Here is a 288,358-nt window from a genome sequence, read left to right on the forward strand (position 1 = left end):
GCTCGAATAGCAGTTATATTAGAGTTGGTATTCTGTAAAAGAAAGTCACTTATTATCATTAGAGGCTTAGAGTATTTTATAGGAGGTTACCTACATTTAATTGGAACATAATGATTGACTTTTTGATCGTTGGTCCTTTTCTTGTACCCAATCTAGAACTGCATGTTCCACTTCAGAAAAAGCTGCGCTCATATCGGCCCCTAAAACCTGTTGGTATCAAACCAAGGACTGTTAACGTCCAGGGAGCTGGATAATATCACAAAGGAAGGTTTTCACATAAATTAAAATCAAAATGTGTGTGTGTGTTGGCATCTATCTGATCTCGTTTTCTCATTGACCGATATGCTTCACTCATCTCCTGTTAATGTCGGATCTTTCTGAAGCTTGAGATCTGATTACACAGACACACGTACATACACTGGAACTTGCATGCAGCTGCCAAGAGTGTTAAGAGGATTGGAAACAGGTCCTGTGTTTAGCTATAGGATAAACAAGATGAAAAGAAATATGGTAGAGATGTGTGCGAGTGAACAAGAAAGAGAGAGACCCAGTGAAAGTACAGTTATGCTCAAAAATTTGGAATCAATTAAAGTAATATTGTAAGTTATTATTAGTGTTCGAAATAAGAATATTCTTTATTATTTCATAAACAAACAAAGAAAATCATAGTGATTTCAGTATATAATTTACAGAAGGAAAAAAAAATTTTTTTTTAATACATTAATACATTATCAGTGTATTTAAAGTTTTAACATTAGATGATGCAAACGTGATATATGTAAAAATAGGGAAATTGAGCATGCACAATTAAATATCCAATACATCTATATCTCTAAAATTGGCCGATAATCAGTAGGACACTGAATATATTTCACGCATTTTTTTCAGGAAAATCAGGATTCATGATTTTATCACCATTTTTTTTTCATGTTGGTTTTACTATTTTGCAAGTGACTGAGCATTACAGCCAAACTAATGTCCCTATTTTAAAAAAACAAAGCCTTACAAGGTAACAAAATATAAAATAAAAAAGAATGGCAGACATTTAGGCCAAAGTGGCGAAGATAAAAATCTTTGTCATTATCTTATAATTGACATTACAGACATTACATTAGACATTACATACAGACCCTTTCCAAAAAAATTAGAATATCATGGAAAAGTTTATTTATTTCCATAATTCCATTCAAAACGTTAAACTTCCATAGATTATAGATTCAGGGCCCACAACTGAAATGATTTCAAGTATTTAGTTGTTTATTTGTACATAATTTGGGCTTCCAGCTCATAAAACCCACGAAAACAGGATTTCAAAAAATTAGAATATTACATGAAATCACACAGTAATTACACAGTGATACCATGGTCATTGAACCAGGTTTTGGTTCTTTTGGCAGTGTGGGCAGGTGCAAATCCTGCTGGAAAATGAAGTCAGCATCTCCATAAAGCTTGTCTGCTGAAGGAAGCATGAAGTGCTCTGAAAATGTCCTGGTAGACGGCTGCGTTGAGTGGACAGCACAGTGGACCAACACCAGCCGATGACATGGCTCCCCAAACCAACACAGACTGTGGAAACTTCACACTGGACTTCAAGCATCTTGGATTGTGTGCCTCTCCATTCTTCCTCCAGACTCTGGGACCTTGGTTTCCAAATGAGATGCAAAATTTGCTCTCATCAGAAAAGAGGACTTTGGTCCACTGTGCTTTATTAAATCCAGAGTCAACGCAGCCGTCTACCAGGACATTTTCAGGGCACTTCATGCTTCCTTCATTTTCCAGAAGGATTTGCACCTGCCCACACTGCCAAAAGAACCAAAACCTGGTTCAATGAACCAGCTGGAAGCCCAAATTATATGTACAAATAAACAACTAAATACTTGAAATCGTTTAAGTTGTGGGCCCTGAATCTATAATCTATGGAAGTTTAACGTTTTGAATGGAATTATGGAAATAAATAAACTTTTCCATGATATTCTAATTTTTTGGAAAGGCTCTGTATAATATACAAATGAAATAAACAGCTACATAGGTGTATTTAACAGAAGCATTCAAGAAAGAAATTTAAAATAAAAATAAAAATAAATAAATAAAACACAGACACAGTAATAATGAAACACATAAATAATGACACAGACACTGGCACGGACACACCGACACGGACACGGACACTGGCCGGTCACCGGCACAGACATTGACACGTCACAAAAAAACTGAAATTGATGAGACTCACCAACAGCGGTTACACAAACAAAAAGATACAATGGGAAAATGAAGGGCTATTTATACACCAAGACTAATGACTAACAAGAAACACCTGTGAACAATCAAGACGATCAACCAATAAGAATATGACAGCAACCTTGAATGAGCAGTAGTTGAGCTGTCTATGTTGTAAACGAATAACCCAAACCAATCTGGCGGGAAAACATTAATATTTTATAAGGTGGCGATTTCCTATGAAAATGTAAGATTTTTAAAAAAGCATGGAGGTCCTCCCCTAAACCTAACCGCCACTGTGGCGTGAGCAGATTTCACAAAATTCCTTAAGAATTAGCCACCAATTTGCCAAACTGTAAAATAGTATTGCATTGTTACAAATTGCTACTAATTGTTGAATAACCTTATGTGGCGTATCAGGAGGATCACAGTTGTTTAATCTTATAAGCCATAAAACACTCTCATAAGCCTGCACACACACACATAGAGAGACCTATTTTTTTCATAGATACACGCTGCACGAGGCGATGAAAGGGGAGACTGAAAGACTGCTGAATGAAAAGGGAGGGAACTTTGGGGGTATCCCACTTAAGTTGAAGTGAGGTTTACTGTTTCCATGTCCCTTTCTATTTCTGCTTCCCTATTACACATCTCCCTCCTTTATTCACACACAAGACATAATCTCCTCTAACCTATCACATTCTACATGGAAGATAAACACACCTGATATATCAGAATGACAGTTCATGAAATCACATTTCAGCCACTGCTTTCCTTCAAGAATCCTAGCAATGCATGAAATCATCTCTGCCTCTGCTCTGCCAAAATGCAATGAGATCACTGTCCTTCTGTCTATGATGTTTTTAAATATACATTGGCCTTCAAAAGTATTTGAATATTTAAACAACACTTGGAAATAATACATTTCACTGCATTAGAGAACAAAATATCAAACTAAGTACCAAATGCAAACAGATTTTAATACAATATTTTTGTCATGACTTTTAACCAACTAATCATTTTAGTGGCTGTGTGACAGCCAGAAAGTGCCCAATGCTTTTTTGTGTCATTTTGCATGGTATAAATGAGTGCAAAATGAATGTTTTATCATTTAATACCAAGCTAACTTTTTTTTTGGTAATATACAGAACCATTTAGTTGAACATTTGCAGTGTTGGGGGTAACGCATTACAAGTAACACAAGTTACGTAATCAGATTACTTTTTAAACTACTAAAATAATGCATTACTTTTACTTTGTTTTCCCATTTATTGACTGACACCTCTATTGTCCCTCAAATCGTGTGTGAGGCATTGTGTGTGCAGTTTAGTCATGATGGTTATTGTAGTTCTAGACTAAATGTAAGCATGCATTTACTCATCTCACTTGCACAAAAACAGATTCAGTATTCCTCAAAATGAATAAAAACAGTGAAATGCAAATTCATATTACACAAATCTGTAATAATAAAATATAATACATATACTTTATGTATTTAATCTCACTTTATTAACCGTACAGATGTAAATTTGCACTTTCTTCAGCCTGAGTCTTCTTTATTTCACTTTTAGTGTGAAAGGGCCATTACATCTGCCAAAAATAGAAAAAATAAACAACAACAAAAAAACAAGCGAGCCCAGCCCAAGCAACACAAAAGTAACGTAACGCATAACTTTCCAGAAAAAGTAACTAAGTAATGCAATAAGTTACTTTTTTAAGGAGCAACACAATATTGTAATGCATTACTTTTAAAAGTAACACAGAACATTTGTAATCTAATTGAAAAAAAAACAACAACATTTTTTAAGAGTGAGCAACTAATGCCTCGACCTCACTGGCCGTCAGGGAAAACAGAGAAGAACAGACAGGTGTGCTTGGAGGGGCGAGAGGGGTGGATGGCATTTGTGTTGGATGTTTGATGTGTGGGTGGTTATGTGTGGATGTGGAGGCTGGATGTCTGTGTGGGCTGTTGGATAAATCACGGGGTTTATTCCCTTTGTGTGAGCATGACTGCAGCACTGCTAAATTGCTCTGTATTTTGCGTGCCCTTTCATGGGGGTTCACCATGTTTATATTTAAACAACACGGACTGGCACACTAAAGGCCATCTCTGGCACAGAGCGTAGGCAGTCTTCCCTTGTGTGTGTTATGTTATCTGTTTGTCTATCTCTAACTCTTTTCCATTGGTCGGCGACTCAATAAACCATTCCCCCCTTATCTGTTTTGAAATCTGAGAGCAATGCAGTGTTTTGCCTGGTTTTGTTATCCGTTTGAAATGAAGAAATGCGAAGTGTTGATTAATCACATGGGAAGCTCTTGTCTAGTACACTGTGTTCCCAATTGGTAATGTTTGAGAATAGACCACACTTTCAAACCTCCAGAAACACAGAGGGAAAGAATAATTATTGATAAAGTGGAAATTTGTTATTCTATTCTTGTCTTTTTTGCAATTTTTAAATGTTAATGTTGTGTTAAATAAATTATATCAAAACCAACACTATAATTTCTGGACACGATTAACAGTACAATGCAAGACAATGCTATCCATTACCACAGAATATAATTTTTACGTAAAAACAAAACAAAAATCATCAATTCACATTCAAGTCTATGATACATGCAAGTAAAACAGAAATGCACTCATGGGAATTGCATCAGTAACTTATATCCAGCTAAGACATTTTTTAATTCAATATATTTGCATATTTACAAAGTGTATTCTTTACAAAAATACTTTTTTCTTTATAAAAAGAAAATGTACAGTTTTTTAGCTATACATTTGCATTAGATAGAAATTTCTTTTTTTTTCTTTCTTTTTTTTAAATTCTCTTCACAAAAAGAATAACAAAATATGTTTTATTTTATAACGACAAATTTAGAGCTTTTGAGCAAAAAATAGTGAAGTGATGTGAAGGCCAAGTATGGTAACCCATACTCAGAATATGGCCTCTGCATTTAACCCATCCAAGTTAGTGCACAATAGGAGCAGTGAGTGAACACACACATACACACACACACACACACACACACTGCAAACCGTGGACACACACACCCAGAGCAGCGGGCAACCATTCACTACGGTGACCGGGGAGAAATTCGGGGGACAGGTGCCATGCTCAAGGGCACCAACATAACACTTTAACAAATATATGAACAAGCTGAATTCATTGTACAAGGCAGTACATAGTGTGAGAATGTGCTGCAGTAAATTTAAGTGAGTTTTGTGCATGATATATTCAGATATCATGAAATTCTGTTGTTGCTGTTTTTTTGTTTGTTCGTCTGTTTTTGTTGTTAAGTTATGTAAGCACCTATAAGCAAAATTCTGCATGCATATGTGTGTCTATGTGCAACACGTACAACAAAACACGGCCAAATCAGCCTCTAGAGGGTTAGCCACTCTCACCATGGTTCTCTGAGGATCACCTGTTTGGACCATCTCACACATACAACTGATAGGTCTCTATGCTTGAGATCTTCTCTGTTCTGTCCTTTCATGAAACCGTGACTCCCTGCAGAATTCAGTCCGTCTGTTATGTCACCCTGACCTCTCCGCTCCAGTTTATCTCTCTCCTACAGTTTCTTTTCTCTGATATACTTTGATACGGCCTTTCTTTTGCCCAGCTGTTCCTCCACCATCCTCTGTGGCCTTGCCTGTCTCCATCCATCTTGGATTAAATGTATTATCACACATACCTATTCATATACATACCTTTCCCTCTATTTTTCATTTTTCATTTTCATTTCACATCCTTTTTTCTAGTTTGGTCCCTTTTTTGTCTCTTCTGGTGGGTCATTTCTTATTGGGACAATCAGGTTTGTTGCATAACTGCCCAGGACAGATGGACAGGTCATGTTTTATTATTAGAATCAGACACAGTCATAAAGTAGGTTTTAATGGGCCACTGTTGCCATATTCAAAGTAATTTGATATTGGGTGTATGAGACATTGATGACGGATTTATAAGTGCCAGACTTTTTGTGTTGTGATTGTGTGAGGAGATTTGAGGATTTGAATGAAAAATATAAAAAGATTACAGGGTGTTTACCAAGTTCTTACTAAATTTACCAAGTTCTTAGCACATAGTGGCTTGTGGTAATTCTTAAAATTCTCTGTTTAGCTGACATGTTGCATCATCTATCTTTATGCATGCAATGACCTAATCAAAGGTTCATTACCTCTGGTTCCTTCTTCAAACAGATTGGTTATAAAGATGAGTTATGCAAGCTCATACTTACTTAGAGTTAGGGGATTGTTCTAAACCACTAACCCTACACTTTAGTGCATAATACGCATTGTTTGTGCAACAGACCTAAAATAGTGCAGCCCTTTGAGCTGAGTTTTACAATTACTTTTAGAAGTAATAACAATTTTAGCATAGTGGATGATAAAATGGACAAAAAAATCACATAGACATTGAAAGAGGGGCCTGAGTATAACTAGGAAAAATAATATCATAGCAACCACCCAGAAAACCCTAGTGACCAGACAGCAAATGCTAAGCAACAACCTGGCAACCACACAGCAATTAGCTAAAAAAAAAAAAAAAAAAACTCAGAACACAATAGCAACCACCCAAAACACCTATCAATCGCATATCAACTCAAACTCAAAAGACCATCGAATATAACATTAGAATACCTTAACTACTGCAAAGCAACACCCTGGCAACCACCCACAATGCCCTAACAGTTTTTCATGGGCAAACACCAAACATATTTTCTTCAGAAAATGTAAAAAAAAAATTTGTTAAAGCTGCATAGGTCTGTAGATTTCATATTTACAAATGTGCTGCTGAACATATAAATCTCAGTAATCAATTTATCATTGTTTTTCAAATTTGATGTATTTTGATGTATAATGTATTCCAACCTACGAAAGGGCACAACAGTGACTACATGGAATAGAATTATGGGTTTTGTTTTTTGGTATTGAAATTGCGGCCCTTTTTGTCTAACCAGGCCCAGGGCATTTCACTTGCTAATACTTATGATAATTTCTTTTCAGACGTGCGCATGTAAATGACAGAAAAAAAGTGGGGCACTGTGTGATCAAAATAGCATGCAAAGCTGACAGGGGCAATTGCTGCTCTAATTGCTCTCAAGCACACACACACACATATTATACTTCAAAGGTGTTGGTTGGATTCTAAATACATTTTTGTGTTCTATGCCCAGTGCGAATTTTGGTGTGTTTGTGTGCCCGTGTTTATGCACATCTCCTAGTGAACCTATTCACAGTTGGCAGAGTCGGATTCTGTATTTTTCCACTGTGCCCGCTACAGCCCACAGACACTCAACATTCGGTCTCAGGTGTGCCGTGCCTGCTGGGACCCAGCCAATCAGAACATCAGCACGCTGCCTCAAAACATTCAACAGCCAATCAGAACATCATCACCCTTCCACAAAACAATCAACAGCCAATCAGAACATCCACACTCTCAAACAGCCGCTGCTGTACGAGGCCTCATATCACCTTCTTGATATCCATTGCATCACTGATACCTCTCTCACACATCCACACTTTCACGAAGGGAAAGAGAGTTACTGGTATGGTTTAAAGGGGTCATGAACTGCATTATTCTGCGTTATTATTATTGCACTTATAATGTTAGTATGATTTTTTACATCAAAAATGGTCACAATTTAGAAATAAAAGGCATTTTTCCTAACCAGATTAAAGCCCTTTGGTTTTAATTCTCTGTTTAAAGGGGTGTGTCTGCTGTGAGACTTCAGTGTAAACGTCCACTGCTGTGATTGGCTAACATCTTTGCATATAAAATAAGTATTACATGTGGAACTCTCTCCAAAACTTTAAGCAAGTTTTTACTATTACAGCTCTCAAGGTTAACTAATCGTGAAAAGTGTTGATAATCATTATATTTATATATATAGCATTATATTTAGATTGTGGCATTAAAGGTTGCAGTGATGAGCACTGTAGCCGATCACAAACATGATGAGCGCATGAATGCAGTGATATCGTCATTAACTCGATTTCAGCACTCTAACAAATGCTCTCATCATAACTAACAGTGCAAACACAAAGTAAATAAGAGATTTGTTTATTATAACAGGAGTTTTTGTGAGAGTCCAGAACTATTAAGAGTGTTCTTTGATTGCTTTATAATTTAATCCGTTTAAATAACAGATTATTTTCATCCTACTAGAGAAACAATGTGAAGTTGACCATTTAGCACACATAAACAGCAACAAACTATTTTTTCATTCGTTCGTTCAAAATTCGAACAGTTATTTTTAGTAACTGATTAATTTAATTAGTTTAATGTCATTTTTAATAGCCTATGTTTTTTTATATATTATGTAGGCTATGTCTTTATATAGCCTATTAAGTTTGATGCTATATCCCGATATCATTTTGTGCTAGATAGCCTCAATGCTGCTCTTTTTCACTTAATCATATAATCTAATCATTATTATTATTTATCATTAGATCAGTGAAATTATCATAACTATCCTTATGTGTTATAGCAACGTAATTTGAAAGATAGGATATTGCCTGCTTATAACTCCTTTTTCTGAAGGTTGGCTTGAAAGTAGTTGTACCCTTAAAAAGGCGGGAAATAAAAAATAACCTTTTTTTGTCATCCTCTAAAGAGAGGACTAAAATTTCACATATTTCTTGCCTTTATTTTCAATAAGTATATCAGTTTGTATATCTTATGAAAATATGAAAATAACATATAAAATATATCAGATATAACTTTACCTCAGGCTCAGCAGCTTTCTCACAGCATGCAGCCATTTTAAGTGTGGTGAGTTGATATACCAGTGTTTTGTACACCAGGTCACTTGACCAGAATATTTTTCCTAGAAATAAGGTCCTCACTGTTGGGTTAAATTAAGAGCATGCAGTTTGTTGAGGTACAGTTTCAAAGTGGCTTCCCCAACACTGTTCATTGCCCCAACAGCAATGCAAATCGATAGAGGAGGAAGGAGTACTGCATAAAGAAAGGCTGTTCTCTCTTTTTTTGTCTGGCATTAGACATGCTTAGAAATCACACAAACACACTTTCTAAGCTCCCTTAAAGCAAAGAAGTACAAAGATGCGGTCTCATGATGTTTTCACACCCTAAATTATTGTACATGCAATTAAAATCTATGGTACACTGGGTACTAAGCATTATATCACACCCAAAACACAGCAACAAACAAACATGCTGTAAAGTACAGAAAGTACATACTGCAGGGTGTGTGTGTGTATGTGTATGTGTGTGTGTGTGTGTGTGTGTGTGTGTGTGTGTGTGTGTGTGTCTGTATACGTGTACACCTGTAATGAGGGCTATTAAAGTATATTAACTGTAAGATGACAATGCAGTTGCTTTTGGAGCATGAATAATTGGTGTAACCATTTTAATATGATCAGATTTCCATGTAAAAATTTAACAGCTTATCTTAGGTTACAGTCTGTCTCTTAAACTCATGCAAAGATATCTCTTTCTAACCGCACGTGAGACTATACTGTAATTTACTCTGGACTCACTCTGGTTTCACACTTTCACCTTTTCCCCTCCTTCTTGTTTTCCTTCAGCACAGCATTACGTCTGCAATGGCGGACACTGGCAGTTAATGACTGCTAATTTACCTATTAAATATGAATGATCTCATTTTACTTGACAGTTTTTTTTTCCATGCCACATTGCTCATGACTTGCTATTGGAGGGATTTGTAACACAGTTTTCTATAAAGCTGATTATGAAACAGGAAGTATTGTGAAAAGCTTGACGTACAAATGAGTTGTTAAATATCCATATGACGTAACAAAAAACAATGCACAAATAAAAACTGATTCAAAACATAAAACAAAGATGTGCCATTGAAGTATTGGGTTAATACTTCATGACTTTTCTTAATCTTAGGAAAATTTACGTTCTTCAAACGTCTTCCTTTACAATTAAACATTTTCTGGTGCACACAGAAACATGTCTTGAAGAGGTTTAGGTCAGAATGAACATTCCAATAATAGTCTGATCAAATGTATATCTTGAGTGAACTGATTGTTTTGGATGAGTGTCCGCGAAATACGTGCATCTTCTTTTCATTGTCAGCTGTATTCTGACCTTTCTGTAAAAGTTTGTAAAGAAACTCTGTAAGAAAAGGCACACCTCATCTCAGAAAAGTCTGTAAGAAAGGCACACTTTTCTTTTAGCATGCATAGGACAGGTTAAGGTGAGTGGGTCATATGGTGAAGTTTACTCATGTTATTCCTCACGTGAGAGTCGGGTGTCAAGGCTCTGGAATTCACCCTCTTTTCTCCATATAACTGACACCATCCAACTCTAGACTCTCTGATTATCTCTGTGTATCTCTCACCCTTGAGTGCTAAATTCTAGTTGAGGAAATGACACCAGGTGCCTGCTTATAATCTCTCTCCTTATTGACATTCTATGGATTGTGTTATGGAGGCCACAATCCACACACATAGACACTGAACCATGGAGTACTACGAGTTTAGGTAGTACACTCTTAAAAATAAAGGTTATTTATTGGCATCTAGTTTTATTAAGAACTTTAAACATCCACGGAACCGTACAATTGCACAGAAGGTTCTTTAAATGTTCTTCAGATTATTAAAAAGTGCTTCACACTAAGAAAAATTGGTTCTTTTAAGAACTGTTTCATGAAAGGTTCTATGGGTAACCAAAAATGGCCACAACATTCTTTAATGGCATCACTGTGAAAATCCCCTTTTGGAACTTTTATTTGTAAGGGTGTACTGGTAATATAGCTGTTGCAGACACTTTTAATATTTCCTTTTAAATATTTTAAGCATAAAGATCCTTTGTTCCAGTCTGAGGAAAATGTTTAGTAAATTAAATAATTGGTGTTTTATGTTGTCATTAAGCCAAAACAAATACTTGAAATATTAAATGGGAAATATTTACTTATATTTTTTTAAAATAATTTTTACAATTAATATTTTTTTCAAAACATCTGTACAGAAAATATTGCACAAGATGCAATATAAAATACAAACTATTGTTTAATGTATGTGCACCACAAAGAAGGTGAGAGTAACACTTACCGCATGTTTTGATTTCAAACTGTTAAAAACTAGAGCTGTCATTAGTAGATTTAGGACACAATGACAGCCAAAAAAATATTAATTCATGTGTTTTAATTATTTTTATATTATTTAACTTGTCTTTGTGCATATAAATTCATAGATTTTGAGTCAGCACACACATAAGAACACAGACATCACATTTTATTTTTTTATATAAATCTATATTTTTGTTATTTTACTCTGCTTTAGATACAGGCATGTTTCTCAAATGTGCTGCAGGAGCATCATGCTATTGTATAATACTAAATCTATTCAGACATGGTCAAATGTGACACAGCAACGGGTTACCATGGAGAGAAAAATGACTCCCAGTGTCTGAGGAATCCACTTTCCAGCTCTGCACACAGTATCAGAAGTATTGATGATTCACATTTGTGAGAGCATAACGGTTGCTCAGCTGCTCTTTATGAGCACAGGTGTGTGAGTTTGCTATCTTAAGTGAAGGAAAGTTCAAATTAACAAGGTCCTCCTGTGTGGCAACCACAATGTTACCTAACACACTTCTCTCCCATATTCTAAATTCCTGAAACTCTAGACTAAAACCAACACCAATGACCTATGGTCTACAAGCATTGTATCAAATCTGAGCTAATACATTTATACTAAATACAACAAAACATCATCATAACAGAGTCGAAAACTGTACTGGGACTCAGAATGTGAATTTTTGAGAATTCGTTCATTTAAATGGATCATCCGAATAAGTTCATTCACTACAATGAATCAGATTTTCCAAACACTACAAATGACAGCGTTTAGAACTGATTGACTGTTCCAACACTTCACATGACTATTTTAGAATGAACCTGTTCAATGAAGCAGACTTTCCAGCACATGAGAGTTTAAAATGAACTAATTTATTAGACTGTATCTGACTTTCCTTTCTATAATTATAATGAACCGATTAAGCATTCTTTTCAATGCATATGATTAGTTTAGATGAACTGATTCATTAAAATCAAACAAACTTTCTGACGCTAGGCTACATGAGAGGTTACGCTAGGCTACATTCAGAATGAATCAGACCTTCCTACACATGACACTTTTAAATAAACTGATTCAATAGAATGAATCAGACTTTCCAGCGCTAAATATGGGAGTTTAAAATGAACCAATTAATTAGAGTGAATTCCATTGTTTATACCGATTGTTTTTACATTTTCATTATTTAGTGTGTTAAGCTATTAAGCAGGGCATCTGGCTCCCATAATGTAAGCACTGGGAAAAACCTGACCCATGCACATTAGGACAGCATGTTCATCTCAGCAGGATATGCTATTCTCTAAGGTAGGGTGGAGAGCACTCAGGAAGTTTCAGACCGGCTTTGTCTTGGAGAGGAAGTGTGTGTTCAGGACAACGATGACCCCTCATAAAGACATCAGTCCACTCTCTCATGGTATCCGGCATGTGGCTTATTTTAAATCAATCGTTCTGTGTGTCATGAGCTCACCAGCTCAGGGAGAGCTTCATATAGACAGATGTAAGGGATATTCTAAATGCGTTGATACAGAAGATGGATTATCTCAGAGTCACGTATGTGTTTATTGCACGTGATGGAATTGTTTTCATAGTGTGGATGCACAAAGTCAAAGCTGCAGACAACTTTGGCATGCAAGCAATCATTTAAGATGTTTTAAAGACGCCAGTCAAGAGGTCTTCAAGAAATGCTCAACATGTTTTACATGTGTTTATTAAAATTAGAAATCCAGAGAGTATTTTAAGATAATATTACCTGATTCTTCAGCTACTGCACACTTTTGGAGCATGTTATAGGTAATTTGTTTAAATGATTGTTTTATTATCTCATTTACATGCCCATTTGGACAGTTTTATGGCAATTTTTCTAAAATTGGATCGTATTTATAATAGAAAATAAAAGCTTTAGTAAATAATATATACTAAAGGTTTAGTTTATATATATATATATATTAATGAAATATGTGTGCACTATAGAGCAGTAAGTGGAGAGGTATATCTATGTATATATATATATATATATATATATCCACCTCTATAAGACTGCGGATAAACATTGTGTATGAATACTGTGCAGGTGGTTGAGGAGAGACCCCTGATATGATTGTAAAGCGCTTTGGGTGTACAGTAGTACATATGAAAACGCTATATAAATGCCTCATTCTATTCTATTCTATTCTATTCTAGGTATTATTCAGTGACCCGTGTGGATTTGCTCTGAGCTGTCTGGTAAATAGACTTACCTTGAGCCCAACTATTTTCCACCCAGTGCAGGACGTGGCTGTTTAGGGATCTTTGGCCATGGGCCTGTATTGTTGTCAGTTTTGGCTGGTCAGTTAGAGTCATACTTAGAGTGTGATCTCACTCCTGAGGAGAAACATTTGTGTATAGGTCAAAATACTCATTTGAAAAGGCCTTCTCGTGTTTCCCAAGATGACTTTATAGTGTTTATATGCTGCAATTTTTTCTATTGCTTTCCTTTCCTGCTAACTTGTAAGCTTTCCTCTATGTTGGTTCAGGTATGTCAGTCATCACATTCTCATTTGCTCCATACTAATCCATTCTTACTGCTTGTGCACTGTCATCACGTGGGCAAAATCAGGAGATTCGGCCCTCCCTTGGTCCCTCAAGGTCATCTTTGGCTGTCCTCTCAATTTATCTCTCATACAAACTCAATATTCTTTCATTGCTTCAATTGATTCAAAACACACAGGCGAATTCATTTAAAAAAAAAATTTTTTTTTTTTTTTTTATTTATTTGATATGGACATAACAACAGCATTGGACAAACCAGATACATTGTTTTAGTGTTATAGCAAAAACTGCTAATTTGCAACACTTGTCCATAGGAGGCTACACATTTCACAAAACACAACACAATACAGTATACAAAACACAATGCAAAATAGTACACAGTATATATTTGTATCACTTTAGTATATGATATTTCAGTATACGAAAACCTCCATAATTTTCACTAACCACTAATAAAGAATGCTGAAAAAGAATATTAAAATTGTCATGGTGAATATTTATGTCCTTCTTTTTAGAGCTAACCAACCTTTTTTTCTATTTTAATAGCTTATTATAGATTGCATTTTTCTTAATGAATAAATATGCACAGACTTAAAAACAGCATTCACAATTCATTATCTTTCATAATGTGACATATTTCTGAAATACTTATTACTAGTATTCAATGCAATGGAAAAGGCAAGAATTGATGGTATAAGAATTGACAGATATATCGGAGAAACATTAGAATAGCCTAAAAAAGTAAACAGGATTACTTTTGATTTTTATTTACATTAAGAAATCTCTATCTCACAAGACCAAATACCCAGCTATGTTTTTTATATTTGCGCAGAACATTCTAACAAGTACACTTTGTCCAGGTTTGATGATGCCAGTCTGTGCATCAATCTCAGTGTCTTTAACCCATTGATAGCCACATTAAGAGATTAGCATTGCCCTAATCGCATTACTGTCTCACATTCTCACCCGTCTCCATTCATGAAGCCCAGTCTTGGCCTTGGCTTTGACCTCCAGTTCTTATTGGGTTACAGGGTTGACATGCTCCTGCAGACTTTGTTTGGGCTGGATCACAGTGTACCAAGTCTGGGATTGAATGAAGAGAAGTTGAGTACTGCCTTGGCATTTGGCGAGGTTCTCTCATTCTCGTTCAGGTCTCAGATTTACACTGCCAAAGATCAGAATGTTTCATATCTCAGAATCTATTGCAACAGCGAGCAATTGCCAAAACGCCCTGCTCCATCTCAGATCAGTAATTAGGCTGGTGTTTCACTCTTGTCAGCAGTTTGAATTGGCTCCTCTCCTCGTTTCATTACTTGACTGGAGGTCAGTGTTGTTTAAACATTTGTAAAGACATACTGGTCTGCACAGTTCTTAATAGAAGTATATTTGGTTATTTTTGTAATCAATTACTAGTCATTTAGCAGATGCTGTTTACATAACTTTACATACGGTATAAAAATATCAGTGGCGGCCCTCCACAAAGAGCACTCTATTTAAAGGCACAATGGTTCTCTCAGGGATTCTCAAGTTCACAGGTCTCTGAGATCAAAGTGTCAGGCTTTTGTATCACTGGCCTTTAACCGCTGATATGCCACCCCTCAAGTTGCATTTGTTCCTTTAATGAATAAATGAATTGTGTGCCCCTTTGACCCTGCCATGCTCACACTCTGAAACACGGTAATGATGTTTTAATGTTTAAAGCTCTGAATCACAGAAAATGCTGCTAATGCACAATAGATTTCAGCAAATAACAACTAAAATTTGTCTTTTTCCTCACTCTAAGCTATTGTTTGGCTTCAGAATATAACTACTTGTTTTGTCCCTTTTAGCTTGACAGCCACCAGTTACAATCTTGTTTATGCAAATGATTGGACAAAATATTTTTCTTATATGTTCCATTTAAGAAAGAAAAAATTTGGAAAAACATGCAGATGAGTAAATGATATTTAAAGCCACTGTGGTAAAAATCAAGTTTTTAATGTTGTTTATGTGGTGTTTTTAATATGCTTTAAGACAAACCATGTACAAATTTATAAATCAGCACCATTGCGGAGTATTTTCTCCTTAAAATTGCAGTGAAAAAAGACAGTCTCAAAAACGCGGTTTGAAATTGCGTTTTTGAGAAATCAAAAAACGTTTCTTACATCACAAACTACCTTGTAACCAATCATGTTAACTTTAGCATATTATTAACTGCTGCGAAGCAGGGGAGTCTCAAGAGTTATTACCAGGTTAAACCTGTATATTTTACTGTTGATATGAAAATCGGTACATTTAACAATATAGCGGGTGAATTATGTAAATAGTGTACAGTTACATTCAAGCTATTTTAAGGCATGAAGAAAACATTTTTCCCAGGAAAATTTTGGTGTCATTTTGGTGATCAAAGATGAGTTTTAAGGGATGCAATTATTGACTGCAGTTGGACTTTAAATCCTTAAACTTAAAGTAAACTTAATAGATGGTCTTTGACTAGTCATTCAATAATAATAATATCCATCTCCTTTGGTAACTTAAAAAAGGGGTTCCCTGCCCTGTAGTGGTAATTCATGCTTTTCATTCTTCTCTCACACTTTTTCCATGGCCCATTTTTCCACTCGTGAGTTCCAGCAGGCAGGATTAGAGCGAGGGATTAAAGTCAAACCCTCTGCCTGTGGTCCAACACTACTGCAGATCTCCTACTGTTGATGATGTGCATCTATCCTCCTTCAAACTAAGATTCTCTTTTTCTGAGGAAAATCATGTAGCCATTACATTCCATTAACTTTTTTCTATATTGCCCATTTCCTCTCATCACCAACCAATTTTTTTTGCACTGAATATCATATAACAGAATTTTATACACATTACCAATAATAAAAAAAAAACACTGATATTGCCATTGTCTGAAACTCAGCACTCTCAGTTCCTCAGAAAACGAACATCTGTTCACTGACACTGACACTTAATTTTGTCGGCTGAACGATTGACACCAAATTACACAATAGAAATCCCTTACCATGGGGTCCATTGGTATCATGTCACCTGTTTTTCCTCTCATTTGCCTGTATTTCTACCAAACGTTTTCACAGATGATATCATACTATTGCTAGGCTATAATAGCATTTCATATGTATGTTCTATATTTAATAATATTATTTTTAATGTGCAAGCCACATGCAGTTGCCTTTTGCTTTCACACATAGGGGACTAAATATATTAGGCTACTGTACAATGTGTTATGTAAGTGCTATGCCATGACTTTCAATAACATCTGTAAGTACATCATTATTCACCTGCATAATATTGCAAATCTCAACTTCTTGATTGCTTATACCTTTGAAAAATTTAAACTATAGGCCTATTATCGCCCAGCAATATATTTAATGTTGGATATAAACCTAGTGCATCTAACTTTACCCACATACATACATTACACTCACATAAAGCAATATATGGCTATATAAAAATTTCCAACCGCATAAATGTTTATCACTACAAAATGTAAACTAGCATGGTAATGGATGTGGCATTGTAAATGTATTTGGTCTTGGCTGAATAGATCTGCTACACTGCTGCAGAGCAAGTACAGAGACTTGCTACTGCCAATACATTCACAGGCATTGCTGTGAGCAAGTAAGACATGCTGCTGCAGTACAACATATATGAAATAACCCTTGTAGCAGATCTATTTAGGTGGAGCTGGGGAAGGTGGAGGGTTTCTGAGAGCGTGCTGCAGACTGCTAACAGCAACAATGCCAGCTATCTGAAATGTTGAGCAGCAAGCTCATTGGCTGCTGATGCCACAGCAACCAATCAGTAACGAAGTTAATACTATGCAGATAACGAAGTGATTGCTAACAAATGCGCCATCTAGAGTTTCATGACGGAACTTTGTATATAAACTTGGATATAGCATTTAAGTAAGCCTATCCAACTTTATCAACACATAGCCATAGGTTACAAGCTATAGGCTATAGCGAATCTCAACTGCTTGATTTTTTTAGATAATCGCAAATATTTAAACTATAAGTAAACTTTTTCCGCATTTAGCCTACTCACGTAAAGCGATAGCCTACTATATAGCCTATTGCAAATCTCTATAATGTGTATAGTGAAAAGCACTATACACATAAAAACTATTGTTTATATTGTTAAAATGATTGTAGAATATGTGGCCATGTCAATGTTATCTGCTAGTTTATTATAGTTCATTTTCAGTTCAGCTTTCGTTTCCCCGTACTCATAAAGCTGCATTTTCCGGATTTTCGTGTTGTGAACCTAGCAGCGAGTGCCTTAACGTATGCACTTACCAGCTTCCCTAGACATCCATGTCACACAGAGAGAAAAACACAGCTGCTGAGTCTGAGCTGCTGAGCTTCACCCCCTCCACCCCAGACTGTTTTCCATCTACTTCCTCCCCTCCCCCACCCTTTTTCACTCTTTGTCCTCTCCACTGGTTGCCACCCAACACCGTTTCCGGCGCTCTGATTGGCCAGTTTGATATTAGAGGCGGGGTTTGTGATGCAGCGCTGACATTTTCTCAGTTCGGTGAGAGATTACGGTGTCAGTAGAAGACGAGTTTGAGAGAAGGCGGTTGACTCGTAGGCGATTAAACTGCTCTCTCTCGGTGTAATCCCTTATATTTCACCATTAGAACAAATATAGAGCACTTTACTAAATAAGAAAGATACAAACTAGATGACTCGTGTCATAAAAGGAAGGATTTGAATCAAAACACAGAGCTATTTTCTCTGTCGTGTCGTCTTTCTTCCTCATTCCGGCTTCTTTTGTTTATGTCCTGCAGTGTTCCACTGCACGGTTGCCATTACATCGCTGATCGTGAGTAAACGATAGAGTGAATCGAGAAAAAAACGAAAGAAAGAAATATAGAGAGACCATCTCGTCATTTTAACCGTCTAACGTTACACATCTTGTGGTGTCCAACTGGACCAGGAGTGAGAGTCTAATGCCCCCGGAGGATGAGCCCAGCCATCGAGGGGATGCAGACAGAGCCGCAGGGGTATATGGGGAAAGGGGTGCTCCTTGAGCCCTTTGTGCACCAGGTGGGGGGACACTCGTGTGTGCTTCGCTTCGGGGAGCAGACGATATGCAAGCCCCTCATCCCCCGGGAGCACCAGTTTTACAAGAGCCTCCCTGCGGCTATGCGGAAGTTTACACCGCAATATAGAGGTAAGTAATAATGCGACGTATTATTCTGGTTTCCTGTCTATACAGGCTATTCCTTTCTCTTTCACAAGTGTTTTTGGGGTACAATATAATATCTTTAGGTTTGTTAGAGTGTAAAAAAACATCTTCATGTTAAATGAAGGCCAGCAGTTCTGCTGTGTTTCCGTCTTAACGCTGTTTTCTCACGAGGGCGCTGTTGTAATATCGTCAGTTCTTAAAGGGACAGGTCACTCAAAAATAAAAAATGTCATCATTTACTCACCCTTATGTTGTTCCTTACCCGTATGACTTTCTATTTCGTGGGACAGAAAAGGAGACGCCCTTTCAGTCACATTCATTGTATTTTTTATTATTATAATGAACGTGAATAGTTACTATCATTCTATGGAAGTAAGAAAGTCATGTTTAAATGTATCTAACTTAAATGTTTGGGTGTATTACTATCCTTGTAAAGCTCCCTTTTGAGTAGGGCCCCTATAAGGTAAGTTATTACAAGCTGGCAAGTCTGTATTTTAACGCACACACCAAGGTATCAGGGTTTTGCTTGAGGATGAAATACCTGAATTTGGAATGCATCCCAACCTGACAGACTTGAAAAATAAGCACCAATGGCAAATGTTTCTTTCTGGACCAAAAGACTGCTGATATGACATCATTGACTGCCTCCACCACACTTGTGGTATCAAGATTTTGCTGTCATTCCTGAGGAAGAACCTGGAAAGACAAGTTCAACCAGCTTAGATGTTCGCTTCTGTCCATCGGTCTCCCCTACTTTTTTCAAAACTATTTACAGCCTTGTTTTGATGCACACTGCAGTGTCCGTGCGCTTTAAATGCACTGGTTTCCAGTGTGATGATAAGTGTGCAGGGCATCTGTTTTTTTTATTGGGTGAGGTTGAGGGATGGGTGTGATGTCAAAACAGAATCTTGGACATAATCTTTGTGGTTGTTTTGGGTGTCTTGAAATGCGTTTCTCTTTTTGAACTGTAGGGGAAAAAAAGTGCATCAGTGCATTTGACACTTCTCTGAATTGTTTGTTTAATTGTTCAGAATTAAACATCTAGGTGAGACTTTGGGTGTTTTTTTGCATTGTGACATTATTGTCATTACAATACTGTACATTTCTTTATTATAATTAAAAAAAAACTGATGAAAAGTAAATGTATTCATGGTAGGAATTTTTTTTATTTAAATCAGCTTAAATTAAAAGTACTGCATATTTTTACTTTGATGCATTAAAATACTAGAGTAATAGGAGGCCAATGGGAATCATCATTGAAAATAATGGGCATAAAATCGATGCAAAAATCGATTCGAATTTAATCATGAGATTCATCCTGGTAGTAATTTCTCTCTTTCAGAATATCATATATTTGATTTGTTGATTTTTCTATGCAAATGTCTCATGTATGTCTCTTAATACATTTTAGACTATTTGGGACTGCCTTTCGGGTTCATAATACATTGTCATTCTTGTAATGTCCACGTCTTTCTTCTGTGATTTTCCCAGGTTTTGGTCCATTGTGTGTTATCTGATGATAACAGTTTTGAATTTGAGTCATGAAGTGATGTGATTTGATAATTGACAATAAATAGTGTTGGTTTCATCATATCTTAAGCCTCTTGTCATTTGTTTGTGGGCTGGTTTCATCCTTGTGTGGCAACTGATTGAACGTAAACGTTTCTTATGGTTTGCCATGACAGATTGAGAGAACCAATCCAGTGAAGTCACAGCTCCTGTTCATTGGCTGCTGTTGTTTCCTAGACTTCTCTCTCTTCCAAAACATCAGCCCTATTTTCTCTCTCTCTCTCTCTCTCTCTCTCTCTCTCTCTCTCTCTCTCTCTCTCTCTCTCTCTCTCTCTCTCTCTCTCTCTCTCTCTCCCCCTCTTTCTTTCTTTCTTTCTGTTCTGAGTATTTCTGTCTTGTTTGTATGTTATGGATTGTGTGATTCCAATCAGGTTAGGACCAGCCCGTGCTGTCGGCTCAGTAGCTTTTGTTAAAGACTCGGGAGCTTTTAAGAGCAAAAAAGAGAAGTGGGTAAGAGATGTTAAAGATTTCCCAGACAGTTAACTTTAAGCACGAATCTCTGACTACTTCTTCTTTGCTAAAGTGAAGTTATTATGGTTTCACCTCTGACCTCGTTCTTTTTTCTCTCTCTCCCTCTGTCTTCTATTCCATCTCTCTCTCCTCCCTCTCTCTGCAGGTGTGGTGTCAGTGAGTTTCGAGGAGGACGAGGAAGGGAATTTGTGTCTTATTGCGTACCCTCTGCACAGCGATCTTGGGGACCTGGAGAATGTGGTCCCCTCGGCCGACCTGGATCCCAATAACAAAATAAAATGGGTCAGCAAGAAGCTGCTTGACAATGAGGGCTACAGCAAAGACCGGTCCAGACACACTCGGAAGGATAAGGACAAGAGGTAAGGGGACGGTAACCGTTGATTGCACAATAGGCTTGTTAATGTGCATAATAGATGCATAGAAAATAGGATTGACGAGTTAAGGCCCATTCAGGCCAAGATTGCAAACTATAACAATATTAACGTCCACACTAGCGGAAGATATCATTAAACCACCTGGCAAGTAGGGCTGAATGATTAATCAAAATAAAATCGAAATCGCGATATGGCTTAGTGCTATTATCAAATCACAAAGGCTGCAATTTAATTAAATATAGCGGCTTGGTTCATAGTAAATGCTGCTCTATCTAAAATAAATCCATCTCTACATCTGCTCTGGGTTTTGGGTCACTTATATTGTGCATTTGGGAACACTACTTGTGTATTTATAAGTAAGTATTGTAATTTTACAGTGTACATATTTTTGTTTATTGCGTGATTTTATTTTTTTACAGTGAAATTATAACAATAGTTATACTTCTTATTTTGTTTAATATTTTTATTTAATAATAATCATTATAACAAAATAATATTAATTATTATATTTTTTTAGTTATGTTGATATATTTTATATTGATAGTTTTGATATATTGATGTTTAGCCCTAAAAATGTGCATTAATTCAAAATCCCCATTTTTATCAGAAAATTGGATTTTTTCCCCCTTAATTGTCTTAATTACCCAGAACACCCTAACAGCTGTTTAACAACGTGCTAAAAACCACTCATATCACCTTATCAACCGAATAGCACTGACTACCTGACAACCACCTACTACATTGTAGCACAGTTTTGCATTATCAATGCATCATTCGATTATTTCAAATCCAATTTGAAATCTTAAAATTTCTTCTTTTATATAGATTTTTATTTTTGTAGTTATTCAATTTTGAACCCCTGAAATAAATCAGTGTGATGTGTGCTAAACCCTTGCTGAGATATTAGTAGGCTTTAACCAGACACTGAGGTTCAGAATCTTTCTCAAGGGCACAATGCTGACAGATCATGTGCTGTTCCTTGCGGATCGAACCAGCAGCTTTACAGTTAGCAGAAGTTTTAATTCCTAGACCACACCACCCCACGTCTCTGGAATAATACTAGCCTGTGTTCTCCTGTAATAATGGCCCTGCTCAGTACGTGTCTGACTCAGTGAGAATGTGACCGATCGTAATGTCGTTGTCGTCACTGACCCACAGGACACCCAGCTGGGCAGAGCAGATGCACTCTCAGCTCCTGGCAGCCGGACTGGTGCAAATGTGCGTTCTGAGCCAAAGTTTAGCAAGTGGTTATGTAACCAGCATAGCTTTGTGACTTATTAGAAGTGACCTCTGTGTGACTGGGGAAGGGGTGAAAGAGCACATAAGGGGCATTTGTTCTCCGTGCGGGATTTAGGATTTTACGAATCATAAGTAATAACCCTCCATACAGCACTCTACTGTAAAACCGGAAGGAAATGCACTTATTGGAGCTGTAGCAAACGTGCATGTCGCAGTAGCATTAAAGCATTTTCATAATCCTATTCAGATAATAACATAATCAGATAACAACATCATAATATTCAAGGTCAAACATGTTTGCAGCGTATGAACTCTTGGCCCAAGCCGCCATGAATCCAGGATTTTGCAATGTGGTTGTTAAAGGGTTAGTTCACCCAAAAATGAAAATTCTGTCAGTAATTACTCACCCTCATGTTGTTCCAATCCCGTAAGACTTTCGTTCATCTTCGGAACACAAATTAAGATGTTTTTGATGAAATCTGAGAGCTGGCTCACTCCTTCATAGGCTGCTAGGTAACCGATATCTGCCAGCCCAGAAAAGTTAGTAGACATCGTTAAAATAGTCCAAGTGACTACAGTGGCTCAACCTAAAGTTTATCAAGCGACGAGAATACTTTTTGTGTGCAAAAATAATGACTTTATTCAACCATTTCTTCTCTCCCATGTCATTCTCCTAAGCTGTTGACGTACTGTAACGGCGCAGTGCTTCTGGGTTGTACGTCAGAACATAGAAGCTCATTAGTGAGCCTACGTTCTGACGTACAACCCAGAAGCGCTGCGCTGTTACACTACGTGAACTCACTCAGAGGCCCACACAGAAGTAAATGAATAGTTGAATAAAGTAAAAAAAAAAAATTATGTTTTTTGCGCACAAAAAGTATTCTCGTTGCTTGATAAACTTAAGGTTGAGCCACTGTAGTCACTTGGACTATTTTAACGATGTCTTTACTAACTTTTCTGGGCTGGCAGATATCAATAACATAGAAGCCTATGAAGGAGTGAGCCAGCTCTCAGATTTCAACAAAAATATCTTAATTTGTGTTTCGAAGATGAATGAAAGTCTTACGGGATTGGAACAACATGAGGGTGAGTAATTTCTGACAGAATTTTCATTTTTGGGTGAACTAACCCTTTCAGTTGTCCTGAATGCTTTTTGCATATTGCCTCAAGCTTATTTGGGTATTCTGGGTCCTAGGGTGTTTGTTCAGATCTCTAAAAAGCATGTTGAGTTCATCCAAACAAGTAGTCTGATCCAGCATGTTAGCCCTAATCCGTCTGTCTGGCTGACCCACCTCTGTCTTCACCCTTGCAGTGTGAAACGCGAGGAGGAGTGGCTCAAGCAGGCCGAAGTGTTCTACTACAGTCTGGAGGGGAGCAATGCTGCCGGCCCTCAGCTCAAGCACAACCCCTGGAGCCTCAAGTGCCACCAACAACATCTGCAGAGGATGAAGGAGAACGCAAAACACCGCAACCAATACAGTATCCTTAAGTGCTGCCACAAACAATGGTGGATTGGTCTTTTGTAGTTTACTGATGTTAGTTAGATTATTATATATATATACACACACACAGATATATATATATATATATATATATATATATATATATATATATATATATATATATATATATATATATATCCGTTCTAAAGTTTGGGACCAGTTAGATATTTTTGAAAGAAATTAATACTTTTATTAGTTATTTTTACACATTAAACTGATCAAAAGTGACAGTAAAGACATTCATAATGTTACAACAAATTTCTATTTCAAATTAATGCTGGTCTTTTGAACATTTAGGAAGAATCCTAAAAAAAAAAAAATCATGGTTTCCACAAAAATGTTAAGCAGCACAACTGTCGACATTGATAATAATAAGAAATCTTTCTTGATCACTAAATAATCATATTAGAATGATTTCTGATGGATCATGTGACACTGAAGATTGGAGTAATGATGCTGAAAATTCAGCTTTGCCATCACAGGAATAAATTACATTTTGAAATGTATCGAAATACAAAAAATCTAATAATATTTATTTCACAATATTACTGTTTTACTATATTTTTGACCACATAAATTGAGTCTTAGTGAGCCTTCTTTCGAAAAACATTAAATATTTTGAACAGTAGTGTGAGTTTATAAAAAATATATTTGACTATAAAAAACGATATATTTTAGTTTATTTGTTGCCAATGAAAAGTAAATGATGGTAATAAATAATTATAAATTATGATAATATATAATTTTAAAAATAAAGTGTGTATGATGGCTAATAAGAATTATAATTATACAAAAATGGCTTTAAATTTTATAATTAAGATATTTTATAATAGAATTTTATAATTAAGAATTTCAAATTAAGATAATAATTTCATCTTATTTTAAATAGTTTTATTAGTTTTCAGTTTCCTTAAAAATCACTTAAAATATAAAATGATGTTTTAAATACACTGAAAAAAATTATTCGTTGAATTTAATCAATTTTTTTATCGTAAGTGGTTGCACACAATAGATTTTAGCTACATTTAAACGAATGCATTAAGTTGAACTTAATCAATTTTAGTTCAACTTAATGTATTTGTTTAAATGTAGCTAAAATCAATTGTGTGCAACCACTTACGATAAAAAAATTGATTAAATTCAATGAATCATTTTTTTCAGTGTATTATATCATAGTTTAAACACCTATTTTACCCAATGTTAACTTCAAAATCACACAAAATATAGATAATCACTGCACAACAAATAGCACAGCACATTATAAAGCTGGAAAAGCTCATTATACAGCTTCTTTTGTCTGCAAACAATTAGTGAGGACAATTGTAAGGAAAATCAAAGCAAAAGCATTTAATCATGCAACAAAAACAAAGGTTAATTGTAAAGCACAATTTATAGAAAAGAAAGGAGAATCTGTGTTTCCCTTAACCCGGCACCTCCCATCAGAATTCATCCTGTTAGAGAACCTGACGTGGCGCTACACGGTTCCATGCGTGCTCGATCTGAAGATGGGCACGAGGCAGCACGGGGACGACGCCTCTGAGGAGAAGAAGGCCATGCAGATTCGCAAGTGTCAGCAAAGTACATCCGCCAGCATCGGAGTGCGCCTCTGTGGCATGCAGGTTGGCGTAGCACTCAAACGTGATTCCATGAGGAAAATATTAGAAAGGCGATATTTCATTGTCATTTACACACTCCTCTGCTTTCCTCCAGGTGTACCATTCAGACACAGGGCAGCTCATGTTCATGAACAAGTACCACGGCCGCAAGCTAACCCTGCCTGGCTTCAAAGAGGCCATCTTTCAGTTCTTCCACGACGGGAGACGGCTGAGGCGCGAGCTCCTGTCGCCGGTGCTTCGGAGGCTGCGAGACATGCAGGCGGCCCTGGAGGCCTGCGAAAGCTACCGCTTTTACTCCAGCTCGCTCTTGATAATCTACGACGGAGACCCTCCGCGATCCCGCCATTCCCCAGAGGATGGACTTTCGGAAGAGGAGGAGGAAGATGACGAAGAGGAGGAAGAAGAGGAGGAGGAAGAAGAAGAGGAGGGAGGTGCTTTTGGATTCCCTCACGGAGCAGGTGCAGCTAGCAGCGGTAGCATCAGCGGTGCTTGCGGCGGTGGAAGCGGCACCAGCGGCTCTGCAGGGGTGCGACGCGTGGCCAGGTCGGACAGCGGCCCGGCCGTAGACGTACGCATGATTGACTTTGCCCACACCACTTGCAGGCACTACGGGGAGGATAGCGTTGTCCACGAGGGCCAGGATAGCGGTTACATCTTCGGACTGGAGAACCTCATCACCATCATTTCCCAACTAGAGGATCACGGCACAGATTAAACCAGCAGGGCGTTCGAATGGGGAAATGCTTCTTTCTCTTTCTATTCCTCATTCTTTCAGTTCCTCGAGATGTTCAGCTCAGTTAAAAATCTCGAAAACTCCACCTGTTCAGTTGTTTTTGGTGTCTTTGTGCTGATTTTTGTGTGCGTAGAGGATCAAAAAGGGTCGAGAGACTAACATTGAAACGTCACATGATCGCCTCTGTGTTCAGTAGCTTTACTCCCTTCCCCTGGTGTGTTTTTTTTTTTGGTTCCCCTTTTCGTTCTATTTATTGAGAAGATAAAATGGTTATTTACAAAAGAAGGACCTGATTTTGTTCCCGTATTCTTTCCTTGAGAAGGTTCCAGAACTTTGATTAGCTTCCGAACACTCCTTATTGAATGAAGGAACAGTAGGTGGCGAAAAGGAAGACTGTTAACCGTCGCTCTACAGCACCGTCCCGTTGCACCTTTACCCATCGTGAAGAGAGAACTATATTCAGATAGTTAGTTGACATACAGAGACTATGATAAAGCTTTATTTATTTGTCATATTTCCTAAATAAACTAAAAAAAAAAATTCAAAAAAGATGAAGATTCAAAACTACATTCCATGTTATTGTTACAATAATGATATTAATAAATATTATTATTTGACATGTTCAGATACCTCTATCTTATATCTGTTGTACACGGTATGTGGGAGGAAAAATAAAACTTGTTTGTGTTAAATTCTGGTCTTGTACTGTTTTTTTTTATTATTTATTATTATTATTAATTTCTCTAGCTGTGCTGTATGCTATCAGGTTATAGTAAGCCATCTCAGTTTTCATCTTTAGTTATATATGGTGAACAAGAATAGTGAAATAAAAAAAAATGAAGTTAAAATGTTTAAGATCTTTACTAAGGATGTTATTAAAATTGAACTAGCTTAAAATCAATTGAAGGAAGTTCTTCTGTACTATAGCATTATTGTGAGTTTACCCATAGCAATCTGTTGATTGATACTGAGTCATGTAGTTTTAGAGCCATCAGAGAAATATAACTACATTATATGAGTTCATGAGTTTTAAGAATGCTAATGTTTTGCCCTGTGTAAAACTTTTAAAGCAAGGTGTCCTGACCCAATGGCCTGACCTTATCCTCTCTACTTGCTGTTTGAGACGCTCGTCTCAGTTACAAATTAGACGTGTATCACTGTTACACAATGACGAACATGTAAAACAGACATGCATTATCAACCACACTCTTCAAAAGACAGGAGTACGTTGTCACACTTTTTACTCCAGTTAAAGAGTACATATACGTACACTACTGGTCAAAAGTTTGGAATAATTAAGATTTTTTTTGCATGTTTTTGAAAGAAGTCTCTTATGGTAACTAAGGCTGCACTTATTTGATCAAAAATACAATAAAACAGGAATATTGTGAAATATTATTACATATCAAACTACATTGTGTTTTTTAGTTTAATATATTTTAAAATACAACTTATTCCTGTGATGGAAAAGCTGAATATTCAGCATCGTTACGCCAGTCTTCACATGATCCTTATGTTGATTTGGTGCTCAATTATTAATTTCAATTAAGATATTTTTGTAACATTATAAATGTCCTTAATGACACAATTTAATACATTCTTGTTAAATAAAAGTACACATTTCTTCTTTTCAAAAAAAAAAAAAACTTACACCAAACTTTTGAATAGTAGTGTATCAGGATTTTAAGCAGCAATATTAATCAACTGTTTTCAACATTGATAACAGTAATAAATGTTTCTTGAGCACCAAATCATCATATTAGAATGAGTTCTGAAGGATCATGTGACACTGAAGACTTGAGTAATGATGCTGAAAATTCAGCTTTGCCATCAAAGGAATAATTTAGTATATTGAATAGTAATATTTCACACATTTAAGAATTACATTTCAAACTCAACTGGACTTCATTCATACTAAATGTCTCATATTATTGTGCTAGATTTGGTGAATTGTGGTCCATGAACAGCTGGCCCAAAACATACCCACTCCACAGGGGGCTTCCGATGCCAAATTATGGGCTTTGAGGACAGTGAGTGTTTAAACATTTGTTTTGTATGGTTGTTTTATCTGCTTTATCCCCCGTCTTAGTGGAGTGATTTGATGTAACCTCATGGATGAGGGCCAGTGTGTCTTTATCCAGTGTAAATGCTAATTGGTCAGTGCGTGTATATGATTTGGGATTGTTTTTCTGTCTGAATGTTTGTTTGATGAATATTTCAGCATCACCCTTTATCCAGCATGGTGGTTGCCATGGTAACGGACCTGTTTGGTAATACTGAAATCGCTATGGCAACAGAACAGTGGCATATTTTTTGCACTGGGGATCATGTGTTGGCCTACATACGCTTATTACACCTCCTTTAAAATGTCAGGCAAATATCAAATGAATCCATCCCCAAGCTTAAACATATGGGGAATCTGTTCACCTTACATAATTACTGGTTTCAAGTATGCAGCTGGGTCAATTGAAGAGTTTTAATTTGCATGCTCATTAAAGATACTCAGCTGTGCTCTGTTTTAGTTCAACTCATTCTATTCTTCTTGTTCTTTCTGTGTTCCTAAGAATAGACCATTGTGAGAGCAAAGCATTGCTTGGTTTCTTTTGTCTTTTTCTGCGGACTGAGTCATACCTTTTGAGGTCGCTCACACATAAGTAAATATTTAATTTGTCAGGCATCATCCTGTTATATTTAACTTCCCAAGTGCCAGAGTGAGATGCTTTTGATAAAGACAAAACTGGGACAATTCTCTATCTTGAATAAGCATAAAACAAAATGAAATAAAATAAAAGACATTAATAAAAATAAATAATCAAATAACTAAAAGTTTATTCAAACTCACACAGTTTCAAATATATTTTAAATATAATTTTTAATTAAGTTTAAAATTCAAAATAGAAGCATTTTCATTATATACAGTTATAAAAAATATTTTGTAAAATTCATAAAATAATTAATTATTAAGACATTAGTAAGTAAATAAAACATCTTATAAATAAATAAAAGTTCAAATTCACTCAAATTATTATGCTGAAAATATAATTTACAATGAACAAAATTGTATTAAAATTAGAATAATTTTCATTATAAACATTTTATATAAAGAATATTTTGTAAAATTCATAAAATACGTTTTATAATTAAGACAGCCATGAGTAGGCCTAAATAAAAAGTTTATAAATAAAACAAAATTCTAATTCACTCAAATTATTATGCTGAAAATATAATTTATAATGAACAAAGTTTTATAAAAATGGAATCATTTAATAATAGATTTATGAATAAATATAAAGTCTAAAAAATGAATAAACATTTATTCAAATTTAAGGGCATCAGTGATCCTGTATGCCATAATTAGCAAGGTCATTTATAGAGGTCACTTCATCGACTTTACCCTTGATGCAAATCAATATTTCATCCCATTCCAGTCCCATCGAAAGCATGTGTTTGTGTGGCATGGTTCTTATGATACATTCAAACAGGTCGAAAAAAAAAAGACACTAGCACTGCTCATCCATATAGCCAACATCACATGATACAGGTTAACATTGTAGCAACTAACAAAGGAAAAACAATTCAGGGAGACCAAGTCATAAACACACCCTGACAGGGCCAGCCATACAGGTCATGAATGCCCCCTTGGTTCTGACCACAGTCAGAGAGAGTGGGAGAAATCCAGGCCAAGAAAGAATTCAAATCTTACATAAGCACCGCAGTGACGTCAATGCCACTCCCATAGCATTAGCTGTAGGCTGCTGTGTTGACTTCATTCACTGACTGCGCTGTCAACATGTGTTTAATCAGGCCTGCCAATTACACTAACAAGATCAACTACATCTATTCACCAACGTATTCTTGATCAGCTACAGGCCTATTGACTTGGCTTCTGTGAATTTAGTACATTTGGACCTCTTAAAAGTGTTTTTTGGAGCATGACAGACATGGCTACAACAAATTGCTGTTGTATTGAAAAAAAGCGCACAAATTGTTTTTCTATTGTGTTCTACCGATAAAATAATAGGTTTGAAATGACACAAGTATAGTAAATAATGAATTTATGTGAACTATTCATTTTATGTGACCTATGCCTTTAAAAACCTAGTGAAATGGCAGTGAAGCACTGAATCCTGTAGCCTTGATGTAACAAGGATGATATAACAGTGTCTCAAGCAATTGTAAAGTGTTCTTGCGTCCGGTTCAAGGTATTCAGAGGAATGCAATTATCTGCTGTGAATAATACTTTACTGGAAATAGTTTGGGTGCCGGTGCACAGGGCGTCCTTCCATTTTAAGAAGGAATAAAATAGGACTAGAACCAATTTTAAAGATGTATTGACTTCCCAGATGATTCCAATATTGCCCTCTTTGGTTTAGGAATCTGTTGAGTTGTAAAGTGCTCTGTCTACTGAAGCACTCTGTCCTGATGTGTGTTTGCACATGAATTGTCACATTCTGACTCACTAGATGCCTCTCTAACTCACTGATAGTATTTATAGAAGTATCTAAATATAAGAAAGAAAACAACTCCCACTAATCTGAAACACACATAAAGCTCTGACATTTGATGGCAATGCATGAATTTACTACAGTAGTTTAGTACAGAGAGAATGAATGTTTAGTGATTATGTGTGAGTCTGAGCATACGTGGAACTAACCATATGTTTACTCTCTCTAAACAAATTTGTCATGCCTCATCAAAGGCTTAGGGATCATATCTGTGACGTGGCAAATAAATCATGGTGTCACTTTAAGGGTTAAGTAAATGTCTCTGGATATAAATGCCTCATTCATTCATTCATTCATGTTGGAAAATACCTTGTGCACTATAGGCCAGGGGGTTTACACAAAGTTTAAATATTTTACTTCATTAAACATATTATTATTATACTATGTCTTTAAACATTCATTAAACATAATATTATTATAAATAAATAAATGGACGGACGGACGGACGGACGGACGGACGGACGGACAGACAGACAGACAGACAGACAGACAGACAGACAGACAGACAGACAGATAGATAGATAGATAGATAGATAGATAGATAGTGTGATGGATTTTTTTTTAATTACTCATAAAAAACATTTATTTTTCTTGCAGGATTAACAATTAAATGCTTTTGTAAGCCTGAAATGTCCCCAAACACTCAGTCAGTGTGTGTGTAAATCATCTCCGAACATATCAAAAGGGGAAATGAAACTAGACAGATATCTAACTTTATAAACTCATGAATTTGAGCTTCTAGTAACAGAAGGGTTTGCTGAATTATGCATATGAAGAACCAATCACATTAAAGCTTATTCGAAGGCATTGTCTGGAGTCTGTAATGCTGTTCAGCAGGTTAGTGGAACACTAGAGACCTTATTCCCGCAAGTACTAGTGTAAAAAGGAACGAGACGTCGTTTGACTCAGTCTGAGACTCTTAGGCAGGGTTATATTGCTGTCAGGTAACTATAATTCTAGACATTTTCTGCAGTCAGAATAGCTACTCTTTAGGTCAGAGGTCAATTCACCTGAGTATAATTTTGTAAATGTCAACTGCTTGGGTGTGGACTGGAGAATCTAGGGGAAAATCTTCCTCGATAGATAGATAGATAGATAGATAGATAGATAGATAGATAGATAGATAGATAGATAGATAGATAGATAGATAGATAGATAGATAGATAGATAGATAGATAGATAGATAGATAGATCAAAGAATGTGTTTTATTAATGAGAGTCTGTTCTAAAGGACAAATGACTAATTGTGGCAGTTATATCTGAAATAGATTTCATTGGCATTTTGTAATTTGCTTGTCAGCTCATTATGAGGAAAGATTTAAGTAATAGTGTCCAGCTACGTACGTGTACATATGCTTATTATTGTACTGAGTGCGTTTAAGAACACTTTTCAAGAACTGATGAGAACAGTATTGAGGCAGTTCACTTCCTGAGCATTTAACAAAATAGATGAACTTGATGGAGCCCAGCAAACCCAAGTGGGTCGCATGTCGAGCGAGCCAACGGAAATGTCACATAAACAATAAAATAAATCATATAACTCTCAGCACAGTTAGCAACTGAAGAATTTAGATCCTGCGTTATGTCAACAGCATCTGAAAATAGCAGCTCAAATTGACCATATCTCACTGAGAAATGCAAACACCACAAATATAAATGAAGCGGAAGGCGAATGTCTTGCTTATGTATCACGCTGCTTTCTTCTCAGTCCAGATTCCAACCACATCCTTCCACATGGCTAAAATATTATTCATTTATAATAAATATACAAGAGGTATATACACGAAACCAAAAAATTGCTAAATCAAGTGCTAAATGACATTTTTTCCCCTTATACGACACAACACTGAGATGTAAAAGAAAACAAACCAGTTGGGGGAGAAAAGAATGTGTGATTTGTGTGGTATTTGCTTGGCCTCACCTCTGTGTTATCTCACAGTTCACTGACCATTATATAACCAGTCTGAACAAGTATCTCTTTATTAAAGCGCAGACAACTGCTCATCTCTAACCAACAAGCACACCAGAGAATGTGTGCATAAATGTGTATAAAGTACTGAGCAAAAGGCCATGTGCTCAATCTGCTCCCTCATTTGTACTTTCCCCAGTTGGTGTGAATGTTAGTACGGCTCAGTGATAATGTGTGTCAGATCAGATTGGCCTGGATCAGCTGCAGACATACACTAGACTGGGAGAATCTGCTGTCATTATCATGCTATAACCATTCAACAAATCTGTTTTGATGAACTAGAATTGATTTTTAATAATGAAAAATCGTCAGTTATATTTTTTTAATTATCAAGTTTTAATGTTGCTGTGGTGAATTACACCATCTTATAAATTACAAAAATAGAACTTGTATATTAAAAATGAATCATATTATATAATGTAAAAAAAATAATGGTATTATCATTGTAGGCCTATATGTCAAAATAAACATCATTATAAAAGTGGTATAATTGTCAAAAAAACATCTTAGTACTATAGTTCATAATACTATTTGTTCAGGGACTCTCACCTATATGATTCAACAGTAAAGTGCTTGTGGCAACAGTTTTTTCATGAATCAAGAGTGCAGGGACGCCCCCTGGCGGTTATCTTCAGTTGCTCAGGCACAAACCTTTCACCACAAATTTAAGCATTAATATTTTATGCTTCTTAATCGTTACCATTATATGTCACCTACCAATTATATTACGTTGGAATTAAATGTTCTCTTTGAAAGTAGTTTGAGTTTGAGTTTTGAGTAACTTTGGCTAATGCATCAAAACGTTTGTCAGTCTCAGCACAGTCAATTAAAAGACTAAAAGAAACTAACAAAACATGCAACTATTGCTATCAGTGTTGGGGTAACGCATTACAAGTAACGCAAGTTAGGTAATCAGATTACTTTTTTCAAGTAACTAGTAAAGTAATGCATAACAACATATCTGAGATACTTTTTTTTTTTTTTTTAAATAAATAACACTTTGTTTGCACTTGCACAAAAACAGATTCAGTATTCCTAAAAATGAATAACAGTGAAATGCAAACTCAGAATATTACACAAACCTGTAATAATAAAATATAACACATATAGCCTAGGCTACTTAATTTAATCTCACTTTATTATCCGTACTGTAAGCTACAGATGTAATTGTGCTCTTCCTTCAGCCTGAGTATTATTTATTTCACTTTTGGTGTGAAAGGGGCTATACAATTGCCAAAAATAGAACTTGTATATTTTTTTGTTATTAAAAAACAAACATGAGAGCCCAGCTCAAGTAACGCCAAAGTAACGTAACACATTATTTCCCATAAAAAGTAACTAAGTTATGCAATTAGTTACTTTTTAAGGAATAACGCAATATTGTAACTTTCCCCAACACTTATGCAATACGCTATAATTCAAGTATTCTAATCAAGTGATTTGAGATATTCTTCCGCCAGGGGGCGCACGGAGGCTCACGAAGCCGAATCGAATCTCCTTTTAAATAATTGAAATCTCAGGTAGCCTACATTCAATTCTATTAAGACTACCAAATGTTTGTTCAGGGAATGCATGCATAAATCTATCCCAGCAATCTCTAGGCTACTTTAGATCAGTATGTTATGTCATTATGTCAAAGATTATATAACTGTAAGAAAAGTCAAATTTATCACGTGACTACCCTCAAGCCTGTTCAAGCAATAAAATACGTGGAAACAGAACCTAAATATCCACTGATGTACTGCGTGAAAAGATAACAGGGCAAACTATAGCTTAAAACGATCATATCATACCTACGTATTTATTACGCAACATCAGTGACGACTTCCGGGCCACTAATCCCGCCCTTTCCAGTTCATTTATTTTCCATTCAACCGACTATTTCTGTGGTTCAGACACTGACGTGTATCTCTGTGCTCTGGGTGATGACGTGTCCTGAACACGCTCCTCTCGTAGAGCTGCTGACCGGTGATTGCTAACCGCTAGATCGGGACCATCATCAGAGGAACACCATGGCCAGTGAGTCTTCAGCGTTTTTACTGTACTTCCAGTCTATTAACAACTAGTGCAGTGCATTCTGTAACTTAGCTATAAACAACTGCCATTTTAACAATAACTGGTTAGCCACAGTGTTTATTCGCTCATTAAACATTAGCAACTGCATTTTGCTGTCAGAATCTAATGTCGTTAATTGCTTTATCATTAGGTTCACAGAAACACGTTGTTTAACTTTACGTTGTCGTTTAAAATGTGACTTTAATGGTTTAATTTGTAATTACACTGGTTTTAAAAAGCGACCATGGCCAGCTAGTACTAGCTCCGTAAACTAACGTTAGCCTTCTCACAAATGCATTTGTTGTTTATTTGATTACTTAGAAGTTGATTGTATTGTAAACCTGTAATATTGCACTTATGTAATTTCGTTAGAACTATGGTGTGTAAAAATATAACGCCAACTTCATATAAAAATCTGCCAACTGTGATACTAATCATTGTGTATCGTAGCGTGATTTGTATTCGTTTTATGCATGCATTTGGTGTGCAGATGGTTTTGATCGTGTTATTTGGGTCAGGGTTTTCTTCTTGGATTGAATGATGACGTTGCAAGAGAGAAATTCAAACAACTTGTTTGACCTCCAGAAACTCTAAAGCCACGTCGCCTGAAATCCCAAGAGCTCCTGGGATAGTATCGTTGTCTTGTTTTCTCATGTTAGGTTAAATAACTGTAACCCTAAGAGCGGTTCTTTTCTTTTTCAGTTAAATTCCTGGAGGTGATAAAGCCATTCTGTGCGGTTTTACCTGAGATCCAGAAACCAGAAAGGAGGGTATGTGGTTAGATCTCACCTCAACATCTTGCTTTAATAGTTCTTGTGGCACTTCAGTGATACTAACTCTCTGAATCTCTTCACCACAGATTCAGTTCAGAGAAAAAGTGTTATGGACAGCAATTACCCTGTTCATCTTTCTGGTGTGCTGCCAGGTATGTTTACTCTGTCAACTCCTAAGCTGTTAGTGCTGTAAACTGTTGATCAACAAATCATTCTTGTGCATTTATAAACCCCTCAAACCAAACATTACCATCTTTGGATGTATTTATTGGTTTAAATGATCTCCTACGATCTCTGTCCTCCAGATTCCCCTCTTTGGAATCATGTCTTCAGACTCCGCAGATCCCTTTTACTGGATGAGAGTGATCCTGGCATCCAACAGAGGTGCGTATACCTGAATCAGCAATGTCAGACAGTGATTGAATCAGATGAATGATTTAATCAAATCTCATTGGCTGATTAATTTGCTCATAATTATAAAATCGGATTTTAATGATTTTAAGCACTCATGCTAATTTTAAGTCCATCAATAACTGTCATTTGTTTAGTTGTCATTGAATTATACAAAATTATCCCAAATAGTGAATTTGGAGTAAATATGATCTAATATTAGGCCGCTGTACGTGAGCTGTATCGTTCAGTTTCGTTCCGACAAACGGGGCACTACTTTTTCTTTTGCTCAATATGTTCAACGTTAATAAAAGGTATCCAAGCAAAAAGTTCTCCACGCATTATCCTGCAGTTAATGAGAAAAGTGTAATTTATTGGCGCACTATATTGACTGCGTATTGAGACATATAAAACTGTTGAGCTAGATTTTCAACCAATCAGCATCGAAAATGTAAGTAGGTCAGAGCCGAAATCAAGCCAATATCACTACGTACATGTAAACATGGAGGAGGACGTAAGCAGCGCATCTTCATCTGATAGCGGCGATCATGCTCGATTAACACCCGTAAAGTGTATTCTTCATGTCGGAAAAGATGGTGGGAAAGGTCCGCAGCCCTTTACTGAAGTCCGATGGGAAAAAAATCAAGCAATGTGCGTAGGAATGGCTCAAAACGTCGGACACTACGGAGCTAACGTTAGCTATTGCTAATAAACATGTTGCCCTCCTGGACAAACCGGTCTCTGATGTCCCAACAACTACGGGTTTCACCCGGCCTGCTATCGGCGTTTTATAGACAAAAAACGCTTGACTTGTGTGTATGTGTGTGATGGGTAGGTTTAGGGGTCGGGTTAGTGTGTGTGTGTGAGAGAGAGAGATGGGTAGGTTTAGGGGTTGGGTTAGTGTGTGTGTGTGTATGTGTGTGTGTGTGTGTGAGAGAGAGAGATGGGTAGGTTTAGGGGTCAGGTTAATGTGTGTGTGTGTGTGTGTGTGTGAGTGAGAGAGATGGGTAGGTTTAGGGGTCGGGTTAGTGTTTGTGTGTGTGTGAGAGAGATGGGTAGGTTTAGGGGTCGGGTTAGTGTGTGTGAGAGAGAGATGGGTAGGTTTAGGGGTCGGGTTAGTGTTTGTGTGTGTGTGAGAGAGATGGGTAGGTTTAGGGGTCGGGTTAGTGTGTGTGAGAGAGAGATGGGTAGGTTTAGGGGTCGGGTTAGTGTGTGTGTGTGTGTGTGAGAGAGAGAGAGATGGGTAGGCAAATAAATAAATCAAAATTAAATCTTGTTTACAATAATCATTCCTGTGAATATGTACATGTAGTGCAGTTACTGCTCGTGTATGCAAACTAACAATTCACCATTAAATGTGTTATTTTTAAAAGTGTTTTTTTTTAATATATATATATATATATATATATATATATATATATACTTTTGAGTTTAACTTGGAGTGAGATTTGGGGAGATTAGGGGGGGTTTGCAAAAAAAAACTTGCATCACAATAAGTGTATTGTGATTTAGTGGTGTCAACAATAATCGATTCGGCGATGCATCGCAATGCGGGCCATGCACGATTCAGCATCGATGCGGCAAAGTGCCATAATCGATTATGTCACTGTTTTAGGGGTGTAACGGTACGAGTATTCGTATTAAACCGTTCGGTACAAGGCACGCATTTTCAAACCGAACGGTTATTTCAAATAGGGCTGGGCGATAATTCGATCTCGATACGGGATCGCGATAATATTCTGAACGATTTCGATAATATGCTTGGGACATATTATTCGATATCACATGAAAAACTAAGCGCAACAGTATCTGCCGGCTGCCGTATGCCGGTAGGACACGCCCACTTCTCAGCGAGCAGCGTGGCTACAGTAAACAGAAGGAGACTGAGAGAGAGGGAAACAAGTTGTAAAAAGGATAAAAAAATGAGCGAAACTGAAGTTGAGGACAGCGAAAATAATGCAGAACGTGAAGGCGACATCACTACATAACTCGAGACCGAAGACATTGTTGAAAAAAAAAGGTAACACGACGTCAATTCTGTGGACGTGGTTTGGATATGGCAGACAACTGACAAGCTGAGCCATATCGCATTAATTATCACAGGCGATCCGTGATAATTAATGCGATATGGCTCAGCTTGTCAGTTAACTACGTCTCTGTGTTGTAAATGCCACTCCATCTGAAAGCAGGTGATGGCGATTTACTACTAATCAAGGAACCGGCTTACTGACGAGATGTGCCTATAAACAATGTCATGTGATATATCGCCCAGCCCTTGGTTTACTATGTTTACATATTTGTGCAATTTTGGCTCAGATTTCATTCTACTTATAAAACAATTCTAGAGATCTACCTTAATCTTTCAGGTAGTATTTGTGCCAGGGCCATGTTTACTCTTTTTGTACTTGAGATGTTCACTGTCCAGCCAAAGCAAATTGATGTGATAGTTGTCACAGCTGTTAGTTTATATACAATGTTTCAATAAGTAAAAGTTTGTATTATAGTATAAAGGGAGATGCACTCATGTTTGCAATTACAAATGATGTGCACAACCTTTTATTTTTGCATTTTTCAATACCTCCAAATACGCTGCTCTCTTGACCAATAGAAAGATTCATACAATGTGGGAGTGTAATGTGAATCCTTTGGCTGCATGAAGACCTTAACAAAAATATTTTGTGCTCATTATTGAAAGGCATATTGTTTAATTTTTTATGTTATTAAACTTTATTCTAAAGTTTCAGTAAATATCTTGTTTCTTCAAGCTTCAGGATGTCCCTTACACTGGCAGCATCTGCAAAAACTACATATCGTGATAAGAATCGAGATCGATCAATATGGAAAAACATATCGTGATAAAAAAAAATTCCATATCGCCCAGCCCTAATTTCAAATGTAAGCGCGCTCATAATGTAGACGCTGGCGCGACCACAACATCAAATGGCAAACGCAATGTAAGCAGAACGAAACTGAGCTACTCGTGATGGACTGTTTATCAGTTTGGACCAAAGCAGCACGAGCCGATCTTCAACTTCAACCCCCCCAATGTTCAAACCAAATCTACGCCCATGTGCGTTTGCAAAATCCCAAATTGGCCAACCATTTGATTTAGTTTAGTATAGTAAAAGTTGAATTAAAGCTTTAAAATGTGTGTTTCAGGAACTCTGATGGAGTTGGGTATCTCTCCTATTGTGACGTCTGGTCTAATCATGCAGCTGCTGGCTGGAGCTAAAATCATTGAAGTTGGAGACACACCTAAAGACCGAGCGCTCTTCAACGGAGCTCAGAAACGTAAGGCAACCCTTTCTCTTTTACACTGAGTCTTGTCCATTTACATGGCTCTCTGCAATTCTTGATTCTGATTGGTCATTTGTGGAACTCTGCATTTAATTATATTATTATATTTTAATGACGGGCAAAGTTTAATAATGCATGGTTATAATAATGCATTATCGTTTACCAGTTGCACATCTTTCCTGTGGTCTTTGATATACTTAGCTAATGTTTTTCACTGCTTGAAACTAATAGAAAGGTCTAATGCAGCTCCCATTTCAGTAATGCTTGTGGAAAACCCATCTTAATGTCACCATGGCATTTGTTTCTGTAAGATATCTAACTGTGAGATCTTTCCACCAGTCTTTGGCATGATCATCACCATTGGCCAGGCTATTGTGTATGTTATGACTGGCATGTATGGAGACCCTTCAGAGATGGGTGCGGGAGTCTGCCTCCTCATCATCATCCAGGTTAATTCACATTCTCTCTATTCTCTATTTTGTCGACATGTGCTTGAAATAATTAGACCTTTTAGGAGTGATAAACTAATATATTTGTAAGTATCTTCTTCAGCTGATAACCTTTTCTACAGAAGCATTTGGTTCTGACTGAATCTCCTGATAGGATTGTGAATGGATAATGCACATTTTCTGTTTCAGTCATTCATATTGCGTATCGTGTGCATTTTAATTATAGCCTAGTACTCCTCATTCTAGATACTATCATTGACAACAACCAATAACATTGGATCTATTTTTACCTTATTGTGGATTATTATTTTTATTTTTTTTTAAATCTCTCCAAGTTATTAAATGGCACTGTTGGTTGTTAAATTGTCTGTAAAATCACAAGATTTCGCTCTGGCTAATGCAGTGACCTTTGTAGGCACTATGTAAATAATCTCATCTGTTTGCATTCGGATCTAACCCCATCTATGCAAATGAGCGCATATAAACAAACTGATTGATCAACATCTTGTCAGTCTTATCTTGTGCTTCATTTTGTGAAGAGCATCATCCTTTCTGTTGAAAACACCTTGCTTTAGTGGTGGTCTGCATGCTCTGTATAGTTGAATTATGTTATGGTTGATCACTTAATGATGTTGATGATCTGTTCTCTGTAGCTGTTTGTGGCCGGTCTGATCGTGTTGCTGCTGGATGAGTTGCTTCAAAAGGGTTACGGTTTGGGCTCTGGTATCTCTCTCTTCATTGCCACAAACATCTGTGAGACAATCGTGTGGAAAGCGTTCAGCCCAACCACAGTCAACACAGGAAGAGGTTTGTGTTCAGGATGAAGTGTCTTGTTTTGAACCATTCTGTGGTGTCATAACAAGTAAGGTTGACTGAATTTTGTTTGTGTACATTCAGGTACTGAGTTTGAGGGAGCCATCATTGCTCTGTTCCACCTGTTGGCCACTCGTACTGATAAAGTGCGAGCTCTGAGAGAGGCCTTCTACAGACAGAACCTGCCCAACCTCATGAACCTCATCTCTACAGTCTTTGTCTTTGCTGTAGTCATATACTTCCAGGTTAGTGGATTGTTTAACAGAGGTGTTTGCTAAGGTTTCACTGTTGTTCAAATCCTAACCCAAATTAGCTGACAGCATGTATTAGATGCTAAGTACGTATATATTTTTTCTTGTTCCACAGGGCTTCAGAGTCGACCTCCCTATCAAATCGGCACGTTACCGTGGCCAGTACAACACATATCCCATCAAACTCTTCTACACCTCCAACATTCCCATCATCCTGCAGTCTGCACTGGTGTCCAACCTTTACGTAATCTCTCAAATGCTCTCCACTCGCTTCAGCGGGAACTTCTTGGTCAACTTGCTGGGGACTTGGTCGGTAAGTGAGCATGTATAAGTTATTTGTTACTTTAAAATATTTGCGTTATTTGAACAGTTTTTTTTTCTGCTTAAAAATGATTCTATATGATTTGTTTACATCCTTGCTAGGTGTTTTTAATTTTGCATTTTGATTTAGATTAGAGTTAGAATATGCTAATCGTAATAATCATTTAATTGAATACTTTTCAGTCATTCTGTGGCCACTTTTATATTTGCTGAAGCCCCTCTAGTGGGCCCTGGTTGGGAACCACTGTTTTAAATTATGCACACTCACACAAGATCAAACTTTACCTGGCCTAGAAAACTATTTAATCCGCACCTTTGTGGTCCGCCATCATGGAGGCTGCCATTTCGAAATCACATGACCAGATGAATTTTACTAATTTTTGCTTGCTTATCAGACTCTTTGGGTTGTATAACAAATTGTTTTAAAAATACTTGGTGCTCCTATAATGTGTGTGTTTGTTTCTGTTAACAGGATAGCTCAAGTGGAGGGCCAGCTCGTGCTTACCCAGTAGGAGGTCTGTGCTACTACCTCTCTCCCCCAGAGTCTTTTGGTACAGTTCTGGATGATCCAGTTCATGCAGTCATTTACATCATCTTCATGCTGGGATCCTGTGCCTTCTTCTCTAAGACCTGGATTGAGGTGTCTGGATCCTCTGCTAAAGATGTAAGAGCGTTAGGCTATTCCTGCTTCCTGATCACACAGAGCTACACTGCACAGTTGACTTAAGTGGGCTTTATATGTTCATTTTGCATTACTTAGGTGGCTAAACAGCTGAAAGAACAGCAGATGGTTATGAGAGGACACCGAGAAACTTCTATGGTCCATGAACTCAACAGGTAAAACATGCAGAGCTCTCAAATTTAATTAGACCCAATGAGTCAAATATGGAATAACTAAAACTTTTTTTTAAATCCTCATTTAGGTACATACCCACAGCTGCAGCTTTTGGAGGCCTGTGCATAGGTGGTCTGTCAGTCATGGCTGACTTCCTGGGAGCCATCGGTTCAGGAACTGGAATTTTGTTGGCCGTCACAATCATCTACCAATACTTTGAGATCTTTGTAAAAGAACAGAGTGAAGTGGGCAGCATGGGTGCTCTCCTCTTTTAGTACGGCCCACTGTGGCCACATCAGACTGTCTGAATTTCTAAGGTTAAGTTCTTTTATATGATTTTTGTTTTATCAAATGCACAAATTCAATGTTCTACATCAAGGATGGGCTCCCACTGTGCGTCTGATCCTGACCTGTAGTGGCTCGCTTTGCACCAGAGTTGCAGACTGAATTGTGTTTTGCTCTCTTGGGGAAAATATGGCAGCTTGATATCTCTGTATTAAGTATGGGAATGTAACCATCCACTCTTTCTGGGGTTTTTTTATTTTTTATCTCCCAAGCCAGTATCTATCTACAAATGTTTCGGATTCTACGTAGTTCCATTCAATTATGCATAATAGAAAAAACATGTCCAAACCTGATCCACATTTGATACGCCCTGCAGTTGTCTCTATATGTGTGTGATGAGGTAAGCGCAATGTTATATGGCAACAGTTGATATTGTGTAAATAAAAATAGATTTTTACGGTTGGTATGCGCACTTTTGCCCGCTGAGTGTGTGAAGACGTTGGATTGGTTGTTAAAATTTGCCCAGCTTTATCAATGCCATTTCTTTGAGATTACTGCATTGGATTTGTTGAGGTTTTGCCAACAGATTTTCCATTATATTTATGTTTTTCTTCTTGTATCTACAAGCTATTGTAAAATAGTTCTGTGCATTTCAGGATCACTACTTAATGTTTCTGTTATCGCCTCCCTTTTAGATCTAATTAGCTTTGGTTTCTTTTAGTGGACCAAATGCTGCAGAAACTGCCTGTTCATGAATATTCCAGTGTTGATATGAGAGGATGTGGTTTGTAATAGTATTTCATTTGTTGTTTTCTTATACAGACCACAGTATTAAAATTTGTTGCGAATACTTTTGGAGTTTTGTTCTTTTAATTTTTTCATTTTAATTTTACATTTTGAGCACAAATTTTTACAATTCTCAAAGATGTTATTTGATGGCAAAAGACTTACTTCAGAGTGAAACAAATGATTTCTGTGCAGGATCCACATGGCTACCCCATTCCATAAATAAATAGAAAAAACTTCAACATAATTTGTCTTTTTTTGTGTTTGTCACATGCTTTCTTTTGCTTGGCCTCATCCTGATGATAAAACAAAAATGTCCTGTCAGATGCAATGTCAAATCCACATAGAATGCTGAATATGAAGTGACAAAGAATAAAATAAATGTAATTATTTAATATTTAATGAAATGTAGTATTTAACAATACACTGAAATCTAAGAATTAGGTAAATTATAATCATGTATTATGTTTTTTAAATCAATCACCCTATTATCCTAAGAATTTGGGGTCAATTTAGATAAATGGGTTAAAACTGCATTTTGTGTGTGTATATATATATATATATATATATTTTTTTTTTTTTATTATTTATTATTGTTTTTACAAAAATATTTTTAATATTTCGATACCAAAACACAAAAAATAGATAAAAAAGAGTGCTGAATTGAACATGTAATAAATACATACATTTAACATGAACATTATTACATTAATGTAATTATACAATTATAATAAAATAACATTATTTTATAATTATCCAATAGAATCACATTTATATTCCATATTTCTTTGTTTTTGAAATTTAATTATGAAAATGGCTTTTATTCTGAAAAGCTGTTCGTGTGTGCACATCTTTGCAGCAGCGCCGGCCTCGATGGTGTCGCATCCTGTCTTGAGTCTTTGTCGGGCTTCGCTGAGATACACCATCATTTGAATACGACAGCAGGTACAATAAATGCATTATGATAAAGTTGTCCCAACAGGTAGCGTCGAAAAAATAGCGTATGGTCGGTGCTGGTGTGTACATGCCAATAAATGGTGTATCGATTCGCCACCCTAAGCCTGAAAGAAGGTTGTTAGCAACAAGCTAGCACTTGACTCGTCGTTACAATGGGTGGATAATAATAGCAATCCGAAGCTCTTGTGTGTTTTGTATGATAAAACAGGTAGAGACATCATACACATGTATGAGCTTGACATGAATATGAATAAATCAATTGTCAAACGATGAACTGCATCCTCAAAAGACTGCCATATTTTAGAAGCAGATGTAACTTAATTTTTAGGCACTTGAGGGAATCGAATACTAACTTATTATGATTAAATTAGTGCTGTCCTTTTATATTCATGGTACTGCTAACCATTGATTCACAATGATCTGCTAGTTATTTTAACTATTACTTAAGTATTAGTAATTTAAGACGAAGAGATGGTTAGATTTAAACTTATTGTTTGTCTGTTTTAGGGTGGTCATTTCCCATCATCATCCCTTTAGAGAATCATGGCTGAGCCCGAACTCCTCCTGGACTCCAACATTCGCCTTTGGGTTGTGCTGCCTATTGTGTTTATTACTTTTCTGGTTGGAGTGATCCGCCATTATGTCTCAATTCTGTTACAAAGCGACAAGAAGCTCACGTTAGAGCAGGTCTCAGACAGGTAACTTTCATTGGACCGTTTCATTATCCATCCTCATGTGTTTTGCACCACGCATTACAGAACACTAAAGATTTGTGCTTCATGTTCTCTACACAGCCAGGTTCTCATCCGGAGCAGAGTTTTACGGGAAAATGGAAAATACATCCCCAAACAAGTGAGCCCTTCTTATCTTTTTGTGTCTTTTGATTGAGGCGTTACCGGAGCGCTGAAACTGAAATGTTATCTCTTGCTAAAACAGTCTTTCTTGATGAGAAAATTCTACTTCAATAATCAAGAAGATGGGTTTTTCAAAAAAACCAAAAGAAAGGTAGTCCCACCCTCTCCAATGACTGGTGAGATTGCTGACATTATTTTATGCATATATTACATCATAAAATGACAGTCAGGATTGAGCGACAAGGGTAATGTGATGATATTTACTCAATTAGATCCCAGTATGTTGACGGACATGATGAAAGGCAATGTGACAAATGTCCTGCCTATGATCCTTATTGGTGGTTGGATCAACTGGACCTTCTCTGGGTTCGTCACAAGTAAGAGATACGGTTTTTGTTATCAAATATGGCTTCTTGTTGTCCATTCTCAAAGAATTCATCTTAATGCATTTATAATTCTGTTCTCTCCCAAGCAAAGGTACCGTTCCCTCTCACTCTCCGCTTCAAGCCGATGCTGCAGCAGGGAATTGAGTTGCTCTCTCTAGATGCCTCCTGGTTAGGGCTCTCACAACCTTGAGTGTTTTTCATGTTCTTGTTTTATTCAAAGCTGTATCTTTAAATAACCTCTTGCTGTATGCCTCCACAGGGTGAGTTCAGCATCTTGGTATTTCCTGAACGTCTTTGGTCTCAGGAGCATGTATTCTCTTATTCTCGGACAGGACAATGGTAAATAACTTTACTGATGTGCCATTTCAATACACCATCATTTTGACCCACTCCAACGGTGATGCCATGTTGTAAAATTGATCTAAAATTTGTCAGTTGTCTGCAATGAAATAATGTATTAAAATCTAAAAAAGGGCATTTTGCCAATTTAATAAAATTTGTACTGTAGCAATAGCTTTTACCTTAAATTTTTGCCCTAAAATTCAAATTATTTTTTTAATTATATGCATATTTTTGAGATTTGTATCATTTACTTAGGCCCTATATATCAAAGTCCCTTTCAAGTTGGTGGCCATATTTGCCATTTCAGACGGGCAATTGTCTATCAATTAGTGATTGTCTCTTTTTTTATTTACAAGGTGGGACTTGGGTCGCGTATTATGAGTGCACCGTCTTTGTATATATCTAAAGTCTTTGCTGTATATGAATTCATTTTCATACATTTGCATCAGGTGCAGATCAGTCTCGCATCATGCAGGAACAGATGAGTGGTGCTGCAATGGCAATGCCTGCTGACACAAACAAGGCATTCAAGGTATCAGCTAAACTCTAATGTTAATACATTTATTCTGTTATTTTTTTGTTTATTTTATATATTATTTTGAAGCTGGAAACTAAATCTCCCTATTTTTTTTAATTAGATTTATGTGTATAAATGTTCTGTACTTTCTGTTCTTCCTAGGCTGAATGGGAGGCACTGGAGTTGACCGATCACCAGTGGGCCTTAGAGAATGTTGAGGAGGATCTGATGAGTAAGGACTTGGACATGTCTGGGATGTTCAGCAAAGACTTGCCAACGGGCATCTTCTGAGTGCCTGTCTACTACTGAGAGGTTTTGGAGGACCTCGTGAAATTACAAGAGTGAATTGTCGGACTGGTTGTGGGAGTGACAAATGCTTCCATTCAGATTTCTAGAAAGTGTCATAAAGCTCATTGCAGACATATAACATTTTGTGTCATTTGCATGCACCATTCCCTCCATCATTCATTTTTGACCAGACTTAAGTGTCATAGTGTGACAACGCTTTGAGCTTAAAGCTTTTTAAATTATCTCTTGCGACTGCATTCATACAACGCAACAGAAACATTACAGTGCACCCCATAGAGTAGCATGTGGCCTGGTTTTCTTGAAAACATTCCCTAATAATTATTGCTGTTGTCTTTATTTTTGTTTTAACAACTTTTCATTAACTTTAGTTGTTTTAAGAGCCCCTTGTTCTTGTTTTACTAGGACCATTTGATTGTTTGGACCAAGTAGGCAAACAGGAAGTTTTAGGAAGTAATGTGATTTAAAAGTGGAACAGTCCATAACTTAGGTTCAGTTACATGAATAGTATATTGCTAGCATTTTAGATGGTTTCTTATGGTGCCAAAAATACACCATGCACTAAATATGTAGTAAAAATACTTTTTTTGGGCCATTAAACTAAGATTGAAGTTTAAGATTTATTGGCATGTTTAATATATTTATTTGACTTCTATTAAACATCATCTTTGCTTTTATAAAATAAATGTTCCTAACTACATTTACTAGATGTGTAGATTCTTAATACAGCCTGTTTTACTGAACCGTGATGCACTGTTCTGTATTCTGTATTTATTTTATGATTTAATTTATTTTTCTGAAGCGGATCCACCATTAAAGTTGAGATAAAGTCTTATTTGACCCCATTTACTTTAAAAAAATGATGTTTCTGGTCTGATTGTGCTATTTCTTTACAGCATGATGTTCCAAAGTAAAGGAAATGCTACTTGTCTTCACTATTTTTATTGAAAAGTTGCTCTGCCTGACTGCCTCTTAAGGGCGGATGTTACCAAACTCGTTTTCATTTTCCAATTCTTCAGATTCAACTGCTGCCACTCTTCATAATATAATTATGATTTAGTTAAAAAAAAAACAAGACAATAACCTAAATATATTTTGCATCTACATTAAAAAATACTAACATTTGTTTACTTACCGTTTTTTAAACATTTTCATAAAATGCTATTTATTAAAACCAATTCTATTTCATTGTCATGTTAATAAAACCGTTATACAATTAAGTCTCGAGCATATTTTCAGTATATGGTTTATGAACTATGAAAGCTTTTTTTCTCGCAATTCTGTTTTTTTTTTTTTACTCAGAATTTTGAGATATAAACTCGCAATTGTGAGTTATAAAGATGTAAACTTTCAATTACAAGAAGACCTTTTTTTATTTAGTGGCTGAAACAAGCTTCCATGCGAATCAGACAATTGAACAGAAAATAAGATATTTTAAAGAATGTTTGTAACCAGACAGTTGATGGCATAGTTTTTTTTTCCTACTATGGAAGTCAATGGGTGGCGTCCGTCAACTGTCTGGTTAAAAACATTCTTTAAAATATCTTATTTTGTGTTGAAAAGATGAAAGGAACTCATACAGGTTTATTCAATTTTACCCTCAAATTGAATGGTCGGATCATTTCGATGCATCGGTTGAACCGGTTCACAAAACCAGTATAGTTAACTCAAAAATGAAACTTTAGTCATCACCACTTACTCACTTACTTGAATTACCATTCAATTTGACAACTTGAGGGTGAGTAAGTGGTGATGACTAAAGTTTCATTTTTGGGTTAACTATCCCGTTCAGACTGGTTTTGTGAACCGGTTCAACCGATGCATCGAAATGATCCGACCATTCAATTTAAAGCTCAATATAATAGAAAATAATTTCAGGAACAATGTGACTAAAAGGTCCTCTTGGTCAAAACTTGTTAAAGCGGCTGACAGGAATAAATAAGATGTCAGGGATGCAGACACCAATCTGTTTATCTTACCAGAGCACTAACTTTTAATGAAGGACGGTACAATTTGTTTTAATTATCCACCGCACCTCCTTCATGTAACTACTATTCGAGTTCGGCAGCCTAGTCCGCGCGCACCCTCTAGCGCTGCGCGTTCCCCGTATAACGTTACTTCAGCGCGCTCGCGATTACTGCGGGTTCACTCGCTGCACGATGGCGGAGGGAGGCGGACCCGAGTCGGGTACCGCTTCGGACCCTGACGAGAAGCCGGTGATTACACAGACACCAGTACCGTCCACCGAGAGTCAAAAGCAGAGCATTGGTACACTGCTGAAAACGCCACTTCGAAAGGGAGACGAGTGGTAAGAGGTTTTTAAATAATGCCGAAATCAAGGCACGCTTGTCGGCATCAGCTCAGGCCTACTGACGGAGACACCGGCTGCCGGAAATCCCTTCACTAGCTGGGCTGTGGACAACCACCTGCTTCGCTAACACCCATAAACTAGCAGGCTCCCGTTATTATCAAGGCGGTGTACCGCAAACGTGCGTTTTAATATAATAAAGATTTAACACTATTTATGTCGGTTAGAAAACGAGGAAGCTGTCTTGTAGCTAGTTAGCACAGATTAACCAGCCGTAGCCTCTTATTTCACCTCATCTGTCAAGGTTCTTCTACTTAAATGTCTCCTTTATGTAATAATAAGACGTTTTCAGACACTTTAGTCGCTGAAGGGTTGGTAATTAAACGCAACCACCCCGTTGTCGGTTATCAGTTCTCTGATAACAGCGTCAGGCATGTAAGGCACTTCATTAGCCGAGGCTAGTTAGCCAGGCTAGTTTGTGTTTCATTGCCGAGTTAAGTGTTATTTTCTGTCAGACATCAACCTTATTTTAGAGGAACTGTCAAACTAGATTAAAATTACTGTCCAACTTCTCCCTGTGAAGTTGTGGGGAATACTAAGCTACCTAAACGAGTATTTACAGCAAGGCTGTGCTTTGTCATGGCCTCTGGATAACACCCAGTCACTCACAATGTTGTTTGCCAGTAGAAGAGTTTATGACACTGATATTAAACACACGCACAAAATACATCTGGAATTAATGGAGCTTAAATGGCAAACACATTTATACAATATTTAGCATGTAAACCCGTTAGTATATGAAAGTATTTGGATAACCTGTCCACTTTTATTTTGAAAACTGTGTGTAAGAAAAGCCTAGTGACTCACTCGAATGGACATTTAAATTTCAGTAGGATTAAAAGTACTTTCAGTATATAGACTTTTAATAAAAATAATTAATCAAGCAGGTAACAACTTGTGTTGTTAGTTAAGGTCGCTTTACTCTATTTTTAGATAGAGCTTCATAGTTTAATTAATTAATGAACATTTTGAAATAAACAAAGGCTAGTTTGCCCCATTTTTTCATTGAATTTAAAAGATGTTAGACAGAAAGTTATGAGACTGACAGCTTCTGTTACAATAAATGAATGGTTATGAATTTTCCACTACAGCGACAATAAACATCTCCTTTTAAGCAATGACAATTTTGACTAATGGGTGACCCATCCCTTTTAATTTGGACTTTTGACGTTTCTTATCAAACTATAATGTCTGTCCCTTGGCGGAGTGGAATCAAGTGCTAACAAGCTTATGTAGTGGAACAAGTTCCTACTTTGGATGAGATTAAGAAAGACCTTATTGACCTTACTGAATATCCTCATTGACTGCTCTATATTGGTAGATGTGTAACAACACAATTGATATTTGCTTTGCAATCAGTTTAGGCCTTACATTTTAGGAGACTTAACACGTTTATTGTCCTTTTCCCGTGACTTTCACTGATCTCATTCTATTGTTCTACCTGTTTAGGTATTTGATTGACAGCCGGTGGTTCAAACAGTGGAAGAAATATGTGGGCTTTGACAGCTGGGATTTGTACAATGTTGGAGAGCACAATCTGTACCCGGGACCCATTGACAACTCTGGACTCTTTTCAGGTAATGAATGTTGAGTGTTGTGCCTATCTTTGCTTTGCCACACTCTCATAGATGGGTGTTGTGAAAAATGGGTTTATTTTGCCAGCAGTAAAACGTTATTTTTTTGTTTTGTTATTATAATACTGGAGACATTTTTATCAGCTTTTAAAAATATGAATGCTTACTCCATTATGTATGTTAATATCTGATTCAAAGCTGTGTGGGTAATTTAATTTTAAGGTGCTTACAGACAGTGCTGGACTGGGACTAAAAAGTGGCTCTGGAATTTCTGGCACAGAGCGGCCCACGGTACCCGGTCCGCAACACACCAAACATAACACAACTGCTCATTTTCCGCAGAGCAATTTTTACCACCACTTTCTAAAGGGCCCGACAATAAGGACTGCCCGATGGCCCGGGGCGTTTTTAAGCCTTGCCAATTTAAATATTCAAGCACACGTAGACCCGAAAGTACCCATGTCTCTCAGTTTGGTACTCGTGCTGTATGAAAAGTTTTGTCCGCAGGAACACACATCCAAATCGCACGCCCAGAACGCCGCGTCTCACAGCGCGCGGATACTTTCACGTCTTCCTGCGCTTGCATGGACATGTTCGCACAAAATTGTCAAATTGCCGTCTTGTCGAGTATCATCGTAAACATAGCCAGTTAAACATTAAACGTAAACATCAAATGTTAACATGTGAGATAATATGCATATGTAACAGTATATTGGATCCGTGCAGCTCTTAAAGTGACAGCAGCCTAATATTCCTGTTTCTGTCTGTTTTTATATGTTAATCAAACATAAGAGAGAAAAACATCTCTCACTGCTCTTGACTGAATAATTGTAATAAGGGTAAATCTATGTTTATACGGTGAAGACTATGCAGTGATATTTTACGTTTGATTACTATTTCTGTACCCTACCTGAAAATCTAGTTAAGACCTACATGATAAACCTGAAAAGAACTGTTTATTTCATTTGTATGTGTTTGTTCTGTTGTATTTATTTGTGCTATTGCTCGTAATTTGACTATTTGTTCTTATTTTATTACTGACTAACAATATTTAAAATTTATACGAGTTAGGCTAGTAGTTTTTGGTTTCATAACCTTATTTATTAAGGTTACATGGATCAAAAACAACGAAAACAATGCCTATTTTATTTTATTTTATTTTATTTTATTTATTTATTACTTTTTTTATGTGGTTGGGCCAGTGAAAACTTAGGCAGGGCAAGTAAAATTTTGAACCACTGGCCCAACCTCGCAAGTAGAAAAAATCCTTAGTGTTGAGCCCTGTACTAACTTAAAAATATAACAATAGCGAAATATAAATGATATTTAAAATTTGTAACTGAAATAAAAAAAATTGTGCTTATTAAGTGCTAATAAATAATAAATAAATAAATGCAATTAGAGTAACAAGACATTATAGGTTTGTTACCAATCAAATGAAATCAGACAGAATCCATCTTTGCACTGCAGAAGTGGCACGAAAGCTGCATCTGAAGTGGCATTTAGATGTTTTTACACAGACTGTTTACAAATGCATAAATGTAATAATATTTTTAAAAATGTAAATATTATATTTTGGGGGGAAAAATTTAATCGAAAACTAAAACCGCTGGGAAAACTCCCGGTGCTCCAGATGGCCAGTCCGCCCCTGCTATCTAGTTTTGACATTTCAGTCTTAAAGGGATAGTTCTTAATTTTTCACCCTCATGTCATCCCAAACTCAACTTTATTTCTTCAGTAGAACACTAAAGGAAATGCTTTTCCTTTCTCTTCCATAAATCACTATTAACCAGATAATTCATATCTTTTCATTTATTTATTTTTTCTAAATGATTCGTTCATGAATCGGCTCTTATTTTTTGAGTATAGTTCACTGACTTAATGATCCATACACAGCATTTCTTGAGTTAACAGCACACTGGAGCTGAAGCTTGTCATTGACTAATTCCTTAAATTGATGTTTATCACCCAAAGCTATCATGTGACTTTGGAAGACTTGGAATATAGTTTTGTAGGCATTTTTATTGGTGCTTTTCATTCTTTTTGAAGCTTGAAATCTCCTTCCAAAGAGACAAGTACATTTTCCAAAATTTATCCTTTTGTGTTTTATTGAAGGAAGTAATTTTTTCATATTTTCACCATGGTTTTCTGAGCCTAGCATGGCTTATTCTGTTTGATAATACAGTGTAGTGTTAAAGGGTTATAATGTGTTTTTCTAACGATTTCCCCTTTTCTCTCTCTATCATAGATCACGAGTCCCAGACGTTGAAAGAGCATCTCATAGATGAGTTAGACTATGTTTTAGTGCCTACAGAGGCCTGGAATAAGCTGGTCAGCTGGTATGGCTGTCTGGAGGGTCAGAAACCCATCATCAGAAAGGTTCCCCCTATTTCTTTGTTTTGCTCTGTTGCTTTGTCTCTTTCTTTATTTGTGATGCTCATAATGTAGCATTAATTACATTTTTTACTTGCTATTTAAAATTTAATGTTTTTCAGATTGTGGTAGTCTCTTTGTTTTTCATTTTCCTTTTTGATGCCTTTATTTACCCATGTCTGATATACATGAGTGATTAACACAGGCAGGGTTACATGGTTATATTATTTTCATGTTGTAATTGCATTTAAACAGTTACACAGTTAATGATTTAATTAAGGTATATTGAGTTGAGATGCAGATTGAAATGCTTTGAATGCTTTTCTTTTGCTATGTCTTTGTGAGTGTTAATTCATTGTTTTTGAAAACAGGTTGTTGAACATGGAATGTTTGTGAAGCATTGTAAAGTGGAAGTGTATTTGCTTGAGCTGAACTTGTGTGAAAATGACAACATGGAAAAAGTTGTTACCCGCCATTTCAGCAAAGCAGACACTATAGGTATGAGATTCATAAGAAAATATCAATTTTCCTCCTCAGTAGTATTTGCATCACTGATTTTATCCATAATCACAGTTAATGAAAACTAAAACTGTTCATTCATTTTAATTGTTTACAGCTATTATCAGCAGCTCTGCATGTGTTTTTCCTTTCAGTTCTAACTCAAAATTGCTCTTATAAAAATTATATGTTCTTTTCCCCTCTAGATACTATTGAGAAGGAAATGAGGACTTTATTCGACATCCCATCTGAAAAGGAAACTCGTCTTTGGAATAAATATATGAGTAACACTTATGAACAACTTAACAAGCTTGACAGCACTGTACAGGACGCAGGGCTTTTTCAGGGGCAGGTAAACCACTGTGCTTTATTTCATTCCAGTTATGGTTGGTTTGAGGCTGATTGACATTTTCAGAGGGTTTATGTATTCACATCATCAATCTCATTTCATTCCTCAGGTGCTTGTTATAGAGAAGAAGAATGAGGATGGCACATGGCCCAGACAAACCTGCCATTCCAAGTATGTACATGCAGTTTAGGTTGTTCTCACACTTAAGCAGCTTAATGTTAAAAAGAACTCTCTAGTTTCAGAACTGGAATAGTTTTAAATCAGTTACTTTGTCTTGCCACTCGTTATTCTAAAATTGCTTTGAATAACCCTAACAGAATTCTTTGATTTATGCCTAGGTCCAGTACTTCCACCTCTCGGAATTATACAACCTCCCCAAAACTTTCTTCGAACTCATCTGCTACCATATCCTCCACAATAACAAATGGGGATAGCAATAGCAACTCTGGCTACATGCTGAACAACAGTACTTCTGGCAACAGGTCAGCTTGAACATTATATAACATAAAACTATCTCAAATTACTCCACAGTTAGTTTAGTTCCTTACTGAAAGAATTTAAACAGGGAACTGAAACAAGGTTTCAGTTTAAGGTCAGGTTTCCTGTATTCAGCATTTAGTTGACCGATTGTGGTGGTCTAAATAGGCTTAAATTGTGCTGTTAACTCATAGTAAATGTCTTTGCTAACCCACCATATCTGTTGCAGATTGGGAAATTATAACTCCTACAGCTCCTCTTACAGTTACAGAGAATCTGCCGCTCAACCAGGCCTCTGCGGTCTGAGCAACCTGGGCAACACCTGTTTCATGAACTCTGCCCTCCAGGTACTCAAGTGCATATGCATTGCATGTTTTGAAATCTGAAATTTGCTTTCTTTGCTCATGGGCACTTGGTTCAGCTGATGACCGTAGATGGAAAAAGATGCTTTTGGGCCCAGATAGTGTTATAACATCTAGCAGTTAGCTAGATCATGCTAACCAGCCAAACCCTTATTCTTTGATTGAGACAATTTTCCTTTTAATTCCAGTGCCTGAGCAATACTCCCCCTCTGACGGAATATTTCCTGGAGGACCGGTATGAGGCCGAGATCAACCGGGAAAATCCATTAGGGATGCGAGGGGAGATTGCAGAGGCCTACGCAGATCTGGTCAAACAGACGTGGCTAAGTCGGAGCAGTTACGTGGCTCCACGCACTTTTAAAGTGAGTGAATCTGTGTTTGATAAGTTACTCTGGAAGTTGGTTTACATTTCCAACTAGGCATGTGCCGGTATCAAATTTTCATGCTGCGATTAATTGATTGAGCTTTTATCATGGTATACGGTATTATCATGGTATTTTAATTGCTCAAGAGAAACGGATGAATTGGGGGGGGGGGGGGATGTAGAAAAAAAACAACTTGCATCACAATAGGTGTAATTGTGATTGTCAAAACATTTGGTAACTAAACAGAATTTTACACAATTTTCACGATTTCAATTCAATTCTTGGGATTTGATTTCAATCTTGATTCAATATTGACTCTTTGGATAAATATTAGGTAGGCTACAGTAGAATAGCCTACATGTTAATTTTTCAAGAAAAAAGATATCTCACATAATGCTGTAAACATAGAGCTCAGTCAGCTGGTATTATTAAAGGTTAAAAATTAAATTAAATTAAATATAATTTGGTTTTCATTATAATAACAATTATGACACAAGTAAAAATATAATACAAATGTAATATAGTGCACATATTTAGCAAAATACTCCTCTCTATAGCTATTTTTTCTAGTCAACTAACGTGTTGGTCATTAAATGGCTTTCCTGAGGTAAATGTAACGTTCTGTGACATAATTGTTTACCTGCAATTTTATTGACCTCTTTCCGTGGTTGAAAAACACTGATTGATCGATATTATGTATGAGGCATAAATACCTTTCGGTAAGTTGTACTGTATCTTTAAATAAAAAGTAACAGATGATCGGTTTACTTGAACTGAGGCGCTACAGCGATCGGTCACGTCACATTTACAAGCACCAAAACGATATTTATTGTCTGAATTTCGTAATAAAATGGACAGAACCTGAGAGCTGAGAATTTGTTTCATATCAAAAGTAACCTGCTCTGTCTAGTCTGTCGGTGTCGGTGTCCTCTTTGCTCCGTGATTTTTCTCCGCGTGAGAAAATGGATGTGTGGCGCAAGAGCGTGTGAAAAGTGTAAATTGCGTGAGTCTCACGCTGAATGCGTAGAGATGACAGACCTGCTTTTAGAAGGGGGATAAATCGTCGGCAGCGTTCCTCCTTCCGCCATGCTTCTACTCCATGCGAGGATTCATTACATTAGACTAGAGTGCGCACGCATGGCGCATGCACACAGTGCTTCTACATGTGGGGATTGTTTACATCAGAGTGCGCACGTGTTTCGCGCAGCATATACGCAGTGTTTGTTTAAGCGGTTGATGGAAAATAAGCTAATGCGCGTTCTATAAATATAAATTCTGATCTATTATTTTTCACGGTATTTTGAAGTGCCCGCGATAACAATATCGTGCATATTCATTACCGCGATTTATTGCATTACCGAATACCGGCACATGTCTATTTCCAACATACCCTTAATTTGAATGTTAAGTGTCTCCTCTCTCTGTTTAGACCCAGGTGGGTCGGTTTGCCCCGCAGTTCTCAGGGTACCAGCAACAAGACTCTCAGGAGCTACTGGCCTTTCTGCTGGACGGCCTACATGAGGATCTTAACCGTGTTAAGAAGAAGCCTTACCTGGCCCTGAGAGATGCTGAGGGACGGCCTGATGAGGTAAACCTCACTTCATGTGTAAACCACAACAAGACATGCATTTTAGGTAAAAACCAAATTCAGAAGTAGTCAAAACGACCAGGATAAAGCTATAATGCTAGCCTGGTTAAAACCAGACCCTTCTCAGTTGAAACTGAGTGTAGGGTCTGGCGAAGCTATGTAGACAAATCATTTCCAAAGGGGCGTCACCAACCGACGTAGCTCAAATTCCTCTGGGCACAATTGGATAGTGTTAAAACCAATCAGATCGATGAAGGAGATGACGTATGCAGAGCGACGGAGAAACATCTGTTGTTCTTTGCTCCGGTTTTAACGAAAACGGTAAGTTTAAATCACTCAAAACAGACGCGATAACTGATTCGAACGAGTGATGTTCCACGGCGGCATCCATCTTTGTAATGAAATCTCCTTCAGCGTCGCTGCGCTGTCGTCATCATGTAAATCCCTCCCCCAACGTTTCTGATTGGTGCCGCGATTTCGGCGGCACAGAAATGAGTTTGAATGGGCTCTTCTCCAGACTATCCTGGAGAGAGAATTAAAATTCGCCGGAAGTAGTCTGGGTTTTCCCAGGCTACTATAATGCTGCACAAGTCCTGAAAAGTGAAGCCAAAGCATTTTGATGGCCCCCTGGTGGCTGGCTGCAGTATAAGCCATAAACCCCACCCTCTCCATGTAATTGAATGTGACAGGAGACAAACTAAAAAACCCAATTAACACTTCAAACAATTTTTTTACAAAGATTTTTTATAGCTCTAATCACGCAAATGTATGTTCAAGTGTTCATTGTTCCAATAAGTTTGGTTTTATTTGATGCTGTAAAAACGGGATGTAATGATTGGCAGCTGAAAAATTTGGCCCTTAAACTGAAGAATGTTGCTTGACTTGTGGGTATCTCATTTGTCTGTAGATTGTAGCTAAGGAAGCATGGGCAAATCACCGGTTGCGGAATGATTCCATTATCGTGGACATCTTCCATGGCTTGTTCAAATCTACGCTGGTCTGCCCAGAATGCTCCAAAGTTTCCGTTACCTTTGACCCCTTCTGCTACCTCACGCTGCCCCTGCCCATGAAAAAGGATCGCACTATGGAGGTGTTCCTGGTCCGCACTGACCCGCAGTTCAGACCCATGCAAGTAAGACCCGTTTTCCTGAAAACACTCAGGCACAGGTTTTAATTTTAAGATGTTGGCTAAAAGATCCATTTGTTATCTTCCAGTACCGTGTAGTGGTTCCCAAAATGGGTGTTGTAGCAGACCTGTGCAGTGCTTTGGCCAAGCTATCTGGACTTCCTTCAGACAATGTAAGACTTTTTCTGTTCCTAGCATTTCAACCTAACAATCACCTTTCCATTATTTATGATTCTTAAAGAGAGAGTTCTCTCAAAAATATAAAAATTGGCCTGCTGTTCCAAACCCCTTTAGCTTTCTTGAAATAAAGCATGTACATTTTAGTGTGTTTTTTTTCTTTTGGAGTTTGAGAGGACTAGGTCACTGTATTCTTGCATTTAAGTGGAAAAAAAGAAAAGAAAAAAAAGTCATGAATTTGAGACAAAATGAGGTTGAGTAAATTATGGCTGTTTTCACTTTTGAATGAAAAATTTCTACTTGTGTCTTCATAACATTGGTTTAAAGTTATAGTGGACAGTCTGAGACTTAGTATTCCTGCCTTGACTCTTCTAGATGGTTGTGGCAGATGTTTACAATCACAGATTCCACAAAATCTACAAACGGGATGACGGTCTCAATCAAATAATGGAGAAGGATGACATTTTTGTGTAAGCCATCTCTTAAATTCTACTTACCAATACCGTTCAAAAGTTTGGGGTCTGTAAGATTTTGAATGTTTTTGAAATAAATCTCTTATGCTCCTCAAGGCTGCATTTATTTGATCACAAATAAAGCGTAATATTGTTGAAATTGTATTTGTTTTACATAACTTTTTTTTTTTTTTAATTGAATACATTTTAAAATTGCATTAATTCCTGTAATGGCAAAGCTGAATTTTCAGCAGCCAATAAGTTCAAAAGCATTATTTTTCTTCAAAAAATCTTACTGGCCCTAAACTTTTGAATGCTCATGTTTGTTCATTAAATTGTATTACATACTATAGGTTTTGCCAGTTCAGCTGAGCGTGTTGTTGTTTTAGTGGTCTTTTACTGATTGTGTCTTTGTGGTTTAGTTATGAGGTGTTAGAGGAAGATAGTGAGAGGATGAACCTGCCAGTGTACTTCAGAGAGAGGCATGCTAAGCACAGTGGAGGCTCTTCAGGCACAATGCTCTTTGGCCAGCCTCTCCTCATAACCGTCCCGCGCCACAACCTCACCGTGGATACCCTCTATGAGCGCGTGCTGGAGAGGATCGGGTTGGTATTCTGCTTTATTGGTTTATTCTAATGTTACACTGATTCTGTCATTTCACACTTGGTTGACATTTTATTCTCTTTTGTTTTAGGCGTTACGTTAAACGTTCACAGGGAACCATTACAGACAGCAGAGCATCTGCCTCAGCCACATCGTCTAGCAGCAGCCAATCACCAGAATGCCTCGCTTCAGTGTCCACTCACAGCACAGGGCTGAGCAGCTGCAGCAGTCCGGTTTCAGATGGAGCTTCCTGCAGCGCTGGATCCAACGGGAGCAACCACTCCAGCAACGGCCCCAATGGAGTCTGTGATGGTAGGACACTCCAACTTGTTATAGAGCTCCCAAATGCTGTATTCATAGTCATCCATTTTAGATGTATTTTTTTATCCCCTCCAGACATCTGACACAGGTCTGATTTTGTTTTATGCATGTGTTTTAGGCGATGAGGAAGCCATGGACCACCAGGAGAGTCCAGAACCAGAAAACAGCCACTCAGACACTGTGGATGGAGAGGAGGATTCTGAACCAGAGAATGGGCCCAATAGCAGCGGTGGAAAATCTTTTACTTCTCGGCCAAAACTCTTTTCTTTCAGCATGGTCAATTCCTACGGCACAGCCAACATCAGTTCTCTCCCGTTTGATGGCAATCTCCTAAAGCTCACAAGTAACTATCACATTTTTTACATTTCATGCAAAAAATTAATCAAATGAATCAGGTGAATTACTAAATGTGAAACACGTTTTTGTCTAATGTGAACTCTTTAGGATCACTTGCATTATATCCTTAAGTCAAAACTGATAGAAATGCCTTTCTACAGCTCACTCAACAGTAGCCATTGATTGGGACTCAGACACGAAGAAACTATGCTACGATGACCAGGAAGCTGAGGTAATGATCTCCATTCCGCTAACTGTTCAAAACTACACAACTTTTTAAATGTTCGGCGTCAGTAAGATTTATTTTATGCTCACCATGGCTGCATTTATTTGACCAAAAATATAAATGGTAATATTGTGAAAGATTACAATTTAAATAACCAAATTGATTATTAAATAGTCAATAAATTGATTTTGTTTTTAGGGACTGCTGGAACAGGATTTCATGCTTGAATGTTCAAAAAAAATGCCCGAAAGCATCATTAGCCAACTATGGTCGCAAGTTCTGTCGTTCTCAGCATAGTTCAGTGAGTCTGTGTTTCCCGAAACCATAGTTCTAACGAACATTCGCAAACAGCATCGCAAAGTTGTGTGGTTTGATCGACAGCTCTCGACCTGTGGTTGGAAGCATAGTTTCTTGTTTACATAACATGTGGACTCAATAAATCCTTATCTTGAGCCAAATAAGCAAGCTGACATTCAGTACGATCTGTATCTTTTATTTCAAATACATACAAATGTAATTGCGTATTTTAGTTTGTCAAGAGATTTAAAGCGTCATTTTTGATGAGTGCGAATGTGCTCTAGTATTCAAGAACGAGCCTATGATTGAATCTGGAAATAAAGCAGAATAACAGAGAAAAATTTGAAATAGTCCTCAGATGTCATGTCTGTAGTTTATAGCAAAACAACTACCATTAATTCGATCTTAAACAGATTCATAAAAATTAGTTTTTACTCCACCACATGTGTGACTTCATTAACCAATGTGGTTGAACGACCAGTTTGCTACAATACAGTTTCGGGAAACAGTCTTGACCATAGCCGTGAGTTTCAACCAAGCGGCAACCTTCCTGTCTCTCTCTTGAAACCAACACGGAAGTGATTTAAACTGCAATTCATCGGCTGGCCGCTAGAGACAGGCTCCAGAAGAGAGTCAATCACATAGACCCCCCCCCCCCCCCCCCCATGTTAAAATGCCCAACTTATCATCAAAAAAATAATAATTACAGCCTGGTGCAAAAAGTGGTTTTATATAGCTAATGTTGCCCTTCATGACAACTGTGAGGGGGGTGAATTGTTTTATAACTCATCCATTTAAAATATATTAAATCTGAAAGTTCTGCATTATTAAGGGCGTGGCCACTTGAGTGACAGGTGGATTGCCGCTGCCGTCACTACTAGCCGTTTTGTCTGCTGTCTGTTAGCCATCATTTTTGCCCATTTTCGTTTATCCGTGAGTGATGCGCGTTGACACGCTACCAAGATGGCGACTGCCGGCTCCGCCCACTTTGGGCTTCAAAAATGCTCCTACGAAACCTACGGGTGACGTCACGGACACGCCCATATTTTTTTTACAGTCTACGGTTTCAACACACTACATTTTTTTTTGCAAATGCATTGGGCGGGAATTATTTAAATGAGGAATATTGTGATATGTACATTCCTGGAAGAAAACTCAAGACTATAATCGAGGCATTTCAGGGAGTTCAGAAACAGTCCTTACTGATATAGAGAATAACTCCCTTTAGAATGGACTTTGTGCTTTGCAACTTTGCAGACCCTTTTTCATGCTCAAACAGTAACATAACACTAAAGAAAGTCCAAAAAAGGTGAAAAAACATTATATATATTTTCAAAATCGACTAGTTGATGGGTTGTTTAAATGACTAGTTGATTAATCAATGTTGAGCAAGTCCTGTGTAATTGGCGTCCAGTGAGATGTGATACAGTGGTCATCTGGTCAAAGATGTCTGTCATGCCAAAAATGGACTAGTCGACCATCTTTCCTTTCAGCTACCTGTGCTAAGTGTCCTCAGACATTAATGTGAAGTCTCTCCCCAGGCCTATGATAAACATGACAGTATGCTACATGCTCAGAAGAAGAAGACCACAGTAGCTTTACGAGAATGCATCGAGCTCTTTACTACAATGGAGACCTTAGGAGAACATGACCCCTGGTGAGGAGCCCCTGCTTTCCAAGGTCAAATGTTTTACCAAAGTATAACCACATTTAGTGCATTTGTAATGATGTGTATGTTTGCTGTGCTCCTCTGTAGGTACTGCCCCACGTGTAAGAAACACCAGCAGGCCACCAAGAAGTTTGACCTGTGGTCTCTCCCACGCATTCTGGTTGTACATCTGAAGCGTTTCTCTTACAACCGCTGCTGGAGAGACAAGCTCGACACGGTCGTGGACTTTCCAATTAGGTAAATCAGTTGTGAGACGACAGCTGCAGATGACAAAATTGAATGGCAATCAGGATGGATGGATGGATGGATGGATCAATGAAGTGATGGATGGAGAGAGAGATACTTTAATTTAAATAAATATTTATGTAATATATGTATTATTATAATTATTGTTATTGCCATTTATTTAACTACTCTTAATGGTGTTCGTTCTAAATTATATAATAGCTTAAAGGTGCTGTATGTAACTTTTTTTACTCTACTAATGCATAAAAATACCATAATATGTTTGCAGATATTTAGGAAACATGCTAAGTTCTCATACTCGTTTCTCTGAAAAATACTTCTACAGCCAGTTATTTGACTTATTATTTTACATGTTCCGTGTTGTCAGTCGGGTTTTGTTTTGGTCAGTGTGATCTCGCCCACTGCTTGTTCACCCAATAGTATTTCGACACCCCGGGATGCCAGTTGGCAGGAAACACAGTGTATCGCAGCCTTGGAAATGAGTAAACGAACTGGTCAGAGATTGCAGATTCCACACAACCTAAAAAGCCTCGGTATCCATCTAAAAATCTCTATGAACGAGAGCGTATTAAAACGTGGATAAATCAACTCATTAAGTTACAGTTGTGTGACAAACTGGCAACCGCGTGAGCGTTGAGTCTGAGGAAGAGGGGGCGGGGAAACAACGCTTTGTTATTTTGAATTTGGACTGCAGTACCTATTTCAACCACTAGGTGTCATTCTTACAGACAGCACCTTTAAAGCATGTACCGTAATCATTCTCCAAAGAGCATGGGATTTGTCCCTTAAATTAGTGTGTGCCCTCTTCATGTAAAGCGCTTCTGTTAATTTCCCACCAGATGGTGCTAAATTCTCTCTTCACCCACACAGAAATAGGTTTTCATAGTCTTTTCGGGATGTCATCTGACTTCAGGTGTACATTTGTATTAGTACATCATTTTTTTTTCTTTTTTCATTACAAGTTCATTTTAGTTATAATGTAACGTTCATTCGTTGCATACAGAATATTGACACTTCAGATACAAACAATGCCACACTTATGTTTTTCTCGCCATGATATTTGCCTTGAGCATTTGGCATTCATCCCATTTGGGTGCTCTAGGTCATTTCACTGAACAGGAAGCAGGAAAGAGTGTATAGGGATCAGGTGCATTGCATCAGGTGTCAGTTTCTGGGAAGCTGAGTCATGCTTACCTGGACAGACAAACCCATCCATTGTTCAGTGTGGTAAATGGAGTAGACTAACACAGTACTGGCAGTCTAGTACATGGATGTATTGATTAAAAAAAAAAAAAAAAAAAGTAATCAATTCCAACACTCTTTCTGTTTGCGATTTCATATTTGGTAGTTTGTGTTTTGAGAATAGCTTTTATTTTTTAAACTTAAACTTCTGGCATTGTGATATTTTCATGTTTTTAAATGAATGTTAACTTTCTTACACAGGGACTTGAACATGTCAGAGTTTGTTTGCGACCCCAAAGCTGACCCATATGTCTATGACCTCATTGCTGTTTCCAACCATTATGGAGGAATGGGTGGAGGCCACTGTAAGTCACTCTTACTGCTCGTCTCCCATTATTTCAGAACTCTGTAATTCCCTTTTAGTGAAATCACATTCTATCTATTGTCCTTAATCTTTTTATTCTTTCGCAATCGTATCGATACATAACAGGCCAACTCACAGGTTGTGTCAGCAGCCTTTTGTTTGCTCTGCATCACTTATTCTTTTCAACTCGGATATCTCATGTTTGATAGATTTCTACAGAAACTTAAACACCGAGTTGATCATTTACATCTTTGTCATTGTATTGCTGCCTGGAAATGATAATTTAGTTTTTGGATTACGCAAGTTCAGCGGTTGAGCAATACGTTTCATTCATCTTGCAGACACGGCGTACGGCAAGAACAAGATGGATGGAAAATGGTATTACTTTGACGACAGCAGTGTGTCTGCTGCTACCGAGGATCAGATTGTGGTGAGACTCTTTAAACTTCTACTCTTTCCCTTTTATTAAAGTATATACTTTGCAATCCTTTCCAGACTCATAAAGCATTCCTGTAGTTAATGAATCTCAAAGAGACATTGTCGTCCCATAAAGTACGGTTTGTACACCGACTCAAAATTGTCTCTTTCTGTTCTCCACAGACTAAAGCAGCCTACGTGCTTTTTTACCAACGTAGAGACGCAGACACACCGTCCAAATCCACCCCTTCCGCATCACTAGGCGGAGCTTCAGAGACCCCGGACGACCACATGGACACCAACTGATTTTCTTTTAGTCTTTCAAGGACTGGCACTGAAACAAAAACTACATAAAGATGAAATCAGCAATGCATCGACGCACATCCCTGGCTACTTCAGTGACTATTAAAGGCTCACAAACAGGCCCTCTGTTTTTAGCTTTATTTTATTTTATTTTCTTTCACACATGCGTCTTTATCAAGAGCCAAAAAAGAATATTAATAATAAATAAAGAGAATTTTAGTTTGAAGCGTGACATGAAAGACTTTATTCTTGGACCTCGATGCCTGCTGATTATAGAAGCTTGTTTCTTTTAGTCTGAAATGAGAATGAGGGTAAAACGGCAATATAACCTCTCTTTGGACGACATGAATGTTAGGTGAAATAGATCGGGAGAGGGGAAATGCCTAAGAATAGACTATGTATGCAACATTACGCTTCTCTGAAATGTTAAATTATGCCTCTACCCACTCACGTTGGACTCTAGCTATCAGCATCTTGTAACATGTGCCTCCTGTGAAGAATAGACTCTCTGTGTTTAATAACTTAAGCGTGTGGTGACAAGCACAGAGATTCTCTCAGAGAAGCTTGCGCTCTTATATTGAATATTGTCTCCAGGTTTCCTTTATCCTATCACAAGCCACAAGTTTTGTTAAATATGCCATGCGGGAGAGTGTTGTCTTGAAATATCTCAATTTCAGAGCTGCTTAACTATATCACAATGTTAGGTTTATTATCATGATGTTTATTTAGGGCGAGGCTGATCTCTAATATATTCACACACAGCCTTCACACCCCAAAAACTGTGCAAAAGGAAGCTTAAGAATCAGTGGAACAAGTGAACGTAAGTCACGGTCGTGCCCCAAACCAGTTCCAAAGCTTCTCATTTCTGATCTGATGGTTTGTGCTTTAATAATACTCCCTTTTTTTTCTCTTTATGGTGGATGTTTCTCTAAATGGCTTCAGTCCAGAGAAATATGGAGTCTGCTTGTAACACTTGAACAGGTATATGTACACAACAAAGAGGGACACAAAGAATGGCCATTGTTTTAATTAAGAACAGCCTTAAAGATACAGCTGTCATTATTACATGAAGGTGTACATTGGGACATCTGCCCTGTGTTTAGATGTGGCATCATGTGTGTCGGATGACGACTCAAGACAAGTGCTTCGTACATGATACACAAAGCATATTCTTTTTTCTGTGTGACAAAACAGCATGCAAATTTTGAAATCTGCAAAATGATAACTAGATGGTTGTTCCTGGTGTTTACCTGTCTATGGTATTAGCAGTCACTGACTGGTAAATCCACTGTTGTTATGGAAAAACAGCTATGAAATTTAGGACTTGAACTGGTCATTGACTCAAGCTATCCCCCTACATCAGTAAAACATTCATCGAAACATTTTTGTTTTGTAATTTCATAGACCTTTCTTGCATAGATGTACATTATCATAATCTGGGGCACAGTACATAGCTGCTTTGTGTTCTATTTATCATGCCAAGATGTGCAACACCAGATTTTGATTAAGCCTATTTGAATTGAAAATATAATAAAATGTGGAAGCCTGATTATAGATAATGGCTTTGTTTTTGTTTTCTTTTACAAGTTTAGTTTAAGCTAATCAGTTTGTTTCAGATTAATTATGAATCCTAATATACAGCATCAGTCTCACTCACCTACCTATTATTTATTATTTCTGTTTTATATTATTTTGAATAATACTTGCATTCCTATAACTCAAACAGTAGTGTTGCACTAGCAATGCCAAGGTTTGATTCCCATGGAATGCAAAAACTGCTAGAAATTTGTAAACCTTGAGTGCAATGCAAGTTGCTTTGGATAACATCTGAATAATGCATACATGTAATTGCAAAATTATTGGCAGGAAAGACTCACACATCTAGAGCCAACAGTTTTGAGAGTACATTGGGAAAATGGTATTGATTTTGGCTGATGTAAATAGAAATGGGTGTATATGAATGTTTGCAATGGTTATATAATAACGTGTGCATTTAGGTATTTTAGTTATGTTTATTGAATAATGTCAGGACATTATAAACACTAAGTTTGGAATAATTCAGATTTTTAAAATGTTTTTGAAATAAGTCTCTTATGTTCACCAAGGCTGCATTTGTTTGATAAAAATACATTAAAAACAGTAATATTGTGAAATATTACTACTATTTAAAAAACTGTTTTCTATGTATTTTAAAATGTAACATTCCTTTGATGGCAAAGCTGAGTTTTCCGCATCATTACCCCAGTCTTCAGTGTCACATGATCCTTCAAAAATCATTCTAATATACTGATTTGGTACTCAATTCTTATATTTTAGATTTTCTAAATGAATAAAAAAAGAGAATTTTTGAATTTGAAGGTTAAGTGCAGCTGCATGTAAACATGTTTGGTCTAGTAACTGCAGTGGGAAATTCTACTCCCAGCTCTCACACCCACACTAGAGATAAGTTTCCACTGGAGCTCATTAATACAGAATGAACCTCTTCAATGCACCTGATGATCAGTACCGTATTACACAACGGACAACACCATAAAAGTCTGTCTTCCAGTTCTCCCAAGCTAACTGAAGATGAATCGAAAGAAGGAAATCTTGAGACATGAGTAGAAAACATACACGTTTATTGGTCCAAAATGCATATTGTGCAATACAAGAGCTAAATGAAACTGTTCAGTTAGGACTTTTGCAGGGCATCAGCTGCTCCTCACAGACTAGCATGTTTACAGGAGCATCTTCATTAAGTAAAAGTCCAAACTCAGCAACATCATGCACATGAGAGCACAAACTACCTTAAAAACTTATTGGAGACCCATATAGGTTCAGGTATGCAAGAAGGATTATTATTGATTTATTTTGACACCCGTTTGACCCTTAAACCCTTATATTTTAATTGGCTATGCTGAGAAGTTTCTTGATGTCTCCCTCGATGTTGCTGGTCAGGTATCTCCTGCTGTAGCGTTTGAATGGCACTCCATCAGATCCGATAAGAAACTTCTCGAAATTCCAAGCGATGTCGTTTCTGCATATGGGACTCCACACGATAAATTTGGGGTCGCTCATGAAGGTCATTGGGTCATCATGTGGGAATGGAAGTTTCTCCTTGAGGAAGACGAAGAGAGGGTGAGCGCCTTTCCCGTTCACGTCGACCTTCTCCAGGAGCTGAAATTTAGGTTCATAACCATTGCCTGGACGGACGTACTTCAAGGACAAAAGGATCTCTTCGTTATGACAGTTTTCCTAAAATAAAAAAAATGAATAGGCAAGTTATTTTGGAAATACTTTACAACAACATAGTGAGAATATAATCAACGGTAAACGGTTAAGTATAGTCATTATTGCATTCATAAATTAGGATAGGAGTGAAAAATTATACAAATAAACAGTAGAAAATCTCTAAAGTAAAATGCCTGTTAAACTCAAGGAAAAAAAAAATACAACTGTTCACTGTGAGTTTATATTATCGCAGGAGCATTAAATAATATTAACAGATACAACTTTTCATTTTAATAATATATAAGTAAATGCAAATTTGCAAAATTAGCCAATTTAATATAACTGAGTTTTGCTTTGGTTATGGAGTCTCTTATATTAACAATAAATCTAAATCTATTATTTAATTTGCTAAATATTTTTTGTTTGCTTGAGATGTTTATAAAAATAAATGATCATTATTATTTTTGATGTTATTAGTATTATTATATCTTAAACTAACTCTTTCTCTTTGTAGGACAGCCGTCTGTATGTTTATTGTTCTTTAATTTTTCATTTAAAAATATGGGACCAAGACTATTGTTTTATAATATTCCACAGATCAGTAGTTAACATCCAAATAAAAAAATAAAAAAACGTGAAAATATGTAAATCCAAATTTATTGATATTTCTATTTTAAAATAGTTTTTCTAACTATTTTAATGTAAAGTAAATAATGGTATTTTAAGCATTATATAATTTACAAATAAAAAAGTGTCACTGCCATTGACGTTAGTTTATCCAGATAAATCAGCGTACATAAAAGAGGTGTAAGACAGACAGACAGCAGGGCATGACAGGTCAAGTGCGCCACAGGTTCACTGCAGTGAAGGGCTATTGAATGAATCAGACATGGTGTTATCATCTATTCTTACCTGATACCCGAACTGATTGCAGGGGACTCCCAGAATCACAAGCCCTTTATCTGAGAAGCGCTCGTGGAGCTCGTTCATCTGGGTGTAATCCCTGGTGGTCGTTCCTCAAAGAGAAGCGACATTCTCGATCAGGACCACCTTACCCTGTAAAGAAGAAAACTTGAACTCCTCTCCTGTGAGGGTTTTTGCTGTGATGTCGTACAACGATTTTATTCCAGCCATGTTTATTCCTAGCCCGATGTCTTGCAACTAACTGGTACACACACACACAGGTATAGATCTAGGAAAATGACACGATATAAACTGTAAACTGAGAGGGCGGTCTGATATGCAGTGACCAATCATTGCAAGACTCTCCACGCCCACTTTTAATACACGCCCATAGAATATTAGGGAGTGTCACCAAAGTGTTCAGTTTACTATTTCAAGGTTGAAAACGTTTATCTTATTACCTGTGGGCCTGATGACGTGTAATTTGATGTAGTTTGTATTTTTAGACTTATAAAGATAGACATAGTTAAGACACAAAACATACAGTAACGCCTCAAAAACAACAAGCAATACAGAATTTAGAATTTTACCACGACCCCTAAATTTTACAAACCACTGGCGCGCTTTGTGAGTGTGCCATTAGCCTGGTTACGAAAACATACATTTTTATGCTACAGTCTCAATTTATTAACATAACATCTACACGACAAACGTTTAAGATCAGCATCGCGGGGAGTAACCGTAAGGTAAACACTTCTGACGACACGTCGACTCAAATACGGTAATTTCGTCGAGTTTGTCAACTGTGTAATTAACTTACTAACTTAACTTAGCTCTTGCCATTTCAGTCTGTCTTGAAATGATTGTTTACATTTTTCCGAAATGGGTTCTGGGATTGTTTGACCCAGGGCTGTCATTATTAAACTGTCAGAGTGCTTCAGATTTAATCTATCTTATGTGAAAAAAGGTTATTTGTGTTACTCCTAACAGGTAACATCTGTTATTTGAACATTTCCATCTGACCCGATCTGAGTTAAAGATGATGCGTAAGAAGAAGCGCTCATCATCATCATCCATCACAGTGGACGGAGATTCCACACTTGACACTCCAAGTAAGTTCCTGATGACGTCACATCTCAAATAAATCGGGAACAGCTCAAATCCTTGTACGTTTGGGGTAATTAAAAAGATGTATTGCTGGACTGTATTGATGTGTCTTCATTTGCGCAGAGTCAAAAAAGACCAAGAGCAGTGGGCGACCCACAAAGCCTTCAATACAGGACTCCCACCCGGACTCAGTCTTTGTTCAGTTCCTGAAGGAATCAGGTGTCATTTTAACACCTGGCAGTACGGCTAATGAAATTGGTAAGATTACAGAAAGGTGAACACACAAGAAAAACATACATGTTCATAACAACAGATTTCATTGACAATCCTTTATTTATTATAACAGCTGTAGACCAAGTTATATTTCAAAAGCGACTCCAGCAGCATCTACGAAAGAGTCCCAGATTCCCCAATGTGAGAAACATCATCATTATATCACTTTTTTCTTTTTGCAGAAGTAGTTTACACGGTGGTTACATTGTTGAATGGCTGTTTTGTAGATAATTAAGGAGTTTATATCTGCGCTGGAAACGTACATTGAAGACCCAGAGAGATTGAGGAACTGTCTTCTGCCTTGTGTGCCATCATCCACTTCACAGCAGGATGCCACGTAATGCACTTCTTATTGTTTTTCCAACTGAAAACATTACAAGATTTAACTCAAATGTTAAATGCAATTGTTGTTTTTTTACTCTTACATAGACTTATTTGTTCATTTTTCCTCTGATATCAGTTCTGGCTCCTATCAGGAAAGTCTGGTACGCTTGTTGCTTGGAATAGAGATGCTACAGGTAAACGATTTAGCTCAATTCACCTCAGAGCAAGAGGAAACTAAGTATATTTATAAATATATATTTTCCTTTTCTTACAATTTGAAGCACATCAGTCTGAATTAAAATTATTTTTATAATATAAAATAATGTATTTATTTATATATATATATATATATATATATATATATATATATATATATATATACAATCTTAAATGACTAGAAAGATCATGGAAATTAATTGGTAAAAACATATAGTCTTTTTACTTGTTCTGTTGAATATTTATTAATAATTGATTTAGTGAATTAATTGCTGCTGTAGTTAATTATTACATTTATCTTGTTCTAAATATTTTGGTATGAATATAAGTCATATATATTTTTCATTTTCCTACATTTAGACCCTGGTCATAAACACTTTGTTTGAAAAGCTTCCAGAATTCATGTTTGAGGGGTAAATTTCCACTTTTTGTACACATTACTTCAATTATAGACAAAGTCCTGTATCATTTGCTTATCAGTGATTGTAATGTGCTCTGTTACAGAGTTAGTGAGGATGGCCTCAACGTTCCCCGTCTCATAATAAACCAGTTAAAGTGGCTGGACCGAATTGTAGACGGCAAGGTACACAGTCCTATCCCAGTGATGAATGTGTTCCTGTGAACGTCATAATTGCCAACAATTCCTTTGTAGCAGACATAAATGTTTGTCATAGCCAAATTGTGGCATTGGTGTGACAGATGTCTGACTACCATAACTGCTGTGTGTGTGTAGGATTTGAGCAGTAAGCTGATGCAGATGGTGTCTGTGGCTCCAGTGGAGATCCAGCGGGACATTATTACCAGCCTGCCAGAAATCCTGGAGGATTCCCAGCATGGAGACATGGCCAAAGAGCTGAAGTACGTCAGCAGTGTCCCAATCCATGAGATGGGGTAGAAGTGTCTGTTAAAGTTGATTCACGCTCAGTTGTGTTGTTTGGTTTAGTAATTATGGCTGTGATGGTAATGATGAGTGTGACTGTTATGTAGATGCTTATTATCACTGTGTATATTGTGTTTATGTGAGTCTGTGTTTGTGTCTACTTCCTTGTGCAGCGGTTTACTTCAGCAGGACACTCAGCTCACTGTGCCTATATTGGATGCTTTATCCAGCTTGAATCTGAGCTCTGCGTTATTGTCAGAGGTACTCTACAACATGCAAATATGTTCCCTAAAATGCAGTGTCATTGCTTTAAATGAAAAAAAAAAAATGCTTTGATTATTTTGTTAAAGAAAGACAACACAAGCACACTTTTTTAGCAAAATAGAAGTAATAAGGCTGCATTTATTTAAAACAATAAAAAAAGGAAATATTACAATTTAAAATAATTTTTTTCTGTTTTAATATATTTTAAAATGTAATTTATTCATGTGATGGTAAAGCTGAATTTTCAGCAGCCATAACTCTAGTCTTCATCGTCACATGATCCTTCAGATACCATTCTGATATATTATGCTTAATTATCAATGTTGAAAACAGTTTCTGCTAAATATGTTTGTGGAAACCGTGATCGTTTTTTTCAGGATTCTTTAATGAATAGAACATTCAAAAGAACAGCATTTTTTTTAAAATAGATTTTTTTTGTATCAATGTAAACATCTTTTTCAATTTAATGCATCCATGCAGAATAAAAATATTCATACATTTAGACTTTTAAACGGTAGTGTATACTATTCAAAATCCTCTTTCTCTCTCTTAGGTGCGTGAGGCAGTAATGGGAACTCTCTCTGCTGTGCAGTTGGAGGATCTTCCTGTCGTAGTGAAGTTCGTCTTACACTCCATCTCTGCATCTGATGCTAACGAGGTCAAGGTCTCTAAACTGAACTTTTTGTCATTTCTGATCCTGAACATTTCTTTTTTCTGGTTGACAATTAAATAATTTTTCTTTCATGTCCCTTTCATGCTCCTCAGGTGGTGTGTGACCTGCGTAAAAAGCTGGAGTTGGAGCAGTGTGTTTTGCCAGCAGTTCTGCAGGCTTCCCAGAGTCGTTTGAAAAGCAAAAACGCGTCGAGGTGAGACATTTTCCCACTTACATTTATGCATTTAACAGACACTTTTATCCAAAGTGACTTACAAAAGAGAAACAAAAGCAATTCGTCAAGGAGCCACTAATATTTGTAATATACAACACCAGGTTTATGTGACAACTAGATTAGGAAGCAAGCTAGAGAAGAGAAAAAATGCAGAGAAGAATATATTTTTTTGTGTGTGTGCATTGGTTTGGGGTGAGGGGTGGTCAAGTGCTTGTTGTAGAGGTTAAACTCTTAAAATGCTTCTTAAAAGATGTAATGGTCTCAGCAGTTTGCTTTCTCTTGAATGAAAATTCTGTCGTCATTTACTCCCTTCCCAAACCCAAATGACTTGCTTTCTTCCATGGAAGACAAATAAGAATATCTCCAGTTCTGCTGGCAGTGTTCTGACTTGTTCTTAATTGGCACTTCTCAGGCCCTCCAGTGTCCCATCAAGCAGCAGTGGTCAAGACAGCGTGGCTTTGATTCTGGAGGTCATAAAGTCAGCTATCCGCTTTCAGAAAACCATCTCAGAGGCTTGGCTAAAGGTGAGCTGAGAGTTCTATTCTGTCTTCAGTAACTAGGTGCTATATTTCCATCCAACTGAAGTGATTTAAATACTGTTTATATTTTTGATTTTCAGGCCATAGAGAATGTTGATGAGTCAGAGGACCATAAGGTGTGATTGAAATTTTAAGTTAAAATTTGATGCGATTGCCATTAGATTAGACACATTTCACACCTGAACATACACATTTATGAATAAACCCTACTTGTTGTGTCTCTCAGGTGGTTGATCTGTTGGTGCTGCTCATCCTTCACTCCACTAATGCAAACCACAGCCGACGTGGGGCAGAGAGAGTGCTTAAGGTCAAAGTTCGCAAGGGTCTGATTCCGGAAAGCCTCTTGCAGAAGACCTTTAAGGGCCATGCTCAGGTCTGCTTTCATTCACACGATTATGACTGAAAGAATAGCCCTAAATATGATCCCTGAAGTTTTGGCTCCTCGTATCAAGTATGGTGTAACTGTTTCATACAGGTGATGCGGGGTTATTTCCCATCCATTCTGGCTCTAGCTCAAGGACTCTTGCGTTCTTCAGACTGCTGTGTGGTGCCTTTCGGAGGTCACATGTACAAACAATCCTTCACTGCCTTTGACTCCTACTGTCGGCAGGTAAGAAAAACCTCTCGTCGCCTTATACACTGCAGGACACCAACATTCATTCATAGACGTGCATTGATGTCCAGTACATGTGTGTTTGTTGTGTAGGAGGTGGTGGGCTCTCTGGTCACACACGCATGCAGTGGTGTTAGTGGCGAGGTGGATGTGGCTCTTGAGCTGCTCTGTGAGCTGGTATCTCAGAGACCTGCAGAGATGAGCCAGTTCACAGTTTTTGTGAAGGTACGATTGCCTGCCCGGTTTATGACCTTAATATGACCTTTCTTTCGTCAGTTTACTGCAGGATTACCACAGTTATACCACAGTATTTGTTTTTTTCATGTATGAAGAAGTCATGAAAATTATTAAAATCTTAAAAGTCATGGGAATTTTGTAGTGATTTTTACCAGTTTTCTAGCCTTTATATTTAGTCTAAATATTTCTTTACAAAATATTAACAGGCTATTAAAAATATTAAATATAGACGTCTATAAGATTGTAAATTCATCTTTTATTTTTTATTTTAATTGTCTTCCAATAAAACTTACTTGACAAAAAATAAATAATGAAATATTAAAACTTCATGTCTATTTTGAAAACAAATTGTTTTTTGATATATATTTTATATAATATATAGTAAATAAATAAATATATATATTTGTTTATTATTTTATTACTATTACTATTATTATTAGTATTATTATAATTAGTATATATACTAATATGTAGTATATTTAATTAAATTATTTTTATTATATAATCAAGTTTTAGTCTGCACAAGACCAATATTTTGTCAAGAATTATTTAGACTGAATATAAAGGCTAGAAAAATGTATATACTGTATGTCTATTTTGGAAGGAAATAGTTTTTTTTTATTTAACATTTATATTTTATATAATACAAATTATATATATATATATATTTATTATTATTTTTTTTTTATTATTAATATAAAATATTTTATTCAATTGTAGTAATTTATTACATGTATTTTATTCAAAATATTTTGGGGAAATCGTTTGGGTGTTTTCATGTTTGTAATGATATTTAACCTATTGTTGGTGTGAATTGTGGGTATTCTGGCAGGGTATTCTGGACTACATGGACAACCTGACCTCACAGCAGATCAGACAACTATTCCACCTGCTTAGCCGCTTGGCGTTCGGACAGGAGCAGCACGGGGGACACATCCAGGTGAGAAACACATTGCATCTTAAAGGTATAGTATGTCATGTTTTCAATTAAGAGTTGATCCAAAATGTAAATTCTGTCAAATATCTATGTGACCACCACCAGGATGACATGCATATCGTCATCCGTAAGCAGCTGTCTAGCACGGTGCCCAAGTACAAGCGCATTGGTATTATTGGGGCAGTCATGATGGTGGGCAGTATGGGGGCCTGCAGGTACACTCTTTATATTACGATGTTTCACTTATACACATCCTTTAGTTGTAATCTTTGAGCTCCACTCTTTTTCATCTTGTGATGTTTATGTAGAAATAAGCCTGATGGCTCTCAAGGTGGTACACTGCCCAATGAGACGCACAGACAGGTGAGTGAGATGATCTGATGGTTTAACGGTGCAGTGAGCGATTTCTGGGAAGCGCTGTTGAAAGTGGATCAGACCAAGCACCACAACACACTCATGATGGGGGAGAAGAGAGAGTGAGCAAGAGGGAGATTTGAAGAAAGACTGTAGAAAGAGAGAATTCTGAGAGACATTACAAAAGACAAAAGCTCAGAGGAATATCACTGGGTGTTCATGCAATTTGAGGGCGGATCAATGACGGATGGGGTGTGATTTTTTTTTTTTTTTTTTTTTTTGGGATGATTTCAAATATCAACAGTGTTTCTCATAAATTGCTTATTGCACCTTTAAGTTTGTATTTACACTACCATTTAAAAGTTCGGTGTAGCTAAGATTTTACTTAATGTTTTTGAAATAAGTATCTTATGCTCACAAAAGCTGCCATTTATTTGATCAGTAAAAAACAGTAATGTTGTTAAACATTATTTCAATTTAAAATATCTGTTTTCTATTTTTATATATTTTAAAATTGTAATTTAATCCTCTTATGGCAAAGCTGTATTTTCAGCAGTCACGTGATCCTTCAGAAATCATTCTAATGTGCTGATTTGGTGCTTGAAACATTTCTTCTCATTATCAATGTTAAAAACAATTATTCTGCTTAATATTTTTTAGGATTCTTTGATGAATAGAAAGTTCAAAAGAACTAGCTGAAAAGAAATCCTTTGTAACATTATAAATGTCTTGCTTACTTTTACTGTCAGTTGTTACTGACCCATGTACCACATAATGTTTTGAGTGTTGTGTTGTGTGTAGGTGATGGCTCTGTTGGAGCTGGTGCGCTCGTGCAGTGAGAGTTCCCCTGAAGCTGCTGCTCTCTGTTTCGATGAGCTGGCCAACCTGCTACAGACCTGCAAACTGGACCCTCTAGTGCTGGTGTGTGTGTGTGTTGGTTATATACTTCAATTAAGTAATACAATACATATGGATCTCTACATGACAAAAAGGTATTTATAGTACATTATTACATTAAGCTCTCTGTGTTGGCTGTCACCCTCAGGCATGGATCGGGAAGAGTGTGTTAGAGGATTTTCAGGAAGACTTTATTGTAGACCTTGGACCAGATATATCAGGGTGAGTGACACATTCAGGGCTCATAAAGACACCTCTATTTTTTTTATTGTCGTATGATCAAATGAAAGCAATCAGCTGTTTTATTTATTTTTGATTAAATAAATCATTTTCTTATGACTTTGTGTGTGTGTGTGCGTGTCTCTCAGCCCGTTCGTGTTTCCTGCCTCTGTGATGTATAATTTGGACGAGGATGAGAGTCAGGGAGGAATCGCCATCAATCTACTGCCTCTTATGACTCAAGACCAGCAGCACAAAACAGACACAACCCAACCAGCTGGAGTCAAGAGAGAGAGGTCACTACTGAATACTGTATGCGGAATCAAGTGGAACAGATTAACGCTTCTGTTACTGTAGGCTGTAAAATGATTAAAAAGCTAATAATTAAATCACGGAAATTATAAAAATGATTAAAAAGCTGATAATTAAATCATAAAAATGTTAAAGATATTACATAAATTTTTTTTATTATTAAAAACAACAAAAATTAAACACTAAAAAAAACTTTAATCAACATCAGAGAACTGCGATTATGCAAATGCGTTGTTAAATTAATAAAATAGTATAACTCCCATAGGGTACTTCAACTAAAAAGGTTTTCAGCTGAAAAGAAGTTTGACTTTCCTTGATATAGATAATAGTGCTTGATCAACATGAGATCAGCCAGTGCTGATATCTACATTACTACGTACGTGGTTTGATCATATGATATGTATGCAAAATTGCTGAAATTAAATTAAACTGAAAAAATTATTTTACACAATATTTACACAAAATTAATGTAAAAATGTTTGAAAAGAAAATTATGTACTCCATAATTCCACAGACTTCAGTTACAAGCATGCATTATTATTAATAGTTGATGCCAATAATCCATACTGTATATCGACTTACCATTGGCTGCCGCTTGACACAAACTTTTTATGTTATTTATCAGTGACACTGTTAAAACATTATTGTTGGTAATTGAATCATTAATAATCCCTTCCATTTTAATGCATATTACATTTTTGCATGTATTATAAATTGGACTGTTGAAGCAATTACAAGAACCAACCATGAGCCGGGACTCGCTCTTGTGTCACCCGAAGCTCTGTTGCGCTACATGTCGGAGCGCTGCCCACAAGGCTTTGGCTCCAACACGATTTTACAATTTGAGTGCCTCTCTCTCATTCTAGGCGCGTGTCTCCTCTGTGTCTGTCCCCGTTTTTCCGCCTGCTGAGGTTGTGTGAAGAGGTGCAGCACCAGGGGGATCTGGAGGAGATCGATGCTCTGCTCGGTCAGTGATAACATTTTCATTATTCTGTTCTAGATTGTGGTTTGTCGTGATCACTGCACAGAAGGAACTTATTAGACGCTTTCTCTTTTCATCATAATGATGTTGATTATTTATGTTAACTTCTCAAGAGATGACAGAGATATTAAGTTCAGCAGGTCATCTAAGGGAGTTTTGTACTGTTGTAGGCTGTCCTCTGATCCTGACTGATATGGAGGTGGTGGAGAAGGTGGAGAGTCTGTCTAAGGCTGAGAGAGAGTTCCTCTGTTCTCTGCTCTTTCACACCATCAACTGGCTCAGGGAGGTTAGTACACCTCTTCAGTACTACATAGTACTGAATTAACTGACTGAATGATTTCCTTCGGTGTAGTTCTCATACTAGTGTAAGTAACGTCAAAAATCAATGGATGTCTTGAGACTAAATATCTTAAATTTGTTTTTTTTTCCTCACACAAACCGTCAGAAGACTTGGAATATAGTGCATAAATTGTATAGACTACTTTTGTTGATTTTATGGCAACCATTTACTTTGAATATTCTGGAATTACAATTTGGAACTACTTTTATGTTATATATTACTGAATGGATTCTAACATGTATATTATGCATGTTTTTATGAGCGTAGGTGGTGAATGCGTTTTGCAGGCAGAACGATCCTGAGATGAAAATGAAGGTTGTAACTCGTATTCAGAATATCACTTTCCTTCAGAGTTTACTGCAGACGTGCTTAGCAGGTACCAGAGAGACACATCATCTCTTTTTACTTCAAGTCACTATCTTAGATATACTGTATTCTGTAAGTACCTTGATAAAGTAAATATAAATGAACAAATCTTCATATTTCACTTTCAATTTAACTTGTGGGTTTCTCAGTATGTCTTATGCCAGGTTCAGACTACACAATACCAGCCCGATTTTGGCACAATCCTTTTGACGTAGGTTCTCTTTGTGATTTGTAAACAACAATAAGAATTGGTTGTTTTATCTTGTATAGTTTGTTATAGTGGACAACAACCGATGTTGCGTCTGTGATCCTTTCACGAATTCCCGACAGAAAGACTAGCATGTTTAATTTTGTTTACGGTCATTCACGGCGGGTTTCCTTCACATCTGTTAAGTTGACCAATAGGAGCACAGAAGCGAATTATGCTATAGAGGAAAGGTTCGTGGATATATTACCTCAAGTTCTCTTTGGAGGATTGACAGCACGTACTGTGCTCTTCATGCAATCGGGGAACTGTCGGGTTTTCTTTCTTTTTTGGGGCTTTTCTGACATCAAGACAGCCAGTACAAAACACGCGCTTCGGTTGCCATTGTTTGTTTACGCTCTTGTTTCTGAAAGTCAGTTTCTAGTTTCGCCTTCTCGGTGACATCACGAACGTCGTTAAAGACGGCAAGTGGTGATTGGTCAGTAAGCAACTTGTAGTCTGAAATGTTTCTTGTCCACAACACGACAAGTATTTAACAGACAAAAATATTGTGTAGTCTGAACCCGGCATTATAGTAAAAAATAAATATATCTATAGTATACTATAATATAATATTTTTTACTGTGTATATATATATCTTCTAATTAAGTAATTAATTTATTTATTTACTATATTTTCTCTGTAAAGGTTAACATTGTTTTATTGTATATTGTGTTAGCTACACCAGGCTACACTCCTCCTCAGGCTAACTTTGATGGAGAGACTGAGGGGATGATACCCGCTTCTTTAATCGCTCCGCCAAAGAAAGGAAAGAAAGGCAAGGCTGCTGGAGAAATCACCAAACTTTACTTTTTGTACGTTTTGTTTATTGGGGTCAGTCCTTCACTGTTTGTGTGTGTTTAGAGTCAACTGGGAGGAAGAGGAAGGCCTCAGCGAGTAAGAACTCCTCAGGCGATAAGTCACAGCTGGAGGGGGCCGCAGAGGCAGAGGAGTCCCAGCAGGTAAAGACCAGATATACTTTCTGTCCCTTGGTTTATAGACATTGGCATGAACATCTGGTGAAGTAGACCATAAAACCATCATGTTTGAGATGGAAATGGAGAATATGTTACTTTTTCGTTTTATTTTAATCCATTATTTTGAGATTTTACTACGGTGTCACCTGAATTTTAAAATATTAAAGCTTTGATTTCTTTTTACATACCAAACCTGTCAATTTTTTGATATGGCAGGACCATCCAGAGAAAGAGAGCGAGAAGGAGAAAGAAAAGGATGCCAAATCAGGGGTCAGTCTGTCTTCGTACTGGCCATTCTTCAGAGAGTTGGATGTTGAAGCTCTGAGCGTACTGCAGTGTGGCCTTCTGTCCCGGACACTACTGGACACTGAGCTACATAGTAAGGTAAAACAAGTGTGTTTGCTGGGTGATTCTCGGTACAAGTACATACTTTAATTATAGACTAAAAAATATCGTTGCTTTATGTGTAGTTAAAGGAGGAGGTGCAGTTGGGCCCTGCTGAGTTGCTTTTCCTACTGGAGGACATGTGGCGTAAACTGGACTTCAGTTTGGCTTCTGCTCCAGCTAAAAAGGCTCCATTTCTCAAAGTATGAACACAGACATCAACTTGACAACAATTTAACTTGATTTACATAGTAGAACATGTTCAAGCACAACTTTGAAACAACATTCTAATCAACCTATCAGTCTCAGATATTGTCTTAATAATAATAAAAAACTAAAAACTAAAATCAGCTATTTTAAATAACACTGTTTAATGTAATCTTTATCTCAGAATATTTTTTTTTATATTGTACATTATAATGATACCAAAATTCACTTAATTTTTGGGATCATTATAATGCAATTAAAAAAAAAATGATATCACTGTTAAATGTAGTCTTTAACAAATCTTAAAATATTTATTTTTCATACTGTACATTATAATGATGGCTAAATTAAATGAATTGTGGCATCATTTATTATGAACAGAATAAAAATTATTATTTAGAGATCTGCTAAACGTGACATTTAACAGTATTATTTAAACTGATTGATTTTAGTTTTTTGTGTTGTTAAATGAAATTATTAAATTGAAAGTGTTTAAATATTAACTTTAATGAGCATGCATTTAAAGTAATCTAAATGTAAAACAGGGAAATGAGCAATATAAAAATACACAATTGAATATAAAAAAGAACAATTAAATATTCAATATTGACTAATACTGATGAATTAAAAAACATCTCCAATATTGGCTGATAATTAATATGGTAATAAAATATTGTGCCTCCCAAATATTTTCTTTGGTGTCTCTTTAGAGTAAGACAGACAGAGCAATGGGCTTTGCTCACTTGCAACAGAAAAATGCCAAAGAAATCGCCACCTGCTGCACTGATCTGCTGCCCACACTCTGCACACACCTGGAGAACTGCCACAATCATTTTCAGGTACACACACGTCTCCATTCACAGCCTTGTAAACATGTCCCTTATATAAGAATTAGTTTTTTTTTTACTCTGTTTGAACGTGTTTGTCCACACAGACTATTCTCTCTGAGCATCAGGGTGTTGTTGATGCTCCTGGTGTGGACGTGAAGGAACAGCAGCTCATGTGTTCAGCCTATCAGCTGCTACTGCAAGTGCTACACACCACGTTCAGCTGGTGAGCCCAGACCCTGTTAGCTGTTAGTTGAATTTGCTGACAACTACAAACCTTTCTGACCATCTTCAATCACCCGCTGCTCATATTCAGGGCCGGCTTTTCTGGTCTGGAGCATCGTGCTCTTCTGAAGAGTGCTCTGGGGGTCCTGGCCAGCCGGCTAAAAGAAGAAGAGACAGATTTGACTTTAGATCAGCTCAGCAGGTGGGAACGTCAGTGCACGTACTTCCTGTTTGCTGTTAGTGGAGGATTTGCAATGTAACTAACCATCTGTATGTGGTGTTTTATATGCTCAGGCATGCTTTTGAGTACCTGCAGAACTTCCGAAGCACAGTGCCCAGCCTGAACACAGCCCTATGTCTGACCCAGCTGCTCATTGTGCTGTCCCAGTATGGAGGATCAAACCACAGGAACTACAGAGAACAGATCAGTATGTTTCTGGTTTTATATGCTGTATAATAGTGGTTACTCTCTGTAATACATTCATTTTGAATGATATAATATCCCCCCCAGCATCCCTGTCAAGGCATTTTCTCTGTCAGGAGTGGGTTACAGCGAGTGGAGAGAAAGAGCGAGGGAACAAATACAACGAGGCTCTTCAAACTCTCCTCAGGTACGTTGTGAGTATTAAGACACATGGATATTAGACTGTAATAGGTAGGGGAGAGAGAAGGAGTCAGTAAAATTATTTACATGCTTAATGAGTCATTTATCCTCCCCTCATTTTAGAAATAGTCTAATTCCTGCATTATACAAGAAGACAAAATTAATTACATAAAATATTCATGTAATCTTACAAATGTAATGTAATTATTATAATAAGATATTCTTTTACTAATTGAAATCAAATATTAATAACATTTATAAAATATTTCTGAGCATGTTTCTATACATTTTTCTTCCCCCCTCTCTAGTATTTATCTGGAGCACACTGATGATGTTTTGAAGGCGGTGGAGGAAATAGCAGGTGAAGGGGTTCCAGAGCTGATGAATGCTGCTAAAGACGCTAACTCACGCAGTTGGCCAACACTCAACAGGTACAGCAGCCTCAAAAACAAAAGCAGCTGTGTAATTGTAAGGGATGAGTACAAAACATAATATATAAAGGATTGATTCAAATATAGTATATGACCATTTAATGTTAGACCAATCATAATCTGGTATTTCATAGAGACATGTAATAAATGCAAATCTCTGCTTTGTTTGGTGATGCTGCAGGCTGACGTTCCTGGTGTACTACAAGAGCATGATGGCAGAGCTAGAGAAAGCTGTGCGCAAGATTCCTCCCAGCAAACAGACAGATAATCAAGAGGTGTGTGTTTGTTGTGTGGGTGTAGATGTTATTTTAAAGTGCCCCATTATACTTTTTTCGAATATTACCTTCTACACAGTGCTTGAAGTGGGGACAAAATAGTTCCCCCTCAGTTGCATAGTTTTGGTTTGAACATTCGGGGGATGAAGTGTTGAACCGTTTAATGGGGTCCCAGGGCATTCTCCCTTGTGAGGGTTACTTACTTGCTTGTTTGTTTGTTTATTTTTGCAAAATAGTCTTTTGTGGTATCATCCACGCATGCAAAGTTGGTTGATAACATAACTGCAATAAAGTAATAGCCTACTTAACAATCACTTGTTTACAAAGTGCCATGGGAAGTTGAACTATCTTTTAATTTTAGAAAATATCTCAACCAGGGGTGTATCTGGTACTCAGAAACAAAACTATGGGTGCTCCATATCCATATCAATAGGGGAACAACATATCAAAAATGATATTTTTGATATTTTAAAATTTTCTTATAGGCCTACTAAAAAATTTATTTTCTTGTCATCTCATGGAATATCTGAAGGCCAGGTTTATCCTAATGTCTGTCATTATAAGCAGCAGAACACATTTTTACACATAGGGAAAACCAGTTGTTTAGTCAATAATTCAAGAAGTTCCATACTTTAAAGCTCTTGATTCTAACTTGTACTTGGCCTTATGAAAAAGTAACATAGTGACTGTAATTGTTCAACTATAGCATTTGTTACAGTAAGGATATAATTACAGGTAAGACCATCGATGGCTCCTGATTACCATGCTTAAGCCAATGTTAACTTTTTTCTTTTATCTATAGCATTTGTTATGATAAATAGCAACACATTTAGAAACTATAGCTACAACATGCCACAGTTGTAATATAAATCCTTAGTGAAAAATCTATTCCCTTAAAGGGTTAGTTGCCCTCAAAATTTTAACTCTGTCATTAATTACTCACCCTCATGTCGTTCCGTAAGGCCTTCGTTCGTTGTTCGGAACAAAAAAAAAGATATTTCTGATGAAATCGGAGAGCTTTCTGACTCCTCCAATAGACTGCAACATAATTGCAACTTTCAAGGCCCAGAAAGGTAGTAAAGACATCGTTGAAATAGTCAATGTAACTACAGTAGTTCAACCTTAATTTTATGAAGCGAAACAAAAATAACGACTTTATTCAACAATTTCTTCTTTTCCGTGTCAGTCTCTGATGCTGTTCACGTTGTAAACACAGTGCAGCGCTTCCGGGTTCTACGTCAGAACGCCGGCTCAGTATTGGCCGGCTCCTGCCTCAGCATCACACGCATGTGTCGTGGTGCTCACATGAACAGCGTCAGACTGAGATAGAAGAGAAGAAGAGTTTTGGTGTGGATGGTCTGAGTACCGACAACATGCTGTTTTCTGCACTGCGAAGCAAATCCACTTTGCATGCACTTCCAAAGAACGGGGACCCATGCACGAATTGATACATTAAAACCAACGCGATCGTTACTGTTCATATCACTCTGTATACAAGTGCTGAGGAAGCCTCTGGAGCTGAAATTCAGTCATGGTAATGAACGTTTCGTTTCCGACACACGCTGTAAGCAGTAGACCAATCACAACAGACTGGACCATCTGACCATTCAGAGTAGAGTAGGCTCTTAGAAAGGAGGGGTTTAGATAGACCGAATCTTTGATTGAACTGTTTCAGACACTGAGAAAATGATGCTGCATTGTATATTATGAGAAAAAGTTTGATGCATGGAAACCTATTGTAGGAGACCTCCAAAACAAAACTAGGAACCTTTAAAATAGCATAATAGTGGTATTTTAATTATTTTTTAGATAACATGTAGAGCAAGTGGGTAGTGTCTCTCTCAAGCTAATGCCATAAATCTATTCAGGTGCAGAGCGAGAAGCTCTTAACATGGAATCTGGCTGTGCGTGACTTCCACATCCTCATAAACCTGGTCAAGGTACAGAGACTTTCACATCTTTCTTGTGCTCAAAGTGTGCACCCTTCACATTTATGACTCTGTGAAAGCCTCTGCTACACAGCTGTGATGGTAATCTATAGGATGTTCCTCTTTTTTTTGCAACAGATCTTTGACAGCAGACCTGTACTCACTGTGTGTTTAAAGGTGAGAAATATTTGCACACACAAAGGTATGTTTACGACGAAAATGTAATTCATCACCCCATTGTTTTCACTTTGTCTTTCAGTACGGTCGTCTTTTTCTGGAGTCATTCCTTAAGCTTGGAATGCCTCTGCTTGACTACAGTTTTAAAAAACACAAGGTATTTCTGTCTCATTCATTTAAACGTATGCATAATGTTGCATCTTGCTCAGAATCAAGAGCTTTCAAACACAAAAATAATCAGTTTAATAAAGTGAGATTTTTAACCATTGCCCTGATGGATCTTCTCAGGAGGATGTCCAGAGTCTACTGAAGACCTTCCAGCTCAGTACCAGACAACTCCACCACATGTGTGGCCACTCAAAGGTGAACAGCTGCATCTTCTGTGCATGGTGATCTGTGGAGATAGACTGGGATTAAAACAAAACAAATCATATAATACATTTAATTTTGAAGGCATTAAAGCATCTGTAATTATAATCACTGCTTTACTGTTCTCAGATTAGGCAAGATACGGGTCTGACCAATCACGTTCCAGCCTTGAAAAAATGTCTGGAGCAGTTTGTGTACCGCGTGAAAGCCATGCTCACTCTCAACCACTGCCAGGAAGCCTTCTGGCTAGGAAACCTGAAGAACAGAGACTTAAAGGTGAGATTTTAAACTCAGGTGAACAGAGAAAAGGCACATCAGGGCTTAAAGTCACCATAAATCAAAATGGACAATTCTTATATTTTTATGGAATATTGCAGTATTTATTATAAATGATTTATTCCTGCAAATCTTTATTTTATTTTTTTATTCATGTGCCCTCGTAATCTTTAAACAAAATAACTTCTTCTCCCTCTTGGAATGACGTCTCTTCTCTGATGATGTTTACTGGCACGAGGACAACCTGTCACTCACATGAGATCGCATTAATCAATTTCAAAAAAAGTATCTCAACATCCGTGTGATGCCGACTTTAAACTATAAGGATTTTTTTCTACACTAGTTTTTACTTACCCTGGTGACATTTGGGCTTTTTACACCGTTCTTAACCCTGGGTTATTGTTGTTCTAAACCCCGCTATTTTAACTCCGGGTTTCACACTTGTAATTTAGAAGCGGGGTTAGCACCGCTTTTAGCCAGTGTGAAAAGATGTGGTATTAGAAAGTTACAGCTAGATGTTTAGCAACCGACAGCCAATAGCATGCCTCATATTCACATGCTTTGGACAGTTTTGGGAACACAGCGCATTGTGTATATATAGGCCTACAGTTATTTCAGGGTTTGAATAGACAACGCGTCAATTGGAGTACAGAGACGGTTTCATTTTTACCTTTATATCCAAAAAGTCCATTCAGACAAAAAACCTTTATAGTACAGTCAGCAATGTGTAAAATGAGGACTCGCACTGCTAGAGCCTTTATGTAAACAGGTTGCGTGTGTCGTTCATTCAATCAATGACACTGACACTGCAAATAACGATGTTAACCCAGGGTTTAGGAATGTACAGTGTGAAACAACAGTTTATGAATACCTAGTATTAATAGAGTGCTGCAGGTATGACGTCACAACCCGGTAGTCTAATTCGCCGCTGGTTCCTTTGAGGTTTTCCTATGGGGTTTTTCGATTTATGGTCAAAATAAAGCCTTTAAGTCCATATTTCCAAATGAAGTGTTAGGAATAAAATCTATTATTAATAAACATTCTGATTTATTTACAAGATACATTTCAAGCTTATATTAAAAAATGTACATTATATTAATGTTTATAATTTGCATAATAGCTTTATATTATAAATATACAGCGCGTATAAAGCTATAATGCAAGTCCATACAGGGCACAGTGTACCATGTATAGATAATACAGAGATTCAAATCATTTTTTTTTTTTTTGCAGGGTGAAGAGATTCTCTCACAAAGGTCACAGGCAGCTGATGAAGAGGAGGAAGAGTCCTCTCAGTTGCAGAGTGAAGTGGAGGTATAATGACTGGCTGACTTGCATTATCCTGTATAATGCATGGAAATGTAGTCTAATCACCTGTACTCCTTAAAAATAAACTCCTTAAAATGTATTCTGACAGTATATGCTGCATCCCAATTTAAACATTTTTAGTACACACTAAAATGTGTACTTCACTGCTGAGTGCTGACAACAAAGTAATAAGACTTGATGCCAGTGTACTGCATTAAAATTGCATCTTGATACCACTAACCCCCTTTAATATTCTGTTTGCCTTTACATGCAAGATTTGGCATCTAGCTAACACTGAAAAATACAGTAAACACAGTAATATTGTGAAATATTACAATTTAAATTTACAATTTCCTGTGATGTCAAAGCTGAATTTTCAGCATCATTACTCCAGTCTTCAGTGTCACATGATCCTTCAGAAATCATTCTAATATTCTGATTTGGTGTTCAACAAACATTTTCTTTTTATTATCAATGCTATTGATAATACCTCTGTTGCACAAGGGGTTTTGGGTAATATTAACTGAAAAAGCATGCAGAGAGGATGGACACTTCAAAAATACTCCAGAAATAGTGTGTCATCTGAGAATCTTACTTTTGTCATTATAACATATTATGATTTCTTATTACTATGCATGTTACTGTGGCCTCACAGAGCAAATTGTGTTCAAATAAATACAGATATGACAGATCAGTTCAGTTAATTTTGATAAATAGTCGTTATTTCTTTATAATTAAACTCATTTCTTATATCAAAATAACATAGTCATCACCTGCCCAGCCGCAGTATTGTGTTATCATGTGTTGTCATGTAATTTACAAAAGCAAATATACAGTACAACATGTCGCCTGGAGGTCTATAATAGCCTTTTATAGCCTGTAATTTTGCGTCGCTTGATTTGGGAGTTTAATTTCCTCGTGAGATCTTTTATGAGACATTTTGTGATGTCAAAATGAAATGAAACTTTCATTTCTTGATGCTTAATTCAATCTATTTTGACACAGGAGAGTGACTCTGAGGAGAGGAACAATGGACAAGAGGAAGTGGAGGAATCAGATGAATCAGACTGAAATAAGCAAGAATTGCTGCACATGATCAGTACATCAGTACACTATTGTTGCTTTATTATTCCTTCAAATTATTTTGGGGATTGATTATCTCTTATATTAAATGGAAAAGATAAATAAAAATACTTTGATTTAAGCTGTTGTGTAATGTTCACTTAACACTAATCAAGTGGTTTTCTTGAGCAGCTCTCTAAGTGCGTTTGCATGTTTTAAGATGCTAATTTGTTTCTTTTTCATATTTCAATACAAATGTTAATAATACATTCATGTCAATTACCTTAATTTTGACCTTAACAGTGTTTTTGTGTTTTATGTAAATTCTTTGTCCAACATGAAGATATTTGAATGTATGAGAGGAATATTGACAATTCCAATTAATAAAATTTCAATAAACACCCTTAATAATAAACCGTAAATGCTATGAACAACAAATGTGTCAGCTGACCACGTCATACCCTTAAAAGAATCACTTGAGTCTTTTTAAAAATCGAACTGTTCGAAAGAACCGATTCGCGAGATTGACTCGGACTTTTTGGTTGGCTCGTTCCAAGCCATCCCTCTGACTCACAGTCACATGATGCAACCAGGAAGCAATGCGTTCAATGTTTCTGTGCAGAGGATAAACAAACGCTCAGCTGTGTCAATACAAAACTAATAGACGAGTGTAAACATACTTCGCAGTGAAGCATCGATACTGTAACATCTGCAGAGCGGCTCGCATGCAAACAAACAGGAAAACTGAAGGACTGTTTTATCGAGTGCCATCACAGTAACAGAATTATTCGTCCACATTGAGCGTTTCTGTGTTTGGTTTTCTGACAGCCGGGCAAAAATGTCTGACTTTGTCATTTTACTGCTGATTCTTTTTTTGGTCATTTGTCTCATCTCAACTCTGGTGGGCTTCGTTTTTTACACCGGACTTTTTTCTGAAGTCGTGATTCGGACTGGATCTCCTCCGGTGAAAAACATCACGATTGCATACAAGTTCAGAAAGGGATCGTACAAGGACAGCGGAGCTGCTTTCACTGAGAGCTGCAGTATCGGACCGAAGCTGTCTTCTGTTGGTGTTTTTTACGATGACCCCAGTCAGGTCTGTAGCTCACTTCTCTCTGATTCTTGAGGCAACTTCGTGTTTTAAAACAACAACATTTCCACTTTAAAATGAATATGTGATGATTTATGGAATGTTCTCAATACAAATAAATCATTTAATATAATTTTTTATTTGACACCCCCCTCTCTACCCCCCGCCACAAAAAAAAAACAAAAAAAAAAAAAAACGATGACGTCACTTTATCGCTTACAACCCCTACCTGTCATCAGATCCAAAATTCCTCTCTGTAACGAACTTGCTCCTTTAATGACGTTACTTAAGGCTGTAAAAATGCGTTTTGTGACTTTAATTCTTTTTTCTTTTTTGGAGTTGCTGAATTTAGTGCCTGTTTTAATGCTGTTTGATAATAAATAATAAAAACACCTGTCATTGTACAGGAATTGCATAAAATATTAATACCATGGTGAATTGATACACTGACTGAATGATTAATATAATGCTCCAAGGTTATTCTAAACTTACTAGTATAACCATGGTGCATTTAATTGAGTGATAGTGTTACATGTATTATAGTTAACTTTGCAAAACAGCAGTTTTAGAAATGTGTTTGGCTTGATTTGTTTCGTTATTTATTAAGTCTTTATTAACATGGACTGATTTTGGTCCAAAACTTAAAGCCTACTAAACATTTCTCTCACTTGGTTTGACATACAGGCTCACGAGAATAAAGCCTCAAGCATGTTATTCTATTCATATTTTAAATATATGATTCACTTCAGTAAACATCTTAATGTTTTCAGGACTGACTCACTGAGGTGTTTTCATCAGTCGGCTTCATGGCCACAATGCAAAGCAAAATCTGCTTTAACACTAAACGTCTGGTCATTCCCTAATATTGTGTCTTAAATCTATCATTATATCCTAGTTTTCAGTGTATCTAGAGAATAAATTATAACATGCTGTGTATGGCTCTGAAGGTGAACATGGACCTCATGGAGGAACAAATTGGAGAGATTTGAGACACTCTTGATACACATCCTCATACTCTGAAAAGAGAATGGATTGAATTTGGCCTTCTCAGCAGAACGTGGAAGAACTACAGCATGTAGAATATGTCAGATGTCTCTCAGCATCTAGTATTTATATCCGAACAGGTCATGCTAGTAGACTCCCTGTACAGTCATCGCAGCATTTATGCAGTAATTGTGCAGTATTATAAGGTTGGGCATTGGAAATTAAAGTTGACTGCTGAGGTAACCGCTCTGTTTTATTTTGTGCAGCATGACGGTCATTGCCAAATGGACTCACTGGCATGCAAAGAATGAATGGGAACGTCCCACTGGTCCCATATATCTTATTTGTTCTTCTTTTATATATAACTTGGACAAGGTGGAGTTATTGCATAATGTCACTTGCTGGTAGGAGTAGCATTAGCATTCACTCGATCATGTTCTGTTTTAGATGCATTTGTCTCTCTCCTGACCCAACTACATGAACCCGGGCCTCAATTATAAAATACACATACAATCAGATTTTATTCATAAATCAATGGATTTTATCTCGCATCAAAAGTGAGGAACAAATTAGGATTTATAAAGGCAGAAACTGACTCTTATGCATACGCCAACTGAAGAGCATGCATTGAAACAAAACAAGATAATTTATAAAAAAAGCAATCTCATTATGCATTATTAAGTTATTTGGATTAAAGTTTACGAGGGCACATTCATTTTAAAAAAAAAAAAAAAAAGATGTGCAAGGATAAATACTGCAATATTCCTTTAAAAAAAATATTTCATGGTGCATTTAAGTATGAGTTGCCTATCCAGTTTAGACCTTATTGGACAGACACTTGCATATTTGTCATGCATCTTAAAATAGAAAAAGGAAAATATGATCACATTTTCTTATGCTTCTGCATTAAACACAGGGCCAATTGAAACCTACGGTGATGTGGCTGTGACTAATGTGGGTAAAAAGGGACACAAATTATGACGTGAATGCCAGGCTGGCAGGGTGGTGTTATAGACCGTATTAATGGCCATGATATTTGCTGAAGTAAGTTAGGAATATATTAAACCATGACCAGTATCAAGAAAAAGACTGATGATTTGTGACATTAACAAAAAATGATAATTAAGTGCAATGCTTTACTTCACTCTTTTGTGGTACTGCCATCGTATTTTTGTTGGGGGAAAATGAGACATGACATGAAAATGATCAATTAAATGATATGTTTCTTTTCCAGAGAGCTAGATTAAAGTGTTGCTTCGCCCAAAATGAACATTTGTCATCATTTACTCACCCTTATGTTGTTCTAATCTTAAATAATTTTCTTTCTTCCATGGAACACAAAAGGAGAAATTTAGCAGAATGTCTGAGCTACACTCTTCCATATAATCAAAGTGAATGGTGACCAGGGGATGTCAAGCTACAAAGGGACAAAAAAAGCATTATAAAAGTAGTCCATGCAACTTGTGCGCTGTCTTCCAAGTCTTCTGAAGTGATAGCTTTGTGTGAGGAAAACAGACTCTTAATCTTGCCTGACAGCCGAAGTCACCATTCACTAGATGGAATCGAGCAGCTTGGACATCTCCTGTTGTGTTCCACTGAAGAAAGAAAGTCCTATGGCTTTCAAAAGATGTGAGGGTGAGAAAATGATGATGGAATTGTCATTTTTTTCAGAACTATCTGGATGTTTGCACTGCTAAATCCAATAAGGAAATGCAAAAAAAAAGCTCAGCAGAGCATAAGGGTGTTTCCTCAGTGCTGCATAAACTGCCACGTTAGCTTACTCAGTGGAAACTGTCAAAGCAGGTCATGCCTTCTGGAAACCAGTACAGTATTTCCCTAGCCACTAGATGGTGGTACAGTGTAAAGAACGTAATTTGCAGCAAAAATGGTCAAGATCAAGCCTACATGTATGGAAGTCTAAAATTTGCAGGGCTATTACTTTTAGTATTATTCATTTCATGAGTACAGTGACGCCTCATCATACCTGGACACTTACACCCACATAAAAATGTATGATATTGTTTTAGATAATGTTTTTTTTTTTATTCTAATAATTATTTTTTCTTTTCTTTTCTATGTAGCCTACATTAGGGTTTTGTTCCATCTTATGTTGTAAAAGTATGTTTATTGCATTATTTTAGTGTCGTCTGTTACCATGATGGTGTTTTGCGTTTGTGTGCATGACACTGTGTACCTATTACTAATTTATCAGAAAAGGGCTGTTGGATTTACTGGTTTCTTTTTCTAAATTACAGTTTAAAGGGGTCGTGAAATGGAGAATTAAAATGTTCTTTATGTAAAAGAGGTGACTCTAAAATAAAAACATAGCCTACTGCATGTTAATATTCTTTTCCACCCTTCTGAAAGCCCGGATTTGAAATCGGGAGAATCGTGAATGCCTTTTAACATGCGTAATCGTCGTATGTACTGGAGGTGTGTTCTAAACAACTCATGTCTGTCGAGCGATAGATATAAGAGAGCTGCACGATTAATCGTTAAACAATTTCACGATCCCGATTCAAACACCCATGCGATCTTATTCCTAAATGACAATGATTCAGCTTCTGCCACTGATCCATTGAGAGCAGTTGTCATGTATAGGTATGGAACAGCTTCACAAAGCTGTGGTCCTTTCAGACACACAGTATCATTATTTCTGTGTTACAATAATTCAAATTATTACAGAAGTATTGGGACAAAAGTTTATAGTTTAAGATTTAAACACTAATTTCTACGGTAGTGATCAAAATAGCTTGACGCTTCAAATAACAATAGTATCATTTACATCGTTACACCAGTAGTTGGCGACAAGTGACTGTTAAAACATTTTTTTTTCATTGAATCATTCAAGAGACTCATTTAAAAATGCATAAAGTCTTTATGACTGAGTGATTAAATCATTCATTCAAATCATTTTTAAATAATTATTTAAAATTGACATTTATGTTAAATTACATACATTTAAATAAAATAAAAAATACATATTTTTAAATAAACTGCAGCAATTAACATTTTGTCAGAATCTCTATTAAATTACCTTATTTTGTTTAGTTATTCAGAATCGTAGGAGAATCATGATCTCAATTTAAACAATATATACAGTATATAAAGTGAATCTCAATTTATCCAGAATCGTGCAGCTTTACCGTTGGATAAAGATGCAGAGAAAGGCCGTCAAACTCAGACGTTGTTCTCTCAGTGGATGTAAAGAAACTGTACTTCCAAAAACTTTGCATAAAGATGCCTTCCTAAAGATCTGAGCATTATAAATCCATGACTGAAGTTTAGTTTTTTTATGATGTGATCGCTACCAAATTGTGACCTATCAGCCTGCGCCATCTAGAGTTTCATGCCAGAACATCCAGTGTAGACCCGGTTTTACAGTGTGTTTGTGATAAACGTCAAACCAGCGTTTAACGCTATTAAGACACCAAGTGTATCATTGTTTGAGTGTTGCTAGAAAAATCAGTACATGCCCTGTTGTTTAAATGTTTTCTGCCTCGGGATCTGACTTGGGCTCAAACATATACGGCTCTATCACAGCGCTTATCTAAACACACAACATTCAGTAGACGGCGCGAATACAGTGCGATGGCTTCAATCAAAGCAGTGGGTATTGACTTCCGTTTATTCCAGAGGTAACCCTTTGAAATTGAGTGGGTTTTTTTTCACTAAGAGTGGAAAAGTAATCTAATTTTTAACTTTTTTTGGTGCAAAAAAAAATTGCAAACTTTACAACTAGCCTTTTAGAAACATAACATTGAGAAACATGCAGTTGGTAGCTTGCAGTTGGTGATTTTGTTCTTAGCTACATTCCACCTCAAATCCAGATAAAGGTCTGTAATGCTGCTCTACAGTATTTTGGCTGCTTTCCCAGCTGTACAATGTAGTCTGGCATCCGAGGGGATTTGCTGTGTTTATTGTCTTTGGTGACAGGGTTGGGGTTTTTGATTGGCACTCTCACCTTTTAGTGTCCAGCCACTGTCTCCCCTAAAGCCAATTAGCTTCAGATCTGACTATGATAGGTTGTTAGCGCTCGCTGAGGTCACTGTCCGATTTTAATTGGCATAATGCTCTGTGCTTATTAGCATGCTCAGCTCTCTCGCGGGAGGCAGGGGTTGATATGGTCTGTTTCAGAAGGTCAGCTACCAGCGGATCCAAAGTGTTTGAGCTTGACAGGATAAAACAGAGGAATTCACTCTTTTGAAACATGCTGAGAATGACTGTTCCAAGCTTGTCAGTGGCAAAACCTTTGAGTTATCTTCAGCATTATCTTCTTAGTGGTTCATATACAGCACCTTTACCTCATGAGCTTAGCACAGATGTATCAGTGATGGTAAAAATACAGTAGTATTTCCACTGATGGGCAGTAAAAGTAGTGAAGCTATGGTTAAACTCCCCAAGGCTGCATCATGTATTTGATGAAAATTACAATAAAAACAGTAATATTGTGAAATGATATTAATTTAAAATAACTGTCTTCTATTTTAATATATTTTATAGTGTGCTTTATTCCTGTGAATTTTCAGCAGCCATTACTCCAGTCTTCAGTATCTCATGATCCTTCAGAAATCATTCTTATATGCTGATTTGGTTAAATCATGGTACATTTATTTTTCATAATTTTTTGACTGATAGAATGTTCAAATGAACAGCATTTATTTGAAAAAGTCAGTTCAGAGGTGGAGTTAGTTAACACACACATATTTGTTAAGAGAGTAAATGTGGTCAGTTTTCATGTTGGATGGTCTTATTTTACAAGGCTAATGGCAATAGTTTTGAAAGCATTAGCAGTCAAAAATTTGATCTGATTTAGGGAAGTAGTGCAGAAACTGTTAAATCAACAAATGTGTTGTTAATTTGGTATTCTGGTCCATTTCTGTGGTTGAAGTTGTTGGTCATAACGTTTTGGTGATTTATCAGAAATACTGACTCAAGTGATGGTTTGTGACTCATGCAGGGTATTATGGGACGGGGAGGAACCTCAGAGGTGAGACAACTTTGACTTTAATCCTTTATGCTGCGTTTGAACTCTCAGTGGTTTTTATATTCAGTCACCTTCATTAATTCCATTTGGCCTTATGATGTACCAGCATGAAACCAGCTTATTTATAAAATGGAAGAGCTTATTCTCTTCGGGCGGTTCATTCAACCCAGGTGTCTATGAAGAGGACGTCTTTCAGTTTTTATACGGCAGTCAAAGCGAATCAGTTGTTACTTCTGTGGAACTCTGGCTTGATTAACACTCCACAGAATCTCTACAAACACTTAATCTATAATGGAAGTTTATGGTAGAAGCAAAGAGCTGCCATTTAAATCTGGCCTACTTTGTCCAAAGTTAATAAATTAAATCAGCGAATGAATAAAAAACCTTTATAGCTATTTCACAGCACATCAAGTCCCTATACTCTGCTCTACACTTTCATCTTCTAAGCTAAAATCACTCTGACATGGGTTTATTGTTCTCCATGATATATTCTGTTTTGTTTTTTAAGTCAAAGAATTCTTCACAATCAATCATTGAACTAGTCCACTATATATATCTACAGCAGTTATTTTAAAAAATAACATACTCTATAAGACGTATACAGTTTCATAAATCTAAGATGAATAGAAATATACATAAAAGAACTTTTATTTATCGCTTTATGACATCTGGTTAGGACACGATGTAGTAAGTACTGTCAGCAGGATTCTTCAACCCTCTCTGAGCAGTTGTGTCGTCTTTCAGTTCATCACCTTTGAAGCACTGCTGCTTCAGCCATCAAAGCGCAGCTTTCACTCAATTTCAAGACAATTATTTTCAAACTTCAAATCGCTTGCTGTGAGCATTGTTCCCATTTTCATCCATAACCCGCAGGAATTGAGGACTATGGTAGTTTTGTGGAATAAAGAGTTAGAGTTAGGCTGTTTATTTATTGAATATCTGTCAGTTACTTCACTGAAGAACTGTTTTACATGTACACCTTTAAAAAGTTTGGGGTCAGTTGTATGAAGTATCTAATGCCCACAAAGGCTGCGTTTATGCAATCAAAAATACAATAAAAACAGTTATATTGTGAAATATTATTACAATTTAAAATAACTGTGTTCTCCAAATATAATTCATTCCTATGATGGCAAAGCTTAATTCTTAAGCATCATTACTTCAGTTTTCAGTCTCACATGATCCTTCAGAAATCAATATCAATGTTGAAAACAGTTAATATATTTGTGATAAATAGAAGGTTCAGAAGAACAGCATTTATTTGAAAGATCATTTTTTGTAATAATGTAATAATTTTGTCACTTTCATACAATTTATTGCAAACTTGTCTGTCTAAAATTATTAAAAATGTCTTCAAAAACCTTTGAACGGTAGTGCATGCATATCTCTAAGAAATATAAATGGTGTTTGGTGGACATGACCTTAAACCAGCCCAATTATACAATGTTTCCTTAAGGCCGTCTAGTCTGACGTGTTGTTTTGGATACACAATCCGCTTATGAAACATGCTAATACATTTCTGTTTACTGAAACATTTGTTGGGCTATGAGCTGAGCTGATCCCTCATGTTCAGCTTTTTTTGTACATTATTATCCCTTCTGAAGATGCATTAACACAGACCAGGGGAATAAAGTTTTTTTATGAGGAAAAATGCGAAAGGACGGAGGGATGAATGCTTTCTCCAGACCGGCTCTTTGTTGTCTCAGGGCAGTGGTTTAAAGTTTAGGGATTAACAGGAAGACTGACTTCACATTTATAGGCATTTGCAGTGCTGAACCTTCATATTAATGGTTTCTTCTCCTTTTGATTATCTGACGTGCTGAACTTTCTGTTCACATCATGACAAAAGAAAATTAACCAATCATGAGTGTTTTGTCCAGCTACTAGCAAAATGTCCTACATGCTTGACTTTTGAATGCCATCGCCCTCCTCTGCCTTTTTAAATTAGACTGATGGCGTGAATGTTGCCTTGAGCTGGGAGTTATGATTAGTTATAGCCTGGTTTTGCGAGAGCAGTGGATGACTGATGGACAGTCATTGTAGTTCCAGGCGCTTCAGTTTAGCAGTGTCAGTCAGCTAATGAAGCCGGAATCGAGTGCATGCAAGGTGGACCTCACATTACTCTGATTTATGTCTCAAGCTGATGTTAACCATCTTTAAATAATAGCCTGAGCTATCCATCAACTTAATTTGAAGCATGCATTATTAAGAATCAGATGAATCAAATCTAGTTTTCCTAAATGCTTCATGAGAAGGTTTTGACTTGCAGTGCAAGGTTTCAGGTTGTCTGCTAAATGCAAATACCAATTATTTGCTCTTGTGGCCCTTTCAGTGCCAACTCAAATATTATCCGAACTAGGCTTTTTTTTTTTTTTTTGCATAGTGTATTTTCTGCCCCATTAATTCTGTCCAAATTAGCCCCTACCAAACATAGCACCTACGCTTCCCCAGAAATGCGCCATCAGTTTCAATTTCATTCAGCATGGGAGCCTATGCAACATTTGAGGACATTCAGGTCAGCTAATTATCTTGAGGAACTGGCAGGTTATGCATATTCATATATAGTTCTGTGCTAGTAAAGTTTACTAGCAAGTTCTCTCTCTCTTTCGCAAAATTCCATTTATATGCACTAATACCTAGTCAAACACAGCAATTTTTAAATAAAACTTTGATAACATTTTTAATATATTAAAATATATAAAATATAATTTAGGGACTTGCATGAAGCAAGTCATTGATTAAAAATTGTCTGGTTCACAGAAAATAACTGAATTTAGCTAATTAACCGAGAACTCTAACACATTTTTGCAATTCATGTCCATCCATGTTAAAGAAATGTCATGTATAATGCAAGCCCTTCTGGAAGGCCATTATTCAAGCTTATTTAAAAACAGTAGCTTAAGGCTTGTCCGCAAGTGTGTCATTGCTATTATTATTTAATGTATGCAGGCTAGCTGTTAACCTAATGTTAAATATGCTGTTTGCTGCTTGTTGACCTGGATAGTATTTTTTTACTTGTCATGTTGCTTACAGCCTCCTTGGCTGTGTATCTGCAGTCGAATCACAGAATGCTCCCTCCTGTAAGTTAAGTTAATGCTTTGAAGCTTGAAACATAATTTTAAGCCCAACTAAAATTTGTAAAAATAAAATGCATTTTATTTTCTGTTCTGATTTATACTATACCTTCAGCTCTTCTAGGTGGCCAGCAGAGGTCTCCCCAATGCTTATTCAGGACTTAAATGTACTTTAATGTTACCTGTGTCATATGTCCACTACCTGATTTGTTATATTTTATTATATTGTTTAGATTTTTGCTTTTTAAGATTGTGTTGTTGTGCTTTGATCTTCTGGCACTTCTGTTACAGTGCAGAAATGCTGTGAGTTTGATGCATTGCTATTATGCATGTGGTGTGAAACAGGCCTTGCAGTTCAAATAGAAATTTTAGAGAGTAGGACACAGATAGGACTTGTGTAGAACTTGCCCATGTGAGAGAGTTTGCTTTACTCCGATAAATCATTTTTTAAATTCAGAGTTAGACTGTTGAGTTCTTTGCCAAATACTGTCCTGATCTTCTCTGTAGTAAACTCCATGAACCTTTTAGTAATTACACACCATACAGGTTTCAAGAACATTCCACAGGAGGTCTCCAAGAGGAGCTTTGCTCTCTGTATGAAACAAGGCTGCATATATGATTAAATATAATGAGGAAGATGCGGTTTGTAGCAAGTGTAGAGCTCCATCAGGTTAAATTGAGTGCGGTTCCATACTGAGTAGCACCATGAAAACCCTAGTTCTCAAACCTCGGGTAATAAACAAAACCATGACATTTACACTGAATTCACTATCTGTTTCATTCATATGGCTTTGTATCCTCAAAACCAGTTGGCAGCAGCATCGTGAAGCCCTAAGATATGGAAAAACTGTAATATCTCAAACAGTAGAGCATGTTGCTAGCATGAACTAATAAAATGTATGTAATACCTTGAAGAAATGTGGGTTTGCATATTTACAGTAGCTATTTATGACTGCACACACACACATGCGTTTGGCAAACATTTTTATTAGATGTTTAAAAAATGTTTCAATTGTGGTTTACACATAACTTCAGATATCAGCCTGAGCTGCTTGAGTGGAGCTGTTGGTGTATCAAGTGTGTTAATTTTGGAGCGTAGTCTGATGATTCACTGTCTGTGAATTATTTATCAATGTCTAAACGATCTGGTACTGCTAATTTTTGCTAAATCTTGTTGATTCTGCATCTGGTTTGCAGCTTCCAGTATGAAGTAGGCAGATGCCTGTTGAATTTTCATGAGTCGCCTCTTGAGCCAAGGCTGAGCCGCCTCGCTCTCTCTACAATTATGCAGATCTGATCACCTTAGGGACTCCTGGGGTATTCAGAGAGCTTTTGCCATTTCTCCGCCAACCCTTGAAAAAAAAAAAAAGCAACACTCTCCCCGACCTGCACGCTCCATAAACCATGTGTTAGCCGCGAGCAATGCCGAACGTGGCTGGGGGGGGGGGGAATTCCCAGAAGTCCTAGCCCCAGGAGGATGGAGCTGAGGGAGAGGATAAGGGTTGGGAAAGATGAGAGGAGTCAATCCTTGTTACATGTCTGCTAATAAAAAATTACCACCTTTTTATTGTTGCAGAGCCTTCATCTGTCAAAAAACGATGGCCCTTGCAAAGCCGAGCAGAGAATTGCTTTTGAAAATTGCTTTTCCCTGCAGCAGGCCTCTGGAGGGAATACCGAGAAGAAGCCGGGCAAATGACAATGTACTGCGCTTTAGCGGTCATCTTGGATTCCTGAAGGCAAAGAGTGCATTCAAAGACTGTTTCCTACATCATTCCGTTCGAATCATGAGTATTCTATGCATTCAGGGGATTAATGAAAAAGATTGGTTTATAAAATGTGTCTGCAGTGCCATTTTTAGCCTGGCTATTTCAGTGTGTAGCGCAGTGACCCCTGAATGCGAAGATGCATAACATGGCATATTGGTTCTTCTCTGCATCCATGTGGTCGCCACAACTCGAGAACCAATTACGCTGTAAAAGAAGGCCTTATCGGAGCCCATTAGTGTGCGTAGTCAAATCTGGGGCGACTGCCAGGAACGCTGATCGTGAATTCGCTTCCTTTTCATGGACGTCTGCAGGAGACCAAATCTTTTCGGTTATCTTTGATTGGCAGTGTGAAGATTAGTTGGTTTGAGAGGGCTTGTGGGTATTATTTGATTTGGTACTGCGTTCTTTTGTTCGTCCACATCGTTTGGGTGATTTATTTGACATAAACAGACAAACAACAAGTGAAGGGAAGTGTATGTGTAGGCCTTCTTGCTTCTAGTAATTGCCTGTTGTCTCTTGGGTGCGCTGTCTGGAGAACTGCCTGAAATTCCCACTTTATTTGCTGACAGTTGTGTAGGACAGCAGCATTGGAGAGAGTTCTGAATACCATCATTAGTCCCCGGCTGGAGAAATAAGATCTTCGTGCTGGGAACAGGGACAAAATGCACACCGAGGAAAGAAGTACTGCAGGGTAAAGAGATGAGTGAGTCAAAGAATGGAGGTGGAAAAGAAAGATAAACCAGGAAACAGGAAAAAAAATAAGATAAGAAAATAAGAAAAGGATGTAGATACATTTAGCATGATGTCGGTTTCTGATGCTGCTGTCAACCTGTTGAGAAGATCATCTTTATCGTCGACGTGAAGCATTCAATCTAAATTACGGATGTTAACTACATATTGAATCATTCACTGTAGTGGGCAAACATGCTAGATAAGTAATTAGAGGTGACAACTTTATAAATGCCTTAATTGGTTTGTCATGAATGTTTTATTGGATTGCTAGCTCCAATGCTCATGTGACTGTGAGGAGGTGTTAGTCCTACCATGAGACTTAAACCTCTTGGTTGTTTAATGATGTTAGAGGTAGATAGCACTGTGAGACATTGCAAGAACTTAGACAGTAAGACCCAATCTGGCCAACCACAGACCGCTGTGCTTATAATGCATTTTGAGGCAGTTTTATCTGACTTTGTTGAAACCACAACAATATTGTGGGGCAGAAAATGCTGTGCAAAAAGTTTAATGTAGCGTTACTATGTACAGCACAGTTTCAAAAGTTTGGTGTTAGTTATATATATATTTCTGAAGGATCATGTGACACTGAAGATGTAATGATGCTGAAAATTCCGCTTTGCCAGCACACAAAATAAAATATATTTTAAAATATATTCAAATCGAATTTAAATTGTATAATATTTCACAATAGTACTGTTTCTTTGCAGGTGCAGTATTCAGCACAGTCTGATGTAATCTGTCTCTCTTTGTGTTTCAGACTCAAGCAGATCAGTGTCGGTATGTAGTGGGCAGTATACTGTGTGAAAATGAAGAGAAACCTGATGAAGAGCTACAGCATCTGTATGAGAAATACGGCTACAAAGTCATCTCCTTCCCAGAAGTCACCTGTGCCGTAACTTCCTCGTTTCCGAACAGATGCACTCTGTCCCCCGTCTGCGGCGCTTACAGAGTCTTCCCTGAACTACAGCAGTATATAAAGGTATCAGTCATGCTTTATCTATCTATCTATCTATCTATCTATCTATCTATCTATCTATCTATCTATCTATCTATCTATCTATCTATCTATCTATCTATCTTTCGTTCGTTCGTCCTTCAGCTTATGACAATATGCCGAACTTCAAATGGTCAGAGTGCAGCGCTCTGCTTTATTCATTGTAATTTCCATAGTGCTTTACACGCCTCACATCACTAGTGTCAATATCAGGCACATCTAATGGAGGACAGCATGTGAAATGTATAGCGAGGAACACGCTTGTAAATGGGAAGAAACGGCCTTAGTAACTTCTGAATGGACAGATAACTGGATAGAGAGATGAAAAGAGGCTGTTAATGAGGTCAGTTTGTGTGAGCTTGCTGGTTGGTGTCTAACAGCGTGAGTTCAGTGCGGTTCAGTGCTGTGAGATAATGTGATGGATGATGCGCTACTTACCATTTGTAAACCATAATGACGTGTGAAACTTGAGGTATTAATTGTATAGGTAGGTGTCACTTTTCTAGTGCTAATGCTTTTCTTGTGCTCTATATGTACACTAGCAACCAGATAGCAATGCCTTGGCAACCACCTACTAGACATTTGCATTGAGGTGGCTGTGTATATTGGGTAACCAACATGGAATGCACAACCAAAATTGGCACCCTAGTGGCTCGCAATATTGTCGTGACAATCTGTCCTAGTTGAAGTGCTGGCGCAAGGGAATCTCATACAGTTACAAAGCAGTCTGTACCAGATGCTCACTTATTTCACTACATAAGAATGAATTTAGTCTACTAGCTATCCTTGAACACAAGGAATTTCTGTAGTTGGCTCCAGATTGTGGCTAAAATAAACTCAAAATAAACCAAAAAAATATTTGCAACAATAATTTATAATGTAGTTGCTGTCTGGAGAACTTTGTGTCCATATGCGCTTTCGTCAGATTCAAACTGCTAACTGGCCAGCAACTTTGAGGCTGTTTTGTGAATCTTTTCAACTGACTGACTCATTAAAAAGAATTGGTTAATCAAACATCACGACTCAATGGATAATTTATTAGAGTGGGTCTTATTAACCGTTTTTTTAATGAGACAGTCAGTTGAAAGATTAATGAAACAGCCTCAAAGTTGCTGGTCAGTTAGCAGTTTGAATCACAACTCATCCGGATTCAGTCAGTTGATTCAGTCAGTGACTCGTTCAGGGCTGCGTCTGCAAGTCGAGGTAGATCGTGTAGATCATTGGATCAATTGTTTTACCATATACTTAGGCTTACAGTGCTTTTGGTAAACGGAACCCAGAGCCATTACTGAGTTCACAATAACTATCTTATGAGTCATTTTTCGTTTATGATTCAAAATGATATACTTCTGCTTTTATGAGACTTACTTCAGTCTGCTTACTGAATGGTTGTTCATATGACAACATGTAATTTAAACTTTAGTGTTGTTGTTGTTAATTAATTACGGTATTCTAAAAAACAAAAACAAATTTCTTTACAAATATTATTATTAATTAAAATATTTATTTATAATATTATATATTAGCTACGTTTACATAGACACCTTTTGTTTCAATCAGAAGGAAATCATTCCGATTGGTGTATCCGAACATAGTGTTACATGAACACTAAATAAAGTGATCGGGTTAATGTGCAAGCTTCAAATCGGATTTGATCTTTTGAGTTTTGACACACGCACACTACAAATAAAGAGTTTGCGCATACTAACCATCATCCTGCCATCTCTTCTTTTCTTTTAAAAATCAGACTTAATATTTATCCATTTTGGGTTCTGATTAGGAGACGATTAGCAAAAGAAGATTTGTGCAGTGCTGCTCATATTTATTAAGCAGTAAAAACGCCCCTTGCCATGGCTAAAACAAGGAGTCTGTGGATGAGAGTCCGAAGAAAACTGCTGGGATGACATTTCATCACAAACGACAAGAGGAATAGAGTGGTGCAGGTATGACGTCACTTTGTAGGCTAACCGGTAGTTGCATCACACTGGTTCCCTCGACAAAAACCCAATAAGATTTTTCCATAGGCTTTTGGATTATCGCAAAAACAAACAAAAAAACCTCTGTGATCAACAAAAGTTTATGATACTTACACTTTTTGTCCATTAAAATAATTTTCACAGATGAACAACTTTTTTTGAATTTTGAAGCCTAAATGAAGTCGCCAGAATTAAAAAGCTAATGGTAGGCTATAAACGAACTACACCAAGGTCGCTGGACTTCAACATCACCACCACTAAGCTTCCGACAACTCTTTCAGTTTTTATCTAAAAACCATTTTAGAATAGCACAATTATAAGCATAACAAGGCTGTAAAAGCGGACTGATCTTACATGTTCGGCATGATGGCGTTTAATTTCCCCGACTGCCTCTGTATTCCCATTTAGCCATTTGTTAGCAACCGCCTTTTTCAAGACACGTAACAGCTTTAAAAAATGTATATTGTAGAATAAAATGTGAAAGTATCTTGATCTTGTGTTCACCACAGACCTTATTTCAGCCATTTAACCAAAACACCATTTTTGGCCTACAAATTTATGTCATACCTGCACCACTATATGATAATTTTAGAATGACACGTCAGTCATTTATGACATTATCCCCTGGTTTCACAGACAAGGCTTAAGTCTAGTCCAAGACTAAAATGCATGTTTGAGCGGTTTTAATTGAAAGCAACTTGCATTGACAAATCTTAAAATAGTGCCATTGTTTTGTCTCCAGTTGACATAGTTGCACGTGACTTTTTTATTCTGACTGTACGATTACAATTAAATTATTAGGGTACATCATGTAAACACAGCTATTGTTATAATAATGTTTTACTATTATAATGTTTTACTATTATATTATATAATCTATTATAAAATATCAAGTAATTAATATAAATTACATATATAGTATGCAGATTGTTGTCTCATAAACCTATTTTTGAAAAGGGATTGACTATAAACACAATTTCGCTACAGGTCTCAGTCCGTTTTCTTGAAAATGGCTAAAACTATGATGTAACCAGTTTCACTTGTTTACCTGCAACTTCCATTCTCACACTTTTTCTTTTGCTTGCTTTCCTTATTTAACTCACACACACACCAAACCTTTTCTGACTTGGCTTGTCAGACAGCTTATTAAGAGTAGTGCAATAGTTACATGAGCAGCGCAGTGTAGGAGTCAGCACAATATGTATGTTGCATTATGGGACTGTGTGTATGAGTTTGTAATGTGATGTATGTGGAGTGGCACCGTGTACAAAGACGGGACTGAGCAGATGAATAATGGAGAGACATTCACAAATGCAAGTGTGTATGTAGGCAGGGACATGTCTTTACAATGATTTATTGAATAGGGTCTGGCAGAAGTTCAGACTGGCACTTCCTTTATTATGGAACTCAAGTAGGACTTCCTGTAAAGACCTCTGTACACCCACCACTACCACATAGCACATGCACCACACTTCAATTACAAACCAGATATTACAAGTCACCAAGGAGTCGGATGTATGTGTCTAGAGCATTTGCTCATCTGTTATACATTGCGATTGGATTATTTTATTAAATCATGTCCACATATTATATCTATACTAAAAACATTGTTAATGCATTGCAACTATCAGGCTCAACAGTATTTTTAATTAAAATTGTTAACAGTTAAATTATCATGTGTCTCATCTTCTAAATGTTTTTGTCAGTAATTTCGGGACAAAATTAACACTTTTAAATATACCTACATATATTTTTACTAATTCATTTTAGTACATTAAAACTGTAACATATGGTCATTGGTCACCCGTGAACATTTTTGGGTGATACAAATAAATAATTAAATTTGCATTTAAGAATAGAAAAAACTGATTCAGTTTGTACTGATTCGCTCATGTAAATGAACTAAACTAGAGGTCTGTGCAGGTTGGGGTTTTTTTTAAATACGGCTCCCACAAGATTCTGTCCCACTCTCTCAAAAAATATGTTTTTATTTTGTACCGCTGATGCCTGCAAAAGCCCACAGGAGAAGGTCTATGGGGATTTTTCTGTCCCGGTCCGGTTGGATCCTGTCTTGTTCTGGCTTTTTTTTTAAAGTTACTAAGACTATGATTACAAATTGTACAAATAACATTCTGTACCTTAAAAACATTAAAAAACATATAACTTATATTTTTCGAGAACTATATTTTGCTGCAGTTCAACAAGTCATCACACAAGATTTTGCACACATATCAGTATCACATCACTGCAATACTCTTAATGTTTCTTATTTTATATCGTGAGGTTATTGTGAGTATTCAATGCATCACCCAGCCCAGTTCCTGTGGAGTGGACATGTGTTGGGAATGGCTTCTGTTGGTTCTCTGCCGAACGTGGCATTTGGCACGGGGTTTTGTGGTCTGTTATGGCACGGGTTAAACACCGAACTGTCTCTCTGCCAACCCTTAGATATCCCTTTTATCTTCTCCATTGACCAATCCTTTCTTGTTACTCCTCTCCCACACCTCTCCATCTTTGTATTTGTCCCTCAGTTGTCTTTTTTTTGTATCGTTCTTCATGGGGCAGATATATCACTTGTCCACCCTCTATCGATAGCAGACACGGACACATTCTTCTCAATCTGCTGAGAGGCTGAGCCTTTGCTGATGATGATAAATACACACACACACACACACACACACACACACACACACACACGGACCATCTGTTAGACAGCGGGAGGGCAGAATCTCCTGCTCCCACACAGGAGTTCACTCCTAAGAAAAAGCGTACACAGAGTATGTGGGCAGTCCCATTACTCCGTAACAGTGATTTCAAGCTGTTAGTGTGTGTTCGAGTGTGTGTTGATCCAGCAGACGGCTGGATTGACTAAGCCCATTAAAAGAGGTGATTCTTAAGAAGTATAAAGGAATGGCGAGATGGACTACATTAGAGGGATTTGTCTGAACCCCTACAGTTCTCCCAAAACGCACTTTTGTCTCAGTGCTAGAGTCTTGTTCAAACTCGAAATACAAAGTTTTAATCCAATTAACAGCAACCCACTGATCCACTCAACTTCATGTTTAAAAAAGTAGCCTATATATATGTACTTATTGGTCAAACTGATTAACGTTTGCTGCATGAAGTTTGAAATATTTTGTTTTTATAGCTTCAAAAACATGCTAAGCTCTTCCAATCGTATCTGACATGAATGCATTAGTTTAGAACAAAAAATGTGTTATTTGTAAAGTTGTCTACATCATCCTTTAGGCTGTAGAACGGCTTTGGTAGTTATGCATCATAGATGTAATAGAGCACAACTGCCCACTTTTTCAGCATCCTTGGTTCAGAGAGTATATATTTTCCCATTCATTTGCTCCATAGGCATTATGAAAAATGATTCAGTCAAGACTTTTAAGTAGTAAACCAAAACAACCAACTCTGAGATGAATCACAATACTCTAAACATGGATTTGAAGTCGAAAAGATCTTGAAAATCATTTTAAAAAAGACAAAGACTGTCAGTTTTTTTATGAGGCAGTGAACTACTCGATTCAATGTAAAAACTATTGACCAAGTCATTAATTGCAAAATTATATATACAATATATATGATCATTCTTTTGATGCAATTCTTGTTTCCATGGTAACAGTGACTTCTCTGCTGGGCGAATCTCTCTTCAAGATTATGGGTAGTGAGGTTCTTCCCAGGGAATTTGGAAAAGCTCATTGTTGGTCTGTCTTGAAAAGTTTATACCATAACGTTAAAAAATAACTTCTATATTGAGAAAATTAATCTTCTGGAACCCGACTGCTGTGCTCTCTTATTCTTTTGCGCCAAATAAATAGTCTTTTGCGGTTTGTTATATCACATCAGCTAACAGGTTTTACTGGCTTTACGTTGTCAAATATTGGTTATAACTTTGCAAAGACAAGGTTAATAAGAGTATCTCACTAGTTACATGTTAACATGTGCAATGATCAAATCTTATGGCTACACTATTGAAACGGCGTGAACGTTATCATTTATTTCAATGCAATGCCATGCCCCATTGACTTCCATCATAAATGCAGTACTGTTAATGCATTTTTTGTTTTTGTTTTCAGGACATTTCTATACATATTCATGCAGTTATCATTTTACTTTGATACAGATTATTTAACATCTTTACCATTTGCTGTTAACTTGTTTCACCAAGATTTTGAGATTATCAGCATGTACGATATATTCTCTGCTTGTGTAATAGCATTTTTGTCAACATCATTACGTGTCATTAATCGCAAGCAAATCTATCTCAAGTTGACTCCGCCCACCTTGGCAGTTACCTGAACAACACACTGATTCTGTTCCCCTCTGGTCCAATCAGCTCATGAATAATGCAGCTCTGTCCCTCCCTATCCTCTTTGATGTTATTATTTGTTAAATTAAACATGGAAAATTGGTTGTGGTTGTATACGGCATCCATATTTAATGAGCTTTCCACTGTGTGGGCAGCTGGAAGAGAAGGACAGTGAATCTGAGGGGCAAAAAATTAATCTGATAAAAAGATGAATGGAATCAAGAATATGGTGATAAGTGAGACTTTTAGTAAATGGCTACTTCATTATATATATGTATATACAGTGAGGAAAATAAGTATTTGAACACCCTGCTATGTTGCAAGTTCTCCCACTTAGAAATCATGGAGGGGTCTGAAATTGTCATCGTAGGTGCATGTCCACTGTGAGAGACATAATCAAAAAAAAAAGAAATCCGGAAATCACAATGTATGATTTTTTAACTATTTATTTGTATGATACAGCTGCAAATAAGTATTTGAACACCTGAGAAAATCAATGTTAATATTTGGTACAGTAGCCTTTGTTTGCAATTACAGAGGTCAAACGTTTCCTGTAGTTTTTCACCAGGTTTGCACACACTGCAGGAGGGATTCTGGCCCACTCCTCCACACAGATCTTCTCTAGATCAGTCAGGTTTCTGGGCTGTCGCTGAGAAACACGGAGTTTGAGCTCCCTCCAAAGATTCTCTATTGGGTTTAGGTCTGGAGACTGGCTAGGCCACGCCAGAACCTTGATATGCTTCTTACAGAGCCACTCCTTGGTTATCCTGGCTGTGTGCTTCGGGTCATTGTCATGTTGGAAGACCCAGCCTCGACCCATCTTCAATGCTCTAACTGAGGGAAGGAGGTTGTTCCCCAAAATCTCGCAATACATGGCCCCGGTCATCCTCTCCTTAATACAGTGCAGTCGCCCTGTCCCATGTGCAGAAAAACACCCCCAAAGCATGATGCTACCACCCCCATGCTTCACAGTAGGGATGGTGTTCTTGGGATGGTACTCATCATTCTTCTTCCTCCAAACACGTTTAGTGGAATTATGACCAAAAAGTTCTATTTTGGTCTCATCTGACCACATGACTTTCTCCCATGACTCCTCTGGATCATCCAAATGGTCATTGGCAAACTTAAGACGGGCCTTGACATGTGCTGGTTTAAGCAGGGGAACCTTCCGTGCCATGCATGATTTCAAACCATGATGTCTTAGTGTATTACCAACAGTAACCTTGGAAACGGTGGTCCCAGCTCTTTTCAGGTCATTGACCAGCTCCTCCCGTGTAGTTCTGGGCTGATTTCTCACCTTTCTTAGGATCATTGAGACCCCACGAGGTGAGATCTTGCATGGAGCCCCAGTCCGAGGGAGATTGACAGTCATGTTTAGCTTCTTCCATTTTCTAATGATTGCTCCAACAGTGGACCTTTTTTCACCAAGCTGCTTGGCAATTTCCCCGTAGCCCTTTCCAGCCTTGTGGAGGTGTACAATTTTGTCTCTAGTGTCTTTGGACAGCTCTTTGGTCTTGGCCATGTTAGTAGTTGGATTCTTACTGATTGTATGGGGTGGACAGGTGTCTTTATGCAGCTAACGACCTCAAACAGGTGCATCTAATTTAGGATAATAAATGGAGTGGAGGTGGACATTTTAAAGGCAGACTAACAGGTCTTTGAGGGTCAGAATTCTAGCTGATAGACAGGTGTTCAAATACTTATTTGCAGCTGTATCATACAAATAAATAGTTAAAAAATCATATATTGTGATTTCTGGAATTTTTTTTTTAGATTATGTCTCTCACAGTGGACATGCACCTACGATGACAATTTCAGACCACTCCATGATTTCCAAGTGGGAGAACTTGCAAAATAGCAGGGTGTTCAAATACTTATTTTCCTCACTGTATGTATGTGTGTGTGTGTGTATGTGTGTTCATACTATTATAATAATTCCTATGGAATCACTCACTTAATCATCTTCTAATTAGGGAATGTCTTGTTGCTAATGAAAGGACCCCATCTGGAAGTTAATAAGGCATTTTATATTTAATAAGGTTTCATCCCTACTAGTAATTTCATGTTATCAGTATATTAACTGGAGCTTGTTGTATATATCACAGTCTATATCTATAGAGAGGTAGAGAGAGGTAGAAGGAGGGATGGAAACTGACCACAGCTCCCCTTTTGTGCTGTATGTGCCCCTCTAGATGGAGTGTGTGTGGGTGGGCTGGCAGACAGGCTGTTTCGAGCTGTTTGATCCTCACAGGTAGCCCTACATCTTTAATGAGACCCCATCAACCCTCCCCCCATCTCACTCGCTTTCTTTACCAAGTGAGATGGGGGGAGGGGGGCATCTGAAAAATGTAGAATGCATACATGCACTACAGATGACACAGGATTATATCAGTCAATAAAGTTTCAGTTTCAGGTAACACTTTCTTTACAGTGTCATTGTTACATACGTTACATGTATAAATTATGCCTAATAACATGCAACTAACCCTAAACCAAACCACACCCTAATTCTAACCCTACAGCAAGTACTTAATGTAGTTAATTTTGTAGTTACTAAATGTTACTCAGTACTTAAATGTATAATACAGTGTAACAAAGACACCTTAAAATAAAGTGTAACCTAATTTTTTTATAGTCAGAGCACAAAAACCATGAGAATATCATTTGAGTTGTATCATAGTTAAACAGAAAAATTTAGAACAAAAGTCAAAACAATGATGAACTGTCTTTTGACTAAATATTTTTTGCTACAAGAAGGGAAAAGGTTTAAACAGCAATCTCTCTGCAAGCTAACCCCTTGTTATCAGATGGATGTTAATAGCAGGGTCTCTCTCTCTCTCTCTCTCTCTCTCTCTCTCTCTCTCAGTAATTGCCTAACATTCTGCAAGAACTACACTATTTGTGCAACCTATTAGACTAGTCTTGTCTTCGCCTGTGAGAAGAGGACAGACACAGGAGAGAGAGTTCTCACTTGAGCGGTTCAGTCAGACAGACAGTCTATGACTTAATCATTGAGAGAGCCAATCAGTGAGTGTGTTTGTTTGTGTGTGTATGCGTTCTTGGGAGGGCAAGATATAGCTGCCTCATAACTGATACGGTCTTCCTGGAGCATTGTGTGTGTGTGCATGTGTGCTGTCTGTACGTTATCTTGGAAAACTGATGCATGAGCCAGGAGCAAAGATGTGTCCATCACAGCACTGAACCACAGTGAGCTTTGTAGTAAATGCCTAAGATCTCGGGATGTTCACGGATTCACTTTCTTCTCGAGGTTAAGGAAAGTTCAACAGAAAATCCCTCCAGGCGAGAGTGATTTGCAGGACAGATAAATAGGAAATTCATTCATGCTTAGCATTTTTCTGTTTTGAATTTGTTTCCAAAGCAAAAATATGCATATTTCTATACAGTACATTTAAAGAAGTGTTTCTCAACTCACTTCCCAGAAAGATTTAGAATGTCTCCCTATTTAAAGTTGGCATGAAACACAAGTTGCGATCATCTTTTCTTCCCTATTGTGACGTATATCCATGTGAAATGGCTTCTTGAATAAGAAAAAAATGTAGTACGGCACTTGATTGTGTCCATCTGTAATTTATTGGATGGTTGTGGTTTGCTGTTGCTACGATCTCATGTGAGTGACAGGTTGTCCCGCCCTCACGCCAGTAAACGCATCATCAGAGTTCTGAGTGAACATCAGATAATAAAGATGTTGGTCTACATGTCATCCATTCTTCTACCCTCTAATTCAGAGGATGTCAAACTTTAATAAGTTGTTTGGAGGGGGCAAGTCCATTTAAACCTCAGAATTGTATATGAATAAGTTATTCTGGTTTAAAACCAGTTATTAAAACCAGTCATTAAAAGGCTTGTTCATATACTTTTAACATTTTCAAATTGGTAACATAATAGACCAAACAGAAATAGAAATCAAGCAAGAAAATGTCACTGCAGCTCATGCGTAGTTCACAAACTACAAACATTGTATTTAAAAATGGGGCATTTAAGGGTTAGTTCATCCAAAAAAGAAAATTCTGTCATTACGGAGGGACAGAAATCTCATTTGTCTTCTGAAGATGAACAAAAGTCTCACAGGTTTTGAACGACATGAGGGTGACAGAATGCTGCAAATTTTCATTTTTTAAACTAACCATTTAAAGGGATTTTAAACCCAAAAACCTGTACACATTTCTTCTCCTGAACACAAAAGAAGATATTTTGAATAATGCTGATTTCGATTCCCATTGATTTCCATTAGAATTTTTGTCCATACAGTGGAAGTCAATGGGACACCGAATCCATTTAGTTACCAACATTGTTCGAAATATCTTCGTTTGTGTTCCATGCACAGAAGAAATAAAGTCAGTCTACAGACCAAAACTTGAGATGGTTGTATGGATCTGTTGGAATTGTGTTAAGCCAGTTTCCCAGCTTTCTTCTGCATTAAGGTGATAAGTTGGCGGTGATGGAAGTGAGACCCAAAGGGAGTATGGTTGAGGGGTCAGACCAACACCCTTGCACATTAACAGTGCATGAATCAGTCTCTGGCACCTCAAAATCCATGAAAACACACACACACACACTGATATACACATTACATGAAATGTTCGTATATGTTTACTTCTAAGAGATTTTTCCTGGAATTATTGAATGGAATGGGTTATAGTTCAAGATTTTCTGCCTGATATTTATTCTAGTCAGTGTCTAAAAATATTGACTAGACCTATTTTTCGCTTAACATGAATTTTAAAAAGCAGATTTTCTCCTGCACTTTGGCTGTATGATCAGCTTATTGTACCATGCTCAATTTCTGTGTTCATTTGTAAAGTACCTTGGTTTTACCATGGTTTTTTTTTTTTTTAGACATGGAGCTATTGTTATACTGTGGTGTTTGTATATAATATTTGTTTTAAAGTATACATTTATATATTATACACACACATACTGTTCCAAAGTTTGGGGTCAGTAAGATTTTGTATTTATTAATACCTTTTGATGGTATAAAGGTGACAGTAAAGACATTTTTACAAATAAATGCTGTTCTTTTGAACTTTCTATTCAACAAAGAATCTTTAGCATCAAGAATCTTTGTATCATGGTTTCCACAAAAATATTAAGCAGCACAACTGTTTTCATCATTGACAATTATAATAATAATAAAAAAATGTTTCTTTAGCACCAAATCAGTATATTAGAATTATTTCTGAAGGATCATGTGACACTTAAGACTGGAGTAATGATGCTGAAAATTCAGCTTTGCCATCACAGGAATAAATTACATTTTTAAAATATTTTAAAATAGAAAACCATTTTTTTAAAATTGTAATAATATTTCACAATATTACTGTTTTTACTGTATTTTTTAATCAAATAATTGTGCCTTGGTGAGCATAAAAAATATTTTAAAACATTATCAAAAACCAAGAATCATTAAATGGTTGTGTTAGGGGTGGGCGATATGACCTAAAATTAATATCACGGTATTTTTCATCTTTTGAACGGTGACGGTATAATATCACGGTATAACTTTTTTTTTTCACCAATAAAGAAATTTTCATTGATTTACTCCTTGATATTTATTCCTTTATAAGCAGTTATATATTACTGTATTCTAAATATAATTAGCCTATGTTTTATCCACAACTTTAAATGCTTTAATTTAGGCTATTTTGTAACAGCGCCACAGTTTAGCGCACCACGTAGAACACTCGGGAACCGCACCTGTGGCTGGCTGCACTGCTGCTTCGTGCTCAGTAAGGAATATAGGTAGTAATCTCTATGTGTCTGTCTGTCCGTTTGCATTTTGATTATTTCGAGAACCGTTCATCCAATCGACTTCACAAGGGAGTGCAGTGTCGCATTTGGTGCAATATAGACAGACACGCGAGACGCGACACGTTCAGAATTAATAGTAAACTACAGAACAGCGCGAGCGGGAAGCGGCGCACCTCACGCGAGCAGGGCGGCTATATTCTCCAAGAAGGGACACTGCACTAGTGATATAAAACGCACACAGTCTGTTAATTAAGCAATACTTTTAAGGTAGTCTAATATTTTTCTGACTAACAAATTACTGACACAGTAAAGGGTAGATTTAAATAAAGAAAAACGAAATTTAAATAAAGAAAAACGAAATTTAAATAAAGAAAAAAACGAAATTTAAATACAGAAAAAATGAAATTTAAATAAAGAAAAACGAAATTTAAATAAAGAAAAACGAAATTTAAATAGGCCTAAAGAAAAACTAAATTTAAATAAAGAAAAAACGAAATTTAAATAAAGAAAAACGAAATTTAAATAAAGAAAAAAACGAAATTTAAATACAGAAAAAATGAAATTTAAATAAAGAAAAACGGAATTTAAATAAAGAAAAACGAAATTTAAATAAAGAAAAAACAAAATTTAAATAAAGAAAAACGAAATTTAAATAAAGAAAAAACGAAATTAAGTTTGCCTAAATTAAAAACGAGATTAATTTAGATTGATAATAACGGGTAAAAAGTCTAATACATTTTGTTTATTCTATTTTCCACAATGTCAAAGCAACAGCAGCAATACAAGCTCAGGCATGCACTTCGGTTCATACAAACTCCGCTGTTCTGCGCTCTAGCCAGAGAACACTCTTGTTGCAGGAACACTCAGGCGTCGGTTCTATTTCTAGCATGCACGCGTTTTCCGCGTGGCTCGAGCCGCGCCTGAGACGCGTGTCTCACGCAGGCAGTGTGCAAACTCCAACCTTTTAACATGGGAGCCGAAATAAAAACAGACACCCAACGCAGCTGAGACTCTCACGCCAGCAGCCAGTGTGTCGCCGGCCTTATTCAAGCGCGAATGAGAACCGTTTCGCGGGGGATCCCAGGTGTCAATAAAACAAAAACAAAAACGTTTTTTCGTTGTTGTTTTATAAATGCTCTGACAATTGTTTAATAAATGTTCAATCAAAATGCAAAACATCGCGTCTTTTTTTTATTTTTATTTTTTATTTTTATTTTTTTTAGTCGACTAATCGTTGTGCAGGACAGGACTTTGGTCGACTAAGCATTTCTTTGGTTGACTACAGCCCTAATGTAAATGCAGCCGTTCAAGGAACATAATTGATTTATTACGGTATTGACGGTATTAGAAAATCCATGTCGTGGCGCAATGTCACACCGGTGATGACTATGACACCGGTGTACCGCCCACCCCTAGGTTGTGTATATTTATAGTTTATTAGTATATTATAGGTTATATTTCTAGTTTATGGTGCCACATTGATTTTTCTGCTGTGTTTCCCTCCTCTTCCCTTAAATGATGTGTGCCACCTTGGAGAAACCGACAGCATTTATCTCATGGAATATTAGATGTGCTTGTTTTTCATAGACAATGTGAGACACAGCTGGTCTGAGAGAGATAAGCTAAGTCTACATTTATGTTGTTTTCTGCTCCATGTAGCTTGACCCCAGGTTCTTGGTTGAGTTCTTTTGTGTGATTTGTGTGATTGTGTTTTAGCGAGATCAATAACCCTTAAGACTAATAAATAAACCCAGTGGTATAAACCCCCAACTAGGGGGCTGGAACCCAGTAAACTAGGACCTCAAATTAACTTGTTTTAAAAGTTAATGATTTTAAAAAATGATTTAATGATAAAAAAAAAAATAGGCAATGGGTCAAAACAACTAAAAATCAAGAAATTTCTTTTTAAATTCACCTCGTAAACAACAGTTCCCCTGAATTTATTCAGCTTTCAGATGTTGTATACATTTAAAATGTAAATTAATCAAATCTTATAACATCATGGGGATTTTTTATAATGAATATACATTTTTCTAGTTATGCCAAGCTCTAAAATATTTTATCAGGTAGAAATTGTGCTTAAAACAATATTCTTAAAAATCCTCACCCTTAATCCTTATCCAGTAAATCATGAAAAACTGGAAAATTCTAATATTGTTGTGGACAAAGGGGGGTCTTGGAGTCAAAAAACCACTGGTCTGACCAGTCATCTTTTATAGCATTGACAGGACTCAACAATGCACTTTGAATGTGTTTTTTAATGCATGCTAAATATAACCCAACCTAAAACCTTGGCAGCTCAATTGGTGAAGATCATATGAAGAGGCAGTAAAAATACAAAGTTCACTGTTGAAGTTTTTAATCTTTACGTAAGACCATACATTTAATTCCTGGTCAATGGATACCAAGACTGTTTGGTTTTTTAACCTTCTTCAAAATATTGTCTTTTATGTTCCACTGAACAAAGAAATCCATACAGGCTTGGTGTGACAATACGAGTGACATTTTTGTAAGAATTGAATGGATTTACTTGGCTTTTAGGTTAAGTTTCAGCCTATTTTAGGGTGAAATGTGTTTTTTTTTTATGTTAAGAGAAAAAAGGTTTAAAATTCCAAGATCGCACAGAATTTGACTGATTCAAACTGACCTTTCTTTAATGTTGCCTATAACGCCCATTTAATATCCTTGATAAGCCTTCACACAGCGCTGTCCGTCATCAGAGATATTTAAAGAGGCATAAATCACATCCCATTTTTCTTAACCACAGTCATTAAAGTCCAAAACACAATGCTGGTCTCCCAGTGCTGTGAGGAAGTGGTTATTCTCATCGAGAGAGAGATGTGCTTGATGTTGGCGACCGGGCCGCTGGTATTTCTAGCTGTAATTGTACACTTTGTGGGGTACATCTTTAGGGCACTGGTCCAGCAGAGACGGTTGTAGGTAGTTACACAGGGAGATGGCCGGAAATCATAGGGTTCTTAGGTTGTAATTAAACAATTCATTTTGGCTGTGTGCTTTCCACCTAATTTAGACGCAGACTTTAAAATGAAAGTGCAGAAATAATTGTTTTAATATGTAATCATATTAATAGTGTTTTGTTTTTATAAGCTTATATAAGTTTTGTATCTCCTAATGACCACTCCAGGCCTGATAATGATCTACATGAATTATATATTATAGTGAAATAATTAGAATGAAGCCACACATCAGAAAAATATATTTATGCATAATAGCACTGGTTGATGTTTTCTCACTAAGCATTTGTATATAATGCATGTTAAAAGTTCAAGTTTTTTTTCATTTGCTGATGCTGGTATAAAAAGCAGGGTGGCCGATGGCTTTTTTTTTCTGTGCTGGTTTTGAGGAAAAATCTGGAATGGAATTAATCATGCAACCCTAGAAGATAAGTGAGTATGGAAGATGGGTGGACAGAATTAATCAAGGTAGAATACGGTATCTGAGCTCATTTAATTCTGATTCCAATCACTTCTGGTTCCTTATCAGATTCATAATTATTTTTTTATTAGGAAATATATAAATGTAATTCTTATTGCATCATTCAATCTTTTCAGCCCTTAATTAATTAAGTATCTGCTCCAAATGATTCATGGTTTTGATTCACTAAAAAGAACCGCCTCATAAGAGAGTCATTCATGAAAATTAGTTAGTTAGTTAGTTAGTTCTGAATTGGTTTCAAACCTTGAAGGGAATTATCAATTTAGCCAAAATATTACAATAAACAAGAATTTTATGAATGACATTCATTCATTTATTTGTTTGCTTACATACAAAAAAATACAAATTGAAATCAAAACTGTACATTGACAAGACTGTCTGTAGATTTTGTGAGGGTTACATAGGGGAGGTAGCAATTCCTAAATCCATGAAACCTCTCTCCTCATCCTTCCCCGAAATCAGCAAGTTCCTGACTTGTTTACTTGGAATCAAACATCAGCAGGGAGTTTATGTGTGCTTTTAGGCTATATATGAAATCGCCATTGAAGACCTGCATACCTGTGTGTATGTGAAGGCACTGATTGTATGTTCATTAAAAAGACAGGCGATTGCCCGTCCCACCCTGTGGCTTCCCATCAGATGCTTTTGTTCTCCTCTTTTATGCTGGTGGAGAGAAGAGGCGGACTTTCATTGCTCTGCATGTGAAGGACTGTGTGTTTCATCCTGCATCTTGCCTGTCCTTTTTAAGTGTGTGTGGATCATCTGCTGGTATGTTACATAAAGTCTGAGTGTTTCTGTGTGCGTTGGTTTTCTTAAGAGCCTCTGCCTTTTCACGGGGCTTGGAACCGACAATGCGAGTTGCGGTTTCACAGAGACGCTTGATTTAATAATGAAGACCAATTGATTATGCTCTTGCTGCAGTCTCTGTCACTCAGGTGAACATGCCAGGCCCTAATTTGATCTCTTTGTGGCAAATGTAATCAGTGTTACACCTATCACCGGTGATTGGGATTAATAGAAGCGCTAGAGTGGATAGAATATCGTGGGATGATTGTGTCTGTCTGATGTTCAGTAAAAAAGCTGAGACTTTTGTTACCTGACACCTTAAGCATCTAGAGGAAGTATTCATCATTCAGACTTTGCCAGTGTTTGTCTATCCTGTATGAATGCTGGTAGACCAAACCTGTTATTACTATCTCTGCAATTGCCTGTTTGGCATTGTCAGTTTGTCTGAGGTCTGAAATCAGACAAGAAATGAAATCCTGTTCTTCACAAACAACGGCAGTCTTTATTTAAAGGTGATGTCTTGTCAATTTTTCGATGTTTCGACAGGATAATATTCAGAGACAAATTTTACATAAACATTGCTTTGTTTTTTAGCATCCCAACTAGCCCAACAGAGCAACTGTAGTTCGAACAATAATGTGAGATTGGGAACGGGACTATCTGTTTGTTTGACCAATGGCAGACAGAGAGAGTGTTTAGGAAACCTGCCATTATTTTACCTTTCATTATGAAACTAGTGGTGCAGAAACTACACACTTCATCTTCAGCAGTAAGAGAAAATATTAAATATAATCCAGTTTGAAAACAACTTCAGCAGTGACTTCCTTCACAATATAACAATATCAATTCCATTATTTTAACAGTATTATTGCTTTTAGTACATAATATTTGTAGATAGTAAAAATATTAAGCACATAGTTCAAAAGTGCAGGGTTGGAATTTTTTTTATTAATGTTTTTGAAAGTGTCTCATGCTCATTTATTTGAACGTAAAAACAGTTACATAGTTAAATATTATTACAATTTAAAATACATATTTATTATTTTCAATATATTTAAAAAAATCATTTATTTCTGTGAATTTTCAGCAGCCATTACTCCAGTCTTGAGTGTCACATGATCCTTTGGTGCTCAAGAAACTTTTCTTATTATTATAAATGTTGAAAAAAGATGTGCATGGGCAGATGTACATGGATCATACATTTTTTAAATTATTAATATAGACATTTTTGTAGCAACGTTAAACTATTAGTTTATTTAAATACATATCTTTCTGACACTAAACTTTTGAATGGAGTAGCATACATTTTAATAAAACTGTATTTTATTACACAAATTATGTAATCATATCCTTCAGCTTGAAGATTAAGCCTCTGACAAGTAAACTAATAGCTGAACAGCGGTTTCATGTCGTAATTTTTACTGTGCTGGAATGTTGAATTGGCCGGCGTTCGAGTGGTTTTATAAAAACTGTATAAAATACACTGCACGTAAAAGCATAAAGTATCATTTTAACACACCCAGACAGAATGATTCAGAGGTTAGATGTCTTTTTTTTTTTTGAGAGAGAGCTCATGGTCATTATTAAAGGTTCAAAAAAGTTCAAAAGCATCTCTGCAATTTCCTGTCCATTTCCTACATATCAGATCTACTCTCAAATACCACATTAGCATCTCCGAAGGAACATCTCTATTCTCCTCGCACCCTTTTGGGGCTCCGAAACCCCCTTCGTGTACTATTCAATCTCTATTCACCTTCTGCTCTTTTCCACGGTCTGTGTATCCCTGTGGTCTCTGAGGACACCTCTTCATGTTTGTCAGAAAGGGAGGCATTTTGTGTTTTGTTATGTGAGATGCCTTTAATGGATTTAGTCAAATTGTATAGAAAAATACCCTTCAAATAAAGAGAAATACCTCAAAGGGCTTTTCTTCTTCCACATGTCTAAACAGGTTTTTCACCACATTTCATAGTATTTAATTCGACAAAACATCAAACCTGTCTACTGAAAGTGAATTTAGCATTCAAATGCTATCAGTTATGATGTCTTGCTATTATAGTGGCGACCTTTTCAACGCTATTGAGGCGGTTTGAAGCTTTTGATGCTGGAAACTATTGTGGCACAATGTGCAGTGGGAAAGCGGTCTTTTGTTCCTGTGACGAATAGGATGGCCCCGCAGGCCCCTCTTGACTTCTTAGTGAGTCTAATAGAATGGAATAGAAAGTAAAGATATGCTCTTTTACTTAGGGGTGATTTGCTGCAAAAAGCGTCGTCCACCAGGATTCACATCGCATGGGTCTTTTTCAAGTCTGTCATGACTTTACAGATGAACAGAATGAAAAGCAAATGCTTTGAAAGGTTGATAGACAGTGGTGAATAACTATAGAGACAGACAGACTTAATAGATAAATGAATGGATAGGAGATTCATAACTAAGCACACACACATCTTTACATTTGTCCAAGAGTGCATCATCTGTAAAGCATTGTGTTCTCTTTTAAGTGTATAAACATTTGATGACCGTATTAACCTCTAGATCATTAATGTCATCAAATCTAGAGCTTCTTTACTGTTTACGGTCATATAGACAGCTAACTTCTAAGTATGCTTATCAGATTTCATAACAGTGAAATTTGGTGATTTATTATGCTGCAGCAAAAATGAACATGCACACTCCTTTATTTAAAAAGTTAAATATTAACAAATGAAATTAAAACAATGGTTTGTAATCTTCAAGTACCATCTTTCTCAATTAAGCATTGTTTTATATTTTTCAGTTGTTCTTTATTTTATTATTGTTTGCCTCTATAAAGAAATGTTTCAAGCACTAGAAGAATTAAAAACAATAGAAGATAGACATAATAGAAGTAAACAGTGCTGGAAGTTATGCAAAACAGTATTTAAAAAACTTCTGACAACAGACTTGCAGATTAAATATAACTATAACCAATATTACTTTTTTGACAGAAGTCTCTTATCACCAAGGTTGCAATTCTAATAATGATTTGCTACTCAAGAAACATTTCTTATGAAAAAATAGGGTTTTGCTTCTTCATTTTTTTTGTGGAAACTGTGATATATATTATTTTTTCAGAATTCTTCTATGAATCGAAAGTTCAAAAAAAATGCATTTAGAGGGGAGACCAGGCTTTTGACACTTTTTGCTCAAATGTTTATATGAAGTATACCCACATTTGTTTACTACAAAAGACACAGATACAAACCTCTGCAAGAATATCACAAGCCCTTATGAGTTGATGTCAAATACATGGTTCCTTTGTTACAATCTACCCCACTACCAGAGCAAGCTGTAACACAGGCTGAGGTAAGCAAAAACAGCAGCTACAACATGCAATATGCTTTAAAAACAGGTTTATTGTAACCATCCAAAAGAACAATACAAATCAATGTCTCTCCGTGATTGACCATAACTCAAATCCACTTTCTGTCTGACTCAGGAGTGTGTGTGTGTGTGTGTGTGTGTGTGTGTGTGTGTGTGTGTGTGTGTGTGTGTGTGTGTGTGTGCGTGTGTGTGTGTGCGTGTGCGTGTGTGCGTGTGTGTGTGCGTGTGTACGTGCGTGTGCGTGTGTATAAATTAGTCTACTAGAACAAGCTTCCTTAACGGTATTAATGTTCAATGGGAACTCAACTCCAGTGTGCCTGTGTACAGAACATATAGGTCTAACAAAAAACTGTCAATGTGTGTGTGAGTTTATGTCAATGTGTGAATATTCTCAATCAGAGCCAAACTGGTGAAAAATGAATGTTGTTAACCATAGAGTGGAGGACCCAGAGACTGCATAGGCCACATTTTACCCAGACTTGCCAAATGGCTCCATACAGACAACACAAATGTATTCATTGTCTGAGGCCTCAACATGTTCTTACTGATCTGACTGAACTGCCCTTTAAAGAGCACCAAAACTGTATTTATTCTTTGAAATTTGTAATAAAATTGGCAGATTTTGAAAGCTGAGACTTTCAAACACACAACCCAACAAAGCTTTTTGCGATTTGTTGGATATGAGGCTCAATACAAAGGTTTGAAAGCATAGCATAGATTGAAAGATTGATTATTGGGATTTAAGAATCAATATCAGTTCATCAAAACGAGAACTGATTAAAATCGAGAAATCAATTTTTTCAACCCAGCCCTAGTAGAAAGCCAAAGCTAAATACCAGACTGGCATATGACCAGTACAGAAAAAAGATTGGGGATAAATTGAGAGAAACGAAGAAGAAGAAGAAGGTAATATCTTTCAGTCAGCTGAATGGAGAGGTCAGAGAGATGCTAAAACTGCTTTTTCTGTTGTACCCCTTCAGTCCTAGACAGCTTGTGCTCTCTCAGCCTGCTGGGGTTCAGTCTCATCCACCTGAGTGCCGCCAGACTTCTCAGCTCACAGGAGTGGAAGTGCTGTTTTAACACAGCTTCATTCCACCAGCGGCTATTGATTGACGCAGGCAATGCAAGGGCAATAAAACTCACATCTGACCGCTCCCGCCTCAGCGCCCATGAGCAGAAAGCACTTCTTCCTACTCCTGTTATTCCTTGTGAATTTAGAAGGGGGGGCGGGGGGCATTAACCTCCCGCCATCGACCCACAGACCTCTAGCCACCCGCCCCTTCATCTTCCTGAGGGACTGCGGGCGGCGTCCTGGTGGTTAATGTGTGGTGCGAAACTCATCCAACATCTATTCGCATCTTCTTTCGATTAGAGAAGTGGTAATAAAAGTTATGGTTGTGTGGGTTACCACCTTAATGGACAGATGCTTTTGATGGTTGTTTAATTTGTCGCGTTACTGTGGCAGGGGAATGTAGCACCTCGTGTCGAGGGTGTTGAGCTATGCTAAAATGCATCTTGTGTTGTGTCGATAGGCAGTGAGTGATTTCCACAGAGGAAACGGAGGTAAAAGGGACATGTGGGAACAAAGCGAGGATGGATGGATGAGCGCATGTTAAGTCAGGAAAAAGACAAAGAGATAGATGGAGCAGGTGCAAGGACAAATGAATAGTACTTTTAAGAATAATACAAAAATGTTTCAAATGATGTACACTCATGGGAGATTATGATTCTTGTCATATTGGTTGCCTCAATAAAGCTATTTTGATTGACATAAGGATTGATTGCCGCCATATTGTGATCGCATGACCAGCTGTTTCTTGCTGTGTTAGAAGTAGGGATGGGATTTAATCTTCTTTTCTTTTAGTAATTTTGAGGAAGGAAAAAATTGCATGATTTTGAAAAACAAGAGAAAAAAATAAAATGGCCGAATGAAATTGCTTTTGGGCACATAAAAAAATTATGTACGATTCTGGATAAATTGAGAATCACAATGTTTGCTTCAAATAGATATCGCGAATCTCCCACGATTCTCAATAGACAACTAAACAAAATAATGTTATTTCCTAGAGGTTCTGACAAAATATTAATTGCTACATTTAAAAATGTTTAATTAATTTTAATGTATTAAAAAAAATTGGTTCGGATGAATGATTCAATGACTCACTCATAAATACTTGTTTTTTTACTGGATGGATCAGTGTTTTTGAACGAATCTCTTGAATGAATGATTCAATGACATGTCCTTACATTTTCTTTAACAGTCACGTGTCGCCACCTACTGGCGTAACAATGTAATTGATACAATAGTTATTTGAAACTGCTCTCTGGGTCAGCTGCAGTGCAGACGCAGAGCTGAATGTTCTGGTCTGATTTTTGACACATATGAATCATTGTCATTTAGGAATAAGGTCGCATTGGTGTTTGAATCGAGATTGCGTTCTTTTAACAATTAATTATGCAGCTCTAACACGGATAAATCATTTATAAAAAAAACCCTTGCAATATTGAGTTCTCCAGAGCTGGTAGTGGCAACAGCGAGGCTAATGCTGTTGAATTGGCTATTTAGTAAAACAAACAAGGCTCAGAAAAAAATGATTTATTTTTGGGCACTTTTGAATAGTAGCTTAACAAAGCAACAAATTGAATTAGCTCAGATCAAAACCCTCTGCCAGAACAGTGGAGAAATTAATGTTAAAAATACATTAAATGTGGAATAAAACCCTTTTTCCTGTGGTACAGCTGTATTATTATTATTATTATTTTTATTAGCCCCATTTGGTATTCTGTCACTCAGTACTAAATAAATTCTTCTTCATGACAGGACTCAGTGTAGGTCAGGCTTTGAGAAATGGGCAGAAAAACCAGTGAGGCATGGCAAACACCATGTCCATGTCTCTGGCCTATGCATGGAGTTAGCGGCAGCAGAAATGTGCATATGCGTCAGTGGAAATCTCATCTACTCCCCGCTATTAGCATTCCCTAGAACCATCTACAACCAACACCATTCTACCGCCTTGGGAGTTGATCTGTTTTTCATAGCGTTAGGAAGAAAAGAGCATGACACAAGACATGATAATCTGACCCATATTACACCCCGTCCCTTTTTGTGCCCTTTTGCTCACTCACTCAATTGCACAATCACACACTAATATGCACTTTTATAATGAGGTAGCGGCGAATGGCTGTGCTGGGTCTGATTGTTAGTCGTGCACTAATGATGAGGGATAACATTTCCATTTGCTGCAGTCACACATCACAGAACAATTCCCAATCCTCATCCTCAATTTCTATTTTTCTCGTTTTCTTTCATGTTCCTTGCATGTGTTCAAAATGCTAGAATTTCTCTCCCAAATGGCATTGGTGCTCATTGTGTTTTTCTCTATATGTTTTCGCTGAGGTTTTACAAATGGTAAATTGTCGATCAGTGGTGCTTGATCGCTAATATTGTTATTTATTAATTTATAATATGAACAAACCATATGCATGAGTGATGCCTCCAATCATGTGACATAATGAGGAGGATTTTTTTTACTTACTTTTTATTGCTTCATTCTCTTATTCTTGACTTCATAATAGTAATATTTAGAAAATAAAGCCAAAATAATGTGCATAAAGTTGTAGCGTTATGAGATAAAACTAGTAACATTTAGAAAATAAGTGTATTTCTAAGGCACGTTTATAAAAGATACTTCAATGTCCTAATTGAACTAAGGCCTAATCCTGGCTTAATCTAAGCCCTGTCTGTGAAACCAGGCCTATAAGATTTAAAGTAGGAATATTTTTGGGGAAAAAATCACTTAAGGTTTCAAATTGATTCTTAAAGACAAAACCTCCCTGAACACCATGTCATAGCGGTGATGCGTTTTGTTTGTGCGAGCATTTTCTTCCAAAAATATAAAAGTCTAGTGTTACACTGTGACACCTCTTCCTAGTTTACAGTCTGTGCATCTGTGAGGTTTTATGTAGTCAGTGGCATTTGAGTTGTTGCGTTTAGTTAATACACGATACGTGTGTGTGTCTGTGTGTGTGAGTGAGTCTGTCTGCCTCAGAGGACACAGCAAAGCACTCTACTCCTCTCACCCACCTCCTCTCTCTCAATCCCTTGGATTATCAAAGAATTCTGTCTCCATGGAAAAGTGATGCTCAGAGGAGACAGTTGCCCTGGCAACAAGCTCACTTAAGCCAGGCCTCTGGATGAAGGGGGAAACAGCTAAACTGACAAAACTCAAGATGGAGAGTTTATTACACACTTCACTTTGGAACTCTAAATTAGTCACCAGTACATGTCCTTTAATAAAAATATAGACCAAGTACAAGACGCTGGTCTGGTCGAGAGTCTGAAAAAGGCCACAGTATACAGGGAATGCATGGATATTTATTTATTTATTTAATGGTTTGTAACCAGTGTGATAGCCAATTTTATACTTTAAATGTAATTTTTTTAATTTTACATCATCATTGTTCACAATGAAGCTACATGTAGTTACAAAATGTTTCCATCTAAGTTGTGAATTTAATTAATGAAAAAAGAAAAGAAAAAAGAAAAGAATATAATAAAAACAATGTTCACATAAAGCAGATAAAGAAGATATTTTCTTACCTGACTTTTTTGGTACTCATCTAGAAATTGATATTGTAAATGTGTTTCCATCATTGTTAATGTACGTCTTATTACTGAATTAAAAATGTAGCCACCTAAAGCGAGCATATACATTTTGTTAAAAAATGTTTCCCTCAACATTTTTTATGCAATTTTTCTAAATTTGCATAAAAATGAGTGAGTGGCAAGTAAAAAAAAAATCCAAAAAAGAGGATAAGAAGTTTAGTACTAACATAGAAAAAAAAAGTCTGATATTATCTGCTTCCAAAAATGGCCGATCAGACCAATTCGATAATATGAAATTTGAAGTTCGAAATATGAAAATATTGGCTGATTCAGTGTAGTCCCTTGCATCCCAAAGCATCCCTTGCCCACATGATCAAATAATTTCTTGTTTATTGATTGTCTCTTTCCTAATAAATGGTATTTTTTTATTTATCTCTTTATTGTGGACATCCACACAAAAGGAGACTTAAAAGAGTAAGCTGAGAAACGTTTGTTAGCTTTCATATGCAGTTATTCTGTGCTAAACAAGTATCTACTGCACAGCTTCTACCTAGTGCCTGCTGGCTCTCAGAATGGATGTCATGTAAGACTGTTTTGATGATTTGAAGAAAATGTTGTCCCTCCTAGGTCTTAGGTCTTCACTTTCAGTTTCCCAGAATTGCCTGAACGAAACACCAATAAACATATAATCAGCCTCTAAACATTAGCACACCCCATCTACTCATTCTACACATTTTATTCACATTCAGCTAATGCACTCTGAATGGCACCGAGCCTGTGTTTGCAAGTGATTTCAGCTCTCATCTTTCCCGTTGGGTTTTAAAATTTCTCTCTGTCATCATTTACCTGCATTATTTCCCTCTCAGCCTCGGGCCATGTGGTTCTGGCCACAACAGCACAAACTCTCGCTGGGTAACTGGATGGGGACTTGGACTTAGTTTTTTTTTTTGACCCATATATTCCTCTGCCCTCCCCTTTAGTGCTGACAAAGCTCTCTGACATCCCAACAGGGAACTAAAAAACCAATTAGCAAGTTTCTTTTTTTTTCTTTTTTTTTGCAAGTGCAGAACTTCATACTAGAAAACAGGCCAGACTAACATTACAAAACTGCCCCATTCCACAGCACTGTGATGTGGATATTAGCAGGAAGCACAGAGGTGCAGCAGACAGCAAACACAAATAATTGTGCCAATTCTTTTTTTTTAGCTCCATTAGTGAAAGATTTGGCACTGCATTATCAGATGTTTGTTTTGGTCTTCCCTCGTCATTTCTGTCTGATAATAGGACTGTGTGAATAATATTGTTTCCTTTAGCGGTTTTCGCGGACTAATAATGGAGCTGCATGTATACAGCAGCATCCTTCGGTTCGTATGGTCTCATGGTTGTGTTAGCGTTTTAGAATTGCTGAACGTTTTTAATAATGCTTCGAGCTCAACCTCGAGGATAACCTTTAGTGATGCCCAGAGAGATGCTGCCGGGCTGTCATGCGGTTGGTACCCGTGAAAGTGAAGTTATCTGGAAGAACTGAACAGCTCAAGGCAAGAACTGACATGCTGACAATCATCATGGTTATGTTTAGAGATTGACCAAAAAAATATATAACTGAATCGAATCAGTCATAAATATATTTGTGACCGATTCAAATTATTTGTATACTTGTGTGTCAGGATCCAGAATCATCATTTTGTATTATGTTTTTAATTACTTTCTAAATTATCAAATATATACAATAACAACAATGTACAAACTAACAAAAAGCACAAAAATGTATAAGCTAAATTATATGAATATGCATCTCTACCTGCATAAATTATACAGATACATAAAAAAAATATAACAATAATAATGCAAACAGAAAATTTAGTCTTCCTAGAACAGACAATTAGAGTTTCTATATGAAAATATACAAGGGTCTCCAGAGTCTCCACAATGTGTCAGATTTATGATTAAGATTATGAGTTAATTTCTCAAATGAAAGCTGATATATTTGATATCTACAAGACAACTGCAGCAAAAAGCATTTTTTGCAAAAATTGATTATTAATTGTGTATTTAAAGGAACACTCCACCGTTTTTTGAAATAGGGCTTATTCACCTTCTTTCCTACATTTAGATAGGTGGGCAAATGCATTTTTGTCTCCGTGCATGCATTGTTTTAGTTTGACAGGGTCGGCGCTAGCTTAGCTTAGCATAATGAATGGAATCCTTAGTTGCCAGCTAGCATGTCCTGAGTAAAAGTGATATAAAAAATAAATAAAAAACACCTAATTACTTCTTGTGGCCTGCGTATTCACAACGAGTACAAATAGCGATGCAGATTAACACTAGGCGACTTCCTAGGCAGATTTTGACTTATATATTAAGGACTATATTAGGGGGAAGCACAGGCGAAGCACTGCTACTTGGGCGTGATATCTCTGCGCCCAAGTAGCAGTGCTTCGCCTATGCTTCCCCCTAATATAGTCCCAAGTCAATATCTGCCTAGGAAATCGCCTAGTGTTAATCTGCATCGCTATTTGTACTTGTTGTGAATACGCAGGCCACAAGAAGTAATTAGGTGGGTTTTTTTTATTTTTTATATCACTTTTACTCAGGACATGCTAGCTGGCAACAAAGGATTCCATTCATTATGCTAAGCTAAGCTAGCGCCGACCGTCAAACTAAAACAATGCATGCACTGAGACAAAAATGCATTTGCCTACCTATCTAAATGTAGGAAAGAAGGTGAATAAGCCCTATTTCAAAAAACGGTGGAGTGTTCCTTTAAGCTTCGATACAATAACTAAAAAGTGTTACTTCTACTACTACAACAGCTACTACTAATAATAATAGTAATATATATTCATAATTATACCAGAAAGCATATTTATACAATTATTATTATTTTTATTAATAGCATATTATTCACAGTTGTTTTGAAATCTAAATTGTCGCAATTTTATACAGAATATTTATAGAATGTTTCTGGGAAAAGTGCAAATATCTGTAAACAACAAGAAAAGTATTGATTTAATTTAATAATTTTTATTAATAAATTGCTTTAGCAGCATGATTATGAATTCCAAGTGTTTTTGCTTCAGTAAACCGAGTAGATGACATTAAATATCAATTCAAACATGAAACTCACTGATACAAGAACTGGAGCTTAGTGCAAACATATACAATTGTAATAGACTGAATTCGGATGTAAGTGATAGACTGACTTTGCCATGTGAATATGTGTGATGTGTTGCTTCAGGGCTTGCGTTAGACAGTATATGTTTGTGTGCACCAAACGCTTGTCAGCTTTAGTGAGGAACAATTTATATTCAGTAAACACTGACTTCTCTTTCTCTATGAATGATGCTCTTCATTTAAGTTTAGGCATGCTCTAGTAAAATGTTTGGTACACATCACCATAGATAACAGTCAGCATCTTCCTGTAGCGATGTCAGCTGGCTCTGTTTTTACAATAGTTTGCCAGTTCTTCAGTGCGAATTGAAGGTAAGAAGAAACCTGCAAGAGCGTGTCCCACTGACTACCACAGATACTTGGATGTTCTCAGAGCCCGAAAAGAGAGTTGGTAGGGCCCTTAACTCAACAGGTTATTGGGTTGCTGTGACTGTTGATGATGACTATGTAAATGAAGCATACAGATATGGAAAATCAATCCATTTTTTAAGAAAATACGTACTCAGAGTTGGCCTCACAAAAAGATTCAAGCCTGTTGTTTGAGTCTCCTTCATAAGAAGGGTCATGATTGCAGATTGTGGGAAGCAATGCTGTTTTGATTACATGTATATTTCCTGTTGACCTTGTTTGAATAAGCAGACTATTATTAATAGAAAAAAAAAAAAAAAAGTTAAAGTGTAACCACTGATTTTCAACCTGCTTTGTATTGTAACAATATGTAAATTAATCAATGATATAAAAAAATTCAAAACGACTCATTGCAAGGTTTCTTTTATCATGTTGCAGTTGGCTTCCATTTTATAAAAGCAATAACCCAATAAAGCGTGTTTTTTGTATGCGATTTTACTAGGATTAAAGGTCCGTTCACACCAAAGACAATAACTATACAGTTTTATTAATCATTCTAATTTTATGTGAATAAGAAAAGTCAACACCACAACTATAACAATAACGACTGGTGTGAACAGGCCTTAGGGGTTTCATCATCTTCAATACTGATTTACTGATTTTATAGTTATCTGTTGTACTGTAGCTCATTTTGGACAGCAGGGGAAGCCGAGTGTTCTGGTAACATCTGTTTCATCTCCTTTATTTTTTTCTGCAGCTACTTCCCCATATCATTTAAAAAAAAAGAAATCCCATATACTTCTCAACACACATTCAACTGCAGTCTCACATTCTTATATAAGAAGTTCACGGTAAACTGCATGGTAAAACATTGCTGTCAGTGCTGCCACTGTTGTTCACTGTAATATTGGCATTTGAGACACTCAACTATTACATTTACATATACAAAAAAAAAAAAAAAAACTTGTCTTCTATTTCTCACTAACTCCAGAGATCCCCCCCTCCCCCCCTTGTCTCTCTGTCTGTCTGTCTGTCTCTCTTAAAATCACAGTCATTAGTGCAGGGAAAGAGGCTTCTTAGCAGTGAAGACAGTAAATACAGACTATTAGTGCTGTGCTCTTTCTGCACTAATAGTTTCTGGCCAGGGGTGAACGAGGGCCCAGGTGCAGGGGTCAGAGGCAACCATCCTCATGCTGGAGACTTTTAGAGATATGCCAGCCAAGCCTACATATACAGTGAGGAAAATAAGTATTTGAACACCCTGCTATTTTGAAAGTTCTCCCACTTAGAAATCATGGAGGGGTCTGAAATTGTCATCGTAGGTGCATGTCCACTGTGAGAGACATAATCTAAAAAAAAAATCCAGAAATCACAATGTATGATTTTTTAACTATTTATTTGTATGATACAGCTGCAAATAAGTATTTGAACACCTGAGAAAATCAATGTTAATATTTGGTACAGTAGCCTTTGTTTGCAATTACAGTGGTCAAACGTTTCCTGTAGTTTTTCACCAGGTTTGCACACACTGCAGGAGGGATTTTGGCCCACTCCTCCACACAGATCTTCTCTATGTTGGAAGACCCAGCCTCGACCCATCTTCAATGCTCTAACTGAGGGAAGGAGGTTTTTTCCCCAAAATCTCGCAATACATGGCCCCGGTCATCCTCTCCTTAATACAGTGCAGTCGCCCTGTCCCATGTGCAGAAAAACACCCCCAAAGCATGATGCTACCACCCCCATGCTTCACAGTAGGGATGGTGTTCTTGGGATGGTACTCATCATTCTTCTTCCTCCAAACACGTTTAGTGGAATTATGACCAAAAAGTTCTATTTTGGTCTCATCTGACCACATGACTTTCTCCCATGACTCCTCTGGATCATCCAAATGGTCATTGGCAAACTTAAGACGGGCCTTGACATGTGCTGGTTTAAGCAGGGGAACCTTCCGTGCCATGCATGATTTCAAACCATGACGTCTTAGTGTATTACCAACAGTAACCTTGGAAACGGTGGTCCCAGCTCTTTTCAGGTCATTGACCAGCTCCTCCCGTGTAGTTCTGGGCTGATTTCTCACCTTTCTTAGGATCATTGAGACCCCACGAGGTGAGATCTTGCATGGAGCCCCAGTCCGAGGGAGATTGACAGTCATGTTTAGCTTCTTCCATTTTCTAATGATTGCTCCAACAGTGGACCTTTTTTCACCAAGCTGCTTGGCAATTTCCCCGTAGCCCTTTCCAGCCTTGTGGAGGTGTACAATTTTGTCTCTAGTGTCTTTGGACAGCTCTTTGGTCTTGGCCATGTAAGTAGTTGGATTCTTACTGATTGTATATGGGGTGGACAGGTGTCTTTATGCAGCTAACGACCTCAAACAGGTGCATCTAATTTAGGATAATAAATGGAGTGGAGGTGGACATTTTAAAGGCAGACTAACAGGTCTTTGAGGGTCAGAATTCTAGCTGATAGACAGGTGTTCAAATACTTATTTGCAGCTGTATCATACAAATAAATAGTTAAAAAATCATATATTGTGATTTCTGGATTTTTTTTTTAGATTATGTCTCTCACAGTGGACATGCACCTACGATGACAATTTCAGACCCCTCCATGATTTCTAAGTGGGAGAACTTGCAAAATAGCAGGGTGTTCAAATACTTATTTTCCTCACTGTATATATATATATATATATATATATATATATATATATATATATATATATATATATATATATATATATATGGACTAGTCTGTGTTACTTGAATGATAAGTCAAGTAATTGGGCCTAAGAAAACATGGTTTTAGGTTCAAATGTCTCATATCAAATGTATTCATTAGAATGCAAGGTCTTGAGATGCACTAGTTAAAGTATTTTTAACTTGACACAGCATCTTAAAAATACAACATTCAAGACAGGAGACTTAAAAAAACCTTATACGCAGTGGCCGAAGGTGTCTGTAGCAGCAGTGTTTTATAGGGGAATTTAAAGAGACAAGCTTTCTAAGAGGATAAAATCTCCTAATGCAATATCTGAACGTTCTTTTCTGAATCCTGTAAGCACCTTTAAGCAACTTTCTTTGCTTAGATATCTTTTGCTTAAAGATTCAGCAATTTACCACCATTACTATCTACAATGAGACTCATTGACATCATCACACTGCCATGTGGCCCTTAGAGCTCAGACAAAAATCAGTCCTGATGTCTCGAGTGTTTTAATACCAGATGTACCGTAGCTGGGTGTCAATTTGCATGCTTGTACTACTCACTAAAGCATATAGGCTAATTTTTTTTATTGTTTATTTGTTCGTTCGTTCGTTCATTCATTGATAATGTATGAGAATTATAATTTTTATTTTTGCTATGTGTTTTGTATATTGATGTGTTTTTTTTACATAAATAAAGGAAGGTAAAGGCAAACACTCTCAGTGGTTGACCTTAACATCTGGGATATAAAGAAAAAGAACAAATTGGCAGCCATGAATATAAGCAGGCTTCCATCTACATGTCCATGTTCATGGCTGTCAAGTGCCTGTTTGTCGACTTATCTATCCTTGTCAGATTTTTAGGATGAGGATATATGTCCAATATGCACAGCTGACCCTGACACCACCAGTAGCACATTTTCTGATGACATGATGAGACTAGATGAGATAAAAGTGTCCTTTCACTATATACTGCCTAGTGTGTGTGTGTGTGTGTGTGTGTGTGTGTGTGTGTGTGTGTGTGTGTGTGTGTGTGTGTGTGTGTGTGTGTGTGTCCTACCAATGCCAAGCGTAAATGGATTTTTAATTAGCTGTTTCCACATACCATTGTGTATGTCTGTTAGGGAGCAGAAAGAATAGGCCTCTGCCAAACAGATTTGTTTGTGCTGAGCTGTATTGTGTATGTGTTTAGAGGAAAGAAAAGGTTGGTGCAGAGATCTTTATATAATGACAGACTCACCAGGAACTAAATATGGATCCATGATACATTTACACAGAACATGTGTTGAAGTTTTCCTTATAAATAAGGGATTCTGAAACTCATCATTTGTGGTTTTGGATTAATCTCATGAATACTGTCAAGAAATTTCTGAATTCACCCCAAAATCAAAAGAAAAAAAAAGTAAATTAGTTATATTTTGCAAAAAGGGAATGAAGCCCATTTTGGTACCATTTAGATTTTCCCATTGTGACATAAAAAAAATCAGAACATCCCAGTTCATAGTAACTAGTAACCCACTATAATAGAAAGTTATGTTTTTAATGTTGTAATGTAATGAGCATTTATTTATTGTATTATTTACACTGCCCGGCCAAAAAAAGGTCGCTGTTTGCATTGTCAATACAAGACCTTGACCAAAAATCGATGCACCTCTTGATGGAAATAACATCACAACATTTATTTCCATCAAGATGTGCATCAATTTTTGGTCAAGATCTTGTATTGACAATGCAAGAGTCCAGCACTCTGTAAAGTCTCCTCCAGCACATCCCAAAGACTTTCAATGAGTTTAAGGTCTGGACTCAGAGGTGCCAATTCATGTGTGAAAATGATTCTTCATGCTCCCTCTTAACCATTCGTTCACAATTTGAGCCTGATGAATCTTGACAATGTCAGCCTGGAATATGCTCATGATATGTTTTCCTACATGGATGTTTAAGAAATGAAAAGCTACACACTCCAGCAATTAACATAAAGCATGCTAGAAACATAATAATCACTACAATAATGATCCAGTCTTAGACTCTTAAGCATTTATTTAAATAAAAACCAATTTGAACTCTTTTCTTTTTTTCTTTTTGGCACAATAAATAAATCATCATAAGACTACTACTACTACTAATAATAATAATAATAATAATAAGTATTATTATTATTACCCAGTATACTGAGTAACCAATAAATGATTCTCTTGATTTTGTGCTTAAATGACTGGGACATTTCTTTGTGAGATCCACCCTTTTAAACAACAGAATCGTAATTTACAATTGCAAAAACAATTAGGAAGTGTGTCTGTTAGGTTAGTGTTGATTGGCTGTGCTGAGGGAGAATGTAACCAATCGATTTAGGACTTCTGTGTCGACTCGGGCACCGCTGTTGACTTAAGTCCCCACAATTACTGTTCATCAGGAAATCCATCGATCGGCAGGGTACACACAGTGCACACACACATACCCAGACACACACTTTTCAAAGACACGCATTCGCACAGGCACACACCGTCCCTAGTGTGTTCATTTGTTATATATTGAGAAAACTTTCATAACTCTGTCGCCGGTTTGGACATGCCCGTGCAGATGGAGGGGGGAGAATAAAGGTGTTATCATGTAAGATAAAAATACAGCCCTCTTCAAGCGTGCGACCACAAGGGATGGTCGGAATTGAACAGCACCGGAGGTGTGAAATGGAGTTTGCTTCTGTTCTCACAGATCCGTGTGTCCATGAGTGTGTGACAGCGTATGAAAGTAAATAGGCAGGGGAGGAAGGGCTCCGGGGACTGTCGCCAATTGTCACTGTGATTTGTGGATGTATTAATTCCAGCGTCTGCGCGTTGCCCAGGGATCCTTGTAAGAAATCGCTGGTCTAAGAATAGGCAGGGATATCTGTCGTTAGCTGGAGAGTTTGTGAGCAAGGATGATCAGACCTTGCGTTTGAAGCTTGTGGGCAAAGGAAGCGGGCATGCTGTTGAGATGCTCTTGAAGCTACTTCCTGTCACTACTTATATGAGACTTAAATGGCCCCTCGCTCGCTCTCTCTCTCTCTCTTCCTCCGTCTTGCTTGAACTATCTGTCTCCTCCTCTCTCTGACCTCTGCCTCATTATTCAGTGGACTGTCGGCCTCATTTGTTGTTTCACAAGTAGATGCGTGTGCTGTCAGCTGCTGTCCTCTTGTCTTATTATGCCCTCAGGTGACTGATAGGCCTCCTTTTTCTCACTCACTTTTGATGGGCATGTCTAGTCGCTCTGTTCATGATGCTCATCTCCTCCTGCTGCGCTTAGCCAGTTTCCTTATGAATGAATGATTTTGAAGGACATGATTACAGATTTTGCTTACTTTTTTATTCAGAAGTGTTCACTTTTAAAGAACAAAAACATATGTAAACATCCCTATAAAGGAGCATAAAATTTTGTTAGATTTAGGTTTAAACCCATAAATACATACAACTATATTTATTAGCTATTTTTTAAGGATGTTTAGATATTTAGTTTTCACTGGAAAACAGGACAAAATACAGATTAAGACTTTTTTTGATAGTAATAAAAATATTTAAAAAGAAATCTGCTTAACGATTCCATTTCAGATTTTTTTGTGTAAGCTCCAAATAATCTGTTAAAACAATATGTTTTTATTTATTTTTTAATATATGAATTAAATATATATATTTATATATAAAAATAATAATAATTTAAAATTTATTTCGGTCTGCCTCAGTCGAAGCATGCAGATATTCAAGATTCATTAATGAAACCAAAATAAATTTAAATAAATTAAAGATGAATTATTGCCTAATCCTGATATGTATTAATATTTTATATATTAATATTTTATATATATATATATATATACAAATATTTATAATTTACTTAATTTTATGATTAATCGTTTCGTTTTTTTACTCCATAAACATTAGGTAGAATTGTGTAAAATTACTGTACAACATAAAATTACTGTTAAAACACCTTTAATGCAACATACTTCTCTGCAATATTTTTCACAAACTAGCAGGTTGGTGTTGTTTAGAGGACATCCACTTTGACCTGAACTGGTTATCTGACTTACATGGCTGACAGAAATACCCTCAAAGTGAACATAAATGAAGCAAATATAGGCATTGTAAAAAAATACCTTATTTAAAACTTTAGTTTTGATTCTAAAGTTTATTTGAAATCAGGGTGTAGAGAGCACACTTATTTAATTTCTGTGCTATCAAATTTGGTTTTGATATTTGAGAAATTGATAAAAATTATGTCTGTAATGAATATTATTTCTACATTAATTCAGTTAGTTCAGGCAAGAATTTAAAAAAAGTACATTTTATATTAGTATTCAATTAAAGCTTGAACTTATAAGTATATTTTACTTGGAATTTTTCAAGTAAACATCAAAATTATAAAATTAAGTACTCAATATTCAGATAGTGGTGTTCCCATCATGCAGTACGGCATGAATAATAAGGTTGCACTGTTTTCCAGTTCTATTTACACTGTTTTATCATTGCTTTTATTGTTGCTATATGTTGACTTATACTTGGACATTTAATATTCAACAATATTAGTGATCTGCTTTACTTGAGGTGGACGATGATGCAATTTTCTTCTAGAAACAAACTTTGTTGTATTATTTTCATGTTATCAATGTGAAGCTGCTTTGATACAAGCTGTATTGTAAAAAGCGCTATATAAATAAAGGTGACTTGACTTGACTTATAGATTATACAATATTCAGATTGGTACATTATTCTGCTGGTTGAAAGTGGAACAAGAAGATACTGTTTTGTGTACTTAAATGTTTCTAATACACTTTAAAAGAATGACTAAATTCATTGCTACATTGTTTTAGTAAAATTTACAAACAAAGAGTGAGTAAAATATACTTGAACCAGAGTATTGCAAAATAAACTTCAAATGAGCAAGTAGAAATAACTCAATGAACTCTAACTTACCAAGTTAAATTGACTTATTCTCATAACTTAGTTAAGTCGATTTTACTTAATTCTATACATAAAAAAAAGTACATTTACTTCATACAGCATTTTGTATCTTTCACGTGTAGTATAGTCAACACTGTGACGACACTAACAATAGCTAAGCATCAAATTTGCCCTCTGAAATTGATAGAAACCTTTTGGTTTGTTGTGTCACATGGACACTGTCTGTAGGAGCAACTCTCAGTTCTATGACTGGCCTGTGATTGCGCTGAGAAAGGTGTGTATTATGTAACAGCGGGAGCCCAGGGAGATGAGGGAGATTGGGGATGTGCTCACCTGTGAGTGCTCACATTCTGTTTGTGGGAGGAGAAAAATCCATGGAGCAGCTGCCTGAAAGAACAAAGTCACGACATTTCCCTGGAGTATTTCCCTTCTGTCACTCTTTTCCTCGGATTCTCTCTCTCAGACTTCCTCTATATTGTATCTACATTGTACAGTGTGTTTATAGAAACTAGCTCATTTGAGGCTCCTTAAGAATGAAATTATAATATTTTTTGATGATTCAATGAGCATGCTGAACAATTAAATGTGTGTTCTTCCTAGTTTTACATATGAATAGATGTTAGTCCTGTATTATCCACATGTTGCAAAATGAGCTGCTACTGGTACAAATATTAATGCATTTCTATCATTTAGAACCATGTCTGCGTATTCCAAGATGAGCTATTGGTACAAATATTAATGCATTTTCTATCATTTGGAACCACATTAATTAACTCTTAAGAAAACGTTTGTAGTCAGGTTAGAAAAACCAGTTAGGTTTAGGCACCCTCACATCCAAATTGAGAATGTGTAATCAATTTAGCGTCCCACTTGTCTCTCTCTCTCATGTTATTGTCTTGATCTTTCTGTTTTACATCAGATTTTTTATTATGTATTGTCAGGTTTTGCATACATGGACTTGGAGCCAAAAGATCCTTTGTTTCATCAAGCCTTTATCGATGGTTTTGTGGCTTGTTGTGTAAAACTCTAATGTTATACTGTGCTGTGCAATCCTTTACGCGTCCTGCTGAGTTTCATCCGTCACCACTGGAGCAAATGTTTCTTCGTCTGGCATTCCACGTGACTAGCCTGTCATGCTCCCCCCCTCTTCATCTCTGTGTCCAGCCTCACAATCACAACACTCTTTGACAGCAAACAGGAAGGGATTCAACACTGATGTCTTAATACAGGCCATTAGCTTGAGGGTCTTACTCATAGAACGTGGCTTTCAAAAATAAAACACTTGATCAGCATTTAAACCATAATATCATGAACAGACAGTAGCTTTTACACTTTGAGAACAAAAGATTTACATGCATTAATGCAAACGCCAATTTGTCCATATCTAGCCATCCAGAATTTCACACATCTCTGTTTTGGATCTAACATCTACCATAAATGATATTTTAAAGGCAAGTTATTTGCAAAAATAAATAATTCGATTTTATATTATTACTGTACAGAAGCCACAGCAAGTTATGAAAATATGATCTGAAAAATATTAACTAGTTTTATCCCTTTCTGAACACTGTACTAGTAATGTTAGATGATTTTTCCAATAAATATCATACCATTCCAATAAATAGCATTATCATTTTTACAGCTCCAAAAACGTATAATAATAACAATAATAATAATATATTTCCATGGGCTTGTTTGAAAACCCCTGTGCAGAATGAAAATGAAAAATGAAACAGGCTATTTATATTCACAAGAGAATTGACAGACAGCTCCATCTTGTACAGCTCTCTTGTTACCTTGGTTTTTGTGGTTGGCAGTTGGTTAGTTGGAGGGGGAAAAAATGAGTGTCCTTTTAGACCTTTTCTTTTTTTTATGTATAGGCTATATTTTATTCTGATGTTTTTTCTTTTATTCATGCTTCTTATTCCGGGGTTTTCTGTGTGATTTATTCTATTATTATACTTCATCCAGAGACACATCTGTTCAAGACACCCACACCTCTCAAGTAAAAAGTAGCCTAATGTTTAACCGCAAACATTGAGAGGTTTATTCCAATTGTTTCAGAACTATTCTTAGTGCTGTTGTGACAGTGATGGCCCTGAGTGAACAAGTTCACTATCTGTTTTCTTTTTTGTCATTCACAAGTTTAACATGTCCTGAAGTGATTTAATGAGAGCGCTTTAAAGATGAAAGCTGTTTCAGACATCACATGTGCTCTACTGTGCTACACACTTAAAACAGCTTGATCTATAAAGCAGTAATTGGCCTGGACTGAGCTGAATCATAGCTGGAATACAGGATCTATCAGGACACATTGACTTTCTCTGCACAAATCTCACTTGTCGATGAGGGAATGGATAGTTCTTTTATCTCGATGGCTGTGTATAGCGAGGCCTTGGACAAGTATCAAATCATCATGACCTGTTTAAAGTTTGAAGCTTGTTTCAGCATGTATAGATATTTCTTAATGATATTCCATTAAACTTAACGGATAGAGTTGGGCCAACGCTTTGTGTTTAACTCTTGGCACATAACAAATTAGCGAAGTGGTGCTTATGTGAATCTGCCCTCTTCACTAATTTCTTGTCCTGTCTCCACTATATCTGTCTCAAAAAGAGCTCAAAGCTTCCTAGTGTATGAAAATACAATTTGTTGCAACTTGTTAAGACCTGTACAGCCTGAAATGGTTCTGGCCTAAGATGGTTGGGCTGGTCTGGTTTGATTATTAGGGATGCATGATACATCAGTACTGTATTGTTCAGTGGAGATTATAGTATAGGTTTATATGGGATATTTAATTCTGCATGTAGATTTGAATGTAGTCTTAAAAAATAATAATAATTTAATAACAGTTTAATGTGATCTTTAGAAAATCTCAGAATAGTTATCCATTTTTCATATTGTACATTTTATTCAGCTACAGCGATATCTGGATGTCTTTGTCCATATAAGGGATTTCCTGGAACGTCATAAAATGTGTGACTTTATTATTCTCACTTGTGGACTTTCTGCACGAGGGTATCTCAGTATGAATTAAACAGCCATTACATGATAGCATATTTTATGCTCCATAATGCTCCCATCACCTCATTTTGGGGTATATTAAATATTTAGCTTTAATATATCAACCTAATTTTCTTATTGGACCAATAACATTAAAAATTAACATTTATCGGCCAATACCGATATGGCCGCCGATATATTGTGCATTCCTAATTTTTAATATCAGTGCATCCTTATTTTGGTGGGAACTCTATATAGTTAAAAATCAAATCACCTTTTAAGCTGGTTTAAAATATGCTGTTGTTATGGAACTTAACAACAGTGCAGCTGTTCTGTTCACTTTTGAGAGAAAAAGCCCCTCAGTCGAGCTCTCATGATTGCTTGCTCACAAAAAATGGATACTTTTTTCATCCTGCTGTGAAGCGACGTTTACTTTCATTATCTCCTGATTGCACCCCGTCTAGCTCAGGGTAAGTGGAGTCATGTCGACTCTTTGGGCTGGGTAACGCTCGCCCCGCGGCCACCACTGAGGGTGTGGTTTCGCATACAAAAGGGCAACAAGGAAAATGGAGCATCGTCTCCGCATAATTAAAAATGTTCATGCCGGAAGCGTACTTTCAATTAAATCATGCCTGGTTAATCTAGTGGCTAAATGAAGATATTCGTAGCTCTGAGAAATGGGTGACGCCAGGTGTTATTTATATACGGATGACGCTTTCTCAACTATTTCTCAGCTGTGCATTCAAAAGGATACAGGTGCCTTACCATAGAAGCATATGCATGTGTGTGTGTGTGTGTGTGTTTTGTAAACATTTCAGGGTTGTCTATGAGTCTATGTGTTATATTACAATACTACAGTGATATTAACTAAGGCCAATCCTGGCTTAATCTAAGCTGTCTGTGATTAAATAAATAGAGTTCACAGTTTTACTGATCATTTAGTATATTTACTGATCATTTCAGTCACAAAGGAAATTGAGGTCTTGGGTTAATTACCTTTTAAAGTGCAAATGTTACCTGTGATCCCCATGACACCTACAGTAACACTTACAAAGACTCTCAAAAACTTTGCTGCTCGGTGCACCACATGGCTCTTTCATAGAGTGCAAGCTATATACAGTACTCTTTGCTTTATTAATCATTATTAAAACTCATAGTGGGTAATTAGGTTCATTATTAGATTGAACGCCATGCATGAAAGGTGTAAAAGGTGTTTATAATTCCTGTTTTTTTATATTAGTCTGCTAAGTGCTTTTTGTCTTACTGAAAGTGTCGCTCAGAGCCGTGATGGAGAGCACAAGCTGTTACACTAATGAGGTGTCTGGAAGATAGTTATTACTTTAATGCTAGTTGACGCAGTTGATGAACAGCCACCAAATGACACTATTATAAGAGACTGAAAGCATTGAAAGGACCCTAGTGACATGATTAGAAACCTATAACCTAAATGTACAGTACATTAATGCTCAGTCTTGCCGGTAAACAAACTGCATTACAGACAGATTTTTGCAATTTGCCTAAATTGCTGTTTCTCGCTTTGGTGTTTTGACATTGTTTTCATGGGGGCGAAAGTGTGGAGTGGATTGTCTTTGTTTTTTTTTTCTCTCACTCATTATCAGTCCTGGTTCAAGGAGATGTGCTCTCATTTGCATGTGGGCCCCCAAGGGCTGGAGTCTTTATGTGTATCAGGTGATTCATACTGCTTAGAGCAGGACTCTTTTGCAGAGGATTAGAATAAAACCAATCAATTAGCCAAGAGAAAGAGAACAGTGAAACTACTTAACACCTTCAACTCCACTTCTCTGTCTTCCTGGGTCAGAGAAATGGGGAAACATACTTAACTCTTTCCCCGCTATTGTGGAATTTTCCGGCTTTCCGTGTTTTCACTGTTATATAGAGGGCGCTATTATACATCTTCTTAAAGATTACTGAATCTCCTGATGAAAAGACATGCGAAGAAGATGCAGAAACAAGCAATATTATACTACGAGCTATAGGTCTGTGCAAGCTTGTTGATGGACTCAATCTACTCCATCTATGTTCAACGATGATCATCGTTCTGAATCCGATCTTTGACAAAAACATGATTTTCTCAGCTTTTTGCTCAAAATGTTGCTTTTTTTATGAAACTTAGCCACATTCAAGTGTTGATAATAAAAAAATACATGAAGCTAGAATAAAACTTTTTTTTTCCGTTGTTGTTGTTTAAAAGCAGAGGGTCTGTTTTTTCTTTTGATATATTGCATGTCCAGATATTCATACAACAAAATATTCTGGGGGCCATGAAGTTTTGTGAAAATGGTCAAAAACGCTGGCGGTGGCTGGCAACTTTAAAAAAAGTTAATTGTCATAAAAGTAAATGTCACAATGCACAAATTCTTAAAGGTGCAGTATGTAATATTGACAGTTAGTGGTTGAAATGGGTACTGCAGTCCAAATTCAACATATTGGAGAGAGCGGTTTCCTCCTCCCCCTCCACCTCAGACTTGACGCTAACGCGGGTTGCCAGATTGAGGACATGCAACAGGAACGAGCGCAGCTGAAAATGGAAAACGACGAGCCTTACATTGTACGTTGATCAGCTAATGTATTGCAGTGTTTTTATTACCAAAGCTTTTTAGGTCGGGTAGAATCTGCAATCTCTAACCAAGTTTGTTTCCTGGCGTCCATGGCTACAATACTCCGTGTATTCTGCCAATTGGCAATCCAGGGTACCAAAATACTATTGAGTAGATTGGCAGTGATCACACAGACCAAAACAAAAACAGACATTCCGATACGGACCGCACATTAAATAACTGGTTTTGTCAAAGCTTATGTCAAAGAAATTGCATACAGCACCTTTAATTGACTTTCTTTGTGCAAAATTATATGCAAAAAACATCTATATTATTTCGTTTTTTGATAAAAACGATCCTTCAAGCTGCTTTTTTCCAGTCCCTTAACATTTAACATTTCTAGTTAATCCATAATTTTTTTATTTTACAAGTTTGTCTTTATATCTTTGTGGATATTTTATAATAATTATTTACTGTGACCATCAAGTTATTATGGTAATGAATGGCATGTGTCTGTTAAGTTTGCCTGTGCACATTTGTACATATATTTGTTTATGTCTGGCCTGTACCTTGTTTTATTATGGCACTTGTCATTTCTATGGGCCATTCTAAACAGTGTTACTGTATCAAAACAAAGCTCTTATCATGAAGAGCCTGTGCAATTATGGAAGTTCTGTCCCTGAGGGCTTGGTGGCACATAACATCCTCCACATATATAAATACATATCAAATCATTCACAGTACAAAAGGATATTGCAGCCCCTGTCTGATGTTGCTAGCATCTGCATTTTTATTACCATTCATCGCAAAGTATTTTCTGCACATGTATTCTGGTTCTGTATAGGGAAACACTTATGATGTTTTATGACATGTCATATTCAATATTCTCACATTCTTACTTTATGCATTTTAAATCTGTTCTTATCTGAATGTAATCTGGAACAATAAGCTTCTAGTTGTTGGTTACATGTGAGCTTTATGCTATATTATATCTAAAAATAAAACTAAGGCATGGCTTACTGTGCAATTGCTTTGGTAGAATGGAATTAAATGAAGTGACAGTGGTTTATTTACGTCTAGATGCTTTTGACCTTTTGTTAAAACATGCTAGAGCTGTTATATCTAAATAATAGTCCTGAATGTCTTAACGTTAGTTCACAATTTCACGCTTAGCGATTTTATTTGCGCAACAGCCTGATCAGCTTGCTGTTTTGCATTGTTCTTTCAGATCATTACAGTGGCATTTGGTCTTATCCTTAATTAGGCCGCTTCATTAAAAGCAGACTAATTGGTGTAAACTCCTGCCTAGTCCAGCTGCAAAGTTGTCATAAGGATGGTGTGTTTGATCAGTAAAGGTCTGACCTAAGTTTGATTCTAATGAGGTGGGACATCATTGAAGGTCTTTTGCAGAGAACAGTGTCATTCCCTTCTTAACTATAATGAACAGAAATGATTAGTACTGAATGCATTAAAGAGCAAATAACTTGGTGTCACCACTAATTTTTCAGCCCATGGTTTGTTGTTTATAGCTATTATCTTGCCAAAAAACATTAGACTAGCCAAAACATGTTACCCAATTGTTCAATAGAACATCATTTTTTTTCAAATAGATTTAAAAGGAACTTTAAAAGGAATAGTTCACACATAACTGACAGTTCTTTCATTATTCACTCATCCTGCCATTCAAACCCGTGTGATTTTCTTTCTTGCATAGAACATTGATATTCTTTTTATTATTGTTTTGAAGCAGTGTTCCCTTGTGGTTTTAGCACTGCACAAGACCGAATCATATATGCATGAGTTGTTTGTATGTTAGTATGTAGCTTTATTAAATGAACTTTTTTTTTCCCTGTAGGAAAGGAGTCTAAATGCGTACCCATTCCTGGAGATATGCAAAGGAGATCTGATCCATTACATGTGTCCACTAGAGAATCTGACAGACTTCTGCGTGCCTGAACTTCTTGAGAAGAATACATCTGATGACGTGGAGGAAACAGTGGAGCATAAAGACGCTGATGTCACAGAGTCAGGGGCGGGTATGTTACTACACTCATCAACTCATCAAGAATTGAACTGTTCTGGATCCGATGCCAATTCCACTTAACGAATCCGGTTCCTTCATGACTCATCTGCTATTTTTAATAAGCATGAGCAACATTCACATTTGTTGTGAAATGAGATGAAATTTATATTTCGAACAAAACAATAACAACTCTAAATTCTAAAATGCACTGCCTGTTTGGCCACAAATCTAAAAAAATAAATAAAAAGAATAAGATCTTGCACATTTTTTTAGTCCACATTTAACATGATTCCAAGATACAATTAGATCCTTCCAAAAAGTAAAAAAACTCAATACTTGCTGCGTATCAAAAAAAGGATTACACGCCGAGTTGAGTAACTATTTTAGTCGTGTAACTATATTGATTATGAGTTCTTGCTTGAATGTGTTTATAAGGACTCATTCATCGTGTGCTTTTCTTTTTTGCGCTTGTAATAAAAAGAAGATTGCTGGAATCTCGGTGTGTAATCCTTTTTTTGGATATGCAGCGAATGAATTTCAAGTATTGAGGTTTTTGACTTTTTGGAAGGATCACAACTACCCAAATGCATAATTTCACTGCAAATGTAAAAAATTGTATTCAGTGAATATTTTATTTGAGCAACTTGATTGATTATTAGTATTTTATATATTTAGTGTTGATGATGATGATGATTAATAACAACAACAATAAAAAAATCAACATCATCATCAAAATAATCATGAATTTTATTTTAAAAATAATCACTAAATTAAATGTTTAAATATTTATTTAAATATTAGATTTAATATTAAAATAAATTAAGAGTACTAATTTATCTTATTGTTTTTAATATTATTATTATTTTTATTCAAGTCATTATACCTCTGTGAAATATTTGTTTACAAATTATACTTGTTTTGTATGATTGCATGATTTCAAGGCTCTGATGCATATACCTACAGTATATTATACACATATATAAGTGTGAAAAAATGCAGACATTCCATTAATTGCCATGAAAAAACTTGTCTCTTGATTCTCATCCCTTGTCATGTAAGAAAAATAGTACATTTAATAGTTAATTAATAGTAGTTGTGTCTTACATGCATGGATACAGACATATGGGTCATGATGTTTCCATGTTACCCCTGCTTGGGATCCCATACCATTACCCTCATTTCAGATGTTATAAATCTCTCCGAACCTGCCTGTAACATTAAAACGACATGTGAGCGCTTGCATGAATGTGTTCATAAGGACTCATTCATCATGTGCATTTATTCCAGAGAAATTGCACAGTAGTTGCACCTTATCTGCAATATTATGTCTCTGCTGTGAGCTCTGTGAAACTGAGAAAAATGAAGGCGTGCTGCTCAGTCACAGCAGTAGTTGTCCACAGTTCAATCTGTGGTCAGTAAAACAAATGGCTGTGAAGATTGATGCTAAAGTCCAAGGGCTGTTTTCTGCTCTACACAGCTAAACAGAGTCATTACTCCAGCGGGACAACAGCTAAGCTCAATGTGTGTGTGTTTGTGTGTGCGCCTGCAGCTCTCTTAATTAAAGGCCGTTCAATCACAGCTGCTCAGCTGGATCTGACAAGTGCAGGTTGTGAATCAAACTCCTTCATTTGGGGGATTCAGTTCAGAACATCTGTCTTCCACCCTTTGTCTTTCTTTCCATCCATTCCTTTTCTACCCTCTCTTTCATTTCTTAGCTGCTCTAACTTGAACCACTGAACCTTAGATTTACGCACTGAGAAATGCCTCCATCAGGGCTTGGATTTCAGTGCAGGTATATCAAGCCCATTGGACACTCATTGGAGTTCAATGTGAATGTGCAGTGACCTTTGTTTATACCGCACACATAAGCAGTATATAAGCGTGCAGCAATGTAACTGTAACAGGTTCAAATTGTAGGTTCAATTGCACACACACACACACACACACACACACACACACACACACACACACACACACGTATTGATTATTGTAAATTAAATCTAATTTATATGGTTTTATTATACTCATTCTCACTCACACTCTCTTTTGCTGTACCTATAATTAGTCGTAGTCCGTAGTCCTTTCCGCTTTCAAAATCCCTTTTGTCTAAAAACATTTTACTGAACAAAAATCCTGAAGCTCCGGTAGCAATCCCACTGGACCCAATTTAGAAACTAATTCAGGCAAATGCGATTTAAGAGGCTTTCCGAGGAAAGATATGCTTCAGCTTTGTTGAGATTTCAAACCGTTTGGAGAGTCTGGAAGCAATTTTTACAACTGGAAGGTCTTTCTCACATATCAAATATTTGACCTGTTAGTGCCAAAACTGTATCTCTTTTGTTCAGTGATATACAATGGTGGAATGAAATTTGAGAGGCCCTTCATATACATTGAATAAGTAATTAATAAAGATATATTTTATTTTATATTTTTATGTGTGTGTAGTATATAAAATACATTAAATACATAAAAACATGAAATTTTCCATATTTAATCTCTTGTGTCTATCTCCTGTGGTCTGACACTCTGCGACTCAGGCAGGCCGAGATCTGTCTAAAACTGAACCCGATAATGACTGTAAGGTGAGTTATTATGGACAGGAAAGTGATTAGGAAAAATGGATAGAGCTGGTGAATTAGGGACCCTCTGATCATCACATTGTACTCTCAAGTGACCATTCTCCGATGTGCCAATGATCTTTTAGAGGGTGTCATCCAAGCTGTGAACAGAGCTAATTCCAGTGTCACGGTGCTCAAGAGCGCCAAGGGTACACTGTGCACAATTTGAAGGACAAGTACAGGCACATTCACCAGGACCGGAAAGCCCAGTCTAATCTTAGCAGTGCCCTTTTGGGTTGTTAAAAGGTTTCTCACATACTCCAACTGAGAGGTTATAATTAGCTGTGGTGATTTGGACAAGAACGAGTAGGTTTTAAATGAACAGTTTTGTTAACAGTTCCCGATTAAGCATCTTTTGTTTTATACTTATATATTGCTTGTATATTAGGGCTTATATATTAATTAGGTATGTCAGTAGATTCATTTATCTTGTTGTATGTGTTTATTTTGTCTTCATTTGCTATATCCAGATATGTAAACCATCCGATTGAAGGATGATTGTCATAAAATGACCTAGTTCTGGCATGACACTCTAGATGGCGCAGGCTGGTAGTGATTTAGTAGCGATCACATCATTATCTACATAGCTGATTGGTTGCTGTTACATCAGCTGCCACTGAGCTGCGGCTCAACGTTCAAATACTGGTAGTGTTGCTGTTAGCAATGTGCAGAAACCCTCCACCTTCCCCAGCACCACCTGTATAGATCTACTACTGTTAATTCATTTATGCTACATGTGCAGCAGCAGCATGTCTGTGAATGTATTGGCAGTACATGGTATTCATTACCATGCCAATCTTTCCGAGAGTTGTCATGACAGAACTGTATTTTTTTTTTATCCAGCCGAGAAACACAGTTTGCATATCATCTTACCATACAGCGGTGGCATGTTTTGACATTCCGTTCAGTCTGTATCACACAGAAACAATGACAGAATGGGACAGAGCTCGTGTTTTTAAGCTAAACTGACACTGGAATGAATATTTCACTGAAACTGGCGGCGTGCCACTGTTCTCTCTGCCATCTCTGATGTAAAAAGCCTGGTTTTCTTTCTTCCATTGGAGAAAGTGTAGCTAACAGCTAACTTAGATCACGTGTGCCTTGATAACCAATCAGTTATGAAGCAGCGAAGCCTCTCCTCCATTTATAGATTTAATATATATTTTAATTAAAATACAGTATACATATAAACCCTTTTTTTTTTTTTAGATCATTTTAAAATAATCCTAGATAAAATATTCAGAGCCGGACAGTAACTGAGTACATTTACTTGAGTACAGTACTTAAGTACAATTTTGAGGGATCTGTACTTTACTCGAGTATAATTTTTGGGGAGTACTCATGACTTTACTCAAGTACATTTGAGAGGCAAATATTGTACTCTTTACTCCACTACATTTCTATCCATAACTGTGAGTACCCATTACTCGTATATAAAAAAAAAAAATAAAAAAAAAGGAAAAAAGAAACATCTCGGAAACCCTCGATTTGTTGTTTCCCTCTCAAATGTGATTGGATTGTGCAGGCGCCACTGATTGGGACAGCCTATCAGCAATCACCTTCAGCTTTCCGCCAAAGTCAACTCCATGGTCAGATTTAGATAAGAGACGAAACAATGGATGAAGACGCAGCAGGTCCATCCCGGGAGTATTTTTTTCCCCAGGATGGTAGGGGAAGACTCATGAATATTCATTAGGGAAGTCATCCCTGATTGGTCTTAACCCCAGTGACGGGTAGGTTTAGGGGCGGGGTTAGGGAGGTCATAAGACCCCCAGTGACGGGTAGGTTTAGGGGTAGGGGTAGGTCATCAGACCAATCAGGGATGACTTCCCTAATGAATATTCATGAGTCTTCCCCGTGGCCCCACATCGCCAGATTATTTCAATTTTCTGAACAAGTTAATGATAGTTTTTCGCTTCAAGTGTTTGCTGTGTTTACCAATGTAAGCACTGTGGCAGTAGTAATGCAATATTTAGAAAATGTACTCTTGTACTCTTGATACTCAAGTACTTTTAAAAACAAGTACTTTAGTACTTTTACTTAAGTAGACATCTGACTGTAGTACTTTTACTTGTACTTGAGTAAAATTTAGCAAGTGGTATCTGTACTTTTACTCAAGTAATGAAGCTGTGTACTCTGTCCGCCTCTGAAAATATTCCATGTTCCAACATACAGTATAGATTCATATTGTGGTAATGGTTTTCATGGCGGAGTAGGCTCTTGCTTTGACCAAGTTTATTACTGTTATAAAAAGACCATTCAGGCAGCTTAGGGAAGAGACATTTCTGTGGTGGGCAAATATAAGGTGTGTTGTGGCACCTAATGAGGTTTGAAAAGGTCTTCCCCTCATTGCTCCTCTTTTCTGCCTGTGTGAATCTCCACAATTAGCAGAGAGCTGGTGCTTAATTGAGATGCCATATCTAATATGTTGAGATGGAGATGATAGAGGGATCATTTCTATCCATCTAAAACAATGCTGGCAGGGAGGGACGAGAGGTTAAATTCACATGCTGTATTAAAAGAAATTAGGCAGAATGGGAAGTTTTTATTCAAATAGCTGGTATAAGACTCTCAGTGTAGATTCTTTCTTCCTTCTTCTTTCATCCATATCCATCCTCATCGTTATTCAGTCACTTTATTTGTTTAGTTTAAGCCTTTAGTTTCAGCAAGGGATTCCAGTCATGACCCTCTTAAATTGCACCTTACAAAGAGATCACAAGTCACGACCTTTTGCCCAAATGATTTTTTTTTTTCAGACTCAATGCCATTTAATTATTCTTCTGTCCATTTTTCAAGTTACCCTTCTTCCCGTTTTCAACAAAAAGCCCCTTACTCGATTTACAAAAAGATCTCGATCTGTGATTAGGCTTATGTTAAATTATATGCAAATAATCAATCTATTGACTTGTAAAGCTGCTTTGTAATGCCTTTTCAATGCTTTACTTGTCTGCCACAATAATGTAGTGTATTTGAATTATCTTAATTATCTTAATTTGCTATTAAGCAATTAACTATTGATTAATCCAATATTTTTACACAAAGCATTTTGTGTAATTAATTCGATTTTTTTAATCTAATCAATATACGGCCATAGTAAAAAGCACATTTGCTTTGAGTCTTTGCCGTGTTTAGCATGTTTGTATAGTAACCACTAAACTCGATTCATAAAGCTGCATTTCCTCTTTAAGGAATTCCTTTTTTTAGCCAAGAGAATCGCAGCTGTTTACCGACTTCTAACCTTTAATTCTGAGTTAAATATTTGAAATCTCTTTGGAGGTATTATTTTTTTATTTGGCACAAACACAGCCTTTGGGGATTGTTTTAGCTCATATTTAGCGTTTTGGCAATTATAACTCTCACCTGGTGTGTGTCACGATAACAGCACAGCTTCTTGCAATTATACTGCTGTTAGTAAATGACTGTAACCCTCTGATGCTGAAATGCCATTAAAGGATCCCCAAAGGCTATCAGTGAAAACAGCAGGACTTTAAACTACCATTTTCTTTTAATTATTATAATTCAAGTTCTTCAACTCAGCTTATTTTTAATGATAAAGTACAGTATATTCACTCAGAATAGTTCCTAATGGTATCAAAGTCCCCCTGTGATCAATATTTGTATCCCTTAAAACTTATCTTTGATCACCAAAATGACATATTTAAAAAAAAAATCATGCCTTAATATAGCCTCATTGTAACTCTACACCCTTGCTCCCTTTAGTATACGCGGATCCATGAATATGTAAATTAGCCCCGGCTCCACTCACACACACCAGCTCAGGGATCCACTCGCTCAATTTTACTGTAGTAAATGCTTCACAATGACAAGTGGAAATGGTGGTTAAATTCTGCCATATATGTTTGAACCAGAAACTGATTCAGAAGAAGTGGAAGAGTGAATTATACAGGGTTGTCTACAAGTCGATGTATCAGAATAGTAATGCGTTTTATGTATCACTTTCTACAACATCGGACATACAGTGGTAATTAATATGATTAGCCTTTGGCTTGACTACGTTATAAAACAGCTAATAATGTGTTGCTAATGTTACACAAACCATGTTCGCCATCTCATTCTGCCTTCAAATAATCTGTATCCTTAGAAACGCTTTGAACATCATAGAACGTCAGTGGAGAAAGGCATATATTTCATCATAACATCGTAATATACATAATTCACCTGCTATATTGCTAAATGTTCCCGATTTTTGTCATTATCAACAGAAAAATATACCTATACCGGGATAACCTGGCTTCTCTTGAGACTCCCCTGCTTCAGAGCATAGTTAATGATATGCTGATATGTTGACGTGATTGGTTACAAGGTAGTTTGTGACTCTTGAGTGTCACCGGCCCACCGGTGGGCCCACAGCCATTACATATTTAAAACGGTTAATGCTTAACTGTTAATGTTAATTGATTAAACTGTTAAATATACTTTATGTTCCAGGTGAGCTGGAGCAGAAGTCAAGCTCAGTGTTCCAGGAAGTGGTTGAAGAGAGCAGGGATGTGGTGGAGGCCTCTGCCCCATTGCTGGAGAGCTCTCAGCCTGGCCTGGGTGAGGAAGAGGATCCCAGCGAGGATGGGGACCAAGGGGCCAAGGGGTCCAGCGAGTCTGTAGGCAGTGGCTCTTCCTTTGAAGAGCTGGACATGGAAATGGAAGAGGAGAAAGAGGAGAAGAAAAATGAAGCAGAGGAGGAAGACCATAATGGACAGCAGAAGCCTGTGATGGTGGGAGAAACAATCGGGAACAGGGAGGAGTGAGGGATAAAGCAGATTAGAGGGAATGTGGGTGAATGATGAGCGCATATGTGAGTGTGGGTGCATGTGTGAGAGGAAGAAAGTTTGTCAGTGTCTTTGAAATCATCAAAGGCTGTTTTTTTTCTTTTTTTCTTCATAAGTCTTTGAAATTAACTTCCTTAAATATCCGAAAAGTTCCTTCTTTGTTATCAGCAAACAAGCAGTTATCCCTTTCAGAACCTTTTATTAATGACTTAATGAAATGCACATTATTCTTTGGCTTTGTATTTATTTCTATGAAAACAAATTGTATATGTTGCTTCCTCTATTGTCTTCCCACGGTAATCATGAACTACATTCAGGCAGCAAGTAAATGAGGCACATTCTGAAAATGAGGTGACATTGTTAACGCAACTAAATGAAGCTTAATCAGACATTTTATTTCATTAACATGTTCTACAGATGATGTATTCAGTAGCGTTTGCTTCAAAACATGAATAATTCATTCCAAATGTTGTCTGTTGCTGTAGGAAAAAACTGAAAAAGAGTGAGAATAATAAAGTGCATGTTTTTATTAGTGATTGGAGTGTGTTTAGTTTTTTCCCCCTTTCATTCTCACATACCAATTAATATAGCAAGTATAATCCACTTTAGACTTTCTAACTATAAAAGTAACTTTGCAACTACATCAAAGTCCCTTTCAGGCAAGTCATTTCACTCGGCGGCCATTTTTGAAACACCTCTCGAGTGTAATGTGGTGGATTTTAATAATGTTGTGCTAAAGGGCACAGCATTATTAAATTTGACTTTTTAAACTATCTGATCGGAAAGCGACATTCCAGGGACCCTCCGTGACTATACTGACTTTGCCTTGTTGCTGAGTGGTTCCTTATTTACTGTTGGAATTGTGCGTGAGGAACCCTGAAATTTCACAGCACTTGCCATGCCAGAGTCTCGTCACGTCATGGACACCACACTAGAGTCTCGTCGCGTCATGGACACCACACTAGAGTCTCGTCGCGTCATGGACACCACACTAGAGTCTAGTCGCGTCATGGACACCACACTAGAGTCTAGTCGCGTCATGGACAGCACACTAGAGTCTAGTCGCGTCATAGACACCACACTAGAGTCTTGTCACGTCATGGACACCACACTAGAGTCACGTCATGGACACCACACTAGAGTCTTGTCGCGTCATTGCCACGTCACGGACACCACACTAGAGTCTCGTCACGTCATGGACACCACACTAGAGTCTAGTCACGTCATGGACACCGCACTAGAGTCTTGTCGCGTCATGGACACCACACTAGAGTCTAGTCGCGTCATGGACACCACACTAGAGTCTAGTCACGTCATAGACACCACACTAGAGTCTTGTCGCGTCATGGACACCACACTAGAGTCACGTCATGGACACGTCACGTCATGGACACCACACTAGAGTCACGTCATGGACACGTCACGTCATGGACACCACACTAGAGTCTTGTCGCGTCATTGCCACGTCACGGACACCACACTAGAGTCTCGTCACGTCATGGACACCACACTAGAGTCTAGTCACGTCATGGACACCGCACTAGAGTCTTGTCGCGTCATGGGCACCACACTAGAATCTCGTCACATCATGGACACGTCACATCATGGACACCACACTAGAGTCTAGTCACGTCATGGACACCACACTAGAGTCTCGTCACGTCATGGACACCACACTAGAGTCTAGTCACGTCATGGACACCGCACTAGAGTCTTGTCGCGTCATGGACACCACACTAGAGTCTAGTCGCGTCATGGACACCACACTAGAGTCTAGTCACGTCATAGACACCACACTAGAGTCTTGTCGCGTCATGGACACCACACTAGAGTCACGTCATGGACACGTCACGTCATGGACACCACACTAGAGTCACGTCATGGACACGTCACGTCATGGACACCACACTAGAGTCTTGTCGCGTCATTGCCACGTCACGGACACCACACTAGAGTCTCGTCACGTCATGGACACCACACTAGAGTCTAGTCACGTCATGGACACCGCACTAGAGTCTTGTCGCGTCATGGGCACCACACTAGAATCTCGTCACATCATGGACACGTCACATCATGGACACCACACTAGAGTCTAGTCACGTCATGGACACCACACTAGAGTCTCGTCACATCATGGACACCACACTAGAGTCTTGTCACATCATGGACACCACACTAGAGTCTTGTCACATCATGGACACCACACTAGAGTCTTGTCTTGTCATGGACACCACACTAGAGTCTTGTCACGTCATGGACAACACACTAGAGTCTTGTCAATTCATGGACACCACACTAGAGTCTCGTCACGTCATGGACACCACACTAGAGTCTCGTCACGTCATGAACACCACACTAGAGTCTTGTCACGTCATGGACACCACACTAGAGTCTTGTCAATTCATGGACACCACACTAGAGTCTCGTCACGTCATGGACACCACACTAGAGTCTCGTCACGTCATGGACACCACACTAGAGTCTCGTCACATCATGGACACCACACTAGAGTCTCGTCAATTCATGGACACCACACTAGAGTCTCGTCACGTCATGGACAGCACACTAGAGTCTAGTCACGTCATGAACACCACACTAGAGTCTCGTCACGTCATGGACACCACACTAGAGAGTCTCGTTACGTCATGGACACCGCACTAGAGTCTCGTCACGTCATGAACACCACACTAGAGTCTCGTCACGTCATGGACACCACACTAGAGAGTCTCGTTACATCATGGACACCACACTAGAGAGTGTCGTTACGTCATGGACACCACACTAGAGTCTTGTCACATCATGGACACCACACTAGAGTCTCGTCATGTCATGGACACCACACTAGAGTCTCGTCACGTCATGGACACGTCACGTCATGGACACCACACTAGAGTCTTGTCACGTCATGGACACCACACTAGAGTCTTGTCACATCATGGACACCACACTAGAGTCTCGTCACGTCATGGACACCACACTAGAGTCTAGTGACGTCATGGACACCACACTAGAGTCTTGTCACATCATGGACACCACACTAGAATCTTGTCACGTCATGGACACCTCCCCTGGAGATTTTTTGGTGTTTTTTTTTTGTCCAGCAGATGCAGAGCTTGGGTCATGACGGATCTCAGGGCGGATGAGACTAACCGCCAGTGTTATGGATCCACAACTAAGGTCTGTGCAAGCGGTGAGCAGGTCAAGTCTGGTAGTTCCAAGTCCAAATCCGGTGGTCCCGGAAGTCATCCTATTATCCGCAGTGCTTCCGGTAGTGGCCACCGTCATCATGTGTGTGTGTGTGGGCCACATACATTTCCTCCGAGACGGCGACTGCTACAGCTCCTCCAGAGACTGTGGCGTCCACATTGTGAACTGTCTTCCTGTCACATCACGGCCACGAAGGCCATTCATGAACTCTCTATGCCCCATGAGACAGCCACGAAGGCTGCTTAGGAACTGTCTGTGTCCCATGTCTCAGCCAGAAGGACTGCCTAGGTTTCTGATCCACCAGCGCTTCTCTGGTGGTTCCCATCTCCACTGCCCGTGAACGACCAACTGATTCTCCATGATGTAGTCCATCGCTCCATGGTCCTTTGTTACACAGTCCAGGTCTACCTGATCATCCATAGTCTCGTCCTCTGCTCCATGGTCCAGATTCGCCTTTGCTTCACGGTTCCCAGTCCGCCACCATGACGTGTTTTGGTTATGTTAATGCCTTCCTGTCTTTATTTTGATATTTGTCACAGCCCTGTACCCCTCATGTGATACCTGTCATGTGCCTTGTCTAGCTTTGTTAAATGTAACCCACTGTTGGTGAGTCTTTGTTTTAATGGTTTATGGTCAGGTTTATGTGAAGTCAAGTCACTCTCTGGTTCTTATTATTTGCATCTGTTCACGCTTATTTAAATAAACTGCACATGGGTTCAACTCTGCTCGCCTTCAGTGGATAACACGTTACATCACCAATGAAATCTGATAACTACTGTCATAAATTTTGTTTCTGACAATTAAAAAAAAAAAGAATTGACCAGCCATGTCAACTATCTCTCAGAGTATTAGTTGACTGTCTGCTTATTATCTGCTAACACTCTATTTTGATGGTCCCCCAACAGACATTCTACTGACTATAAGTAACTTTGCAAGTACATGTCAACTTATACTAACCCTGACCCTAAACTAACAGTCTACTTATACTCTGAGAGTTAGTTGTCATGTAGTTGCAAATTAATGAGAGTTAGTTGACAGATAGTTAGTATAATATCTAAAGTGGATTTTTGATTTTTTTTTCTAACAACTATTGCAACATTTTTAGTAAAAAATATGAAATATACTACCATTCAAAAGTTTGGGGTCGATAAGGTTTTTTTCTGTTCTGTTCATCCTATTCAAAAGTTTTCACCCCCGGCTCTTAATGCACCGTGTTTCCTTCTGAAGCATCAGTGAAAGTTTGATAGTTTATCAACCTTTTTTCAATAGTTGTGATTGAGTCCCTCAATTGTCCTCAGTGTGAAAAGATTTATCTTAAAATCACGCAGTCACTGCTGGAAAGGGTTCAAATGTGCAAAAGATGCTGGAAAACTGAAGAATTTGCAGGACCTGAAGAATATTGGGCAGTTTAACAAACAACAACAACAGTCGTAGATCATCCAGGTAACGACACAGTATTAAGAATCAAGGGTATGTAAACTTTTTTATAAATTCCGCTCTTTTCTTTTGTCTTGTGGACTACATACAAACATCTTTTATGTAAAATATCTTATTCAGGCCAGTACTTAATAAAAAATAACATACATTTGGTATGATCCCTCTTTATTTTGTTAAAATAATTAACATTTTGCAGTTTGCAAGGTTTATGTAAACTTTCAAGCATGACTATTTTATTCAATAATCTTTGATGAATAGAAAGTTCAAAAGAACTGCATTTATTTGAAAAAGAAATCTTTTATAACACTATAAATGTCTTTACTGTCACATTTAAAAAAAAAGTGTCCTTGCTGAATCAATTTCTTTAAAATAAAAAAAAAGTTGTTTTTCTGTTGCTATAGTGTTCCTGATGCTGAAGAGAATACTGTCTTATTAACTATTTTAAGCCTCAGGAATCCCTTCTGTCTAAGTATTCTCTTTTGTCATACATCAAGTTATACTTTGAACTTCTGATTGGATGAGATGTGAGGGATTTGCCATCGACAATACAGATCAATACAAGTGATGCATCCAAAAGCTCCGGCAAGTTCTCCATTTCCTGAACACTTTGTGGATTTCTGTGAGTTTAGTGAAGCAGGAGGAACATTTGAGTTATGATCTTTTTGAACTATTTTCATTGGTGGACCAACAAGAAACCCAATAGGTGGCCATATTGTGTCATAAACAGAAACACACTTGCAATATGTGTTACTGTACTGAATAATAACCCAGCTGTGATTACCTGAGGCTGAATCACATTTGTGCTTATACTCATTGCAATAGCACTGTTACTGGTGTGATATTGCTAAATGAGATTTTGGCTAGTTTTTAAATTCAAAAGTTCACTGAGTCCCTGTCTGTTTTCCATGGAATATTAGATGTCAGGTAAAGTGACAGTTTCAGTCACTGTTCACTCTCATTGTAAGAACAAAGATGCCATGTAGCCGGTAAATGGTGACTGAGGCTGTCAGTCATTTCTGCCTGACATCTCCTTTTGAGTTCCACAGAAGAAAGTAATGTATAGTGGTCGGAATGACATGATGGTGAGTAAATCATCACGACTGAATTTTCATTTTTAGGTGAACTATCTTTTTACAAGCGAAAAAGCTCTTAAAATGCTCTGACTTTTCTCTCTAAGGGGATGCACGCAGCATGTTCTTTTGTATGTCAATTTATTATTTACTAACTCTGTCACTTACAATGCAGTGTTTTAGGATTCTCCAAGGAATATGCCATCTGTAAGTCATTTTTTTAAAATATAATTTTCTGGACGTTGCTGGCGGTCAACAACCAACTGATTTTACAAGCATGCTCTCTCGAGTTATAAACATTTGGCAAGGATGGGATGTGACTGGCTCGATTGGTAAGAGGTCGACACGCAATGTTCGGTTTGAGAGCATCCTCACGGGAGCTCGTGCCCTCGCGCGCCCACTCGTGTCATGTTTAAACTTGTCCATCGACCTGAAACGGGACATTGATCCTATGATGTGTGATTCTGGCAAGCCAACCTTAATATATCGCCGTCACAGACTGGTGCTTGGCCAATTAAACAAAATCGACACCAGCTGACGTGTTTTGGGTCATTTAGCCTACATATTCCGTATCTCGCGGACGGAGCAGTTAGAGCAGATTGAGTGAAGTTGTTGTCAGCATAGTTGTCTTGGTAGTTTATCATATGCGGTCAGTGATCGTTTCTGTTACCGGTTAGAAATGCTGTTGTGGATGTTTCTCTGCCAGTGGCCAGTAGATTGGAAACGCATCTACAGTAGCATAGCCTACATGCCCACTTCATGATATTTTTCAGTTGAAGAAATCCAGTCGATATTTTCAATTCATAGTTTCAGGGTTAGACATCAAATCAGTGCAAATCTATTCTTATATCAGAGCACACGCTCTCTTAGAGTCAACTTGCGCATAAAAAGGTTAAGCTGTGACTCTCAAATGTATTTCTTCAACTCTCTGTAATATTTAGTATTAAAAAGTGTTTGTGCATAGTGAAACGAGTATTCTTTTGCGTTTTGAGGGTAATTCAGTCGAGGGGGGCAAAAATTCTCAAGGAATCCAATGACGCGCGCGACGCCTTTTCAGTACCACGGACAGTTCCACGCGCGCACAGCGTCTCCGAGGCGCGCGCTCAACGAAAACTTCACCCGCTGAATAAAATCTGGATTCCACTGCTGGAATTCAGCCATATATTTTAAATGCAACATTAGAGCAATACGAAACTGTCACCAAGGATACGAAGAAAATACACGGACTTATAACCGGATGTCTTCAAGTAGATCCGCTTGGAATCTGTCGATCAGAGTTGAACTGGACAGGTCAGGTAAGACTGTTATCATCTGAATCTAATCTGTTGAAATCAATGTGTCTTATGTGATTTCAGGAAATCGGATAGTACGACCAATGCAGACAGGAATAAACTTAGCGTTGCTTACAGTTGGTTAAAAACACGCATTACATTTTGACACCTGACACAATCAAGAAATACCAATAATAGGCTAATATTAAAAATAAATGTCCTTTAAATTAAAATGTGTTGCATTGGCTTTGCATTTGCATAAGGATTTCGGTTTCAGACGTTTTCAAGAAGGCAATAAAAGCAAGCGTCAGATCAGATAAACAATCGCACAGGTAACATCTCATCACATATTGCTTTGAATAGCAAAACACTCCCGCTCCGGGGTGTGTCTCTAAACGCATCTCTCTGACTGTGGATGTATGGAAAGCATGTAACCATTCTAACTTTATTTGTATAAAATGTGGTTTGTTGCGGTATGTTCAACAGTTTCGCGAAGTGAAAAAAGCAGTGGATAGATTCAGATTAACATATCACAAGTTTGTTGACGCTGTTTGCGTGACAAATGTTTATTAAAGGCTAAATTTCAAAGCTTGTCGATTATTCACACCACCCTGAAACGTAGAGATACTTATTATGAAGTATTAGCCTACATATTTAGACATATTTAGTTGCATTATAAAAATAAAAATAGCTTAAATTACATTTGATTTAGAATTAAGACATTGACCAACATAATAAAGTATACAAGTGTGTACATACATTGTAACTGTAAACATTTTCTTATTATTTACATGATATATCATTTTAGAAATAGCCTATAAGAAGGCTATGCTGTATATGGGCTATACGTTTTACCTTACATTTTGTCCGTAAATATAGGCTAATTCATACTTCTTACTTCTAAAAACAGTTTTCATAACATTTTAAAGTAAAATATCTATTCGGATTCATATTATATCCTTTTGCTGTTGTATGGGTACCAATTAAAAGGTTTTTTTCTGTAAAACATTTTTTGTTTCTTTAGAGTTTTTACAGTGTTGTGATTGTTGTTTTTAACCCAGGTGAGGAGTGAGTGGTAGGCTAGCCTAACTGTTAGAAAAGTGGCTATGTCCCTGGTGTTTTTTAACCATTCAAGTTTAACCTTGCTCTCGAACCACGGTAATAATGGTGTTTGTTCATGCCCTTGGTTTTGATCGCCCTCTCTGAAACGTTTAAAATCATACATGGTTGTATCTAGGCTAGCCTTCTATCACAATGTGCAGGCTTGCCCACGTCTGCTGTCTCCTAAAATTACATGATGCCATAATCATCGATGTTTTCGCCCATTTTTGTGTTAAGAATTAAGGCACTAAATACAATCAAGATGGAAATTAATACATGTAACGACGACCACTATATGTGTTTGGCTTTTGGCGAGCAGGGAGGTCATCCCAAAACAATCTGTGGTTTAAAAATAACAGAAACTCAAACAGAGGCGAACAACCGTTAGGCTGGTTAGTTTAAATAATTCAAGCTCGTGCCGGGCATGCTCTTATAGCCTATCCTGTGAAGACTTGCGCGAGAGTCAAGAATCTCGCCAACACGCAAGTCTCTGCTCAGAAAGGTTGGAATGAAAAGGGTTCCTTTTTAACACCCAAACAGAATGATTTTCATTCGATTCCGTTAACGGTGCTCGAACGTGCATTGTTTTGTCGATGCGAACTGAAATACGTACTGTAGAGATAGTCCGATTCTCGATCCAATGACTCTTTTGAGTCGGTTCTATTTAGTGAATCAATAACCGTTAGGAATCGGTCGAATATGTGCATATGTTATTTGTTAATATAGCCTAATCAGTACTACAGTATTTAACGTGTCTGCACGTATATATGTATATATATATATATATATATATATATATATATATATATATATATATATATATATATATATATATATATAAAAGAGAAATAGTGTAAAAGAGAGTCAGAAAGAGATAAATAAAGGTCAATTCTTCAGGTCTCAGTGATCCAGCAAAGTGTAAAAGAGAGTGAGAAAGAGATAAATAAAAGTCAATTCTTCAGGTCTCAGTGATCCAGCAAAGTGGAGATGCCTCTGTGAGCACGGCAAAGCTGCGTTATCACCACAATTGCATGTAAGTGCCTCCTTATCTGCAAGTAACACAACCACACTGAAAATTGATCCACAATAAAAGTGAGAATTGCTAACACAGAGTTCATCTAATGGCTTTTTCGACTGGACGACAAGAAGAATTTACGGTGGTGGATAAGTCACAGATGCTGACAAGTGTCTTTGGCTGGAAATAGATTAACCGCTTGTGAGATTAATCTGCTGTGGGAGTGATTGATAGGTTACATCAACAAAGATAGTAAAAGTAATGGAGGTGTAAAGTAGCGTGTCACAGTGGCTAAGTGTGAGTAGCCTACAGTCACCTCACACCAAGAAGGTTCCTGGTTCAAGTCCTGGCTGAGTTGGGAGACCTTTCTGCATGGAGTTGGCATGGTCTCCCTCTTCCTCATGTCGTTCCAAACCTCTATTCTTTCATCTGTGGAACATAAATCAAGATGAGTAATGTTTTGTAGTGATTTGAAACAACATGAGGATGGGGAGAGACCATATAGAATGTAGAGAATACGTTTTGCTTATGTCCTGTGTTTGTAAAAGACACTACAGATAGTAATTTGAAAGTGTGATACAAAGAGCAAAAAGATTTTGTATATGGATGTTTAGAGCCAATTAGCTTTTTTTCCTTTTGAACTCAGTAACTCAACTTTATGTTCTTAGAATCACTCAAATGTTTATTAATAAACATTCTATGATGGTATACTAATGCCTCAGTTGCCTTAAGTATATATAGTAAAGTATATAAGATCCCACCCTCCCTTCAGAGCGTCTCCAAAACCATTCCTCCTCCGAAACACATGAACACGTGCAGCAGGGAGCAAAGCGTCACGACGAGAGACAGCGGTCATATCTTAAAGCACATAACATTACAATAATTATGAACATAAACAACTTAAAGAGCACTGGCCTGTTCCACCTGACTGCTGCAGATTCATTCCGGCATTGATAGTGTTGCCATTGAAACACATAAATTCGAGTCACAAACCACTCCGAGTATAACGCCACGGGTTTCGCTTGCGGTGCTCGGTGACTGGCGTCTGTCTAACTCTGCACAGCATGAAACTCACTGATGACGTGTAATGTCTGTGTGAGCAGGTGCGCAGAGGTATGGAAATACATATGTTGACAGCCAGATAGGCCATCGAATGATTGCATTCAGACCGAATGAATTGCATTTTATGGTCCTACGTGTTCCACAGACGATATATATACATATAAATACATTTAGACCACTTAACTTAGTGATTGCTATCAGGATGTGAAGAGACTATCATCCAGCATAACAAATCCCCTACCCTGCTTTTAAGTAAAGCTATAGATAATACATTTTGCATTGACTCTCTTGGTCCTGATTTCTCAAGAAGACAATGGGCATATCAATTTAGCGAGTGTTTTCATTAAATAGATATCCATCTTATCATGTCTTGGATAATCACTCATCATTTTATTAATCTACCACATGATTAACAGATTAAATGATTGTTGAATGAAATGGGGTAAATTAATTCACTCTTATCTCTTAATAGCATAATAAAGTTTGGTTTTATTATGCTAAACTTTATGGACAAAGTGAGAACTGAATGATGAATATAACCCACTTCTTCACAGTATGGTAAATTGTGCATTCTTGTGGTGTTTAACTTACCACAAATAGCAAAGATCATTGATTCAACACTGATTCAATGTTGAATCAATGATATTTGCCCTGTGCAATGGCATTTACACCATAGAGCATTATACTGTCGCAGCTTTTTGTCACCACTTTGTGAACATCAACTGAACACTTTGCGGTAAAAGTTATAAAGTGAATAATGTCTTAATTTTCACTATGGCTGTCTGAGGTAATGCTAAGATCCTCTGGAATGCATCAGACACATTTGATAGCAGATGGTGTGTGTTTCTTGTCAAGCATCTGGTAAAAGACTTCCAGAGAATCTCTGTGACCATGCAGATCCCAGGAGAGACTCGTGCACAGAGACAGGAGGATCTGTGTGTCTTTTGTGCGTTGTGCATCCGTGCAATAGGGAACGTGTGTGTATATTTGTGTGTGCTTCTAATAGAAAGGGAGGAAAACTAAAACAAATGCAAATGCTTAGAACTAAATGTAGGCATGGATTGGTTTTTAATCACAGTGGGTCTATGCTGTGTACTTTTTCCAAGAGGGAGAAAGAACCATTCACTCACACTCCCGGGAGTACTGTATGTGTCAGATAAATACATAAAGTGATGTATTAGGGTTGCATTAAAGTATTTAAAGGCAAAAGGGAAACCCTGTATGCAGCATCTCACAGGTCTCCAGTGACTGGGACATGAATAATGAACAAGTTTAGAGAGGGAAAGGAGAGACCCTATAGAATGCAGAGGAGAAGATTTCCTTAAGTCCTCCTTGCATTTGTAAAAGACACTACAGACAATAATTAGAGAAAGTGATGAAGAGTGAAGCATATATTGCATATACAAGCTGAACATTTGAGTGAAAATCCCTTTTTGCAACCGAGAAATCTCTTCATCTTTTCTGCAGTTGAATTCACAGTAGTTCGGTGTGTGTGGGGAATTTGATTGGCAGCATTTTAATTGCCGTTTCCTGTCTCCTTCATGCTGTACTGGATGGGTATTATTTAAATTTTATTTGTCTCTTACTGTGATCTGATAATAAGTACCCCATGTGAAAAAGTCAGGATCATTCTCTTACATTCTCTAAAATGCACCTTTTTAAGCTTTAAAGGAGAACTGTAATGAGTATTTTGTTTTATTGTTATATTGTCAGATACCATAAATCAGATCAAGTTGCAGTGCATCCCTGTAAAGTCCTTTTTCACGGTGGCATTAAGTTAAGCTGATAAAGGGCCTATTTGGAAGTATTTTAAACTGTGTTTTCCTTTAAAACATCTTCTCATTCAAACAGCCAAATCTAACAGTAAAGTTCAGTTTATAAGCATAGTTCACCCAAAAGTGAAAGTTCTGTCATTATTTACTCACCCTCGTGTCGTTCCTTAGTCTTCTTTTTTTCCTGCAGAACACAAAAGAAGATATTTTGAACAGTTGGACTCCTGACATTTAGAAAGGGGACATTTCTTTTTAAAATATCTTCTTTTTTGTTGAGCAGCAGAAAGTAAGTCACAGGTTTGGAAACACATGAGGATGAGTAAAAGATTTTTGCAGCAAATTGCACCATTTTAATTTTTGGGTGAACTTATACTTCAAGCATCTTATACTCAGCTTAAAAAAAAAAAAAAAAAACATTTACTAGAGTAGTAGAGTAATATATGTTTAGTGTTTTTATTTGTTACTACTTGCACTTGCTTGGCTTTTATTATTAATATTACTGAAGTAGCCTTTTTTTTTGTCTCAAATTATCAACAAATACTCGCAATGAGTGTTTACCATTAAAACTATCTCTCTCTCATAGGCTTTTTGGTTGCCATGGACTCTGAAAGTAATATCCGACTAAGGGACTGGGTAAATGAGTTGTTACCAACAATCGATTCCAGCTTGACCGATTCAGGCCATTTTGTGAACTTAAAGGGTTAGTTTACTGTTTACCCCAAAATCACTTACTCACCCTTAAGTTGTTTCAAACCTGTATGAGTTAATTTCTTCTGTTAAAAAAATGCTGATAACTAGACAGTTGATGGTAGCCACTGAGTTCCATATAGTGTTTATTTTTCCTACTATGGAGTTCAATGGGTGCCATCAACTGTTTGATTACTAACATTCTTTAAAATATCTTCTTTTGTGTTCAGCAGAACAAAGAAACTCATACAGTTTTGGAACAACAATGACTGTCCCGGCCTACATTTTTTTCTTGTTCTAGTTTCACTTGGAGTTACGTCACTCACAATTGAGAAGAAAAGACAATCGCAACTTTCATGCTGACTTTAATAAAAATGAATGATTTCATTTAGGGCTTTTGAAGTAGACATATTTCGCAATCGAGTAATCTGTGAAGATAATCATTGGATTGTTTCCTGGTCTCATTTCCAGAAAGTGTTCTCTAACAGTCGTTTTGTCCCCTTGGAGTAAGCTGTTGTACACACTTGATTGCAATTCCCCTTCAAATGGTTGATGATGTGGCCGCTCAAAGGGCCCTGAGTAAGGTGTTCAAAACCTCATTTGGACTGCAGCCACCGACTCTTTGGATGATTATCAAATAACGTGCTTGCTGGGTTGTGGCGTTACTCACACTCAGAGTTGTTCGAATTGGATTTGTGGTTTGGAGCTCCAAATTAAAAAGACATTTGTCAGCTTGTCGAAAAAGGTACTGCAATCCAGTGATTAGCAGAAATTGAAGTTGTAATTCTGTCCGTTTATTGTTTTCAGCTTCATCACTGCCAGGGTGGACTTGGCACAGCCACGGCCCAAACGTAGCGGGGACCGAGAAGCTGTCGTTTGCTTGCAAGTGTGTAATGTGCATTTATCGCATGGCTAACTGTGGAAAATGGAATTTAAAATTGAGTGTTCAGAATTCGACTGCTGTGAGTGATGTGGGCTACTTTACATAAAGCAACAGGTTGGTCGCATCAGAACATGATTCTTGGATCGATTTAAACCCTGGAAATTTCCTTTTTTGTCATCTGAAAATTCATTTTCATAGTTTCTCCTCTCTATTCAGTGCAGAAGAGCCCGTGTAAGGAATCCCTCTCTTACCTTTTCCTCTGCGGTTACATAAACATGACCTCTCTCCTAGATGTGCTATTACCATATTCATGCTGCTCTTTTTGCCAGCATGAAATTGAAAATACTGAAATGGATTAACACTTTGTTAGGGTTTGCACAACTCCTCCTCCTCCTCCTTAATGTTGCTCATTCCTTCTTCTCTCTTATTTGCGTTCTGTCTCTCCCTCCGCGCTCAGCCAGCATCTCTCAGTTCCCCTGCTTCTTCACACTGCGTGGCTGGAGAAGTCTTGAAGAGTGGCAAAAGCAGTGGCATCAAATTGAAGAGGCCATCTGGTGAAGCGGAAGATACAAGCGATAGTGGAGAAGGAGTGGAGAGAGGAGAGAGAGAGCGAGACGGGAGGAAAATTGGACTGGATATTCAGGCAAATTTATGGGTCTTTAATTGCCAAGTATTTACATAATTTGAATAAATGTAAATGTTATATTCCACTTCAGCACAGTTACACGGCGGTTACAACAAAGTGGCATATCTCTAGTGTAAATATGCAGACATCTCAGTAAGTGGAGATACACTAAACAGCTTAAAGTCAACATTAAATCAAAATCGATCTAATTTCATCCTGATTTTAAGGGTTCAGAAACTGACTTGAATGTCTGACAGAATGTGTCAAAATCAGATAGTTCTCTCATCCTAGTGGAAAGCAATCGTAAAAGCCTTGACATATTCTATTACTTATTTGCACTTAGATTTATAGCGTTTAGATGTTGTCTCAGCTAACAATGTTAGTTGCTAATGTTCCCATTGAGTTATGAAAATATTATTTTTCTAAACGTTCAAAACGTTTTTTTCTTTTCTTTTGGTTACGCAAATGTTAAGGGTACATTCTATTTTATCATTTTGCAAATATTATGGGAACATTACTTTTGAATGTTCTCTGAAACGTTCTGACGAATAATCATCAAAAATGTTTTAGAAAACACATTCCATGAACGATATATTAAAAATATATTTTTGTTAACGTTGCGAGAACATTATTAAAGACCAGATAACTTTCAATGAACATTCTATTAATGTTACTGGAAGAATGTTTTTTTCATAACTTTGAGAGAACCTTGGCAGAATGTTAGGGAAGTTCTGAGAACATTCCCTGTTAAGGCCAATTTCTACTTCTGCGTTGGGTGCGCGCAGTAGGTATGGCGTAGCATACGCATAGACGTGTATCATATGTCGTACCCTGACGCGCACCTCCTCAAAAATGTAACTACACGTCGCGACGACGCGGACCGCAAGATCTGTGATTGGTCGGCTTGGTAGCATCACATTTCCTCCTACGCATTTCCGGCGTGTTCTTCTGCACCGCCCATCATTTTTAAATTCGGTTCAACCGTCAACAGGTTCACGGGTCGCACGTACCATCTTCTCCGACGCCTTCTCTCGTTTTTGCCCTTTAGTTTTAGTAATTTCACTAAAATTAACTGTTTTTCCACCTCGATATGCTCCAACTCCAACATGATCCGCTCTCTTTCAGTCGCTTAGTAGCCTAAACTCAAAACAGCCGCAAGGAATCTAAACACATTAAACATTAAATGTGTAGTGGAACATTAAAACCCGCCCCCGCCAACTAGCGTTTCGGCGGTGTAACTGCAGAGATAAAAATCGTAAAATCAACACAGACATAACGCAGAAGTATAAATGCTCACAACGTCGTCGCCTACGTGTGTAGCCTACGACGTACACTACGGCGTACACTCGACGCAGAAGTATAAATTGGCCTTTAGCTGGGGTGGTCACGAGAAAAGCCAGTTTCTTCAATATTTTAAAGCTACACTGTGTAATTTTTTAAGTTGATTCTTAGCAAAAAACACTTTGTTCTTTCAAAATCATATGTGCTCATTAATGTGTATTGTCGTAGAATCTGCCATTTAGAATACATACGAGCAAGTCGCTCGAATGGCAGCAGCCATGTTCCGCCTCCATCTTGAAAATACATTAGCCAAAGAGGGACATACCTGGAAATTCAAGCTTCGCCTTTCGTATTTTGACACTCAGTGGCACCGTGACGAATGCGAGAGGAGATTACTCGCGACTGCCGGCAGATTTGAAATAATACGGCCACTGTAGGAGTTGAAACGCCCTCGGAATGGGAGGGGCTAGAATGTAATATTCAATTGGCAGTCATAAACAATTTCACCGCTAGATGGGAGAAAATCCTACACAGTGTAGCTTTAACTGAACATTTGTAACTGCTATCTGATAAACAAATGAGTAAAATATTGAGGAAATATTTACCTAGTATTATTTTTATTGATATTATCAGCATCTATTTAGACAATGTCAAAATGATTAGTTGTTGAGATAAGTTTGGAGACATGCAAGTGAGTAAATAATGACAAAAATAGTGCTCACATGCTTGCATACTGACTCCAACCTTGTTTTCATCCACTGTGCTTTGCCATTTGCCCCAGACCTGATTCCTGTTCACGAATATGGGGCATTTTCAGCACTTTAACATTATACCACACCCCAATCCTAGTTTGACATCAATAGAACCTCATCTCACTTTCACAATACTTCTCTCTACCTATATAGTGTCAGATATTACTTAAGCTTATCATCCAATAAATAAACTCTGTTGTGAAGAACATCGGTCTCAAATTATCTTTATGTTTCCAAAGGGATGCGAGTATTAATCCTTAAAAGATGCGGTTCAGGGGATGTATGTCGTAAAAAGATATAGCCAATTTACACCAGCTTTACAAGAATTCCCATAGGGACTCCACTCCCATCCTAGCAGACTAGATTGGCCCTTTCAGCCTCACTTCTCTCACTCCTTCTCTCTCTCTTCCCCCTCCTTTCATTCTTGTCTGGCAAGTTTCCATGGAAACAAAGGGTAGGGAGAAGACCCTAATTAGTAGGTGTGTGTCTCACTGAGATGAACACATATATTGTTGAGATATGGATACACACACTCTCCAATTCCAAAGAACTGCCACTCCTGCTGGTCATATCTGAACTGTTGTTTGGCTCTTCATTCTTGATTTCTCATTTGATGTTTATGACACGTCCAGTTGAAAAGAAATAGTGTAATTTACAATGTATTTCCCCCCTGAGGTTATTTATAGACTTTATTTCTCCAACGTGGTGTTTCACTAAGACAAACCAGTTTCAAATAAAAATAAAAAAATATTGTAAAAAAATTATAAAATTTTATTTAATTTAAAAAGGGCTGATTATGGTGTCTAATGTGAAAATAATAATAATTTAAATGAAAAATAAAAGTAATTAAAAAAATGAACCTCTTAATTTCCTCCTAATATGTTCCTCTAAACTAATCCAAACGTATTTGACAGATAGGATCAAAGCTTTAACCCTCTTTTTTTTCTCTCGAAGACTTTTCAGAAAGTTATTTTCAGTATATTTTGTATTCATCATGACAGCAGTATTCATCCGATGATCGAATGATGGAGAAGAGCGTTATATCTGAGCAAATATCGCAGATGCACATATATAGTACACACTTTTTACATTTTAAACCGCTGATTCGGCATCCTCCACAACTTCTCACTCTCAGCTGACCTTCAAACTGGGGAATTGTGCTGTTCAAACTACATTCAGGACAATTTCTCAAAGATGTTGGTTACCTTTGCATAATTCCTTTGGTGAATCAGGCGCCGAAGCAATTCAGAACACACCTGCAAATGATGCTATCAGCAGGTGCAATTCATTCTTAGTGAATTCTCCCATTGAAGTTCCAACCACATACTTCAGTGGTATGTATGTATTTATATTAAATCAGCGTAGTTTATTTTTTATTTCCCTCATTGAAATTCCAGTGGTGTACAGTCATTGTAATGTAAAAGTAAATAAGCACCTTATCATGCAGTCTCTCTGCACATACCCTCTTCTCACACACTCTGTGAGTTGAGGCTGCAAACCTCATAATTATATCATTCACAGCATCTGAAAGCTAAACTCAACACCTCTTAGCATGTGTGAAATTAGCATGTATGCTCCCCATTGATATGCCTGTGTATGAGAGAGAGATCAAAAAAAGGAGAGGGAGAGAAACAAAAATGGGCCTGTTTGGTCAATTTGCTTACTACAGAGGGAATATTTTACAAAATCATTCTGTTTTGATGTGCATGCTGTAACTGCATTGTTTAAGGTCAAATATATGCAAGCTTATGCACTTATGTGTGTGGTCCTGGTAAAACCCTACATTATGGGGACAAAATGTCCCCAGAAAGATGGCAATATCCAAAAACACTATGTCCTTGTGGGGAGATGTTTTGGTCCCATGAGGAAAACAGCTTATAAATCAGAGTGATGTTTTTTGAAAATGTGAAAATGCAGGGGGGGTTTTGTGATGGGTATTAGGCATAGGGGTAGGCTAGGAGTTGAAAAATATAGTTTGTACAGTATAAAAGTCTTTATGTCTGTGGAATGTCCCCATAAGACATAAAAACCCAACTTGTGTGTGTGAGTGAGTGGGTGAGTGTGTGAAGCAGCTGTTGTCTTACAAGCTGTCTGATAGTGATCCTCTACATGAGTTCAGACGAGCTAGCTTTACACTACAATGGTCACACTGTCCCCTGAGCACACACACACACACACACACACACTCACACACACACTCACACACGCACACACACACGCACACATACACACACGCACACACACGCACACACACACACACACACACACACACACACACACGTCTGGTTCACTATCTTTGTGGGGACTCTCCATAGACTTAATGGTTTTTATACTGTACAAACTGTATATTCTATCTCCTTACACTAACCCTACCCCTAAACCTACCCATCACAGAAAACTTTCTGCATTTTTACATTTTCAAAAAAATATAATTTAGTATGTTTATTAACCCATTTCCCTCATGGGGACCGCTGGCTGGTCCCTACAATGGAGGTGATCTCAGGTTTTACTATCCTTGTGGGGACATTTGGTTCCCACAATGTAATATAAACCAAACGCACACACACACACACACACACACACACACACACACACACACACACACACACACTTTCTATGTTTTATGGGGACTTTCCATAGACATAACGATTTTTATTCTCTACAGACTCTATATTCCATCCCCTAACCCTTCCCCTTAAACACACCCTCACAGAAAACCTTCTGCATTTTTAAATTAAAAAAACATAATTTTGTTTGATTTACAAGCTGTTTTCTCCATTGGGACCCAAAAATGTCCCCACAAGGACAAGGATTTCAGATATTGCCATCCTTGCAAAGACATTTTGTCTCCATAATGTAGAGTTTTACTAGGATCACACACACACACACACACACACACACACACACACACACACACACACGTACACGTACACAGTATTTACCCACACCAAAACACAAGTGAACAAAGCTCAATGGACTAGCCAGGATCCTGAGGGAAAGGGGCCTTAGGGAAGCCATACCTAGTGCTGTAAGCTAACAAATCCAGCCGCCTGATGGAATAACAGAGACATTCTGAGAAATTCATTTCTGAGAGTTACAGAGAAAATCAGTGCAGCCAAATGAGGATATTTCAACTACACAACAAATTACACTGGAGTCACTTATTTGGGGAAATCTGTGTGGCTCACGACTATATATCCTATATATACTAATATCTCCTCAGTTTTAGTAAAAAAATTTATTGTTGCAGCTCATGGAATTGTTTAAAATTAACTGTTCAGATTTGTATGTGTGATCTATTATGTGATATAAATGTCCTGGACTCTTATTAATGATATAAAGAATTTGAAATAATTCAACATGAACATGAATTTCAAATCAACATGACATGTTTTGCAGTTATTTAATTGTAAACTTTACTCAAATGCCTTTTATTTGTAACTGAATTCAGTAAATGGCAATAAAGCAAGACATGTCTTAGGAGCTCAATTAAATCTCTTGCTAGAAATAGTGCATACTAGCATGTTAAATGTAATATTTTAACCACATGTAATATGGTGCTGGTGGGAAAGCACAAGCATAAGGAAACTGGCCTCTGAACTGGCATTTTTACAGCAAATATCTTTTTAAGAAAAGCTAAATATTTTCACCAGCTTCACTCGTCTTCGCTTCAATGATAACTCCACCATGATAGAAAAGCTGCATAATGCCAACACAGCAGAACATTAAGTACAAATAAGTTTATACTTTTTTCATCTTGCATAAAAATACATGAAGTAACACTTAATTTCAACTATCCTGTCCTACGCAATGCACGCTGAAAACTAGAAATCCCCTGTCCAGATTCAGCAATGCTGCCTTAACGCAGATGGAAATTATTCATGCGATTCCAACACAAATGGATTATGTAAACCACTTCTTGGATTGTGACAAAATATTCAAGAATTGTGTTACCATAGCTCAATTGAATTAAAGAGATAGTCCACCCAAAATGAGAATTCTGTCATCATTTACGCACCCTCATGTCCATCCAAAACTATATGACTGTCTTTTTTTCTTCTGTGGAACACAAAATAAGAATGTTGGTAACCAAACAGTTTTGGTTCCCATTGACTTCCATTGTATTTTTTATTTATTTTTTGTTCATATAATGTTTTGCAGAAAAAAAAGAAAGTCATTTGAGGAATGACATGAGGGTGAGTAAATGATGACATTTCTCATTTTTGGGTGGACAATTTCTTTAGGAAGAAAAACATAACAGATGAAAAAGTGCACAGGACAAATTAGATTTTTATTGTGGGATGTACATGACCCTACACTTATTCTTCACCCTAAGAAAACTGTTCTCGTTAAAAACAACCCCAAGGGCAATGGTAAATCACAGCAGTTGTTGTGTATTACAGTGCAGCATCTAATGCTCTCTCTCTCTCTCTCTCTCTCTCTCTCTCTCTCTCTCTCTCTGTTTGATCCACAGATTCTGATCAAGCAGGAGATGGCGATGATGCTTGAGTTTGCTTACGATTGCTTACATGCACATTAAAGTGTCTGAAGTCTTCCCTTAGCACAGCTTGAGCACCATCCCTTTCCAACACATAAGAGGACCGAAGAAACAGGGATTGACCTGCAAAGCGCCTAGATCTTTGTGCACCATGGCTCAGAGGTCCACTCATTTCGGAGGTCACGGTCCCTCCTGGCCGCTTCATCTCACTCTACTGCTGCTTCTATTGGCCAGGACACCACAGGCTTTGGCTATCCCAGGTTACAACACTGACATCACCAAGAAGGAGATCATAATTGAGGGGGATCTGGTGATTGGAGGCCTGTTTCCTGTTCATCAAAAGGGGGAGGGGGCTCAGGACTGTGGCCGTATCAATGCACAGAGAGGGATTCAGAGACTGGAGGCAATGCTGCTAGCCCTGGACGAGATCAATAAAGATGATCAGATTTTGCCCGGGGTAACGTTAGGTGCCCACATTTTAGACACTTGCTCTAAGGACACGTACGCACTGGAGCAGTCGCTTGAATTTGTACGCGCTTCGCTAACGAAAGTGGACGATAGTGAGTACACATGCCCGGATGGATCCTACGCCATCCATGATGATGTTCCACTCGCAATCTCTGGAGTGATTGGAGGCTCCTACAGTGATGTATCCATACAGGTACTGATCCCCGTCACCTATTTTAAAAATGTTTGTTCAAGTGTTTGTGTTTCCTTCCAGAAAAATTTCTTGATAATCAGATTATGTCATAAATATGCATGAGGATTCATTTGCATGTATATTGTGTTTATCACACTGTGGCTGTCATTTAGCCATATGCACAAGCCCGCAGTATAGTTCAGTTAACCCTGTAGAGTCAACTATAGCATATTTGATATGCAAATTTCTAAGGCTTCTCAAATATCAACACTATCAAAACTTTGCTTTAGATAGTTTTTTGGAAAGTAAAAGGCCTTTTAGTATAATTCTAAAAAAGTCCACCTATGTCTTTTTGCTGTAAAATCTTTACTGATTTTTATGAAATTAACGTGTGAATTAATGTAATATTGTTAGTTATATTTCAAGATGAATACTGGAGTGAACTTCACTGAAGCAACTTAAGTTTACTTTATTGTCCATATATTATGTTAAAATGTGAAGCATCAAATAGGATACAGGCTTTTGAGGAACGTTTATAACAATGATACTCAAAAAATTAGTTTACATTGTTATTCATTATGCCAATTATTTTTAAGCAAACAAAAATATATTATTGGGTAACTCAGATCTGCAAGTCTGCAAGTTTTAGCAATGGCACTGAAAATATTTCCAAAAAAAGAACTGTTGCATATCTCTGAGCAACACACTGTGGTGTTTAATTCCTATGATTTGTTCAGTGTTTTGAACAAATAGTAAATAATAAGGATTTTTGAACAAATTAGTTAGATGAATGATTCAATGACTCATTCAAAGAGACTGTCAATTGTATTGTTGCCAGATTAATCAGCATTATTGAGTGAATTGGCTGAATTAATCATCCAATGACTTACACATAAAGACAATGGCTGGATCCGAATTGGCATACTTCCCTAGGCGACAAAAACAGTATGTGACAAAAGTATTAAGTCGCAATTCACAGTACAGGCAAAAAGTACCCGGATGACCAATTACTTCTGGCAACATTCTGAAGTGTGCATATGAATGGCAGTGATACGACACAACTGACGCTGGTAGGTCACATGATAATGACATACTGTAATGGTGAATGTAGTAAGTCCGGATTACACTTATACTACACATTTATACTATATAGAACATACTTTTGTAGATTCCACAAAGTAAGTGCCTATTCAAAATAAGTACCTACTCAAAAGAGTATGTGATTTCAGATAAAGCCAGTCACTTGTTTCCTTCCTGAATGAATCAGTGTTTTGAAGGAATCGGTTAAATGAAAGATTCACTGACTCGCTCATATAGACAGTATCTTGCTGCCACCTACTGGCATAACAATGTAACTTGCGGAAAGAGTCACTGACTGACAGTATTTATCTATATATATTTTTTCACTGTGTACATAACTAGGTATATTTAACAATCTCACTTCTGTGGTTCATACTGCAGCATTTAGTAAGACAAATTAGCAGTCCCTTAATGAGGAAAAAATAGTGGTGGTGTCTGGCTACCTGTCATCCATATGCTCAACCCATCCAATTTGCCACCAACCATGTGGCGTTTCCTGACACTTCCTGGGATGTCAGTAGCAGACGTGCTGCAGATGTTAGCTTTAAGGAATCAAGACAGTGACAGCTTGATTACACTCTCCACAAATCTGCTGTCTGAAGATTTAAATATATTAAAACGAGAGTTAGAAAGATAATTAGAACAAAATGTCTAATATGCATACAAATTGATTGACTTAATCAACATTCCTGCTTTATGAAAGTTCTTGCACTAATGAAGGTTCAGCTACACTCTATTGAGAATGAATCAGACTAGAAAGGCAGTTGTGCTATTAGAAATTTACTGAATAAAAAACTGAATACTGCGCTATTGGAAATCAGGCTCTTTACATGCTCTCAAAATGTGTCTTACACATTCATATCCATCAAACATTCTGCCAGAATGCTACCTATCTTACCTTGAGGGATATTGTACTTTTGAATTTCATTTTATTTCTATTTTATTTTCATTTTGTCCTTTCAGTGTGGTTCAGTTTTTGTTAGTTTCACAATTGCATGTTTAATGTTAAGTGTGTTATAAAATTTGAAACCATTAAGAACGATAACAATAAAGATAATGATGATAACTATATTAGCATCCACACCAGCAGACGATATCTTTCTGCTTATTCTAAGCGCGTGCTTGTCAATGTTTTTATAGTTCATCAGCTGGATAAAATCATTCTGAAAGTAATTTCAATGATATCGTTTCTCTGTAATTTTTTTTAGTAATTGTACTAATAATTTTAAGTAAAAAAAAAAAAAAACAATTGGTGGGAAAAAACGCATAGAGTTACACTTAAGGACGTAGCAGAATATCATATTGGGGTGAGCTCTTTTGACCCAGAACCACCCATAACACCCTTGTATTGTGGAGGTGACTTTTGCAGGGGCAAGAACAAGTCACATTTTTTTCTAAAAATGAATCTTGCTTTATTATTGTAAGATTCTTAAAAAAAATTGCTTTTGGTGTGACAGGTAATGAGATGCTTATTAAGATCTATCTGCTGCAAATACTAATAGTAAGCCTTACTGAATTGAAATAACAAGTTAATTATTTATCCCCCCGACAGAAGAATGTTGGCTGATGAATGGAGGCTTTAAGTAAAAATCAGTGGCAGTCAGATACGTGCTGCGGTTGGCGTATATGAGTCACTCTGTGAGGTGGAAACAGAGACAGAGAAATGTGTTCATTCTTAAGGTTTCACGAGCATAATTACTGCAGTGCCCGCACAGGGACATGGAATGCATTAATAATGCAGAAAAAACAGACAAGGAGGAAGAGAGAGTTGAGTGTATGAAATTTTATTTTATCACTGTACAGAAATCCCCATCTTCTCCCTCTCGTTTCTACTCGAACTGTTGTTTCCTCTTTTTGATTTTTCTTATCTTCCTGTTTTTTGCATGTCAGGAATCTGTTGTGTGTCTCACGCGTATGTACACTACACAGACACACACATGCACGTTTTCTTTCCACTGCTGTAAAGGGACACTTTGGGCAGTGGTGGGAGATGTTTTCTGGAGGGCTAGTGTGAGCGAGACTCATCTAGCATCTCTCTTCTGAAGCATGTCGCTGGGGAATCCCTGTTCCTGTGCCATTTTCCACCACTTAGAGCCATCATTTCCTTTAAAGAAATATTTCCCCCCAAAATTAAAATTCTGTCATTTTCTTTATGCTGTGGGACACAGAATTTCTGAGCTGAAAAACAAAGCATATTGCATGAAATACATTTATTTAATTCTAAGTATACAACAAATACATTTACATATGTGACCCTGGACCACAAAACCAGTCACATGGGTATTTTTTATGATTAAATCATAATATGATTATATGATTATACATCATCTGAAAGCTGAATAAATAAGCTTTCCATTTGTTAGGATAGGACAATATTTGGCCGAGATACAACTATTACTAGAAAATCTGGAATCTGAGGGTGCAAAAAAAATCGAAACATTGAGAAAATCGCCTTTAAAGTTGTCCATTTATGTTCGCGATTGTGCTGCATTCACTCACAAAAATAAATGTTTTGTATATTTGCGGTAGGAAATTTACAAAATATCTTCATGGAACATGATCTTTACTTAATATCCTAATGATTTTTGGCATAAAAGAAAAATCGATCATTTTGACCCATACAATGTATTGTTGGCTATTGCCACAAATATACCCGCGCGACCTATGACTGGTTTTGTGATCCAGGGTTACATATTTGTGCACTTAATAAAAATATCCTGCACTTGTACTTTTGGTATACTAAATCGGCATACTTAAAAGTCTGCTAAATTAGAAAAACTAATTTTATACGCAATGCACTTTAGTTATCCGAAAGTAGTCCTGAGGTTCAACTAAGGAAATACTAATAAGAATATTTGATTGCGCTAAAATGGAACTATTGCAAGAATATTTTAGGTACACTTTAAATATCTTGCATTCAAAGACTGACATTACACAGAGATCATACTACTAATAGTGAAATAAAGAAGTACTTCAAATAAAGTTTAATTATATCATTAAGTCTCAAGCGATATGTCAGTAAATATGTTAATGGATTTATATGAAATAAATGTATTTCAAATGCATTTTGGTGTAGATTTTTTTTCACTTGGGCATATACTGTATTTTATGTGCTTTATTCCATTGGTTTTCATGTCATACAGTATAATTTTGTGAGGGAAATATGCACATTTTCAAACTCAGCAACAAATACACCACCATTAAAAGTTTTGGAGTCAGTAATATTTTCTTTCTTTTTTTAAATATTTATTCAGTAAGGGTGCTTAAATTGATCAAAAGTGATGGTAAATACATGTATAATGTTACAAAAAATTTATTTCAAATAAATGCTGTTCTTTTGAACTTATTATTCATCAAAGAATCCTGAATAAAGACCATGGTTTCCCAAAAAATGTTTTCAACATTCATAATAATAAGAAATGTTTCTTGAGCAGCAAATCATCATATCAGAATGATTTCTTAAGGATCATGTGACACTGAAGACTGGAGTAATGTTGCTGAAACTTTTGCAATAAATTACATTTTTAAATCTATTAAAAAACAAAAAGTTATTTTAAACTGTAATAATATTTCTTAATATTACTGTTTTACTGTATTTTTGATCAAATAAATGCAGCCTTGGAGAGCAAAAGAAGTCTTACCAACCCCAAACTATTTAGTTAATATATATTTTATAATATATAATATATATTACGTTTAATAAATGACAGATTGAGGACAAGGATGGAAGAACACTTCATTCAGAATGCTGTGTTGAATTTCTTTGAATTGAGTTCTTCTTGACATTCCAAATTTCCTGTTCATTCCAATTCAATTAAAATTGAAAGGGAGTCAATTTTGTGCAACGCTAGTTAACTATTTTCCTGCTTTTTATTCAATATTACCCTCATTCTGCTCATTTGCGAGTTTTTGCCTTTAGACTTTGGGTTACGATGGGAGGGAATAAATATACATTATACTGTACATTCCCAAAATGCTCTTGATTGCTTTCTCATGTCACACCATGAGCTGATAACTTTGCATCCATTCCTGCATTTATAAGCTGTAATTTATGGCTGTGAAATGAGAGCAGGCTTGTTAAGGTGAGACTTGCTTGACAGCAGTGTGAACTCACTGGTAGCTGCGTGGAGTCGACTGAAACAGACGGGGGGTTGTTTCAGCTTTTAGAGGTTCTCATGTTAAGACTTCACTCTTCTTTATTGGCGTTCTCTCCTGTGGAGCGATAAGAATGGCGGACTTTGACAGCACAGATGCAAACCTAAAGAAGCTTTTAGGGCATGAGAGCGAGCAAGAGAGAGAGAGAGTCTGATGAACGAGATGTAATTTTGGTTGAGGTTGGTATTTGGGGCCTTTCTCATAAAAAGTGCATGTCCTTGCCTGGCAGCTATTTATGGAGTTGCTGTTCTAAAGTGTCTGCTCCAAAGCACAGCCCCAACACCTTAAATCTGAAACATATATCATTCGCTTGACAGTACATCAAAGCTGAAGGGATGTCGACTGGTTTACAACGCAATATGTGGTTCCACAGATATCGCTTTAGAAATGTACATTCCTACACAGAAAGCACGAGATGGCATGTAACTGAGACGTCTGCTGCTAAAAATATGCAGTAACTCCTGTTAATTACGGCCCATGAACATGCACTCAATTCATTAATGTGAATATTATGATGGGATTAGACTCTGTCATGCCTCACTTATCCGAATTTCCTTCATGTCTTGTTCCACCTCATGTTCTTCCTACTTGCGAAAGAAAGAAGTCGTCTTTTAGCGGTAGTCGAATCATAAGTCGTGGCTTTGTTTGTTGAGCTTTCTCTTGTTGAACTTGCTCAGATATCTTTTGTATCTTTCATCAATCTTTGCACTGAATTATTAATTGTTTGCATGAAATATTCTTAGCACTCATTTTAACAGACCATTTTTCTTCACCCAATGCTTTTCCGCCAGTTTCAGATGTAATTGATATAAACTTGAACAGAATTAGCCCAACTGCCAAAAATATGTTTTTAGAATATTTTGCTAACATTCCATTGAGTTATTTCAGAATGTTCTCTGAATGTTCAAAGCATCCCATTTTTTTAAAAATGTTTTAATGGTGTCACGATTTGGTCTTGTTTTGGTCATGTTATTGTCATGTTTCTGTGTCTTGTCATGTGATTCCCTGTTTGTCATGTGATCCTGCCATGTGTCTTGTCATTGGTTAATCGTCTGTTCATTGTTCACAGGTGTCCCTTGTCTTGTCATTAGTCTGTGTATTGAAGCCCTCATGTTTGCCGTGTGTCTTATTGTTTCCATGTCCATCCATGTCCGTGTCCTGATTTTGAGTTTTTCATGCCACGCCATGTTTTTGCTTCATATTTAATCTTGTTTGTAATAAACTGCACTTGGGTTCTCTAATACTTGCCTTCAGTGGATCCTTACATCACAAATGGTTATGCAAACGTTAAGGGAAGATTTTATCATTTTGCAAACTTTTGGAATGTTACTTTGGAATGCTCTCTGAATGTTCTGAAACAATGAGTAAGATTTAAAAAAAACATTAGGGGACTTTTCATCTGGCAGATTATATAACAGGCAGAAACATCTTTTAGAATATCATACATAGAGACTTGGGCTCAACTGATTTTGGGCCAGTATACCTACCAACCACCCAGAAACCCCTAGAAGCCACCTAGCAAGGCCATAGCAACTAAAAAACACTTTTTGTGAACATCAACTGCATAGCAAACCAGCCACATTGAGTAGTTTTCCTGAATCTCTTTGTGTTGATCTCAAGGCTGTGAAAGCATTTCCCTGACAGCAGCGGTGAGAAAAGTCTGTTGTTTGAATCCTTAATGAATGTTCTGGCTTTAGCCCTGCTGGTAGGACAAAACACCTCTGGTGATATATACAGCTGACCTCACCACCTTACTGTGATTTAGCTACTTTTTTTTCTACCAGGGATTGATACCGCCGGACAGAAGGCTTAACTTGAAAAACTCCCACCTTAACTTGGAAAACTCCCAAATTAACATTGCTCAATTGCTCCTGCAAAGCTCTGAATGATAGTCTTATAGAAGTTGACTTCCTCTCCATGTTAATTGTTGATTGCCTGCGTTCTGTAATAGTACTGAGGAACATTTAGCCTCAGGAATAGCTAGTGATTAATTCATACGGGTAACTACAGCTCTATTCAGCTCGTCGAGTTCTTAGCTTTCTGTGACTAATAATGAAGCAGTATCCTGCACTAATGCTTACAGACTGACAACAGATAAATCAGCAAAGCAGTTCAGCAGCAATGAAATCTCTGAAATATAAAAGTCCAACAGTATTAAGAAAAAAAATGACTTGGGTAATTGAGCATTTCACAAGTATAGATAGGCAAAGAAAGATGAAAGTCAATTGACTGTGTTCACCATTCTTAGCGACAATTAGATTTACAGTAAGGGCCCTCTCTGTACCATTGCCTCTGTCTGCATGACAGATATTGTTTATTGACACCATAATGAGCAGCAGTTTATCTCTTTAAATGCTTCAACACGTCTGTCTGGGAAATTGTATGCATTAATCTGTGATTTTGTTTTTTAAAAGACCCTATATAAAATGGTTGAATGAACAACTTTAATTAAGTATATTTTTTACACCATAATGTTTTCTTCTTGTTGTAAACATAATTATGTTTTTTGTGTATGTGAATGCTTAAAAAAAAAGAAAAATATACACTCCTGTTGAAAAGTTTGAGATCTATGGAAGTTTGTTTGTGCCACTGAATAAAAAATGGTAAGGTAATAGTGAGGTAATTGTGACTTTTTAATTTCGCAATTATTACTTTTTTCCTCAAAATCGCAGTTCAGACTTTATAACTTGCAATTGTGAGTTTATATCACACAGTTCTGAGAACAAAGTCAGAATTGCGGGATACAAACTTTTTTTTTTTACTACAAATTGCAAGTTAATATCTCACAATTCTGATTTTGTTCACACAATTCTGAGTTTAGATAAAGACTGAAATATAAACTTGGAACTGTTTGAAATAAAGTCAGAATTGCAAGATATAAACTTGGAATTACAAGAAGAAATTCAAAATTGCAAGATAAAAATTACTTTAAAAAAAAAAAAAGAAAAGAAAAAAAGAAAGAAACGAAACAAGCTTCCATAGGGGACACTAGGGTTTTATTTTAAGAAATGTATACTTTTATTTAGCAAGGATGCATTCAATTGATCAAAAGTGAAAGACTTTTAAACTGTTACAAAAAATTATATTTCAAATTCTTTTGAAGTTTCAATTAATCAAAGAATCAAGAAAAAAAGATCACATTTGCACAAAAAAACTGCACAACTGTTTTTAACATTTTAATAATATGAAATGTTTCTTGAGCAAATCAGCATATCAGAATGATTTCTGAATAATAACAAGACACTGAAGAGTAATGATGCTGAAAAATCAGCTTTGCCAAAATATTTTTGCGTGTTCACTACACTTGATGTGCAGCTCACTGTGAACCACAGACCAGAATGAGATTCAAACCGCTTGTTCGTCTCACAGGCTGCATTAAAACAGTTCACATTTAGATTATTATAATCAATAATCTGTAACTCATGTACTCAAGGAGATTGTGAGATTGAGCGCTAGGATGGTGGCTAGTGACTTTGATGCCACCTAAAGGGCACATGAAAGTAAAGACCCCTGTTAGAAAGAAAGCAAGCGTGCAGCAAGAGAGTCTTCTGTCAGGCTGGGGTGAAGGATCAGAGTTAGATTAGAGCGATCCTCTCCTCTCTAACCGGGTCACACTTCCACCTGACCAAACATATTCACAGCTGTTGCCTGGCAACGGAACTCTTCAAAATCCCGAATGTGGAATCCACCTCCTCTGATGTAGAGGCAAACAAAGCCGCACAAAAGATGTCACTGCAGCGTTAGTTCATCATTCATATCCTCCTCCGTGTCACTAATATTCGCGTTGTTAGAGCCGACGCTGTCATTCTTCATCGTCATCATTATCACTGATGTCAGCAGCATTATCAAAAATATTATTTTTTGTCATCATTATCACCGTATTTATCATAATCCTCATATTGTATTCCTCACACGCAGCTCTGCATGTATAAATTGTTTTAGTTTTCAACGTGTTTTTATTTATTGAGCATGAATGCAGTTTTGGGTTTGAATGTGCGTGTCTTTGTGATGTGTAGTAGTGGGAATGTGTTTTCATGGTAAAGTAGGATGAGACAATCTCTAGGGACAAACTGATGGGTTTTTCATGTTGAAAAAGTCATGACATCTTTATAAAAGCAGAAGAATCATGCCCATTCAAATTGAGGGGACACATTTTGAAGTGATTTTAAATACAACTCTTAAAAGTAGGGTAGGCAATTTTCTGAGAGGCTAGCTAGCAAGCTAGCTTTGAAAGCATAAGATCCCACCCTCCCTTCAGAGCGTCTCCAAAGCCACACCTCCTTTTAAACACATGAACATGTACAGCAGGGAGCAAATAAAAGCATCACGAGAGACTAGTTTAACTACCTCATGTCATAAAGCACATAACATTACAATGATAATAAACATAAACAACTTAAAGAGCACTGACCTGTACCACCTGACTGCTGCAGATTCCTTTCAGCGTTGATAGCGTTGCCATTGAAAGCCGTGAATTCGAGTCACGAACCGCTCCAAAAAATAACATCACAGGTTTCCATCTCTTCCAAATTATGGTGTGTGAACACAGCATAAGCTCGTTGTTTTGGTTCAGGAATTGTAAAAGGTGCTCGGTAACTGCAATCTATCTAACACCGTGTCCTAACTACACGCGACGCGACGCCACGCGATAAAAGGTATCTTTTCCATGTTTTTTTTAATTTATTTTTTATAACTTTTATTTATCAAGTGCAAGAGACAGACATAAAGTGCATACAGGAATACAATGTCTTTTCTTTTTTATGAACTTAAATGAACAACACCCCACCTCCCTCCTACCTTCTACCTCCTATTAGAGTCATTTTAGATATATTAACTTGAAGAGAAAAAATTTCAATTCAATTCAAATTGATTTGTATAGCATTTTTCACAATAAATAGGAATTCAGGTTGATTGGGACACTTTTTCCAAATCATCTCAATGGCAAAAAGTGTCCCAATGACCCTGAATTCACCCTGTAGTTCCAAAGCAATTTGACAGGTAACTTTACAGCCCTAAGAATTTTTTATTTATTTATTTTTTGTCAGCAGACAACCCAGAGTTATCTTCATTTCTGAATTTGTCTCTGTCCCGATCTGTCTCAGCTGTCTCTGAGCCGTAAGATTTTCTGCAAAAGTGTGTTTAAATTTTTTCCCTCTACTCTGTTTATACATATATTTCATAGTAACACTTTCTGTGCTTGGGAGCAAATTGTCAGAGTCAGTGCTGTGCCATTCACTAGCTTTATAGAGAGGAATGTGTGAAAGTACAAGCTACTTTCAAGCTACACAAGCTACACATTGTGTGTGACATTACATGAGTTAAAAGAGCATCAGTGAGTGAGAAGTGAGTAGGAGAATTTTTTTTTTATTTAACCTTTATTTATCCAGGTAAACTGTTTGAGAACCACTTCTCATTTACAAACATGACCTGGCCAAGAGGGAATAAATAGGAGCATACTGTACAACTGTACATAGTCAAACACATGACACATAGAACAAGCAATTGAATTAAAAAAGATAGACAACAAAGAAAAAAGAGAAAAAGAAAAAGAATAAAGTACTTAAGCATGTGTGTATAAATATGATTCATGATTGTCAGCAGGAACAAGAGTCAACTATGTAATTTTGGAGGTTCTGCTTAAAGGTGGAGATTGGGATCAGAGATGTAAGTTTCAGGATATTTTGTAGTATGTTCCAGTCATGTACTGCTGCAAAGCGGAAGGCATTACGTCCAAAGGTAGCCTAGTAGAATTAGAGGGGGGGGGGGGGGGGGGGGGGGGGGGGGGGGGGGGCATGAAGAAGAGATGACAAATAGAGAGGTGTCTTGCCCAGGATTGTCTTGTATATGAAGAGAAACCAATGATGGAGCCGCCGGGTATGAAGGGAGGGCCAGCCCACCAGTTTATACAGGTCACAGTGATGAGTGTGAAAGGGTGCATTAGTGGCAAAACAGATGGCTGAATGATAGATTGTGTCAAGTTTTTTTAGGGCTGTGTTTGGTGCCATTCTGTAGATAATATCGCCATAGTCCAAAATCGGCAGTACTGTCCTCTTAACGAGGGTGCATTTGGTAGCATGAGTAAAGGAAGCTTTATTGCGGAAAAGAAAGGCTAGACTAGCTTTGACTTTTGTTTGAAGGTTATTGATGTGTGTAATGAATGACAGGGATGAATCCAACCAGATGCCTAGATATTTATATTTTTTGACATACTCCAGAGCCATACCGTTCATTCAGGTGATTGTAAGTGGAGTCTTGGTAACCGGTTTTTGGCTAAAAAGGATACATTTTGTCTTACTGGTGTTAATACGGAGGTGGAGATTGTCAAAGAACTGCTCTATAGAGGTGATGCTGAGTTTAAGACTGGAAGCCGCAGAATTGGGAGAGGAACCAACTGAGTACAAAATGGTATCATCTGCATAAAGATGAATCCGGGAGGTGCCAGCAGCTCTGGCTATATCATTGATGTAGATAGAAAAAAGGGTTAGGCCCAGGATGGAGCCTTGAGGCACACCTTTAGAGATAATAAGTGGGTCTGACTTGATGTTTTCAACCTTCAGTTGCTGGACACGGTTGGTGAGATAATTGGCAAACCAATCACAGCTAGAGGAGGACAGACCAATACTGGAAAGCTTATGTAAAAGGATCCTATGGTCGACAGAGTCAAAGGCCTTAGCGAGGTCTATAAAGGTGGCAATACAGACCTGCTTGCTGTCTAATGCTGTAATTACATCATCAAGGACCTTTGCGGTGACTGTTATGCACCCATATCCCATCCGAAAACCAGATTGCATGTCAAATAATATATGATTTTTATCCAGGAAATCATTTAACTGTTTTTGGACAAGCTTGTCCAGAACTTTGGCAAGGCATGGTAGGATGGAAATTGGGCGATAACAGTTTGGGTCAGATTAAGAACCCCCTTTGAAGAGGGGAAAAATTATGGCTGATTTCCAATCAATAGGGAATTCAGAGAGCTGTAGGGACATGTTAAATAGTCTTGTGACGGGAGCGGCAATTATGCGGGCTGCTGCTTTTAAGAACAAGATAAAGGCCAGCAGATTTGTTTGTATTCAGCTTGGTGATTATAACCACCTGTGTATATGGATAGTCTATGCAAAAATGAAAAGATGGACAGTCGGATCAATTCATTCTTAAGCTGTAAACAGATGGCTCCTGGATATATGAATGGAAAAAATGTCCGTAATACACATTCAGTTTCTCTTCTCGCTCTACTTCTCGTTTTTTGAAACCCTTCCAGATATAATGCAGGGTGTGTGTGTCTCTCTCTGCTCAGATGCTTTTGTTTCTTGCATTATAAAGGAAGCCCAAAACATGGATTTCAGTAAAGAGACTGTGAGTCATTGGACCAAGGAAATAGTGCAATGTTATCTCCAGCTCAGCTTGGATCTAGTGTGAGCAGAAGCTCCCAGAGCCTTGCAAACAAAGTAAATGCTTGCCATACAGTAGCTACAACGTAATCTCTCCCCCCTTTTATCTCTCTTTCAGTCACTCTTTTCTATTTTTTGCCACTGGATCGTTCCTCTTCTAAAATGTCAATATGAAGGCAGTGCAGAGGGCATATTGATAGAGTGGCTGACAGCAGGCCAGTGTTAAGCAGCTATGTAAATGAATAAGACATGAGCGCTTTGTCAGACGGAAACATGTCTTTATGGGAAAGATTTTATTTACTCATCAGTAAATGCAAGATGTATATCCTGATGATTCCTGTATAATGTTCTCAAGTGAGTGAGACAAACTGATCAATGAAGGTAAAGACAAAAACCTGTATGTAAAATATTAACCAACTACAACAATATTCCCAAGAAAACATGTTTGAACATGTTCAAAAAAGTTTTGTTTGATAGTTTTCCAGATATATATTTGGCAAAACATTTTAAAAGAATTACGTTTATTTATTTATTTCATTTAGCCTAAATTTCAGGATTTCAATTTCAATTAATTTTTTTTTTTTTTTTTTTTTACATTTCTTTATAAATTGCTGTTTTTTATGTTAGAAGTTATAGGTAGCAGGTCAAAAATCGCAGCATCCACTCAAAACACTATAATTGTCACAGGTGGTTATACAAGTAGCTCACGAAGACAAGGGGATCAGGAAACAGTCTTTAATATATATAACTCACAGAACAGACAGGGAAAACACAGGGAAACAGATAGCTGCAAACACACCTTAACATTAACATAGACAGGACAATGAACTGAACAGGGACTAATGAGTTAATTGCAGAGATGGACAAAGTACACAACTTCCTTACTTGAGTGAAAGTACTGATACTACTGGTCAAATATTACTCTGTTACAAGTAAAAGTTGTAAAGACCTATTTTTACTTAAGTAAAAGTACAGAAGTACTTGTTTTTAAAAGAACTTAAGTATCAAATGTAAAAAGTAAGTGTCGATGCATTGTTTTATTATTGTTGCATTGTTGTATGTAATACTTACAGTACCTAATGCCTCTGAATCTATGCCTGCCTTCCCTCATATCAATATCAAATTTATTTCTAGAACACAGTTCAGGTTGTGGGATTGAATAGGAGATTGAATAAGTGCACTCAATAACGTCCACAATGGTTCTGGACACCCGAATATGTTAGCCTTACTGTTATCTATAAGCTAGTGTGCTCCAAAACAATGACAAAATTTGCATTTAGAAGACCAAAGCCAGGTTGATGTCAGAATCCAACGTCAGATTGACGTTAATCTCTAACGTTGGACAGACGGGTTTACGTCAGAACCCAACATCAGTCATTTCCAACCAAAATGCAACTCCTGCAACCAAAATCTTCATCTGACTGACGTTACTACTTTCTACTTAAGGACCTTGACCGAAATGTAGTGGAGTAAAAAGTATATTTGTCTTTCAAATGTAGTGAAGTTAAAGTAAAAAGTTTCAAGAAAGAATTATACTTTAGTAAAGTACAGATACTCAAAAAGTGTACTTAAATACTCAAGTAAATGTACTTTGTTACTGTCCACCATTTTACAGTTGTTAAAAAAAATTCATTTCGATATTGTGATACAATTAAATAATGTGATTTTCAGCTTAAATAATTGATTCAATATTTTTCCAATATGTTGAGACATATGGAGACATGAAAATGTGAACAACTGGATGTGTTAAATAACAAACATACAATGTCCACTTCTTCCGTCAAACACAAATCCCGCTGTTCAAAGCCATATACTCTCTTCTAGAATAATTAGTCCATTTTACTCTTCCGTCTGCAAATGCATGTGACTGGTGATTTTCTTAATTAAATCCTAGCCTGTGTCTCGAAGGCAGACTCTCTGCATCATGACATTATGAAAAAGGGCATTAGCTCCATATCTAATGTGTTTAAGTCACACAAAGCCATTTGGTATAATAGAAAAGCGACCCACAGCTAATCAGCGCTAATCAATTGGATTGAAATGCTCCTCAAAATATGATTGAAATTCCTGTTGAGAACATTAAGCTGGTACTGTAACTGTGACCAATTTGAATTTTGAAACCTTTGATGATCTTTTAGTGTCTGTGCACTGCCATTTGTTTTTTAATATTTCATCTCATTCATTCATTAACGGTACTCGCTAACACAAGCAATATTGCTGCTATTGATCATACTTTAAGTTATATAAAAGAGTGTTTAACTTGTCCCACATCATTTGTGCTGCGGACATGAATGATTCACCGTGCTATCCCAAAAAAACATGGTACTTTAAGTAGTTTGTAACTTGTTTGTACGCTGGATCCTTGCTATTTATCAAGCTGTACTGTATACTAAAACACTGGCTTGGTGAAAATCATCTTATTGTGTTTGGCAGCTTTTAGAATGTCATCAGGCAGAAGCAACATTTGAATAAAAAATCCTGAAATGTAATAAATAAATATACCGGTATGAGCACCTGCATGCACTTCAGACTGATGGCGGCTATTGTAGGCTACAAAGCCGGCTAATTAAAACAAGACTGCTATTAAATCTAATTTAGAAGCAAATTAGAAAATGAACTATAATTAAGAGGTGATTAGAGCATAGACTATAATTTAGATAATTACTGATATTCTCTAGTTATATTTCTGCAACACCCATGAAGTTATATCTTACTTTTATACATGTTGTATTGCTTCATTTTAACCATTAATAATACAATATTAAATAAATATGTTGTGGATTTCACCTTGCTTGTGTTTTTTCCTCAAATCCTGCAATTTGGCCTCAAAGTAAGGGTGTGTGATATGAAGGTAAACCTGGCAGCTGTCTTCTAATATGTTTAAACACAGATAGTCTGGACTTGACAAAGAAGGAGGGTTTTAGTTTAAGTTAATGTTATATGACATTGAATCGTAAGAGAGGCTGATCTCAAAGTGAGGTATAGGAAACCTCTGGGGAAACAAAGTAACAACATTAACCTCTGCTTCTCAAAGGCACTATTTCATATTCAACCCCAACTTGTTTCTATAGCAACAGATATGAAAAATGTATGCTGAACTTTTCATATTGCGTCTCTCTGAGAATCGTAAAAAAAAAGAAAAAAAGAATGCCCCTGGAAATTCCTATATATGAGATGACTGAATCTATATGTCATTATGCTATGCATTACAGAGAGAGAGAGAGAGAGAGAGAGAGAGTTTTATGATAGAAGGTTATGTCTAATATCTGTATAACATAGTTCTGGTGTCACCTATTAACATTAATACACATCTTATCTAATGTTAATTCAATTTAATAATTATCACAAAAATGTTATATTTTATTATATATTTATTATATATTTTATTATATATTTATTATATAGATATTTATTTATTATATTTATTTTGTAACAAAAAAAATATATTTTATTCATGGAGTGCTTTTTCGTATTCTTTAGTTGGATGTTCATCTAATGGTTTTCTTATTTAAATATTACTACTTGTTTCAGAATGTTCAGATTCAAAATTAATGTTCCCATAATGTCTGCAAAAAGATAAAATTGAATGTTTGCATAACCAGGATTTCTTTTTCTTTTTTTTTAATGGTCAGAGAACATTCCGAAATTACGTTTTCATAACTTAATGGGTATGTTAGCAAAATGTTCTAAAAAATTAGTGGCAAATTTTTTTGTTTGCTGGGAATGGACTATATTTGTCCTAGCTTACAATATACAGTCCATGAAAGATTTTAAAATAATTTTAAAATCAATATTTAATGACCACGTTTTAATTTATTAGACGAGCAGTGGTTTAAGTTTAAGCACTTGATCACCCTGTTGTGGTTTATATTGCGCAAATGACCAGCATGAGCTTTGTAATAGATAGTATTAGTTTTGGCCCCAGCAGTGCCACATAGTCAAAAGTGACATTAATATTGACGCAAAACAGACTGCCATGCATTAGTAACCACAGAATGACATGGAAATTGCTCTTGTATGCATTCTTGAGGTACAGCACTTACAGTAAGTAGGGCTGTGTGCAATAGAAATTTTACAGACATCATAGCAGGAAGGTAGTATTTGTTCTTAGGTAGTAAGTGGCCGTTTAAATGAAAGTACACGAGGAAAGGCAGTTACATTAATAATTTATTGCCTTTTGTTTGAAGGAGAAAGCTAGTCTTGAGTCTGGAGAATGTGAAGAGCAGGTTGTGGCCTTGATATCTTTATTCCATTTTTGTTTACAAAACAGTGGTCAGTAATTGCTTTATTTTACTGTGCACATAGGGTTAGGGATAAATTAGTCCCAGTCTAGACGTCACTCCCATGGACCGCTGGCTGAATGTCTGATGTGCGTATATGGCACACAAATTGGAAACACTGATTGGTTGAATTCTACAGGATTTCCAGGAGACGTGTGTGTGTCGCGTTCTTCATTACTCTCTAAATTACTCTCTAAATTACTTCCAAGAGTTTTACACGCCGGCCTGTTATTGTAGGAACATCAACGCCCCTAAACATAATGCGGAACAAAACGAACTGTGATTGGTTGGTTTACATGTCAGTCAGACGGCCTAATATAATACCTAATTGTAAAGAATATAATTATTTTCGTCAGATTTTTACAAAGGAAATGTAACAATTTGTGTGGATATGATTTGCTTTGACATTTCATACTTGTTGAGCTTCAACAATAATTACATTACAAATGACTTCTGTTAAATGTCCCATGTGGATTGGGAAGCACTTTTTATGAGCCCTTTTCTTTTGCGTATGAGATGTGTATTCATATGCATTGACTATTCACTTTGTGTTTACGTGATGTTGAGTTAAGCTGTAAGTCATATGACAATTACATGTTATGCAATGTTGACATACAATACAGATAAATCCTGAAGAGCTTTCTTATTCGCTGCTGCCGTCTTCATGCTGACTTTCCCTCAGGCTTCTAAGGAACTGCCTGAGGCAAAGAAGGTCAGGCTCTATTGCATATCACATAATCACAACTAAAAAACACTCACATACTACTGGCAAAAAAATTGGTGTGCAAAACCATATAGATCTAGTGCTTCAGTGTCCATCAACACCTAGCCAGTGAATGAACTCTCTCATAGAGCTAGTTTGCGTACATGCGTATTTCCTAAAGAAATGTCTGTTATGACAGTGGAAGGGTTAAAGAGTTTTTTTTTTAAAGTTTAATAACTGCAAGAATAGAGTTGCTCTATTCTTGCAGGAATTGCTGCACCCATGTAAGATGTAAAGAAGGCAAGTTTCCTGGGGTAATATCCTTTGGGATGATATTATTTTATTGAGAAAATGGAAATGTGAAGTGTTGCCATTAGGGTTCTCAGAGATGAGACAAGTGAGAAGGGTGAGACTAACTAATCACTATGCTAAGTGTGGTCATAATTTGTGTTATCAGAGGAATTACATTCTCATACTTAGACCTAAGTGGCAGACCTAACTACAGTTTTTTTTTTTTTTTTAACTGCCTAACATTTTCTGTAAATGCAGATGATGGTAGGCTACATTAATTATTTTGATGTATGCACTATGGCAAAACAGTAACTACGACAACACCGAAAGATAAAAATGGGTTAGAGGAGATTTGCATGTGCTTATTTTATTTTGTCTAATTTGAGTGTAGATGTTTTTTAATCTTTGAATAACATTATTTAAACCATTTAGTCATAAGAACAATGAAGTATTATATTATAAATGTGTGTATTCAATATTGTTTGAAGTTTGTGGTAAGTAATTTTTTTTTTAACTTAGGCTACTGTAGTATTGAAATATTATTACAATTTAAAATAACTGTTTTATTTTCAAATGTATTTTAAAAATGTATTTTATTCTTGTGATGGCAAAGATCCATTTTTAGCAGCTATTACTCCAGTCTTCAGTCAGTGTCGCATGATCCTTCAGACATTTTTCTAATATGCTAATATGTTGCTCAAGAAATATTTTGCATGATCTATGTTGAAAACAGTTGTGTGGCTTAAAATATCTGTTGAAACCATGATACACTTTTTCAGGATCCTTTGACGAATATGACGTTCAAAAGAACAGCATTTATGTGAAATATAAATCTTTTGTAACTCTGAGTACTGGGCTGAACATGAAAACCCCACAGGGTTGCAGGGTCTAAGTAAACATCATTTTGATCACGCCGTTTATGAGAATTATACTGACAGCCAACACTCATGAATCACAGTGAAATAGTGTGGCCATTTACACACTTCAGTAGTTTTTCATCACAGTTTTTCATTTGTCCTTTTGCAGGTGGCCAATCTCCTGCGTCTTTTCCAGATTCCTCAGATCAGTTATGCCTCCACCAGTGCGAAACTGAGTGACAAATCCCGTTATGATTACTTTGCTCGGACTGTACCCCCAGACTTCTACCAAGCCAAAGCCATTGCTGAGATCCTACGCTATTTCAACTGGACTTACGTCTCCACCGTTGCCTCAGAGGGCGATTACGGCGAGACGGGTATCGACGCCTTTCAGCAAGAGGCCCGAGCCTTGCAAATCTGCATCGCTACGTCCGCCAAGGTCAGTCGTTCCATGGACCGCTTCAGTTACGATGGAGTAATCAGATCTCTTTTGCAGAAGTCCAACGCTAAAGTAGTAATCCTCTTCACCAGAAGTGAAGACGCAAGAGAGCTCTTGGTTGCAGCGAAGCGCATGAACGTCTCCTTCATCTGGGTGGCCAGCGATGGCTGGGGGGCGCAGGAGAGTGTGGTGAGAGGGAGCGAGAATGTAGCGGATGGAGCTTTCACCATTGAGCTGGCGTCCTATCCGATCCCTGAATTCGCAGCGTACTTCACAAACCTCAATCCTTACAACAACACACGTAACCCCTGGTTCAGAGAGTTCTGGGAAAACCGCTTTCAGTGTAGCCTGCACGACATCAATTGTGGGAAATATTCTCTCCGGGACGGCAAATTCGAGCAGGAGTCCAAGATCATGTTTGTGGTCAATGCTGTCTACGCCATGGCCCATGCCCTTCACAACATGAGGCAAGCACTGTGCTCAAATACCACCAAACTCTGCAGTGCCCTGAAACCAGTGAATGGAAAAAAGCTGTACAAGGACTACATCCTGAAGATAAATTTTGACTGTGAGTGATAGATTATATAATTTATGTTCACTTTATAATCAGAGCTAGTTCACCCAAAAATTAAATCCTGTAATTAACTCACCTTCATGTCATTTCAATTCAATAGGGTTTTTTCTTCGTCTATGAAAACAAAAGATGGTTCATGCTGCAAAATGTTCACACAGTTCGTTTGAAACACCTTCCCAGTATTCAAAATGATTGAAAACTGCATAAGGGAGTCATCCATTAATATAACAATAGCCAAATCAACTAAAAAGGATGTTGAAATTATTTTAATAAATTTATGTCTGTTCTTTGTTTAGTCAAAGAAATCAATTTAAAAGATAAATGGATCTAGGAAGTTTCCCCAAGTGGAAAACTGCTGCTGTAAAATAGATTACACTAATGCATGAATCCAACAAATGACCTGTGTACAGTCTAAGTGTTTTATTACATGCATTAGCCTCATTAACCCCTTGCTAACTTCTAAATGATTTAAACAAGTACAAGGGATGTATATTAAATGTCTGTGCCGAGTGGTCAATTGCTTGTATTAGTGAACTGATGGCAGACTGCCAGGTTCCTATAGCTATTTTTCATCTATTTCTAAATATAATTATAATGTTCTTCCAAGAATGACAAATTACATCATAGAAACCAGGCGATGTATCAGCCTCCTGACTTCAATTATGTAAATGTACCATTCGCACCTGAATCCACTGCATCTAAAACCTAATGAGAAATGGTCAGGGCAGAACGCTGAAGAAAGTAGGGTGGACTTACATAGGAAGGTCTTTCTGGGTTGTACATGTTCTGCTTACAAAGAAAAACACTTTGCTGCTGTAAAATATCTATTTATCTGTTGCCAAGAATGTCAATAAATTATGTTTATCATATGCCCTTTGTGTCCGCAGCTCCATTTCGCCCCGCAGATACAGAGAACAATGTTCACTTTGATGCTTATGGAGACAGTCTGGGCCGCTACAACATCTTCCATTATCACAAAGAGAATGATGGCTATGTCTATAGGAAAGTGGGGTATTGGGCTCGGGATTTAAGTCTGAACACAAGCTTGATTCCTTGGGAAAGCCAAGTGGTGCCCACATCCCAATGCAGCGACCCATGTAGGAAAAACGAAATAAAGAGCATGCAGCCCGGTGACGTTTGCTGTTGGATTTGCATTCCCTGCCAGCCCTACCAGTACCTCCTAGATGAATTCACCTGTGCGGATTGTGGCTTTGGACTATGGCCTCTGGACAATCTCACGGGCTGCTACAACTTACCAGAAGAGTACATTCATTGGGAGGACGCATGGGCTATTGGGCCGGTCACCATCTCTTGCCTTGGCATGCTCTGCACACTCTTTGTCATCGGCCTCTTCATAAAGAACAATGAGACACCGGTGGTGAAAGCTAGCGGACGTGAACTTTCCTATATTCTTCTTCTAGGTGTCCTCCTTTGCTATTGCATGACCTTCATCTACATCAGCAAACCCTCTGCCGTAGTATGCACGTTACGGCGGCTCGGCCTGGGCACTTCCTTCGCCGTTTGCTACTCTGCGTTGCTGACCAAGACCAATCGCATCGCTCGGATTTTCAACGGCGTTAAAGATGGAGCTCAAAGGCCGAGGTTCATCAGTCCAGCTTCACAGGTGGCCATCTGTGCTGGTCTGATTTCTTGTCAGCTCCTGGTGGTTGTGGTCTGGCTTCTGGTTGAGGCTCCAGGGGTGAGAAAGGAGGTCAGTCCTGAAAGAAGAGACGTGGTGACATTGAAGTGCAACAGCAAGGATTCTAGTATGCTGATGTCTTTAACCTACAACTGTGTCCTCATCATCCTCTGTACATTTTACGCCTTTAAGACTCGAAAGTGCCCAGAGAACTTCAATGAAGCCAAGTTCATCGGCTTCACCATGTACACCACGTGCATAATCTGGCTGGCTTTCCAGCCAATCTTCTATGTTACTGCCAGTGACTATAGGGTAAGTAAATATGAGCAAACTGTACAATGAATGATTGTGACAATACATAGCAATACCTCACTAATGGCATTTAATAGCTTGTCAGCTTGTTTCTATGGAAATAATAGCCTCTAAATAAGATTTATGTTCGAGTCAAATTGAAATGTCTTTTGCAACCCTTTTTACTTCCATAATGTATTTTTGAGTGCAACAGGATATTCATTCAGTTACTGGATTGTGAAAAGTATTGTAGAACAGAACGGAGCCAGGTGGTTTGTAGGAGAAGCATTGAAACTAAGAGGGATTTGTGGCGTCAGGCCAAAACAGAAAGTCATTTCAGAGGTAGAGCCAATTATTATATTATATTATATTATATTATATTATATTATATTATATTATATTATATTATATTATATTATATTATATTATATTATATAATGTTATAATGTTATAAATTATTTTTATTTGAAAAAAATCTACATTCTAAAAAATAGTGTATTGACTCAACAATTATTATTATTATTTTTTTACTTTAACAGTTTGCATCAATCTTTTTGAGTTATGACAATTTAACCATATATTCAACAAACAAACTACATTGAGTTAGAGGAACTTAATAATTTGTGACAAAAACACAAATTTTTTAAGTTGAATACAAATACTTGATTTGTAGCCCTGGATTAATCTTATCTATTTCAGTTCAAGCCACAGCTCACATAGCACATGCTAAATGTAAATGTTATTTAACATGCCAATTTAATAAACAAGTAAGATATTACTTGTCACTTGCATTAGCACAATCTTTGCATATAGAGCCAATGTAGTTTACCTTCATGTCGTCTTCTCTTCAGCATAATTGTAACCACATAAACTTCAACAGAACAGAAACTCTTTAAATGTCAAATTTAACAGCATTAAACACAAGGTCTTTCCCTTTACTAAAAATAAAAAAAAATAATGAGTTTTAGTTGACTTTAAATTATGCGAAATCATTTCGATTTATTTCTTTTTTAATTGAAAGAGCGAGTAGTACAGATATAGCAGTATACGGTTTTTTATCTTGTATGTGAGGACCACAATATAATTTTACAGTTTCTCTGAACATATCTTTAAATGTCATTTATGCTCAACATAGTTGAGATTTGGCTATGCTATCTTCTGACATATTGTTAATGAATGCCGTGCTTGAGTGTTCTGTATAACAATGTGATTTCTTTGAGAAGTAAATCTTGTGCCGGGGGGATATTACCGGCTCTCCTCTGGGAAAAGATATCAGAGGGGCTGTCTCAAATCACACTGCACACACAATGACAGCATGGAATATTTTTCATCATTTAGATAATGAGTTTCTCTTATAACCCTTAATCACTTCCCGACACTGACTTTATCCTTTATTTTTAGCATATATACAATTTCCATGAGAGCGCGAGACTGAGAGTTTGCCTGATTGATTTTTTTTGTTACCATACCTGCCAATTCAGATGACAGATAGAAAAATCTCTTTGATCACCTGTCTTTTGCACTGATGAAAGGAGAAGCTCACATTTCATGTGGCTCAAAAGCTGTTCAGTGTAGAACAAAGAAAGAGTGGATCTTTCTTCCTGGCAAATGACTAGCCTATGAAAACATGCTATTCAATTGGTCTGAGTATCCTGCAGTCAGGTGCCTCAGGACAGACACCATTAAACACTCTTACATTTGACAACAGTTTATTTTTATTTTCTTACAGTTTTAACACTCTGATGCATGCATTATTAAACTGAAAGAAAAAGTCCTAATGTTTATTTTCAAAAACAATAATATAATAATTTCCAAAGGTTTTAATGCTTGCTTGCTTATTTATTTATTTATTTATTTATTTATTTATTTATTTATTTATTTATTTATTATTTTTTATTTTATTTATTTATTTATTTATTTAATCACCCATGGTGGTTTAGAAGAAACATCACACCCTGATTCCACTGTTGTGAATTAAATGGTCACAGTGCAACACAAACTTAATCTTAATTATTATTAATATTAATTATTAATAGTTATTTATTATTATTTTTTACATTTTGTTTTGTTATTTATTTTCACACATAGTTTGGAAGTAACATTACACCTTGATAGGTCAAAATTCAATCTATGAGTTGCAGTGCAACACAAACTTACTTGCCAATATATCATTTTTATATATGTGCATCCAGAATAGTCTAACTGGTGCATATAGCCAGCACTGCTGGTTAAAACGACCATTGTACATGGCATTTGGATGCTCCAGTGAGCAAAAAAAGAGGACAGAAACATGATCCGGAGATGTTATGGCTGTAGGGGGCTTCTGTAAGGGTCAGTTCTACATCATCCATCAAGACTAGACGAAAGGATACAGAAAGATACAAGTCAGAAGGCCTCAGGAGCGAGAAGGGAATCTCCTTGAGTTCTGATTGGACAGGATGTCGTTCTCTGTTCAGGGTTTCCGCGTTTTATAAATATGTTTGTGTGTATGTGTGTGTGTGTGTGAGGTGATGTGTTAGAGCATGGGAGAATGATTCCCAGCTGGGGCCTTTGCTGAGAAAGCAAGGTGTGCCTTAGAGACCGAGACCTCGCCACAATCCCACACACAGAGACTCACAGGAAATGCAACAGCCTCATTCATCCTGCAGATATCATTTTTAGTTGAAGCATTTCTGCTTCTCACCCACCAACTACAGCATTGATGTGCAGAAGAAAAAGCACATGCTACTTGTAAGATTTATATGATAAATATTTGATCTTCAGAATCAGACATAAATAACAAATGCGGAACCAAAATAAAATATAGTCGGCTATAAAATCTGAGACTGTACTAAGCAATTTTGGATTCAAAATCCTGGAAATAAACAAAGTATAAACTTTCGATTTTCTTTAAGAAATTCATATTTTTATTCAGCAAGGACGCATTCAATCAAAAGTTACAGTATACATATTTATAATGTTGCAAAAGGTTTATATTTAAAATAAATGCTGTTCTTTCTATTTACCAAAGATTCCTGAATTAAATGTATCACAGGAAAAAAATGAAGCATCAACATTGATACTAATAAGAAAAGTTTCTTGAGCAGCAAATCATCATATAAGAATGATTTCTGAAGGATCTTGTGACACTGAAGACTGGAGTAATGATGCTGAACATTCAGCTTTGCCAGCACAGGAATAAATTACATTTTTAAATATATTAATTTAGGGAACAGCTATTTTACATTGTAATAATATTTCACATAATTATGTTTGTTATGTTTGGTCAAATAAATGCAGCCTTGGTGAACAGAAGAAACTTCTTTCAAAAACATTACAAAAACGTACTGACCCCAAACCTTTGAACAGTAGTATATATATATATATATATGTATATATATATATATATATATATATATATATAACAAACTACAAAATATCGTGATTGGTCAAAATGAATTATTCTAGAGCCATGTAATATTTTTTGTCATGTAATATTTTTTCTTTGAAAACCAGATTTCCATTTGCAGTTGGGTTCTCGTCTGCGTGTTTGTTTGTGTACTTACTGTAGCTGAGTCGTTCCAGTTTTTCACTTAAAGAATAATGATGATCAATTATGGAGGAAAATCAGATTACAACACATGTCTAACTCTGTGTGATATTCTTTATAAAAAAGTGCATGTTTATGGAGACAAGAGCAAGGCCTGCTGGGAAAGCATACACGACCTTTCCAAGCACAGCTCTCTGAACGATGCATTATTTAAGGCCTAAAGCATTTTGGTTTATTCTGACGCATTGCCGCACTCACATAAACACTTTTAAATTGTACTGAAGAAAGAATGAGCTACTCTTTGTTAATTTGGTATTGAGGAAAAAAAAATATATATAATTCAGTGCAGCTGAACCATGTTTTGTAATTATTTAACAAAGGTCATATTGAAGTTTCTCCAATGCTTGACCCTGAGAGGATTGTTATCCACAGCTTTTAATATCTGTTGCCCAACTGAAAGAGGATAGCAATAGCATGACCGTGGATTTGAAACCCATGGAATGCACATACTGATAAAAACGTATAGCTTGAATGCACATCGATTTAGATAAAAGTATCTGCCAAATGAAATGTACACTGATACAAAGTAAACATCTCAGCCAAAACAGTGAAAATCTTAGAAACGGTTCCTGTTGATTCACCCCCTCTCTCATCAAAATGTTATTTGGCGATGCATGTCTCTAATACCTGTATTAGTATGCATGAGATTGCTTATACACGGCACACACACCTGCTTTGCACATGGATTCATCCTCTTAAGATACATCTTTAGCCGCTAGGCTTTGGCAACACATTTGGAATTGAGTTCAATGGAAAAATAAATTCAATCCCATGTTAACATCCGTGTTGAATATGAATACGCCAGTCAGGTGGTATCACAGTGTAAATGTAATCGCTTTTTTTGTGTCTACTCTCTCAGGTACAGACCACTACCATGTGCATCTCTGTGAGTCTGAGTGGTTCAGTGGTGCTGGGCTGCCTCTTCGCTCCCAAGATTCACATCATCCTCTTCCAGCCCCAGAAGAACGTCACCACGCTCAGAGTGGCCACAACTCGATTCAGTGTGACCACTGGCCCTGGCTCCAGCTTCTCTCAAGGTACAGTATCATTTATGATCTCTGTCTTTAATATACCAGCATCATCGTAAATATACTCAATCAACAGCTGCAGCAGTTTAAAGCGTAACTCTCGCCAAAAGGGTCTTTTTTGTGAATCCACCCGAGGCAAACTTTAGTTTAAAAGCATAATTAGGATGGAAATGCGACTCTTAAGATTGACCATATTTTCGTTTTCGGTCAAATTGCCTTTTGAATGGGAGTGCTGGGGGCACTACTATGATAGTATCAAAACGCTATTTTTAAAACACTAAGAAGGCTCGACACAACATGAAACTTTGCTTGAAGTATCACCAGGGGCTCTACACATGAACTCAAGCATTGAGAACATTGTTTGTGTACACAGAGTTTACTAAAAAGAAAGATTTTGAACAACTCACTGTAGCTGTGTCCGCCGCCATTTTGACAGTCAAAAATAGTCGATCTCCGAATGCGAATGAACTGACTCTGAATTTTAGTATTGTTTCTTATATGAGGATCTTTTTTCAAATACAAGGTCAATGTTGATTTTCACTAACGACAAAACAACAAATTATCCGTGAATTTATATGGAACTAAGATTTAAGAGCTTTCCATCTTTACTCTCCTCTCTGTTACGTTGCATTCGGAGATCGACTATTTTTGACTAACAAAATTAGGCCAAAACAACAACAGCTACAGTGAGTTGTTCAAAACCTTTCTTTTTAGTAAACTCTGTGTACACAAACAATGTTCTCAATGCTTGAGTTCATGTGTAGAGCCCCTGGTGATACTTCGAGCAAAGTTTCATGTTGTGTCGAGCCTTCTTAGTGTTTTAAAAATAGCGATTTTGATGCTATCATAGTAGTGCCCCTAGCACTACCATTCAAAAGGCAATTTGACCAAAAACTATGGTCAATCTTTCATTCTAATTATGCTTTTAAACGAAAGTTTGCCTCGGGTAGATTGACAAAAATACCCTAGGTTGCATTTTGGCGAGAGTTACGCTTTAAATCAAGCATATTCATCAATTTTTGTTACCCATATTCGAAAATATGGATTGGCAATGTCTGAACTGCCGTTAGAAATTAAAGATATTGATCAAAATATTCAGTATTGTATGATGACAGAGTAATATTGGAGCAGAATATAAAGTATCATTGGCCCTGTGAGTGCAGATATTTGGCTTTATTGGATTACATTGATATTACTGTAGCACTGAAACATCCCTGAGCTTAGATATAGAGTGCATATGTAAATCCCTTAAAATGGGTATTTCACCTCAAAATCAAGTGATGTAAATATTTGTTTGCATATTGACAGACAATTCCTCTCATTACTGTAATGCAAAAATACTCATTCTCAGTTATGTTATGTGACATTAATAAATATATTTTAAATTGTAAAAAATTTTATTTACATCATGGTGGTATTTGTGATACTGGTGCATTACAAAAATATATATAATATGTATTACAGTAATAAAAATATAAGGAGAATCAACACTGAAAATTACAAAAAAAGCAAAAATATAAACAAGAAATATATACAATTGGGTGGAAAAAGTGGTTAATTATGATGAAAATAATGTCAAAATGCAAAACAAAAGGTAAAAAAAATTAAATAAAAATATATTTATTATTTTTTTCTATTTATGCAATGTTTTAATAATATATAAAATAAAAATATGTTTTAATGAGATTCACCCACATACTTGAAAACATCTATTGAATGGCAATGGCGACACACTGTGATTTGCAACTTACGATATCTTTATATTATTGAAAATGTCTTTGCAGCCTCGGCCTCCAACGTCGTGCCTACAGTATGTAATGGCAGAGAGGTAGTGGACTCAACAACATCGTCACTCTGAGAAACAGGATTCCTGTTTGTTTGCCAAATGCAGTATACAGATAAATCTTATCTTCACTAGTCATGAAATCAAGTGTTTGCTAGTGTTGAGGAGGCTATTCGGAATAAAGAATGCCTGTTATGTTGTTCTCAACGTGCTGTGACAATATCCCATTTTGTTTCTCTCTCTCTTTCTCTCTCTGACTAGTTAGATGATATCAGTGGGATGCCAGTTTAAACTCTTTTTATGGAAACCATAATAAAGTCTTGTTTGAGATATGGAGTTAAGATATAGTAAATCTGTTTAAAGTATTATATACAAGATGTTTTTAATGTAGATTTATGGTGATTCTGGTTTGTGCTTTCTTGTAATTTATGTAAATAAAATGTGTTTTATATTAATACAAGCACTCCTGGTCATTTTAACTTGATATTATATTATATTATATTATATTATATTATATTATATTATATTATATTATATTATATTATATTATATTATATTAATTATATTATATTATATTATATTATATTATATTATATTATATTATATTATATTATATACATTTGTACAATTAAGAAAATTACACACATCAGCTTTAAAAGAATTAAATATTTATATGCAATGTTCATGGTATACAGAAACTTGTATATTGTCTCCATCTAGAGGATGTAGGTGCTCATCACATCAAATTGGGTGAGGTTAAACTAAAATGATCAAATAATTTGTTGCGCTGTATAAAATAGTGACCATTTTAAAATACAGGTGATTTGTAAGTTCAATAAATTATGTCCCTAATTTCATTGCGCATAAAGTCGTTTCATTAGCTACCATGTTAACAGATAAATAAACCAGTAGGAAAAATAAAGACAAAATACTGCATATGCTGCCATTACTGCACTACAAATGTAATGCACATTCATCAGTCTACCGAAGGATCATGTCTCATAGACAAAACATCATATCATTAATAATAACAATGTCCACATAGGCTATCACTGACCCATGTTACAAAAAGGGTAATTGATATATATCACTGGTGGTGAAATGACAAAAAAATATTTTTTGTTTTGTTTTGTTTTGTTTTGTTTTTGTGATGGTTATATCTGCAGTCATTTTCTGCCTTAATATTTTTAGCATTTATAAACATTAGGCCTACTAGTGTCCATAGTCCCACTGGAGGATTTTCATTTCTTTTACAACATACAAGTATTTTTTAACTGCTTCCTTTCAAGCACAAAGCCAGCATTATAGATTACATTAAGTGAGAAGTGCAAAGGTTGGATGTTGGACTAAAATTATTTATGCAGCCTCATGTTATATTGGGGATATTAAAGTGTTTGAAGCAACATGTGATGTAAAAATGTAAAAATAAATAAATAAATAAAATAAAAATAAAGTTTATTTATTTATGAACATTTTCATCGCATCTCAAATGGTGTATTTTATGAATTGTGAAATGTGTCTGTTTTAAAAGATTATCTACAACTTTGGTGGCATAAGCTGTCATTCAAAATAAAAAATATATCTGAAATCATTGATTTGTAAGGGAAGGGGTGTGGCGTAAAGTGTCAGAAACACGGAAGTCAGGCTGCAGACAGTCCCGAAGTGAGAGAGTGAATCTGCAAACTTTCTCAACACCTTCACTAGCAGGTAAGTATCATTCTATCTGACTAATAATAAAATCTCGAATAATTTTTAAGCGTTTTATTGCTCTGTAGACTATGTGTTGCTACAGCTATAGCGCTGCAGGTGGAGTGTGCGTCAAAACACGCTATAATTGCTCGCCGCGTTTCTAAACACCTGCGATTTCACATTATATGTTTATTTGTGCACACATTAGTCAGTTAGTAAATGTTCTCATTGTTGACTACTAGACGCATGTTTTTCTATGAGCCTATTTTCAATGCCTCTGATAGGCTGCCAGGAAGATCTACGTCACTTACAGTAAACTCCAGCATGTCCGAACATGTTTCAGCAGGACTGTGTTGAATTATTGTTTACCATATTTAAAAATTTGATGTCATATCATTTCCAAACAGTGTGTTTGAAAAATGTTGATTAGATATAACAATAAATAAAGAAACATCTAGTATATTTTCTTAATACATTTTCAGGTGTCCATGTTAGAAGTTACACCTGGCACAACATTTCTCAAAGGTGAAATAAATTCACCTATATTTTAAATTAATTGTGATATTGCAATAAAAGTAAACTAAAATAATTTTTAAATGAATTTTAAATGTATTAAGTAATGCATGCTGCAGTATGTCACTACATCTTACTTAACTGACTCCATAACTGCTGATCAGTTTATTGAATGTTTATATAAAACATCATATGATTATGAACAAAGAGGAAAGAGGATGGCACCTAAGAGAAGGGCAACATCAAGCACCAAAGCTGGAGGGAAGAAGGTAAAGGAGGAGCCTGAAGCTCCACCAAAGGACAAGTTCACCTCTGTCAAAGAGGCCCTGAAGGCAACAGGATCGCGAGTGAGGGCCACGAGGAACCCTGACAGCTTCTGTCATCTATCAAATGCTGAGGTGAGACAGAACAAGTGGTTAAACAACAATTGATCATGTTTAAACTACCATTGATGTCTTTGGTTCAGAGAGAATTGTGAGTTTTCGTGCAAATTATTGCTTGCCCTGAATCACAGAAAAAATCTTGTGTGATCCTAACCAACAGGTTCATGAAGATTACGACTGCATGCTAAACCAAACTAACATTGGAAACAACAACAACAAATTCTATGTAACCCAAGTCTTAGTGTCTGGAGGGAAGTACTATTGCTGGACAAGATGGGGCAGAGTGGTACGTTGCTTTCTCTTTTTTTGTCCATCAAATATGTCACAACATAATGTGCATAAATGCTCTTGTAGCTTCTAATGGATGACGTACTTTTCCTGTCTTTCACTGTTTTCAGGGAGAGTCAGGCCAGAACAATTTAGCTGGTCCATCTACCGCTGATGTAGCCATTAAGTGTTTCGAAAAGAAATTCAAAGAGAAGACCAAGAATAACTGGAGCGATCGAGAAAACTTTGTCTCGCATTCTGGGAAGTACACACTGATAGAGGTAGATGGGGACCAGGATGCAGAAGTGAAGGTAATTTAGCTTTTTCATCAGTTTTTTGCAGCATTTAATGAATTTACTTTATTACACCCTTAATTGAAGCCGTGTCTTTGTTATTGTCCAAATACTAAAGACACAGTTTCTAATGTTTTGTGTTTCCTGCAGGTGGATACTGTAGACGGTGGAGATGTGAAGGTGAAAAGCGAACAACACGTTCTGCCTTGTGCGTTGGATGAGGCAACTCAAAGGCTCATCCGATTCATCTTCGACAATGACATGTTCAAAGAAGCCATGTCCAGCATGAACCTGGGTTAGTATATTGTGATACAGCTTTGAATCATTAGGCTGTGTGTTAGACGCTTTGCCTGCTATGAAGTGAAATATCTAATTTTATAGAATCTAATTTTTACAGATCGTTTTTTTCTGTATTGTTTCTATATAAAAATGTTGATACAATGTAAAGTATTTGCTCTGGCTCTTGTTTTAAATTATTTTTTTCTATTATGCTTGTTGTTGTCATCTGTTGACATTGGTCGGTGTTGTTTTTGTCCCGCCCCTCCTCCACTGTGATTGGACGGCTGGGTAAATAGTGACAGTGATGAGCGCTGCGTACCCAAAGTTGAACATTCTTCAACTCTCGGCATCCGGTAAAAAATGCAGAGCGATTCAGCGTGAAATAGACGCTCAGTGCCTCGCTACGCTCCTGGCGTTTTAAAAACACGGTGCTCCCATTGAAAACAATTGGAAAAATACGCTAGCTGCGGGAAAAAGCGCTTTGGTGGACACATGGCCTTAAAGTGCCCTATTATGCTATTTTAAAGGTTCCTTTTTGTTTTTGAGGTCTCCAACAATACTGCCGTGCAAAGGCAAAAGACCTTAACTTCAATTTTGGTCAAAATTAGTTATTACCATTTTTGGAACAATGGACATCAGTTTTATCATGTGGAAAAATATCTTGAGTCAATTTTGTTCTTTTCTGCTAAAAATAAGATGTTGTTTTTGTCATAACTTCCAAAAGCAGAGGGAAAGCAAAGGCAGAAGCCCTTAACATCAGTTACGGTCTTTTAGCTTTGTTCCGCTGCACTCTAGAATGCTGGAATCAAGTTACAGTTGGAGTTAAGGCACTCTGCCTTTGTTTTAACAACGTTAAATTTTTGCCGCGCTGAAGTTACGGTGTAGCGTTAATGCCTATATGTAATTGAAAACAACGCGAGTGGGTTGGGGACATCTCACGATAAGTAAGGGGAGGAGAAAACATTACCACGCAAACAAACAAACCCAGCAGATATAACTTAGATTGCAGCTTACCTTTTTTTAACATGGTCAAACTCAAAATCCATGGAAAACGACATCCACTGAGAAGACAATCCATTGTTTAAATCCATCACGTGCCGGCTGGCTAACCTAATCTATCAAAGTGCAAGTTGTCCGGAGGTTGACATTTTAAGTGTCGCTGTGGGTAGGCTATTAGTAGGCAGACGTCAGGTTAAACAGTTAAAATTAGGGTGACCCAAACGTCCTGTTTTCCCAGGACATGTCATGGTTTCACGTCTTGTCCTGGCCATCGTGGCTGTTTTTTTTATTTTTTTATAAAGTGACGAAAATGTCCTGTTTTTTGGGCCGTTATAAGCATATACTTTAAATTTACTGGCGCTTATCTTTGCACACACAACATATGAAACCGGCTAATCAGCGCGTTCCTCAATCCGCAACGGCAAGCAGAGAGCACGTCAGAAAACAGAGGCGCCTGTGTGTGTGTGTGTGTGTCAAATCAAATCTTTCAAATGTAAGAAATATTTGTGAAAGGTTACTTTAACTTCTTCTTTAGTGTTTAGTGTTTTTACTTAAATTAAGAACACTGATAAAGTTTTTAAAACGATCCAGTACAGTAGCCTTCTCATTATTTTTTATTTTATAATATTCTATTGATGTAATATTAAGCCTTCTAAACAGAGCTCACTAAATGTTATTTTAAGACTATCATTGTTATCATAGAAATGTTTTATAGAGTGATAAAAGTCAAAATGGTCAATAAATTAGAAGTTAAGGTACTTTGCCTTTGTATGAGCCATTATTGTTTTGCAGATTATGCAAAGGCAGAATGCAGTAACTTCCGAATAAGGGTCAAAGGTCAAGTTTGAGCTCAATTTTTTTTAATGTAGATAAATATATTCATTATGACAACTACTTGGCAAATTTTCAGTGTCCTACCTATCATACAATTGGCTGGACAACAAAAAAACTTTAAAGTCATTTTTCTCAGTTTCACACTCTGGTGAGTTAAGGTCTTTTGCCTTTGTAGGGCAGAATAGGTTTACATGCATCCAAGGTCTTTAATTTTCTCATTGCAGCATCAACTCTTTTCTCACTGTCTGAAACGGTTCGATCAAAGATTCGGCCTCTCTAAATTTTATGCAAATTTTATACAAAACTACGTAGGTTTGTGCAGGAAGTAATATTGGACTTGCTGAGGACTCATTTCAGGCAGTTCAATATCGGATTTTTTGGGGGGATACAATAACGCAATTTGTCGTGCACTTTGATCTTTGAAGCTTTGCAGACCTTTTACATTCACAAACAGCTGAATTACACACTACATTTAAGTTCATATCTGAGAAAGCATGATAGGGGCACTGTAAGTCCCAGTTCTTCTGTTCCTTTCAATAGCCGTGTTACTGTGGTTCTTTTATAACTTGTTTTTGATAGCTGGGAAAAATAAGTCATATTTTAAAAACTCAATGAAATAGACTTCAGATCACTCAGGGATTCATTTCCCATTTTACATGTGTTTCTGAAAGCCACAGGAGGGTTTGGCATTGTGATTGTAAACTGAAGATGGGACTTTTTGCTGCCTATTTGATCTCTATCTACCACTTTTCTGAGCTCCATCTGTAAGATGGAGATGTATACGATCCATTTTTTGTGAAGGAGTTTCATGTGTCACATATTTCTCTGTCAGATATTAAGAAGATGCCTTTGGGGAAACTCAGCAAGCAGCAGATAGCCAAAGGCTTTGAGGCTTTGGAGGAGATTGAAGCCGCAATAAAGAAGGGGGAACGGAACAAGTTTGAAGAACTCACCAACAAATTCTTCACCATTATTCCTCATAACTTTGGCCGCAACAGACCCCCTATCATCTCTGATGATTCTGTTCTTCAGGGCAAGAAGGAGATGCTTTTGGTGAGATACATAGCAGTTACTGTGTACTGAGAATGTTTCGGTTTCATGAAATAGGGGCTAGTTGTCACACTTTTTAATGTGAATATTTCTCAGAATAGGTTTATTTGTTAAATCATACAATGCTTGGCTACAAAAATAAACATTGATCTTGTGTGTGTTTTTAATGGCCAATATAGAGTGCTTTGACCAAAATCCGAACTTTCTTTTGCTTGTATCTTGTAGGTTCTTGCAGACATCGAGGTTGCCCAGAGTCTTAAAGCTGAATCTGAGAAAGCCACAGAAGAAATGAAGGACGTGGTGCCTCATCCAGTTGACCAGAATCACCAGTCTCTGAAATGCAAACTAAGTTTGCTGGATAAGAAATCGAAGGAATATAAGGTTTCAATGCACAGCAACATTTATAGTCCACATTGGAAATCAGGAATTCAAAATCTAATTTAAATCTGGTAAACAAACTTTTAAAAGAATAAATGATGCAGCGTTTATTATCAGCATAACACTGACATTTTTTGTCAGAATGTCTTATTTAAGAATATGACCTAGAAATATTATAATAGCAAAATTGTAAATATTGAAATGTATTGTCAACTTTTAAACAATGTTTTAAAATGCAGAATTTCCAGATTTAAATGAAAATTCCTAGATTTTTATGAACATATATTAAAAACAATGAATGATTTTATATTATTTAACCTTTGCTTTTTTAAGTCTTTAAGTTATGAGTTCAATTATGGACATTTACCAAGCTTGATCAAATAAATTGATGTATAGAAATGGGTTGAAATAAGTGCAGTATGCTCAGAAGTTCCTTTCTCTCTCTCTCTCTCTTTTTTGTATTTAAGATAATTGAGAAGTACTTGAATGCCACTGGACGCGAAGGACTCACTTTAGTGGACGTCTGGGAAGTTGACAGAGATACAGAGGTGAATAGTATTGCGTAATTTAAGTTTAAAGTTTATGCATAGTAAGCAGTAAACGATAAAAGTAAACCGTAAACTCGTAACAGTAAATGTCAAAAAAGTGCAAATGCACAGTCATTTTTTCCATTAGAACTCCTGTTAGGTTCCCATTAGATTCCTAATTTCATTTCAAACCAGCAGTGAGCACTCAGCCTCAGTGGGTGTTGAATTCTGTTCATTACTGAGTCTTATTATCCTAATTAAATCCTGTGTGTGTGCGTGCATGTGTGCATTTGCTTGTGTAGGCTGAGCGCTTCAGGGAAAATGATGCATTGGAGAACCGGAAGCTGCTTTGGCATGGAACAAGCGTGGCCGTGGTTGCAGCCATTCTGAAGGGCGGACTTCGTATTATGCCCCATTCTGGTGGACGTGTGGGCAGGGGAATCTATTTTGCATCTGAAAACATCAAATCTGCTGGCTATGGTGAGAAACAGGACCTTCTTTGCATCAGTATAAAAGAATATAAACGCATATAAAGTTTGATTAGATGCAACATGGCAACACAATGGCAAGGATTGCTTGTAGTAGGGCTGGGCGATAAATCGATTTGATCAATTAACTCGAATGTGTAGTTTACGTCGACTTGTTTGAATGAAAATCTGTTTTCTCTTTAACATCCGCTGATGCTCCCCTCTGGGCTCCCGTAGTTCCGAACGGGCTCAGCGTTTGCCATAGAGATACACAAACAACATGGCAAATGAACAAGACCGTGGCAGCACGAGCACACCCTGCAAAAACATTTACAAACTGAATCCGCAGGGCTACCAACTCTCACGAATTCACCGTGAGACTCACGCAATCACTTTTTACACGCTCTCACGACACACATCCATTATCTCACGCAGAGAAAAATCCCGAAGCAAAGAGGACACTGACACCGACAGACAAGGTTACTTTTGATGTGAAACAAATTCTCAGCTCTCAGATTCTGTCAATTTAATTACTAAATTCAAACAATAAACAACGTTTTGGCTCTTATAAATGTGACATGACAGATCTCAGTTCAAGTGGCATGTGAACCAATCATCTGTTACTCTTTACTACTAGTTAATAGTAAATAAACATGAATGATCAATAGGTAATTTGACAGATACAGTTCAACTTACCGAAATGTAATAAAATCGATCAATCAGTATTTTTCAACCGCGGAAAGAGGTCCATAAAACAGCTGGAGAACAATATGTCATGCAGCGTTACATTTACCTCAGGAAAGCCATTTAATGATCATAGCACATTAGTTGGACTTAAAGAAAAAGCTAAAGAGAGGAGTAATTTGCTAATCGATTTAAATCGTAAATCAGATTTTTTGTGAAAAAATCTGATTTTTTTTTTTTTGGGTCATATCGCCCAGCCCTAGCTTGTAGTAATTATTTCCCTGCATTCCTTCCATTTCCAGGAAACATTGGTTAATGTCGTAGACATTATTAGGCACTTTTTATCTCTAAAATAATTTTTCTTAAGTTCTTTATTGTGTTTACAGTGCATCCATCCAACAACATCGGCATTATGTTTCTAAATGAAGTTGCTTTGGGAAAAGAGTACACCATCACGCAGGATGATTCCAGCTTAAGGAAGGCCCCCGCTGGCTATGACAGCGTAATTGCACGTGGAAGCCAAGAACCAGGTTTTTCCAGATATAATCAAAACTCATTACTCATTTCTCTTTATAGACTTGTACATTTTGTTAAATTCTGCATAACATTAGTTCTTAGCAATTTCAGTCTTTTTCTTTTTTCTTCTTCAGATCCCTCGAAAAATGTCTTCATTGAGTTTGATGGTAAAAAGGTGGCAGTTCCTCAGGGAAAAGTCATAAAACAGCCGCAGTATGAAGGAAGTTCCTTCTACAACAGTGAGTATCTCATCTATAAGGAAAGCCAGTGTCGCATCCGATACCTCCTGGAGTTGAAGTTCAATTATTTCTAGAGCTGATTTGAAAACATGGAACTGTATCTACATATATAGCTTCTTATAAATGGCACTTCTGCTATGTGGTTTCATGCTCACATACTGTATAAAGCATTGAATGTTTGAGTTAATTAGTCGGAATGTTTAAGAAATATTTGATTATTACATTACATCTTTATCATGTACTGTAAACTTTGGTTGGTGTAGCATTACAGTATGTTTGCTCACAATCCCTTCTCTCTCTCTGAGGGAGGTTTGCATGTCTTCCTATCATTACTTATTGTTATTCATATTAGAAACGTCGCTGCAGGTTTCTGTCATAAAAACAAGTTAGTATGTTCACCTTTAAACATTTGAAAAATGTTGAATAAATGTGCATTTTTATTTTAAAGAGCATAACATTTTCAAAAAGGGCTAAAATTAAGAGAATATAAAATATTGTAATTGCTTTTTTCAAGCTTGTTTGGAATTTTTCCCGTTGAATTAAATACTCGTATTTTACACAGACTAAGAGTATTTAAAAAAATATTTCTAAAGTATGATTGAAGCCTAATTAATTTTGTTAAGAGTATATTTTCTTTTTCTAAAATGTATATTTCTTTCAAGTTTATGTTCATGCAATTATATGCATGCAAGCTGCTCATACATGGCTGACAAGCACGGCTTATGAAGGAAGTCTAATGCTAATATGGCCCTTTATATTTGTTTGGTCAGATGTTTGTTTTATCAAGCATTTGTTTGAAGCTCTTTATATAACCATATTGCACTCCACAGTTAATAGATATTAATCCATTGTTATATATTTTTCTCTTTTATGTTGTGGCGAGCTTTGAAGTAAAGTTAATGTTAATGTAACTGCTTAGTACTGAAAAAAAAACCTGAAGATAATAAATCATTATAATTATATACTTGTACTGTTGTGTTCTCCTTTTAACCAGTAGATGTCACTTTTCAAAATGCAAAGGTTTTATTAAACATGTCCCATTAGATCCACAGCACTGTATGTTAAAACTGTTCACAAATGTTTTAGTTAGATTTTCATTATAGAAGTGAATAATTTGCTAGACATTATATGTGCATTTATAAACAATACATATATTGTTCTGAGCTGAAGTGAAGACAGCAGTACAATGACAGTTTTTGCCTACATTCTTTAATAACCATACATGCCTATTTAATACAACCTAACAACAGAGTTAATATTTAATATTACAGTAATTTCACCTGACCCAATGTTACAGAATATAAATGACAAAATGTGCAAAAAAAGGCAAAAAAATAATAATAATAAATATATATATATATATATGTGTGTGTGTGTGTGTGTATGTGTGTGTATATATATATATATATATATATACAGTGAGGAAAATAAGTATTTGAACACCCTGCTATTTTGCAAGTTCTCCCACTTGGAAATCATGGAGGGGTCTGAAATTGTCATTGTAGGTGCATGTCCACTGTGAGAGACATAATCTAAAAAAAAAAATCCAGAAATCACAATATATGATTTTTTAACTATTTATTTGTATGATACAGCTGCAAATAAGTATTTGAACACCTGTCTATCAGCTAGAATTCTGACCCTCAAAGACCTGTTAGTCTGCCTTTAAAATGTCCACCTCCACTCCATTTATTATCCTAAATTAGATGCACCTGTTTGAGGTCGTTAGCTGCATAAAGACACCTGTCCACCCCATATACAATCAGTAAGAATCCAACTACTTACATGGCCAAGACCAAAGAGCTGTCCAAAGACACTAGAGACAAAATTGTACACCTCCACAAGGCTGGAAAGGGCTACGGGGAAATTGCCAAGCAGCTTGGTGAAAAAAGGTCCACTGTTGGAGCAATCATTAGAAAATGGAAGAAGCTAAACATGACTGTCAATCTCCCTCGGACTGGGGCTCCATGCAAGATCTCACCTCGTGGGGTCTCAATGATCCTAAGAAAGGTGAGAAATCAGCCCAGAACTACACGGGAGGAGCTGGTCAATGACCTGAAAAGAGCTGGGACCACCGTTTCCAAGGTTACTGTTGGTAATACACTAAGACGTCATGGTTTGAAATCATGCATGGCACGGAAGGTTCCCCTGCTTAAACCAGCACATGTCAAGGCCCGTCTTAAGTTTGCCAATGACCATTTGGATGATCCAGAGGAGTCATGGGAGAAAGTCATGTGGTCAGATGAGACCAAAATATAACTTTTTGGTCATAATTCCACTAAACGTGTTTGGAGGAAGAAGAATGATGAGTACCATCCCAAGAACACCATCCCTACTGTGAAGCATGGGGGTGGTAGCATCATGCTTTAGGGGTGTTTTTCTGCACATGGGACAGGGCGACTGCACTGTATTAAGGAGAGGATGACCGGGGCCATGTATTGCGAGATTTTGGGGAACAACCTCCTTCCCTCAGTTAGAGCATTGAAGATGGGTCGAGGCTGGGTCTTCCAACATGACAATGACCCGAAGCACACAGCCAGGATAACCAAGGAGTGGCTCTGTAAGAAGCATATCAAGGTTCTGGCGTGGCCTAGCCAGTCTCCAGACCTAAACCCAATAGAGAATCTTTGGAGGGAGCTCAAACTCTGTGTTTCTCAGCGACAGGCCAGAAACCTGACTGATCTAGAGAAGATCTGTGTGGAGGAGTGGGCCAAAATCCCTCCTGCAGTGTGTGCAAACCTGGTGAAAAACTACAGGAAACGTTTGACCTCTGTAATTGCAAACAAAGGCTACTGTACCAAATATTAACATTGATTTTCTCAGGTGTTCAAATACTTATTTGCAGCTGTATCATACAAATAAATAGTTAAAAAATCATACATTGTGATTTCTGGATTTTTTTTTTTAGATTATGTCTCTCACAGTGGACATGCACCTACGATGACAATTTCAGACCCCTCCATGATTTCTAAGTGGGAGAACTTGCAAAATAGCAGGGTGTTCAAATACTTATTTTCCTCACTGTATATATATATATAGGTATATAGGTGTTGGACAATAAAAACTGAAACACCTGCATTAGACCACAGTAATATATTAGTATGGTGTAGGGCCTCCTTTTGCAGCCAATACAGCATCAATGCATCTCAAAAATATTCAGATCTGGTGACTGCAGGCCATGGGAGATGTTCAACTTCACTTTTATATTCATCAAACCATCTGTCACAAGTCATGCTGTGTGTATTGGTGCATTATCATGCTGATACACTGTACCAACTTCAGGGTACAATGCTTGAACCATTAGGTGCACATGGTCCTCCAGAATAGTCTGGTAGTCCTTGGCAGTGATGCCCATCAAGCACAGTAGTGAATGCCATGATATTGCAGCCCAAACCATCACTGGTCCACTGCCGTGCTTCACTCTGGGCAGCAACAGTCTGGGTTTTGAGGCTTTTTTGGGGATTCTTCACAACGAAACTCCCATGGATGTGGGAAAGACTGTGAAGGTGGACTCATCAAAGAACAATACGTTTCGCATTGTCCATAGCCCAAGATTTGCACTGTTGGCACCATTGAAACTTGACATTTGGCATTGGCACAAGTGACCGAATGCTTGGCTATAGCAGCCCGACCATGAATATTGACTCTGTGGAGCTCCCGACGAACAGTTTAGGTGGAAACAGGAGAGCCGCATTAAATTCTGCAGTTGGGCAGCTGTGGTTTTATGTTTTTTGGATACGACCCGGGGTCAGGACCTGGACATCCCTTTCAGAAAGCTTCCTCTTGCGTCGGCAGTTACTCCTGTCCTGTCGGATGTGGTTCGTCCTACGTGGTGTTATGCTGGCGTTACCCTGGATATTATAGCTCTGGATGCACCACACAGACTTGCTGTCAGTCACAGATGAGCCAGCAAGATGCGCACCAACAATTTGTCCTCTTGTGAAGTCTCCCATTATGTTGTGTGGATTGCAATATTTCATGTACAGCTGCTATTGCTCTGCTAATTCAACCTTCACACTCTGCTCTTACTGATGGAATGTAAAATCAGTGAAGATTCGCCACCAGGCCACGCATATAGGCCTGAAACCTCCAACACTATATTGGTCAGTGTTTCATTTTCATTGTCCAACCCCTGTTCATTGTCAAACAATGTTTTAATTAAATGTAATACAATATAATTGTGTATTGTATAATACACAAATGCAGATTTTTTTTTTGTATGCACACTATTTATAGACATGTCTGCATTTAATAGCCTCTTCAGCATTTTAACACATAAATCTCAATTTCTTGTAAGCATACATGAACTTTTGTCTAAACTAAGTTTATGTAATTATTTTTCTACATTGTGTTTACCTCATATTTTATAAATATGTGCAACTCCAATCACGTAGTGTTGGGGTTTTAAATATTTTTTATATACATTTTTCATATTAATGTGTTTTTTTGGGCAACTTGTCTCCACAACATATGGAATAAAAAGCAGCTAGAAGAAATATTAAGAAAATCGTTCTGCTTTGAGATTTTTCAGACCTTTATGTATGAGAAACTCAATTGAAATACAAATGATAATTACAAAACAATATGTTCCTCTTTCTGTAAAATATAATGAATTTTGTTGTTATCCATTTTCAAAAACCTAGGGAAACAACTTTTCATTGCTAAACTCATATCTTTGAATGGTCCAGGATATCTTCTATAAGATACACGAGACATGTAGGGTCTCTGAGAATTCACAAAAAATAATAATAATACATTTTATTTTATTATAATACAAAAATGACTTGGTCGAGCTACAATGGACCATTAAAATATCTTTTAGTTTAATGGTGTGCAGTAGGACCCAGGGGATGACTGCCACACTGGAGGACAGAGGAGTATGTGTCTGTTTGAAAGAGGAAGAAAAAAAATCACAGAGACACAATGTGTGACAGTCACAGCCCTCCACAGCACCGGACACTGTGGAAGAGCATCCTGACGGACACCGGCCTAAGTGGTGTGAATACTGATCAACACTACTGGAAACAGGAAGAGCAGGTGGGAGTGGGACCATATCCTTTCTGCTTCACCTGGGTTTTGTTAGATGGAAAGGGAAACCTATTTGAACTTGGCTTCTTAGAGCCGGGGCTTTCCTGGATGATAATACTTTTTGATGGATCATGATCCACTCTGGTTGCTCTCCACTGAACTCACCTGAGATGTCGAGCGGCCTCCTGTGGGCTTGCACTGCACTTGTGCTGATGTCTGCTGAAGTTTCTACAGATTTGAAAATACGTCCAGATGTTCAAATCTGATTGGAGAATCAAAGAAAAATCAAAGTCCCAGACGTTGACAGGTAAGAAAACTCACATTGTCTTCTTTCTCTAATGTTATGTGTCAGGGCAACATGTGGGCTTAAGTCAGAACAGCGAAACACAACCTGACATGACAGTAGGTCATTCATTTTAATTTAGTGGAAAATGTGTTTTTGAATTTCTAGCAAAGTGAGTAAAAGCTCCTGGGGCTGTTGGTGTCTGTGGGTCTGGGGAGGGGACGGGTCAGCGCGTATTGGTGGGTGTTGTGGGGAGGTCAAGGCACACAATCAGGTATGACTCATGTGTGACTCCCACTGACAAAAAACAACAATAACAACAGTCATGTATTCCTCCAACTTCATTGATCTCTGACGGTCAACAACCCATTTGTACAAAAAAAACATGCTCCCGTTGGGTGAAAGCAATCTGTCAGTTGCCAACAAGAAAGGACAGGATGTTGTTCTGCCCTCATTAGCATATAGAGAGACCTGGTGAGTGGGTTGAAAAAAAAAAAAAAAGATGATATTTTCCATGAAGACTGAAGTAAAAGGACATTGACACTGTGATTTTGGGAATGATCTGTACTTTCTTGGAGAAATGATTACCAATATGCACTCAGGATTTGTATGAGGGAATTTCCTTTCCATTTGGACTCAAGTGTTTAGTGTGTGTAATAACAGCTTTAGTATTCTGATAATAATTGCATGTTTAGTTTGACATGAAAGGGAATTTTGCTCTCTCTCACTGAATGATGAGTGATGGAGGCGTTACAGATTAACATAATTAATCATTATGGGTATGAAACAGTCACCAATCCTTTTAATGACCCTTTGCACTGAATCATGGCATAATATTCTGTTATCCTCTTAAAGAATATGGTTTGCAATATGCAGCATCACTTTCTTTACAACTTTAGGGTTTCAAAAAACTGTTTTTTGATATATTTTGTTTGAAAGCTACAGAGTCACTTTGATATTGATATTTTTCATCTATCTATCTATCTATCTATCTATCTATCTATCTATCTATCTATCTATCTATCTATCGATGTGGTTTGTTGATATATTTTTTATTTGTAACAATTTTCAGCTGACAATAGTTGTTTCCACAACAATTGCTTTTATCAATATAAATATGACTTACAAATATATATGTATATATATGTATGTATGTATGTGTGTGTGTGTATTACCGGTAATATATTACAATAAATTAATATTTTATATTGTCACATTTTTGACAAACATGTCTGTTAAATGTATGTAAATGTAAATCTATCTCTATATAAGTATCTATAAACTTTGCTCTGTGACATGACATCACATGCAATACATTATTAATAGATCTGCTCGTTTCTTCTCAGAGATGGTTTCAACACAAACGCTTGACAAACTGAAGAGAAAACAACATTTATGCATGGAGAAGCCTGGTTCTATCTCGAGCCGGTGAAGTATGGAGAAAGCTGTGCCAGGTCTGATGCTGGGTCTCCTGACCAATCACACAACTCCAAATGACACGTCCGGCCAGCGGATCACAACCAAGCCTACCCCTCCCAGCATGGAGGAGGTCATCCACTCGGAATCCCAGATTAAGGATCTTGTTGGGCTGTTTTGCATGGTGACCCTTAACCTGGCAGCACTATTGGGCAACAGCGGAGTCATGGTGGCCATTGCCCGAGCTCCTCACATGAAAAAATATGTGTTTGTTTGTCATCTTTGTGCAGTTGACTTGCTTTGTGCTATATTGTTGATGCCTCTTGGGATAGTGTCTAGTTCTCCGTTCTTCAGCACTGTAGCGTTTACCGTTCTGGAGTGCCAGGTGTACATCTTTTTAAACGTGTTCCTCATCTGTGCCTCAATTCTTACCGTGACTGCGATCAGTATTGAACGCTACTACTATATTGTTCATCCTATGCGATATGAGGTAAAGATGACTCTAAACCTCGCGCTTGGAGTTATGGTCTTCATTTGGGTCAAATCCATCCTGCTGGCTTTGGTAACGCTTCTCGGTTGGCCAGCGTATGGGAACCAGAGCTCCATCGCAGCGGCCCATTGCTCTTTACACTGGAGCCACAGTCGCCTCAGGAAGGTTTTCGCTATTCTCTTCAGCTTGCTTTGCTTCTTGGTCCCCGCTGTTGTGATTTTTGCAGTATATTGCAATGTATACAAAGTCGCACGAACAGCTGCCCGTCAGCACGTACCACTGCCTAGCTGGACGGCCAACCAAGCTAAGCGTCGCTCGGATTCCATCAACAGCCAGACCACTATCATCACCACCACCCGCAGCCTGCCCCAGAGATTGTCTCCTGAGAGAGTTTTTGGTGGCGGAAAGGCTGCCATCACCCTGGTTGTCATTGTGGGCCAGTTTCTCATCTGCTGGCTCCCGTACTTCAGTTTCCACCTTTACATGTCCATCACCACTCCGCTTCAGAGCCCAGGGGACATCGAAGAAGCCGTCACTTGGCTAGCGTATTCCTCGTTTGCTGTGAATCCGTTCTTTTACGGCCTTCTGAACCGACAGATCCGCGAGGAACTGATAAAACTGAGAAAATGTTGCGCCAGTAGACCTGTTGAACTTCGAGCCTCCAGTCACGAAGGTTCCATCCATGAAAACTTTCTTCAGTTTCTGCAAAGGACCAGCAGCACGGCTGAGACCACCAGACCCAGTTGTGGCAATTCCAGTCCGAGGAATACTGTGGATCAGGGTGCCAGGTTACCTGGCCAGATCCCTGAGGAATGACTTGGAAAATGTGTGAGTACTTGTCGGTCATGACTTTTGAATTTTTGTTTTTATTAAGAAGAGCATTATATATGTGCATGACTAATTATGTATTAAAGGGTTAGTTCACCCAAAAATGAAAATTCTGTCATTGATTACTCACCCTCATGTTGTTCCAAACCCATAAAATTTGGGATCTTTTTGATGAAATTTGAGAGCTTTAACACACAAGAATGAACCTCATTGGTTCTTGCTGAAGTTTAAATGTTATGCCTAACACACGAGGGACAGAAATCGCTCAGATTTTATTCAAAATATCTTCATTTGTGTTCTGAAGATGAACGAAAGTCTTACGGGTTTGGAAAGACATGAACGTGAGTAAATGATGACAGAATTTTCATTTTTGGGTGAACTAACCCTTTAAATCCATGCAAATTCAGATCTAAATGATCTTCGGACTAGTGTAATCTATTTATCCATAATTTGTTGTTATGGTTCCTATTGATAAGTGGCAATAGTAAGTTTTCATGATAAGATTAAATATCAAATTCCTTTTGTTACATGTTGATTTATTTCCATCTGTTAAAATGTTAAGTTAATTGAGAATTACGCTCAGTCATTATTCATTCATTTCATAATATCAACACTCGTACTCAATAATTACCATTATTTAATGTATGGCTGTTAATTGTGTGTGCAGCCACTTTATTGATGACACAAATAGTCATTAATATTAATATGTATATATTTTTTTCTCTGTGAAAATAAAACATTTTTCTTACATAGCATTTGAAATGTGCTTTAATGCCTCACTCTAAGCCCACTGTATTGTATATTTAGAAGTTTCTCACTCCATCACCAAGTCTAATTCAGTTTTCGTTCAGGAAAAAACGTGTAACTGAGGGAGCTCTGATGTTCATTGCTAATTCTTTGTTGCCCTGTAACCATGGAAATGTGATGAGACAGGGACTTGCATAGCAACAGGGCGCCTTTGAGTATCGTCCTAGCATATTGGCTGAAATAAAGGGTTTCAGGCTAGCTCTTTTTATAAGCTGCACTATAATAACCGTTTTATGCAGGATGAAATTACCTATAGTTTGAGATGTTGGCTTTTAATGTAACCTTTGAGAGCAATACTAGAAATCATTACCATGCCACAGAATGAGATAACATACAATTTTATGGTCTTTTGCCTTTTAGTGTACAACTTTAACAAACAGAGGGCAAAAATCAGGAGCCAGCTTGTTTGTTCTCAGCAAACAGCAACAATGACCTCTTTACCGGTTCATATTGCACACTAGGTGTTGAATTTGTTTTAATTATGTAACTTAGGCTGTACAATATATTCCATTCTTTAGTTAGTAAACATGGCAGGTCCGTTTGCTGCACGTGTAAATAGCCGTGGTGTGAAGGAACTGCATGTACAAATAAAAGTGTTTCAGGTCACATTTCACCCCTAAATAAACAAGAAATACTATTGTGAATGAATTACTTGTGAGTTTTTTTGTAATCCCCTTTATTCTCAGTGGTCATTTTAGGGTGAAATATGACATGAACATGGAAGGTTCAGGCATGAAATGAGACAGATTTATGATCTATGCCTTTTGGAGTCATTATGAAGATAGTCACTGCACTAACTAACTACAGTATGTGAAGGAAAAGACAGAATGGAACCATATTCTCAGAAGCTAGCATCTTACTGCGGATTAGTCTCTGCTTCAAAACAGGCCTTTCTCATCAGTGATTCAGCAGAGAGTGACCTGATCTGTCACTTCTAACAATAAAACCACGAGCCATGCATGAGGAGCGAGAGAGTCAGAAACAGAGGGGGAGGGCAGATAGAGAGAGAGAGAGAGAGAGAGAGAGAGAGAGAGAGAGAGAGAGAGAGAGAGAGAGAGAGGCAGGTACATGTGGCGTGATTAGGGATTCATAAACTTGAGTGTCCCTGTTATGATCACAACAAGGCCAGGCAAAAATAGAACCTGAAAGGATTTAGACATGTTGAAGTGAAGATTAAAGGAAAATGATTAAAGAGGGGGGAATCATGGTCAGATGATCATTACAAAACCTCACCCCCCTCCACGATGGACAATGATAAAGTGATGAAGAACTGCTTAAACATTGTGTGGGTGGACAATAGGCCATATGTTGTTATACAAACCTAAGTTGAAGCACAAAAATGTGAAGGTGTCATATAATGATTATTAAAATATCATTTATTTTATTATTATTATATAAAAATGCCGTGCTGGCATTGCAGTGCCGTGATGACGCTGAAGCCGGGATCATTCGCCCGCTATTGAAGCGGTACGTAATGCTCTAGTTTATGATCGAATCAGAGAAAAAAAATGCACATGCGTGGTTTCTCGAGAGAGAAATCGCAGCTCATAAGCAAACTTAAGAAGCTGCTGAGACATTACATGTCACGTCAATGTCACGTGTCTTTACGGGATTTTTACGGCTTGTGTGTGAACGCACTCTCTGATTCCGGAAAATCACTGGCAGTGTGAATGAACCAAAATAAAACAAACCCGGGTCAAATCCCGGGTCACTTTATCCGCGTATTTTCCGGAATCTCTTCGTGAAAGGGGCTTTAGTCTTTCATGACTATTGATTCCAAAAATTTTATGACCCTTACACTGTGTCTACACAGGACATGGCAAAGCGATATAAGCAAACAGAACCCATTATAATCAGTGATGCTGTCTACACTGGATGCGAAACGCATCACGACAAATTCCTGACCGCAAACTGATGCCCCGTTCTATTTCTGACATACTTCTGTTGTCGTGTCCAGTGTAGACAGCCTCAAGCTTGCTTTCGTCACGTCGCTCGCGTCCGGTGTAGACACAGTGTTAGAATAGAATTAAATGGACCATTTTATGTCTTTAAGATTTCCTTATCAGCATATGAATTGAGCAATGCTTTGGTGCCCTATTAAATCTTTGGAATGATTGGTGTTTGAATGACACAAACGAATGATCATTAACATTATTCTATTGTAAATATAATCGTATAATTAAATAGCCAATTATATAAACATTCAGGTACCTCAAATAAAAAAAAAAATTAAATAAACTTCAGTTGCTTGTTTTTAATATTGGGATCATATTTGGAAGAATATGCAGAGTGGCAGCCAGGGACCCCGTTGTAACATCCTAGACGGTAAAAAAAAGAAAGAAGGATGCTATAGTCGAGAAGGCTAGTAATAATATTCACGTTAATCAGATATTGGTTGTGTCCGAAATCGCCCCTATAACCTCATATCAATATCAAATTTATTTCTAGAACACAGTTCCAGTAGTAGGATTGAATGTGAGATTGAATGAGTGCACTCAATAACGTCCATAATGGTTTCGGACACCCAAATGGCTGTTCCCTCAGATAGTGCCCTAATTAAAGTGTCTATGAAAAGTTTTTTGGCTTTTAGTATGAATATGTTAGCCTTACTGTTATCTATAAGCTAGTGTGCTCCAAAACAATGACAAAATTCGCATTTAGAAGACCAAACCCAACGTAAAAAAATAAATAAAAAATCAGGTTGATGTCAGAATCCAACATCAGCCAGGTTCTGACGTCGACCCGACTTCAACCAAAATCCAACATCTGTCCGACATTGGATGTTGACGTCAACCCGACTTTAATTTCCAACCAAAATGCAACCCCTGCAACCAAAATCATGGACCATCAAAATAAAGTGTTAGCAGATATTAAGCAGACAGTTCTACTAATACTCTGACGACAGTTAGTTGACATGTAGTTGCAAAGTTACTTATAGTTAGTAGAATGTCTAAAGTGGACTATCGAAATAAAGTGTTACCCAGTACTCAAGTAAATGTAGGCTTTGTTACTGTCCACCTCTCTGGTGGTAGGTGCTACACAAAGCCAAAGCAGAAGTTTAAGCAGAATTTTACATATTTAACACTTATTGTTAGTTCTCTCAGTGTTGTTTAGGAATAATCAAACTCCTTATTCCCTTAATAGGTGTCAAAATTATTATTTTTATTTAATTAATTTGTTTATGAAATGAGGACAGAGGTCTAAAATGTGTTGGTTTGGATGTGCCACGTAACAACTGAGCAGTACGGATACAAATATGTTTGAATGTGCTGGTTCAAAGCAGGATTTTGGGTGGGGTAAATCTGGGATGGAATGATCCATAACTGCAGTAACAGATGGAGGGGCAGGTGTGAGTGTTGGAACATAGCGCTCTGAATCCTGCTGCTGAAATCCACTTAAGATAGTTGGATTAGAGTTTATTATATCAGTTAGTGACACAAAAGGGTTTTCGTGTCATGATCATGATTGCCTTTTTTTACATCAATGCACTGAATCCACATGATTGCAGTTATGTATTATGTTTTTTATTGTTTTAATGGAAATAACATTAAAATTGTGAGTGCATATAGTGCTAAACTTAATTTAACTTTAATTGCTGATAGAGTAGATGAATTGAAATAGTGAATTCATATGCTTCATAAAGAAGCATCTTAAAATATTTAAACCAGAACAAGAATTTTGTTAAATAATACATTATTGTTTTTTCACTAAACCCAATTGTATATACTGTACCACCAGATCACATGGGATCATTCATTGATATCATTTTTAAAAAGCTTAATGCTGGTCGCTATTTGCTACCATTCTCTGGACGAGTGTGAGTGGCATATTTAAAAAATAAAAAAAAATAAAAATCAACTTTTGTTTTCCATAAAAGAAAGAAGGGTATGCGACCTTAGAACAACACAACGGTGAGTAAATGATCACTTATTTTTCATTTTAGGATGAACTATCCCTTTAAGTGTTCTTTTTAAAAGTGCACTATTTTTTTGTTACACATTTAAAAAAAATTAACCTCTAAAGAATCACATGAAATGAATACTAAATTCAATTCTGAATCATATACAACCCTATGGCAGAATAGACTTGAATCCTTCATATCCAGAAGCCAGATGTTTTCAGGCTGAGAATTAGTCAAATTACACAATCAGTGTGATTATCCAAAGAGTTTCTCTGTAGTAAGGTGAAAACTGAAGTATCTCTGTGTCAGAAAAATGAATCTCTGAGACAAGGATATTTATCCTATATATTTATGGACATAATATTGATAAGTATCATAGAATTCAGGATTTTTTGGCAGTAAATTCATCATCCTCTATCCTTGCGCATATGAGTCTCTGGAAGGACAGTCAGGAGAGATTAAAAATGTTCCAACTCTCAGATGAAAAACATGTCCTCTCACAGACAGTCAAGGCTGACAGTGGTTATTAATAGGAGGCTCTGGAAGATGATCTCTTAATGGCTATAAAGGTTGGAGAATGCAGATGTTCGTGGCTGCTTCACCACAAGGACAAGGATTCTCCTTGTGATTTCATAGGTAAAAGGCATGAGTTTTTGTTTTTATTAAAACTTTTTTTTTTTTTTTTCAATGAAGATCTTAAAGAATTGCAGGCAAGTATACATTACCTTGACACTCATGGCCTTTCTGGGATGTAGTATTATATATATATTATATATTTTCACTGGTGTTGAGTCTTTTTTAAATAATAATTTAAATGAAAATCATTGCTATATAGCTATTTAAAATGATGTTTTAAGGGTGAGTATAACAGTAAAGTGAACATATAGAATAATCTGCATTTAAGAGATTAACTTTTTTTACTTCCACTTTAAAACTATCATTATACAGATATAGATATATTTTCCTCAAGGTTCATGACCACTGCTGACCTTCATGCCTCCTCCAGTGGCCTGACCTTTACAACACTCCTCATTTCACTTCCCCTGTCCTTCACACTTTTCTTCAGTGCACCTCCCTTCATTTGTTTTTGGTGTCAATGTTAATTCCAATGTGTCTGTCTCCAGTCACACCATGACTGAAAAAAATAAATAAAATGTGGGATAATTTTTTTAATCAAATTGAACAGCATTTACTTACAATCACTTTTCAAGCAAAAAAAAAAAAAAAAAAAAAAAGTAAAACACAAAAATATGCTGGGATTTAAGATAGTAGAGATATATAACAGATGTACTGTATAATATAGCGTTAGTAATTATAAATGTATTGCATATTTATAGAAATACAATTTTAGAAATACAATTAATATTTATTTGACATTTAAGTTCCCAAATACTTTCCCCAAGTCCAAACTTAAAAAATATTTACCTATCCAACTTTCCTTTCTAACCCATTCCACCATTTCATCCAGTGTCAATTAACTATAACCTCTGCCAAAAAAAGTTAATCATTTTCTATTTTATGTCAGTTGTCCTCTATAGGAAAGCTATTTGTGATGAGACTGCACAAATATTCCGCTATGTCCCATCTTGGTGCTAGTGACTCCATCTCTTATTGGGAAGACACTTTGTGATCTTGTTGTTCTCAGTATGTCCACAGGAAGCCTTTAAGACAATCACACACAACACACACACATACTGCACATAATGGACCAGGGAGCATCTCTAAAGGACAACACTATAGACATAGAGATAACTGCGGAGGAGGAGGAGGAGGAGGAGGAGGAGGAGGAGGAGGTGTCTTCATGATGTCTTGGATCAGCGTGAAATGAATCCAAATCCAAATGATGCTCCTGGTGTTACAGAAGGACAGGATTCATTGGCTGCTCACAGTAACACAATAGCTCTCATCAAGGACAGGGACCCAAAGGGAATCAACAAGTGTCTTAAGGTGAGTCATACAATCCATACAGTGCAGACTAATGGCCTGCTGGTCTTATCAGGCTAACAGACATTTATATATATATATATATATATATATATATATATATATATATATATATATATATATATATATATGCAAAATATATGGTATATAAATGGTAGTCTGTAGCCACTGTAGTCACTTGGACTATTTTAACGATGTCTTTACTTACTTTTCTGGGCCGGTAGATGCAATTACATAGCAGCCTATAAATGAAGGAGAGAGCCAGCGCTCAGATTTCATCAAAAATATCTTAATTGTGTTCCGAAGATGAACGAAAGTCTTACGGGGTTGGAACAACATTTTATATACATAAATATATATATATATATATATATATATATAGGCCTATATAAAATCGTATTCATATTTATATACTTTCCAGATATATATAATTCACAATTAATGTAAAATACTAAATAAACTACTATATTAATTTTTTTATTTTGACAATTTAGTTCATAATAATTGAATAACCGATGACAGACAAGGCAGAATAAAAGAGATTCATCTGAAAGGTCAAAGACTTTGGGGCATATGAATATTAACTTATTCAGTTGCTCATATTTTAATTAAAGATGTTTCATAATAGCAACACTCTGAATGCAAATTTAATGATTTTACTTTCAACTAACATAGGTTTTAATAAAAGCAAAGATGTCTGAAATGTAGCCTACATCTAATTCATGTAAATACTAAATAATAACCTTACAATTAGTAAATTTAAAAATAACAAAACTAGTAAAAACATGCCACTTTTGCTTCAAAATAAAAACTACAACTTTTACTCTGCAACTCTAAAAACATGTGATATTCAACATAATACATTGTCATAAATCACTATTTTCCAGAGACACAAAATTAGATCAATTAACCTCAAAACTGTTTAGACTGACTACATCTCACAAATGTTGACATTCAGATGAACTGACAAAATAAAAAAAAGTGTGCGCGCGTGCGTGCGTGTGTGAGTGAAGAACGTTTTAAAATCCTAAACATTTTATAACTGAGACAAAGGCTCGATGTCAACATAAATGGGACAACTTGTGGGCCTATATTCTAGTATTATTCATAAATGTCCTAGAAACACAGTTTAATTTTCCAATTAAAATCGCTGACCCTTACCTGAATTGCTGTCTTACATCAACACCAATACTGGGCGCTACTTCGTTTGTAATGCTACACTGCCCTCGTATGTTAGACATTGGTATTGCAGGACTTTCAAAGATAAATACACACAGAGGTTAAATTGGGCAGGAGCGCACCGGAGCGCAGCTCCGCCTCGTCAGGTCCACAACACACCCTGTCGGAGCTCAGCTCCGTCTCCTTCAGCACCAAATATTGTTTTTCCACTTGAATTATTTTTCATCTCCTGGCAAATACATGGCATATGAGACTGCATAATTAGCAAGACTACACAGAGACAACCAGGCTACATGGAATTATCAGACATCATAATGCATTAATCTCTGCGTTCTCTGGTTCAGCACCCCACCCACAGCCATCAAAGGAAAACTGTCACAATTGTAAGCGTAACAGCGACGTTACCATGGAAACCCGCAAACAGCTAGAGCGATCGAGCAGCTACGACTGAAGTCCTCTGTTTTACAGTCTATGGTTTACAGTCTTGAATCTTTTTCTTCTTTTTTTCCGTTTTCAAAAGTTTTTTTTTTTTTTTTTTTTTTTTTTTTTGGCCGAATCAAATGTTTTATGATTACGATTAATTTCGTAGCTGGCTGCCTTAGTTCCAGACTTAAAACTCTTTATATCAGCAGTTTAATGAAACGTCAACAGAGATATTGAACGGGGAAAACTCTTCGGAAACAGAGCCGTTAAAAAATGGATGTCACTGTTGATATCTGGGTCAAATGAAAGCTCATTTATAAAAAGCTCATAATAATAATAATAATAATAATCATTTGTTACATTTGTATAGCGCTTTTCTAGGTACTCAAAGCGCTTTACATGGAAGGGGGAATCTCCTCAATCCCCACCAATGTGCAGCATCCACCTGGATGATGTGACGGCAGCCATATTGCGCCAGAACGCCCACCACACATCAGCTTACTGGTAGAGAGGAGACAGTGATAAAGCCAATCAGTAACCTGTATGGGGATGATTAGGAGGCCATGATGGACAGAGGCCAAGGGGCAAATTTGGCCAGGATGCCGGGGTTACACCCCTACTCTTTTTCGAAGGACATCCTGGGATTTTTAATGACCACAGAGAGTCAGGACCTCGGTTTAACATCTCATTCGAAGGACGGAATAAAGAACAATGTATTATTACACTGCAATAAAGGTATAATTACACATTTATTATTACACTGTAATAAAGGTATAATTACACAATGTATTATTACACTGTAATAAAGGTATAATTAGACATTTATTATAAAATTGTAATAAAGGTATAATTACACAATGCATTATTACACTGTCTGTAATACATGTATAATTACACTGAAATAAAGTTATAATTACACATTCATTATTACATTGTAATGAAGGCATTGCTACACAATGTATTATTACACTGTAATAAAGGTATAATTACACAATGTATTATTACACTGTAATAAAGGTATAATTACACATTTATTACATTGTAATAAAGGTATAATAACACAATGTACTATTACACTGTAATACATGTATAATTACACTGTAATAAAGTTATAATCACATTTATTATTACACTGTAATAACTTTATTATTAGACTGTAATAAAGGTATAATTACATTGTGAAATTATACCTTATTACAATGTAATAATAAATGTGTAATTATACCTTTATTACAGTATAATACATTGCGTTATTAAACATTTATTACAGTGTAATAATACATTGTGTAATTATACCTTTATGACAATGTAATACATTGTGAAATTATACATTTATAACAGTGCAATAATAAATGTGTAATTATACCTTTATTACAGTGTAATAATACATTGTGTTATTATACCTTTATTACAATGTAATAATAAATGTGTAATTATACCTTTATTACAGTGTAATAATACATTGTGTAATTATACCTTTATTACAATGTAATAATACATTGTGTAATTATACCTTTATTACAGTGTAATAATACATTGTGTAATTATACCTTTATTACAATGTAATAATACATTGTGCTATTATACCTTTATTACAATGTAATAATACATTGTGTAATTATACCTTTATTACAGTGTAATAATACATTGTGCTATTATACCTTTATTACAATGTAATAATACATTGTGTAATTATACCTTTATTACAATGTAATAATACATTGTGTTATTATACCTTTATTACAATGTAATAATACATTGTGTAATTATACCTTTATTACACTGTAATAATACATTGTGTTATTATACCGTAATAATACATTGTGTTATTATACCTTTATTACAATGTAATAATACATTGTGTTATTATACCTTTATTACAGTGTAATAATGCATTGTGAAATTATACCTTTATTAAAATATAATAATACATTGTGTAATTATACCTTTATTACAGTGTAATAATACATTGTGTTATTATACCGTAATAATACATTGTGTTATTATACCTTTATTACAATGTAATAATATATTGTGTTATTATACCTTTATTACAGTGTAATAATACATTGTGTTATTATACCTTTATTACAGTGTAATAATACATTGTGTTATTATACCGTAATAATACATTGTGTTATTATACCTTTATTACAATGTAATAATACATTTTGTTATTAAACCTTTATTACAGTGTAATAATGCATTGTGTTATTATACCTTTATTACAGTGTAATAATGCATTGTGTTATTATACATTTATTACAGTGTAATAATACATTGTGTTATTATACCATAATACATTGTGTTATTATACCTTTATTACAATGTAATAATACATTGTGTTATTATACCTTTATTACAGTGTAATAATACATTGTGTTATTATACCTTTATTACAGTGTAATAATACATGGTGTTATTATACCTTTATTACAGTATAATAATACATTGTGTTATTATACATTTATTACAGTATAATAATACATTGTGTATTTATACCTTTATTACAATGTAATAATACATTGTGTTATTATACATTTATTACAATGTAATACATTGTGAAATTATAACTTTATTACAGTGTAATAATGCATTGTGAAATTATACCTTTATTAAAATATAATAATACATTGTGAAATTATACATTTATTACAGTGTAATAATACATTGTGTTATTATACCGTAATAATACATTGTGTTATTATACCTTTATTACAATGTAATAATACATTGTGTTATTATACCTTTATTACAGTGTAATAATGCATTGTGAAATTATACCTTTATTAAAATATAATAATACATTGTGTAATTATACCTTTATTACAGTGTAATAATACATTGTGTTATTATACCGTAATAATACATTGTGTTATTATACCTTTATTACAATGTAATAATATATTGTGTTATTATACCTTTATTACAGTGTAATAATACATTGTGTTATTATACCTTTATTACAGTGTAATAATACATTGTGTTATTATACCGTAATAATACATTGTGTTATTATACCTTTATTACAATGTAATAATACATTGTGTTATTAAACCTTTATTACAGTGTAATAATGCATTGTGTTATTATACATTTATTACAGTGTAATAATACATTGTGTTATTATACCTTTATTACAGTGTAATAATACATTGTGTTATTATACATTTATTACAGTGTAATAATACATTGTGTTATTATACCATAATACATTGTGTTATTATACCTTTATTACAATGTAATAATACATTGTGTTATTATACCTTTATTACAGTGTAATAATACATTGTGTTATTATACCTTTATTACAGTGTAATAATACATTGTGTTATTATACCTTTATTACAGTGTAATAATGCATTGTGTTATTATACATTTATTACAGTGTAATAATACATTGTGTTATTATACCTTTATTACAGTGTAATAATACATTGTGTTATTATACCTTTATTAAAATGTAATAATACATTGTGTTATTATACCTTTATTACAGTGTAATAATACATTGTGTTATTATACCTTTATTACAGTGTAATAATACATTGTGTTATTATACCTTTATTACAGTGTAATAATGCATTGTGTTATTATACCTTTATTACAGTGTAATAATGCATTGTGTTATTATACATTTATTACAGTGTAATAATACATTGTGTTATTATACCTTTATTACAGTGTAATAATACATTGTGTTATTATACATTTATTACAGTGTAATAATACATTGTGTTATTATACCATAATACATTGTGTTATTATACCTTTATTACAATGTAATAATACATTGTGTTATTATACCTTTATTACAGTGTAATAATACATTGTGTTATTATACCTTTATTACAGTGTAATAATACATTGTGTTATTATACCTTTATTACAGTGTAATAATGCATTGTGTTATTATACATTTATTACAGTGTAATAATACATTGTGTTATTATACCTTTATTACAGTGTAATAATACATTGTGTTATTATACATTTATTACAGTGTAATAATACATTGTGTTATTATACCGTAATAATACATTGTGTTATTATACCTTTATTAAAATGTAATAATACATTGTGTTATTATACCTTTATTACAGTGTAATAATACATTGTGTTATTATACCTTTATTACAGTGTAATAATACATTGTGTTATTATACCTTTATTACAGTGTAATAATGCATTGTGTTATTATACCTTTATTACAGTGTAATAATGCATTGTGTTATTATACATTTATTACAGTGTAATAATACATTGTGTTATTATACCATAATAATACATTGTGTTATTATACCTTTATTACAGTGTAATAATGCATTGTTATTATACCTTTATTACAGTGTAATAATACATTGTGTTATTATACATTTATTACAGTGTAATAATACATTGTGTAATTATACCTTTATTACAGTGTAATAATGCATTGTGTTATTATACCTTTATTACAGTGTAATAATACATTGTGTAATTATACCTTTATTAGTGTAATAATGCATTGTGTTATTATACCTTTATTACAGTGTAATAATGCATTGTGTTATTATACCTTTATCACAGTGTAATAATACATTGTGTTATTATACCTTTATCACAGTGTAATAATGCATTGTGTTATTATACCTTTATTAGTGTAATAATGCATTGTGTAATTATACCTTTATTAGTGTAATAATGCATTGTGTTATTATACCTTTATTACAGTGTAATAATACATTGTGTAATTATACCTTTATTAGTGTAATAATGCATTGTGTTATTATACCTTTATTACAGTGTAATAATGCATTGTGTTATTATACCTTTATCACAGTGTAATAATACATTGTGTTATTATACCTTTATCACAGTGTAATAATACATTGTGTTATTATACCTTTATCACAGTGTAATAATGCATTGTGTTATTATACCTTTATTACAGTGTAATAATGCATTGTGTTATTATACATTTATTACAGTGTAATAATACATTGTGTTATTATACCTTTATTACAGTGTAATAATGCATTGTGTAATTATACCTTTATTACAGTGTAATAATACATTGTGTCATTATACCTTTATTACAGTGTAATATACATTGTGTTATTATACCTTTATTACAGTGTAATAATGCATTGTGTTATTATACCTTTATTACAGTGTAATAATACATTGTGTCATTATACCTTTATTACAATGTAATAATACATTGTGTTATTATACCTTTATTACAGTGTAATAATGCATTGTGTTATTATACATTTATTACAGTGTAATAATACATTGTGTTATTATACCATAATAATACATTGTGTTATTATACCTTTATTACAGTGTAATAATGCATTGTTATTATACCTTTATTACAGTGTAATAATACATTGTGTTATTATACATTTATTACAGTGTAATAATACATTGTGTAATTATACCTTTATTACAGTGTAATAATGCATTGTGTTATTATACCTTTATTACAGTGTAATAATGCATTGTGTTATTATACCTTTATTACAGTGTAATAATGCATTGTGTTATTATACCTTTATTACAGTGTAATAATGCATTGTGTAATTATACCTTTATTACAGTGTAATAATACATTGTGTTATTATACCGTAATAATACATTGTGTTATTATACCTTTATTACAGTGTAATAATGCATTGTGTTATTATACCTTTATTACAGTGTAATAATGCATTGTGTTATTATACATTTATTACAGTGTAATAATACATTGTGTAATTATACCTTTATTACAGTGTAATAATACATTGTGTTATTATACCTTTATTACAGTGTAATAATGCATCGTGTTATTATACCTTTATTACAGTGTAATAATACATTGTGTTATTATACCTTTATTACAATGTAATAATACATTGTGTTATTATACCTTTATTACAGTGTAATAATGCATTGTGTAATTATACCTTTGTTACAGTGTAATAATGCATTGTGAAATGATACCTTTATTAAAATATAATACATTGTGAAATTATACGTTTATTACAGTGTAATAATGCATTGTGTTATTATACCTTTATTACAATGTAATAATACATTGTGTTATTATACCTTTATGACAATGCAATACATTGTGAAAGTATACCTTTATAACAGTGCAATAATACATGTGTAATTATACCTTTATTACAGTGTAATAATACATTGTGTTATTAAACATTTATTACAATGTAATAATACATTGTGTTATTATACATTTATTACAATGTAATAATACATTGTGTTATTATACATTTATTACAATGTAATACATTGTGAAATTATACCTTTATAACAGTGCAATAATAAATGTGTAATTATACCTTCATGACAATGTAATACATTGTGAAATTATACCTTTATAACAATGTAATACATTGTGAAATTATACCTTTATAACAGTGCAATAATAAATGTGTAATTATAACTTTTTTTACAATGTAATAATGCATTGTGTTATTATACTGTACCTTTATTACAGTGTAATAATACATTGTGTTATTGTACCTTTATTACAGTGTAATAATACATTGTGTTATTATACATTTATTACAATGTAATAATACATTGTGTTATTATACCTTTATTACAATGTAATAATACATGTGTAATTATACCTTTATTACAATGTAATAATACATGTGTAATTATACCTTTATTACAATGTAATAATACATGTGTAATTATACCTTTATTACAGTGTAATAATACATTGTGCAAGTATACCTTTATTACAGTGTTTTAAATACATTTATTTCAGTTTAATAATGCATTGTGTAATTATAGCTCTATTACAGTGTAATAATACATTGTGTACTTATACCTTCTTTACAGTGTAATAATATATTGTGTTATTATTAGTGCTATCAAAGTTAGCACGTTAATAACGCGTTAACGCAAAATCATATTAACAGGACTAATTTTTTTAACGGGCGATTAACGCAGCACGTATTTTCTGTTTGACCCGTGGCCCAACCCCTAGTTGGAGAAATGGAGATACACAGTGTTGCCAACTTAGCGACATTGCAGACCCCTTTAGCGATTTTTTCCCTTCAAAAAAGCGCCCAAACCTTATTTAGTTTCTGAGAATCGCCGGTACTGCTCTCCCAGCACGCGCGCGCACCTCTCTCTCTCTCTCTCTCTCTCTCTCTGATTATGTTTATTGGGTCGCATTTCAGTCACCATTTCATATTCATTCCGTTGTTTGACAAAAGAAACAGTAAAATATACCAATGAAAACAGTTTTATTCAGAATTTAGCTTCATTAAAATGGGCACAGAGAGAGACAGACTAATGTAATAATAAATAATAAATGTATATTTAGCATTTTCAGAAGAGCTGCCCTGTCATGCAAAAATCTAAGCATATTTGTGTTAGTAAATTGCTCAGTGCAAAGAAAGAGAATAATGAGAATCTGGTATTTCTTTGTTCTTTCTACATGTGTCTAATAGACATGAACAAGTTCTTTGAAAAACATCTATGACCTTTGAAACATGTCTCGTCTTCATGCTCTATGTTGACTATGGTTTCAATAATAAACATACATTTTCATAAAGCATCCATATTTATCCATGTCCATGTTGATTTAGAGTATTACAAACTTGAAAAGTTTTAATTTAAGGTACATTTAGAACAAATAAAAAATGTGCGATGAATTGCGATTAATCGTGAGTTAACTCATGACAATCATGCGATTAATCGCGATTATTATTTTTTTAATCGATTGACAGCCCTAGTTATTATACCTTTATTACAATGTAATACATTGTGTAATTATACCTTTATTACAGTGTAATATAAATGTGTAATTATACCTTTATTAAAGTGTGATAATACCTTTATTACAGTGAAATTATACATTGATCACCACATTTCTCAACACATTAAGTCATTTTACAATGCGATAAGGCCTCCCCCTCCCTACAAAAGCCAGTTTAACCACTGAATACACATACACGGATTCTAATGTACTCATAGTAATCAGTAATCAGTTAGATGTTTGGGATGAGTTATAGATCTAAATTTACGGCAGCCTAAAACAGTTTCCCTCATGATGTATCTGTCCACTCAGGTGAGCTTTGAGGATGTGATAGCAGAGCCTGTCTCAGTGAGCAGTTTAGAAGATGTGTCTGTGGACTCATGCTCTGTTTGAGGTGTCCAGACTCTGGTTTTAGCGCATCGTTTCCCTGCTGCTTTGGCTGCAGGTCTTCTCTTTGCTGTCCTCTGTTATTATTTATTGTTCACTCACTCGTGACCTACCAGATATGTAGACACATATTTGGTGAGTCACGAGTGAGTGAACAATAAATTCCCATTTAGCAAAAATGTGACATCATCTATCTACATAATAATTAAGGGCTAATATATTTGATATATGAAAGGATCTGACAATATGTTATAAATATATGGTATATAAAAATTATACTATTATATTACACTATAACATCAATTAAAGTCAACGTTTTGATAACAGAACTGTAATCAGATGAACTAACATGGAGCAATCAACAATACTTTACACCATTTATTAACTTTATTTTCCCCATGTACTAATTTTTAACACTAAAATAGGCTATATTGGTTGTATTGTTATTATTATTAAAAATAAGTGTTAACATTCAACATTTTTTATTAAAAAATAAAATAACTTACTGATACTGTACTATTAACTTATTAATACAGTAAAAATATTGTTTTTTATAGATCATGACCTTGTAATGCATTAACCAATGTTAATGTTGAACCTTAAAAGTGTTGCCTGTTCACAGAAAATAACTGATAACAACAGTGTTTTAATCAATAGTTACTATAGTTACATTTCCAACCCTGCCTTTTAAGCCAGTCAAAAATTAAACATAATCTATAACAGCTTTTATAGTGTGTGGTGATTTTTTTCTTCCACTTTAAATGTGTTCTAATTACAATAGAATCACTGTTTTGCTCAAGTTGAAGACCAATAACACACTGACAGAAGCTTAGATCATGAGATGACCATTCCTCCATCTGTCCTTTAACATAGACAAAGCATTCCCTGTTAATGAAAATTTGAAACATGTGGGTCCAGGATTAGAGTTTTGTGGAACATCACATATTATACAATTTTTTTCAGAAAAAAATAATAGCCAAGTGCACTTAAAATTACATGGTTTGTCAGGTAAATCAATATATTTGCCATAAAGGCTTATCTGACTCCAAAGTACAGCCAAGAAAATGTAGTCAGCTGTGTCAAAAATCTGGACTGAAGTCTGAAAGAAGTCCAGAAAGCTAATAATGACTTATCTGCCTTCTCTCCTTTTTAGGCTGATAGTTCCCAGTGTGCAGCTCTTGCTCATAAACCTGCACTGGATAAAGGTGGTCTGGCATATCCCCCTTCTTCAGAAGCTTTGGGAAGTGCTGGGGATTCATCAGAATTAGTTTGGAAAAATATGAATTGCATTACAGAACACAGCAGGATCAGCTTTTAAATGCAAAGGTTTCCTGAAAATGACATAAATACATAAAGTATACATGACATGCATGTATGTCTCTTTAGTTTCATATAATGTTGGACATGCATATTTAAAATTGACTTCCAAAAACTGTAAATTGAATTTCATGTTCATTTCATGTAATGCTAGATCAATTACAGTTATTCACTGTGCACATTGGTTAAACTTACTGTTAACCAATTAACAGGTTTTAGCATAACATTTTTACAATAGCATTTACATAGCATTTTTACAATCTTTCATCATTAAAATAATCTATTTTTTCTTACAGTGCAGTGATCTGTATGGGGTGAAAATGGGATGAAAGTTATTGTGAGAATGTGTGCTGTGGTTGACAGTTGCATGACTAAAAGCATACCAATGATGCTTGCATTGATCACATCTTGGTTTTTAATAGTAGTCATCATCATTTGAGATATTTTATGTGTAAAGCTGACCTGATGCAAATCCCTGGTTCACACTTGGGACACCAAAATGGCTGGAAGAGCTAATAGATGAGCATCAACAATACTTTTTTTCAAGCATTTAAGAATTAATAAAATAAAAACAATACATCTCTTGAGGCAAAAGCTGCTCATGGGAGAGTTTGCGAATAATCTCATCCTCTTCCTTCCTCATACTACGTTTCATCTGCTTAGAAAATCACTTGTTTAAAAACAGCACTGATTACTAAGCTTTGGCTGCTGAAAACAAAAACTTCAAGCATTAGGTTTGCATATTAATACAGCAGCCAGCTTCTAATTTTAACTCACACATTTGAATATTCTTCTGCTTGTTTATGTAGTAAAGAGTAGAGCGGCCTGTGTGTGGATCTTTGCTATAAGTAAAGACGAGGTTGGTTCACTCCCCACTGTTATAAACAGTCCCACAGATATAAACGGTAGACACAGGCATGTCTGGGTGGGGTATTTTTGTTCTTCTCTCCCTCAGGACCTGAACCCCATCCCAACTCACAGAACACTGATAATATTTCTCTAATTAGCAGAAAGACATTCCACACACACCTCCGGCACATTTAAAGCTCCCTGTTCCTATTTTTGGTGCATCTGAGCAAAGAATGCTCAAAAATCCTTTTTTTAACCTTCTAGTAGTGTAACTCATTATAAAGATAGACATAATAATGAAAAGTGATGTAAAGCAACTGCAGGATTACACAAAAGCTGAAACTGTTACATAATTAGTGGCTATTAAATAACAAAAAAAACAAGGTAGCAGCAAATTTTATGCTGTTTATGTCAATGAAATTATGCAAAATGATGCACAGACACGCAAATACCTTATAGAGACCTTTTTATCTCAATCCCAGAACGTAATAAAAAATCTTTCTGTCTTTCTGTTAGCAGTACAAAATACCATCTTCGTTTATTTTTTATTTATTTGTTTGTTTGTTTGTTTGTTTATTTGTTTGTTTTGTTTTGTTGTATTTTATTTTATTTATTTTTTATAAATTTTTATATTTTTGGGAGAATATAAGCTTTAAAATGTTAACATTAATATTATTTTACGTGTTATTATGTGTTAAAAAATATTTTAACAGAACATTTAACAGGTTATTACATTTGTATTTTCATCGAAATTAAAATAAATGCTGAAATAAATGAAAATATATAAAGAAATTATTTCAGCTAGTGGCCAAGACAACATTTCTCAATTTTTGGAATTTATTTGACTAAATTTCTTGATAAAAATCTAAAACTAAAACTGAATTAAAAATGAATAAAAACTATATAGACTTAATTTAAAAAATAAAAAATAAAAAAAATCACATAAATTACACACAAAAAAACAACCAAAATACTTAAACTGAATTTAAAATGAAAACAGAATATGCAAAAATAAAAGCTTATTTAAAATAATAATACAAACAGCATCTCATTCTCAACAATACTGAAATAACACTGAAATAGTTTAACACACCTCATATTAATGCTTTCAAAATGGCAATATGTATTGTAAAAAGTCTTTGGGCGTAAGTTTTCAATGCAACACTTCACAGTGGAAATTCATGCCACAGTGCAACTCCTGCCTGGCTGACCCCGCAGCCGTGTGTGAAATGTGACATGGTCGCTGGTTTCCCCTTCAAGAGGTGCTTTTACCAAGTGTGTGAGTTATGGACTGGGCAGTATGGGCTGTGTGGGGCAGAATAGGTTATGGGTGGGGGTAGAGGAGGGTAACGTACTGAGTGAGACAGTCAGCGTGAGCAAGAGAGAGAGACAGGAGCCCTGGCCGGTGCAGCTGTCCCTCGCATTCCAGGCGTGTCGTCAGTCCACAGACTGCAGAATTAACTGGGACTAAAGGACTGCGGGGCCATTCCGACACTTTTCCTTCAGACGATAACTTAGTTTGCTTTACTCTCCTTCCTTTCGGACACTTCTGCAATACATAAATCCTGCTCTGACCAGTCTTGGGCCAGAGGCCCCCAATATGGCGGACCAGTATAACACCAACGAAGAGAAAATCCTGAGGGATAGTCACACCAAGGAGATTGACTTGATCAACAGGGACCCAAAGCAGATCAATGAAGACGTTGTGAAGGTATGTGTGTTTTTGGTTTGACAGAATATTTTGTGTTAACAAATTTGACACTTTGCTATTTCATTTGAAATGGCATTTAAGTAAAAAGAAAAAAAACTTGTTGGTTTTGGGAAGTATTTGCAGAAATGAATAGCTTGCAAAAAAAAAAAAAAAGTAAATTACCTTTTTGTTCAGTCAAAATAGCACTATAAGCATATATTTGACAAATAGCTATAAATACATTTTGAGAAACTGATCAAGCATGCAAACTATTCACTAACTTCCTAAATGGTGGAATTGATATGAGTGGATTGATCTGGTCCGTAGAGACAGACTTGCTTGTGTGTGTGCTGCACTACACTTTATGATGCAGCTACACGGCATGACCCAAAAATAGCACCAAACCTACTTCTGCCAGGACAGGCCATACTATCAGTATTTATAGAAGGAGGTAAAAGGGTGTGTCAGACAGTAAACTGTATGACTTCTTCAGTAGCTCCCATGTGTTTAAATAATTCACTAATTTTCATAAATTTATAAATTCATAAATTTATACAGGATGGTAAAAATTACACTATGGCGTTATTTCACTGTTGACTGTGAATGTAAGATCACTGTTGTCATCAGCAAGACATTGTGTACTTCTTACTATATATAGATATGTAATAAACAGTTTATAAACAGTGAGAAATACACAAAGTAAATACACTAAATCTATCTTTAGTGTCACATGATCCTTCAGATCCTTCATTCTAATATGCTGATTTGGTAAAACATTTGATATTATAATCAATATTGAAATTTTGTGCTGCTAAATGTTTATATATATATATATATATATATATATATATATATATATATATAGTTGTTTCGGAAACTGATACATTTTCTTCAGAATGCAAAGTTCAAAAGAACACAATTTATCTGAAACCTTTGATCAATTTAATGTATCTTTCATGAATAAAAGTACAAATTTCTTGAAATGTTCTTTTTTTTTCTTTTTTCTAGTTTTAGATTTCCAATAATCTCCCTCTCATTTCGGTTTGATTCCAAATGTTGTCAGTACTGCGTGTTACAGAGTCCAAACTGCATTTAATATATTTACTGCATATTAGATATTTCTCTGTCAGCTCTTAAATAGAGGTTACATAAAGATTTGAAATACCTTACTGAAATAGTTCCTCTACTCTCTATAGTTGTTACGAGATTGAAGCTAAAATAAACAAGCTGCCTGCTACTGATGGGGGGGATTTTGGTATCAAATGTCGCTGTTTGGAGAATTAATCATCATCCATTTTAGGAGCATAACCAGAAGCAAACCCATGCCGCATGCCTGCCAAATCACATTGACTGTTGTTTGCTCAATAAGCTAATCTTTAGCAGCAAATCTCTGGTTCTTGAAAATTTGTACTAGCCAATAATGTTACCATATCTCTCCCCCCAATAATCCCAGGTGGATTTTGAGGACGTGATAGCCGAGCCTGATGGCACCCACAGTATGGATGGAGTGTGGAAGGCCAGCTACACCACCTTCACCGTCTCCAAGTACTGGTGCTACCGAGTGTTGTCCGCCATCTTTGGCGTCCCAGTGGCGCTGCTCTGGGGCTTCTGTTTTGCCTGCATCTCCTTCTGTCACATTTGGGCAGTTATGCCCTGCATTAAGAGCTATCTGATCGAGACCCAGTGCCTGAGTCGAATCTACTCTCTCTGCATCCACACCTTCTGTGACCCCTTTTTTGAAGCTCTGGGGAAAATTTTCAGCAATGTGCGGGTGGCATTACGCAAAGAGGTTTAGATTTCCTAGAAAAGTCAAGATTTACATGTTCGGTCCTTGGAGGAAAATGTTTTATTTAACAAATAGCTGATTTTGGGTAAAAGTTTCCTAAAAATGAAAGAAATGCATATGCTGCCCTATGCATTGTTTTATGTTCTCAGTGTATGTAAGAGGCTTTGGGAGCAATTCAGAATTAGGCAACCTGCTTGTTCAGAGAGACACACTGTATGTATGCTGACAGTGCATCTCTGACTGACAATGGAGAATAAGTCTTATCTGATATCATGGGGTTTCTAAGTTTGACAGATTAAAATTGGTATGTTGCTGAGTGTGGTATTTTTATCATGATAATGTCAGGTGTATTTGACTACTACTGTACAACTACTAATTAAACATTTCATTTTAAACAATAATGGTTTGAATTGTGCTTAATATATACTAGGTTAAAAAAAAATTGAATGAGTGAATGTTTTTTTGTTGTTTTTTTGATGAGAATAAAACATTTATCTAGCTTCATTTGTGTAAAGCAAATTTAAAGTTTTCCGCACTACAACTAATTCATTCAACAAATATTTTTTGTCACCGAATAGGACATTAGATATGATTCATTTAAACTGATGCAGTGAATTCATGATGTAATGTTTCATTCTTTTTGTAATTTCACATTTTTATAAGACACTTTTCCCTTTCCACTAATAAATATGAAAGTGTACAGCTGTCACACATATATAATGATTATACAGTGTGATAAATTTGCTTTCAACTCTTCACTTTAGATGGCTTTTTTTTATATTCCACTTGTCAACACATTTACTCACAGTTAGACATCAACACATACAATTTATTTCAATAAATAAAATCTACATCTACACATTAAATGTAAATAGGCATTATATTTTTCAGGAGGAAAAATCAGTAGCTTTTTAAATGGTAAAGTAACAATAGTTTCAATGAATAGAGTATTTAAACCTTAAAATAAATATATTTTGCTGATAATACTGCCTTTATCATTTTCTCTTTTCCTTCTCATCTTGCAGCACTCATAACCAATTATGTCAAATTTCCTTGTCCTCTTAAACATGTTTTCTTCAGACTATTTTATAAAGATGAAGCAGCAAACATAATCATAAGTATTTAGAGCAATATTAAGCAAAATATGTAAGTGGAATAAACACTTTAATCTTACTGATTACAATACTCTTTCACACAAGACAAACAACCATAAAAGAGTCCTTCACTTTTAAAAACAAATCAGGTGTTTGTCATATTTGATTAGCATGATGCATTGCAGAAACATTTTGCAAAGAGATGTGGTCCTCTAAGCTGGACAGTAAAGTTTACATGTAAAATAATGAAGAACAGTGATAACAAGAACATGTATGTGCCAAGAATGAAAAGTGCTTGTGTTCTTAAAACAAACAAACAAACAAAAAATCTATTTTGACAAATCAAGTTCATTAAAAAAGAGCAACTGGCCATATTTCTCAGTAGCCCATCTTGTATTCAAATCTGCATGTACTGTAAGCTGCTTTGTGTAGTGAGTGACAGTTGCCTCCTTATAATGCATAAGGGGTGTTTCCACGACAACGATGTATTAAAAACGGAAAAAAAAATGTCATTGCATTTTTGTGTACAGGCAACAACTTGTCAAAATGATCCCCGATTAAACGGGTCCGTGAAAACGACTAAAAACGCTGTATTATTCATGCCAGGCCAGTAGTTGGCGATGTCACTTTGCAAAGAAACACTACGCGCCTACAGACTGAACACGTAATACGCATGCGCATGACGTCACCGTTTTCACAAAGTAGCGTTTTTGTTGTTTACATGGAGACGATAACGGTATCATTTTCAAAGACTTGCACTTTGAATCCCGTTTTCAAAAGTTTGCATTTTCAGGCCCCCAAAACGCTTTTTAAAAATACATAAAAAGCTTTAAATATTTTGTCGAAAACGGTGTTGTGTAAACAGCTCATGAAATGATACAGTCCTACTGTCGTCTTCAGTACAAAGTATGTCAACTTCATCTTTGACAATAAGTAGTGAAATTTGTATTACTTTTCACTGCTTTTCTTTCCTTTTTTTCTGAATAAGCATAAGGTTGAATAATGGATGACAAAATTTTTGGGTGAACTATTCCTTTAAGGTTCAGTGGTTGTGCATGTTTACATCACATCGGGGGTATTTACACTCGGACACATCTAAGACACATTTAAGACCGACAGAAATCCGATCTGGTGGCTTGAGAATCGGCCACAAGTGTAAATCCATCTAGCTGTTCAGGCCATATGCAAACTTTGCTCCTCCTAAACAGATCTATGTCAGTGGAAGAAGCTTTTATGTGGCACATAACAGCTGTTGTGTTTTGTACCACAATCATCAGAGCTAATTCCCCCACATCCTGCTTTCATGAGCTACATCAAGCACAGCAAATTTTGGTGCCCAGCACCAAGACACATTTACGTGGTCAAACAGAATGTGTATGCACAACTAGATAGCCATTCAAACGATGAAGACGGGTGACTAGACCATAAACATGGTCAGAATCAAACAACGATTCCTCTGTAATGTTTAGAAACACAATACATGAAGGTAAAGAACAGAAGACTGCTGCATGCTCAATGTCCTCAGAGATAAGAATACGGGTGAAAAGAAGTGGAGTAATTAAAATGACATTCTGAATGATTCCCAAACGAAAACACAGCCGAAGGAAACCGAGTGTGACATTTAGCTTGCATTGCAGTCTTGTGTGGATTTACATTTTAGCTTTCTTGTCCTTCATCTGACTTTCAAATTGTGAAGCAAACAAAAGGTTTTGAGGTGCATCTGGTTTATGTGACGGAGGTCTGGGTGATACTCCGCTGGCTGCTGGTACTTTTGATGACGTAGGTGGAGGAGTTGCTCTTACGGGAATCTTGCTCCGGATCATAGCGGCATTGAGAGGACTTCAGATAGAGCGTGGAACAGCAGAGCAGGTTCTGCTTAAGGTCATGGAAGAGATGGCCAGCAAAAAACATGTAGATCCAGGGGTTACAGCAGCTGTTCAGACTGGCCAGCAGCATGGAGATGATAAAGGGCATTGCTGTAGAGGAAAAGAAACAGCTTTAACTAAACAATGTAAAGAGCAGAACAAACATTGTATTCCAACTGTGTGGTCTTGTTTTAACCTTAGGTTAAATATTCTGCGCTGTCAGTGCTTTCGTAATATTGTGTCTAATGTATTTTATTATATATTGACTATAAATAAAGGTTCTTTATTGGCATTGATGGTTCCATAAAGAACCTTTAACATCCATCACATTTCCATTCCACAAAATGTATAAAATATATAGTGGAAACATGTTTTTTTTTTGTTTTTTTTTAAATGTTCTTCACACTAAGAAAAACTTCACTGAAAGGTTCTTTGAGGAACCAAAATGGTTCTTCTATGGCATCACTGCTAAAATCCATGTCCATGTTTTGGGAGATGCTGATAGTTATTTGTTGAAATTACACACTTACACATTACATACGCCTCTGCTGTCTCCTTGTATGGATATCAACATACAGTGAGAACATAAAATTATATGAATAAGGATCATTAATGTTAAAATTATTTTCTTAATTTGATATACACAAGCACAGAGGGAAAATGAATAAGTTCAATAATTGCACATGACCTCAATTTCATTGTAACCAAAGTTAAAATGCATTATAATATATGCAGACTCCTTGTTACATCTGAAATTGGTTGTTCGTTATGTGTTTTGGTGCATTATACTTTCTAAAGGTGTGTTCAATGAATAGATAAGTATTAATGTATTGTAAGTGTGGTTAACAATGCATTATAAGGTTAATTACAGGGCATAATTAATTTATTAAAGATACTTTGTAACACTTTAGTTTAGGGTCCAATTCTCACTTTTAACTAGTTGCTAGCATGCATATTACTAGGATATTGTCTGTTTATTACTTATAAAACACATATTAATGCTTTATTCTGCATGACCAAATTCTACATCCCTTAATCCTACCCCATACCTAAACTTAACATCTACCTCACTATTAATAAGCAGTATTTGGAGTTTATTGAGGCAAAGGTTGTAGTTAATAGTTAGTTAATAGTGAGAATTGGACCCTAAACTAAAGTGTGTAAGTAAAGTGATACCAATAATAATTCAAAGTTGTAAATAAAACAAAGATTAATCGACTATGTTTTATGAGAAAATACTATTTCAATCTTTCTACTTCAAAAATTCACATTTAATTCAATGTTACTTGCCGTTTCTTTGTAATTATTTAAAAAAAAATCAGAGTGAAAATTGTTTCAAAGGAAATCCTACACTATTGGGGTTATTATTTTTCAGTATAAGAGTGATATTTCCTGCCGAACTGATATTTGAGACCTATTTGAGAGTATATAGGGTAGTGTCCTGTATTTAATCTCATACAGAGCAATACCTCAGATCTAATATTAGCACAGATCGAATCTAAATGAACAACAGCAATCTGGGGAAGATGAAAACAAATCACTGGGAAGACATTAGACACTAATTCAACAGTCATTTGCAAATGAAGCAATTTATTTTGGCTAAAGTTTGGCTAAAGTATCTTAATGAGTGCCTGTGCCACTGTACTGTTTATCTTTAGAAGTCCAGAAAGGAAAAAGGAAAACAGGGAAAGCTTCAGTGTCATTCAGCACAGTTTCCCAAGCTCAGACATGCTTTATCACTATCTCCAATCTTGTAGGGATAAGAATAACCTATGTAGCATTGAAAAATAATTGGTGTGAGAAGTATGATGTCAGATGACTTCTTTAAAAAAAATAAAAAACAGTGTTTGTGGACTGTGGTTTAATCGTGCAATCTGTCACTGAGCTGTCCTTCTAAAGATCTTATACAAGCAGACAAATATAGACAGAATAAACAACAGATTGTTTGCTAGCTCATAACAATGCTGAAAGATCTGCTAAGCTAGAAAGCAGGAGATGATTGACTAATGTAAACTCATTTTGCTCCTATTTACATTAAAGCAATGAGCCAATCAAGGTCATTCATTACTGGGGTATTATCGTCATGGGAAAGAGGTGTTCTCAGGCATGAGTAGAAGTGAAAACCATGGTTTGTAGTCACTTATAGCTTCTTTAAAACGATGGAAAAATATGACATACACTACTGTTCAAAAGTTTGGAGTCATTATGTTTTTAAAAGAAATTAATACTTTTATTCAGCAAGGAAGCATTGCATTTATCAAAAGAGAGAGTAAAGCCATTTATAACGTTCAAATAAATGCTGTTCTTCTGAACTTTCTATTCATCAAAGAATCTTGGAGAAAAAAAGGATCACTGTTTCCACAAATTTCATGATTTTGCATTAATTTTGCTAATGTGATCGTATCTTAAGACAAAAATTGACAATCAATGTTCAGGTATTTTCACTTGAGGGAAAAAAAATATCCAAAACCTGCAAATAATATGCATATAGAAAACCAGGTCAAAAATCTGAGCACTAACATGGTCTGAATCACCATTAGAATACTGATATGACTTTGCCATACTTGGGTAGTCCTCAAATACTATTGTTAGTATGCAAAGAGGAAATGAGAAGCAGGTGATAGTAATCAAAATTCTGACTGACTGTGTACTGCGATTAAACGTGACATGCCTATTGAGGTCTATGTATATGGGCTGGGAAATAAATACATTCTCCTGAGAAAAGGATGACGCATGAGGGTAAAAAAGAAGAATCTGATACATGAACCATGATTCCATCGAAGCCCTTTTCCCAAAAAGTCTTTCAGAAAATACTGTGGTGCATTTTAAAAAGACATGTCTGTGTCAGGAATAGAGAAACAACCAAAGATGTTGCACTGGTTAGGCTATGTAGGGGGAAAAAAACACCTAGAGGGAAGCATCCAAAGGAAGTAATATCTTGAAAATCAGTTATGCCGGTCTTGACAGTACACCACAGACTCTACAGAAGAGCAAAAGGGAATCTGAGAAGCTGAGAACATCTTAAAACATAGTGTATAAACTATGAAACCACACATTTATGTGCATTCACGTGAAAAAAAAAGGTCTGAATATGGAGAAACGGAGAACAACTAATGCTGCCTTCACGTGCTATCAGTAAATAAGCGTTTCCTAGTTAAAAATTGGACATAAATGCCCTGTCAAGTCGTATTTACTACTGGAAAACTTTGAGAAAATTTTGATACCCGAGTTTTATATAAAAACTTTAAACATGGTGGAGGAGAGAACGATTGCTGCTGTTGACTGGTATTCTTATAGTTTTTTCCACAACAGGTACATCGCCTCATTAATGTAGTGATTTACATATATGAATAACCATTTGAAGCACATTTTATGATTTAAATTGTACACAGCGAAAATGGCATGTATTTGACACAAACTAGATCTAGATAGCTGTGAATGTATCCAGTAGCGCTGGTATTTTATAGGGTTGTCAACGAATGGGACATTCTGGCTTAAAATAAGATTTCTACAAGAAATAGGCAAGAATAAACTTGGTGTCCTCTTCTTATTCCTATTCTTTCTGACAACAAAGCACTTCATGTGAAGACCTCATAATCACGACTTCAGAAGTGGGAAGTAGGAATTTTCCATCAGCATGTGAAAGCAGCATAATTCCCAATATTCAACAAAACAACCATGACCATCACAGATTTTCAAGAAGACCAAACCAGTAAATAATAATACAATTTTTGGTGGGTAAAAAAATATCATATTAATGTTCTGTACACATTGATTAAATAAGGTTGACAAGAACTTGTTTTTCAGTGTACATTTTTGTCCAGTTGTGTGGTCATTCGCATCAAACATCCAGACACAAAGTTTCTCCGTTTGATCCTTCAGTCTCTCAGAGTAAAGGAAATTGAATTTAGAAATGAAGGAGTAAGCAACAAACCCAGATAGGGCTCCAGTCAAGAGTATTGCTTTTCGGTTTGCTAGTTTCAACCTCCTATTTGTGCTGAGCTCACAGGAGTCAGAGAAAACTGGGCAAGCACATCTCTGGACTATCGGCAGTTAGATCAATGAACAGAGAGAGAGAATGAAATCCTTTAATATGAAGCAATGAAAAAGAGTTTCCAGCCTGCAAAAGTGCTTTGTTCTGCACACTTCAAGTAAGATTTACAGAACATTTGAACAGGATGCCAAGCTAGAAGATGATCTACTTAAGTACTTTTTTTTTCATCAGGCTAAAAACTATTATAGTATTAAGGTACTTGATCTTTAAAACACTACTGTTTAAAAGTTTGGGATCGGTAAGTCGTTTTGAATGTTGAATCTACTGTATAGGCTGCATTTATTTGATCAAAAATACAGTGAAAAAGTAATATTGTGAAATATTATTATTTAACATCACTCTGTTTGTTTGTTTTTTGAATATATTTAAAATATAATTTATTCCTGTGATGGCAAAACTGAATTTTCAGCAGCCATTACTACAGTCCTCAGTCTTACATTATCTTTCAGAAATAATATGCCGATTTGGTGCTTAAGAAACATTTCTTATTATTATCAATGTTGCGAACCTGTAATAAATTTTTTGAAGGGATTATTAGATTAATAGTTCAAAAGAACAGCATTTATTAGAATTGTTTTTTGTTTTTTTTGTGACACTGTAAAAGTATTTACTTTCACATTTGATCAGTGTCCTTGCTGAATAATAATTAACAAATCTTTCATACCCCAAATATTTGAACAGTTGTGTATAAGATAAAAGGTCCATGCAACTTTCATTTTAGAAGCCCTATACAGGTCAGTGAGTGTAATTTGTCCTAATGTTTTACTGTTAAAAAGATGAAAGACTTAGTGGAAAGCTTTTTTTCTCTTGTAATTAAAGTAAGAATCATGGAGATGAGAACAAATCTAGTGGCCAAACCTGTAATGACATTGCCAAACTAAACGGTCTCAAAATAAAGCAAACATAAGCAAGTTCAACAAGAAGTGTCTGTTTTCGGCTTTCGTTTAATCTTATTAGCCGCAGCTGAGGTTTGAACACATCAGATCATCAGTGTTATAAATCTAATCAATTGGTCTTGGCCAAAAGAAACATATTGTTTCACACATTTGGGGAAATGTCATTAGTAACTGCATTCCACTATGGCTGTGTCAGTCACTGTTTATGCATAAATCTGTTCAGAGTTGTCTTAATATTTATACTTTGTGAATGTTGTCCTGAACTTGCCATGATGTGTGAATAATCATCATGGTTAAATATTTTGTATGGTGGAGGTCATGATGCAAGTCAGTATCTCACACTCTCTTTCCTCCGAGTCTGATAATATACAATTTTTCTCTCTGAAGTGTGCGACTTGTGACCTGACCTTACTCTCTTTACTTCAGGACAAACATGGTAAATCTCATGGCAAGAACATTGTTCACTGACATTTTATTTCAAACACACAAGAGAAGCCATGCAGTAACCTTGTAACTCTGACGAATCCAACTTTTGAGCTTACAAAAATATGAGTTAAAAATCCATCTATTGGTATTTTTAAATAATGTATTGTTTATGTAAGCTCAAAAGTTTTAGGGTTCCTAAATGTCTCCTTCATACTGAAAACTTGGACTTTTGTGTGCATGTAAAAACAAAATGACTTTATGCAAACAATTTATCGATCGAGCACATGATTTCATCAAATGTAATGCAGCATTAATGTCATATAGCTGCATCATTCTATTATTCAAGACAACTGTTATTTATCACCAGTTCTCCCTGGATTTGTTTGGGTGGGTGATTTCTCATACTGCAGACGGTCATGATTTAAGCGGTGTAGCTCTTCTGAATATTAAGTTTTCCCCGAGGCCGGTCTTTATAGCTCCGCCGTTTATAGCGGAGTACATCTGTAGTGATTTAAAAGTAAGATGCCCACCAAAGCAATCCTAGATCTGGACTGATAGAACCTTATTAATCTTATCCAATGAATTTCAATACATTAAAACCAGATTCTTTTCTTGTGCCTTGAAAAGAACACTTGAAAGAACAAAATAGTCATGGTCAGGAACCATCTCACATGAACTCGGCTACCATTTTAATTTGGTCGGCTATATCTTAACTGTGTAGTGCCAGACTGATAATTGTATATATTAAACTTTAAACCATTTCAACGTGAGAATAGCTTAGCATGTTCAAGTATGGTAGATGAAAATAAATCAGTCTAGAAGAAAGTGAGATGGGGAAAGTTTCTTTAAGTAAAGTTACAGACTTCCAATAGCAAGCAGCCTTCCTAATTGGCCAACAAACTGACTGAGCCTGTATAGGCTAGAATCCCTTTAATTAGTGAGGTAGGGTGAATTCAGGTTGGGTCACTTTTTGCCATCGAGATTGCTAGCTATTTTAAAAAGATATATTTAAGTTTTCTTTTTGATCTATTTTTCATTTGTTGACTGTTATTTTGCAAATATCGACCTTATTTTTTTAAATTTAATTTCATGTTTTCATGATTTAGGCCTATTAACTATTAAGTTTATGAAAAAACACTTGTGATTATTATTATTATTATTATTAATGCTCTTACCATTAAAAAGTAGCATATTATAAAATAAACTTTTTTAATATGCTACTATTATGCTACTTTTAATATGCTAGATTATTGGTTGACCAGTAATAACTACTTTGTGATAGCTTTAACTGTATAGTATTGATATCAGTTTTGTTAGCAGTTTAATAACTTAGATAGGCTAACCTAAAAGATTATTTATTTTTGATAGATAGATATAGATATAGATATATAGATATAAGTTGGCAAAATTGGGGTGGGAAAACTTTTTGTAACTTCCCCAAAATAGCAATAAAATGAAAAATCCAACCAATTGTTAATCGAACTTCCTCACCAATGCCATCAGTTAACAATAAGCCCGCGTCTCCATGTAATCAATTTCGCATAGGCCTACAGATAAAACGCTTATCAAACTGTTCAAGAAACTTACCTTCTCTTGGTGCTTCAGGATCCCATGCTGACCACATCTGAACGGAAAAAAACGGAGTCCAGCACACTATATAAGCCAGTACGATGACAAAGGTCATTTTGACGGTGGTGATTTTGGCCTTGGAAATAAGTTTGACGCTGCTGACCCGCGTGAGCGCGCTGCTTTTCTTTGCTTTGGTTGTGAGAGTGATACACGGGTCCTTATTCGTCTTCCTTTTAAAGTTTTGCCATATTTTAAAGCTTATAAGTCCGTAGCAGACGCTCAGAATGGTCACTGGTATGATGTATATTGTCAGACTAATCCATGTAATGTAGGCTTTCGCTCCCCAAGGCTGCACGAAATCTCCCCAGCAATCGAATACTCCTGAACCCACTTCCCGTAAGGAGAATATATAAACCTGTGGGATGCTTAAAAGTAAGCTTAGTGCCCACGAACAAATCACGTAACAACGGTCCTTTCGCTTGTGTAAAGAACGGAGTGGCTGACAGATTGCCATACATCTGTCTATGGACATCAAGACCAGCATGTACGTTGAGGCGAACATCCCAACGGTCTGAAGATATTTCACCAACCTGCACAGTATGTCTGGTCCATAAAAGCGAAATGTGATGTCCCAGATGAGTTGAGGAAGAACCTGGAAGACAGCCACGACCAGGTCTGCGATGCTGAGGTGCTTCATGAAGTAATACATGCGAGATTGACTGTGCTTGGCTGTGTGGATTGCAATAAGGACGCAGAGGTTCCCGGCGAGTGCCAGGAAGAGCACCAAGGACAGTACAGTAACTTCCACTTTTGCCACCTCTTCGTTCCGCTTCAGGGGGTTCACCGTCTGGTTCACGCCGTAAGTTTCATTGGTGACGCTGGAGTTTCTAGTTGACTCATTGAAAGACCAAAGGATGTCCTCCATGGTGCCAAAAGCGCACACCTGCTTCTCCACAAATGTCAGAGAACTGATTATTTTTCCTTGCGCATAATCAGCCAGTACATAGGCAGCCTTTTAGCTTTACAGGTGGCACTATCTCCAGGAACAGGGAAAGCCCTTTGCTGCTCAGTGATGATCCCTCAGTTGTTCTCAACCTTTACTGCTGTGAACTATACACACAATAAGCATTATATATATATATATATATATATATATATATATATATATATATATATATATATATATATATAGTAATCCAGCACATTTAGCCTTTATTGTTTTTAAAAATAGTACAAATAGTAGCCTTATAAGCATGTTTTTAATGATTTATAAATTAAATAGATGCATTTATCCAGTAATTTTCCATTTAAAGATTATAAACATATAGCTTAATAGTATTTTAACATTGAAAATATATTTTAACATTGTAAATATAATTTTTAATTGTGCAAGTACTTACAATTATTATCCATTTTATTAGTTTTCCAGCTGGCAGAGTTGGTGTAAAGCAGAGTCCTAGATGTGGAGAACCTCCTTTGCTCTCACTCGGCTCGCACTGAATGGAGCGCGTCACGATATCACCACTTATACATCTTCTCAATGGTTTTCCTTACCCAAAAATACCCATGACTTCCACTGGGGGTCCGCGTGCTCTATTGCAAATCAGTAAGCTCCTCTGAAACAGTCCGAAGCCTGAATGGCTTCTTTTTTTTTTTTTTTTGCATGTTTACAGCCTTAATAATCTTTCCTTTTTATTAAAGGCATTTATGATGAAAATTAAGCTATTTGTAGAGCAAACAAATAAAATGATTTATGATGGGAATAGAGCAGAATCAGGAGGAGAAATTTCCTTTTTGTAAAGGAGATAATATAAAATATCGGTAACACTTTACAACAAGGTGCATTAGTTAACTACCTTAGTTAACATGAACTAAGAATGAACAATACTTTTTCATAATTTATTAATCTTAGTTAATATTAATTTCAACATTTACTAAGACGTTATTAAAATCAAAGGTTGTATTTGTTAACTTAATGCACTGTGAACTAACATGAACAAACAATGAACAGCTGTATTTGTATTAACTAACATTAACACAGATTAATAAATACTGTTACAAATGTATTGCTCATTGTTAGTTCATGTTAGTTATACATTAACTAATGAACCTTATTGTAGACCCAAAATATCCTTAAACTAAATGAGGTTATAGATAAATATTAATAAGACATCTTTCTCAAGTACATTAACAAAAATATTAGACTCATTCATACAAAATACCAGCCAGAACTGTTATCACTGAATAACATTTATCTTTGGTGGCATGTGGTTGCAGCTCATGTTTTGAATATCCACCTCAAGATGACTTATTAGTATGCCCCAAACAGGCCTTATCACACTCCATCAACTGAATGCCCGAGTCCTGATCTGCGTCAGCATCTCTCAGTGGACGCGCTGCATATACCAGGGTCAGGAGGATTTCTGAAAGTCAACACGCTTATAAAATAGTGTCGACCAAGGGAGGACATCAACAGTCAGTTACGGAAATTACATAACTTATGTCTGACGAAAACATGTTTTCATAACTTAGAATTTAAAGTAATGCATTGGCAAAATTTGTTGTCACACTTTTAAATTTAGGTATGTTTTTTACACTCTCAGAAAAAAAGGTACACGGTGGTACAAATAATGTTCCTCAAAGAACAGTTTTGTACCTTTTCAATAATAGTACCTTTAATGGTACAGGAAAGACCACTGATGATACTGTTTGGTACCTGTTAAGGTACAATTGAAATGAAGGTACATAATTGTTCTCACATCAAGGGTACAGTTATGGACCAAATTACTATTTCATTCATGATTGGTTGCTGTGTTGAGTATTGTGCATAGCAACAAGACACTGATTGGTCGAAATCGCTTCAGCCACGGAAATTTCCGAACTGACAGCGGGAAGCAGCTACACGGCTGCAGTGCGGTCGAGATTATTTTATCAAACTTGAAGAAGACGAAATTTAAAGGTGAGTTCTTATAATTTATGTATATATTTAGTTCACAAGTCTAAAATATAAATGTTTCAGCCACTTAACGTTATTTTAGCGAGTTGCTTTGCTCCAAATGCTTTTTAGCCATTTGACTTGTAAGTTATAACGTTACACTTTTTAATTTTTTTAATGCAATTATTGACTATTATTAAGTCATCACGTGTACAATATATGGCGTTTGTTCTCCATTATCCACCATAACGTTAACTGTTAAATGTTAACTTTGCTATTAGGCGACATGAAACTGATTGCCCAAGGTTGCTGCAGCCGTTACTGCATTTTCAAATAGACCGGAGAGCGGGAACTTCGGGAAACAGATTACGAGCACGGAGCACCACCACAAGCCATGGCCTCCGCCCTCGTCAGAAGTACTTTGGTGGCTGGACTCGAATTATAAGACGAAGAGAAGAGGAAATTCAAAGGTGGGTTTTATGTTTATGTTTAACCAAATAAAATGTATAAAACGTTACAGCTACTCAACATGATAATAGCGAGTGTAACGTTAAATAGCTTATTTGTACGAATCCAGTCAGTGATAGCCGTCTGCATAATTTTTAAAGCAATTGAGTTTCTGTGTCGTAAGTTCACATTTAAAACATTATTGTTGTAAATGAATGCTCAACCAGAGGTGCCATGCTGGTGTAGCCTACTTTACATTAGTCCACAATGCGGTTTTGGAACAACGTGATTGAGCGCCAACGAACAGTGCGCAGATAAAATAGTTGATCACTCGTTCTGTTTTTGAATGCGATTAACGTTACCGGATTCTGTCCTAAGTAATATAAAGTTACATGTAATATACTCAGCTAATGTGTCTTTGATTTTTAGATCATGATGGGGTAAACTGCATGGTAAACTGTCAGTGCTGGTCATCTGAAAGTCTTCCTGCGTCCTCAGCTGTGAGGCAAGTATCAGTACAATGTGTTATTTGAGTTTCTTAATCTTATGATATTCTTTTTTCTGATGAGGTTGAATATTTCTAAGACAAAATGTTTGCCATAATGTCAGAGTGATGTCAATCTTGATAAAGCACAGTAACTGCACTTCAAATGAACTCTTCACTTAACTGAAAGTATATTCACCTAAAACTCTGACACTCACAAAGTATGGTAACGTTAGCATACCGGTACCAAATGTCAATATGAAATGTAATGTGTAAAATGGCAATGTATTTCTGTATTTATATTTACATTTTCTATATGATATGTGCAACATCTGGAGCAAAAAAATATTCAAAATCAATAATATAATAATTTGCATTACTACACTAGCTTTAACATAAAATTAAAACATACATTGAATTTTTTTTTAAGTTCAAAAATAGAAAATGAAATGTATTACAGAAATTAGATGTTTAAAATGTTCAAGCAAATATTATAGCAAAACTATAATTTAGGTTATTTTTCCTAGTTGCTTTTACACTCAAAGTTAAGGCACTTGATGCAAAGATCATCTTGGAATCCTTTTTTTAAATCCAGATTGAATTTTGCCACGTTCATCGTGGGTATTTAATAAAAATGCAATCATAAGTGTCTTAACTGTGAGTGTAAATGCAATTAAGGAAAATAGCATTTAAATTATCATTTTGCTACAATTTTACGTTGAACATGTTAAAGGGTTAATTAGTTCACCCAAAAATGAAAATTCTTTCATCAATTACGAGCTTTCTGACCCCCCATAGACAGCTAAGCAACTACCACTTTGATGCTTTAAAAAGTTCCTAAAGTGATTGTAAAACTAATCCATATGAATTGAGTGTTTTAGTCTAAAATTTGTGCTGTATGATGAACAGGTTGAATTTAGGCTTTTATTCATCAATTCACATCAGATAATACGGTAAAAGGAAGCTCTAGCATGTTCCCTTGACATGCGAAAACAAATGAGGTTCATTCTCGTGTGTTGCGCAGCACGTTTGAGAAAGAGGTTTGTTCTCACGTGTCAAGCATGTTCGGTTGAGCTTCTGAAATCTGTTCATCATATAAAGCGATCATGTCTTATGAAAATTTGAACTACGGTAAACTGCTCGATTCAAAAGGATTGGTCTTACGATCTCTTTATGAACTTTTTGAAGCATCAAAGTTTTAGTTGCATGGACTGTCAATGGGGGGACAGAAAGCTCTCAGATTTCATTGAAAAGATCTTCATTTGTGTTCCAAAGATGAACGAAAGTCTTACAGGTTTGGAACAACATGAGAGTGAATAATTAATGACAGAGTTTTTTTAATTTTTGGTGAATTGTGCCTTTAAACATCTCTAATCATTTTGTAATATGTTTAAATTACCGGTATATGTTAAAACAAGTGTAGGAGATGGCTAATTTAATTATATTATTGAATTTGAATTGTCACTTTGCCCCAAACATTGCACATATGGTATGGAAAATGTAAATTTAAATAAGAACATTGCCATTTTATATATTACATTGCCATTTTGCATATTAAATTTCAAAATGTCTTTTGATACCTGAATGCTACCATAATAAAGAGATCGTAAAATAATTTGAATTGAGCAGTTTAGTCCAAGTTTTTCTGTAGAGATACAATCATTTTATATGATGAACAGATTTAATTTAGGCTTTTATTCACATAAAAATATACATCAATTCACACATCAGTTGCGGTAAACGGAAGCTCAATCATGTTTGCTAAACGTGCGAAAACCGATGATGTTCATTCTCATGTGTTTTGCAGCACGCTTGAGCTTCCGCAAGAACCACTGAGGTTTGTTCTCGCTTGTCAAAGCAAGTGCGGTTGAGCTTCTGTTTGTTCAATGTTTAAATGTGAATAAAATCCTAAATTTAATCTGTTTATTATACTAAGCGGTAATCTCTTCAGACATTTTTTACCAAACTTCTCAATTCAAATGGATTAGTTTAACATTTTACTTTTCTGGGTATTTTATATGAAGCTTTAAGTGAATCATTTAAAACTTTGTGGGAAATGTAAAAATGCAGAAAGTTTTTTTGTGTGTGAAAATTGTTTTCTTATCTGCATTTCAGTTATTCCAGAAAATGGACCGAATGCATGCTGTGGTTGATTTAAGGTGTTTCCAGGATTCCTTAAAGGTATAGTTCAGCAATTTTTTTTAATTCTGTCATTAATTATACACCCTCATGTCATTCCGAACCTGTAAGACCATCGTTTATCTTCGGAACACAAATGAAGATATTTTTGATGAAATCCAAGAGCTTTCTGTTCCTCCATTGGTAGCCTACGCAACTAAAACATTCAAGCCCCAGAAAGGTAGTAAAGACACCATTAAACTAATCCAAGTGACTCCAGTGGTTTAACCTCAATTTTATGAAGCGATGTAAGCTTTGTTTTGCCAAAAAAAAAAAAAAGAAGCATAATTTACCTCTATATTTACAAAATAATATAATCTAAAGCACATTCATGGAACAACACCCGGTCTTGAGTCAACACAATTCGCATGCGTCGTAGTGCTCCCCCTAATAAATAAAGTGTTAAATTGTGTTTTTTTGCTAAAACAAAGCACCTGCATCGCTTCATAAAATTGGTTAAACCACTGGAGTCACATGGATTACTTCAATGATGTCTTTCCTATCGTTCTGGGCCTTGAATGTGTTAGTTGCATTGCTCCCAATGGAAGGACAGAAAGCTCTCAGAATTTCATTAAAAATATCTTCATTTGTGTTCCGAAGATGAACAAAGGTCTTACAGGTGTGAAATGACATGAGGGTGAGTAATTAACAAAATAATTTTCAGGTTGAGGTTTTTGAGGTTGTTAATTTGAGGTTGGCTAAGCTGAAATCCGTTATAGAAGCACATTACATGGATGCCAAACGAGATGTTGAAGGATGTGTAGTTCACCCAAAAAATGAAACAGTCAATGGGGCCCCATTGACTTCCATAGTATGAAAAATATTCTATGGAAGTTAATGGGGCCCCATCAACTGTTTAATTTTCGATTCTCAAAATATCTTTTTTGTTCAAGTTAACAGATTTGGAAAAACTTGAGGGCGAGTAAATGACAGAATTTTCAGTTCTAGGTGAACTATCCCTTTAAGTCTAGAAGTGAAATTTGAGCTTGTCATTGGAAGTATAAATTTAATAAATTTACATCTGTCTTTACTAATATTGATTCTTCATTATGTTCAGGAAGAACCGGCTATCTCAACTCACTGTGCAGATCTTGGGAACGTCTTGACTGGACGTGTCTTCAGTGAGAGGAGAATCTTCAGCAGTGTAAAAATGGAGGGATCTGAAATTGCCAAGCAGTTCGGTTGGATGATGGTGTTTTAAAAAGTTAAATAAATGCAAGGGTATTGTGTGAAAAGTGGGGGGAAAAAAACAAGTCTAGCTTTGTTGTAGATAAGAAAATATATTTTATGTACTGTAACATTTTTGCATTTTAAATTCTTTCAAATCTTTTTAAAGAAGTGATATTCTGTTAATTTTGCTAAGTCTTTATTGTATTGTGAAATCTTTGATGTATTTACACAAAGATATACTTTACTGTAAGTTGGAATGAAAGTATTCAAATGTTCATATGAATTTGATATGTATTTACAGAAATTATTAAATTGATGCCTTTTTGATTCAGTTGTTGAATGTGCTTGTTATTCAGTAGAAAAATAGCCTTTCTCGTAGGAACAAATTTGACACAGTTAAGGTACAAAGGGGCTTGTCACTGGGGCGGTACCTTAAGAGATCAAATTTGTACCTTTGATAAAAGGTACAATATTGTACCAACAAGTTTTTAAAAACAAAAGGTACATTTTGGTTTGCCCATGGTACAAATCATGTCCTTTAAGGTACAAACTGGAATGGAACAAATTTGTTCCTCTATATTAAGGTACAATTTTGTACCAGTAAAAGGTACCGCCCCAGTGACAAGGGTTTGTACCTTCTTTGGTACAAAATTGTACCTTTTTTTCTGAGAGTGTATTATGAACAAACAAAGAACATGTGTTTTGCTCTTGAAATATGTTGCTAGTCTGTGATATGGAGAGGATTGGAATATGTCATTTAAATGGACTATAACAGTTCAAAGTTAAGTAATGGATGCTATAACAAAGAAAAATTCTATGTGTTAAGATCACCAAATTATCATTATAGACTGACACTGTGCAATCAATCGACTGTGCTAAATCGCCCACTTTGCTGTCACTCATAACACCCATCAGTGGAATGTCTTCAATGTGCCAAACAGGTCAGCTTCAAGAGGGATAAATCACTCCATGCTACAGCAACCTTCATGTTTTCCATCCCCACTGGTATCTCACCATCACTCATTTGTTTGGACGTCACAGAACCTCAAATATCCCATGCGGCCATTGCAAGAAAATGGTTTGTTCGACATAATCTAACATCTTACCTATTAAACAATGGCCACCAGACCTAAAGATAAGTCATTGAAAGGAAAGGATGTTGTGCAAAGTGAATGGTGTTTTATTGCATGGCAAGTTCATCTGCATTAAATCACTTTGCCTGTTATGTTCCAAACAAAATTTCTGCCTCCAGCACCTTTGGTGATGATATGCATAAGTCAGCTGCCTCATATAGCAAGTAGGTTCAAAGAATCCCTGTCGCATTGCTGAGAGAAATCTTGCTGAGACCACAAAGAGCAGTAAATTACACCCGTCAGTGGAATCTCTAGTTAAATCTCAAGACGCTTCGTACAGTGGCGAAGTAACTGAATGGAGTTCGCATGTCAACTTCAATTTTAAACAAATTTACCCAAACAGCTTGTGCGAAATGACATGCACAGATTGCACCGATTGCTAAACAAAATGTATCTAACAAGTCTATTATGATACTCGTGGAGAATCAAAGCTAAATGTGGCACGCAGTAGGCTCATTATTGGGATAATAACGCCATCACTAACACAGCAGCATCCTAAAATCTCATTTGGCCAGCAAAGAGGGGCTCAGAATATGACTGCAGTCACCTTAGATAATCACTGTTTTGAGCTTCAAAAACATTCTGGCTTCTTCAACAGAAAATAGCGGGACCTGGCTGACCCTATAGGAGATGTATTCTTCTGACTGCACTGTTTATTTACAGCAAAGCTCACTCATTATTCTCAGTGGTTGCAGTGGCGGAAGGGAACAGGCCTGGTCTTCTTCTAGAAATTTTAAACAACTCGTTTAGTTTTCAAACAACAATCGGTTGCATAAGAGTCGGTAAAAAGCATACTTTTTGCTTGTCGAAGAATTTATAAATGTTCTTAAAGCTGTTTTCCTTCCTAAAGATCCAGATCCTTATTTTTACTGCATGTCTCCTCTATCAGCACCTGGTTTTCATTATCATCCCTGGCACAACTCCACCATAATTTAATTTTCAAATTTTATTCCCTTTGGCAGGTATAATTGGTTAAAACAAAAACGACGCTAAGAAAGTATCTGGAAATGGTCAGCCGTCCCATAATAAACAAATAAATGGGAAAATGAATACAATTAAAAAATAATTGAAGATAGACAGGCCAGAGGGTTTATTTATTTGTAAAATGTGTGGTTTGTGCTGTACAAAATACAAAGCAGATGAAATAATGAAGTGAGAAAGAGATATTCTGTAATGTTCTTCTGAATGTATTAAAAAAAAAAAAAAAAAAACGAAGCCAAAAATGGCACAATATTTAGTGGTCTTTTAATGGTCTTAACCAACAGAAAATTAGCAAGAATTTCACAAATACTGTAGATAAAGTAAGCTCTGTGTTAACTTGCAGATAGCTTTTTACATGAAGAAGAGTCAATGTTGTTCCGTCCACTCAATGTTAATGGCTTCAAACAGTTCACAAGTATTTGAAAAATGTCTCCAAGTTAGTTTGAGTTTTATGTGAGACCAAATATTCTCAAGCCTGTCTTTTCTTGCATTTTCTTGTTGACAAATTACATCCGACCATTTGGCTTTAGATAACAACTTTTCATTAGTGGAAATAAAGCCATTCTGCAATATTCTCCTAATCCAAAGCATTAAATGACTTTTTCCAGGGAAGTAGCTCACCAATACCAGCAACTTAAAAGACTCCCCACACAGTGCCACCTTATCCTCTATGCTTCACTGTGGTAGAGATGCATTTAATATTATATTTATCATCAGAATTTTGAAGAGACCATTCTGGAGCATCACCATGCAACTCATGTTTCACTGTGATGTATCACTCCACACAACTCTGCCTGAACTACTCAGAATCAAACTTCCCATATTCTGCCCAAAGAATGTCTGTCAGACAGCAATGGATTTTTAAGTAACCTATAGTGCATTTGCTTACATTTTGCAATTTCCTGACAAATAATTTGAGGTTAATACAATGAAAAGCCTGTATGTGGCCATTTTGGGCTTGGCTAATATTGTAGCACTAGAAATTCAATTCAATTCACATTTATTTGTAGCGCTTTTCAAAATACATATTTCAAATCAGCTTTACAGAAAATGCAATTTAGAGTTATCAGAGGTGACAAAATAATGTCCATACGTCAGAAATGTACAGATCTAAGGCAATACAAATCATGCAGTTAGCTAAAATTATGTATTCCTTTAAGGCAGAAACAATGAGCTAATTAAAGCAATTATTACAAGTTGTGATCATAATGAATACAATATTCAGAAAATGTGTCAGTTATTGATTGAGAGTTATGCACAAATGTATAATGAGCTGCATTGACAGAATCACTGTTAATTCAAGAGTGAACACATCTGTTCAAAATTTTGTGCTCATTATACATACATATATACAGTGAGGAAAATAAGTATTTGAACACCCTGCTATTTTGCAAGTTCTCCCACTTAGAAATCATGGAAGGGTCTGAAATTGTCATCGTAGGTGCATGTCCACTGTGAGAGACATAATCTAAAAAAAAAATCCAGAAATCACAATGTATGATTTTTTAACTATTTATTTGTATGATACAGCTGCAAATAAGTATTTGAACACCTGAGAAAATCAATGTTAATATTTGGTACAGTAGCCTTTGTTTGCAATTACAGAGGTCAAACGTTTCCTGTAGTTTTTCACCAGGTTTGCACACACTGCAGGAGGGATTTTGGCCCACTCCTCCACACAGATCTTCTCTAGATCAGTCAGGTTTCTGGGCTGTCGCTGAGAAACACAGAGTTTGAGCTCCCTCCAAAGATTCTCTATTGGGTTTAGGTCTGGAGACTGGCTAGGCCACGCCAGAACCTTGATATGCTTCTTACAGAGCCACTCCTTGGTTATCCTGGCTGTGTGCTTCGGGTCATTGTCATGTTGGAAGACCCAGCCTCGACCCATCTTCAATGCTCTAACTAAGGGAAGGAGGTTGTTCCCCAAAATCTCGCAATACATGGCCCCGGTCATCCTCTCCTTAATACAGTGCAGTCGCCCTGTCCCATGTGCAGAAAAACACCCCCAAAGCATGATGCTACCACCCCCATGCTTCACAGTAGGGATGGTGTTCTTGGGATGGTACTCATCATTCTTCTTCCTCCAAACACGTTTAGTGGAATTATGACCAAAAAGTTCTATTTTGGTCTCATTTGACCACATGACTTTCTCCCATGACTCCTCTGGATCATCCAAATGGTCATTGGCAAACTTAAGACGGGCCTTGACATGTGCTGGTTTAAGCAGGGGAACCTTCCGTCCCATGCATGATTTCAAACCATGACGTCTTAGTGTATTACCAACAGTAACCTTGGAAACGGTGGTCCCAGCTCTTTTCAGGTCATTGACCAGCTCCTCCCGTGTAGTTCTGGGTTGATTTCTCACCTTTCTTAGGATCATTGAGACCCCACGAGGTGAGATCTTGCATGGAGCCCCAGTCCGAGGGAGATTGACAGTCATGTTTAGCTTCTTCCATTTTCTAATGATTGCTCCAACAGTGGACCTTTTTTCACCAAGCTGCTTGGCAATTTCCCCGTAGCCCTTTCCAGCCTTGTGGAGGTGTACAATTTTGTCTCTAGTGTCTTTGGACAGCTCTTTGGTCTTGGCCATGTTAGTAGTTGGATTCTTACTGATTGTATGGGGTGGACAGGTGTCTTTATGCAGCTAACGACCTCAAACAGGTGCATTTAATTTAGGATAATAAATGGAGTGGAGGTGGACATTTTAAAGGCAGACTAACAGGTCTTTGAGGGTCAGAATTCTAGCTGATAGACAGGTGTTCAAATACTTATTTGCAGCTGTATCATACAAATAAATAGTTAAAAAATCATATATTGTGATTTCTGGATTTTTTTTTTAGATTATGTCTCTCACAGTGGACATGCACCTACAATGACAATTTCAAACCCCTCCATGATTTCCAAGTGGGAGAACTTGCAAAATAGCAGGGTGTTCAAATACTTATTTTCCTCACTGTATATATATATATATATATATATATATATATATATATATATATATATACATACATACATACACACATACACACACACACACATATATATATATATATATATATATATATATATATATATATATATATTATAGAATAATCCCCTAAAGGACTAATGCTGTTTTGGTAATCAACACTAAAAGATGTAGAGACGTCAAAGAAAGGTAAATATTGTTTTACATAAGGTTGGTCCAAAGTCAACCTTGCAGCCATAGGAAACTAAGTTACTGCCGATGAGTGGTTGGCCTTTCATGGATCATTGCTACCTATTCGATAGCCATGTGAGAGTGTCTGTTCTATATCTACATAGTCATTATAATATACAGAGCATGTATCAAGGGCCACTAAGTGTATCATTACACTGTTAAAAGAAAAAAATAGAAAATAATTTTATTTACGTCTATGATGTTACATTGTACATTGATAGATTTTATGTAAATCCTTTATGGGTACATTGCTTATCTGATAATAAACTGAATGCAGAGAATGAAATTAAATCAAGTCACTGAGGGGTAGTCTGACTTTGTATTTACCTTCACACAGACAGATGTGTACACACAGTAAGAGAGAGAGAGGACAAAGACACAAAACAGGGAAGAGAGAACACGTTGCTGCTCACGCTATCGAAATGCAGCAGTTTCCTTGAAGTCAAAGCTACAGATGAGATTTCCATTTTTCTAATGGAAAAAAAGTGCCTCATATTGTCTTTGTGTTGATTCTTAGACTTACAGAGTGGGATCAAAATCATAACACAATTTATAGAACTGTTACAGATTAATAATGCTAAACACACACAAACACTGTTACAGATTAATAATGCTAAACACACACAAACACATGCATGGGCAGTATGCTTGAAAAAGAAGATGAACAATGTGGTTGTAGAATCATAACAATAGAGGAAACATTTCCATTTCCACTAGCCAGAAAGGTTTCTTGGCAGACACATTTGACCAGTGCAGATCCATATTTGAATGGTAAATGATTCACATATGTTCAAGTGTTGACAAACATGAAGAAAGAAAATAACAAACCAGGCATTAAACATACTAGTGATCATAACTAAGTAAAAATATGCAGTGATTCAGATTTGACAAACTTGCCCATTATAAAATGCAAAACCTTTCTAGGAATTGTGATGAGATTTTGTGATGAGGACTAGCTCAATAAAAAATACTGTCAAAAACTGTTTTTGAACAATGAGGTTCAGAATGGGTTTTTTTTAAACTGTTTGTGCTCAAGTATTATATACACATATGCACAATATACATTCAGTAATTATAGTCATGTAAAATGAAAGGGATATATATATTTTAATAATAATAATAATAATAATAATAATATTCATTAAGGACTTAAAACTCTTAAAGGTAACTTTTGGCCCTCAAGCGTTTAAAAAACAAAACTGCATGCATTTTGCAGAAGATAGTTTTGGTTGTTCTTTGGCTCTGTGTGACTGTGCGGATAAATATGACCCTTCACAACGGCCTCAGATAGAGAGCTACATATGGCAATTTAATTGTTCAATAAAATACCTTACTCACCTATAAAATAATAAAAACGCCATTTCCGTGTCGCTTTTATGACTTTTCTAATCCCTCAGTTCTCGCCATCTCCGAAAAGCTAAGCCAATGTTTATTCTTATTTTATTACGATCTCCGTCACGTTCTCTTTTTGCCAGCAGACTCTCTTCTGTTTTTTTTTTTTTTTAAATGTGTGATTCACTGGAGGTTGGAGATTTAGTGCTCCATGTCAACCTTTCTCCACACACACGTCAAAGTAGCCGGAGCAACTTTTTTCTCAATTTACAGATATGACAAAACACGCACGGGCGAGTGTATGTGTGCATATAGGCTTACCATAGTAAATCAGGGTGGGATAAGACAAAAACTCATTTTGGAAGAAGGAATGATGATGTATTGACTGATGTATTGAGTTACATTATGTACCTTTATGGTACGTTTACAGATTCAAATAATGTATTAAACAAAATTAGGGCTCTTGAATAGTGTTGTGCAGAGGGTTAAAATAAAAATATTTTTTTATCCTGTGGGGCATGTTTGCTAAACGATAGCGTACATGCTAATGAAAACAGTCATGATAAGCACACCTAAATCTTGGCATGCGTGAAGTGATGCATTCTGGGGATTTTGGCAGCGGTGTTGTACACTTCAAGGCTGAAAGAGAATTAACATTGACAAGCATGACAAGATATCACTGGATCAGATGTTTAGATATAAATTCAAGAGAGACCTGAAACATCAAAATGAAATATTTGGAGGCCAGTGTTGAGATTCCTTTTAAATCACCAGTAAATGAAATGAACACGGCACAGTTCAGGCTCCGCTAAGTATTTCTAAACCGTGCAGCACTATAGCTGTTTATGGAGTGAGATAGCATCACTTTCCAGAATCTCACTGGTCTCAAGGGTTATTTTTCTTTTTGTTCTGACAGCACCTAGATAAGATGAAAATAACACGAAGGTGGTTCATAAATAGAAGATGTGAGGGCTTATTCTCAAATGAAATTGGATATGGACATATTTTAGTATTTCTATAAGAAAAGGCATATGAAGTGAATGAAGACATCTCATCCAAAGAGATCTTCAGACCAATCCGGACTGAAAATGGGACTTGGAAATTGCCAAAGCCATTGAATTCAATGAGCGCTAGATGAGGTATAAGAAAACATCTGTACATTTTTTATGAGATGTAAAATACCTCTGCATCAGATTTCATTATAAACAAAATGAAAGAAAAAAAAAAATCCAAGGAAATAGAGCATGCATCATTTTCATACATATTCTATTATTCATATAGACTTTAATTAGTGATATAAAAGGGATGTTTCAACAACAATATAATTCAATTCTGAAGAAAAAACAAGAGATTAGCGATGATATACACCCACAGAATTGTTAATACACTTAAAAAGTCCAGAATGTGTAATGAAGTGTACGTTGGATGTGTGGGAATTAACGTACCAACCACATTCAAAGAAGAGCAAATCCCAGCCTACAACACCTCATTTACTTGAAACAAATTTAATCTTCTTAGTAAACAAAATTACCTTATTAGCCTGTCAGAGAAAGAGAAAGGCTAAGAGACCAAAGAAGTATATTGATACAGAGAAAGCCCGGGGTCTAACTTTATCTTTATAACAAATCAATCATTTGATTCTAATGAAAGAACTTTCCACTTAGCATACCCTCTGCCATATATCTCTGTTATTTTGTAATATATATCAATTCAAAGTTGCAGTTCAAACTGCAAATTGTAATCTTATAGTATACAGCAGGGGTCCACCTAGTTATTTTGAGGAGGCACGGTCCTGCATCGATTCTGGCTGCCACATATTCTGTAGCTTATCCACACAAATTAATTTAAAACATAAGTACTGGACACCCACAAGGTTAAAACTGCATATTTTCTCTGCGTTTGACAGAGCATTTTGCAAATCAGAGGCTGTTCTCTGGAGTCCTTCAAAGATATGTGCCGCACCTGAGACACAGGTGACCAAAGACACGCTGAGTTTGGTCAATCTGCAAAAGTCATTTTCACAGAAAGCTAAAACTTTATATTTAGCAAACTTTTGGAATGATTTACGGCGCCAAAAATATATTTATTGTGCCCACGAATAAAGAATTAGTTTCTTAGTTTAAGTAAATCGTGGCCATGTACTATTTTGTTACCTCGTTTTAATTCAAATCAAAATGAGGGAACGAATTAGTACAACATGGCCATGATTTACTAAAATGAGGGAACTAATTTTGAAGCTGCATTCAAAAACCATTTGGCTCAAAGATTTGAGAAGGGCACGTGTCCTCTCGGTTTGGATGGGCATTCTGGAGTACTGTAGAGTTCTGTACGCCTTTCAAACACTTGATATATTGCATGAAAACAAAGTATATGTGACAAAAAAGAAACATGTTGTTTGCTAACATGTCCAACATAATTTAAAACCCTTTGGGGGCATTGTGAGTGGGGGCATGCATGATATATTTCTCAGCATCTTACATTTTTTCCTCTTGGTCACTCATTCGATGTTCTCAGCCTCACCAAATATCCCTTGAATTTCTGGTCCTCCTGATAGCTGCAGTGTTATGGCCAGACAGTCAGCTCAGGGCTACAAAGCAGCAAATCTGTTAGAAATGTCCTGAGGATCACACAGGAATAGAAAGAACCATTTTTGAGTCAGACTGGCATGCATGCAACGTAAGCTGGGTTGGCAAATCAGTCGGAATTGAATTAGTTCAGGTCACTTACTCTCTCACTCAACAGCAGGTTATCATGTCTCGAAATGAGCTGAGGATCATTATGTGTTCATTTTGAAAACATTTAGGTTTTGAAATGATTAAAAATGCTAATTTGTAAGAGGGTCCCACTTTACCTACTCTTTAATCTACCAACCCGATCTCATGAAATTAGTCTCTATAGCACGCATTGTATTTATCGTGCAATTATACGTGAAAATTCATTTTTACATGCATATGATACGCACTGTAAACCCCTTGGGTAGGATTAGTGGTGTGTGTTACAAGGCATAGAGTGCGTATCATATGCACGCGAAAACTGCGCATCATGCATGCAAAAACTAATTTCCACATTAAATAAAATACAACGTGAATATAGAGACGCATTTCATGAGATCAGGCTGTAACATTTAAATTAATAATTTGATACAATGCATTTAGTGCACATACATGTTTTTAAGTACTTATCTTTTTTTTTTAAATACCTGCATGTAAGCTGTAATTACTTTCTGTAATTACATCTATAGTTAGATAGTTGAGCCTTCCCTTAACCCTTTACCCACTCTTAAACCTAACCTTATATCCCACCTCAATAGCAGCAAAAGTGTTTTGCAATGCAATGAACACAATCAGTACACTTTTTTAATGTAAGCACACCTAATATAAAGTGTGACCAAGCAGGATTTTGTTATTATGAATGGTATTTTAACACCAATAGTATTAATTATAATTTAGCATGTCTCCCTCAGGCTATAGGGTATTGCGCACACGCACACTTAAACACAAGAAACGTGCTGTGTCCTTGACTGACCTCGTCATAAACCCTATCAGCCTGATGAAATGTGTGTGCGGCATTCAGACAAGAGAATCGAAATGTTCACATTTGGTATGCACCCACTGACACATGCTGCTGCATAACTGACGGACTCAACAAACATGCATGAGAGAGCGTGTGAGAGACAGTAGCCACAAGTGAGAGAGTCACAAACAAACAGAACTAGGAAGAGCACTGTGACCTTCTGGGAGAGACCATGTTTGGCCATATAACTCTGAAAGCAGCACAGCCATAATGAGAGTGTGGAAAAGTGAAGGGCAGTTCTTAAAATTCACCTCCATTCTCCACTGAATCTCTTGAGTTCTCCCATCCCTTCTAAAAAATTCTACATAGACTAGAAAAAATTATTCACTGGAATGTCTGGTGCCAGCAGTGATGGTAAGAGACGAAAGAGAGAAAACGAAACAGGACTTCAATGAATCTGAATTCAGGTGCAACAATAATTAACCCCAGAGAGTATAGGGAAAAAGCCAATGGTGGGGACATAAACCATTGAAACCTACAACCCTGTCTCCCGCAGGGTGAGCACTTGACTGATTAAATGAAGCAGAGGCATGAAGGGAGAACGAGTTCAAACTAAAGTGTATTTGGATTGGCTTTAGCAATGGTTCCATTTTCAATTGTGTTGTAAATTCAGAAATTTTTTGGCTCTCAGTGCTTGGGGCAAATCAGTGGTAGTATTGCTCCCTATATAAATATACACTGCTATAATATGCTTTCATACATTTCATATAACTGTTTTCATAGAAAACGAATTTATCCCTGTGATGGAAAATCTAAAGTTTCAGCAGCCATTACTGCAGTCTTTAGAGACACATGATTCTTCAGAAATAATTCTTAATATGCTGATTTTTGTGACCAAGAAACATTTATTATTATTATGAATGTTGAACCCCATGATTTTTCTTTTCCAGGATTCTTCATTTAACAACAGCATTTATTTGAAATGTTTTGTTTTTTAATCTTTTAATATTAAATCTGTCTTAGTATACTGTCTCTTTACTTTCTCAATTTAATTTGTCCTTGCTGAATAAATTCATTTTAAAATAATCTTACAGACTCCAAACTTTTTAAAGTATAGCTATTTTATTTAGTTTGATTCCTTCTAAGAGTAATGATATATTGTAACTGCATGACTGCATGGCAAAAAAAAACATTAGACTAATTAGTTTGTTTTTTCTTGGAGGTGTTACCACAGCATGAAATCGCACGCCTAAATACATCAGGGCATAGATCAATGATTTTAATAAAAGCACTTACATGTTAGACTCAGTAAAAGCAGCTCGGAGACAGAAATCTGAATGCTTCTCTGGCTAACCTCACCTCAAGCATTAAGTCCGACTCTGCTCAGATTATTTTACTCTGAAAAGTAAATAACTACTGCATTAGACTCTCTGAAACTTCATCCACTACTGAATCTTTTCTATTCTCTCCTACTTACTAAAAAATACTATAGACCAGAAAAATGATTGGGATCAAGCATGTCTGATCCCTACAAAGACTGATGTGCGTTTGAAAGGCAAACAACAGGTAAGCAACAACAGCATTAGATTCTCTGAAATTGTCAAGAGGACACTCTTCACCACACTTTATATGTCTTCAATCACACCTGCATCCTGACTGAACAAAACAACTGCGAAATAATTGTCTATGAGTCAGGGTTCATGAAAAGATGCGACACTATAGTTCCCGTTCTTTTTACATGTGGTCCAAGGAAAAATTAATCTGCAATAGATTAAACCACAATAATAGCCCAACGTGAAAACAATAATTCTAATAATGTTTAGTCATAAAATCTCTTGGGAACATCGCTTCAACGAACAATGACCTATAACGTGAGACGGAAGGTGATTGCAAGCTGCAAATTCTTGGAAGAAGTGACTAATGTCTGGGGCAAACTGATAATGACACCCTGGTCATATGGCATCTGTCAACAGATAAAACACTGGCCTTTAAATCACTTCCTATTCTAAAACAACCTTTTAATGATTATAAAGTGTTGAAGAATTTTTCACACTGCTGGAAAATGTAGGCCTACAGAGAGTGAATTTAATGACTTTGGACACTAAGCACTTTGGCTCTATAGACTCATTTAAAGTAAGTCTTGGGATTAAAACAGGTGTAATTTTCCAAGATCTGTCCCAAAAAGGTTGTTTTTCCTCCTTCCCATTGTGGACTTCTTGACATGTCCATGACAATGAAATTCATTTTAATCAGTGAAGTCCACTGTGAAACATATTTTGCGTCTGACATGAAAAATTCCCTCATTTGAGCCTTTAGTGTTGCATGGCAATTCATTATGTGGATGGAAGAGATCTTCACGCAAATGAGCCTGTTTAAGCTATCGGCAAAGAAACAGAAGATCTCTATTTTAAAATATGATCTATGATTTGCAAGCACATACCATACTGTAGGTCAAGACAGTAGGTCCCATATCCTCAAAGCCATATACAAACTGAAACTTGAAGGAGAGGGCAAAATGGCATCATAACAGTAAAATCCCTGGAGCTAAACAAGCACCACCACATAAACCTATGCACCTCTTAAATTTAAACTGCAACACTACTCTGGAAAAACACAACCACAAATCATTAGGCTTGTGACATGAGAAACATAGTATAACGTGACTCTAAAGTACACTGGTTCAAGAATGCTAAATGGCCACAGTGTGGTCAAGAAACAACCACATGTTTACTTCATATGATTTATAATGAGTTTTTTTCTTTACTGTGTCAGATATTGATGTTATGAAAGTTGTATTTGTGTGATAGTCCACCATATTTATTGATTTAAGCTCTCATATCTGAATCTAAATCTAGGGTTATTAATAAAATTAAAATAACTTAATAAAAACTAGACATATTTTTTTTTTAAAAGAAACCCCCCCAAAAACAAACAAAATGACTAAAACTTTAATTAAAATGAAAACATAAAATATAAAAACAAAATCTTTAAAAAAACATTAAATATAATAGCATCACTGATACTAAACTAACACTGTCTATTTTTGACTATGCATTAGGTCTACATAAACCAGGATATTTGTGCTCTAATGTGGTAATTTGTGCTTGAATTATTTCATTCTATTTTGTCTTTAAAGAAGTATTTTAGTCCAGTTCCTGTGAGAAGGAAGCTAAAAAAAAACTGCCATTAAGGAACTATTAGTCTAAAAATACCTCCCTTGGGTTATAAATTTCACCTCTCCCTGAGGTAACCATTCAACTTCCGCTACCACCAGTTTTCACCTCTTCCCAAAAATGAACCGAAGTATTTCCGGCCTCTCAGTTCTTGACTGAAGCTTTATAAACTCAGGAGAACAATTTTTATCCATTAAATATGTGATGATAGCCTAATTTTAGTCAAAATGATATGAATGCAGGGCAATTTTGCATCAATACAAAACATTTTATTGAAACTAAATCTAATTTAATTCCCTATATAAAAAGGTATGCATGTATTCATTAACATTAAAGTGAAACACATTAACATTAGAAGAAAGGAAGAAATCAGGTAATAATAATAATTATTATTAACATGAGAAATAACGTAACTCTATACTTGTTCAAGAATGCTAAATGATAATCTAAAAAAGTATAAAAAGTGATTATAATCTATTTTAATCTAATAATATTAACATTATTTTTGATAATTTTGCCCAGCATTTTTTGACAGCCAATTATTTTTCAAACTTTTGGAAACAAAGTATGACATTAACTTACCTCTAAAACTTGAACTGAATCCTCCAAATTCACAATTTGGACAATTATGGCTGTTACCTATAAAAGCAAAGGTATCACAATGGCTGAATCAGTGTGGGGAAGGTTACTTTGGAAAATGTAATAGGTTACAGATTATAAGTTACCCGGCATGCAACAAATTACAAATTTTTTCTGTAATTAATCACGATTAATCGCACCTAACAATAAAGTTTAATATATTTTTTTATTGTAATAATTTCACATTTAATCTCCAAATTAATGAAGAAAAAACGTAAAGACAGTATATTTTAAACATTCGATCTAACAGGTATACACAGAAACTGAATAAATTGATCAAACACTTCACAGTCTTCACTGCATAAATTATAAATTAAACATAGATGAATCCTTATTAAAGCTACAAAAGTTCAGTCAAGAGCAGTGAATGATTTTCTCTTTGTCTTTTGTTCTTTGATTAACATTAATGACAGACATCATAGCAGAGGGTTTATTAGGCTGCTGTCCCTTTAAGACCAGCCGCAGATGACATGGCGATGTCGTCACAACTCTAGTCTTTACTGTCATTTAAGGCTTTATTTAACTCATTTAAGACTGTGCTTATGAGGATACTTGACGAAGCGGACATTTTGGCATACTATTGTTTTTGTCCCTATAGGCTACTCAATGTGGCCGCCAGTAAATAAGTTCTTATTTTTCAGTCTTATCGTGCTAGAATGGTTTAATATCCCTTGAATGAATGATAGCGTGATCATATAACATATCCTAACTTTTTACAGAAAATATTCAGATAACCCCCTTTGTAATCGTTAACATTTTCACAAGTAGCTGTAATTTCATTACAGATTTTTTCTTAGTAACTGTAAAGCATTAAATTCTTAAAATTAAATGACATAACACAGTTACATGTAGCTATTTACTCCCCAACACTGCTTTTGATGTATATAGATTTCTGTTTCGTCTGAAGTGAAACAGGGGGTCAGTGAATATTCAGGGCTTTGCTCAGACCTCTGAGGATGCATATGGGGCTATGCTTTGATGAAATGGAATTTTATACACTTCAAAATAAATATCAAATCTCCGGGGAGTCACTTTTATGAAGTAAATGTTACTGAAACTACCAACTAAAACGTTGTAACCAACCCATAGACTGTCCATAGTCAAGAGTGTTTTCTTCAAATTCAAACAAATCTGTGCCTGCAGAAACACTAAACCCATAACTAGATACTATTATGGAGCATATCACGTTAAATTATAGATAAATCACAAATTTAGCTAATTTCTTGCCTTGATCATCTGACATTTGAAGCAAGTGTGGCTTTCATCAACATGAAGCAAGACTCTCAATTTGAGTTTCTAAGAAAGTATCCCATGCTGCAATTATGGCAAGTGCAGGCAGTGAATGCAAATGATGCATACTAAAGCTGTTCAAATGTCGACCTGATAATGGTGTCGCAGTGACGCTGGATAGCAGCATTCAGAGGACAAATTCAAAGCCATCATATTGGCTTCCCTCATTCGCCCCGACACTAATTTGTCATTTTCATCTCGGGATTCGACACTCTCAACCTTCTATTGCACCACACACATGAAGACATAATGATTCTCTATAAATTCTACTAATATTACTGTAAATCATGGTGACATTTGGCAGACGTGTTCTCGGGCCAGATGCAGCACATTCAGCTGTTATTCTGTTAGCTACCATATTGTCTACCAGACAGGTCGAAGGATGCAGGATGAGGAAGGAGAACAGTTGCATACTTCATGCATCCGCATTGATTTTAATTCAGTTTGTACTGAGACATCCAGTCCAAGCCTGTGGAACTCATTTAAATGTATAAACAGAACAAGAATCAATAGATCCTGCACCACAGTATTTGCTCTTGTAAACTGTACACATATACACCTAATTCAATGTACCCACAACATGGGGTGAGCTGCGTCACACAGGGTATATGCAGGAATCTTGAAGTTAATTTTAATACCTTTTCAAGACTTTTTCAAGACCTTCTCAATATTTTTTAATACCTCACCGCCACTTCAAGCTGTAACCATTTACATCAGTGATACTTTTAACTTAACAGTTTTAGTTTGTGATAAAGACTATAGACCACTCTGATACAAAAAAAATCAAATAGGCTGGGATAGTAATCTAGGGCTGCCAACTTTTGAGTTTAGCTTGGAGTGAGATTTTTTTTTTTTTTTTTTGGTGAGGGGGTATGTAAAAACAAATATTGCATCACAATAAGTGTAATTGTGATTGTCAAAACATTTGGTAACTAAATAGAATTTTATGAAGTTTAGTGACAACATGTTACAATGTTTACATTGTACAATGACTGGTATAGGATACAGTTTTTATTATTGCTTGACAAAAATTTCAAGATTTCAATTCCATTCTTGTGATTTGATTCCGATTTTGATTCAATATTGACTATTTTGAATACATGTTTATTTTAAATTTTATTTAAAAAAATAATCTCACCTAATGCTGTAAACATAGAGGGCCCAATCTGCTGGTATTAAATTAAATATAATGCAGTTTTTGTTATAATAACAATTATTTAATGACATAAGTAAAAATATAATAAATATGTAATATAGTGCTCAGCAAAATCTCCTCTCTAGCTATTTTTTCTATTTAATTAACATGCTATGGTCGTTAAATGGCTTTCCTGAGGTAAATGTAACGTTATGTGACATAAATTGTTCTCCTGCTGTTATATTGACCTCTTTCCGTGGTTGAAAAACACTAATTGGTCGATATTATGTATACTTTCGGTAAGTTGTACTGCGTCTTTAAATAAAAAAGTAACAGGTGATCGGTTCACGTGCACTTGAACTGAGGCGCTCAGCGATCTGTCACGTCACATTTACAAGCGCCAAACGTATTTTTGTCTGAATTTCGTAATAAAATTGACGGAATCTAAGAGCTGAGAATTAGTTTAGTATTAAAAGTACCTCTTTGCTCCACAATTTTTCTGTGCGTGAGAAAATGGATGTGTGGCGTGAGAGCGTGTGAAAAGTGTCAATTGCGTGAGTCTCACGCTCAATGCGTGAGAGTTGGCAGCCCTGCAACAATCATGCTGACATGTGCCTCAGTTCTTCTGATTTTGTTCCCAGCAGCTTCTCAGTTTGGACCAATTCGTTCCGTTTTTCTTTACTACGTCTTCTGAGGATGTTGGACTTCGTGATCAGTTGTGCCATTAATGTCCCAGATTTCCCCTCTGCCTGTTGTAATATTGTTTCGTGGCCACGAATTAATAATACCTCAGCAGGTTATTCTAATTTGTTCCCTCGTTTTACTATATTGTGGCCACGTTGTAAATTTGTAAAACGTGCTGAGGTATTATTAATTCGTGGCCACGAAACAATTCACCTGAATATTCACCAATTCACAAAAAAGAGGAATAAAAAGCTGTACGAGAATAGTCGGCCTTCACTGAAGAGCTATCTTCACAGGTAAGAAAAACAGTTTAATAATTATTATTAATTCGTGGCCACGAAATAATTCACCTGAATATTCACCAATTCACAAAAATAGGTCTTTAGCATTCACTAATTAATAGTATCAAACTGTTTTTGGCCACGTTGTAATTCGTTAAATCAAAATGAGGGAGGGAATTATGCCGCGTTCCAGGCAACCTGTAACCCGTGTTTTTCCAACCTTATACCCGTGAAAGTGCGCGCGTGTGTGTTTGTGTGTGTGTGTCTGTGCATGTGGATTTGTATGTGTGTGTATGGGTGTGTGTCTGTGCGTGTGGATGTCAGTGTGTGTGCATGCTTGCGTTTGTTTGTATGGCATGTGTGTGTGTGACAGTTAGGGTTGCCAGCTTCAGAAAAGGAAAATGCGGGACAATCGTGGTTATTTATAGGAAAATGAGGGACACTCAAAATATTTGTACTGTATCACACAGTGTACGTCATTTCAGTGTCTGCAGTTAAGTTTGTGTTTAAAAGGTTATCAGACATAAACACATTTGTATTGCTTAACCTATTTATGTATTTAATTCTAAAAATAATTTTAATGTCATACATGAAAAAAGTCACATTACAAACAAACCATAGTTCAAAATAACAGCATTTATCTAAAATAGAAAGCTTTTTTAACATTATACACTAGGCTTACAGTTCAAAAGTTTGGGGTTAGTAAGATTGTTTTTTGGGAAAAAAAATAAAGAAAGTAATTGCCTACTTTTATTCAGCAAGGATGCATTACATTAATCAAAAGTGACAGTTAAGATAATGTTACAAAAGCTTTCTATGTACTTTCTAAAAGCTTTAAAACATTAATAATAATCAGAAATGTTTTTTGAGCATATTATTCCCTCAGGTAGATTACATGTTTTCTTGCGTAGCTGGATGTTAGACTCATGAACAATAATCACGTTGTTTGCATTCGCCAAAATTGATTAGCCGAAATCAAAACGTGGACAGTGAAAGGAAATTACCGTTAGCGCGAGACGAGTCCGGCTTGAAGCGGAAGCGACCAGACGGCAGAGGATGTTCGCAAATCAAACAATGATTTGTCTCAAAACAGTGATTAAAAAAAGCTGTGATTGGATGATGACAGGTGTCGGTGATCATTCTCAAGTGTCATGGTCAGCACTGCTGCTGTTGCTGTTGTATCAGTCAGTGGTTTATCAGCTTGTCAAAAAACGGGACACGGGAGGTCACGCACGGGACAAATAAATTAGGCCCAAAATACGGGACGTCCCGCCTAATTCGGGACAGTTGGCAACCTTAGTGACAGTATCATCCTAAACCAGCAACCCTTCGCTCAACACCACCATCTACAGGCCGATGAGTGTACAGTCACTAAATGTGCACATAAATGAATTTATTTTATACCCCCCCATGGATGAAATTCTACGAAACTTAGCAGAGGATACCCCCAGAGGATGTCAAGTTAATCATACACATGAAATATGGTGCAGTTCTGAACATCTCAACTGAAGATAGGGGCGATTAAAGCAGAATAATATTGCATTTTCATTTTTTATGGGAGGGGCGCAAATCACAAATGAGTGATTATGGGCTAGGTCAGTGGTTCCCAATCCTGGTCCTGGGGACCCACAGCTCTGCACATTTTATATGTCTCCTTTATCTGACACACCCAGTTCAGTTCATAGAGCTCTTTCCTAACGAGATGATGATCTGAATCAGGTGTGTTAAATGAGGGAGACATACAAACTGTGCAGAGCTGTGGGTCCCCAGGACCAGGATTGGGAACCACTGGGCTAGGTTGATGTGGGCCCTTAAGACCAACATACCATAAAAATGTATTCATCCTCGGTGCCACGGTTCAGGTAGTTATTTAGGAAAAACTGCATTTTTTGGGTTTGGGGGGGCCCAGCGCGGGGGGGGAGTGGCCCCCGGGGACCAAACGAAATTTTTCTGTAAAAGTCTAGTGGGGCTACATGCCCACCAAATTTCATGTTCCCCGGTGTTTCGGTGTCCATGGTATCGTTGACGAAAAAATTCAGTAGATGACGAAAAAAAAAAAAAAAAAAAACTTTGACAATCCCTATATGACCGCTTTCGCTAGCTACGCTAGCGGCGGTCATAATTATTTAGATCAGTGGACAGGGCGCAATAACAAACAGAGAGAGAGAGCCCCGGCCGCGCGCGCGCACTCTCACCGCCTTCAAACAACACGAGCGCTGTATTGCTCTCTCTCCCTCGCGCATATCAACACAATAGTAAAAGGTCGGAAGACCGATTGTGTTTTATAGATTAGTAGTTTGTTCATATAAAGTGTTTGATTAGCAAGTACATGTTAAGGAAATGCATAATACAAATTGTAACGTTAACGGTAAACGGACTCTGCGGGTAAAACTGTTGTGATTAAACTGCGCATGCGTGGGGCAAAACTGCTGGGGTAAAACTGTGGCTCTGCGGCTCTGCAGACAGATATTATTGCATTCTGTTCATGCGTTCACCAACCTTCTCTTAAAACATTTCGGTGCGTTGTAATACGCACTGGGAACGCCAGAGCGTACATTGTGCTTTTGAACTTCCGCCTGCCCGCTCTGGTGCTCTCAGAGGCAATTTACGAACGCACCCACAATAGCCTAGTTTTTTATGTACCTGTTCGTTTTTTTAATAAAAATGACTAAATTCACACACTTTTATGATGTTTTTGGGACTCAAACTGTTGGACAGCTAATTCAGAAAAAATACTTTCAAAATTTAAGACTTTATAAAGCCGTGATAAGACTTTTTAATACCTTTTAAGGGTCTTAATTTTCCCAAAATTAATTTATCACCTTTTAATACTTTTCAAGACCCGCGGATACCCTGGTCACAGGAAGTCCTTTTTGCACTCTCTGAAATATAATTTGATATATAGTAAAATTTTGGCCACTTGTGACCCATATGCAGCAGCACTGGACTGCAGTTAAAGTGCCTGTACTAAAAGAGTGATGCAGCCTAAAAGATCAAATTCAGTATACATGTTATTGATGATGCATACTATATACAAGTGAGCAGATGTGTCCAAAATTTAACGCAACGCGCTGAATGGTTAAGCACTTTCTTTTTAATGGTTTAAAGGTCCCATTGCATGGATTATTTTATTATTCTAGAATGTTTCCTGGGGTGCCCTTATAAAGTTAGTATGTGTTTTAGATCAAAATTTGTTATAATTTAGAAATAAAAGGCATATTTCCTAGCCTGATTTTAGCCTCTGATTTGAACGCTCTGTTTGAAGGGGCGTTTCTGCTGTGAGACTTCAGTGTAAACGCCCACTGCTGTGATTGGCTGACATGCTTGCATATGAAATATTTAGCATTACATGTGGAACTTTCTCGAAAACTTTTACTATTACAGCTATCGGGATTAACAAATCGTGAGAAGTTTTTTAAGTATTTAGATCTATTCCCATCACATAAAAGGTTGCAGTGATGAGCATTGAGCAGATGACAGCCTGTTGATCGCGTGAATGAAGATCTTATCATTGCAACGCAGTTTCTGCACTCTCACTAATGATTTCACCAATGCAAACATGAGGTAAGTACAGTAAGAGCTTCGTTGTGCAGCGTGACAGCGTCACTGATTTCATAACGAGTTTTGGCAAGTGTCCAGATAAACTCGCGCTGTGTAATTGACAGCTTGCAGGGTGATTGGAAAGGGATTGTTCTTTGATCGCTTTCTGTATATATATTAATCACAGTTTAAGTAAGATTATTTTCATCCTACTAAGAAAAATGACATGAAGTTGATCGTTTAGTCACTGGCTTGATTTACTGATGCATAAACAGTATTGAGCGATTTTGAGAGAAAGATTATCTGTCTGAACTTGAACAATCAGAAATTCACATAACCCACTGGTTCTTCAGAGGCTCGGATGAAGGAACTAAAAAAATACTTTTGTGTTCATTTGTACATCCAAACACTGAGCAACTGCCAAGCTTCACTTTGCAAGCCATGATATCTCTCGAGGAAAAAACAATATCACGGTCGCGCAGCTCATTTTCTCATGGGCGGGCCAAATTCTCTTTGTGGCCAAAGAAGAGAAAGGGGAGGTAACCTTTCACCTTATGACGACATAAGGGGAAGATTTCTAGATTCGCCCGTCTGAGCTTTCATTTTCTCAAAAATACCCAGGGCTTGGTTTACACCCATCAAAACGTCTAGCCACTGGGGGACCATAGGCAGGCTAGGGAAACTCATATTAAGGTTAAAAAACCTCATAAAGTGAAATTTTCATGCAATGGGACCTTTAAAGCACTTAACGAGAAACTGCATGTTGCGTTTATATTCTGGGTTCATCTGCTTGCCTGTGCAAAGTATGCATCATCAATAAGGTGCATATTGAATTTGGTCTTTAAATATCACTGTCTTACTATATTAGTACAAACCTGGTGAAAATGACTTGCGATCAATGGAGAAAAGCCTTGTTTTGCCCTCCAGGCAGATATGACTGCAGGGCAATTTTGCATCAATACAAGACATTTTATTGAAACTAAATCTCATTTAATTCCCTATGCAAACAATTGACCTGCATGTTGTCAATTCATGCAAACTGACAAGAATTCAGGTTATAATAATGTTATTATAATCTAATTTAATCTAATAATATTAATAAAAAAACAAACAGCAACGACATTATTTTTGATAAAAGGTGAGCGTTCAAGGGTGTGATGTAACGGGAATACTATGAGTAGGTAAGAAGTGGCACAGCTTACCCCAATCCTCCCTGCTGCTCCAAAGCACTGAGAAAAGGAATAAATGAAGGAAAATTCCTAGTAAAGTTGATAAAAGTTTGACTGATTGGTAAGCCTTTTTTACTGATTGGTAATCTTATGCAAATAAACATAAGACATTAGGCGAAAAAAAAAAAAAAAAAAAACCTGTCAAAACAATTGCCTGTAATTAAACACGGAGTAAAAGAGCTTCTCCAGACGAGCATGATTAATATGAATACATGATCATGGCTTCACGCTCAACTTGATTAATCAACGTCAAGCATATGTGTGTGGAAGACCTGTGAAAGCGAATGTTATAAAAATAGTTGATTCATAAATGAGCCGTATGCTCTGAACTTGAGGATTACAAGTGCAGAATTGTGCAGTAAACATGATGGTTGATCTAGCTAAAGAATCAGTTTCAATGGTCTCAATACACAAGCAATGATGCATTAAAAAAATTCATTAAAATCCAAATTAATTTATTTAGAAGGAAGTAAACTCTCTGCAGGCAGTGTTAAAAATGTCATCCAACTCCACTGCAGCTGCTCACTTCTAATATTTGTATTATTTATAATTAAATAGAGTACTAATCTGAAATGAATGTAAAAATTAAGATGAATGAAATCTCATAGATCAAAGGGCTCTCACAAACGGAACAGCTCCCAGAAATTCCCCCATGGGACTGTAAAGCACGTAGAGTACAAGAAAGAATCAAGATCTGCGAAAGCCAGCTGCGCACCTCTCCTCGTGAATGGATTTGGAATTACACAGACTAAAGGAAAACAACTCAGAACACAGTGTGTTCAGAGACTGTCATACAGTGGAGAGGTAGAAGTCAGAGGTTTATCCATTATGCTTTGAAGGATTTCTCTGTATGTAAAATGTGCTTTCTCTCTCACTTTACATTTTTCCTGCACTCTTTCCCTCTAAATTAAATTAGGGCTTTTTTCATGTGTTAAATAGAAGTCGCAACCCACTACTCCCGTGGTATTAAGCAGTGTAAATTTGTGTGCATTTCCGCTCTAGCCCTCAGTGTGTTGCACTGCATAAAATCACATTTAATTTGCCCAGGAACTCTGTTGGTTTGATGGAGCGGTTAGAATAGCTTAGGTAGTCTGAAGTTCAACCATCATCTGGTGAAAAGCAATTCAGGTCATTTTGAAGTCTGTATATTGATGATAAAAAAAGATCAGAGGGGGTACCTGAGATGCATTCCACCATCATAAATCACATGAACTTCAAGTTCACAGATTATTGGCTACATCATATGAAGGACAAAACCTGAAAAGAAAATCAGAATTGTAAATGAATAAACAAACGAATAAATCATGTTTATACATCAGGCCCCAGAACATCACAGAGACTTATGTGTGAGTTTTTATACAAATCTAGTTTTACAACAAGAATCTTGATCTTTGTAAATTATAATAAAGAACAGAACAGCGCATGCTACATTTACACAAAAACACAACATATCTCTCTCTTGAAAGCACAGTCACTTTCACATACACAAGCAGAGAGAAGGACCTGCAAGAAGGAGAAACGAGGCAAGATAACCTGAAAATGTCTTGCTTCAGCGGCTCATCAGGCATTGTTGTGAATCCTCAGCAGGATGGTTTGTTTTCAATTTCTCAAGGCCATCTGGAGGCAGCAGAAGAGATTGGGATCAAGCTGGATGTTACAGATTCTACAGTAGCCTACTACATATCTTCTCTACATTAATGTGACTTGTGGGATGGCAGAAATCTCACATAGCATCACAAAAGAGATGATAGAACCCACACTGAACACAAATTAGATGTGATTGTTGGTGCATGAGGGTTATTTCTCTCCCTAGGGCTTTTCTTCCAATTGACAAATAAAGAAAATTCTATTGTGGAGCAACAGTATATACATATTTTTGCCTATTTGTGCACTCTGTGTTTGATGTTACTGGTATTTTCCCATTTTTCATTCCAGCTACATAAAAATGCTCAGAACTTGAAAAAAAAAAAAAAAAAAAAAAAGTCAGTTAAAACCAAACAAATTGTCCAAAATGATTTACAACTTTAATACTAATATTTCTGAAATACATGTTTGGCTACATAATACATTTTTACATTTTCTCTTAAATCGAAAAATATAGTTGACTTTCACTTGCAGTCATATTAGAAAACAATCACTTTCACAAGCTCAGTTCAGTTCTCATATAATGGTGTCATTGCAGGCAGATCAATTATATTGTTGAATATTAAATGTTCCCAACTAAGCAAGCCAAAAGCCAAATGCAACAAAGGCGAGAGAAAAAAAAAGGTTCCAAAATAATGGTTCCAAAGGGGGTTTTCACAGCAATGTCACTGAACCCTTTTTTGGGACCCCCAGTTTTTAATAGAACCTTTTCTTTTTTTTTCTTGGTGTAGAGCATTTTAATAATCTAAAGAACCTTTTCCTCTAAATATTAAAAAAAAACTTTTTATGTAATGGAAAGGCTCTTCATGGAACCAGTGATGCCGAAAAAAGAACCTTGATAGCTAAGAGTATAAAAATAAAAAAGAAGAATGTGGAATTATTCAATACATTAAGAAACATTATAATACCTCATTTAATGTCTTCTGATTGTAATATTTTCATCAGCTGTGTGTTCTTGTGAACGGGCGAATCACATCAGTTTCATGGTTCATCCTGGTCCTCTCGCTCATCGGCTGCTGATGTTTGCTTCTATGCCTTTATGAGCTAATTAAGAGCTTCAGACATACAGCTATCTGCCGTCACAAGGCTTCGGTGTGACATTTATCAGCACCATTCAGGTGTAAAAATAAAAAGCAAATTTGATAATAGAAGGCTCTTCAATAAGGAATCAGCTGTAAAAACAAGTAGGGTAGTGTTATCACCATCAGTTATTGACACTAGGTTATAGGAAAATGTCAAGTGGTGTTTCTTTTTTTAATAATATCATGTTTACATTCAGGACAGTAACATGAAGATCCTGTTACTTTAGCATTTATTAATCATTATCATATGATATGGTCATAAAATCATAATTATGCAGCAATACTAATATTTCTGAAATACATGTTTGGCAACAGAGTTTGCTTAGTGCAGTGTTTACTTACTTCTGTCTCCTTTTTATTTGAAAATGCCACCCCTTCAAAGAAGGGGTCAAGAAGTGAAGAGGGAACAGAGCTCTGTGGGAGTCACATACGCCTGAGAGGCAATGCATCATGGGAGCAGACTCACCTTTCCGCCTGTGAGATTGCAGTGGGAGAAAATCAGAGCAATCAATCTGCTTCTCTTGCAGGCCCTTCACTATACATGGTCCACTGCATGGCTGGTCAATAGCTAAAAGCAGTGGGAAAAGTCATTTCTGAGTTGCTTTTACTCAAGTGAAACTTGCCAACAAACGATTTGTGTTCAATAATCATAGACGAAAAGGGAAGGCCAATTTCCGAAGCCCAAGTGCAGGAACCGAAATCTTTGCATAACATTCCGCTTTAAATGAAGCGTGAAACAACACAAGGTTTCATTTCAGAAAGTTCAACATCAAAACAGAGCTTGAACAAAAATAACTTTAAACTCTCAGTGAGTGGCGCGCATGCACATCTACTTTAAGAGATAATAAGACCTCATATCTTCTTTATTTTCAATTATATTAAAGGTTTACTATCAACTGATATATCAATATTATCAACTGCTGATCCACCAGTTATTGTTTCATCTCAAACTAATGTTTTTGAAAACAAAACCAAAACAAGGATACAATTTTAAGTATCTCTGCTAAAACTAAGAAGCTAAATTTCTTCCCTAAATGTATTTTTTTCTTCCCATGGTCCCCTGGTATACCTATAATATTATTAAAATATTGTTAATATAATTTTTTTTAAAGAGTTTAACAAAGAAGGCTGTTTTTTGTACTGTACTTTTTGTTTTTATAATTAATTATTTGTGGCAATGACTTATATCCATAATGTTTGTGTGATTTTTTTCTGTTTGGTAATATATTCATTGAAACAGGCATTCAAAATACTTATTTATGGGTTTTTGTTCACATTTTCCATTTTGAAAATCATTTGAAAAGTATGATAATGTTCAGATCCAACCAGTGTATTTGTACTAGTTACAGTTAGACTGTTGAAAAAGTAAACTATAATATAAACTGTGAACATGACAACAGAAAAAACACCCAACTTCAGAGTCGTTTTAAATGCTGGTGACCATTTACTGATCATGTGATCATTAAATGCCCCAATTTAAGCTCTATTCACAAAAGCCCACAATAAAGTAGAATAAGACATGTGAGAATAAGCAGATAATAAGCTTATTTTATGGGCTAATTAACTCTTTTGTGCTCATGATTGCTGTTAATATCTCTATAATTTACATTGATCACATTCTCTCCTCCTCATGGTGACAAAACTGAGAAAAACAACTGAATCCACTGAACTTTATTTTAACCTGTCCCACGTACAGTCAGTGGTTGGACTGCTGCTGTAATTCATAAGCTTTTTTAATACTCACAATGCTACTAGTTGTTCCTTGAGGATGACAACTGGCTTGGGGTGAAATGTAATTTAGTCAGAAAATAACAAAAACACAACTGTCTTCATCAGCTAATACACTGATTTGGGTCTGAGCATTATCATATTTCTTAAATGAAACTGACATTCACTGTGCTGTATATAAATTTGCATCACAGGCTTGACATTACCTGTCTGAGAGAATAGGTCACTTATTCAAAAACATTGTTCAAACTATACAGGCTGCACTAAAACAGGCATCAAATATATAAAATTCAACCATATAGTCAACTAGAAAATGTGCATAATTCAGATTACACTAGCGTGATTGTGCTTAGATATGGCAAAGGCCACTAATGATTATATATAGCAGTTTCCCGGCCCTTTTCACTAGGAATAGCCATTTCAACTGCCAATTTGTGCCAAAAGCCTATTATTTTGTCTGAAACTGAAAACATTTATGTGGTAAATTAATAAATATTATTTCCATCATCCATCCACTATTCTGTTCTGAAATTCTACTCAAAATAAAAAATGTTATTGCAATAAATCGATAAAAATTAATTCAATTGCACACGCTAGCAGAGGAAGCAATTCCGTTATCATCAAACTACACAACACAAAAGACTATATTTATACCTGACTGATTCTCCTTCACCCGCAATGCATTATTCATGAGTCGTCAATGTAAGAATCGTTTACAAAAAGTCTCTGCTACTCTTCATTCCGGTCCATTCCTTCTCGGATTCCTTCAACACACTCATACTGACCGAATCAAATCCTTTAATTTATACTCATTATTCAAATCTCCACGTGATTACGATCCTAACAAGCTAATTTAAGAGCTTATTATGGTTTGTCCACACTTGAACCTACTTAAAAATCCCTTGTTTCACTTTAATAGATTCTATGCACTGGTTTCAGAATAAGCGTTTCAGTCAACACTGTGCTTTATGTTGGAGACAAGCAGTTTACACTTTCTCCTCTACTTACCTCTGCCACTGGCCTGCAGTTCACAGCAAATGCATTTTATAACTGAGTTTGTCAATCTCCCTCATCCCACCATTTAAAATACACCATGTCAATTTAAAAGTAGTTTAACTTTGAAAATTGCATCATGCACAGGGGCTGTGCCTAACGATAAATCATATTAGATCCTAAATTCCCAGACATCCACACTGATATTGTTCAATGAATCTGCAGTATACTCATCGTCCATCTTTCTCCTCAAGCACACAAAGGAGACATGCTTGCGTAAGCTGGAGAGATTCTGCAGTCCTTCTCTACACAGGACAGGAGTCAGCCTCATCTAATGACTGTGACCTTTCTCCATCAGGGCCTGGTAGACCAAACAAGACTTAGAAACACAACAAATACAGCAGTATTATCTCCGGCACCATAGCGACACCTTTTAATAATTAAGCACCTTTAGCACAGAACTAATTCAGACACTGCTTTGAAAGGATTACACCATCTTCAGATCTAACATTTTCAATAGTTTGGTGTTGTCATTCGCAGAAGGGAATCATTTGTGAGATGCACTGGTCATTTGATCGAAAGGTCACATGGATCCTAATTTGCATGGTAGAATGTGAAGAAAACTTTAAAGTCGATATGAGATCAAAATGTAGTTTCTTAACACACATCCCTGGTGTTTTTGTGTATGATTAATCAATTTTAATCAATTAATCACTTGAGGGAGTGAATGAAAACGAGTGAGAGAATTCGGACACTGAGTGCGCCGGAAGGGCTGCCACTTTTGCATAGTTTGTGCTTGCGGTTTAATAATAATTTGAAACTTAGTAAACTGGCAGCTCCAGTAGTAATGAAAAGATTGATCTTAAACTCTGTCATGGAAACTATGTATAAACCTTAATTAAACTATTTAACAATCAACTAAAAAGGAAGTTATACCCAGTACAGATTCTGTAAAATGAAATTCCAGGACTTTCAAGGACTTTTCAAGCACTAATTTTTGGATTTCAAGGACTTCAATCAGCACTTACAAAACAATATTTACTCAAATTACATATATATGATATCTAATGTTTCACGTCATAGAGATCAATCCATTGACCAGCGCTGTCAGGCATGGGAAATCACCTTAACCATTGAAAGGATATTGAAACAGATTTTTTTCCTATGAATATATGATTGACCTGAAGAATGAAAGTTGTATTATATACTTATCATATACTTAATATCATGCTCATAGCCATGCGAAATAGCTCTATCTCAGACAGGCTGCAGTGTTAATTTAACGTGAAACGATTGTATTTTTTCAACAACAAATTTTTTTTAATTAGGGATGCACCGATACCACTTATTGCAGAACGAGTCCGATACCCACACTTTCATTTTTGGTACTCGCTGATACCAAGTACCGATAACGATACCTGAATTTTCACTGCATTTGTAATTTTTAAATGTATTAGTAGATAAACCAAAATAATATAAATCATATTAGTTAGCTTAATTTGTTCATCAAATATATATATTTATTTCAGTTATTTTCATGCTTAATTAAGCCTGCTAAAATGCATTGTTTGAGCTTCTGTTACTGTCACTGTTCATTATATTGCTCTATCATATTTTATCTTTCATTTAATAGCACAGCACATATTTAGAGCAGCTTCAGCAGGGCTCAGTGCTGAGGATCGGGTCAGTGGTACAAATGTTTAGACACCAGTGAAATATCAATAATTTAATCCAATTTTGATACAACAAAAACTACCAGCCTAATTAATGTGAATTTAAAACATTATTAAAGACAAGTAAACAATCAGTAACAAAATAAGAATAAATAATCTAATTAAAAATAGGACAAATAAATACAGTAAAACAAAGAAAGGCTACAAATGAAATAAACAGTGTTTTTAGAGTTTTTTGGGTAGATCTAACAGGTACAGAAATTTGAATAAAGTAATCAAATGTGAAAAAAAATGCATATTCATTACTATATAAATTATATATAGATGGATATTTTTTTAAAGTTGAAAAGGGTAGTCTATTTAGTCAAGAGCAGTGAGTAATTTCTTTGTCCTTTGTTTGATTAACATTAAAACACAGCAGCAGGTTTATAAGACTGCTGTCCCTTTAAGACCGAACGCACGGACCCCATTTGAACATGGCTTCGTTCACTTGAGATGTAACCAGGGGGGTAATTGAGCGCTCGATTTCCGTACCACCCCCGGGAGGCGATATTTTTTTTCCCAGGATGGTAGGGGAAGACTCATGAATATTAATTAGGGAAGTCATCCCTGATTGGTCTTAACCCCAGTGACGGGTAGGTTTAGGGTGGGGTTAGGGGTAGATCATCAGACCCCCAGTGGCGGGTAGGTTTAGGGGTGGGGTTAGGGGTAGGTCATCAGACCAATCAGGGATGACTTCCTTAATTAATATTCATGAGTCTTCCCCTACCATCCTGGGGAAAAAAATATCGCCCCCGGGAGCCGCCATTGGCTAACAAGCCTTCACCTGCTGTTAGCATCCCATTGACTCCCATTCATTTTGGCGTCACTTTGACGGCGAATAACTTTACATCTGAGGCGTTTAAAGACTCCATTTGTCCATGGTTTATTTCTAATGAAACACGACAATGTATAAAAGGCTCCATTACCTTGTATCTTACATTATGGCCCCGTAGAAGCAGTTTTTGTAAAAGTAGGCTAACGATTGCTTCATAACCACGCGACTCTCTGGAAATTACCGTAGAGACAGGAAGATAAGCTCATAGTCAATCGGGGGGACGTGGAGGCATAAAGTCCGATAAAGTCAAGGGAGAAGCCCGTAGAGAGTCATGACGTTGCTCCTGCTCCTAGCTCATGGACAGCTCCTACTCACGCTTTCCGTCTCTGCAAGATTCGGAAGGGAATGGTTCAGATTTCGTTTGGCACAGCTACTAGAAAACTTACAACTGTCAGGCAGGCTGCTCACGTCACATCCACGTCGTCAAGCTCAGTTTGAGTCTGCGCAGTACGCTCGGCAATCAGGAAATGAGGGCTTCTAATTTGCTTCACTTCTCTCCGTTGAAACCTATGGGGTCGCTGTGTCCAGTTTATACTGTCTATGGATGCAAGTAACCGACTTTGTTTACTAGGATACTCACCAAGACGGGTGTTTTTACATAAACTTGTGTGAATTCGTCCGTTCAAGCGCAGGACATTAAAGACAATTCAATTCAGTATTCGGATGTTTGCGTTCATTAAACTTCTTGAACTGCAAACGTCCTGTAATAATGTAGGGAACCACTTGTTATACATAAATCAAGTAACAGTTCATGTTTTACTTTACTTACATATACGATTTAATTTTAATCCAAATGACACGTGCTGAGTGAACGATCAGCAATCAAGAGGCTCAAGCATCCAACAGAAGTGTGATCTCTCTCGTCAGTTAACGTTAATAATAAGCTACATGCCTCGTTTTATTTTCTTTGCCATTGACATCCGACTGAACTACAAACTTTCCACTGATATCTGTTTAAAGGGATGTGCTCGACCACCTCGCGCGTCTGTGCGCGCTCAATCCACTGCGCGTTTTTCTCTTATCAGCTCGCGCACCACAGCTATGTGTTACTATACACACGCTGC

General features: G+C 36.4%; 12 protein-coding genes and 1 long non-coding RNA gene across 17 annotated transcripts; 11 read left to right on the forward strand and 2 right to left on the reverse strand.

The window, feature by feature from the left end:
* Window positions 1–18,340: 18,340 nt before the first annotated feature.
* Window positions 18,341–27,199, forward strand: ip6k2a (inositol hexakisphosphate kinase 2a). The gene is made up of 5 exons (XM_084129008.1): window positions 18,341–18,988; window positions 21,189–21,402; window positions 23,969–24,135; window positions 25,602–25,777; window positions 25,869–27,199. The coding sequence occupies exons 1-5, from the start codon at window positions 18,778–18,780 to the stop codon at window positions 26,487–26,489; spliced, it is 1,389 nt and encodes a 462-aa protein (XP_083985134.1). The 5' UTR covers window positions 18,341–18,777; the 3' UTR covers window positions 26,490–27,199.
* Window positions 27,200–34,713: 7,514 nt separating this feature from the next.
* sec61a1b (SEC61 translocon subunit alpha 1b) lies at window positions 34,714–43,483 on the forward strand. The gene is made up of 12 exons (XM_084129142.1): window positions 34,714–35,000; window positions 35,739–35,806; window positions 35,896–35,961; window positions 36,115–36,193; window positions 39,359–39,490; window positions 39,836–39,945; window positions 40,599–40,752; window positions 40,843–41,003; window positions 41,125–41,322; window positions 41,803–41,994; window positions 42,091–42,167; window positions 42,254–43,483. The coding sequence occupies exons 1-12, from the start codon at window positions 34,994–34,996 to the stop codon at window positions 42,438–42,440; spliced, it is 1,431 nt and encodes a 476-aa protein (XP_083985268.1). The 5' UTR covers window positions 34,714–34,993; the 3' UTR covers window positions 42,441–43,483.
* A 584-nt stretch (window positions 43,484–44,067) lies between these two features.
* emc3 (ER membrane protein complex subunit 3) lies at window positions 44,068–47,433 on the forward strand. The gene is made up of 9 exons (XM_084129348.1): window positions 44,068–44,181; window positions 44,701–44,891; window positions 44,988–45,045; window positions 45,130–45,223; window positions 45,320–45,424; window positions 45,520–45,601; window positions 45,693–45,772; window positions 46,225–46,307; window positions 46,455–47,433. The coding sequence occupies exons 2-9, from the start codon at window positions 44,737–44,739 to the stop codon at window positions 46,581–46,583; spliced, it is 786 nt and encodes a 261-aa protein (XP_083985474.1). The 5' UTR covers window positions 44,068–44,181; window positions 44,701–44,736; the 3' UTR covers window positions 46,584–47,433.
* A 1,288-nt stretch (window positions 47,434–48,721) lies between these two features.
* usp4 (ubiquitin specific peptidase 4 (proto-oncogene)) lies at window positions 48,722–65,830 on the forward strand. The gene is made up of 22 exons (XM_084128543.1): window positions 48,722–48,906; window positions 50,416–50,543; window positions 52,789–52,919; window positions 53,285–53,411; window positions 53,618–53,763; window positions 53,870–53,931; window positions 54,099–54,242; window positions 54,467–54,584; window positions 54,788–54,961; window positions 56,394–56,552; window positions 57,460–57,684; window positions 57,768–57,851; window positions 58,231–58,325; window positions 58,730–58,912; window positions 59,002–59,222; window positions 59,350–59,574; window positions 59,729–59,799; window positions 61,632–61,747; window positions 61,847–61,996; window positions 63,449–63,552; window positions 63,893–63,981; window positions 64,152–65,830. The coding sequence occupies exons 1-22, from the start codon at window positions 48,758–48,760 to the stop codon at window positions 64,272–64,274; spliced, it is 3,024 nt and encodes a 1,007-aa protein (XP_083984669.1). The 5' UTR covers window positions 48,722–48,757; the 3' UTR covers window positions 64,275–65,830.
* A 1,042-nt stretch (window positions 65,831–66,872) lies between these two features.
* Window positions 66,873–68,725, reverse strand: gpx1b (glutathione peroxidase 1b). The gene is made up of 2 exons (XM_084129465.1): window positions 68,394–68,725; window positions 66,873–67,505 (listed from the first exon to the last, which is right to left on the reverse strand). Exons 1-2 carry the CDS (start codon window positions 68,469–68,471, stop codon window positions 67,155–67,157), a joined length of 429 nt encoding a protein of 142 aa, XP_083985591.1. The 5' UTR covers window positions 68,472–68,725; the 3' UTR covers window positions 66,873–67,154.
* A 278-nt stretch (window positions 68,726–69,003) lies between these two features.
* fancd2 (FA complementation group D2) lies at window positions 69,004–87,854 on the forward strand. Of its 3 annotated transcripts, none has more exons than XM_084129467.1 (44): window positions 69,004–69,130; window positions 69,375–69,496; window positions 69,615–69,749; window positions 69,838–69,905; window positions 69,992–70,101; window positions 70,225–70,282; window positions 70,665–70,717; window positions 70,809–70,887; window positions 71,038–71,162; window positions 71,358–71,445; window positions 72,002–72,112; window positions 72,214–72,314; window positions 72,748–72,859; window positions 72,955–72,990; window positions 73,101–73,247; window positions 73,350–73,484; window positions 73,581–73,712; window positions 74,557–74,664; window positions 74,767–74,876; window positions 74,970–75,024; window positions 75,817–75,936; window positions 76,061–76,134; window positions 76,281–76,427; window positions 77,310–77,410; window positions 77,596–77,711; window positions 78,033–78,141; window positions 79,055–79,153; window positions 79,240–79,337; window positions 79,569–79,736; window positions 79,823–79,939; window positions 80,654–80,782; window positions 80,878–80,996; window positions 81,087–81,197; window positions 81,290–81,423; window positions 81,507–81,606; window positions 81,908–82,030; window positions 82,212–82,305; window positions 84,174–84,245; window positions 84,372–84,410; window positions 84,493–84,567; window positions 84,699–84,773; window positions 84,909–85,055; window positions 86,289–86,369; window positions 87,369–87,854. In XM_084129467.1, the coding sequence occupies exons 2-44, from the start codon at window positions 69,424–69,426 to the stop codon at window positions 87,432–87,434; spliced, it is 4,350 nt and encodes a 1,449-aa protein (XP_083985593.1). In that variant the 5' UTR covers window positions 69,004–69,130; window positions 69,375–69,423; the 3' UTR covers window positions 87,435–87,854. The 3 variants fall into 3 exon arrangements, with proteins under 3 accessions (XP_083985593.1, XP_083985592.1, XP_083985594.1); XM_084129466.1 differs by having other exon boundaries at window positions 69,029–69,165; XM_084129468.1 differs by having other exon boundaries at window positions 69,029–69,165; window positions 72,002–72,106.
* A 138-nt stretch (window positions 87,855–87,992) lies between these two features.
* On the forward strand, window positions 87,993–151,977 carry tex264a (testis expressed 264, ER-phagy receptor a). Its single transcript, XM_084129143.1, has 4 exons — window positions 87,993–88,521; window positions 100,819–101,040; window positions 143,872–144,052; window positions 151,107–151,977. The coding sequence occupies exons 1-4, from the start codon at window positions 88,264–88,266 to the stop codon at window positions 151,418–151,420; spliced, it is 975 nt and encodes a 324-aa protein (XP_083985269.1). The 5' UTR covers window positions 87,993–88,263; the 3' UTR covers window positions 151,421–151,977.
* A 6,233-nt stretch (window positions 151,978–158,210) lies between these two features.
* Window positions 158,211–201,292, forward strand: grm2a (glutamate receptor, metabotropic 2a). The gene is made up of 6 exons (XM_084129804.1): window positions 158,211–158,450; window positions 172,079–172,763; window positions 191,666–192,503; window positions 193,397–194,460; window positions 198,888–199,065; window positions 200,841–201,292. The coding sequence occupies exons 2-6, from the start codon at window positions 172,254–172,256 to the stop codon at window positions 200,912–200,914; spliced, it is 2,664 nt and encodes an 887-aa protein (XP_083985930.1). The 5' UTR covers window positions 158,211–158,450; window positions 172,079–172,253; the 3' UTR covers window positions 200,915–201,292.
* Window positions 201,293–202,445: 1,153 nt separating this feature from the next.
* On the forward strand, window positions 202,446–210,919 carry parp3 (poly (ADP-ribose) polymerase family, member 3). Of its 2 annotated transcripts, XM_084127853.1 has the most exons (12): window positions 202,462–202,546; window positions 203,011–203,053; window positions 203,250–203,439; window positions 203,585–203,710; window positions 203,823–204,002; window positions 204,135–204,279; window positions 206,929–207,149; window positions 207,372–207,527; window positions 207,992–208,072; window positions 208,354–208,531; window positions 209,589–209,732; window positions 209,853–210,919. In XM_084127853.1, exons 3-12 carry the CDS (start codon window positions 203,260–203,262, stop codon window positions 210,029–210,031), a joined length of 1,590 nt encoding a protein of 529 aa, XP_083983979.1. In that variant the 5' UTR covers window positions 202,462–202,546; window positions 203,011–203,053; window positions 203,250–203,259; the 3' UTR covers window positions 210,032–210,919. The 2 variants fall into 2 exon arrangements, with proteins under 2 accessions (XP_083983978.1, XP_083983979.1); XM_084127852.1 differs by lacking the exon at window positions 203,011–203,053 and having other exon boundaries at window positions 202,446–202,546.
* A 4,004-nt stretch (window positions 210,920–214,923) lies between these two features.
* On the forward strand, window positions 214,924–219,432 carry gpr61l (G protein-coupled receptor 61-like). 2 transcript variants are annotated; one of them, XM_084128406.1, is made up of 2 exons: window positions 214,924–215,292; window positions 216,615–219,432. In XM_084128406.1, the coding sequence occupies exon 2, from the start codon at window positions 216,704–216,706 to the stop codon at window positions 217,988–217,990; it is 1,287 nt and encodes a 428-aa protein (XP_083984532.1). In that variant the 5' UTR covers window positions 214,924–215,292; window positions 216,615–216,703; the 3' UTR covers window positions 217,991–219,432. The 2 variants fall into 2 exon arrangements, with proteins under 2 accessions (XP_083984532.1, XP_083984533.1); XM_084128407.1 differs by lacking the exon at window positions 214,924–215,292 and adding an exon at window positions 215,512–215,542.
* Window positions 219,433–237,734: 18,302 nt separating this feature from the next.
* Window positions 237,735–241,027, forward strand: cav3 (caveolin 3). Its single transcript, XM_084129010.1, has 2 exons — window positions 237,735–238,285; window positions 239,718–241,027. Exons 1-2 carry the CDS (start codon window positions 238,175–238,177, stop codon window positions 240,057–240,059), a joined length of 453 nt encoding a protein of 150 aa, XP_083985136.1. The 5' UTR covers window positions 237,735–238,174; the 3' UTR covers window positions 240,060–241,027.
* A 190-nt stretch (window positions 241,028–241,217) lies between these two features.
* On the reverse strand, window positions 241,218–251,456 carry oxtra (oxytocin receptor a). The gene is made up of 3 exons (XM_084129009.1): window positions 251,355–251,456; window positions 249,973–251,064; window positions 241,218–243,120 (listed from the first exon to the last, which is right to left on the reverse strand). The coding sequence occupies exons 2-3, from the start codon at window positions 250,877–250,879 to the stop codon at window positions 242,870–242,872; spliced, it is 1,158 nt and encodes a 385-aa protein (XP_083985135.1). The 5' UTR covers window positions 250,880–251,064; window positions 251,355–251,456; the 3' UTR covers window positions 241,218–242,869.
* Window positions 251,457–255,850: 4,394 nt separating this feature from the next.
* Window positions 255,851–257,499, forward strand: LOC311091944. The gene is made up of 2 exons (XR_014608185.1): window positions 255,851–256,001; window positions 257,056–257,499. It is a non-coding gene; the product is annotated as an uncharacterized lncRNA (long non-coding RNA).
* The last annotated feature ends 30,859 nt before the right edge of the window (window positions 257,500–288,358 follow it).

The sequence above is a fragment of the Abramis brama genome, assembly GCF_963993115.1.
Source record: "Abramis brama genome assembly, chromosome: 11".
Taxonomy (NCBI): Eukaryota; Metazoa; Chordata; class Actinopteri; order Cypriniformes; family Leuciscidae; genus Abramis; species Abramis brama.

What these genes read in the sequence shown, in the direction of transcription:
- ip6k2a (XM_084129008.1), top strand. Translation starts at nt 18,778, where the DNA reads ATGAGCCCAGCCATCGAGGGGATGCAGACAGAGCCGCAGGGGTATATG. An exon ending in CGGAAGGATAAGGACAAGAG is followed by an intron (nt 21,403 to 23,968) that starts GTAAGGGGACGG and finishes TCACCCTTGCAG; the next exon opens with TGTGAAACGCGAGGAGGAGT. An exon ending in TGCGCCTCTGTGGCATGCAG is followed by an intron (nt 25,778 to 25,868) that starts GTTGGCGTAGCA and finishes GCTTTCCTCCAG; the next exon opens with GTGTACCATTCAGACACAGG.
- sec61a1b (XM_084129142.1), top strand. An exon ending in TCTTTCTGGTGTGCTGCCAG is followed by an intron (nt 35,962 to 36,114) that starts GTATGTTTACTC and finishes TCTGTCCTCCAG; the next exon opens with ATTCCCCTCTTTGGAATCAT. An exon ending in GCCTCCTCATCATCATCCAG is followed by an intron (nt 39,946 to 40,598) that starts GTTAATTCACAT and finishes TGTTCTCTGTAG; the next exon opens with CTGTTTGTGGCCGGTCTGAT.
- emc3 (XM_084129348.1), top strand. Translation starts at nt 44,737, where the DNA reads ATGGCTGAGCCCGAACTCCTCCTGGACTCCAACATTCGCCTTTGGGTT. An exon ending in CTCTCTCTAGATGCCTCCTG is followed by an intron (nt 45,602 to 45,692) that starts GTTAGGGCTCTC and finishes ATGCCTCCACAG; the next exon opens with GGTGAGTTCAGCATCTTGGT. An exon ending in TATTCTCGGACAGGACAATG is followed by an intron (nt 45,773 to 46,224) that starts GTAAATAACTTT and finishes CATTTGCATCAG; the next exon opens with GTGCAGATCAGTCTCGCATC.
- usp4 (XM_084128543.1), top strand. Translation starts at nt 48,758, where the DNA reads ATGGCGGAGGGAGGCGGACCCGAGTCGGGTACCGCTTCGGACCCTGAC. An exon ending in CTGGACTTCCTTCAGACAAT is followed by an intron (nt 57,852 to 58,230) that starts GTAAGACTTTTT and finishes TGACTCTTCTAG; the next exon opens with ATGGTTGTGGCAGATGTTTA. An exon ending in CGCGTGCTGGAGAGGATCGG is followed by an intron (nt 58,913 to 59,001) that starts GTTGGTATTCTG and finishes CTTTTGTTTTAG; the next exon opens with GCGTTACGTTAAACGTTCAC.
- gpx1b (XM_084129465.1), bottom strand. Translation starts at nt 68,471, where the DNA reads ATGAACGAGCTCCACGAGCGCTTCTCAGATAAAGGGCTTGTGATTCTG. An exon ending in GCAATCAGTTCGGGTATCAG is followed by an intron (nt 67,506 to 68,393) that starts GTAAGAATAGAT and finishes TTTTTATTTTAG; the next exon opens with GAAAACTGTCATAACGAAGA.
- fancd2 (XM_084129467.1), top strand. Translation starts at nt 69,424, where the DNA reads ATGATGCGTAAGAAGAAGCGCTCATCATCATCATCCATCACAGTGGAC. An exon ending in GCTCTGCGTTATTGTCAGAG is followed by an intron (nt 71,446 to 72,001) that starts GTACTCTACAAC and finishes TCTCTCTCTTAG; the next exon opens with GTGCGTGAGGCAGTAATGGG. An exon ending in CCATCAACTGGCTCAGGGAG is followed by an intron (nt 77,712 to 78,032) that starts GTTAGTACACCT and finishes TTATGAGCGTAG; the next exon opens with GTGGTGAATGCGTTTTGCAG.
- tex264a (XM_084129143.1), top strand. Translation starts at nt 88,264, where the DNA reads ATGTCTGACTTTGTCATTTTACTGCTGATTCTTTTTTTGGTCATTTGT. An exon ending in AACTACAGCAGTATATAAAG is followed by an intron (nt 101,041 to 143,871) that starts GTATCAGTCATG and finishes TTTTCCCTGTAG; the next exon opens with GAAAGGAGTCTAAATGCGTA. An exon ending in TGTCACAGAGTCAGGGGCGG is followed by an intron (nt 144,053 to 151,106) that starts GTATGTTACTAC and finishes TTTATGTTCCAG; the next exon opens with GTGAGCTGGAGCAGAAGTCA.
- grm2a (XM_084129804.1), top strand. Translation starts at nt 172,254, where the DNA reads ATGGCTCAGAGGTCCACTCATTTCGGAGGTCACGGTCCCTCCTGGCCG. An exon ending in TTACTGCCAGTGACTATAGG is followed by an intron (nt 194,461 to 198,887) that starts GTAAGTAAATAT and finishes CTACTCTCTCAG; the next exon opens with GTACAGACCACTACCATGTG. An exon ending in TGGCTCCAGCTTCTCTCAAG is followed by an intron (nt 199,066 to 200,840) that starts GTACAGTATCAT and finishes ATGTCTTTGCAG; the next exon opens with CCTCGGCCTCCAACGTCGTG.
- parp3 (XM_084127852.1), top strand. Translation starts at nt 203,260, where the DNA reads ATGGCACCTAAGAGAAGGGCAACATCAAGCACCAAAGCTGGAGGGAAG. An exon ending in GTCATCTATCAAATGCTGAG is followed by an intron (nt 203,440 to 203,584) that starts GTGAGACAGAAC and finishes CCTAACCAACAG; the next exon opens with GTTCATGAAGATTACGACTG. An exon ending in AAGTTGACAGAGATACAGAG is followed by an intron (nt 208,073 to 208,353) that starts GTGAATAGTATT and finishes TTGCTTGTGTAG; the next exon opens with GCTGAGCGCTTCAGGGAAAA.
- gpr61l (XM_084128406.1), top strand. Translation starts at nt 216,704, where the DNA reads ATGGAGAAAGCTGTGCCAGGTCTGATGCTGGGTCTCCTGACCAATCAC.
- cav3 (XM_084129010.1), top strand. Translation starts at nt 238,175, where the DNA reads ATGGCGGACCAGTATAACACCAACGAAGAGAAAATCCTGAGGGATAGT. An exon ending in TCAATGAAGACGTTGTGAAG is followed by an intron (nt 238,286 to 239,717) that starts GTATGTGTGTTT and finishes CAATAATCCCAG; the next exon opens with GTGGATTTTGAGGACGTGAT.
- oxtra (XM_084129009.1), bottom strand. Translation starts at nt 250,879, where the DNA reads ATGGAGGACATCCTTTGGTCTTTCAATGAGTCAACTAGAAACTCCAGC. An exon ending in TCCTGAAGCACCAAGAGAAG is followed by an intron (nt 243,121 to 249,972) that starts GTAAGTTTCTTG and finishes TTTCCTCTACAG; the next exon opens with CAATGCCCTTTATCATCTCC.